This window comes from Lynx rufus, unplaced genomic scaffold, assembly GCF_022079265.1.
Source record: "Lynx rufus isolate CCGP_SWC_20201006 ecotype Redwood Valley unplaced genomic scaffold, mLynRuf1.p SCAF_8, whole genome shotgun sequence".
Classification (NCBI taxonomy): Eukaryota; Metazoa; Chordata; class Mammalia; order Carnivora; family Felidae; genus Lynx; species Lynx rufus.
Window position 1 is genome coordinate 238289 of NW_025814896.1, and position 243793 is coordinate 482081.

Here is a 243793-nt window from a genome sequence, read left to right on the forward strand (position 1 = left end):
TTGGATCCCCCTTCCCAGAGTGCTGGCAGCCTGCAGGGCAGGGCGTCCTGTGGGTCCTCCTCTGAGAGGAGGCCGGGGACCCTGCACACACCAGTGGCCTCCCTCACACTGTCCACCCCCACAGACCCTGCTCCATGCACGGCCCAGCATCATCCCCCCGCCCCCCCCCCCACACCCCACTGCCCCAGAGAGGTCCCAAGAGCTCAGCAGAGACAGCCCAGGGCTGGAAAGGCAGATCGTGGCTTTGTCCTCAGAGCCACCAGCTCATGGTCAGCTCACCCCACACAGGTCTTTCTCCTTGGCCTCCAGAGCCTCCAAACTCCCAACCTCATCTCGCAGCCTAGGGGCTCTGTCCAACTCCCCCAGGGAGCTCCTCAAAGAGCCCCTTCCCAAGTCCCGCACTGCTTCTATAACTGGTTCACCACCTTGTACTGGACGTGCCGGCATCAGCCCAGCCCCCACTCCTCCTCTGTCCCCCTGCCCAGAGCCACAGGGCACCTGCTGGCCACCTGCCCTTGGCTGCTGCCTGAGGACCCTCGCAGGAGATTGGAGCCCAGGCACTTATTCTCACCCACAGGGCTCAGCTCCTGTAAGGCAGCCTTCTCTAGGTGCTCTCAGGTCTAGGGGTGGGCTCCACCTTACCCAGGGCAATCCTCCTGCCTACACCTTGGTCCCCTTTTTCAGCTCTCCTCAGTTTCCCAACTGGAGCGTGGGCCTCCTAGCTGGACCCTAACTGACACAGATCTCTAATTTGGATTGTATACCAAAATAAATCCTAAATGGACCAAAGAGGCAAACATTTAAATATAACAATACAAGTACTAGAAGAAAGTATAGGGACAATATTATGAGCTCACAAAGCACAAACTATAAAAAGAATTTCACCTCACATAGTAAAAACATTTCTACAAGGCAAAACTACTTTAAACAAAGATAAAAGTCAAATAACAAATGAAGAAAAATACTTGCAGGTGTTTAACGATAAAGCCTTACCACATAAAAAGGCTGTACAAATCAGTAAGCAAAGTCCAACAACCCAATAGAAAATGGGTCAAGGACATAAATAATTTATAGAACAAGGAGAAGTTACAAACTTTCAAACACATAGAAAGCTGTTCAACTTAGCTCCCGGTAGGAGAAATGCAATCTCAAACCGTGTCGACCCTCTTAGATCAGCAAAGATCCAAAGGTTTCTTGGCACAGACGTGTTGGGAGAATGGGGACGACACCTCACCCACTGCCGCGGGGCGGGGGCAGGCTCTGTGGGGGGCAACGAGACAACAGACCTTCCAAAGTTAAAACTGCCCCGTATTCCTAGGGATCTACCCTGAGACAAGCTCACTATCGGGAAAGGCACACGTTCAGGGGCATCACTGCATCACTGTCATGACGGAAAGTGAAAACAGCCTGAATATCCATCAACAATGGCTAGTCAGCACCGTGGGCCACACGGGGACTCTCACAGACACAGAGCCACGTGGACGGGGCTGCCCTGGAGGCCCCATGAGAGACTGATGGCAGAACAGATGCCTCTCTGTGGCTGAGAAGGCAGGAGAGGTTCCCTCCTTAGGGTGACCCTCTCTTGTGCCTTTTTCTTTTTGAATCATCTGCATGTATAACCTATTCCCCCTCCTCCAAAAAGGAAAAATAAAATGTATTAAAATATTTATATATACATTTTTGAATTCCCAATCCTGTAGCCAGCCCCAAAGGCTCTGACCCTGGGGACGGGATGGGGGGCCTCCCCATGTGATTTTATGTGTTGGCAGGCTTCCTTTTGGATGCTGGCCCCTCTGAGAGTCTAATGGGAGCTTCCGCTGACTCCCAGCACCCCACAGACGGGCCCCTCCCCCAGGAGCCCCTGGAAGCTGTCCCTGCGGGCACATGTGAGGGAACTCTGCCACCGTCTGGCAGATGAGAGAGGAGACACAGTCTGGGGACCCAGGTGGGTCCCCAGGACCCTGTTAAGCCCCAGGGTGTTGCTCTGGGGCCACATTCTGTGTGATCCAGAGCTCTCTGTGAGGGTCCACAGGGACACACACTGGACCTGAATCAACCAGTGTGTTTGTCATACTTCAGTTACAAATAAAGAAATAAAACCCAGGTGCCCGGCTCACCCTGACCTGCCTTGGCAGTGGGGTGGGGTCCTAAAGTTAATACAATCCCCAGAAGCTACTGAAGCAAGTGTTGGGGCCCTTTCCAACATGACTGTGGACAAGACCAATGACCCCAGAGAGAAATGTGGCCTGACAACGCCCCCCCCCAGAAGCCCCCAGGAATCCACTGGGACAGACAGAACTCAGGCTGGGGGACCATGAGGACAGGTAGTGACAGGGGTCCCCACAGGATGTGAGAGAGGACACAACCCCCCCTAGGCACCCCCACCTCGGTTTAGGGCTGAGTTTCAGCCCCCATCTGATGGGCTGCCCAGCCACTCTCGGCCCACAGCCCCAGCAGCGACCCTCACCCTGCCTCCTGTGTGCCCAGGGGACAGGCCCAGCCAGGTGCCTTGGAACAGGGCGTGCACAGACGGCCCACACTGTCCGCTCTCTACCACAGGATCTACACTGCAGGGCGTCTATACCGCAGCCAGCACGTCTACACTGCAGAGGGTCCTCCCTGCACTACACCCTGTACATCCACCTTGCGGGATGCATAGTGGAGCATAGCCACCCCTGATGTGTCTACACTGCAGAGAATCTGCACTGCGCCCTCCAGGGCATGGGTCCCAGGGTGTATCCGCCTTGTGATCTGTCCGTGTTGTGACGCGTCTACAAACACACGTGCGCACATACACACACATGTCTGGAGCCAGGACTGCCAGAGCCGCTTCTACTGCCATTTGTGGACTGAATGACGAAGCGTCGACAATCCAAGACAAACGTGCTAACGCTCCACCTTCGATACCCAACAGTTTCCCACATGACCCCTGCCTGCCCCTGGGCTGACCTCCGCCAGGACCATCTGCAGAAGTGACTATGGCTGCAGAGCCTCGAACCCTGTTCTCAGTCCCAGGAGTTAGAACTAATGAAAGGAAAATAAAATCTTTGACGTGAGGATCATGATTTTACCTTTGAAAGTTTATTCTTTAACATTTCGGGAATGATTTGTTTTCTGTCTTTTGCATTTTTTTTCTCAAAAGCTTCCCACTGCCTTTAGGAAAAGGTACAAAAGTCTCCATGACCCACCCCTCCTCCGGCTCTCTCGTTTCCCGTAGGCCTGACCCCTCTATTTGGGGCTCCCCGCGAGCATAAAAGCACTGAATGCGTTTCCTGCCACAGATGGGGTGACTTAAAACAGCACAACTTCACTCTCTCACAGTTCTGGAAGGCAGAACTCCAAAACCAAGGTGTCGACAGAGCCACGCTCTCTCCCAATGTCTAGCTGGGCTTCCTCTCTCACCCCTTCCAGATCCTGCTGGTCTCCAGTGTCCCAGTCTCCACCTCCATCGCACACCACCCAGCGCTCTGCCTGTACCCTCTGTGTCTGTATGCAAATTTTCCTCTTCTGATAAGGATTTCACTCCTGTCCCTACGACCTCATCTTAACTAATCACATCTGCAAATACCTACTTCCAAATAAGGTCACATTCACAGGTGCTGGGGTTAGGACTTCAACATGTCTTTTTAAGGACCTGACTCAACCCACAACGCTCATTGATGAAGACACCAGTAAAACGTTACGACCCAGTTCAAGTAAAATCCAAACCACAAACATAAACATAGGCGATCAAGAACCCTGAAATGAATCTGTAAGTACGTGACGACTGGTCACCACTCAGAGAGCAACCCTCAGGTGCTTTCCACCGACGGAACTAATTTGCACTTCGGCGAGAAAGAACCGTCTGCCCTATTATCAATTTTCTGGGATTATAGAGCTATGAAATAGCTCAAAGATCATGAAAGACAGAAAATCTGTAAGGTAGAGCCAACAGGACACCCAAGAACTTTTGATGACATTTCAAAGTCTTTTGGCTTACAAATCATCCCGACGACACCGCACGTGCACACGGAAGTGGAGAGAACACAGGACTACTGTGCCTCCCACCACACTCTGTCAAAGATCCGTTCTGTCCACATTCCCAGGACTATCTTCAGGCAAATCCCAAACACGATCTCATCTTTCATTCATAAATACTTAATGAGTAGTTTTCAAAGGATTTTAAAGACAAAAATGACATGATCCTACTGGATTTTAGAAAAAGCACTCTAGTTGCCAAGTAGAGAAAGACTGAAGAAAATAGCAGAGGCAGAAAGGAGAACTCGCAGACACCCGGCACGTGTGAGCACACAACACACAGTCCGCACAACACACACGCACACTCAACACGCAGCGTATACGCCGCACGCATGGACACGCAACACACAGTGTGTGCACGTGCACATCTCTTGCCCATCACACGAGCTCCTCACCAACGCAGGGACGACGCTTTCACACAGATCACGCGGAAACGTCAAGTCCCCAAAGCCCCACTGGACACCTCTGGAGCCTTTCAAGCTGCTAGGCCCCTGCTCAGGCCCCCCGGCGCCTGCCTCATCTATCGTCCCCCTGGGCTCCAGGGAGCCTCCCGCTGCCCAGACACCTTCCCACCCTCGGAAGACCCCTGGACCCTCTTCTCTGCTATCTTGGGATGTAAGATTTGGCCACCAGTGTTGCCCTGGGAGATCTGCACTGCCCCTGCCCCGCTGGGAAGAGAGCAGGCTGAAGCATCAGGCAGGGACTTAGCTAAGGCCTCTCCAGGCACTTGAGACCTGTTAAGCCCCTCCCCATGGACCCTCTGCACCTGTTCTATCATTGGGCAGCTAGCAACTGAGACTCCAGCCCCCGGTCTCCCAACATCAGGTGTCCCCACCTCTCTGTCTTCAAGGGTGCTGGTACCCATAACTCCCCTCCAAATCAGCCTGTCCCCAGGACCCACCTGCCAGTGTCCCCCTCCCCCACCAGACCGGGATCTCAGTGGCTCCAGTTCCCACTGGCCACCTTTTGCCAGCTCCAACCCTCCTGTCCACCTTCCATCCAGCAGCCAGAATGATTGTTTTGAAACACAAACGCGGCCACATCACCCCTCTGCCTAAAACTGTCTGCAGTCCGCACTGCCCCCAGATAGAGACCCATTAAGGTCTCTTCTCATTGTGGCCCTGCCCGCCCTCCAGCCTCACCCCTTCCCACCTCTGTCCTTGCTTGCTCCCTCTCATGCTCCTACACCCTCGCCAGGTAACCCTACTCACCCCTAGAAGCTAAGAGGCCACCTCTCTAGGAAGCCTGCCATGACTCGATCAGTGTTGGCCCATCAAAGAAAGACAAGCCTCTAGCATGATGAACATCAACCCCACAATGGAACTACTTGAAGGTCAGCCACACGTGTCCCTGAATCCTCAGGAACACGCCCCCCCCACCCCGCAACTGCCACAGAAGTTCACAAATGTGTTGAATGAGCCACGTGCAGATCTGTCACAAAGCCTGGGGTCCCACCACTGGGGCCTCCTTTCGGCGTGTCCAGGTTATTCTTTAGGAAATTTCCAAGGAACCTGGGCTGGAGGGCCCCCCCCCCCCCCCCAGCAGTCCTGTCCTCTCTGCAGCAGTGCTCATAACTGGCCACTAGGTGTCAGGGTTGGGCTGCATTGAGCAGAACTCACCGCGCCTGGGAGACAGAGGGGATCCTGCTCACACACCCCAACCCTAAGGAAAATGACCGCCTTGGTTGGACAAAACTAGTCTGGGAGAGCCTCTTGGAAGACGGGGGATTCGAGGTGCTTTGGGCCAGTGGCTAACCTGGTTTCTCAGTTCCCCGCACAACCTGATGATCCCCACCACACACCACCTCCAGGAACCCCTGTGCCCCCTGCACCCTGCAGTTCCCAGCCCCTTACAGCCTCCTGTCCCACTTACAGCTGATGTGAGGCCAGTATTGACTCCAAGTGTCCATCTGAGCCGCCCAAGCCCCAGGCTGAGACCCCAGACCAGGCCCAGAGCAGCGTGGGCAGGTAGGACGGCAGATTCACTCCAGCGTCCACAGGCAGCGGGCCCAGCTCGTGCAGGCGATGCGCAGAGCAAGGCTCACACAGCAAGGACGGACCCGGCTCTAGACCAGCACTCCAGACCATCCTGTGGGGATATGGACGGAGACCTCAGGCAGGACCCACCTCCGCGGCAAGAGCCACCAGCTCTGAGGGTCTCTCAGTGAGAGCGTGAACTCTGCTCAGGGCCACGCTCCTTGATCCCCGGGAAGGACGCAGGGGCTCCGGGTTTCCAGCTGCTCTGGAAGCTGCCTGCAGAGGGCCAGGTTCTTGAGGGAGCAGCAGGTCGCTGATACCAGGGCCCGCCCCTGAGTGTCCTCCCGTGGATGACGCTGACGGCAGCAGCTCCATCGGAAGCCAAGTGTGTCCGGTTGCTCTAGCATCACAAGCTCATGCCGGAGAAGCCCCGTCGGAGCCTGCTGTTTTCACCTACAAAGTAAGGCAAGAGTGGTACCGCCTCCTGGGTCCTTACGGGCAGAAAAAACACGAGTGCTGATAGGTCTGGCAGCGCCCGGCCCATAGCGGCCACTCGGATAAAGCAGAAGGAGACAGGTCAAGAGAATTGGGAAAGGGGACAAGACGTCGTCTTCAGGCAGAGTCCAGGCCTTATGGGCTACAGCAGGCAGCCTTCCCTCTGGGGGAAGTGCCCTCCCACAGGCACCCGGCAGGCCCCATGGATAAATGGTTTGTCCAGAGCCAAGGCGTTTCCTGGCATTCAGATGTTCGGTACTAAAACCCAGAGAGCCCCAGGTGCACCGGGATGGTCCTTCCCACAAAGGGGATGTCAGAGGCTGCAGGGTCACAGATGGGGAGGTGGGGGGCTCTTGAGAGGGTACAGTCAAGGTGGACACCCAGGTATGACCTGTTTGGACAGGATTGTCATGGAGACTAGAGAGTCTACACGGGAGTGGGAGCTGGGCCCTTGCTGACTCACCCAGGGCGGGTGTGGGGCCCAGAATCTCCTTCAAGACCTGGAGCTTCAAGAAGAGGCCCGGGGAGGAAGGACATTCAGGTCCTGGGCTCTAGACACAGCCTTGAGGACACACGGACCACACCACAGTCCTCAAGTCCAGTGAGAAGACAGAGAAGGAGCCCCAGTGAAGCACTTGGCGGGGCTCTGGGTACGAGAAGGCAATGCTGATCAGGGCAGGAGGCCACCGTTAAGCCGAGACCTGGAGCCTTTGCTATGAAACTGGGCCCCCCTGCCCCTCACCTCCTCCAACCCCCATCCCCAGGCTGGCCTGCGTCTTCCATTCCAAGATGGAAGCCGTGAACTCTGTGCCCACACACCCCGTTGACTCTGATCTTCCTCCCAGACCGCTCAGACCGCCAAACCACGTCAGCCCTTCCCAAGGTGCCCTCGCCTAGCCTGGCACCCGACCTCCTCCACGAACACGGTGTCACCCTTGCCAACTCCACCACTGCCGCACGGAGGAACTCCGGCACAGGCAACGTACTGTGCGCACACACGGCCTCCTCGCCTTCTCCGTCCCCAGCCGATGGCACAGCTTGCTGGTCACCTGAGACAGAAATCGCGGTGGGCAAGGGGTGGGGGGACTTCCAGTCTGGATTCAAACCTCTGTCCTCCCCTGGGAAACCACAACCACGGTGGCCACGGGCCCCGTGAAACTAGACTCTCCCCACGGATTGTTGCAGGACCCAGCAGGCCAGGCCAAGCAGGTCAGCGCAGGGCTCTCCGTCCCACCCACTTGCAGGTCTGTGTTTCGGTGCTGGACGGGGCCAGAGGTCCCAGGCAAGGAACTCTGAGCCCTGACCGAGCCACATGCCTGACCCGTAGCAAGCCCGCCTGTGCCACAGCACCAGCCCAGAGCTGTCCGCATGCCCTTGCGCACACACCCAGCTCACGTACGTGGACACCACGGCCACACCTGCACGGACAGCCTGCTCTGCCGTGACACACTCCCACCAGGTCTGGCTCGCAGCGGAAAACTCCCTCCACCTGCTGTCTCTCTCCCTCCCTGGAACCCTGGGCTGAGCGCACTCTGGTGGGGACAGAATGGTCGCAGACCCAGCCCGGGGCTCCACGAGGAGTCAGGCAGGGAGGAGAGACGTGTATCCTGCAGGACACGGGACCAGAAGAGCCAGGACAAGTGGCTCCTTAGACATGAAGCATCGCTCGCAGGTCTGTCTAGTTCAGTCTCTCAGACAGAAGCCCTCACCCCAGACTCTGGGAGCAGAGGCCTCCCCTGCCCTACCCCAAGGCTCCAGGCTGGGTAGAGCAGCCATTCTGAGCTGGGTTGGTCCCAGCCTCAGCCCCTTATCCTGACCACTGCCGGAGTGGCAGCAAGAGGCCCCTCCTATAACCGCTGGACAGAGGTGCTACCACAATCCTGCCAGGTCCCAGCCCAGCCCCGTCCCTAGCACTATTTCTAGGGCCTGGTGCACACACAGTAGGCCAACATCAGCATCTGCTTCAGGGACCAGCAGAGGTTCAAGTGAGCCAAAGGGTGAGCGGAGTCCAGGGCAGCCCCATCGGCAGGAAGCCCAGTGTGGGGCATGCCCGTGGGTCCTGGGCTGGGCTGCCTCCCTCTGCTCCTGGAGGCACCCTTTGTTCAGCAGCCGTCACTGGCTTGTGGAGCAAAAGGCCAGGCCCTGCACAGAGGACGGGGACCTGGAGGGAGAGGCCAGAGCCAGCCCCGATGCCCCCCGGCTAAGCCCTGCTTCCTTCCCCACACTCCCCCGGCCCCAGGCACGGACCCTCCCCAACCCCCACAGAGCACCCAAAATCCCTCCCTGCGTCAGAGCCGTGCAGACACCGGGCCTGCCGGTCCCCACCACAGCAGGACCCTGGTCACCGACCGCAGAGGCCAAAGAGAAGGTGCTCCAGGTGAAGGTGTCCGGGATGCGTAGACGAGACTCGAAAGCAGGAACGGGCGCTGGTGCCACGTGCAGCCCCGAGGCAGAGCCAGTCATGTGCATGCACGTGTCACCCAAGGGTGAGCGAGTACCACGGGGCGTGTCAGCATGACACGCGCGAGCAAGATGCTGCACACACGGGGCATGAAAACAGAAAACACGTGTGCTCACCAGCACCTGTATATGGAGCAGCGAGCACCTGACCTGGGGGCCCCACGCCTGCCCTGGCTGCCCTTCCCCCATCACCGATACCCCTGCAGCCAAGAGAGGGCCCCTCGCCAGTGCCCGGTCTCAGTGGTCATCCCAGACAGCCCCACGCCACCATCTGGATCTAAAGACGTCAGGAGGGGTCTGGAATTGAGCAGGGGTTTCTGCAAATGTGGGGGAGGAGGACGTGTGTGCTGAGATCTGTGTGCAGTGCGGGAAGGTGTGCGTGCTATACTTGGTACAGGGCCCTGGGGTCGCCAAAGCTCGTGCAGCAGGCCAGGCTCCCTCCTCTGTCCTTGGGGTCGGTGCCAGGCAGGTGGGGAAGGGAATAAGCAACCTTGCCCGGCGGGACCCGTCACTCTGGCCCTACTTGCTGCCAGCTCAGCCTGTCCTCCCCTGCCCAGGAGCCCCAAGGGCGACCTCATCCTGGCCTTACTCCACCAACTGTCCCACGCCGGCCTCATCTGCCCACAGTCTGAGAGCCGGGTCCGAGGTGAACAGGTCTGGCCTCTGGAGCATCCTATCCCCGGCTGCACCTGTGGAAAAGGCCGGCTGCCCACATTCCCCGGGACCAGAAACAAGCCGAACTGTGTGGCATGAGCCCTGCACAGGAGGACAAGCACTGCCCAGCTCCAGAACCACCTCCTGGCCTGGCCTTCTGGTCTGAGTCATGGCTCTGCAGGAGTTTATTCGAGAATCAATCAGCCTTGCCTGTCTACTGACCTTCGGCATGAATTCGTGGACTGACAAGGAGGCCACGCTCAGGGATGGCTCCTTTCTGGGTCCATCTCTGGCCCAGAGTGCTGGGCCACTCCAGGCGCAGGGGGAGGGTGTCCAGGTACATCCACAATCTCCCACCACCCGCGTGCGTTTTTACATACACAGATGTGCCTGTGACCCCTCCCACCTGAGACACATAGGCACCTGCACCCTCCCTCCCTGCCCTGCCCACGCTTTCCGAGTGACCACAGGAGCTCTGCTGGAGACAAGAGGAGACCCCCCCCCTCCACCCCTCTCACTCCAAGTGCACCAGGACCACCCGGGGAGATGTGCCCCACAACTCGGGACAGGGACACGTGCTTGGTGAAGCCCCCCTTCCCACCCAGTAGGGCCCGCTTCTGGTTGTTGGATCCTGAGCAGGAAGGAGGGGAGCCGCCACTACAAAGTTGCCCACACCTGCCGCCCCATTTCCATTTCAGCCTCCAAGCCCTCCTCATCCGAGTTTCTGGGGGACAGGAAGGGGTAAGCTGTCTGGTAATACAGCCAAATGACCCTCCCATGCTGAGAAGGGCCTGGCTTGCCTCGGGGAACCCTCGTGCCTCATTCCTGCCTGGGTTTAAGTCACCTAGAAGTTTCTCAGCTTGTGTCTGGAGAGGGAAGAGGGAGTGCGTGTGGGCAGAGCAGGGGCCGTGTGCAGGGCAGGCAGGCTGTGCAAACAGCCCAGGCCCTGGCCCAGGTTGCCCCAAACCCTGCCTCCCAAACACCTCAGGTGGGGCTGGTGCCGTCCACGGCCAACTGGACTCTGGACAATACGCCCCCTTCCAACCTGGCTGCCCCTACAGACCCCCGGCGGGGCTCCTGCCCCAACCCCTCCCTCGTCCCCCTCAACCCCCTCCACCCCCTCACCCCACAGACCCTCTCCACCTGAGGACCTGGCAGGACCATCCTCCCCTCCTCGAAGTTTTCACAGAGACAAGAGCCAGTACCCCCATCCGGGCAGCCAAAGCCCCGGTCCCTCCCTCCCCGAGACCCCTCCCTCCCCCTGTCCTTTGTCCTCGGCACACACACTTGCAAGGCTCTGCCACCTCCTTGGACTCTTGCGGCTCCAGCCTTCTCAGCAGGGCCACCCTCTCAAAGATGGACGGGGCACCAGCATTGCCGGCAGGCCCCTCTGCTTTGCTCCCCCGTAGCACACCTCGTCTTGGACCACACCTCACGCCGCGCTCGATGTTTCCCTGCTACGGCATCAGCCCTGTGAGAGCGGGAAGACTTTCCTCTTTGCTCACTGCTGTGTTCCTGGTCAAATGCTCGTGGAGCAAACTAATGACCCTGGGCCTAGAGTTGGGATGTTTGAAAGTTGACTAAGCCGGAGCCCCTGTGGGACCCCAGTCTGGCTGCCCCGGGTTTCTCCCACCTGCCCTGAGCCAGAGGCCTCCCTCAGCACCTGGCACAAGAACCCCCAGGCCATGACCTCCCCCTGGGGACAGCTCAGCGCTCACTGGGTGTTAAAGAACGGGGAGACAGCTGGGCGCCCAGTGGCAGGGAGGGGAGAGTCCCGTCCCCTCAGGGTTACACGTAGAGGGCTCTCTCTGCCTCCCGGAGAAGTGTGAGGACCTGGTTCCCATCCTAGGAAGACGGGCCGTGTCTTTTTCCGGGAACTCAGCTTCTCAATTACCTTCTTAGAGGCAGCTGGGGCCCAGGCACCTCCTCACCTGGTGAGCCGGTGAAGGAGAGAGCGGGAGAGCAGGCAGGCCTGGACCCCAACCTGCAGGGCAGAGTGCCTGTCGTCCCCACCAGGCCTGCCTGGGTGGAGCTGAGATTGCCGAAACACAGGCGAGCACACGGGTGCTCGGTGCACACATGCGCACATGCGTGTGTGTGCATAAGTGTGCGTCTATATGTCTCCACGTGTCTCTGTACGTGTCTGCATATGCCTGTACAAGTGTGTGTGCGCGCGTGTGTGTGTGTAAAGACCCAAGTCACCCGTTTCAGTCAGGGACAGGTGGAAGGTGGCTGCCACACCCACGTATAATGACAGTAAGAGTAAAGCTGGCACGGCTAAGCTCGCTCGCGGCCTACATTGTCTCAGGGTCTAACGCTCATTACCCACTAGCCACACTGGCCGTGCTCCCCCGCCGCCCTGCCCTGAGGGGTACAAGGGCCCACTGGGCTCTCTGGACCTGCTTCCCCCCAAGCGTGCAGACCGGTGCGCACAGCAGCACACAAACACAAATTCACCATCACACAAGATCACGCTCCCTCCCCCACGGCTCCCTGCCCGCATCTCTCCACAGGCTGACAGCATCTCACCTCACTCATTTCTGAAAATGGAACCGATCTCCCCGGAGTGACGTTCACACAGTGCCCAACCCACAGGGCAGGACAAAGGACCAGGGGGCAAGGGCTGGGGCCACGGTGTTGCCAGGGGCCTCAGCTGAGGTGCTTCTGTGGGAGGAAGGGGCATCTAGGAGAGTCACTGCGCCTGCAGGCCTGGCATTGGCTCCCCGGGGTCCCGAGACCCCCACCTGAATGTGCCAGGGGCTAGCTAAGCACCCGCACCTGGTGTCCCCATTCTCCCCCAGCCCCTGCTGCCTCTGGGCCCCCCACCCTCCCATCTTCTACCCCCCCCCATCCCACTTCAGAGGTGACCGCGGGGAGCCAGGCCAGCACCCAGGACAGACTTAGGAGGGCAGAGACCAGGTCTCAGAGGGGCTCAGAGTCCCAGACCCAGCCAGACACCGGTGGGGTGACACCCAGAGTCCGGTTTGTCTCAGAGGAAGAGCCTCAGAGGAAGCCAAAGGCACGTGGGAAAGCCCACGAGAGGGTTCTTGTACTTCTGATACTGGGCTGTGGCCCCTCCCGAGCACTTAGGAAAAGGCCTGCCTGGAATCACCAGCTCCGGAGAAAGTTTGGGACGGCACTTGGTCCTTTGCTGAGCCGGGACAAAGCAGGAGGGATACAAGGGTCCCACCTGGGCAGGGCTTGCCGTGAAGAACCCCACTCCAGGGCCCGCGCTCGGGGCGAGACAGGACACCAGTCTGCTATGCGCTGGCCAGAGGGCAGACAGAGCCACGGACCCCTCCTAAGATGAACAAGGGACGGGGACCCAAGCATCCCTCCCAGGGAAGGCCCACAGCCAGGCCCAGAGCGGCCAGCCACTCAGCACAGCCCGCACAGAGAGCCCCTCCCTCCCTCCCAGGGTGCCCAGGCCCAGCCTGGTTCACAGAAGCAAGGCGGACAGCATTCTCTCCGGCCTCTTTCACTCTGCTTCTCAGAGAGAATGTCCTCGTTCAAATCGACGAAGTCTGAGGGTATTCACACGGGACAGTGAATTGTTCCAAAGCAAGTTCTAGCGACAGTGCCCTACACACACCAGAAACAAATGCCTGCGTGCTCCTGCATGGAGGTGAGGGTCCTTGGGGCTGCCAGGGTATGGAGCAGACCCTGCTGGGGGCCCCGTGGGGTGGAGGCTCAGCCCTAGAGGGATGGCCGGAGCCCCCGGCTGAGGCTCCCAGCACCCCCACCCGGCTATGCCCACCTCTGGGCCCGTGGGAGGAGAGGCTGCTGCACCCAGCCCACGGCCTCGGGCCGGGTGACTTCAGGGCACTTGGGCAACTGCCCCGGCTCCTGTCCTGACCCAGGCCACGGGGACACAGGAACTGCAGCTCTGGTGAAGGAAGCACAGCGAGGAAGGTGGGGAGACACCCAGCAGGAGGTAGGCAGCCTTGTCCCCCTAGACTGGAAACACACGGGCCCTTGACGCAGAAGTCCCTGCTGAGGACCTGCCCAGAGACGGTGCCGGGGACCGTCAGTAGCTGCAGCATTGCTGAAACAGCCCAGCTGTAAGGTATGAGGACTGAGCAAGTCTTTGAGAGTGGCTAGTGACAGTGGGCACTCAGGGAGGGACCAGGAGCTAGACAAGAACAAATCTCTCCGCACACTTCCACCGCGTGTGTGGTTTTGGCACACGTACATGTCCTTCTTTTGGCGAGAGAGAGAGAGAGAGAGAGAGAGAGAGAGAGAGAGAGAGAGAATTGGGTTGTCTGCAGGCAACAGATCCTGCTTCCATACAAAGACATACAGACCCCCCCAGATTCCTAAATCTGGCTGGAGCCTATGTAGACCGCCCCGCAGACCCAAGTACAGAGCTTTACTACAGAAACCGCACACGGACAGACACAGATACACGATACACACGGGCACACACACAGGGTCAGGCACAAGACCTGCCAAGGCACCCACATATGCAGATAAGGGTGCCCAGGTCTACAGGGACCCACAGACAAAGGCACGGACGAGCTCAGTGGAGCGCACAGACATGGCCCCCTCCCACTGCCAACAAACCTGGGCCTGCCCGAGGCCCCCACGCACAGGCACACATGTGCACAGATGCACACGCACGCACGCATACACGCGCACCAGGGCCGCCCACTGGAGACTCCAACCAGGCGAGTGAGCATGGCAGCAACCCCGGGGACGACTGTAAGTGCTACCTCGGTTCCTGCCCCCACTTCCCCCGCCAGAGCTCCACGTCAACCAGCAGGATCCGCCTTCCTCCTTCACAGCTCATTGGCGCTGCCACCAGGCTGGAGACCTTGCCAGGAAGCCAGCTCCCGCTGAGGCTGTTGGCCAGGCAGGTCCCGCAAGCCCCCCAGGAGATCAGGAGCTGACTGGGACCCTGATGAGCGCCCGTCCATGGGGGCCACACCTCCCTCCTCCACCCTTGCCACAGCCTGAACTGGCCTCCTCCGCATGCCCACAGAGGCCACCAACCTCTGGCCCCGTGTCATCGGACAGGTCAGCGGGGAAAAGAGCAGGTAGCCAGGCAGAAAGGGTGTGCGCTGTGACTGGGAGGGCTCTGGCTTCAGGACCCTGGGACTTGAAGGGGGCAGGGGTGAGGCTGGGAGGTGTGTTTGCAAAGGCACTGCCTTGATCCCATGTAGAGCGTGCATGGGGGGCAGACAGGACAGAGGAGGATGGAGGGAGGCCCTGTGTGTCCTTAACCCTGGCAAAGTGGCCGCAGCCTCTGCCAGAGAACTTGAGGCAGCTGCTGTTCCAAGCGGACAGCCAGATCCCAGAGTTTCTCTTCTCTTTCTCAGAACCCAGCCCCAGGAGGCCCCCGCCCAGACTCCCAACTCCACAGCACCTCCCACCGGCCCCTGGGAGCGAACCCTTATCAGTCCCACCTCAGGATGCAGGCTGCTGAGCTGGGTCCCCTTGAAAGCAGAGGCTTCCCCTTCCAGGCTGCGGTGGGCGCCAACTCCTCCTGGGACGACGGCACCGGGCACAATGTCGCCCTCCCCGAGCCGCTGCCACCCTTCTACGTGCTCCTGCCAACGGTGTACTCTGTGATCTGTGCCATGGGGCTGGCAGGTAACACAGCTATCATCTACGTGATTCGGAGGGTGCCCAAGATGAAAACGGTGAGCAGCGTGTTCACCTTGAACCTGGCCATCACCGATGGCCTCTTCGCGCCGGCGCTGCCTGTCGGCATCACGGAGCACCTCCTGCGGCGCTGGCCCTTCGGGGAGCCGCTCTGCAAACTGGTGCTGGCCATCGACCACGACAACATCTTCTCCAGCATCTACTTCCCGGCCACCATGAGTGTGGATCGCTACCTGGTGGTGCTGGCCACCACACAGTGCCGCCGGGTGCCCCAGCGCACCCTCCGCGGAGCGAAGATCACCAGCCTCTGTGTCTGGATCGGTGGCACCATCGTGGTCCTGCCCTTCTTCTCCTTTGCTGGCGTCTACAGCCATCAGCTGCAGGTCACGAGTTGCGGGCTGACTTTCCCGCGGCCTGAGAGGGCCTGCTTCAAGGCCAGCCACATCTACGTGCTAGTCCTGGGCTTTGTGGTGCCCATGTGTACCCTCTGCGTGCTCTACGTGGACCTGTTGCGTCGGCTGCGGGCCCTGCGGCTCCTCTCCAGAACCGAAGCTCTGGGCAAAGCCAAGCGGAAGGTGACCACCCTGGTCCTGGCTGTGCTGGCCGTGGGCCTGCTCTGCTGGACGCCCTTCCACCTGGCCTCCGTCGTGGCCCTGACCACAGACGTGCCCCAGATGTCACTGGTCAGCGGCATGTCCTACATCGTCACCAGCCTCAGCTGCGCCAGCTCCTGTCTCAACCCTTTCCTCTACGCCTTCCTGGATGAGAACTTCCAAAACAGCTTCCGCGGCACGTTCCGGTGCTCAGGGGCCTCAGCGCCCTCCGCAGAGCCCCCGTGCGTCTGCTAGGAAAAGCGCTGTTCCCTCTGGAGGAAAGGCTCACCTGCTCACGTCCCGTCGCCACCTTCTCCGCACAGAGAGAGGAAGACCCGTGAAGGCCGCCCACCGGACCCGCAGAGACGACCGCGACATCTTTCCCAGGTCTCTGCCACCTGGACAGCCCCTGGGCAGGCAGCTGCAGGGAGTCAGGTTCTGGCCCCACCCTGCCTGTCTGACCCCGGGCGCAACAGGCATCCTGACTCTACTCACCTGCAGAGAGGCAGACAGAAGACGTCCCCGGAGGCTCCTTCCCCGTCTTCCCTGACAACCGTAATCTGGAGGGAAAGAAACCCACACTGTGATTGCATCCCGGGGCCACCACTGCGCTCCACACTCGGCACCCTTGGGCTGGCCCCTCCCAAGACAGTGCCGAGATGGCAAAAGTGCAAGCACCCGGGGCAGGAAAGCCAGGTGTTGCTGCAAAGGCCGCAGACTCAACTATCAAATAAGGCCACGGGATGCATTCTCATAGCCTGAAACTTGGGCGGCATTTCACCAGGAGGCCTGTGCCCACTTGGTGTCCTCTCTTGACCCTGCATGCTGTGTGGCCCATGCCCCTTTCGTGCCCTCCGTGTCATAGTCTGTGGCCACCAGGACCCTTCTTCCGGGACCTTTGGACCCCCACGGTCTAGAGGGGGCATCTGGTTCTTGGATGGGCTGACATCCGGACCCCTCCTCCCTGGGTTGTGGCCTGGGGCCTAGATTCAGCCCGCAGGAGCCCTGTGCTGAACCTCTGGGGTCAGGGTGGGGACACTTAGCTGCTGGCTATTCAGAGACCTGAAGCCTCAGCCAGGCTCCCCCGCCCTTAGCCCCGCGGCTCCCAGCTGGTTCCATGCTTGGCGCTCTAGCTGTGCCCTTCTGTGCATCGTCTGGCATCTCCCAGGACCCTCCTCAGCTCATGGTGCCCCAGGCCGGCTTCAGTCCTCATGGCACAGAGCTCTGAGCTGTCTGTCCAGCTGGCATGCAACACCCACCATTCACCATCCATGAGGTGCCCCCCAGGGGGCGTGACTGCCGCCCTTCACATACTCCAGCTTCTCCAGTCACGTGGTCCTTAAAGCTCAGACCCACATCCTTTTCCCCTCCTCTCTGTCAGCCTGAAACAACTTACAGCCACCTCTGTGCTGCCTCGTCCCCGACGACACCGGAATCTACTGCCGTATGATGAATTTCCCCTGATCCTAACAGCTTAAGACAACATTTTATTATTTCATAGCTCCTGTCGCTCAAGAATTTGAGAGACGTTTTGGAGTAGTTCTGGCTCAGAGTCTCTCATGAGGTTGTAGTCAGGCTGTTGGGTGAGGCTCTGGTCACCTGAAGGCTGGACTCACACTGGAGACGCTGCTTCCAAGGAGCCCCTCACATGGCCCGGCGCACGAGGCCTCAGGTCCTCCCCACATGGACTCTCCCCAGGGCTGCTTGGACATTGCCCCCGTGTGGCTGCTGGTCCCCCAGGGTGAACCAGTGGAGAGTGGGAGCCAGGAAGAGGCCTCAACACCATCTAAGACTGTCTTGGGGGGCACCTGGGTGGCTCAGTCGGTTGAGCGTCTGATTCTTGGTTTCGGCTCCGGTCACGATCCCAGAATCATGGGACGGAGCCCCACATTAGGCTCCCTGCTGAGCGCAGAGCCTGGCTAAGATTCTCTCTCCCTCTGCCCCTTTCCCCTACTCTCTCGCTCACTCGCTCGCTCACTCTCTCAAAAATAAATAAAAACATTTTAAAAATTAAAAAATAAATAAATAAAAATAAAAATAAATTTTAAAAGACTATCTTGGAAGCCATTTGCCACATTCGAATCATTAGAAGTCAGCCACTAAGCCCAGCCCACACTCGGGGGCTGTGGACATTTTTTAAGCCACTACTAACACCCACATCTCTCACTGGAAGATTCTGGGACCTGTTTGGTCACTGCAGGGCGGACACCTCCGCCAGCAGCAGCCCCAATTAGTGCCTCCGCACTGGCCCTGCGTGCAAGCTTCTTGAGGAGAGGAGCTGAGGCTCTTGACACGTCTTCTAAGACCGTGGAGGTGAGAGCGGGTGTGAGGTGCAAATGAGTGAGTGAACAGGGCACAGCAGTCACAAAGGCTGGAGGCTGCGTTCCTGACAAGCCGTGGGAACAGAGGGGCGGGGAGGGGCGTGGCGCTGCTCAGAGACTCCTCAACACTTGACCCTGCCCCCTTCGCCCCCGGGCCCCAGCAACACTGGGAGGATGGGCGGCAGCGTGGCAGGGACCAAGGCCAATCAGAATCAGCCAGGCAGCCCGCAGTTCCCCGCCCCATCCCCATGTCCGATGGGAGGGAGGGTCCTCACGCCAGGACCCCGGAGACCCCAAGGACGGGGGCGGGGGAGGGGGTGGCCATGGGCCAGCCGAGATGAGGGGACAGGTGAGTCCTCACCAAGGTTCCACCCAAGCGAGTTGCTGGGTCCCCAGGAAAATGCCAACCGCCCGCCTTCCCCGCTGGCGCTGGTTGTCTCCACACCCTCCACTGAGACTTCCTGAGGTGGAGTGGGGGGAGGGAAAGGAGTGTCCCCAACCTCTGAGCTCGTCGTCCAGGGGAGGACCCGGGGCTCCCCTCGGCTCTCCAAATCTCCCAGCTAGGGCGCGCCGGCGCCGCAGCGCAAAGCCCAGAGGGCAGGCGAGCCCTCCGCCTCCCTAGCAGGTGCAACCCGGCCGCTGACCCCTGCCCGCAGCCCCGGCCTGGTCCACAACCTGGGCCTTCCCCCACGAACCCGCAAGGAAGGTTCAGCCGTCCCTTTTGCAGAGGTGAGGAAACTGAGGCTCGGAGGAACCAGGAGACTTAACCAACCCCGGGGGCTGGTAGGGGCGGAGGCGAGGGGGGCACGTGGGGGAGGGGGGCAGGGCCGCGGCCGACGCGGGAGGGGACGGAGGTGGGGACGTGGTGCGGGTGGAGGTGGGCGGCGGACGCCGTTGGGCAGGGGCGGACACAGTCCTGGAGAGCTTGGGTTGGGACCCTACGCCCACGGTCCTGCGGGCTACCTCACAGGCCCCTCACGCCTGCGTGGCGCGGCTCGTGTGACCCCTCACGGCCCATCTCCGCGCAGGTGCTCACTGCGGGGTCGGCCCTGCACGGACCCACCTTGAGCTCCTCCGTCAGCAGAACCACAACTGTCCTGAGCATTCTTCACGCACCTCCGCCCTATGGCCGGTCACTCCCAAACTTTTCCTTGACGCTTACTTTTGGTTTTAACAGCAAAGTGCCCGTCATTAAAACTTGTGCCAAACCACACACTGGCGCATCTGCCTGTGCCCAAACACCTCGGCCTGAGCTCGCCCTCGCTACCCGCTCTGAGGGCCTCTTTCTGAGAGGGTCCTCGGCCAGTAGAGTCAACCTGGGCAGAACAGGGTCCCCACAGGGGCCAGGGGGGCGGATCCACGTCTCAGGGCCACCAGGGGAGGCTGTTCTTTTCATCTTCCATCAAGACCCCCCTTAGACCTGCTCGAGGGAGGGGGAAGGGCTGGGGCAGGCAGGGTGACCCAGGTGGGAAGAGCACCCCCCCACACTGGACCCGCAGGGAACCTCTAGCAGCCGGGGCAGGATGGACGCACAGTAGTCGTTCAGGGAGAAGCGGTTTGTGCTGGGGGAAAGGCAACAGACCTCCAGGGCATCGTGAACTAACTGGTCACATCCCTTCTCAAAGCCAGAGCCTGGCCAGGTGAGGAGCACAGAGGGAGTGGAAGGACCCACGGCCCCAACAGCCCCACCCCGCAGGGGCCCAAAACACCTGCTCAGGAGGCAAGGGTTTATCACGGCCCTCCATGGGCCTAGAGGCATGATCAAGCTTGGTTACATGTAGGGGAAATCATGCTTGCCGCATGCATAAATACATGGAGATGCATGTTACACCAGCACAAATTCACAACTCCTGCAGCCTTGGCAGGACAGTGCCCCAGCTGGGGCAGCCGCAGTCTCCAGAGGCCCCCCCCCCCCGCCCCCCGCAGCCAGCACAGCCCCATCCTCTCCGGGAGCAACCCCACAGGGCCAGGGCTCCCTGAAGCAGGAGGAGTCGGCCCAAAGTCAGTGCTGCGTGTTCTTTGCAGGTGCTTAAGGTCACCTGGCTGAGGTCTGCAGCTCAGCCCACAGGTGGAGGCAGGATAGTCTGTCCAGCGCTGGGAGTGGTCAACAGCTTCTCCGCAGGAAGAGTGTCTGCAAAGTCACCAAACCACCGTTACATCTGCAGACCAGGGAGGGTGCTTCTCTGGTGACAACAGCAGGGAGACACCCTCCCCTCCAGTGTGTCCACAGCTGGACAGTCCTCACACTTGGCTCAAGCAGGCCCTGTCGAGCCCCACCCCTTACACCAGCTCTGCATGCGAAGCCACCCCGATGTGGCCCCAGGTAGGGTAAGTCCCGGCAGCAGGAAGCTCAGACCTGCCCCACAGACCCTGGGAGGCTTGTAAATGAAGCAGGAATCAGTCACCTGGCGGGGGCGGGGCAAAGAAGACCCCACCCCCACTGCCACTCCTCTTCCAAGGCCACCAGGATCCAAACACGGCGCAGGGTCCCGCCAGTCCCGCATGGCTGCTGACGTCTGATTTCAAGAGAGCCGGGGAGGACACAGGGACCCCCAGACGGAGCATGGCAGAGCCCTCCCCAGCACCAAGCAGCCAAGACCAGGAACACAGGGCCGTTTCAGTAATGACAGAGTGGGGGCACCTGGGTGGTTCAGTTAGTTGAGCATCCGACTCTTGATTTCAGCTCGGGTCATGGTCCGGGGGTCGTGGGATTGAGCCCCACGTCGGGCTCTGCACGGAGCCTGCCTGGGATTCTCTTTCTCCCCCTCTGCCCCTCTCCCCCCCTTGCGTCCTCTCTCTCTCTCTCTCTAAAAAGAGAAACACAATTTTTAAAGAAGACATTTTAAAAAAGAAACAGCGGCCTGAGGTGATCAAGCAGCCCACGGGCCTTCTGAGCCGCCTCCGCACGCGCTGAGGCTGACAGTTCTTGGCGCTTCTGGAGGGAAAAGCCTCTGAGAGGCAGGTGGGGGACGAGAAAGGGAGCAGCTGAGGCGCAGGCAAGTCCGTGCCGGCGGCTCCAAGCCCCGCTGCCCGCGGACGCCTTGCCAGCCCTCCAGTCGGTTCCAAGCCCAAGGAGACGCGGCAGGGCTCCACGCAGACGGCACGCCGCGCAGGGGCACGGGGTGGGCACGCTGCTGTTACGCCTCCAGGTGTGTGCACGCCAAGAGCGCACAGGGTGCGGCGGGGCAGAGGCCAGAAGGGTCCCGAGGCGCATAGGAGAGTTGGCGTGCGCTCTGGTCACGCACGCTCACCGGTGGGTCCTCGCGTCCCCTCTCCACCCTGAACCCGGAGGGCAGCTGTAGTCTGACCTGTCCCGTGATGTCACCGGGCCCTCTGAAGCCACGGTGAAGTCTGTGAGTCCGGCGACGCTCAGGGCTCAGGTTGCCGTCAGCCTAGAGAGCAGTGACCTGGGTGAGCTCCGTGTTGGGTGTGGACGGGCTCTGTGGGCTGACAGGCACCATGGGCAGGTCCACGCCTAGTCATGCGGGCCGTGGTACTGTCTCGGAGGTCTTGCAGGCGAGGGCCACATCCTTGGCAATGCTGCGCACACGGTCAGACACCTGCATCTCCCGGCGCAGGGCAGGAGCACAGCAGAACTTTCGGAAGCAGGCCTTGAAATTCTCGTCCAAGAAAGCGTAGAGGATGGGGTTGAGGCAGCTGTTGACGTAGCCAAGGGCCGTGCAGAAACGCAGAATGGCCACCGCGGTCTCACTGCCCGGCTGAACGCCCAGCCCTTGGACCAGCACGAAGACCTGGACGGGCGTCCAGCAGCCCACGAACACCGCCACCACCACCAGCACCAGCCGCGTGATGCGCCTCAAGTTCCGGTCCTTCTCCCGGGAGCCGGACAGCAGGCGGACGCCACGCAGCCGCCGGATCATGAGGCTGTAGCAGATGGAGATGATGAGCACGGGGATGATGAAGGAGAAGAGGAAGATGCCGATGGCAAACACGGGGCCCCAGTAGTCCTGCGGGGCGGGGATCTCCACGAGACACTCAATCTCTGCAGGGAGAAACACAGGGTCAGGGTGAGCGAGCCGGCACGGGGCCCTCTGGGGCCAGAGGACGACAGCACGGGGGAGGGGGGCCACCCACCGACCTTCGTCCTCGACCTGCGCCGAGCCCATGATGGCGACAGGAACACCCACGACAGACGCCAGAGCCCAGATGGCCACGTTGACGGCCTGGGCCTTGCTGGACGTCCGGACATCGAGAGCGCGGATGGGGTGGCAGATGGCTACATAGCGGTCCACGCTCATGGCGGTCAGCGTGAAGGTGCTGGTAAACATGTTGTAATAGTCGATGGCAATGACTGTCTTGCACAGGGCATTTCCAAATGGCCAGAAGCCCAGGAGGACATCTGTGCCCTGGAAGGGCAGCGTCAGCAGCACCAAAGTGTCCGCCAGAGCCAGGTTAAAGATGTAAATGTTGGTGGCTGTCTTCATCTTGGTGTGCCTGCGGAGAGCACAGGGGGAAGGAAGACCTGGCCCAGGCCCTCTGGCTGGACCCGGCGGCGGAGGCCCGGGGGCCTTTCTTGTGGCCACCACCAGGAGCACCCGCCCCGAGACCCGTGTGGGAAGGCGGGCCCCCGGGCCCGGCACGAGGGACTTGGGGCACAAAACTGTGCCTTCTGGCACACACAGAAGGCTTCCGAACCCCCAAACCGGTCCGCTTTGGGAAGGCCGGGATGTCAGACAGCAGAGCACCCCTGTGACTCCACGTGGGAGCAAGGGGACAGGACTCTTCAGAAAAAGGACCAGTCCCCGTCCCTGCCTTCCAAGTCTTCCTGAAGACAGTCCACGGACTACGATGTTGGCCCTAGACACACCAGAGTTTCCTGAGGGCTCCAGAGTCTGTAAAAGCACATCAGAGGCCTTCCGGTCCATGTTGTGGTCCGGCCATAGAGACAGGAAACGGCACCAGAAATGGGAGGTGTGCTAACAAGACCTGGCTGTATCCAAGGGACAGGTCCGGGGACCTTATAGTTACGGAATAAACACCTGTCGAGTGGGGCACCTAGGTGGCTCAGTCACTTAAGTGCCCGACTGGCTCAGGTCACGATCTCGTGGTTCATGAGTCTGAGCCCCACATCAGGCTGTCAGCGCAGAGCCTGTTTGGGACCCTCTGTCCCCCTCTCTCTGCCCCTCCCCCACTCGTTCTCTCTCCCTCCCTCTCTCTCTGTCCCTCAAAAGTAAATACATATTTTAAAAAATAATAAATAGGGGTGCCTGGGTGGCTCAGTTGGTTAAGCATCCAACTCTTGGTTTGGGCTCAGGTCACGATCTCATGGCTTCATGGGTTCAAGCCCCGCATCAAGCCTGCGCTGGCCGTGCAGAGACTGCTTGAGACTCTCTCTCTCCTCTCTCTCTGCCCCTCCCCTACTCGCACTGTGTCTCTTTCAGAATAGATCAACCAACTTTAAAAACTATCAAAAAAGAATAAATAGCAAATAAATGCTTGTTGAATGAATCAATAGTTATGATGGAGGCAACGGAGGCGGTGATTGTGGTGGGGATGGTGGTGGAGAGAATGCTGGTGACGGTGGTGACGATGGTGATTGTTGTGGCAGTGGTGGTGATTAAGGTGGTGGTGATTGTGGTGGTGGTGGTCGCACAACGCCAAAGATGTTGCCGTCACCAGGAACACCAATGTTCCCTGTAAACTAAGCTGCCATAAGGGAATCTGGGGGTCAGTGCTGCCTCTCGGAGAAGGATTAGAAAGAAGTACAAGCAGACCTTAATTATGACCAAACAACAGCAACAATGACCACAGTGGCAGACGCCTGAGCCAAGCTCTCACATGGATTTTATCTCATTTAAATTTCAAAGATGCGGGGCGCCTGGGTGACTCAGTCAGTTAAGCGTCCGACTTCAGCTCAGGGCGTGATCTCACGGTCCGTGAGTTCGAGCCCCGCGTCAGGCTCTGTGCTGACATCTCGGAGCCTGGAGCCTGCTTCGGATTCTGTGTCTCCCTCTTCTCTCCGCCCCTCCCCTGCTCAAGCTCTGACATTCTCTCTCCCTCAAAAATAAATAAACATTACAATATTTTTTAATTTCAAAAATGCTATTTTGATCCCCACTCCATGCAAGAGGACCCTTAGGCTCAGAGGATCTAAGTGGCCTTGAAAAGAGCCGGCAAAAAAGCAGAGAGGATCAAGAGAACTAGAAGACGAGCCCCAGACAGGAGGAAAGACTTGCCAAAGATGCATTTGATGCAGGCTGCTGTCCAGAATACACAAGAAGGCTTAAGACTCGACAACAAGAAAACAAAGACTTTAACCGACACCTCACCAGTGAAAACAGCAACGAGATTCTGCCACACACCTCTCAGAACGAGCAATTTCCAGAACACTGACACCACACGCCGGTGAGGGTGTGGGGCGGCGGGAGCTCTCATTCGTTGCCGGCGGGCATGCCAAACGGTGCGGCCACTTTGGGAGACAGTTCGTTGGTCTCTTACAAAACTAAACATACTCTTACCATACGATCCAGCAATCACACGCCTTGATATTTACCCAAAGTTGTTGAAAACTTGTATCTGCATAAAAACCCGCACACAGATGTTTATAGCAGTTTTATTCACAATTGCCAAAACTTGGAAGTGACCAAGAGGCCCTTCAGCAGGTGATGGATTCGTAAACTGTGGTCCATCCAGAAAATGGAATACGGTTCAGTGATAAAAAGACATGAAAAGATCTGGAAGAGCTTAAGTGCATATTCCTCAGGGAAAGAAGCCAGCGTGAGAAGGCTACACGCTGTATGACCCCAACTACATAACACTCTAGAAAAGGCAAAACTATGGAGACAATAAAAATATCAGTGGTTTCCAGGGGTTGTGGGGTGTGGAGGGATGAACAGGCAGGGCACAGAAGATTTTTAGGGCAGTGAAACTGTTCTGTGTAATATTATGATGGTAGATACATGTCAAAACCCACAGGATGTACAACACTAAGAGTGAACCGTAATGTAAACTATGGGCTTTGGGTGATTATGATGCGTTAACGTAGGTTCAATTGTAAAACTGAGTTGTAACTCGTTATAAAATGTACTATTCTGGTGGAGATGTTGGTAACAGGGGAGACCATGCATGTTGGGGGGCAGAGGCATATGGGCAATCACTGTACCTTCCTCTCAATCTTGCTGTGAATCTAAAACTGCTCTAAAAATAAAGTATCTTTAAAAAAAGCAGGATTTGGGGCGCCTGGGTGGCTCAGCTGGTTGAGTGTCGGATTTCGGCTCAGGTCATAATCTCGAGGTTCGTGAGTTCGAGCCCCGCGTCGGGCTCTGTGCCGACAGCCCGGAGCCTGCTTCCGATTCTGTGTCTCCCTCTCTCTCTGCCCCTCCCCCCCTCACGCTCTGTCTCTCTCTGTCTCTCAAAGATGAATACACGTTAAAAAAAATTTTTTTTTAAAGAGCAGGACTTGGAGCTGGGGTCCGGGACTCCAGAGGCAGTCCACCGCAGTCCACCCCAGTCCACATGCTCAGAACACACTGTGCTAATACTCGGACCAGGCCCCACACACCAGTGTCTCTGGGGACTGCTGTGGGCAAGACAACCCTCCCTGCCTGCTCTAATCAGGATGTGGCTCTGAGAGTCCTGATGCCACAGTGCGGAGGAGACACACAGAGAAGTGACGACAGCAAGAGTGAATAAGACCACCCCGGGGCGCCCGGGTGGCCCAGTCGGTTAAGCCTCCAACTTCGGCTCAGGTCGTGATCTCACAGTTCATGAGTTCGAGCCCTGGGTCGGGCTCTGCGCTGATAGCCCAGGGCCTGCTTGGGATTCTCTCTTTCTCTCTGTCTGTCTGTCTGTCTCTCTCTCTCTCTCTCTCTCAAAATAAATAAGACTTAAGAAAAAAAAGACCACCCCAGGTTGCTGCACTTGTCACCCACAACCCACCCTCCAGCCACAGAGGGGCACGTGTGTGAGTCCAGTGCGCGGGGTCCAGCACTGGGCACAGCCAGCTGCTCCTCCTGGCCCCTGTGTGAGCACGTGCACCATGCACCTCGCACCCATACGTGCGCACACTCGCATACGTGCACACGCCCGTGCTGACACGTGCACACGCTCACATACATGGACCTGTTCACATGCACGGACAACCCTAACCGTGCATGTACACACACTCATGCTTTCGTATGTGCACACACACACTCGTGTGTATATGCTGTGCATGCCTACCCCGCTTTAAACCACACACGCGTGCACGCACACATATAGCACACTGACTCGTGTGCACCCACTCCCACACATGCATGTACACAGGCACACGTGTATGTGTGTGGCTCACACTTGTGTGCACTCCTGCACGTGCGCATTCACCTTTTGTGTGCGCGCATGCCTGTACACGCTTGGGCATGTGAACACACATGAACACACACACATGCGCACGTCCTCACGCTGTCCCCCCACACCATCCCCACACTGTTCCCCTACGATGGACCCCGACCCCACTCCCGGCCACCCCTCTTGGCCACAGGGGCTTTCCCATGCTGAGCACAAACACGCCGGAGTCAGCCCAGACGGCAGCAGCGAACACGATGCTGGAGCTGAAGGCAAGGGCTTCGGCACCTGCCCCGGCACGGGCCCCGGAACCGGCTGGCGAGAGCTGCCTCTTAGGGGCACGGTGAGGTCCAGGAGAGCCTCACGCCGCGGCTCAGCCAGGAAGCTGGCCCGCGGCTCAGGTCAGGGAGTGTTATCTGCCAGGAGTCAGAGTGACAGTCCGTCTGGGGCTCGGATGCACCCTCTGCCCCCATCAGGACGGGGGTGAGCAGGGCTGATCCTTTCCTCTCCCTCTCCCCCTGGGTCAGGTGCCCCAACCCTGAGGACTCGGAGCATCCAGGACCTCGGCACTGACCCTGACCCTGACCCTGCCTGACAGGATGACCAGAAATGGAATGGGAAAAGTGGGAACCCCCCACCTGCCAGGCCCACCCAAAACAGCCCCCTGCCTCAGTTTCCCCTCTGCAGCAATGTGGGACTCACCAGTAGGGAACCTTGGCAGGTCCCCAGCCTACCTTAGGATGACATACATGACGAGGCAATTTCCCAGCAGTCCCCCAATGCAGACGGCCAGGTAAAGCCCTACGATGGTGACCTTGAGCCCAAGGGGCAGGAAGGCGCCGTGGCTGGCATTGAGCAGCAGGTTGGGGGGCAGCAGGCTGTGGTTGGGGCTCAGGAGGGACAGGTTGCCCTGCAGGTGGCTGCCGTAGAGGACCTCCCAAAATGGGGCAGGGAAGAGGGACTCCATGCCACCTCCCTGCGTGCAAAGCCACCTGGTACCTAGGAGAGGACAGGGACACATGACCACAGCACCCAACACCCACCCAGCTGACGCCTCTGAGCACGGTGCGTGTGGCCCAGCAGGCACGTGGACCCCCCACACATACACACAGGCAGCCACAGACGCAGAGGCATACATCCACACACAGGAACAATGGAGACAAGCAGACACGTATGCACAGATGGGAACACGCAGAGAGGCACGTAAGTCTCGTCAGACTTGTAGACTCCCACATGGGGCGTGTGGATGTAGTTACACTCCGGGACGTGTGTCCACCCACAGGGACTCATGGACACACGGCCACCCGTGTGCACACATCACGCACAGAGGTGTCCAAAGCTGACCTCGTGCACGCACAGGCACAAGAGGGTCAGAGACGTACCCAGAAACACCTGCAGCACAGGACCGAGGCTGATCGAGCACTCAGCTCCCTCCCACCCCTCCCCAGTCCCGCCTGAGAGCTGCAGTCTGTCCACACCCGGCCCCCAGCAGCTTAGGCCTTACCTTAGCAACCTCCGTGGGAGCCAAGACTGTGGGGATGCTGACCGGCAGCGCTGACAGAGCAGGGCTGGGATCCCACGGCCCTCAGCGCCGGATCTGGACAGGGCTGCGGCAGGCGGCTGCTCCTTCCCTGTAGCTGCCGGACCAGACGCAGCAGCCTAGCGCGGAGCTGGGGGAGGGGAGGAGACTGCTGCTCCTGAGGGGGAGGGGCCACGCGGGCTGGAGGAGGGGGCCGCAGGGAAGGCGGGGGTCGCCAGGCCCCACACTGGATGGGGAGAGACCAAAGGACCAGGGCACACACTTAGAGATGAATGACAGACGGGCTCCGACACACGGACGCAGGAACTGAGCCGGGGCACGGACATACACACAAGGACGCACGGGGACTCGGGGACGGGCACGGGGGACAGACACAGAGACACGGGACGGAGACACAGGTAGGTGCGCACACAGACTGGGACCCAGACATGGGGGCTTGTCTAACACACAGAGACACTGCCTTGGACAGGCTCAGACCAGCCTCCGTCTGCACTCTGTGCCCAGAACAGCACCCTCAGCTGGGCTCCAGGGGAACTGAGGCACAGCAGGCCAATAGGTAGGTAGGTGGATACACAGTGCCCCCGCCCAGCCAGCCCCAAGCGGATCAGAGCCTTGTAGACGAGACGCCTAGACTCTACTGCGCACCCCGTGTCCCTGCTGTGTGCCCCGCACGTCCATCATGAACGCGAGCTCATCCGTCCCCATCATACCGGCTCATTGTCATCAGCATCACCTTCGTGCAGACAGGAGCATTAAGCCTCAGAGGTGTGAAGTCACCTGTCAAAGTAGCAGAGACAGGGTTCAAACCCAGATCCACCTGCAGCTTTGAGACACCCCACGGGCGTCTCGCCACAGCAGGGTCCCAGGGCAACATCTGAGCATCATTCCGTCACAGCCTGGGCCCCCACACGGACGCAGCCAAAGGGCTCCAGTGGGGCTGCCTCCTTCCCAGCCCTGGGGTCGCATGCCGTGTGGGAGATCTCTCAGATCAGCTACCAGCCTTGCAATCATGGGGTCATTCTTCCTGCACAGGCTCTACTCACATAGCCCAGACCCTGCTTGGAGCATCCGTCTCCAAGGATGGGGACCTGGTTGCTAGGCGACTGGCAGCAGCGTCGCTAGGATACCTGGCAAATCAGAGAGGACAGGGCAGGCAGATGCCCCAGGACTCAGCATCCTAAGCTGTCCCCCAGGGCTTATCTCTGCATCTTCACTGCGGCTGACTCAGGGACACGTGTGGAGACATGGGGCACACCCACAGGGACACTCAGGACACAGGCTCACGTGCCTGCACGCACACACACAAAGATGCCCAAACAGCACACGAGTGAGCACACAAACACAAGCTCATGCTCAGAAATGCACAGACACCCGCAGGCACAAACACACGGACCACACACACGTGAACCCACGCCAACGTGCACTCAAGGCACGTGAGTAGACGGGACAGAACAGGCGGACACACAGATCAAGGCCTTCAGACACCCAGGGGCCACACACGAGCACCACACTCTCCAGGTGAAGCTTGAAGTATGATCCTGCTGACCTCGGGAGCCCAGCAGGGGCAGGAACCCAAGGAGGCCAGGCTTGGCCTCCTGCAGCCTCCCCCAGCCGGGCTGACCGAGGTCTGAGCAGCCAATCCCAGCCCCTCCCGCCCCCGCTGCCTGCGCCCACCTGCCTGCTCACCGGCCCACAGAGCTCGTTTCATAATGGCCTCCAGCTGCCTCCCAGCTCCGGCACAGACTAGGGGAAGGACGGGCCATGAGGCTGGTCTGGAAAGGTATCCCGCGAGAGTGCGCCCAATGCACCCAGTGCTAAGGACGGCTGGAAGCAGATACCTGGCCCCTCACACGGATAGTGTCAGCCGAAGGTCAGGCTTGGTCACCTGGCCCGTGGGGGGTCAGGCTGGAATGCTGACTGTACTCCCTGGGTGTGACAGCGGCCCAGCCTTGGACCCTAAAGGGCTCCCACAAAGGGAGCTGGCAGCACCGAGGAAATAGCCCCTGCACAGCCAGGGTAAGACACAGAACACATGTGTCACACATGGGACAGCAGGGGACACGTTATGTGAGACAGCATTGGTATCAAAGCAGGACAACTCAAACTCACGTCATATGCAGGCAAAACGAAACACACAGGGGCACCAGGGACAGCCCAAGGCATGCGGCTTACGTGAATGACGGCACAGAACGCATGTCCACAAATTATGGTTGTAGCTGCCTGGGCTGCACTCAGGAGTCATGGGAATTTGTGGCAGGACTTGGTCCCAGAGAGATTTCCACCCACAAAGTGGGGCGAATGCACCTCACTCTTGCCCAGTGAGTCACAGCCCGGAAACGCCGCTACTCGTGGCCTCGGGCAGGCTCGCCGTCTGCTTCCGTCCATCTCTGGGTGCTTTGCTACCCCTGGGCGCGGCACAGGAATCCGAGCAAAGTCACCAGAGCCTAACAGGGAACAGCTGCCCTCCCCTCGGGGAATTCAGTCCCCAGGTCATTTGTGCTGTTAAAAAGCGAAAGACCCTCGGGGCACCTGGGGGGCTCAGTCGGTGGAGCAGTTGAGCGTCCGACTTTGGCTCAGGTCACAATCTCACGGTTGGTGAGTTCGAGCCCCGCGTCGAGCTCTGTGCTGACAGCTCGGAGCCTGGAGCCTGCTTCGGATTCTGTGTCTCTCTCTCTGCCCCTTCCCTGCTCATGCACTGTCTCTGTCTGTTCTCAAAACTGAACAAACGTTAAAAAAAAATTTTTTTTTTTTTAAGTTAAAGACCCAGGTTCCTGGGTGGCTCAGTTGGTTGAGCATCAGACTTTGGCTCAGATCAGGTCTCAAGGTTTGTGAGTTCAGGCCCCATGCAGGGCTCGCTGCTGTCAGCACAGAGCCTGCCTCAGATCTTCTGCCCCTTTCTGCCCCTTCCCCATTTATACTCTCTCAAAAATAAATAAATCCTAAAAAAAAATTAAATTAAAAGTGAAAGGACTCTTTCAAGTTTATTTATTTATTTATTTTGAGAAAGTGCACACCCAAGCAGGGAAGGAGCAGAGAGAGAAGGAGAATCTCAAACAGGTTCCACGCTCAGTGGGGAGCCCGTCGCGGGGCTCAATCCCACAAACCCAGAGATCATGACCTGACCCGAAATCAAGAGTCTGATGCTTAGACTGAGCCACCCAGTGAGCCACCCAGACACCTCCAAGGATATTTTTTTTTTAGTTTATTCATCCATTTTTTTAAAAGAGAAAGAACGTGCATGTGCACACGAGCACAAGCAAGGGAGGGGGAGAGAGAGAGAGAGAGAGAGAGAGAGAGAGAGAGAGGATCCCAAGCAGGCTCCACGCTGATAGTGCGGGACTCGAACCCTCAAACTGTGAGATCATGACCTGAGCCAAGATCAAGAGTCAGATGTTTAACCTACTGAGCCAAAATGGAAGGATTTTATCGGTTGTGAGTTTCATCATAATAAATTACTTTGTGTGATTTTGACTTTATAATATTTATATATGGCAACAAAAGAATTGACCTGTACATTTTCAATATAATGTTAAATTTTGTAGTCACTTCACAAGCGTCTTCATTTTTTTTGGAGTTTTATTCTCAGGCTTCGGCAGCAGTCAAAATGCTTTTAGATCCCAGCATTCCCATCAGCCCTTGAAAAACAGACGAGTCCTGGGCACAGAAATAGGTGGGAGACACCTACCTGGTGGCCTCGCACAGCTACTGGGCCCTAGACACTTGGGGATCCCCGCCCCACCCCCCTCCCCGCCGCCCTCCCCAGGAAACTGCAGGGCGTGCAGAGGAGGAGCCCCAAGAAGCTGCTTTCAGGAATATGAGCTGTGCAGGCACCAAGCCCTCCAAGGATTAGGGAGGAGGGGTATCAAGGGTTTTCAGTCCTACAAAAACAGAGGGAAAGTTACAAGTCCCTTCTTGCAGGAGAGCAGCTCCCACTGGCCCTATAAACCCCCCTCCACTGCCAGAAGCCAGCAAGTAACTCCCCTTCTGCGAATGCTCCTGGCCCAGACCTGGGAAGCTGAGAGGAGGGCCAAGATCCCCATCTCACAGCACTCACCAGGGTGGGAGCACAGAGTTGAACCTGAGGCAGCCCCTGCCTGGCTGTGGATATCCGGGAGGACTGCCTGGAGGAAGTGGCCTGCTACGTCAGACTCCCTAAGCCGTTGCTGCTTCTGGATCCCAGAGGCCTGTGTCTTCAACAAGCCCCAAGGCTGGTGCTGAATCTCAAGGCCCAGACCACACCCCAAAGGCACATGCTGGGCGGGAAGGGGCAGCACCCCAGGAACAGCTTGTGCAAAGCCTTGGGGGCCAGAAGGATGGACAGTCATTCCATGGAGCTTGGGGCTGGTGCAGGCTCTGATGTACAGGGGCACAAAGTCATAGTTTACCCTTTCACCAGGAAGCCAGAGGAAGCTCCCAAAAACAAGGTGAACCGTCAACACCCTCCTGCACAAAGGCCAGGTCTCAGCTGAGACCCCATCCCCAGGACAGTTCCCACCTCAGGGCTGCAGGTCCTGAACCCCCAAAAAGGCATCATCATCCTTGGCACACGACCGTGAATGAAGGGGAGAGTTGTGCGTGCACCATAACGAATTGTGGACTTAATGCAACAATTTTGGCCTAATGTAGCACCAGCACATGAATTAATGAGTTCTCAAGGGTTTTTTTTTTTAATGTTTTTATTTATTTTTTGAGAGAGCGAGCGAGCAGGGACTGAGGATCCGAAGTGGGCTCTGTGCTGACAGCAGAGAGCCCCATGCAGGGCTCAAACTCACCAACTGTGAGTGAAGTCAGATGCTTAACCCACTGAGCCACCCAGGGGCCCCTGAATTAATGAATTCTAGAATAAACTGATGAGTGCATGCATGAGTTATAGAATTAATAAATTGAGAAGTGAGTTAGTTATGAAACATGATGACACTAACAAATACATTACAGAAATATAGGACCCAGGACCCAGAAATTTAGAGTTCGGGAAAACCTGGCTCCGGTCTTGCGGGACCCCTGAGACTCCAACCTGGCCCTGGAAGAGGGTAGGTGTCCTCCTGAGCTCTGCCCCAGTTTCCCTTCCCTGTGAACGACAGTGGCGGTGAGAGCCCTTTTGGGTCCAGCAGCGGAGAACGCGTATCAGACAGGAAGGTCTCATTGCTACGCCCTCTGCCCCCAAAGCCAGTCCCCAAAGACTTCTCCAGCCTGGAAGCTGGGACCACAGCTCCCAGAAGAGTACGTTTGGGGCTCCCAGAAAGGAAAGAAAGGGCACCCGGGCTGGAAAAACTGGCGGTCACCTCCTCGGGTCTGCTGCAGGGATTTCGCCCGTCGGATGTGGGCGCCCTCCAAGCACCTGGATCCTGACTCTGCCGGTGCCCCTCCCTCCCCAGGGGCAGGCCCGCCCCCGCCGTGCAGGGGGAGGGCGGGACTCCCGGTTGCCAGGCAACCGCGTCAACAAGTCCAGGCGAGTCAGGGCTCGGTTGGAGGCTCAGACCCCGGAAGGCGGAAAGTATGGGGTGTACGGATGGGGGACAAGAGCCGGCCCCTCGACCAATGTAGCAAGAATGAGTTGGGGGAGGGTGATGGCCTCCGGCAAATGCCACGTTGTGTGGCTCTGCCTGCGGCCCACAGTGGGCCAGAACCTGGCCCAGGGTCCGGGGCCTGAGGTGCTGTGGGCTCGGAAGGAAGGAGTCCTGCAGGGCTGAACCAGGCGCCCTGGGCGTTCCCGTCTCCTCTCTCGTGGGCCCTCCCCGCCCTATCACCTCCGTGGGCTCTGCTGTCATCTAGACCCAGCAGGGGACAGGCTAGGAAGACTGCGTTCCCCCCAAACACGTCCAGGGCAGCAACTGTCCAAGTTGCTTTCGGCCTCCCACAGACACACACCTCCCAGAAGGACATGAGTCCTCTGCCCAGGGCAAAACGGAAGCCCACCTACTCTCATCTCCAGCCCCTAACACTAAGGCCGAGTAGAGCAACCCGCCCTCCCCCCCCCCCCCCCCCGCTCCCGGGGTTGCAGTGCGGGGGCGGGGGGAGACTGGGTTTGCTGACTGACCGTCAACCACAGACATGGGGGACTGGGGCACACTGAGGGTCCCAGAATTGTGGGGAAGGGCCTGCCAAGCTTAACATGTTCTCTACCCTGGGTAGGGCCCCAGGTCTCCGCATTTTCTCAGTGGACAGAGAATCAGCCGGTGGGCAGGAAGGGAATTTCCTGAAACTCGGCGGATCAGAAATGTCTGGTTGACAGCAGGGGTAAGGAGGACGGGTGCTAGGCCCGCGCAAAGGTGCTGAGTCTGCAGATGCAGGACCTAAGGCCAGCTGCGGGGAATCTAGAAGGGCCAGAGCTGGGAGCGCACGGGGGGGGGGGGGGGGCGGGCCGGTGCCAGTGGGACTCACTCTTCCCCCGGCAGAGCGGGCCGAGCATGCAGTCGCCAGCAGAGAAGGAGGCCGGGCTCCGGGGCCCGCGGGAGCGAACCGGAAAGGGGTCCCTTGAGGAACGCGCCCGGGGGGCGCCCGCGGCGCAACCCCCCAAGCCAGGGTGGGCCCTGACGCTGGAGGGGCTGGCGGCCATGAGCCCCGCGCAGCGTCACCGCCACCTGCTCTTCGGTGACCAGCTTGAGGACGTGGGCGCGGCCGCCTCTATCTTCCCGCGCGAGTCAGTGGAGCTGGGGAGCCGTATGCCCGACCCGCGTGCGTGGACGCAGTCACCGGAGCCGCCCGGCGTGCGCCAGGACCGGCTCCTCGGCGTCCTCAAGGCAGCCGAGGCCCGGGGACGAATCCGCGCCTTGCGGCTGCGCTACATCCGCATGCGGGTGAGGCTCGGGGCCGGAAGGAAGGGGCGCGCAGGCGAGAGGGTTGCGGGGCGGGGAGGGGACACCAGCCCGGGTGCCCCGAGGAAAGGGGTGGGGGTGTGGTGGGGGTGGGGGGCGCCCTGCAGGAGGCGGCGGGCGGAGCTAGGGCAAAACAGCGCGGAGGCTTGGAGACCCGAACCCCCGCCCCACGACCCGCAGGCGGAGGAGATCTCGCTCCTCGCCTGGCAGCAGAAGTCCGCGCGCGCCGCCATCCGGCTGGAGCTGTTCCTACCGCCGCAGCTGAAGCCCACGCGGATCCCGGACCCCCTGGATCGTCAAGAGGTGCCCACAAGCCCGGGAGGGGGTGGAGCGCGGGGGGAGGGGGTGGAGCGCGGGGGGGGGGGGGTGCGTCCCGGCCCGCGTCCCCGCACACCTGGCCCCAGCCGCTCTCGCCCACAGAGGAGGCGCGTGGAGACCATCCTGGAGGAGAAAGTTGACGGCAGCGTCTTCCCACGTTGACGCGGCCCCACCCTTCCACATAAAGTTCTCACGGTTCAAGCGCCGCCTGGTCATTAAGACCCCTCTCTCCAGGTTCCCCGGGGGGGGGCGGGTATGGATGCCGCCTTCTCTGCGTCCGATGTCACAGACATCGGGAGACACAGAGTGGGGCCCCTCCAACAAAGTAGAAGTGTGCAAGTGGGCAGGCGTCAGATCAGCAGAGGACGCTGATGATCCCTCAAGCCCTGGGGCTGTCCCCATCCGGCAACCTGGTGCCCTGCAAGTCTGTGAGAGCCCCCAGTCTGAGGGGACAGGAGTAAGAATCTGATGGGCCACACCTCCAGAAGAAGAGCAGCCTCAGGGAGAAAGTGGGGCCCAAGTGGGACCCCGGGTTGGGGGTCATTCCATCAGGGATCAGAGAGGAGGGTGGCCTTCTGGGCAGGGAGAGTGACTGCACAAGCCAAAGGTGGTCTTTGGAACCAGCCGTGCCCAGGAGGTCCTCCAGAGGACGGAGACTGGGGAAGGGGAGACCCCTCGGGGAGGCCTGCACTACCCCACAGGAAACCACCTTACCATCCTGTATGACCTCTTCAGTTCTGCTCGATCTCCCTTATGCCGCGCGCACACACACGTGCGCGCGCGCGCATACGGGAAGGAACCCCCCCCCCCCCGCCCCGTGTCCCATTCTGACAAACCCACTTCCTGCAAACCCTCTGGACTCTGAAGAGTCTCCCAAGTTTCTGGATATGTCTCCCCTTAGAGAGCTTACTCTTCTTCCAGACACAAGCTCTTTGTAGAGCCTGGAACTTGGCCACCTTTCCCTTTTCTTCCCTCCTGGTCCCTAGCCGGCTCCAGAGGTGGGGGCTGAAAGAACTCAGACAGGTCATGTCTGAGTGGGCCTCCCGTTGAGTGGGCCCACAGCAAAGAACTGATCCTGGGGGGGGGGGGTCATGCTTTACCCACAGAGGTCAGAGCAGGGTCCAGCAAAGACTCCTGCTCAGTGGTGGTGAGTGCCCCTCCCTGACCCGGCTCAGGACGGGGACCTAGCCTCATGGGGATGTGGGCCCTCTGAGCCCTCAGCAAGCCCTTCTCCCCCTGCACCTGACCCTTCACCCATTCTGGGCTGTTGCTGCCCTGGCCTTGATCCAAGCCCAGAACTGTGTGTGGAAGCTGGCTTCTGTGGCAGCTCTGGGAGGGAGGGGAGGGCTGTGTGTGGCAGCTGTGGGTGGGGGCTGATCTTTTAGGCAGAGAGGGGGAAGGAGAAACAGGGGAAGAGAAGGTGGCTTGGGCTGAGGACAGAGATCTCTGTCCAGGAGTGGTGGCCACTTACACCCGGACACGAATGAGGAGGCTGATAGCCAGCCCTGACTCCCCTGGCCAAGCCCCTTTGTGATATGGACCCAAGCATCCTGTCCCTTGGGGATGTGCTGATCACCTAGGATGATTTCCTCTGCTTGGTAAACACGTATTTCATTTCGTCACTTGTCTGAGTCTCCATTTCTTTATCTTTAAAATAGAGATCTGGAGGGTCTCACCCGGGCTGTGAGTGAACACAGTGAGTGTCCCATAAGGGTATGGTCACTCTGCATCAGGCAAACACACGAGGACAGAGGCACAAGACAGACACACAAAGCCCTGAGAAGACCAGCAAGAGGGTGGCCTCCCAGATAGCTCTGCATCGGGCTGGCACGGGGCGGGGCGGGGGGGGGAATCGCTGCACCAGGGAAGGGGCCCTAGCTCTGCAGAGGAATCCAGGGAAAGTGGCTGAGGACATTTCTGCCGGGCCCAGAAGAGGCTTCTGCTATGGGAGAGTGCAGCATGTGGGCCAGGACTCAGTGTCCTGGGGACTGTAAGGGATCAGGTTGGTCCTGGAGCTGGGATCCTGCTCATGCTCTGGACAGCGAGTGCTGGGTTCAAGTCCCATGTCCACCATTATCTGCTGCATGGCTTTGAACCAGTTCCTTCCCAGCCCATCTGGATCCCTCCCATGGAATATGGGGCACTCTCTGTTGAGATGGGCTCACCGGAGGAGGTGCAGGAGACCCAGAAAGGCCAGGGCAAGGGGAACAGAGTGCACAGCCAAGTGGCCAGAGGAGGTACAGTGTATGGAGGGCTGGGAGGGCAGAGACGGTGTAGAGTGGCATGAGTGCAGGGAGAAGCGTGTGACCCCACACTTGGTCAGCTGCCCCACACATCTCTCAGGAGGAGGTGGGTGGAGACTCCACACCAAGCGCAGTGGGATCCGTGTGGCTGTGTGACACTGACCAGGTGCTGACCTGTCCTTGTAGGACCTACCTCTCAGGACTGTTACCTAGGTTAAATAAGAAGCTTCTGGCCTCTGGCCTCCCCTGGCCAGCCCGTCAGCCAGATAGCTCTGTGGCCATGCCAGCCGAGGCCTCTGGGCACACAGCGTCAAGAGGCACCCCAGCCCCCAGGGCCCCTCTCGCCTCCCTGACCTTGTGCCACCCTCTCCTCCAGCGCGGCCCCCACTCTCCCAGGCCCCCGCACTGCTGTCCTGCCAACACCGTCCTTTGCTGAAGGACACCCCCCTCCTTGGCTGTATGGCTCTCCTTAGCCCTCCTCACCTCTCACCCAGTCTGCCAGTCTGTTTCTTGTCTGCTCCAGGGCTGGCCTATCTGACTTACTGTTAGGTGCCACCGCCTGGCGCACAGGGAGCACCCAGATGATCGCCGAATGAGGAGCACATACAAAATCTCCACTTCCCTTTACATCTTGAAGAAGAGTTCTGAAAAGCGTGTGCGTATCGGCTTGTGCAACTGGAAGGCATTTTGTGAGCGGGACCGGGCATCAGGAACTGACCAAGCTGAGTCCCTGCACTGGGGACAGGAGATGCATATGGTCCAAGGCCAGGGGGACGCAGACACTCTGCAGCCCATTTCCAGAGCAGCGTCAGGGCCGCTCTGGCACTGGCCCAAAGCACGCCAGGATAAGAAATTTAACTGACAGCTGTAACAGAGCAAAAAATATCAGGAGAGTCAGCCGAAGAGAAGGGACAGGGCATTCGTTGCAAAAGGGAGGGTGTGGCTTTAAGCTTGAGGACATCTCAGGGCAACTGGAGGGGTTGGAAAAGACTCAGGCCCCACAGACAGGAACATTTGGTGACTCCAGATGTAGGAACCCATACCGCCAGTATCCACCAGCACCCGGACACAGGACGCCCCCTTTCTTGGGAAGCCCCCTAGAACCCTGTGCCAGTGAGCTCTTAACCCCACTTTACAGGCGACAGCACATAGTCGCAGGGAGGCTAGGCCTGGGCCTGGAGGAACCACTACACAGTCCTTTCCAGCCTGGCAAGGAGCATATGGGACCGCAGGGTCTTAAGGGCTCTTGTGCCCAGGCACTGGACCAGAGTCTCGGGGGCACCCACAAGAATGGCAAAGCTGGACCGGCCCCCCTGAACAGAGTGGAGGACACGACCACACCCCCATCTACTGCAGTGCCATTTCAGGCCGCCCTGCGTCCAGAGGCCCCATCATTAGCACCTCGTCTCCACGGGCCACCCTAAGCGACGGTGGGCACCTGGGTGCCCCGCCGAATCTAACGGGACGTGGGGAGGGGGCGGGTGGGGAGCAAGGCCAGCCGAGCGCGGGGCGGGGCGCGCCTGGCAGGGCGGGCCGGGCGCCTCCCCGCGCGAGGAAGTCCCGGCCCCGCGCTTTGGGGAAGTGCAGCCGAGGCGCCTGCGCACTGCACCCTGCGCCCCCTCCCCGACTATCGGGCCGGACCTCGGGGCGCGCGGGCCGGCGGCGGCGGCGCGAGCGGCTCGGGAGCGCGGCCGGTGAGTGCGCGCGCGCGGCGCCGAGGACGGCGGCCCTGCCCCTCCCGACCTGGGGCCCGGGGGCCGTGCCGGGCGGGAGCCTCAGGACCCGGCACCCCGATCCGCACCCCCACGGACTCCAGCCGCGGGGTCCACGTGGACCCTGGGCCGCGGCGGGACGGGAGCCAGTTCCCCGCGCGTGGGGGAGGGGGCGCTGCAAACCGGTTCCCCTTTTTCTGCAGCTCAAAGCCTGGGGAAGTGATTGCTCAAAGGGGGGGGGCCGGAAGAACCCAGGTTTCCGCGTCTCCCGCCCCCCGCCCAGCCTGTTGGGGAGGGGCCGAGGCGGGACACCCTGTCCGTCCCCACCCCTGCCCCCTTGGATCTGGCAGCCACTCACCCTGCGAGGCGCAGGGGAGGCACTGCGCCCCCGGCCCCAACTGATCTGGGGCTCCCGGCGCCGGCCTCCCTCCAGAACGCCGCAGGAGTACCTCCTGCCGTCTGACTTGAGTCCCGGCTGCTGCAGTGCACGCCCCTTCGGCAGCCAGGGTGGGGCCCAGAGGGAACCTGGCCTCTCCCGCCCCCACCTCGCCTTTGGGTCGATGGTGAGTGGGGCGCCATGGCGAGTTCCTTGAGGTAGGGGTGGGGGCGTCAGAGGCTGGAGGAAGGGGCCCCTGAAGGAGACAAGCTCTACCAGGCCAGACCTTGCCAGCAGAGAGAGGAAGAGAGAGAGAAATGGGTCGCCCCCACCTCTGCAGTGGGGGCAAGGGTCATCAGGCTTAGGAAGACCTGGCCAGCCTTGGAGGAGCCAGGCAGGGGCTCCCCCACCAGCTGAACAGGGGTAGCCTAGGAAAGGTACTGAGTACCATCAGAAGCAGGGAATGGAGCCCCTTTGTCCACCCTCCTCCCAAAGGTTATGGCATTTTTTTCTGGGATTGTCACATTTTCTTATTCTTTTTTTGGACTGGGCGGGCTCGGGGACGTTCTTTTTCCTTCTGTGGAGCAGAGTAGCAGCCGCTCCCAAGGGAGCCTCTCTGTCCCCAGAGGCCAGGCTTGCTGCCTGTCCAGCCCCTCCCATCCCAGACTTGGGGGCCAGAGCCTAAGGGGCTGGGAAATGCCAGCAAAATGCCAGGATGAGGGAGGGGCAGGGACCCTAGTTCAGGCCTTATGTGACCTCGGGGGGGGGGGGGGAGCAGAGTGGGGGGGGGGGGACGGAAACAGGTGGTCCCAGTCAGCCTCAGGAAGGTGCAGGGAGCCAGGCCCAGGCCTGCAGCTAGGAGAGAAGACATTGACCCCAAAGTCAGCCTCCAGCCTCAGAGCCCCTAGCACGTGGGCCTGCACCCTCGGACAGGGCCCCTCCTCCAATTCAGAGCCAAGCCTTCGGGTGCTAGGGAGTGGAGTGGGGACAGAGCCCTGCCCCCACTCACGGTGGGTGGGGGCGCAGAGGAGGAAGAGCAGTTTTCTGCCTGGCTACCAGACCTCAGAAGTTGCCACACCCCTTCCCTTCCCTTCCCTTCCCTTCCCTTCTTCCCTTCCCTTCCCTAGAAGCTTGACCCCTGAGGGAAAGGCAAGCTGTGGGGCTGCTGCTTCCCCATCTGCTCGCTGGGAGTCTGTGGGACCCTAGACTTTACCCTAGTTCTGGGTCAGGGCAGGGCCTCGGCATCCCCGCACCCGGGAGGAAAGGGGGCCCTAAGTAGTGCCTACCTCGGGCACTGCCGCCTCAGATCGCCGCTCACATGCAGTCCTAGCATCTCTGCTCCCAGAGCTGCCTGACCTGATTCTGCTGTGATGCCTACCCTAGAGCGTCCGCCTCCCCCTACCCTGGGAGACCCCAAGATGGGCCAAACAAGGATAAAAAGACCACAAGCTGAGGGAGGGGGGCAGCAGGGAGGATGGTAGTTAAATGAGAAAATAAAGTGAAAGCAAGTCACGAGGCTCCTGGCCACCAAGATGGGGGTGTGGGGGTGGGACTGGACGGCTCAGGAGGGCCCTTGTCGGCTGTGCAGGGGAGCACCCCAGGCCCTGGGGGTCCTCACCTAGGCCAAGAAGGACACAGGCAAATGCAGTGGTGGAAAGGCATTTAAGACTGCTCCCCAAGGGCACTGATGGGCCACCCTGGCATGGATGCTGGGATCTATGGTTGGCCTCCCCTGGGGTGGGGGTGGGGGGATCAGACTCCTAACCCTGACTTGAGGCTTTGGTGCCCAGTGCCCCCTGCGCGCCTCCCCCATGAAACACGGGTGTGGACGCTGAGATGGAGGCTGGCCCTCACCCCCTCCAGGGACCCCGCATCTCTGACAGCCCAGCCCATTGCTGTCCCCCCCCCCCGCTCCCCTCCCCCACCGGCACACCAGGCCCGGTTGGCCTCGGCAGCCTGGCAGGGGAGGGGGAAGGGAGGCCGGGAGACCCTGGGTGTGGTAAGGTGCCAGCTAGGGTTGGGGTGCCAGGGGCAGCGCCCAGGACCAAGGAGCCACAGGCCCCCAGGCCCTCCTCACCCATGCCCCGCTGCATTCCCACACCCTCAGAAAATCCTGCCCCAGTCAGATCCTTCACGCTGGAGGCCTAGTCAGCTGCAGACATGTTGGAACCCCCCCGGGGCCACCTGGCAAATCTGGACTCCTAGTGGGGAGCAATCCTCCTGCAGAAAACCCAGAACAGAGGGAGCTGAGGAAGGGGGTCTGAATGTCCGACCGCTACCCTTATGCGTTAACCTGACGGCCCCAGACTCCTGGGGGCCCCCAGCCCCTTGGGAGGGGCCAGGAGCCGGAAACCAAGAAAGAGGAACCCAGACTTCCGGCTTCCCAGGGACAGGGCAAATGGGGGTGTCCCGGAACCTTCTGTGGAGATCTCGTCTGGGGCCCCCCCTCACTGCCCCTGCCCCTGCTCACAGCCCTGGTGTAGGCTGGGGGCAGAGGTAGGAGCCTGAACAGAGTGGTCTAAAGCGGGCGGCTGCTCCCCCCAGGGCTCCTGGAAGGAGGGAGAGACTCTCGGGACCCCTTCTAGGGGACAGTGGAGACTGTGGTCTCAGGTTCTCAGGGAGAACCTCCACCTCTCTCCTCAGACTCTCAGGCTGTGGTGAGAGGGTCCCGGAGCCAGCACCACGGAGCCGGGGCGGCCTCCACCACCCACCCATGCCCACCCCGCATGAGACTGAGAAGCAGGTGCACCACCTACACCCCTGTCTCTGCCCCCCTTTGTGGGATCGGGGGCGGGGGAGACCCTTGAACACCTGGGAGGCCGGGAGGGCGACCACCGAGGGGAGTCAGGGAAGAGGTGTGTGCGGGGCCCTGGGTTCTGGCCTGGAGCTGAGGAAGCCCCCATCTCACCAGCACATAGGGCCAGAGGAGGCAGACCAGCCCCCCTCGATGTCCAGTCATGACGCGGCCCCCCCGGCTGCCCCCAGCCGCAACCCCTGCTGCTTGTGCTGGTGTTGCTGTTGCGGCTGTTCCTGGTACGTGGGGATGGGGGCGGGGGGGCGGGGGGGGTAATACAGGAGGGGACTGAGCAAGGAAGGTGGGCTGAGCAGACATAAGGCCCGGGGTCCTGCCGCTGGACCCTCGGATGGGTTCTGAGGGGTCACCTGAAGGCAGGATGCCTCTGCTGCCCACAGCTCTCTACAGGCGTTGTTGGGCCCTGGTGACCCGTCGCCGATGCCCCGACCCCTCTGTACGTGTGACTTTCGTGCCTGGTGTGTGCCTGAGGGTGTGTCCATGTGCAAGCACCTGGCCGACCCACATGTGTGTGCACTCATTTGTCCGCTTACTCAGCACATGCTTATTGAGGCCGCTGTGATCCAGCCTAAGCTGGCCCTGGGCACTTACAGAAGGACAAGACAGAAGCAGGTCCTACAGACTGTTAGGCGGGGGGACACTGGGCAGAGACCCGGCCCAGGGATGACAGGGACAGGCTTCCAGAGCGGCCATGCCAGAGGGCAGCTGTGGGGCCTCCCCGTGCTAACGGGCTTCTCTAGTGTGGAGAAGCTCTTGGGAGTTTTCACACCTTGCAGAGGCCTGGTCCTATTCAGGCTTCCAGCTCGTGGATGTTGAGTGGCCAGCGCCGTGGACCCAAAGGGGGATCTGCTGACCAGTGAGCAATTCCAGCCCGAGGCGGGAGAAGGGCGGCCTGAGGGCAGAGGTGGGAGGCCATGAAGAATTAGGACGCACTGAGAATTGGGCTGCGGGGGTCAAGGGAGAGTTTAGGGTCTAGCAGGCAGGGGAAGGGAAGAGGGCAGGTCTGTCTGGATGTTTGGGTTTGAGATGTCCGTTAGACATTTCACTGGCCCTTCAGAGATCTGGCTGGAGGCACGGATATGGGAGCCAGCACTGACGCAGTGAGGAGCCAAGGGAGGGAAGAAGGCTCCCTGGGGAGAATCTGCAGTCACACTCGCAGGCTGGGGCTTTCCTACTGCATCAGCTGGGGCCTCTGGGAGAAAGGAGTCGGGGCTGAGGTCGGGCCAGGAAGGGAGGGGCACACCAGGAATCTGTGAAGTCCCAAAGGCTACAAGACGGTGAAGGTCTCCCCAGCACCGGTGAAACTGCCTTGGCCCCAGGGGAGAGACCGGAGGGAGGGGCGAAGGGCAGCCCGTGCAGACACTCCTTCCCTGGAGGGTGTGAAGGGAGCAGACTCCAGGGCTGCCTACCTGCAGGGGGTTTACACCCGGGCCGAGAGCCCCCAGGCCACACGTTCATGCGGAACACATCTGTGTGTGTGTGTGTGTGTGTGTGTGTGTGTGTGTGCGCGCGCGCGCGCGCGCCAAGACCACGTGTGCCAAGGAGGCCAGCGCCACCTTTCCCTCTGCGGTTAGGAACGAAGAGCGGCGGCGAGCGTGGCGGGCCTCCCGGGAGAACAAGCTGCAGCCCCTCCCCAGCTGCGAGGCGTGGTAGGTGTGGCCAGCCGTGCGCGCGCGCGTGTCCGGGGGGCGGGGGCGCGCGCCTGACCTGGCCCGGCGGGGAATGCCCACAGCGCCACGCCAAGCCCGGAGGAGGTGCGGAGCTGGGCGCAGTCGTTCGACAAGCTGATGCACAGCCCGGCGGGCCGAAGCGTGTTCCGGGAGTTCCTGCGCACCGAGTACAGCGAGGAGAACATGCTCTTCTGGCTGGCCTGCGAGGAGCTCAAGGCCGAGGCCAACCAGCACGTGGTGGATGAGAAAGCCAGGCTCATCTACGAGGACTACGTGTCCATCCTGTCCCCCAAGGAGGTGCACCGCCTTGTGGACCAGGGCTGGGGGCGCGGGTGGGGGTGGGGGTGGGGCGCCTCCTGAGCCCCCTGACGGTGGCATCCTGTCCCACAGGTGAGCCTGGACTCCCGAGTGCGGGAAGGCATTAACAAGAAGATGCAGGAGCCTTCGGCGCACACGTTCGACGATGCGCAGCTGCAGATCTACACCCTCATGCACCGGGACTCCTACCCGCGCTTCCTCAGCTCCCCCACCTACCGTGCCCTGCTGTTCCAGGGAAGCTCCCAGTCCTCCCACGAGGCCTAGGCTGCCCACCACAGCGGCACAGACGTGGGACCCCTCTGGCGGGCACAGACTCGGTTACCGGCACCAGTGTGCGTCCGCGGATGTCCCGCACACCAGCGGGGCCCGGCACCCCTGAGGGCAGTCCCAGACAGGAGCCCGTCTCTACCCCGGGGACCTGGGACCCGGAGGTCCTGCTGAGGGGAGGCGACACCAGGCAGTCTCTCCCCAAAAAGCTCCCCGCTGGGCTCCTGCGTGGGGAGAGGGAGACCTCCCACGGGGTCTGGTGGACCCACCGGCCTCACTTAGGCCTCCTCCCCAAGCAGCCAGGGACCTTGAGAAATGCCTTTGGTGGGCAGTAGAGCCTCTGTGTGTCTAGTTGTGACAGGAGGAGACAGACCCTCTAATGCAAGCTGTCTGCGCCCGGATCAGACCCAGAACCTCAGAACTAGGCTCAAGGCAACAGGAGCCAGTTTCTTTTTTATATTTTCATTAATTTTAAACCTGGAAACATGTCCTTACTGTATTTTATCAAAAAAATGAAAAAGATGTTTTCATATTTATCTCCATTCCTTCTCCATCCAAAATAGGATCTTTTATTGAAGATATTTTTAAAGCAAAAGTCTCTCCTCTCTCCACATTTGGGGGTGGGAGATTAGAGAATGAATTGTCCCAAACCTAGAGCAGGGAGCAGCGGGCTCCAAGGACACCTGGCCCCGGTGGGCAGCTGTGCTCAGCCTTGCCCTTGGGAGGGTGCCATGCCCCCTGGCAAGGGCGACCCCCACAGCGTCTCACCAAAGCTAGGGTTGGGCAAGGCATGTGCTTGCCATCCTGTTCCCTACATTTCTGGGAGGCAGAACATTTCAAACCTGCAGCAGATCCAGGAAACTGAGACTCTGGCCCAGAGTCCACCCAATCCTCTCCATCGGATTGGAGCAGACGATCATGGATGGCTTGGAGACCCAGACGTAGCCTCCTGCCCACGAGCCCTGGGCCCTGAGCTACAGTGGCTGGGGAGGCTCATGAGACCCTGGATCCTCTGTGTCCTAAGGCCCCCTCCCACCTGCACATGCTTATGCTGTGCGCCCCTGCACCTGTCCCTCCTCCATGGGCACACACAGGCAGGAATCTGGGTCCCTCCTGGGATCACCAGGCCCCTCCGAAGGCCAGCGGGCTCTTCCCTCCACCTCTGTTCCACTAGGGCCAAACCTAAGTGTCACCTGATCCCAGGGAGGAGGGCTATCCCCAGTGGTGGGGAGGCAAGGGCGGCCCAGGTCACAGCCCAAGACCGTGCATGGCCCACCAGAACCAAGGGCCAGGAACAACACCATGGCAAAAAGAAACATTTAATAATTTGGGGGAAAGAGGAAGAAAGGTGCACTGCAGGCAGGGTGGGGGGCAGGGTGCACAGCCCTCTGGGGAAGTTCAGGTAGGCACAGGGCAGGTCTCCAGAAGCTATGTCTGTCGACAGAGGACGCAGGGAAGGCCATGGCCAACACTGGGCACGGCCCAAGGCTTCAGACATGTCAACGAGGGCTCAGCAGAACTGCAGCAGACGGGAGAGGCATCAACCACGCAGCCCCCGTGACCCCCGCAGGGCGAGAGTCAGGGCTGGGGTCTCCACCCACCTTCTCTCAAGTCCCGGGAGGCTGGCTGGGCATAGCTGTCCCCCATTTCACATCACACAGATCCCACACAGGCTGGAGACACCCGCATCCAGAGAAGGCTCACCCACCTACCTTCCAGCGGTTTCCACACTCATTACAGACGACAAAGGTGGTCATGGGCTCATCAGAGCTGCGGGTCTGCACCTGTGAGAGTCCCCCCACCCCAGGCCCAGGGATCAGTCACTCATAGCAAGAGGCCCCAAGAAGCAAGTCTTCCATCAAGTGACAACTTGGGGGGGCTACCCACGCCCTCGGGTAGGGGCGGTATCGCAGCCCCCAGGCCCCTGTGGGTGACCTGTGCTGAGGCTGCGCCAGTAACTCCAACCCTCCAGCCACCCCAACCCTTCTCCCATTACCAGAGACCCCTGACATGTCCCGAGGTCCACATCAGTGTCCACCTCCATGGGCCTGAGCACAGTCCTGTGGCCACCGCCAGGCAGCCTACCACACCCACTCCCTTGCCAGTGCAACGTTCCTCGTGGCCCCTCCGTGGTGGATGAGGCCAGACCCCCCCCCCAACTTTAGTGCCCAGAGCAAACCACCACCTGAGACACTGCTTACTGGGGACCAGGGGTGCTGGCAAGGAGGAGGTCCCAAAGGTGGCTATCCTTCTCCCCGGCCCAGTCAGTACACATTCACAGTGCATGTGTCCGGACCCAAGTGCAGTCCCGGCCCCACAGAACCGGGGGCAGGTGCGGGCACCCCTCTTGCTGCCCTCAGGTCCCTGGGACCCCGGGAGGACGGCTAGCGGCAGCTCACCTGCGTGTAAGTACAGTTCTTCTTCTTGCACTTCCCACAGGTGAAGAGGTCTGTCTGCGTGCCCCCCGTGCGGGCCATCTGGTGCTCTCGGATGGCCTCCTTGGTCATCGCCTTCCGAATCTCCTTCAGCTCGTCGCTGGCCATCTCCTGGGCAGGAAGCCATGTGCTTACCCGCTGCTCACAGGGGTGGCCCCCGCATCCCTCCCGCAGGACTCACCTCTGACGTCATCACAGCGATCTGCTGGGGTGTTATGGCACCACACAACACGTTCCGCCGCAGGTCGGGGTTCTTAGCGTCCTTGAGGTTGGAGATGCGGCTCCGCACACGGTTTTTATACTTCATGTCCGTGTTCCCCACGTCCCGGAAGATACGTGCAGGTGTTTAAGGACCTATCCAGAGGCCAGTGCTTCTGCCTTCCACCCACCCCCTTGGGCCAGCCGAAGGAGGCCAGTGAGGGCCTCCTCGTGGGGGCCCTGTCAGGGTAGGGGCTGGGAGGGGAAGGGGAGCCCAGCAACTCAGTACCCACCCACACCCGGCAGTGAGGGGAAGGGCTGCCGGGCGGGGCCGCCACCAGACCCACCCCCCCCACCCCCCCCCCCCCGCCGTGGCAAAGGCCCAGCTGCAGGTTCAAAGCCCCAGTGACCCCCGCCCCACCAGCAGGCAGAATCCATCCCTCAGCAGGTCTGGGGAGGGCCCTCCTGGTCAAGAGGGGTGAGCCCACCCAACTGACCGACCACCCGGTGAGGGCACTGGGGTGGCGGCCCCCAGGGGAAGCAGGGCCTGGCGGGCCTCACAGCTCCACCAGAAAGCCCCAGATCCCAAACCCCCGCGCAAAGGATATATTCCTCAATCTGGGCCGACAGGCCCTCGCAGTCTGCACCGACGGCCATGTGCTCATCTGCAAGAAGCAGCCCTGACTAGCCGCCCCTCTGGCCCACCACCTCCAGCCTGCCCCGCACCTGACGCCCAGGATCCGGGTGCTCTGGTGACCCCAGAGACGCCCTGCCCCCCCCACCCGGGGTCAGCTTCAACGGCTAGGGGAGAGGGCCGTCCCCCAGGACCCCCTAAACGCAGGCCGCTGTGGGCCGGCAGAGGCCGGGCCACCCCGGAAGTCTGGGTGCGTATCAGGAGTCAGGACCCCCAGGCAGGCTGTGCAGCGCCCGCCAGGGCACTCACGGTCTGTCTGCAGGGCGGCGGTCAACAGCTCACGGCACTTGTTGCGCACGGCATCACAGGTGACCGGCACCGGGGGAAACGTGGTGATCCTCGGGGCCGATGGCATCCTGGGCAGTTCTGGCCTCTTGCGGCTGGAGAAAGACAGGCCCGCTCGGGCCACGTATACCCCCATGACACACCGGTCCCCACCAGGAAAGCCAGCAATACAGCCACAATCCCCCGCATCCTGGTCGCTCTACCTTGACAGCAGCCCACGGTCCTGCCCGCCTGCAGTCCAGCCCCCCATGCCCCCATGCCCTCTGCCTAGTTGGTCAGAGGCGGTAAAGCCAACCGGGTGGGGTGTACTCTCCCGACGAGGGCACGATTGGGGCCGCATCACCTGTAACGGTCTCCACCCTCCAGGAGGCCGGACGCAGGGCCACGCTGCTCAAGACCAGCTGCCATTTCAGGGAGAGGCAGATGGTGTTGGCGGCTGCCCGAGACCACGGATGGCCGTGCCCAGCGCAGATGCCCCTCGAGGCGCTGGGCACTCCCTACAAGCTACCTGGCGACCAGGTTGCATCCACCGAGCCCTCTCTCTTCACAGCCCTGCATCTTGTGACCCTGTGGCCCCCAGGTTAAGTCAGTGGGAGCAGGGGCCTCCTGGAGGAATAACAACAGGTGCAGGGGGAGCAGACGAACCCACGGTCCTGCAACCATGCTATAAATCCAGAGCTCAGCCCTTCCTGGCCCCCGGCCCCTTCTGCCCAGTGGGGTCAAACGCAAAGCAGCCTATTGGCCACAGCCCACCCCCAGAGGACCCCCAGTCTCCATGACTGCCCTCTCTGGGGTGGCAGCAGCGAGACCTCAGTGCCCCCAGAACTCGCATCATGCTGCAGGCTGGGGCACCCAAGGGAAAAAGAGTCCAGAAGCAAAGTGACACCAGGCTGAGGGGGACTGGCCAGAGCGGGCCAGTGAGAACCAGACCCAGGACGTGGATGTGCAGCTGGGGCGGAGGGGTGGCACAGCTGCCCCCCCCCCCCACAGGCCTGTTCAGGACACGTAGGAGCTCCATGCAGCCAGGTGGACACAGCCTCACCTCTCAGACGCTTGGGGCTAGAAAGTTCCAGAGGAGCTTTGGAAGAGAAGTGTGCAGCAAGAGGCCGACCAGGCCAGGCTCCCTGGGGAAAGTCCCTTCCCTTCCAAGGAACCGAAAGGGCTGATGCCTTCGTATGGCCTCAGCAGACCCAGGGCACAGGGAAACCAGCACCTTCATCTGCCGAGCACGGGGCACCCAGGGGGCAGGAGGGTGTGCACCTGCCTTCCAGATGCACGCTACCTGGGATCCTGGGCCTCAGGGGACTCCTTCGAGGACGATGCGGGCAGAGGTCCGCCCCTCCTCTCCTCCCTGGCTTTGGCGTCTGAAGCATCTGCAGTGCCAGGAAAGGGGGAGGCTGGCTAGGGAGAGGCAGAGCCAGAGGGGAGTCCCAGGCCAGGGAAGGGAGCGGATCACCACGAAGACATAGCCTTAGCCAGACCACCAGCCTGAGGCCGCCAACCCGAACCCCACCAGGGCCCCTAGCTGCTGAGCCTTCCACAACTGGGGCCCTCTGTTCTCCCCGCTCAGAAGGTCTCAAGACAGCCCCCACCCCCTCTTTCCTACCCCCCTCCTCAAACAGGCCACCTGTAAGGTTTCTCTGGGGTCTACCCCACTGCCCATCCAGGCAGGGAGGACTGCCATCTGCCCAAAGTGACCCTTGAGTATGGAGCCCCCCAAGTGACAGCCCCCACAGATGAAGCATGATGAGGCATGGTCATTCCTCAACTGGGTCTTGGGGGTCACAGAGAACTGCCATCCACTGAGCATGCCCCCACAAGGTTCCTGAAACCCTAGCCTGTGCTGGGGACCGGCCCACGGGATAAGGAGCAGCCCCCACACCACCAGGAGAAACACACTTGTCCAACACGTGGGCTAATGGCCACGCGGGAGTAGAAGAGACCCAGGACACAAAGCTCTATTTCACAAGGGTTTGGATAGAGCCCAGGAGAGGCTGGGAAGGTGGGGGGTGGAGGGGGGGGGGCCTCAGGGTCCCAAAGTCGGCATCTCTGCAACCCCCAGTCACCCTGTGCTGAGTGGCTGTGCCCCCTCTCCTCTCTCCCTTGCCCCCCAAACCTTCTCCCCTCTTCCTCTCCCCCCACATCTCCTCCAGCTCCCTGCCCTCTAGCTGCCCTGACACCTCTCAGTGTGACCACCTGCCTGTGCCAGGTCCCTGCAGGGCCCCCCCAGCCACCCTCAATGCGGTCCTGCTCCTATCTCGAACTTTCTTTTCTCCTTGCTCTACATGGAACACCTCTCCCCGCAAGCCCCAAGCCTTCCTGGACCTGTTCTGTCACACCCCCGCTCCCAGGTGGCCCTGGCTCAGGGACAGCACTGCCAGCACCCTACACAGTGCTGACCAGCGCTTCTCAGGGTTCCCCTTGCCCCAGCTCTCAGCCTGCTGCCGGACCCGCACCCAGGAGCTTCTTCCAGGACTTGATGAGCGACTTGGCCAGCGCGATGACCCCCTCATCAGAACTCTGCTTCCGCAGGGCGTTGACGGACATGCCGACGCGCGTAGACTGCAAGGCAAGCAGCCTGGGCTGAGGGGCAGCAGTCAGACCCTTCTCGCAGACCCTCCTAGGCTCCCACAGGGCAGGGGGTGGGGACCAGCTTGTGAGGCGGACGGCCTTTCCGAGGGTTACTGTCCCATGTGGAACCCAGGAACCTCGGCAAGGAACAGGGTGGGTTATCTCTGGATTCCCCTTTGTCTTCCTCAGCAACAAAGGCAGGGACGGTCTCTTCTGGGACAGACACCTGTGCCAACCAAGGCCCAGGGCGTGGGCCAGGAAGCCCTGCCAGGTGCCCAGGAGCTGTCCCGGGCAGGAGGCACGCAGGGCCCTACCTGCAGCAGGTGCAGCGTGACGGGCATGGCCTTCAGCTCCCGCAGCAGGTCCATGGCTCCCTCCTGGAAGGAGAAGGGGGACCTTCATAAATGACTTCAAGGTCTTGGTGGGATGATCCCACCTCCTCCTACACACAAGGGTAGGGGGGGCACAAACAGTGACAACTGGAGATCCACCTGTGGTCAGGTGCCCGGGGAGGGTCAGGACGAGAAGGAAAGCGTCTTTGTACACTCAATCCCAGCATTTTGGGTCACTGACCAAACCAAGGCTGTGGGAAACACCGTCAAGGACCTCAGCCCCTCTCCGGCAGCAGTGCCACACCTAGGTGCAGGTGTGGGGCCCCAGGGGTACTCATTGTCCTGTCCGGTCTCAGGACAGGTGGATTGGCAGCATACCCTGAGGTGGCCCCCCTACCTGCTCAGAGGGGGCGACCCAAGCAAGATCAGTGTCCCCTGCTGAGGCCACACGCTCTACTCGCACACCTACACCATGTCCAGGTTCAAGTCCTGTGGCCTCGCCCTTCATCAATCCCTCCAGGCCTTGCCTGAACCCTCAGGCCAGCCACCTTTCCCGCCTTGCCCCCTCCCACCCCACAGCTTTGTTTCTTCAAAGCTCTCTCCCATGCCAACGCCATGCCCAAATGGGCCATTCTCTCCACTCGAGGGTCAGCTTAATGCTCAAGTGTGCCAAGTTGCTTGCCCCAGGACCTTTGCACCTGCTGCCCCCACTGCCATAGAAATACCTCCCAAATATCTACAAGTTTGTACTCTCCCACCTTCAAAAGTTTGTTCAGATGACACCTTCTTGGCAAGACCTCTTCTACTTAAAATTGAAATCACAACCCATGCAACACCCCCATCCTCCTCCCCTGCTTTTGCTCTCTTCCACAGATGCTTCACTTTTTAACACACTGGTGTGTTTTAATGTATGGGTCTCTCCCTTGACATGAAGGGGACAGAAGTAACCTGACCAGCCACCCAAGACTGTGAGAGCCCCATGTCCTGCAGCACAGGCCGTGGGAAGGGCTGGCCCCACTCCCAGCCGCCCCCGGCCCCCCCCCCACCCGCCCACAATCTGGGTAGCACCTCTGTTCTGCAGCCCCCTCCCTGTCACCCCCAGCAGGCTCTGCCCCTCAGCCTGTGCAGAGTCCAGCCCTGAGGTGATCTCCTCAGGGAAGGAAGATGGTTGTCAGAGCCAAGGACACAGTGCTGCTCACTGATCATTTTCCCTGAGACAGAGCCTTGGGCTGTGTAAGGTCAGTTTCTCGTGGGCTCCAGACCAGAGGCATAAACACAATTCCCATCATGGCTCCCAAATCCCCAAGAAGCCTCACAGGGACTAGAACCGCCGCTGGCTCTCACTGCCCATGCCACAGCACCCCCAACCCCCTTAGACTGCCTTCCCAGTCTAGAGGGTGGTCGACGCCCCCTCCTCAATCTCCCCTGGAGCTTCTCTATTCAAGCTGTGGCTGTGCTTCCGACCTGGATACACCCTCCTCCCAGCTCTACCTGGCCCCAACCAGCCCTCCATGGGTTCTATAACCCATCTCTGTCCCCACCTGGGGGGTGCTGTCTCCTTCAAGAGAGGAAGCAGCTTCTTTCTCTGGTCATCTCTGGAAACAGCTAAAGATTGTTCCCACACCCTTGCTCTGTGCTGCCCACGGCCTCCCAGGGGTATGAAGACAATGTGTGTGGAGGGGCTGCTGCTTGCTGGATGAATGAATGAGTGGGAGCCAGCCACCCCTCTGGCCCCAGTGTAGACCCCTGTCCAGAACCTGGTCACCGGGGACCCGGGACGAGCCTGCTTAATCCCAAAAACCACCCGAAGCACCAGTGCAGGCGGACAGCCCTGGGGCGGCTGTGCAGGCATCTCAGGCCTGTGACGGAGCCTCCTCCACCACCTCCCTATTCTTAGTCTGCAGGGGAGGGCAGGTTGTGTTTATTCAGCCTCTCGGGAAGCCAGCCAGGACCCCTCCCAACATCCTAAAGGCAGGTGCCAGCCACTAAGAATGCTTCCATGTGAGGGTACACAGGTTGTCAAAATCTCAAAGCTGAAGAGGGGCTGCAGTTGGAACCCCATCTACCTGCTTCCTCTTAGGGATCATGACACAGCCTCCTACAAAGGCTCACTGACCACAGGACAACAGAGGCCAGGCAGCATAGTGAGCACAGCTGGCGGGGGCGGGGGGCTCTAGCACCAAAGCACTCCCAGGCCAGGCTCACCAGACCTCCCAAGGGTCTTAAGCAGGGGTCTCTGCATATCTACCCACTCCCCGGTTGCTGCTGGCTGAGTCCTGGCTAAGGAAGGGAAAGAATTTATTAGGGAAATCTGGTTCTTGTAGGGCAGGGACAGATACAGAGGAAAAGGGGGGCCTCTCCACCAGGAAAGGCCTCCGGCCCGCTTGTGAAGGGGTATGAGGGCCACAACCCCAGGCCCAACAGAGTTAAGCGCTGTAGCTCCAGGAGAAAAGGGGGTCCAATCTCACACTCCAAACTCTTGCACACTGAGAAAGGATGTGGGAGACCTAGGGTGGGGCAGAGGGCTCTGAGTCGGGATGGGGGCGGGGGGGGGGGGGGGAAGCTGTCTGCGGAGAGTCCTGAGAGCGAGAGGGAAACTGTGAGGATGCCCAGGCTGAGAAGGAGGAAGGCAAGGGGGGTGGGGGGCGGGGCAGCCAATAAGAAAGGTCTGAACGGGCTGGGGACTCCGCAAGGCCTGAGGGGCGGGACCGAGGAATGCTTCCGCTGGCCGGCCCTGGTAGGGGTGGGGTGGGGGAGTCCGGAGTTAGGGGGGCAAGTAAGGAGACGGGTCTCAGGTCTGCGGGATCTCAGCCTGGTAGCTGGGGTCTGAGTCCAGAGAGGGCGGCTCCAGGGACAAGGTCCAGGCCCGACTGCGGCCTCTGCCGTGGGTGCGGGAGTGAAGGGCAGGGCTGGCCCAGGGCAGGGGTCTCGGCCACCGACGGGGGTCTCTCCCCGCGTCCCGGGAGTCTCTGCTGGGGCGGGGTCTCGTCCTGCCCCTCGGGTGGTCTCCCCGACCCTGAAGGGGGCTCGGCAGGCTCGGCAGGGGTCGGCGGGGCGGGGGTCCCGGGGTCCTGGCGGCCCGCGCCCCTCACCGCACTCTTCTTGGTCACCATCTTGTCCAGCCTCCGGGCGATCCGCGCAATCTCCTCTTCTTTGCCCATCATCGACACGGGGGCAGGGCCCCCAGCGCCCGCCGCGCCAGCCTCAGCCTCCGGGCCTAGACCCCCTGCCCCGGCCGTCGCCGCCTCCCGCACCCGTCGCAGCCGACGCAGCCCAGCCGCGGGCGGGAGACCCTCCGTTCAAACCCCCGGCCCCCGCGGCCGCCGCGCTGCGTCCTGGGACATGTAGTTCTCGCGGCCGCCCGCCTCGCGCGCGCTCGCCAGGCGCTGAACCACAACTCCCAGAAACCATGCGGCTCTGCATGGCTTCCTGGGGAGTGTAGTCCTGACGCGGGCCGTCGCCGAAGGACGACGGGTCCGGAGGACTCACAGTCCCACGAGCCCCCGCGCGAGGCGGTTAGCCGGTGGAGGGCGCTGCGGTAGCGCGAGGCCAGAACGTGTGTCCCGGCCCCTGCGCGACCCCGAGGAAGTCCCACCCCGGCCCTCCGCCCGGGAGCTGCCCGGGGTCCAGATACGTGGGGCCCACAAAGGCACCTTGGGGTCCGTCCCCTATCTCCGTCCGCTTCGAACGCTCCTCTTCCACCTTCGGCCATCCGGGGACAGCCGGACCCGGCGGGAGACCCCCCGACCCCACCCCACCCCCAAGCCTGCGCGGACCCCCTGCGCTCTCTGGCCTGGATTCTGGCCCCTGAGCCCTGGTGCGGGGCGCCCGGAGGCGGGAGGGAGCAGTAGCCGGATGCAGGATTTGGAAGAAGCCGGGGCTGCGGTTCAGAAGGTGCCGGGGGACTTGGAGAGGCCGCTTGGGCAAGGCTCCTGCCTCAGGAGTCAGCTACCGGCTTGTGAATCCCGGGCTCTGCCCTTGAGACCAGTCGTTAACCGCTGTGCGCCTCGGTCTTCCCATCTGTGAAACGAAGATGGTAACATCGTCTGCCTCAGAGGGCTGCTCTCAGGACGATGTGAGTTGATACAAATCATGCGTTGAGAACAACAGATCAGGGGACACAGCGTGAGCAGTTCAGTGGTCACCTTTGCTGCTGGAGGTCCCTGGGAGTGGCCACACGGTACTCAAGTCGGAGGGATGGCGCTGGCCGTGAGAGGGCTGGGGAGGGGCAGAGCTCGCATCCCCTCCAGATGTCTGCCCCTTCCTCAGAGATGCAGATGCTGAGTGGTTTGCTGGACAGGGCACAGTTCTAGGGAGAGGGTAGACGCCAGAGAAGTGACGTCTATAGCGTTGTGGGCCCCACATTCGCTAAATTTCAGGCCAAGTAATTGTGAGACCAGGTGCCTGGTTGACTCAGTCGGTTACCCTTCTGACTCTTGATTTCAGCTCAGGTCATGGTGTCCCTCTGTTGTCAGATCAAGCCCTGCGTCCGGCTCCATGGTGAGTGTGGAGCCTGCTTGGGGTTCTGTCTCTCCCTCTCTCTCTCTCTGCCTCTCCCCTGCTCGTTTGCACGTGCTCTGTCTCTCTCTCAAAAAATAAATAAACCTTAAAAAAAATGTGACTCTAACGCGTGACCTAGGGAGCTGGTGAAGAATGAAGACCTTTGCTTCTTGTAACCCAAGGGTGGGGCCCTGAGGTCTTTGCCCTCTGTCCACAGGGGCAGAAGCACAGAACTGTGGCCAACCAGGGTGGACTCTGAACAGTGGGCACCCAGAGGCAGGCAGGGGCTCAGGAGGCCGGGGGGCTGTGTTCCAAGTGTGCAGATGGTGCCGATGGAGCCGTGACCGGGAGGTGGCTGGTGGTCTGGAGTTTGTGCCCAGCTCCATGACCTTGTCCACGCTGCTGAGAAGAACAGAGGCAGTCACAGGACAGGGACTGTGGGGGGTTAGGGGGAGACGGGGCAGGTCTGGGAGCTGAAGAGGCGGACTTGGTGGGGTGGCAGGGAGAGCAGGACGCAGTCTCAGCCTGGGGCTCAGGGACCAACACCCTGTCAGGAAGAAACCAGGTGGGAAGGAATCTTCACGTCCTTCCCGTCGACCTCTAGTGGAAGCGTGTTGTCCCTTTGGTTTTGAATGAAGCGATGGCCCACATCTCACAGCAGTGCCAGGACTGGCCACAGCACAGACAGGAGCCACTTCCCTCCACGGCCATCCTGCCGATGCCCCAGGTGGTCACCGCCGCCGGAATCTGCAGCAGTAAAGAAGCGCTTAGGTTTCTGTGTCACACATTTTTTGTTTTTCTGTATCACACGTTTTAGGAAATCTTTTGGTAGCTGTGTTGCACTGTAACTGGTTTCCTTTGTAACCCTATGAATTTTACTTTCTGCTCGGGCCCCATTACATGGCACCAGAGTAAGGTCATGGACCAGAGAAGAGGCTGTCAGCTGAGAACTAGGGCCCTTCCGCTACGCAGCCACAGTGGGAATCCTGGACCTCCTGCCTTGGACCCTTTCTCCCCCACGAGAAACAAGAGACTGGGCTGCAAGGCCGCAGTGGGGTGGCCCAGGGTGGGGCAGGTGTTGGGGAGGAGGACAGAATAGGTGGGGCTGGGTGGCAGAGGAGGCAGGGTGCTTCCAAGCTGGAGACCTGGAGGCCACAGCCCTTCCCCTGTGACAGGAGCCCTGAGCCATGGTGCAGTCCAGGGTATGGCCCCATGCTGCATGCATGAGTGCCCAGGGACCAAGTAGGGTGATCCTGCCCCGAGGCCTCTGTGGCCCTTGATGAACGAGCAGCGGCCTCTAGGTGGCGGGAGGGAGCCACAGACCAGCAGGCCCGCCAGCTACCCACCACCCTACCCCTTCGGAGGCCAATTCTGGCCACAACTGAGAAGTGGCCAGAGTGGGGCTGTGCTTAGTCGTGGACAGAGACCCTCACCTGTGGGTCCTGTAGGTGGATCCCACCCTCGCTAGGGCAGCACCCACCAACCCCCAAATTCTCAGTATTCCACTTCAGAAGTTCCTGGTCACGGGGCCCCTCATGAGTTCACGACCTTTGGAACCTTGCTTAGGATGATCACAGCCCACCGCAGACCCCTCGTGGACCCTCTTCAACCTTGGGAACTTACTCCCCAACAAGCCGCCTGAGCCCCTGGGGCCATCCAGCACCCTCAGAAAACTGGTCAAAGAGGGTAGCGTCACAACCACGGGATTCTCCCGGGGGGGGGGGTGGTATGTAAACCTCGCTGTACCCCTACTAGGGGGGTACCCCTACTAGGGGACTCCAGGGCGGGGGCCTTCCTGGTCCCCTTCCTGGTCCAGGCCTCCTACCCTGGCCCCTCTGCAAACGAAGAACTTCATTTCTCCCGTATGGCCACACGCAACAGGGGAGACAGTTGCTCACGTGGGCACACGCTGGCCATACCTGAGGGTGCACGTGCACAGACACTCAAAACCCCCCGGGACTGTCCACGAGCTGGCTCCCAAGGACTGTCAGCTGGGAAAACCAGGCCTTCATTCCAGCCGCATCTTCAGCCCAAGACACCTAATAGCTGCTCAGTAAATATGTGTTTCATGAAGGAAGGAAAAAACAATACCCCGCAGTGGGTGGGCAGTAAGAGACCCACACTTACCAGCCACCACCCAGCAAGGGAGCCCTAAAGGCAGGCCCCACCCCCACCAGCTCAGGGCTGGTGGGCCAGCTCAGGGCTGATGTCTCCTGCTGCTTTAGGCTGAAGGCCTGACCCACAGATCTAGAACCAGATGGGGCCCTCCCTCCAGGACTCCCAGCATCTCCTGCTAAGATGGGCTGAAGCAGGGGAGGGGGCGTGGGGGCAGAGAGTTGAGAGCTGAGTCAAGGCAGGTCCGGGCTGGGCCGGGTTAGGAGACCATGAGCGGTGAAAATGTAGACGTGTGGGTGGAGGTCCAGCAGCTCCCGATCGGAGGTCAGAGGTGAAGGGGAACCAGCAAGAAGTAGAGAGGAACCCCCAAGGGATGGAAGGCAGCGTGCACTCCTTCCCAGACCCACCCTGCCTGTCTTACTCCAGAAGGCCCTCCCGGACCCTCCGCAGGCCGCCTGGAAGTGACGGTGCCCAAGACGGCGCCGTGGGGCAGCCCCCAGAGAAGAGAGATGCACGGGCCGGCCCTCCGGAGCCCTCCTGTGTGTGGAGCCCGGCCCTACCCTGGGGGCTCAGGGGGAGGCACAGCCCCGACAGGGACCTGGGGACACCCCAGCGACACCCCCAGGGTCCACCACACATAGGCTGGACCACACCTTTGGCCCAGAGGCCTGCCCCTCCCCCATCCTCAGTCCGGAAACATCGGAAGCTCAGGCCATTTATTTTTCTATTTGTGTCCCCCGCCCCCTGCTCGCCCAAAGCCGGCCATGACCCAAGCGGGTCGCATCCGTGCTTCCTTTCTGGCTGAGGCAGGGGCCTCAGTGGGAAGGCCCAACCAACTGAACTCACATCGAGCCCCACCTCTAGCTTCCCATGGCCACAGGGTGTGGGGGCATCTTGCAGCCCCAGAAGCCCCCACACGTGGTCCACTACCCGTAGGCAGCTCTCCCCGGGCCTAGGTGACCAGCTGTTTCTACATCCACCAGACCCCCAGGCCGCCAGGGCGGCCGGCCACCACGGTGTCACTGCGGGGCCGTGACCCCAGCCAACCCCATCAGGGCTTCCCTCAGATCCTGGCCTCTGAAGTCGGGCAGGGCAGTGGCCAGAGACTCATGCCCAGCAAGAGGCCTCATCCCGTGCACCAGCAGATATCTCGGCTCTGCCGCTGCAGCAGCCCTCTCTCTGGACCTCAGTCTCCCGGTCTGCAGAATGGGAAGAGCTGCCCACCCAGGGTAGCATCCATAGGAAAGTCCCCAGTCCAGCCCATAACCTTGGCCCAGGCCCAGCTCCCTCCCCCAGAGGCAGCACTTGGGGGAGGCAGAAGGCATCCCCCAGAGGCCACATGCAGTCCTGGCGGCCTGCTCCAGGCTCTAACAATGTGCTTCCCCCCACACAATTCCCAGAAACGCAGCCTCCCTGCCCTGCCAGCCAGCCTGGCGGCCACTCCACCCTCCCCATCCCCAGGGGCCCCAGGCAGGGGGTGGGGGTGTCGGGGGTGGTCACGGGCCACGGGCGAAAGGAGGCAGTCTCACTCCCAGGGCACCAAGCCCGGGGGTCCCCAAGGTAGCTTCTCCCAGGGGTCCAGAGGGGTCCAGGCACACCAATCCTGCCCTCCTGGAGGGGGCCAAGGAAACTCCTCAGGGAGGCAGTTCAGCTGAGGAGCGAGGCCTGCTCCGGGAGCCGCCCTCCTCCCCTTCTCTCCTGATGCTAAGTCCATCCTTCCCGAGCCGCACATCTCCACACAGCAGCTGAGCTGAGGCTGTGAAAACTAAGTCACATCACACCCCTCCTCTGCTCAAAACCCTCCAAAAGTGACCAACTCTCCTTCAGAGGGAAAAAAAAAAGAGAGACCCTCCCAGGCCCCACACAGCAACCTGTCCCCTCCCTTCTGCACTCCCCACTTATCCTACATACCAGCACACCTCTGTGACCCAGGGCCTTTGCACGTGCTGCTCATGCTGTGTAAAACACTCTTCTCTGTGCATCCCCTCATCTCTCTCACATGTTTCCTTCTGGGGTTGGCTCAAAAGTGACCTCACGGAACAACAGGTCGCAAGCCCCCCGGACACAGCCCCTCCTTCCTCTTCCACATCTGCCAGCACCCTTCTCGCACATCACAGCCCGGCACCCCATATTCTAACCTGCTTGTGGATCTGTTGGTTGTCTGTCCCTCTCTATCGGAACAGGAAACCGCACCCCCAACCCTGGGCAAGGACCTGGGTCTGTTTTGTTCACTGCCAGACCCCCATCTCATAGAACAGAGCTGGGTTCGTCGCGGGCACATAGAAACAAACGAATGAATGCATGAATGAATGATTCTTGCCCTTGAGTGAGGGCCACTTGTCAGAGCCACTTGTCAGCAAAGCTAGGGCCGCAGCAGCAAAGAAGTATAGCTGCAGGGCCCTCGGGGGGCTCTGCGCCTTCTCTCCACCATTCCCAGGACAGCTGAGGACTGTCACCAGACCCTGGCAGGAGAGAGGCCCAGCCGTCCGAGGGCAGAGAGGTCAGGGTGGGCACTGCCCAGGATACCCGCAGCCCCCCTCCCCACGCGGGACACACAGACGGCCCGCCCTCTGCTTCTCCAAGAGCCCCTGGGGGGCCGGGGGGTGCAGGGCACAAGTCCTATAGGGCTAGGACACCGGCAGACCCAGGCCCAGGCCACGCTGATGTGAATAAAGACAGCCATGCCAGCAGCTGCCCTGTGCCCTCACTGGGGGGCACTGGGGCACAGTGGGACAGAAGCTCCAGGCCTGGCCCGCCGGACGACCGGACAGACAGAGTGTCTGGCGCCTGCTCGGGCAGCCTGGCCCTCGGCTCCCTCCTCACAGCTGTGGCCTTCCTTCCTGAGCTGGCGTTTCCTGGCTCCTCCCTGCTGTTGCCACGGAAACCTAGAGCCCGGTTCCCATGGAGCCCCTGCTGAGCCTGAGTGGGGCCCACACAGCTCGCAGAAACCCCCAGGACACACACGGCCACACAACGCCCCCCCCCAGGGCTCACACAGCCCAACACCCCAACTCAGCGCAACACCCCAGCCCGGGCACCTTGACCGTCTACGGAAGTCACTCCTCCCGCGTGGGACCCAAGGCTCATCTGTCGCCCTCCAGACACCCACAAGGCCCTGTGCCTCTCAACCCAGAGAAGCGCCCCCCCCCACCTGCTCAGCCCTGCCAGCGCCTCCCAGCGCACCTGAAGGGCCCCACAGTGACACCATCACGTCCACCCCCTCTGCTCATCCAAAAGGCTCGAGACCCTCAGCCAGTCCGACACCCCCCAGAGCACGCTGACACCCTCGTTCCCACAACACCCAGCCCAGCCTGTGGACTCAGGTCCACACGACTGCGGCCAACTGTGACGCCAAAGCTGACACTCTCGAGAGCTGCTGCCTATGAGCCCGAGCACCCAGACCTGCTTCCTCACCCCCACCCCCACCCCCACCCCCACCTTCTCCCAGGGGCAAGGCCCAAAGTTCAGAACCCCCGTGGTTCTGTGCACAGCAGGCCCAGCATCCTAGGGCTGAGAGCAAGAAGGCACGGGGCGGGGCAAGCCAGCTGTCCTCAGGCATGAGCTCCGATGTCCACCTGAACCAGGCCTGTCGCTGGGCGAGGGACCCCCATGCGCATGCATGTGCCCACTTGGTACTAGGCCATTGGGCAGCCTCCTCAGAAGCCCTGAGCCCTGCACAAAGGTTGAGGCTGACCCTGCGCCTTGCCTCCCCCACCCCCCACCCCCGTCCCAGCCCCTGGAGCGGCCTCAAGGAGGACCGGGACGAGGGCCGGGCCCAGAGCCCTGGTCTCAACGACCACAGGGTGGGATCTGAAGCGAGCAGCCTGGCTGTAAAGCCAAGGTCTCAGAAGACAAGAGAGTCCCTTCTACCTGGACCTGTGTCTAACAGGGACCCCCACCCCCACCCTCCAGGAGGAGGAGGGTCCGGCCCCAAGGGACTGGGTAATTGGTCCCAGCCTCCCTGCTCCTGCAGCAGCCAGGGCTGGGTGGGTGGGAGCCTGTGAGGTCTGTGCCCCGGGCAGCGCCTGGGAGGTCTGCCACTCCCAGAGCCCAGCCAACCCCCCACCCAGCACGGAGGGGGACTGCCCAGCATTCTCTGGTCCTGGCTGAGAGAGGAAGTGGGTGGAGGGCGGGGAGGGCAGTGTCCACTCGGCCCTCGGGCCAGCCCCACGCTTGCAGGGAAAGCTTGCCCCTCTGCTCCCCCTTTCTGTCTGGGGAGCTGGGGGCTGCAGACAAGGCCCCCACAAGGGTGAGCAGTAGCCAAGCTGGGCCAGGTCAGACAGAGATGGGTTCTGGAGGCAGAGGAATGCCCCGGACTCACGACTCACCCCACTTCGGACAGAGCTGGGGCCACTCCGGAGAAGTCTTGGGGACCCCTCCCTTGGTAGGTGTTGAGGGTGAGGCCTTCACTGAGCAGGACCCCTATTCCACACCCTGTGGGACCCCACCTCACGGCAGGGTCCAGCCTCTGTCTGGCTCCTAAGGCCTTGGGCAGACTCCAACACTAGAGCCAACCTCACCGCACACTCAGGCAGACAGACACACAGACCTTCACCACCACGCAGACACAGAGACCACACACAAACACACAAACACGCACAGCTGATGCCCCTCCCCCCAGAACAGCTGACCACACCCACACCAGCCCTTGTATAGCGCTGGGGGAGTCCCCCAGCCCTGTTCCTCCGAGGTCAGGGCCACCCCGACTGCAGTCCCCACCCCCACCTCCGCCACTCTCTTCGTCCGGACCGTGGGCCAGAGCCACGGTCCTCACCCCTGCCAGGCAGCACACACAGGAGGGCAGCCTGACCCCAAAGAGGTAGGGGGCACCCCAAGAGGCTCCCCTCTTGCCCCACCCAGCCCCGGCCCACAGGACACGACAGCTGGCCCCCCCTGAGTAGCACAAGGTGCTACTCTGCCAAGAGGGAGGGTCCTCGGCTGGCGCCAGATGAGGCGGCAGCCCTGGGGGATGCGGGGCACTGCCTTGGCGAGGTAGCGCTCGCTGGGTGCTGCAACCGCCGGTGGGTAACCGCTTCTGGAGCAGCTCGGTCAAACCTGGGCTTTCGGGAGCTGCAGAGGGCCAGGCAGGGCCCGGGGGGGGGGGGACTGAAAATCCATCCCGATGTGGGGGGAGGCCGCAGTGGAGGACCCAGTGGGCCTCCTCCCCGAGCCCCAGTGACCGTCATCCCAGAGAGCTGCTGCCCGCGCCAAGCCAGGCCCTGGGAAGCCCAGACCACACCCAGCAGGGCAAAGGTAGCCTCTGCCGGGTGCCGGCTCCCGGGACCCATCCTTCGACCCACAGTCTTCCTCGCGCATCGCCCCTCCCGTCAGGATGCCCAGTCCACCCTCTTACACTGGCCGGACGGGAGCTGGCCCTGCCAGGAGAGGCCTGTGGGGCCACCCCAGGGCCCCATGTTCTTTCCTGCTAACCTTCCCCCTCGACCCAGAGAACCCACTTCTGGCGCCTTGACCGCTCCCAGTACACACCAGCACAGGCTCCACGTTGCGGACTAAGCTCTGGGGCCCGGGGCATCCGGAAAACAGTCTGGGACGCACGACGCTCTAGTCCTCCGGCCAACGGACAAGACCCTACACGACAGAACCCGATGAGGGGACAGGACGGACATCCGACATCCCTCGGGTTGAGGGACCCCTGTCGGGCTGTGGGCCTTTCCCACGGGGGGAAAGCTCAGGAGCAGGCAATGGGGGGAGCCATCCCACTCACAAGCACTGCCTACGTGCCCTAGCCCAGGGTCGCTGACACCCGTGGCCCTGAGCCACGGAGCTGCCAGCACCTGGGACAGAGGCTCCGCGACATGGGAGCTCCCAGGCTGCAAACAGTTGTGCAGGAGCGAAAACTCAGATCCCACCCCAGAGCTGGAAAGCACACTCCTCCCACCCCCAAGAGAACGCCCCTCAGCAGGAGGGTAGGGAAACAGCCCTCAGGGAGACCCCTCGGACTCCTCAGCTTCTGGAGCCCAAGCCCCTCCTGGACTGCCAGGAAGCTCCTCTGGAAACGCTCTCGCAGGCCTGGCGGCCCAGGGGAGGGGCTCCCCGGCTCCCCTCCACCTGCCCCAGCCCTGGATCCAGCTTCACTCCGACGTGGCAGCGGTGGCCCCAGCGGGGCAGGGCAACCAGTTACCACTGGTCCCACCCCCTGACCCCAACGGGTCCGGAGGGGAGGAGGAACAAGGAACAAGGCCGCCGGCTCAGCGCCTTCCCTGGAGGCTCCTCTGCCCTCTGGGCTCCCTCCCACTGTGGGAAACGTCCGGGGCACCTACTGCTGAGGTTTGACCTGTTTGCAGTGGGTTTGGGAGTGATGGAGGGGGCACGAAGACCAACTCTTTTAACTCCATGGACAGGCAGGAGGAGCTCGAAGCCCCCAGTCGTGAAGACTCCACATGTACGGGAGGGGTGGGGGCCACCATACCCTGGGGTTATCCAGAACACGCTCTCCCAAGACACAGGGCGCTTTTCCCAAAGTGCCCCGTACTTTTGAGCTAGACCCCAGGAAGCGTTCTTGGGAAGCTTCCCAGGAACATGGGGTTAAAATATGACCCACTCACGGGGGGGGGGGGGGAGTGGGGGTGGGCAGCCAGCCTCCCCCCGTTGCCGTCCGGGGGTCTGACTCCGTGGGTGGGGACGGCACCTCGTCTCCGAAAGTCTGACAGTCCCCGCGAGGACGCCCCCTTCCAAGCTCCAGCCCACATCGGCGGCCCGTTCCCACTGTGTGTGTGTGTTGGGAGGGGGGCGGGGGGCGGTCCCTCCTTCAGACAGGGTGCGGGGGCAGCCGCGCGAAGGAGGCTGCGGTGGAATCCGGAGGGCCGGAGAAGAAAGGGAGCCCCCGGGGAGGGGGCGGCCCCAGCCCGCCCCGCCCCGCCCCGCCGCCTATTGGCCCCGCGCCGCTATATCTGGGCGCCCACCCGGCCCGAGGCCACCGCCGTCTCCACCGCCGTCCGCCCTGCCCTCCGCGCCCGGCTCCCGAAGTGCCCGCTCTCCCACCCTCCGCGCTCCCGCGCTCCGTTCCGCCCAGGCCGCGCCCAGCTGGAATGCAGAGATCGCCGCCCGGCTACGGCGCACAGGACGACCCGCCAGCCCGCCGCGACTGTGCATGGGCCCCGGGACCCGGGGCCGCCGCTGAGCCGCGCGGCCTCCCCGCCGCCCCCGCCGCCCTCGCCGCGCCCGCCGCTCCCGCCTCGCCGCCCAGCCCGCAGCGCAGCCCGACGCGAAGCCCCGAGCCGGGGCGCTATGGCCTCAGCCCGGCCGGCCGCGGGGAGCGCCAGGCTGCCGACGAGTCGCGCATCCGGCGGCCCATGAACGCCTTCATGGTGTGGGCGAAGGACGAGCGCAAGCGGCTGGCGCAGCAGAACCCGGACCTCCACAACGCGGTGCTCAGCAAGATGCTGGGTGAGGGGCGCGGGCGGGCGGGCGGGGAAGGGCGCGGGGCGGGGGTGGGGGGTGGGGGGTGGGGGGAGGGACCTGGGGCCGGGCCGGGCGGGGGCCGGGCGGGGCCCGCTGACCCGCACCCACGGTCCGCAGGCAAGGCGTGGAAGGAGCTGAGCGCGGCGGAGAAGCGGCCCTTCGTGGAGGAGGCGGAGCGGCTGCGCGTGCAGCACCTGCGGGACCACCCCAACTACAAGTATCGGCCGCGCCGCAAGAAGCAGGCGCGCAAGGCCCGGCGGCTGGAGCCCGGCCTCCTGCTCCCGGGCCTGGCGCCCCCCCCGCCGCCGCCGCCGCCGCCGCCGCCGCCGCCGCCGCCCCCCGAGCCCTTCTCCGCGGCGCCCGGCGCGGCCCGTGCCTTCCGCGAGCTGCCCCCGCTGGGCGCCGAGTTCGACGGCCTGGGGCTGCCCACGCCCGAGCGCTCGCCGCTGGACGGCCTGGAGCCCGGCGAGGCCGCCTTCTTCCCGCCGCCCGCGGCGCCCGAGGACTGCGCGCTCCGAGCCTTCCGCGCGCCCTACGCGCCCGCCGAGCTGCCCCGGGACCCCGGCGGCGGCTACGGGGCGCCCGCGGCCGAGGCGCTCAGGACCGCGCCCGCTCCCGCCGCGCCGCTCGCCGGCCTCTACTACGGCGCCCTGGCCGCGCCCGCAGCCGGCCCGTTCCCCGGCCCGCTGTCGCCGCCCCCCGAGGCCCCCCCGCCCGAGGGCGCCGAGACGCTGGGGCCCAGCGCCGACCTGTGGGCCGACGTGGACCTCACCGAGTTCGACCAGTACCTCAACTGCGGCCGGACTCGGCCCGACGCCGCCGGGCTCCCGTACCACGTGGCGCTGGCCAAGCTGGGCCCGCGCGCCATGTCCTGCCCCGAGGAGAGCAGCCTCATCGCCGCGCTGTCCGACGCCAGCAGCGCCGTCTACTACAGCGCCTGCATCTCGGGTTGAGCGGCCGCCGCCGCCGCCGCCGCCGCCGCCGCGCGTGCCCGCCCGGCATCTCTCCAGGGCGCGCGCGTTTCGGCTACTCCCGGGCGCCCTGCGAGGGTGCCTCCCACGTGCCCTGGGGCCTTTCCCGGAATCCCAGGCCTGGGACCTGTTGGCTGGCCCTGCTAGGGTTAACTCTTTGAAGCGTCTAATGCTTTCCTTGCAGTGTATTTTCTAGAGTCAGGCTGTATTTTTCGCTTTGCCTTTTTTATACACGTAATACAACATATTTAATTTTTAATTAAACTTTTAAACTTTTTCTTCCAACGGGTTTCACTGACCAAAAGCACCAATGTAGCAATATGAGGAATACCAGTATTTGTTTGCTTTAAAGGAGGAGCAGGATCTGCACCCCCCCCCACCCCACCCCACCCCACCCCGGGCCAGGCGAGGCCACAATAAAGTGACTCGCCCTTTCCTCTGCACACCGGAGTCTGTGGTTGTTGGGGGAAGGGGGAATGGACCCTGGCCGTGCGGTTCCCCAGAGCCTCCTGGGAGACAGCCACCCAGCTTGGCCCCCAAAACACCCACCTCTCCATCCTTCCAGGATGCTCCCCCCCCCCGCCCCCCCGCGACAGAGTTGGTGGGAGGCATGAGGTGCAGGCACTCCCCACCCCCCCTTCCATTCCCCTCCTCTCCCAACCCCCCTTTTTAATTCGAGCGTAACAGGGGTTGGCGATGCCCCCACACCTCCACCCATGTTTCATTATCCTCAGCTCTTTTAAAACTTTCTTCAAGATAAATAAATTAAGTTAAATTAAAAATAAATACATAAATGCAACTTCCTTCACACCTGGGGACTACTTCTCAGGACTGTGCTCCTCTCCAAAGGAGGCTGGCAGGGTGGACACCTATATGCCCACCCCCCACCCCCGCCGCTGGGCCCTGTCATTCTTAAACCAGTGTCCCCGGAGTGGGCAGCCCCACGTCACACCCATGCTGCTTCCCGGTGACAGGTCAACGACCCGAGCAGGGAGGCTCAGGCCCCGATTCTGGAGCTCTCAGCCAGCCCTTCTCCCCTCCCAACAGAACTGGGCCTCCTCTTTCCACACTTCCTGGTCTCCTAGCCCCTTTCTCTGCCCCCCTCCCTGGCGAGCTGACATGCAAAAGTCAGTCCTAGCCCAGTCTCCCATGCATCTGGGAGCACGGGCGTCTGTGAGTCAAGTGGGTTCTGTACGATGCTGAGTGCAGCTGAGCCCGATTCTCACCGCACACGTGTGAGCCAGTGTGTGCAAGCATGTGTGTGTGTGTACGTGAGGCTCTGAGCATGGGTGTGATGCTGTGACACTGTGACCATCCATGCTCACTGTGTCTGTGTGCACATGGTGCAATAACCCTGGGGCTGGATGTGCATGTGTCAGTGTGTAAACCTAGGTGTCCACACACACGGGTATGCTGCCTGAGTGTGTGTGGGGAGGCAAACAGGCGGTGGGGCTGTTTCTGTAGGTATCCTGCTTCTCAGAGGCAGACTGACATCACCTCTATATTAAGTGGCATGGGCTACACACTTCACCTGGGTCCCCTATCCCTGCCTCGTCAGCAACAAGGCTCAAAAAAACAGACAGAGACAGAGATAGAAAGGAACAGAGACAGACAAGCTGAAAAGGACAGGATTTGGACCCAGAGGTGGAGAGAGACACACACTGGGTGGGTAGAGGGGCAGAAATAGCCCACAGGACGACAAGGACACCATCTGCCCCCTCCAAGTGGACACAAGCACGGTGCATGGCAGGGACGCCGAGGCCCAAAGGGAAAAGGGTGGTCCGGTTCAGCCACGTTTGTTACGGCTTTGGAGTGGGAGTGCTCAGAGGCCCCAGTGCTGAGTCCCAGACTCATGCCTGGAGAGGGGCACATGACCCAAGAGTGTACCTCATCAGCTGTCATGGTCCTCCAGCTCCTGATCTGCCCTGGGCCTGCCCCCTGGCGGGGGGGTCAGGTTGCCCACCCCCTCGAGCCCTGGGTCAGCTGGACCAAAGTGTGCCCCGCTGCGGGGACCCAGAGCAGCCAGAGTCCAGGAGTCTCTACCCCGGGTGCGGACCCTCCTATCCCCTCACTCCACCCACTGGCCAGGGCAGGTAGGGGGAGGCAGGTAGGAGGGAGGGAGGGAGGCCAGGGCAGGTGGGAGCCACCGTGAACAGCCCCACTAAGGGCCTCCCTGCCTGGGCTGAGGCACTGTCCATCGTCCCACCTGGGCCCCCGCCCCAGAGACACCCGTGGACACACAGAAGAAGATGCCAGACAAGCGGACACAGCCCGCTGTGTCTTTCTTTCCTGGTTTCTGGCGCAGGCCGGGGCGATGTTCTCCCAGCCTCCGTTCTGGGCTCCTCACCCCACCCCCATGCCACCCAGAGGGCCCCTTGAGGTCAGTAGGATGGGGAGCCACAAGGGTGCTTCCGGGGGGCAGCACACACCATTGCCCCGGTAGGGAGAAGGCAGAGCAGCTGGACCCCTAGAAGCCCCTCCCACGGTGGCAAGGCAGGAGGCCAGTGGGGGGCCCCAATTTGGAGCCAGTCCCCATCGCCAGGGGCTGGGGGACTCCAGAAGCAGGATCTGAACAAGGACATGAGAGGGCCTCCCACAGAGAGCAGCTGTTTCCAATAGCAGCTCCTCAGCCATTGCCCTCAGTGGTGGGCCAGCGCAGGAGGGTGGGGAGGGGTCTCTTCAAAGGACCCTCTGCCCAGGGCCCTGCCTGGGGAGCTATCCAAGGGGACTGGCTCTGCCCTGCCTGGACAGAACAGCTGTCTCAGGCAGAACCACAGCCTGTCCCCCCTCCCTGGCCTGGGCGGCTCCGGCCCTGGGTCAGGTTTCCCACCGTTCCCCCGCCTGGCTCCACCTACCTGCTTCCCCGAGGGTCAGAAAAGGGAAGTCCCCACCCCCAGCTCCCGCTGAGTCAGGCTGGCCAGGAACAGAGCCTGGTGGCCTAGCTCCTGGCGGGAAGTTCTAGCAGCCCTGCCTAGCACAAGCCACAGCTCCCACGCCCAGGACTCAGCTGGGCCCTGGAGGGACCTGGGCCGGGGTGTTGAACCTTCCCCAGCAAGCAGCCCAGGGGAGGAGGGTCAGGGAGGGTGGGGCTGGGGGCAGGTTAGGGGCACCCTCTCCCTCTCAGGTCATCCCCTGGACACCTTTGGGAACACAACACACACACACACACACACACAACTAGACAACTAGTCACATAGCCTACCAAGAGATACATCGGGGCCAAGGCTCTGCTCACTCATATGCCTGATCCCAACGAGGCCATGCTGGGCAGGCAAGGATGGACCTAAGTCACCCTCCACTCGGCCGGACAAACGCTCTCAAAGACCCAAGGGTGTCGTCAGCCCACATTCTACCAAACCTGCATAGGTTTTCTGGCAGCTAAGTCAGTGGTTTTAGTACATTCCCAGGACTGGGCGGCCACCACGCCTCTCATTTCAGTGTTTTCCCACCTCTTCAAAAAGAAACCCTCACTTGTTAGCAGTGACTCCCCCGCCCCCAGGGAAACATCACCTACTTTCCGCGTCTGTGGGTCTGCCTGTTCTGGACATTTCACATAAATGGGATCGCACAAGAAGTGGGTTTGAGGCTGGCTTTGTTCACTGAGCATCAGCTTTCCTGGGTTCTTCCGTGTTGTAGCGTGTGAACTTCATTCCTTTGTAGGGCGGAGTACTATTCCACCGTCTGACCGGACCACGTTTTATCTGTTCACCCACCGGTGGACGCTTAGATTGTTTCCACCCGCTGCGATTGCGAACGTTGGTGTACCAAGGTTTTGCGTGGCGTGCATTTTCATTAAAATTACACAGATTTATATCTCTAATGACCATCCGAGCAAGTAGGTTCAGCATGTTAGAGCCACGTATCCCAAGGCTCAGCCCTCCACCCAGCCACCCCCACTCCTGCCCCAGGCTGCGGAGGGGCCCCAGGGACCAGGTGTGTGGGAACTCCTGGCCCCGAACCTGGAGAGACGGAGAGACGGGGGGGGGGGGGGGGGGGGGGGGGGGGGGGTGGTGAACGCCGAGGCTCCTCCTCCTCTCGGGCTCCCTCCTCACCTCCAGCCTCGCACGGAAGCCAGGCAGGGTGCAATGGGGCGGGCTCAGCATCGTAGGGGCTCCCCGTCCACCACCATGTTTCCTACGACCCCACGACCCCACTTGGCCCCCACGACCCAGTCCTGTCTCCGCGATCCTGCCTCGTGCCCAGCGACCCTGTCCCCGACCCTCATTACCCAACCTGTGCCCCACGACCCAACCCTGTGCGCCATGGCCCCGCCCCATACCCCATGACCCCGCCCCGTATCCCACGCTCCTGCCAGCCTGCGCACCCGAGAAAACAGGAAGGGGCGCACAGCGGCGGCGCAGGGAGGAAATGCAGGAAGCGGCCGCCGGGTGCGGCGCTTATCTTGGGCCACAGCCGGGACCCCTGGCCTCAGGCCCCGGCACAGGCCCGGCAGGGGACGCAGGGCGCGACCGGAGGACAGGGCCCGCTCACCTGGCGGGGAGCCCCGGCCACCTCACCCCCAAGATACGAAGGTCACAACTGGGCTGTGGAGGGAGGCAACGAGGCCAGTGACAGGATTTGACTGAGCCAGGCTGTGGCCATCCACAGATGTGAGCAGAAGTCCCGTTAAGACACAGCCCACGGGCACCTGCGTGGCTCAGTGGAAAGAGCATGCGTCTCTTAATCCCAAGGCTGTGAGTTTGAGCCCCATGTTTGGGTGGAGAGATTACTAAAAAAATAAATGTAAACACACACACCGCACAGAGGTGACCCAGGGGCCAGTATCCAACCCCAGGATGGCCCTCCCCCACAATACATGCCCCTCAAGGTCCTGACCTTCCCCCCCCCCCCAAAAAAGGGCTCACTTCCCCTAGCAAGTGTGGGATCCCTGCCGGTTCTTCAGGAGGGAGGCTGTGGAGGTCGGGGTTAGTTGGGGTTGGGGGGATGGTGGTTGTTGTTTGCTCCTGTGTTTACGAAGCTGGGTCTTTTCCTAGGGAGGAGACAGGATGGGGACTGTCCCTGAGAGCCCCCCAGGGTCCTGCAGGCCACTGGCAGGGACAATGGGCTGCAGCACCTGGCACCGCCCCCCCACCCCCCGGAGTATGTGCCTTGCTTCCTGGAGTGGGGGCCCTTGTTTGTTTCCACACCAACCACAGATGGATCAGGCAGCCTCCTTGCACACCTGCAGGTTGGGGGACCCCACACTCAGGCTCACATGCAAAGGCCAAGTGCCAGGCGGGGCCAGCGCACCCTTCAGGTCTCTGGGTGCAGGTGTTTCCTCCCAGGCTGAGTGTGGCCCCGTGCCTTCTCAGCACCCAGCGCCAGATGCAGGGGCTGGCTAACTCACATCCTGTCCCACAGCCGTGGCTCCATGAACACCGGAGCTGCATCTGTCCAGGGTCCGGGCATGGCAGCCGCTCGTCTTTCCCACTACCTCCCTTTGCTCAATCAGGCCGCACCGGTAAGGGAGGGGTCATGGAGGGCGGTGCTGGGCAGGGCACAGGCGATCCGTAGTAGCCCTGGGAAGGATCAGCACACTGGGCTGGTATGGCCCCGCCCCCGCCTGCAAAGCAGCAGAGGTGGGAAGAGGGGGTGGGGAGAGAGGAGCGTGTGGGCGGGGGTGGGAAACACACAAGTGGCAAAGTCGGGATTAACTTTTTGGTTTTCAAATCCAGAGACCAGTTTGCCAGTCGCCCATGTTCCAGATGTTCTTTCAAAGGCTCCCAGTCTGGGAAGGCCGTGGGACACAGGCTACCCTTCAAAGTCAGCCTGCCCCCCCTTCTTCTGGTGCTGCACATGGGGGGTCTGGCTCCCTGGCTTCAGGAAGTTACACAACCCTGGCCAGTGCCCTGCGGCCCCATCTACCACCCTGGCACAGCCCCTCCTTCTGGGACCCAGCCCCCACCTCCCTGGAAGCAGTTGAGAAGGCTCGTGTATGGGACAGGACACCACTGGGTGCAGGACCCAACCCGACCATGCATGTGCCCCAGAAACAACGTTTTTTGCAGGGGAAGAACCAGGCTCAGGCCACACGCCCCGGACCTCGGCAAGGAGGGCAGTGCCTCATGCAGGACAGGCCAAAGGCTCTGTCCCTGGTTGAGCACCCCATCGTCACTGGTTCCGGTCTGTTCCAGCCAGCAGTTCCTGCGCAAGCCACAGAAGGGGTCCTGGTGCTGAACACAAAAGCGAACATCTTGGGTTCTGCGCAGGGCATCCCTGGCTCTCCCTCTGGTCTGTCTTGGCTGGTCACTGTGGCTGTACACCTGTCCCCAGACCAGGTCTGGTTGGGCTATCCCCATGCTGGGCAAGTGAACTTCGTCCCAGAAGCCAGAAGCCCCACTTGCTGCCATCCTATGTGAGGAAAGACTCGACCGTGTGTTGAATGGTGGCCCCAAGAACGAGATGCCCACCTCCCAGAACCTGGGAGTGGGATTCTTATTTAGGAAAAGGGTCTCGGCAGATAAGGACTAAGGATCTTGAGATGAGATCAGCCTGGGTTATCCAGGGGCCCTAAGCCCAGGGCAAAGATCCTTGTAAGAGAGAGAGAGCCAGGTGAAGCAGCAGCAGGCTGGAGCAATGTGGCCCCAGAGCACCCGGAGCCTCCGGACGCTGCAAGAAGCCAGGACGGGTTTGTCCTGGAGGGAGGTCAGCCCTACAACACCTTGATTTCAAGCCCGTGATAATGGTCTTGGACTTCTGATCTCCAGAACTGTGGGGAAAGAAACTTCTATTGTGTTAAGCCGCATGGCTTGTGATCATTTGTTACAGCAGTCGTAGGAAACCCATACAGATGGTGTCTGAGATATGGGGACGAGGGCCCAGGTCCCTGTGCCCGGAATGCTGGCCTGCCATCAGCGTGTTGGCAGAGGCAGGACCCGGAAAGATGTGCAGGGCCTCCGCCCAGTGTGGAGGCCACTCATTCTGTCTGAGGTCTGAAGAGAAGGGGCAGCGGGCAGACAGGGTGCAGTGGGGTCTCATACCAAGAGCAACCTCGGTTCTGCTGGCTCAGGCCACAGGCCGCCTCCAGTCCCTGACTCAACGTGCTGAATTTGCCAGGAAGGACCAGAGTTAGACTCCAGGAGGGCCACCCGCAAGTGGGGAGCTCTTCCAGGCAGGGGGAGGGCAAGACACACATGCACAGACCCCAAGGGACCCCATGCACAGACACACCCCCCCCCCCCGCACGCACAGGAGAGTTCACGCACAGCCGTGTGCACATTCTCACGGGCAACCCCTCAGCACACCTGTGTGCGTGCTCACCACACACACTACCAGATGGGCTCTGACAGGAGCGTCCAGGGAGGAAGAATGGGGTCAGAGTACAAGAGCACCTTGCCCCTTCGCGTGGTCATGGTCCAGGACTCAGGGATTGTGTCCCTAGGACTCTGAGGCCTGTGCTCCCCCTCCTACCTGCCCCCTCCACCCAGGACAGCCTGACTGCTCTCCACTGCAGGAAGGGGGTGCTGACAGACGGGTGGAATGGCCCACCACACTGCAGGCGGTCCCCGCATCGCCACAACAGGGCCCCCAGGGCAGCTGCACACTGTGGCCCGCGCACAGGGCACACGCGGGGTGTAGCCACGCTCAAGGCCTGGGTCTCACCCCAGCCCTCACGCTTCCTGGCTGTGCCTCAGTCTCATCTACCAAACAGGGACAACAGGCCCTGCTGCACACGTACAGCGGGGTGCTGGGCCAGGGGCTGGTTCTCATTCTGTGCTAATGCTGACTGCCCCACCATGAAGGCCTTTCTGTATCCCCTCCCTGTCTGTTCTGCCAGGGTACCCCAGAGGCAAGGCCTGCTCTGGGGTCTCCTTGGTCCATCCACCTGTCAGAAAAGAGTATGTGAGGTGGAGCCCAACAGGCACCCTTGTTGGCCAGGTGCCCTGCGGGCTCTACTTCCACTCCTCCACAGACTATGATTGGGGAGGGGGTCACAGGCACCTGGCTATCTATGCAGCTGTGGGCAGGGGAGTTCAGGATCAGGACCCTCTCCCTGCCAAGCAAACATACGGTCCCAGAGCACAAGACAGCGGATCCCTGACCAGCCTGTCCAGGCCCACAGAGGGGGCCGTGGCCACCCCTCCCAGGGCCGCAGGAAATGGCCTGGCCCCACTTGCAGCCAGGGCCAGCGACTCTGGCTTCCCTTCAGGCCCGTTTCCTTTATCCGGTTGTTTTGCTCTGAGTTCACAAAGCTCAGCCTTCCCTTCCCCTCCATTTCCACCCCTTCCCCCATTCCAGAGACGAGCAGGACGGAAACCGGACATTTCAGGGCCCGATAGAGCCCCTCCCCATCCACCCCCCCAAGCCTAGGGGAGTCCCATCCAGCGTCCCCACTCGCCCCCTGCTGCCTGAGGCTGGGAGCGCAGCTGGAAGGTGGGGGGTGGGGTGGGGGCCGGCCTCGTCCAGGTGTGGCGGGTAGTCCTGGTTCCCCTACCAAGCGGCCTGTTGCCCCCAGCGCCCGCTCCTGGCCCAGGCCCAGATCCAGGGGTGGTGGGCCCCACCCCAGCAGGCGAAGAGAAGACCAGACCGCAGCACCAGCAGTTTATTGAGTCCTGGCTAGGTGCCTGGAGCATGTCCAGGGCCATGACAAGGAGGGGCCTGGGCCCAGGAGTAAGCCAACAAGAGGGAGAGGAGGCAGTCGTCACCAAATGAAGCTCGTTCCCAGGCCCCGCGGCCCCGATGGCTCTTCTCTGGCCTGCGCAGGACGCGCTAGGAGTCCTCGGAGGCTGCTGCACGCAGCGCGAAGAGCTTCTCCCAGCAGGTGGCGACGGTGTCCAGGACACGCAGGAGGAGCCGCCTCCGGCTGCGGCTGCGGCGACTCCGAGGAGGGTGCCTCTTGGGCCACCGGCTCCTCCTCCGCTGTCAGGGGCAGAAGGGTCAGCGAGTGACCGCGGTCTCTGCGCCCTCCCCTCCCCCTCCCAGATGGGGACACCGCGGGACGGTGGGAGGCTCAGGGGACCTGTGGAAGGGGAGGGACCCGGGTCTGGCCCCACACACCTGGCGCATCACCCAGCAGTGGCGCCGCATCACGGCTTCGGTGCGCAGGGCTACAGTCCACGCGGCTTTCTCCAGTGCCCCGCGGCGGTGGCCCCGGGCCACTACCCTGCGCAGGGTCCGACCCAGGGACGCAATGGACAGCAGGATATCGTGCTCCTGGGAAAGGAAGGGAGGAAATTGGGGGCTGAGGAGAGGAGCTCAACGGGGAGGCCCCGGAGGGGAACAGCGTGAGTCTCCCCCCATACCTTCTGGGCACCGCAGGAAGCTCCCACCCGATCCCGATCCCGATCCCGCCATCCGAGGACTGCAGCTCCAGTCAGGTTTTTCTGGATGAAACGGAGGTGTCGGGAGCCTGGCCCGACCTGCCTCACAGCAGCTTGCAGGTCCTCAAAGATGACCACACGGTAGTGGCGGAGCACGTCAGGGATGCTGCAGGTGCGGAGACCTGCCTGACCCGGTGCGAGCCCCAGCAGAGCCAGCAGGAGCGCCCAGAGTGCAGGCTTGGGAGGCACCTGGAAGGGACACGGGGTCAGGGTGGGGTGCCCAGGCGGGCAGAGGAGACCTTCCCTACAGCAACCCCTCAGGCGATTTGCTTTGGACGGCCCCCTACCACAGCCACCAGGGACTCTCTGAACTACAGAAGAAAATGAAAGGTCACTGTGCCATTCGTCACCCAAGCATGGGTCTAGCAGGACAAATCCCTTCCTGTTTCAAGTCTGAGGGAAGGGTAGTAGGCCTGCGAACCAGACAGCTCAATGCTTGATGCATAGATTGGCGGGCTGGAGGATGGCCAGGGGTGAGGGTGAGGGTGAGGGTGGGGGGAGGCGGGCTGGGAAGGCAGGCCCACTGAGCCCTGAGGGGCCAAGAAGGAGACAGAGGGCTCCAGAGCAGGAACTCTGTGCACCTCCCAGACATCAGTCCCCACCAGACAGCCAGGCTCTCTCCTCCTGATGAGCACCCCCTGATCCCCAGAACGTTGCTCACCTCTGGGTCCCCAGAGCAGGGGCAGAACTAACCCACCCCCACAGCCATGGGAAATGGGGTGCCCTTGCACCTCCAGCCCAACCAGGACAGGGGTGAGGGCTCAGAGCTCAAGGCCACACCCCTCTGAGGAGGGGGGGGGGGAAGTCTTGGGGAATCCCCCAGAGGGAAGGGAGAAAGGGGCCACATTGTGCCCCACCAGGCATCCCTTTCACGAGCCTCCCCCTCCAGAAGGGGCTGGCTTGGGGAGAAACCCACCACCACCCTCCCCCTAGAAGCCGAAACATCAAAGAGAAAGACCGGCTAGTTCCCAAACAGCGACTGGAAAATTAATCATGTGAACCCAGCGAGACGCAGGACTCGACTCGGCTTCCCAGCCCTGGGAGGGGAGCCTGACCGAGCTGGAGACCTGGGGTGCAGCACTGGCAGGAGGAGTGGGTGCCTTTAGCTGTGGCCCCTCCTCAAATCTGCCCCCAGGCATGCTGGGGGTGGGGTCAGAGGTCACAGCAAGAACAAGAGCTGTGGGTGTGGAGAGCCGTCCACATGGGGGAGATTGGCTGCCCAGCTCTAGGAAGGCCTGCCTGTCCCCCACCCCAGCCAGTGAGAACCGAGCAGCCCTGGCACCGCCGGACAGACCCCCTCCCTTCTCCCCTGCGGGGGGGACAGGCAAGAGCACCCAGGGCCAGGCCTGCCAGGCCCTCCAGGCCAAGGTGACGGGAACCAAGGGAGGTTTCCCAGTAGGGGACAGATGCTCAAGCAGCCTCCCCTGGACTATGCTCGGTCCCAAACCCTCGACCAGAGTGAGCCCCCTCCCCACTGGCCCCACACTGCTCACCATGGGCCTCTGAGGGTGAGGCCCTCCCTCACTCCTGCCAGTGGGCCTTGCACATGATCCTGGGTCCTCAGGTAGGCAGTGTGGCTGCCACTCCAAGTCCTGCTCCAAGCCTGGCCAACAGGCTTCCCAGGACAGGACACAGCAGGGAAGGCTGGCGGCAGGCAGACAAGGCTTTTGAAGTTGGCTCCTCTGAGCAGAGGAGGGAGGGAGCGGGAGGGAGGCCCCACAACCCCAGCCCTACCCCCTCCCTCTCCCCACCTCCTATCCAATTGCTTCTTCAATTAACCTGACCCTGGAGCCCGGCAGCTGCGGGCTCTCTTCCCATCCAGCGGGTCTTGGATTGAGCCATTGGCCCAAGAAGGTCTGTACTGTCGAGGGGGGGGGGTGGGGTGGGGTGTCCAGCGAGCAATGCTGGGCCCGCTGGGGTAGGGGAGCCAGAAGAGGCCAGGGGCCTGTCTGCACCCTCCACTGGGGCCTTCCTCAGCGGTCAGCAGGTGCTGCCTCTCCCAGGAACCCGGCTGCCAGCAGAACCAGGTGAGCTGGACCTAACTCGCCACAGCCACCAGCCCCCACACCCTGGTGTCCCGCCCCAGCTGGTCCTGGTGAGGGGCTTCCCAGGCTTCTCCTACTGCTCATCCCTCCTGGGCCGAGGGGGTCTCTCGCTGGGGGAGGTCACGGCCACTCGCCCAAACAGGCTCTCAACCCTGCAAGCACCACCTCAGAACAAGGGCAGTGTGCAGAACCCGACTTGCCTTGAGCTGGAGCTCAAGAAATCCCAGCTGGAGACAAGCTGAGGTACATCTGTCCCAGGGAGAAAAGTCGTTTAACCACCTCAAAGCAAACAACCCCCACGCAAAGGAGGAGATATCCACACTGGATGATCCAGGTGCTCTGGAACATTCCAAGGGCTCTGCAGAAGGCCGCACCCGACACTGAGCTCAGAAATGTGTCCAGGAGAAGCCGCATCCAACTCAGAGCACAGAAGGCTGCCAGCAGCCCCTGTGACTACAGCCAAGTCACCGTTCCTCCCTGGGCCTCGGTTTCTAGGTCTGTACAGGAATAGGCTGGCTTTCAACCTCCTAAAACTCCAGGAGTATCTCTTCGACGTGATAAATGTACCGGGCCGGATCCCTCCCGCCTCCTCCATGAGACAGAAGGAAACCCCAAAGACCCTGTGAAGCTCCCCGCTCTGCTCCTCAGGCCTGGCCCACCTCAAGTGAGAAGCAGAAGCAGCATTTCCAGATTCACAGTCTGGGAGTAGGATCCAGGCCACGGGGGTGGTCCCTCCCCTGCTCTGGGACAGCAGTGTCCTTGTGGCTCCCAGAACACCAGAGGCGGACCCAGCAGGGCCTGACTCTCTAGGCACAGCTGCCCGTGCCTCAGGTGCTGACATCGAGGCACGTGTTCCCCAACCTTGGCTGCCTTGAGGGGGCTGAGACGTGGGTCAGCGACTGATCCCCACAACAGTCTCCTCATCGGTGTCACCAGGAACCAAGAGGCGCCAAGCAGCCTGTCTGGAATCTTCTCTAACATGAGCGTGTGGGAACGGCTGCCAGCTACTCCCCTCGTCACCATACGTAACAAGTAGCATCTCCTCTCCTTGGCCCACAGCCTCTGGACAACCCACGACCTCTGGCCAGATGTCTGCAGCCATGGCTGACACACCCCTTCGAAGAGAATCTGCTGGTTTCCAGTTGAACACACACACAGGGGTCCAAAGTATGAGGAAGTCCTTTATCCTCACACAGCATAAACAGTGCAAATATCCTAAGTCTCCCAGGTTATGCATTTTTCAATCCAGAGATGGGGACTTACAGGTGCTTTAGAACAAAATTGATTATACATTATTGATTATAAAAATAATGCCATGAGCAAATATGAGAAAAGCTCTTACCGGTAACATTTCTTTCTGACACACACCCGAGGGGCCTCCCTGTGAGCCCCTAGCAACACACTTGGGAGCCACTTTAGGAAGCTGGGCCCGCTGTCTGCACTCACGCAGGATGGTCACTTACCCTGGCAGGCAGACCTGGGAGATGCCCGGGGGAGCCCCAGCTGTTCCCAGAATGTGCCCCGCCCCTCCCTTCCCACAGAATCTCAGGGGGTCCCACGGCTTCCCCTGCAGGGTTCAGGCTGTGTCCAAGAGCCCTAGTGAGCCCAGGACGCGGCCTGAGAGCACACGGGGGCAGCCAGAGCACCTACGGGAAGGCAGGGGAGAATGGCGCAGACAAAACCAGCAGGTCACCAACCCCAACAGGCTATCTGGAAAACCTTTAATTAAAGAGCAGGATGGGTGGCTCAGGGCCCCTTCCACCCCCTTGTCACTACCACACGCTCCTCTACGCGCTGTCCTGAGGGCCGCCCCCTACAGGCACCGGAGGGTCAGAAGGTGTTCTTGATGTGGGCTGCCACCAGCACTAGGATCTCCCCAATCTTCCTCTGCCAGTTGGCGATGTCCTTGGACACAGCACACCACAGCTCCCCGTGCCGTGGCTCCGCGTTCTCACAGCGCCTCCTCACCTCCTCCCGCTGCTCCTGGGCAAGGACCACAGGGCACTTGAGACGGGGCTCCTCCCAGGCTGCCCCTCACACGCGCCCCACCACGCTCGCCCGGCCCCACGGCCCTGGACCTGGAGGGCAGGGGGGCACAAGTGGTGTCTGAGGTGCCCCGCTGCAGTGCTGATGGCACGCAGGTGCTGAGCCCAGTCGAGACCAAGTATGTGCCTCACACAAGTACCCCGAGCAGCTTCCCAGACCCCATGGGGCACGGCTTCCACTTCCCATGGGGACTCCAGGACAGCTGTGACAACACTAAGCATTGTGTGTGTGTGTGTGGGGGGGGTGCTGCTGCCCAGGCCCCCCCAGGCTCATGTCCAGTAGGACAGAACTCGCCCAGGCAGGACAATCATCAGGGCTTGAATCCCATCCCCATTTCTACTGTGACCCCACGCCCCAGTCACCAACCAACTCATCAGAGATGCTAACAGACCACTTAAAATCACCCCAAACATCTACATTTCAGGTTAAGAGGCTAAAGGCTGTAACGAGAAAGCAGACGCAGAAGCAAATACCGTCGGGAGGGACCCCTGTGCCTCTCCCCTCCACCCACCCATTGCCCAGAGGTGGGGGTGGAGAGCAGCAGGCAGCCACACCTCACCTCTGTGCCATGCTGCAGCTCAAACTTGTAGAAGAACGCCCAGGCGTCCCCCAGGTCCGAGTCGATCTTCACCGTGCGGTGGAACCACTCCCTGGCCTTGGTGATCTTCCGCTCACTCCAGAACAGCCTGTCCACAAGCATAAGTTCAGGGACCCAGCGTAAGTGGCCACGTCTGATGGCGCCTGAGGGGTGGTGGGGAGCCAGCTCTGGCAACATCAGGTCGATCCTCTCCCTGGCGAGCCCCTGAGCTCCCAACAGGAGAGCTGAGGAATGGGGCCTGGCTACCTGGGTATCGCTCCCACCACTAACCTGCAACTGTCCTTCAAGGGTCTAATCAGACTGTTTCTTGAAAAAGTCCACACAGAGCAAGAATTTCAAACTCCTTTAAGTGATTAGTTTCCTCTGGGTAAGATACAAGAAGATGAAAGGAAACCTTACAAAAAGTTAAGACTTTGATTAGGGAAAGTTCAGTGAAGTCAGCTCCTCAATAGATTCCTTCTGGAATATCTGCCCCACGATGCAGTCCCTGGCAGGGACCCAGCCAGCACGGACAAGCTGGGCCTCGGCTCAGCACCAGAACTCGGGCCCACAGCAGACGCAGACGCCTGCAAACCAGGCCCACGCTGGAAGCTTCAAGCGAGGACACCAGAAACCCACTGAAGGACCTGTGAGCACCCTCCCCCACACGTCAGGGAAGGCGGAAGGCAAGAGGGGGGAAGGACACTGGGGCAGCACTCTTTGACAGCTGAGACCCTGCGTGGCTTCCACCATCCGCCCCGTCCCGGTGCCCTCTGTGGCCACAGGCACAAAAGCAGACCGCCACACCACTGACACGCCATTCAGGGCGGCTGTGTGGGCTGGTCTCAGTTACAAAACGGAGTAATTTCATGCTCTGATAGCTTGATTGTTTTTTAAGCCCTGTGGTATTCCTAATTGCTGGGTGTTAGATAAACTATGACTTAAAGAGCACAAACTCAGATAGCAGGTTCACAGGACACCAACCTGGGAACAGCAAGGAGTGACTTATTTGCTTTAGCAAAGCCTTTTATGAGGTTTTACGGCTGCCCTATCAGAGCATCAAACAGAGCAGCCCTTCTGGGAGGCGGAAGCCCAGGGCAGAAGGGGGCCCCAGGCGGGCCCAAGCCGGGCCTCAGGAGCCGGAGGGAAGCCTCCACGTGCAGCGTCCTCAGCCTCAAAGCAGCTGGAGGGGAGGTGCCCGGGAGGACCCAAGGAAGTGGGGCCGACACCACCTGCGCATGCCTCGGGATGGGCCAGACTCCCGCTTGGGCAGCAACAGCACACAGGGGCTCCTGGGCACATATGCCACCTCCGCAAGGGGAGGCCTGAGCAGCAGTCCCGGGAGCCCAGCCAAGGCTCCTTCTGATGCCCCCCACCGCAAACGCAGTCACCTCCCGGCCTCCTCTGAGCATACGCAGCCCCCACCCTGCTCGCAGGCCCCCCACGCGTCGGCCGTAACCTCACTTAATCTTGCCAAGGCCCCGAACTCCCTCCCACACCTCCCACACCGCAGGCCACCCCAGGGAGCCTCTGACCCAGCACCCAACGTATGAGCTGATGGTGTGAGGTCACTCGCTGACCTCCTGTTGCCCTTGAGACCATGCAACCCAAAGGAAAGATGGTCTCTGGCATGGCCATCTCCACACCTGCAGGCACACTGATTGGGCCTGACTGATGGACCCTGGACTGTCCCCAAGGTCACCAAGGTGAAAGTGTCTGCTTTCTCACGATAACACGAGAAAGATAATTTCCTTGCTTATAGCCCTTTGAGCCAAAGGAGTCTTGCTTACTAAATTCCATGTGGACCAATGTCAGCAAGTTTGTCTCTGTCTTTCGACGTAGGACACGTGTACGTGTAAACCAAGAAGTGCCCAGGCTGAGAGCAGTCCCGTCAGAAGGAGCCCAGGACAGAGGGAAGGAGGGCGGAGCTCAGAGGAAGCAGCCTATCTGTGGGTCAGGGGCAGCGCAGACCATTGGGACAGCACCTATCCGCATGGCCTCTGCCTGGAGATGTGCCTGCCTTGGGTCAAAGCAGAAGTGCTTCATTGTGGAATGCTGGTGGCCAAGGACCCTAAGAGATCCCATCAGGTCCGGAAGGGTCAACAACCCCACAAGGGCCCCTCACTCACTTGGCCACAGCCAGGAGCACGTGGGGGTCGTGCTCACACTTCTTCAGGGCGTCGACACTCTTGGTCTTCCTCTGGGGCCTTGCCTCAAGAAAAATGGCTTCAGACCACAGGACACCTAAAATTCAGACACAAGGATGCCACAACTCAGACCCCCACCTCTGCTTTCAGACACGGCCCATCCGTGCATAGGCTGCCCCGAGATGGGCCTGCCAACATTCTAACCCGGGGTGTCCTCAGACCACGGCTACGGCCTCCCACATGTCTGGGGGAGAGCCGCAAAGGCTGCACTGACCACCTGCCCCACAGCAGTTCTGATGGCACAGGCCAGACAAAGTTCTGGCAGTGACTAGGTAGGCAGTACCCAAAACCTTCAAGGTTCACTCCCACTGACTCCATAATTTCATATCTAAGGATTACAACAAAAAAATCAGAAATACTAACAAAGATTCAAATTGACCAATAGGTGCGTCGTAGATTTCTGGTATATATCTACACAGGCACTTTCAACTTTAAAACAAGTCCCGGGGCACCCGGGCAGCTCAGTCGGTTAAGCGTCCGACTCTTGATTTCAGCTCAGGTCGTGATCTCACGGTTTGTGGGTTCGAGCCCTACGTCGGGCTCTGCAATGACAGTGTGGAGCCTGCCTGAGATTCTCTCTCTCTCCCTCTTGCTCTCTGCCTCTCCCCCACTTGCGCGCTCTCTCTCTCTCTCTCTCTCTCTCTCTCTCTCTCTCTGTCTTTCAAAATAAAACAAGGGACAACACTAAACACACAGGGCTTGGGTTTTGTGCAGGAACACAAGTTATGACAATACAAATAAGTCAAAAGTGACTTAAAGGTGAGTTTTAATATATATATATTTTTTTACCCCAAATCTGTTCACAGTGCATGTATGTTTAAATGCAAAGTGGGGCGCCTGGGTGGCGCAGTCGGTTAAGCGTCCGACTTCAGCCAGGTCACGATCTCGTGGTCCGTGAGTTCGAGCCCCGCGTCAGGCTCTGGGCTGATGGCTCAGAGCCTGGAGCCTGTTTCCGATTCTGTGTCTCCCTCTCTCTCTGCCCCTCCCCCGTTCATGTTCTGTCTCTCTCTGTCCCAAAAATAAATAAACGTTGAAAAAAAAAATTAAAAAAAAAAATAAATGCAAAGTAAGATAACAGAAGTTAAGTTTCAGAAGAAAAAGTAATGGTAGTGAACCAGAACACGAAGTCAAACCCACAACAACTGGGATTGGGGATTTAGTTCAAATGTCTGAAAGATCAGGTGCAGCTGAAACTCCGGCAAACAAAACACTTTAATAGGGTGTCTGAACCCCCAGACCCACTCCCCCAGGAACTGCTGCTGCCTGGCAAGTCTGGGAAGCCGGGAAGTCCCTTACCGGAGTTGGGGCACTCCTGGAGCGCCTTGGCCATGAGCGTGTTGGCGATGTTCTTCAGCCCTGCGCGGTACTCCAGCCTGACAGACTCCAACCTGAGGAGAGAGGCCCAAAGGACAAGTCAGACCCCATCCACTGAAGCCCACTGGCAACCCTAACAGTTCTCGAAGCTCCTGGGAAGCCACCGTGGCCAGAGCCACCTGCCCTGCCAAGCACAGCTCGTCCACTAGAGACGCAAGGCACTCGTGCCCACCCCGCCATCAGGCCTGCCAGCAGCCACCCTAGCCGAGGCCCGGACCCTGACATCATGTAGGCACAAGCAGACATGGAGGGCGAGGGCATGCTGGTGCTCTCAGGATGGCTGGGCACCACAGCGGTGGCATCCAGGACCTGCCCAACTCTCTGGGGTCTCCTTTGGCAACAGCTACACTGCAGGCCTGCGACGCTGTTTCCTACAGACAGAATGCCATCCTCGCCTGACAACTTCCTGTTCACCCTTAAAGCCCTGTCCAGATGCCACCTCCGCTGTGGGATGCACTTCCTCGGCCTCATCCATCCCTGATCCCCCATCGTTAGCTCCTGGCTCCCCTGGGCGCCTTCTACTAGAGCACGAATGAAACTGCACCCCACTATGTGCAGGCCTGTTTGTAAATGGAGCCCATCCGAGCTGGACCCTCCCAAGACAGGGACTGTGCTTCCTCCCAGCCAGCACCTGCCACCCTTCTCACGGAGCCTGAGCTGGAAACGCTGCACAAATGAGTCTGCACGAGCGACTGAGGGAGCACAGCCCCTCTGAGGGGCCAGCCCGGCTCGCCGGGACTCACCACAGGCCGGGGTTCTTTGGGTTCTTCAGGCGAGACTTCTCCAAAATGGCCCGAGCGCGGGTCAGCTGCCCAACCTTCTCCTCCAGCCGAGAAAGCAAAAGCCATAGAGGGGTGGAGTGGGGACATTTTTTCAACTGCAGCAACAAAGAAGAGAGGGATTGGCTGGTGTCAGGGAGGGGCTGTGACAGCTGTGGCAGGCTCCTGGGCCGGGAGTCAGGGATGCCTATGTCCACAGCCACCCGCCCATTTCAGGTCTGGGTGTGGGGTTTCACGTGCACGGCAGTGCTGTGTACAAGCGTATGTTTACTACGTGGCTGTGCACACATGCATGCGTGTGGGGCGCACACACGGCCGCCTGTACGTTAACTGTGCTATAACCCGCACTTGACTGAATGTGGGGCACACAGCTCTGTGGAAGGAAAAACACGGGTCTGAGTGAGGGGACCAGGGTCTGGCCCTGCTACCACGCTACCAGCTGGGGCCCAAGTGAATCACTGCCCGCTGGGCCTCCAATTCCTGAGCAAGGCGAGGCGTAATGACACCCTGAGGCCAGGCGTCCAGTCTCCAAGAGTCAGCTCGTAGCTGCAGCCAGGGGCACCAGCTCACCCCCTGGCTGTAGGCTTCCCGAGCCTTCTCCACCAACTCCTCCTGCTCCTCGATCTGCCCCTTCATCATCCACAGCTTAGGGAAGTCCTCATAGTGCTTCAGGGCCTCCTCACACAGCTCCTGGGCAGCCGCAATGTTCCCCAGCACCCACTCCAGCTTCACAGACTTCATGAACACCTGCAAGACAACCAGACACGCTGTTAAGCAGCCCCTGCTCCCGCCCTGACCACCTGTCTGGACGGCACGGCGACGTCTAGCGCTGTGCCCTGGAAGGACGGCACCTTCACAATACACGCTTTACACTACAGCTCCCCTTAAATGCCACTCATCCTGCTGTGTTTTATGGACCTCTGTAAGCTGTTTCACATCCTTTGGAACAAGGTGGGCGTCGAAAACCACAAATACGGGGCACCTGGGTGGCTCAGTTGGTTGAGCATCCGACTTTGACTCAGGTCATGATCTCACAGCTCGTGGGTTCGAGCCCCGTGTTGGGCTCTGTGCTGACACCTCGGAGCCTGGAGCCTGCTTCCGATTCTGTGCCTCCCTCTCTGTCCCAACCCACTCGCGTTCTGTCTCTGTCTCTCTCAAAAATAAATAAACATCAAAAACACAAATACACCTCGCAGTCAAGTATGAACCAATAAGCCAAGAGTACCACAGCTTTAGGTGGCACCTCGCACCTTCCGGACACCACAGGCCCCAGGGACCCAGTATGGCCCCAACGCCCCGCTCACCCGGGCGGTGGGTGCGCTGCTCCGCGCCTTGGCCAGTAGCCGCCGGGCACGCTCGTACTCATTGTTCTCGGATTCCAGCTTCACAGCGGCCAGCCAGATCTCCTCGCTGTTGGGGTTGGCCTGGAGGGAGAGATGGGATCAGAACAAAGTGGCCAGGGCTAGATTATACTTAATCAAGAGCAGCTAGCCTGGGCACCAGGCCGGGCCTCACTCTGCTGCAGGGCAGTCTGATTCCAGGGCTAACAGATGACAGAGCAGGGTCCGGCCCAAGAGTGCTGACCCACCTGAAAACAAGCCAGCCCATTTTCTAGGCACTCAGGCAACGCCACCAGCAGCTGGAGAGCCGTCTTCTCCAGGACCCACCCTGAGCTGCAGCCAGGGGCACCGGCTCACCCCCTGGTTGCAGGCTTCCCTGAGTGGCCTCTCAAAGCCGGAACGGCTCGCTCACGTTCTACCCATGTGGATCTGCCATACCCAACCCTGTTCCCAAGCCTGGTGACAAGGGACTGGCCATCTCGGTGTGTCTGTGTGAGCACGAAAGAATGATGCCCAGGGCATCACTGATGGCGTGGAAGGCTCCCAAGGGCTAGGACTGGGCCACCTACCAACCAGAATCCAGCAGACACACGGGTGCTACACTCGCGGCCTTCTGAAAGCACACTCGCCTGGCTCATCACAGACCTCATCAACAGCCCGAGTGACCAGCAGGGAAAGGAGAGGGCACCTGGAGGGTGGTGCTGGGGACTGGCAGCGGTGCCCAGGCAGATGGCGGGAGAATGCTGTGATGGCTCAGACAGAAGGAGCGTCCTGAACATGTGACTGTCCTCCAACGGACAGGAAAAAGCAAAAGGCCAGACACCAGCCAGGCTCCTCTCGTGGCATTTACTCAGGGAAGGACAAACTTAATTACGCTAGTCAGGGTTACAGCAACACACTGATGTTTACACAGCACTCAACAGTTTATAAACATGGCTGCTACGAGCACTGAATAACATGAGAAGCGTTGAATCGCTGTACTGCACACTTCCCAAAACTAACATAACACCGTGGGGGGGCACCTGGGGGGCTCAGTTGGTTACGTGTCCGACTTTGGTTCGGGTCATGGTCTCGCGGTCCGTGAGTTCGAGCCCCGCGTCGGGCTCTGTGCTGACGGCTCGGAGCCTGGAGCCTGCTTTGGATCCTGTGTCTCCCCCTCTCTCTGCCCCTCCTACGCTAATGTTCTGTCTCTCTCTGTCTCTCAATAATAAATAAACATTTAAAAAAACCCAAAAACCAAAAACCAAAAACACTGTGGGTTAGCTCTGCTGGAACGAAAGTTAAAACACATTAAGCATGCTAACTGCTAACCGCACGCTGCCCGGGTCATGACACCAGCCCAAAGAGAAGCCTGGCTAGGTGTAGCCGTCTGAATGTAATCCCAACCACCTGAGGGTCCAGCAGCACCAGGAGGCCCACGAGCGGCCTCTGTGCGCATCCTGTGTTCAGAGTACAGGGACGGAACAATCCAATTCTCACGTGTGCTCTCCTGTGAGAAATGGCTGTATCTCGCCACTGCTCCACTCACCTGGGGAATGTCGCCTGCTTGCCCCGTGCTCTGTGTTCTGGAATATTTGGCCCATGGTTACACTGAATGGCCATGACCAAGAGGTAGGTCTGCCAGCTGGCCATTCTCCTACTCTTGGGCCCCCTCAGGACCCCAGCTGCCCGTAGAGCAGCCGAGTCTGGTGCGTCAGGACCAACTCACTTCTCCTCTCTCAGGTCAGCTCCCGTCATTGAGCAGGGGGAGGGCTCAAGGGCACATGCACGCTGCAGCCCTCGGGCCTCGACAGGCACTGAGGTGGGGGTTCAAGTGCACACGCCCCCTGGCAGTCCAGCGGACCCCTCAACCCACCTGGAAGGCCAGAGCCAGGATGCTCCTTGCCGCAGGCACATCCCCCGCCAGCCACTTGGACTTGGCGCCCATAAGCCACAGCACCTCCGCTTTGGGGCAATGGGCCACAGCCCTCTGCAGGAGTGCCTCCAAGGACTCCCTGAAAGACAGAGGGCCACAGTCACCACCAGAGCATGCAGGGTGCTCACAGCGTCAGCCTGGGTGCTGAAAAGACAGTTACTGCTCCAAAGTTCGGTGCTATAAATGATTTACCAAATTTTACGATGGGGAGAGTGTGGGGAAATCTTTTCTCTTCATAAAGGTTCTAAAATCAACTACTGAGGAGGGTGCTACAAAGCACGCATTGTTAAATAGCTAAGCCTGATGGAGGAACTTCTCAAGGGACCCTTTCATAGCCATGGGTCCTGAGGGGAGTGACAACTTCACAGTCTGGGTGACAGGAGAGCTCTTTTCATCTTTAACCACAGATCTGCTGATAAAGATTATGACCCAGAATCTGTTCTCTGGCATCCAAAGAAATGGTCTTATTGGAAGAAACTTCTTCTGGTCACTACCGAGCAAGAATACCGCCAGCCTGGGTATCAGGTGGGAAGCCCCCAACCCTCAGGCGGCCACCACCCCTGTTGCACCGCCTGGCACACAAGCTCTCTGGGCCTCGGCAGCAAGACGAAGGACTCACTCTGTGTGGAGAGAAGCCCAAGAGAGTGTGCAGCATGCATCCCCGATGACACCAGAGCCAGGACCCCAGACCCTGAGCCCCTCGTGCCATTCCATGCCACAAGTCAGCCGGACAGGAAGGGTGCCAGAGCCGGGGAGGGGGCTGCCCCACGCCCAGGGCCCAAGAGGAGCAGTGCCAGTGAGGCACGTCCACAGACCACACCCAGCAGGAGAGGCCCTGCTCCGGACTTGGGACTGTCACGGGTGAACTTGTACAGAGTGAGCCAGCACGGTCATCTCAAAGCAGCCTCAGATGAGTCCACGCCAAAACACTAATCCAGATGGTGAGAGTGGGGAGGAGACAAAAGCCTCAGCAACACACATGGGAAAACACCCTGACCAGACTGAGATTCAACAATGCCGGGAAAGGAAAGAGAAAGGGGCTGGATGCTCCCAGCAAAAGCCCTGCTGGAATGAGCAAGGCCTGTCCCCCCGCCCCAGCACAGGAAAGAGCAGCGGAGGGCCTGGATGGAGAGTGCACAACATGAGGCTGATACCCTGGAGAGGCACCCCTTGAACACCAGAAATTGCAACACCTAATTCAATCAGCAGTTACAGCCAATAAGGCAGACCCAAAAGGTTTTTTCAATTAAAGAATACAATTAGAGAAAATTGTCAAGGACCTCCTCAGAGCACAAAAACTAGCCTAAACCCAAAGTCAGCAGAGCTTAAATGAAAACCATGCCTGCCTGGGCCCAGATGCCGCACCGCCCACACTGCTAAATCCAGTGCTGGCACAGACGTGGAGCTTTAGAACCCTGCCTCGCCCCAGGCACCCTTGGGCCACCAGGCGTCTGCCAACGCAGCTGTAGGCACTTCTGCAGAAATGCCCTCAGCGTCTCAGTTTCTCAACTATAAAAGAGTGATAATCCTATCTGGTACAGAAGGAGCCATAAAGACAGATCTCAAAGTCTCAAGTGCAGTAGAAGATTCTGCCCCTCATTGCAGAGGACTGGATCTCAAGTTTAGGTCCTTGCCCACCTATGGGGAGGGGAGGTTTCAACTCAGCTCTGCCCGACCTGGAGTCAGAAGGCCAATGGGCACACGGAGTGGAGCGCGCCACCAGGCACCTGGGGGCCCAAGCACATACCTGGTGCCGTGGTTCTTCTCGAAGTACGCGGCTCTCAGCCACACACTCTTCTTGCTGGGGAACACTTGCAGGGCGTAGGCATAGATAGCTCGCGCACACTCCAGGGCATTGTGGGCCACACACTAGAGCAGAAAGATAAGGGTGAGAGTGGGCAGCTCAGCCCTGGCCTCGGAGCAGGAGGCACGACGGCCCGTCTGCTCAGAACCACACCGTGGGAAACACGACCCGGGAGAGCGAAACCCCAGGAGGATGGGGAGTGAAACACACGGGGCCCGGCATGGGGCTGTCTGCCAGCCCTCATACACAGCAGGAGCTGGTGCAGGGGAACAGCAGCCGCCAGCCGCAGGGGAGAGCTGACCACACACCACACACGTTGGTTCCTCTCTGAACTCAGGGTTAAGTGTATGTTCTCCCTTATAAAAGCCATGCTCGTTAGAAACCTGTAAAACACAGAGGAGCACAAAGAGAAAGAAAGCATCTATCCACCTGAATGGCTGTGAACGGGTGTGGGCTCTGATGCGGGGAACAGAAAAACTCTGGAGTCTGAGACCGCGGCGATGGCCGCACAACACCGTGAGTGTGCTAGACGCCACGGAATCACACGCTTCCAAGTGGCAAGAATGGCAAACTTTATGATATGTGTATTTTACCACAATAAAAAATGTAGCTTACGGGGCACCTGGGTGCTCAGTTGGTTAAGCATCCGACTCTTGAGTTTGGCTCAGATCATGATCTCACGAGTTCGTGAGATCGAGTCCCATGTTCAGGCTCCGCACTCACAGTGTGAAGCCCGCTTGGGGTTCTCTCTCTCCACCCTTCCCTCACAGACAGAGAGCACTGTCTCTCAAAGATAAATGAACTTAGAAAGAAAGAAAGAAAGAAAGAAAGAAAGAAAGAAAGAAAGAAAGAAAGAAAGAAAGAAAGAAAGAAAAGAAAGAAAGAAAAAGGAAGGAAGAAAAACAGTTTTCTTTTTTTTTTAATGTTTTATTTATTTTTGAGAGAGAGAGAGGGAGAGAGGGAGAGAGAAAGCTAGGGAGGGGCACAGAGAGAGGGAGACACAGAATCTGAAGCAGGCTCCAGGCTCTGAGCTGTCAGCACAGAGCCTGACGCAGGACTTGAACTCACGACTCGTGAGATCATGACCTGAGCCAAAGTCAGACGCTGAACTGACTGAGCCACCCAGGTGCCCTAGCTTTCCTTCTTAAAAAAAAAAAAAAAAAAAAAAAAAAAGCAGCTTAAAAAAGAGAAAGAACGAACCCATCCACTCAAACAGAACTTCCATAAACACTTGCTGCTACTTTCTCTGGATGTTTTTTTTCCTTATTGAAGAATGACTTTAGGGGGGCCTGGGTGGCTCAGTCGGTTAGGCATCTGACTTCGGCTCAGGTCATGATCTCATGGTTCGTGGGTTTGAGCCCCATGTCAGGCTCTGTGCTGACAGCTTGGAGCCTGGAGCCTGCTTTGCAATCTGTGTCTCCCTCTCTCTCTGCCCCTTCCCCACTCATGCTCTGTCTCTCTCTCTCTCTCTCGCTCTCAAACATAAATAAGCATTGAAAAAAAAAGACAGAAAGAATGACTTTATTCCCTGGTTGGAATCAAGCAACACAAGAAAGCCAGTTGCTCTGTGAAAGCCATCTCTTGAGAAGGTCACGAGCCAGGGACGCTCACTGGAACGGGCTGACCCAGGGGAAAGGCCAGTGCCCCCCATACTCAACACCAGATGCTCGCGGACCACCTGAGAAACGTGCCGCCCTAAACACTCTGCACACGCAGGAAGCGTTCTCATACCAAGAAAGGGTTTTGTATTCTGAGGTAAGTGAAAAGCCACTAGGAACTGTGTCGGAAACAAAGTTCTGCAGCAACGATCATCAAAATGTCACAGGCACCTCACAGAGCCAGCCAAGGCCACTTCGCAGACTGACAGCTGCATTCTCCAAGAGAACGGCTATAAGCCTCCTGTTGCACAAAGACCACCATGTGGAAATGGGTGTGGAGTTAAAAAACAGGGATGCAGCTTCGACCTCCTTGTTCAGACTGGGTTCCTTCTGGGTCACGTGGCCTCAATCTGACTCAAGCACCACAGAAACCAAGAAGGGCCCCGCCTCGGGCGTGTCCGGACCAGTAGTGACTGAAAAAGTGACAGAAGATGCCAAATGAGGGTGAGACCCCATACAAACTGGTCTGTACTCTTTGTGACTTTTGACCAAGGTCCTGGAGGCCGGTTACAAAGACTTTCGGGCATCTGTGGCCCCACTGGATCAAGTGACAGCCCACCAGGGGTCTCAGGTGTGGGTGAGCCAGGCAGGGCCCCGTGCGGTGGGAGGATTATGAAAACACTTCGCTCTTCTGAGCACAGAGACTTGAGCTCTTACTCCAGAATTGCACAGCTTTGTGAAAGACAGCCGTGTTGTTCTACGACACATGAAGAGACAATAAAAAAGAAAAAGAAAATCTGAAATGGTTTGTGGGCTTCTGCTCCCACAATCTGTCATCCATAGGGCAAGGTCTATCCCCCCTCCGCTCCTCCCCTCGCCAGGCCTCCTATGCTGTCAAAGCAATAAGGAAAATAAAATGAAGTGAAGTGTTTAACTCCATGTGCAGAATAAAAAGGGGCTCGACAACAAGAAACTAGGATTCTTTGGCATATTTGGGAATCTCCTTTCGATACAGACACTGAGCATATTTGTTACTCTTTATACTTCTTTGCGTCTTAAATGTTACATAATGAAAAGCTTTTAACACCCATCATGGTTGGCCTGTGTCTCGACTCGCCTAAAGAACCAAGGTATATTTGGTGTGCACTAGACCATCGGCAGGCCACAGGCCCCTGGAAGTGCATGGCATGGCCAGCACCTGTGCCCTGGGTCATAGCACATGTGGCGCTCAAGAGGTTATGTGAGCTCCACACCGGTGATGCCATCAGGGGCTATAATCTCCCAGAATGGAGTAGGGATCCTTGGCCTCTCCTAACAGAAAGAAACAAATACCCACGTGAATAAGGGAAAGGTCATTACTGTAGAATTCCAACTAATAAACTCTAATAAAATACAGAAGAAACGGTGTTGAGAAAAGCACTATTTGGCACCTGGGGGGCTCAGTCAGTTAAGTGTCCGACTTCGGCTCAGGTCATGATCTCACAGTTTGTGAGTTCGAGCCCCACGTTGGGCTCTGTGAGGACACCTCAGAGCCTGGAGCCTGCTTTGAATTCTGTCTCCTGGTCTCTCTGCCACTCTCCCGTTCATGCTCTGACTCTCTCTCTCAAAAATAAACATTAAGAAAGAAAAAAGAAAAGAAAAGAAAAGAAAAGAAAAGAAAAGAAAAGAAAAGAAAAGAAAAGAAAAGAAAAGAAAGAGAAAGAAAGAAAAGCACTATTTGGCAAATACCATAGTAACTGATACAGGACAAAAACATCATTAATGGGCCTGCAAACTAGTAGGTCAAAGTTTGGCAAGAAACAGGATGTTTAATCTCAGAGTGCCTCCCCACAAGGCACTTATTCATTAGAAAGGAGAAAAAGAGTAACCTTCCAGTGGAGAAACCTGATGGATGCCACTTGAGCTGCTCAGAGTTGAACGGGCACAGGCACCTACCAACACAACCTGCCAGGACACAACATCTCACAAAGATGCAGAACCCCAACCCCAATGTGGGGACACATCATGGAGACCCAAATCAGGGGGCCACAAAGTCACAAAGTCAATCAGGGGGCCAGAAGTCAGACTCCTGAAAAACGACGACAGACCAAAGCCCTCTCTAGACTATCAGGGCCACAGAAACCTGAGGCTGTGACCGGGGGCGGCTGCTGCACCAGAACCAGCTGTGTTTTTCCTTCCTGTGAAAGGGACACTTAGGGAGGCAACTGGTGGAATTTGGCCTGCAAATTACATAATGGCACTGTGTCAACATTATTTCCTCATTTTGATAGCTATGTTATGACCGTGTAAGAAAACATCGTCTTTTAAAGAAATGCTGCACTACTTGGAGGAAAGGGGCCGTGACCTCTGCAATTTACTCGCAACTATTCAGAAGAAACAGTAAGGGATGTGTGTGCATGTGTGTGCACGTGTGAGTGGAATGGGAAAGGCAAATGTGGTGAAACGGTCAAATTCGGAGGAATCTGGGTGAAGGGCATATAAGAAGCCTTCATATAGTTTGCAACATCTGTAAATCTAAAATTATTTCAAAATAAGCTAAAAAAAAAAAAAAAAGAGAGAGCCACCTTTAAGGCACTGAATACCTAAAATACATACCGATTTTGACCCCCATGCTCTCTTCTCTGGAAGCCTATTCCAAGGAAATAATTTCAAAGTAGGCAAAAGCTTCGTATACGAAATGCCTTCTGAAGTGCAACTTATAAAAGAACCCAGGGGGTAGATGTGGGGAGGTAAAAAACAGCTGAGAGAGCTCTGTGGGCTCCCACTCCACTGGCTCCTGGTCGACAGCACACAGTCAGCCCACACAGAGCACAGAGCACTGCAGATCAGGAGGTCTGCAAGGAGTGGCTCTCCAGGTAAACCTGGGTTAGGAGAAATCTGTACTCCTTACAGCTACAACTATGTTTAAGAAAGTCAGCAGATCAGGGGCCCCTGGGTGGCTCTGACTCTTGAAAATCTTGATCTTGGCTCAGGTCATGATCTTGCAAGTTGTGGGTTCGAGCCCCACGTCGGGCTCTGTGATGACAGCATGGAGCCTGCCTGGGATTCTCTCTCCTCTCTCTCCGACCCTCCAGCTCACGCATGCTCTCTCTCAAAATAAATGCATTTTAAAAAATCAGCAGAGCAAGAAGACTTTCACATCTGCGGCTAGTTCCCCACAGGTGCTTCAGGCCCACGTAGCCGAACTTACACTGTCAGCATCTTCCATCCAGGTGTGCTTCCGATCTTCCTCCTCGATCCCAATGCCAATCACAGCACGCATGACGGCCTGGCAGGTGGCCACACTCCCAGCCTTGTCACACTCCTCAGCATCCTGCAAGAGGGACACAAAACTATAGTCCAGAGCTGCAGGTGCCTGACAGGGGCACGCTACGCCCACATGAAGAGGACGGACAGCCCCTGCACTGCAGGTCGGTGCGCACCCAAGGCGCTGATGCCCATTGAGCCCTCCTGCAGCCCACCTGGCGAGGTAACCCTCCTTTCCACCCAGCAGATGAATGCCTGACAAATACCTAAGGACTTAACAAGGCTGCATCTGAAAAAAAAAATTTAAAAAAAAAAAAAAAAAGGGGGCGCCTGGGTGGCGCAGTCGGTTGGGCGTCCGACTTCAGCCAGGTCACGATCTCGCGGTCCGGGAGTTCGAGCCCCGCGTCGGGCTCTGGGCTGATGGCTCGGAGCCTGGAGCCTGTTTCCGATTCTGTGTCTCCCTCTCTCTCTGCCCCTCCCCCGTTCATGCTCTGTCTCTCTCTGTCCCCAAAATAAATAAACGTTGAAAAAAAAAAAATTAAAAAAAAAAAAACAACAAGGCTGCATCCATGCACTCCCAAGCACTGCACAAGCAGCTCTGTGTGCACAGCACTGTGGGAGACAGCTCAGTGGCCACACGAGGCTCTGCATGGAACACACTTCCAAAGTAGTAAGAACCAAGACAAGCTCACAAACATTTGCATCTGTTGGTCTAGAACTCAGGATTCAAAATGGACAAAAGGAGGAAATACTCTAACTGGATCCCAGGGCCTTGCAGGCCACAGCAAGAGCTCTGGGTTTTACTGCTGTGGGGCAGGCAGGCACCAGAGGTTTTTAAACTAGAGGAGGAGTCACATAATCAGTCTCATCTTAAAAGGACAGCCCTAACCACTGTGTGGAGCATTAGCAGGGAAACACAACAGGACACACTGCCATGTCTGGGGGAAGCTGTGGTCTGGCCAAGGACTGCCACAACTGGGTGACAAGGTGCACCCGGACCAGGGACAGACGGCAAGACAGGCCACCCGGACCAGGGACAGACGGCAAGGCAGGCCACCCGGACCAGGGAGAGATGGGAAGGTAGGCTCAAACTGCTTGCCGGACGAGGGGTATGAGAAAAAGGAGTCAGCAGTGACTCACGAGGCATAAATGGTGGTGCTTCATACTGAGGTGAGCAAGGCTGAGGACTAGCACGCTTTGTGGGCAAACCAGGAGATGCACCCTGGACACATCAGGCCCTGGTACTGTCCCATGTCGCTGGGGGACGCAGGGCAGCAGGGGTGCAATCCAGGATGTGGGGAGCACCCAGAGCAGAGTCCACATTTGGGGGTTCCTGTCCTGTAAGTGCCATTCTTGCTTGGCAATGTGGTGAGACGAGACCCTCACAGAAGCACAGACAAGTCTCAGAAAGGGGCTGAGGGCCAAACCACCAAGCGATTTAGAGGAGAGAAGGAGAGGGGCGCCTGGGTGGCTCAGTCGGTTAAGCGGCCGACTTCGGCTCAGGTCATGATCTCGCGGTCCATGAGTTCGGGCCCCACGTCGGGCTCTGTGCTGACGGCTCAGAGCCTGGAGCCTGTTTCAGATTCTGTGTCTCCCTCTCGCTGACCCTCCCCTGTTCATGCTCTGTCTCTCTCTGTCTCAAAAATAAATAAAACGTTAAAAAAAAAATTAAAAAAAAAATAGAGGAGAGAAGGAGAACCAGCAAAGGAGGGGAAGCGGCACCAGCAGGACGAAAGGAAAAGCATGTGAGTACACGCAGACACGGTTCGAGGGCATGGTTGGTGGAGCCAGGCCTGTCGCAGAGGCTCCTGAGGTGTCCAGCGGGGCCCGGGGTCAGGGCCGGGACTGGGTTCCACAAAGAATGGGAAGTAGGAAGTAAGAAGGCAAGGAGAAAACCCGTTCGGCAGAGTCTGGTGCTCAGTAAATGGTGACTTTGCTCAGAGGGCAAAACCCCTCAGCCGTAACACTCTTTGCAGGACACCACAAAGACACGTTTTATGTGCCAGCCTTAAAAAGACCAGGCAAGACTCGTGTGCTTTCAGATCCCTTCATCACATTCAAATAGAAGCAAATAGCAGCAAAACACAAATTTTGAGGAAAGCTTATTTCTTATTTAATTTTAAATGTTTACTTATTTTTGAGAGAGAAAGAGAGAAAGAGCATGAGCAGGGGAGGGGCAGAGGGGCAGACGGGAGAGAGAGGACCCCAAGCAGGCTCCAAGCTGCCAGCACAGAGCCCAACACGGGGCTCAAACACACAAACCGTGAGATCATGACCTGAGCTGAAATCAAGAGTCTGATGCTTAACTGACTGAGCCACCCAGGTGCCCCAAATTTTGAGGAAAATTTTAAAAACTTCCAGCTCGTGCTGTGTATTTTTCTGCACAAAGCCAGTGTCTTAATGGAGGGTTTACAGGAAGCTGGTCTGAGAACCAGCAAGGAGACAGGACACCTACCATCCCCTCCTGCAGTAATCCTTCTTGACAAGATGGAAACACAGGCTGGCAGAAGAAACGGGACTCACTGTGGCCAAGCCAGTGTGCCCCAAATGGGGGGTTAGGAATGGTAATTGACGTGCGTGGGCTTTTCCGGGGGCACAGGGCACTCGCCTCCACTCTGCAAAACGGGGCTCCAGGGAGACCGAGAAGGCAGAGAGCTGGAGCAGGTAAGGCCTGCCAGGTGCACAGTCAGCCTCCAAAAAGCCCTCAGAGAACCAGAGAAGCTGCTGACTGAGCCGGAACCCCCCTGCCCCCACTCCTGAGACAACGAGAAATCCAGACAACACCTGCGAAGCAGCCGTTGTCAAGACACTGGACACGGGTAACAAAGGGCTGTGAGGACTGAGACGCAGAAGCAGTCAAGGGGAGCCCCATGTTAGCCCAGCTCACCGCCTGGAGAGTTTCCAGGCCACAGAACAGGGAGGGGGACCCAGGTGGGAACGCTGGAGGAGGCGGTGCTGAGCCCTAGAAGATGAAGCAGCATACAGTACACAGGATCAAGCACAAGAGAAGAAAAGTGCAGTGGAGAGACAACCCTGGCGATGTGCTCTGCAGAGAGCCACCTGCGGGTCTTCACTGAGCACCAAACAAAGCATGAGTGTTTGAAAAGAACCATCCACAATGGTTAGAGCACTCCTCAGAGCTCACATGGGGCCAGGAACAGTGCCTCTTTCCATGGCCAGACTGGAAACCCCCAAGAGACACAGGTCACTGGGCACAGTGCACAGAGAGGTCTCACCTCCACAGGGGGATTAGCCCTGAACTGTCCCAAACCCACTACTGCTGGGGTCCAACCTAGCAAAGCACTGAAGCAAGGTCCAAAGGACCAAAGCACCAGCTGGTCCAGTAGGAAAGCCTGGAGGACGTACAGGAATGCAAAACTGCCCAGCACCCAGCAAGGGGAAATTCACGGTATCTGGCAACAAGTTGAACATTACCAGCCATGCAAAGAAATAAGAATATGCAACTTGTAACGAGAGGATTAACAAATCTATCAAAATTAATCCCAAATGGACAAAGACGTCAGAGTTAGGAGACAAGGGCACTAAAACAGTCGTTATATTGAGTCTGTATGTCCAAAATACCAGCACAAGGGTGTCTGGGTGGCTCTGTTGGTTGAGCGTCCAACTCTTGCTTTCAGCTCATGATCAAGCCCTGCACTGGGCTCTGCACTGAATGTGGAGCCTGCTTGGGATTCTCTCTCTCCCTCTCTCTGCCCCTCCTCCACTCGTATATACACTCTCTCTTAAAAAAAAAAAAAAGGTTGTACAGATGTGAAAGACATTTTTAAAAGACCAAAATTAAATTCACAGAAATGAAAACTACAAGATCTGAAGTGGAAAATCCCCTAGATGAGATAAACAGCAGATCAGAGGTTACAGAAGAACAAACTTTGAGGACAAAGCCATACAAGTTATCCAAAACGAAATGGAAAGAAAAGAAGAAAAGTTCTTTAAAATATAACTAAGGCACCAATGAGCTACGGAGCTAACACCACACTCAACAGGAAAACCTAGATACTTCCCCCTAAGATCAGGAGGAAGACAAAGATGTTGGTTCTCCCCACTTCTAGTCAACATTTCACTAGAGGTTCTAATCAGGGCAATTAGACAAGAAATAAAAGGTATCCAGAAGGGGGAAAAAAAAGAAGTAAAATTGTATAAGCAGATGGCATGATCTAGCATACCGAAAACCCTACAGAACCCATTAAATCTATTACAATTTAATAAATGATTTCAGCAAGGTCACACAAGCTCAATATTCAGAAGTCTACTGTATTTCTATACACAGATAGTGAACCACCTGAAAATGACACGAAAATTCCACTTACAATAGCATCAAAAATAACAACATATTTGGAATAAAACAAAGTGCAATACTAGTACACTGACATTGCTGAAAAAGCTGAAGACCTAAATCAATGGAAAGACACCCCATGTTCATGGATCAGAAGACTTAATACTGTCAGGATGCCAACAGTCCCCAAGGCAATCTGCAGGTCCCATGACATCCCTATCAAAATCCCAGCTGGTCCAAGTTTCTTTTATTTTTTTTTTAATTTTTTTTAATGTTTTTATTTATTTTTGAGAGAGAGAGAGAGACAGAGCATGAGCAGGGGAGGGTCAGAGAGAGAGGGAGACACAGAGTCCGAAGCGGGCTCCAGGCTCCGAGCTGTCAGCACAGAGCCCGACACGGGGCTCTAACTCACGGACTGCGAGATCATGATCTGAGCTGAAGTCAGACGCTTAACCGACTGAGCCACCCAGGCGCCCCCCAAGTTTCTCTTTTGCAGGAACTGACAAGCTGATCCTAAAATTCATATGGAAACACAAAGAATCAAGCACACCTAAAATAATCTTGTAGACGACAAAGGACACTTTGTCACTTCCTGATTTCAAAGCTTTCTACAAAGCTACGGCCATCCGAATACCACAGGGCTAGCATAAAGACATACAGTCCAAGGACTAGGACTGAGTTCAGAAATAAACTCTTACACCGATGACCACTGGCCATGCACGTGGAGAATGAAGTTAAAGCCTTCCCTCACACCACACCCAAAAACGAACTCAAATGGATCATAAATCTAAATGTAAGAGCTACAACAGGGGCACCTGGATGGCTCAGTCGGTTAAGCATCCGACTTCAGCTTAGGTCACAGCTTCTAAGTTTGAGCCCCACATCAGGCTCTGTGAGTAGAGTTCAGAGCCTGGAGTCTGCTTCAGATTCTGGGTCTCCCTCTCTCTCTGTCCCTCCCCCTCCCCCACTCACGTGCGCGCGCTCTCTCAAAAATAAACAAACATTAAAAAAAACTTAAGTCATTAATTGTTTTAAAAAGAAAGAGAAGATAATATGTATGCAGAAACAAAGCTAAAGATGACAAATTCCTTATGGGAAATAACACACAAGAGAAGACAGAAAAGTTGTATCTTGAAAGTACTGCGGAACAAGATTGTCAACCTAAATTCTATACCAAGGGAAAACAGCTTTCAAAAACAGATCAAATACAGTTTCCAGACACGTAAAAACTGGAAGAATTTACATAAGAAACTGTTACAGCCCTTCAGGCAGAAGGAAGAAGACACAAGTTGGAAACGCGGGTCTCCATGGGTCTTCACAAAGGAAGGAGGCATCGAAAAGTAACAACGTGGCTAAAAACACCAAGGAAATAAAGGGGCTGAATCTCAACGGTTGAATTTTAGAGGGACATGTGAGACCTTGCAGCCAGGATTTAAAAAAAAAAGAAAAAAAAAAAGCCCAAACACAGAGAGGCCACATGGCATGACACCCACACAGGGCAGAGGTACTGATCAAGAGGGGATCCCTGGGAACAGGGCAGCACCCCTCGAGGCCACCTCCTCAGGAGGGGAGAGGCCCCCGGGTGGACAACTGGAGCTATCAGCAGACCTGTGGCAGCAGGAACACAAGAAGGAAGAGGCGGGAGGCCTGAGGCCACCTTCCCACCTTCTAATGCCAGGGGCAGTAGGCGAAACAAGAGGGCCGCCTGCATAGGGCCCTTGGTGGGGAGCAGACGGTGGTCAAGAAGCACTCCCCGCCCCAGGCTGACTCCACTACAGGCAGGGCCCCCAGGAGACGGGGAGTCCTTGCCCACAGAGCTCACGTGGTGAAAGTGGAAGGCAGGAGAGGTCGCCCATCCTGGAGGCCGGGTCAGAAGATCTTCAGAGACTTCACCAGCCCCAGGCCTACCGTTCTCTTTACATCGTATTATTTCTCCTCGAAAAGGGGTACTATTCACTAGTGTCTGTGTGCAGAAAGTTCTTCAGAGTATCCAACCCACAGGTGTCCTCAGGGTGTCAACTCTATAAAAACTAAGGAAAAAGCCACACATGCCTGCTTTCCTGCCAGCGTGACGACCCTCAGTTAGCATCCACCAGCCCCTACCCTATGAGAGACTCCAACGTGTTTTTTTTTTTAAGTTTATTTATTTATTTTGAGAGAGAGAAAAAGCACATGCAAGCGGGAGAGGGGCAAGGTGGGGGGAGAGGGAGGGGGGGGGGAGAGGGAGAGAGAGAGAGAGAGAGAGAGAGAGAGAGAGAGAGAGAGAGAGAGAGAAAATCCCAAACAGGCTCCACACTTTCACCACAGAGCCCGAGGCAGGGCTTGAACTCACGAACCATGAGATCATGACCTGAGCAGAAACTAAGAGTCAGACCTTGGTTTGACTGACTAAGCCACCCAGGCACCCCCCAACATGCATTTTTATTTGTATTTATTTTTTTAATGTTTATTTATTTTTGAAAGAGAGAGAGAGCAGGGGAGGGGCAGAGAGAGAGGGGTTCAGAGGATCCGATACAGGCTCTAAGCTGTCAGCACAGAGCCCGACGCGGGGCTCGAACTCACGAACCATGAGGTCATGACCTGAGCCACCTAGACGCCCCCCAACGTACATGTTTAAAGCAGACACCGAGACACAGCTGCTTACGGAGGAGAGTCCTACCTGCTGACCTCACCTGGATCCATTGTTCGCGGTTGATCTCCACACCGTTAGCCCGCAGCGAGGTGATGGCTCGGTCAATGATCTTCTCCACCATCTGCGTGTTGCCATTGGCTTCCTCCAGCTTGGCAGCCGTGATCCAGATGTGCCGGTCTGTAGGGATGTTCTCCCGGGCCTTATTTAAGACCTTGCGGGCATTTTCATAGGTCTCTAGCCTTGCCAGAGCAAGCCAGAGCTGTGGGGAGACAACACCAGCAAACGAGAGGACAGCATTCAGCGCAACCCGCCAGGTCAAACGCTGAGCCAACCCTAACAGGCCGCAGCACTTGCACAAACTTCTTTCTAACAGCTCTCAAGGATCCTTTAAACAGGGCCCACGAACGTATACAGCAACGTTTTTCACCTGATCTGATTAACCGTGCAGTTCTGCTTCTGACTTATTTAGTGACTCTGGTGAACACGAGAAGTCGACAGAGTCTCAGTCAAACATTTCAAACACCAGTTAAATGTACACACTGTGCCCGACTCATTCCAGGTGTGGCACAGAAGGTGAGCAGGACGCGACTGCGGACTTCACAAAGGACACCCGGCCGTTCAGCCTTCTGGGGTTCTCACCTCCTGGCTGTTCATTCTGCAGCATTTCATCACCAAAGATGTGTAGGGCTCTATTTACTTTTACATAAACGAAGATTAATTTTGCTTGCAGAATTTCACAATACCCCTTAGGATAATTAAGGACATGTTGGATATCATAAAACCAACACTAAAAATCATTGCACAGAATGCTGTGAACCAGAATGTTTGAAACTAAAGAAACCCAACTAGTTTGAGGCAACGAACCTCTCATGCTGGGCTGAGAGAAAGACGCCATTAGCATTTTCTACCACCCTCCACTGTGCAGGTCCCATTTACAAACTCTGAGCTGAACGAGAAGGACAGGCCCTTGCAAAAGAGCGCTCAAAACAGAATTCTCTGTAGGGGCCAGAGGCGAGCTAAGATTCCATTCTGCACCTCCATTAGGAGCACGAGTGACCACGGCCAGGCTGGCCATTCTGCCCAGCAGCCATGTTACGAGGTGGCCTCGTATGATTTCACCCTGCCTTACGGCCCCAGAAATCACAGCTCAATGCTCAGCCGATGCCACCTCCAGACGCTGCACTTGGACTCAGGCAGAGCCTGCCAGACTCACCTCCACGCTGGTGGGGCAGCACTCCACAGCTCGGCTGAGCATGATTCTAGCATCTTCAGGCTCTTCCAGTTCAACGGCCGCCTTCCACAAGCGAACTGAGTTTGGAACATGTTCGAGGGCTGAGAAAGGTCAGACAAGAAATCAGGTCACGGAAAAGCAGAAGCAGAAGCAGGATGCTTGTGTCACAAAGAGCGCTGCCACCAGCAGGGCCAAAAGATCCCTCCCTTGGTGGCCAGGATCGCGGAGCAGCCCTTTATGTGGGTCCTCTCGAGTCTGGGGCAGATACAGCCAAGCCCAGGGCAGAACATCTTCAATCACAAGCAAGGCCAGGACACAGCAGACAACTGAGGGAGGCACAGGGAGCTGTGTGCCATGTCTGCTCCCACTCAGGCCTGAAAACCAATGTTAAGAACCACAAGAAGGCAATCACCCACGCGTGAAGGGCTGGCCGGGCGGGTTGCATGTGAGTGAGTGTGCAGAAATCGGGGGAAAGAAAAGAGAAGTGGCCCTGGGATACACATCTCCCCAGGCTGGTGTGCATCTGAGGGCCAGCTGGGTGTGGGCTCCTTCTTGGCCCCTGAGGAGCGCTGTGCGCTGACGCAGACAGACTGGTTCTGCAGCAGGTGGGCTCCTTTGGTGGCCCACGGCAGCCAGCATGTGGAGTGACATCAGAGAAGGGGGACGGACTCCCAGAAGAGGCTACAACTTTGTGCAGTCCAGAAACTTCCAAACCTCTGTTTAAGCAACAGAACCCTTTCTTCATACACAATTTACCAAAAAGTCCAAATCAGAAGGCAGACCAACACAGAGCCCTGCAGCGTGAGTACTAGGGGAGGGTGAGGCCAGGCCCTCCGGGAGGCCCCCGGCAGGGGTGGGCTGACGGAGAACAGCACAGCTCAGGTCACTAGCCAGGAAAGCACAGCACTTCTGAGGCAGCTCTCTGATTTCATCTGAAATCAGGGCACAGACTGGGGCCTTCTGGGGGCACCCGGATGAAGCCAGGTTTCATCACCAGCAGATGAACTGGCAGGCCTCCCTGCCAATGGAGCTGAGCCTCCCTCACCAGCTGAAGCAATTGGCAGGCCTCCTCTTCAGGGGACGTGCCGCCCCCACCAAATCCACGGGGCTGCGTACCAGCGCCACGGAGCAGGATCACAGAGGGCCATTCGGAGTTCACGGAACCCCTCCCAAGGGTAGCTTGACGATGCCCACTGCTGAGCTGAGTCCCCTCACCCGGAACCATTCCCTAGCCAGCCCCTGGATTGGGCCAACACCCTGGACCCATTCCATTGGGAGCGGCAGGGACTGGTTCTCTCAGGGTTGGAAGTGCCTTCCCTGACTACAGAGCCCTTCCAGCACCACACATCCACCGCGTGCTCAAGAAACCGATTTCACAGAGAAAAACGTGCAGCAAAGGGCTCAGACTGCGGGATCCCTTGGCCTTACCACATCCCCATCATTTGCAGCAAAGGCCTAGCAGAACAATGGGACACTAGTGAGCATTTCGAACGTGGCTGGGAGAAACACCCCGAAGCAACAGGCTTCAATATCATGGGATGCAACCGCCTACACGGGTGCTTCTCACGCAGCCAAAACGCACAGGTCCAGGAAGAAGCAGTGACATCCAAGCAGCTCCCCAGACTACAGGTCACAACCCACTGGGAAAGCTTGGTTCCCACCTGTGAACTCTGCAGGAGGCCTCAGAGCCACAGCTCTATCACACTGAAAGATGAGCCCTCTGAGGCCAGTGCACCAGCCCTGGCTGGAGAGGGGAACTCTCACCCCCGAGGGGAGACTGAGTGGCACTGTGTACTGCGGAAGGACAACCCATGACCAGAGCCCAGAGAGTGCTAAGGCCTGGCTTAGGATTTCCGCTTCCAAAGTTAGTTAATGGAAGCGTGGCAGCCCAAGAAAGCAAGACCGCTGAGGACCTAGCCACTTCAGGAGTTCACAGTTTGAGTCCCCGGTCCAGGAAAGGACCCTGACCAGGTAAGGTGCTAGCAGAGGGCACAACCAGTGGAGGAAGAAAGTCCTATCCTCCAGCCAAGTGACCAGCCAGAAACACGAGGACACACAAGTACACCCCTGCAGGCACACGTTAGCTACTTTGCCCTGCTTCCCTTCTCCGCATTATACTGCAGATCAGTGGAAGTAAACTTCATCATTCAGTCTCTAGCATCTGGAACTTTCCAGTGGGACTGAACTCACAGGGTCGTTACCTTCACCAAGAGATGGGTACGACGCCCAGGGCTGGTGTGTGTCCACTTTTTGGGAAGACAGTGGGAACTCCTCCACCGCTGTCTTGTCAGCAGCCCGGAGCACTAAAGCTAAAGCCAGCTGTTGCTGGCCAGTTCGGCTCTTGCCAGAGCTCTTCCCAGAGGCCAGCTACCATGTTGAGAGGCTGCAGCCAGCCGGTATACAAGGGGCAGCCTAGGTAGGAAAAGAGCAGTCTGGAATAGACATGCCCGCAAGCAGAAGATGGGATCACACAGAGGCCAACGTGATCTCCAGCCACGGCCCTGCAGGGAGGACACTCAGGTGCCATCCCTCTGCTCACAGTGACCCGACAGTGACGGCCGCTGGAGGCTGCCATGATTTATGCACCAAAATATACGGTTTCAGGGTAAAATAACTCCACTTTTATGACTGTATTAATCGCAGAGTAACATAGACCTTCACGTCTATCATAGTGAGCCGAGTTGACAGGAGGCAGCCAATAGCCTAGCCTCAGGCCCACATGTTGCCCTTATACAGACAAGGACACCAGCTCAAAGGTCTAATACCACGCTCAAGGTCACTCAGGTGTCAGACTAGCATTCCAAGTTCAAACCCTCCCAACAACGGACTAAGAGGTCAGCTGCATTCAACTGAGACCCAGAGCTCCCATGCCAGCAACTAAGGGCTGGAGAGGTGTCCTAAGTCACTGATGGAAGTAGCTGTCACCTTGATTCTCACCAAGAGCTAACTGAAGCAGCACCCAGCTCTGCCCCAGGCATCTGAAAAAAGAATGCTGTTCTTGGAAATACTCTGAGGCCAGGGGCAGGCCAGGACCAAGAGCAGGGATTAGGGGCAGAGGCCAGCTTGGGGACTCCATGTTCTTTCTACCTTAGCACAGCTCTCTGAGAGAAGCAGAGGCAGGAGAGCCGTTGCTCTAGAGATCCAGCACAGCTTGGAAAAGCCATCAGTCAACACTGCTCTGCAGGCCCCACCTCCATGCCCGCTCCCCTCTCCAAATCTGAAGCCAGATGGAAATGAATCCAGGTAATGTGGTGGTGAAAAAGGAGTGGCCACAAAGACATTTTGGACATTCATCATGAGTTGTGGCAGGCGAGATTCAGTAGAGCTTTCCTAAATAAATAATGCTAATTACCCACAGTTTAATATGTTTGTCATTAAAGAACTAATTTTCTGGCTAAAAAAAGACAAGCTGATTTCTATAAACCAAGACAGGTGCTAACTTTCTGCTCCTGGCCTCATTTTAAAAGACTGGCTGAGCACTTAACGGGTCGTAGGGCTGCAATCAAGAACCAGACCCAAGAGAGGAAAACACGCATGAACACACACACAGGCACAAGGGGGACTCTGCCCGGCCCCAATCAAACACAGAGAACAAACAGTCAGAAACTGTGTGAGAACACTCGCATGGCCTGAGGTCACACACCTCTTAACATCTCATTCAAACACCCACCTTAAAAACAAGAGCTGGGAACCTCTCACCGAACACTGCCCTCAATTCTACAAAACATACCTCGTTTTCCCCACACCACCAATTCAAGTAGAGTTATGCCACTGACACAGGTTTACTCCGGACCAGCCCTCTCATGCGCATCTGCTCTGGAACAGAGACCAGAAGCAGCATCCACTTCACAGGCTGTGCAGGGAGAAACGCGGCTCTTAACGCGAGCTCTGCAACAACGACAGTTCACCACACAGGCTCCATCTGGGCAGTGACTCCTGGGTGGGGACAGCCTCCTCGCCATACAAACCATTCACTGTGACAGGAGCCGATGGCACATGCCACCCTGCTTGAAGCACCAGGCGAGAAGACAGGTGCTATCCCGTGACCCAGCAAGGGTTTCAGGAGACGGGAAGGACCCCATTAACACACAGCTCTGCTGTGACCACCCAGTTGGTCCAGCCTTAAAACCATGACACGCTACCTGCCACAGCGTCAGGCTCCTGACAGTGGAGAAGACAGGCACCCCAAAGCCTGCCCTGGGCTGGCCCGGCTTGCCCCCCACAGACACCACCACATCAAGCCCCAAGAAGCAAGTTCCGAATGAGCACTGTTCTCACAGATGGGAAAACCTGGGCCACAGCGTGACTGCTTACCGTGCTCGAGGTCACACAAACGGGAAAAGGCAGGTGTGGGATATAAACCCGAGTGCCTCATCCAGAGTGGAAACTACCCCCCGATCCAAGAGGGTCCAAGAGCAGAGGCAACCCAGCCCAGAAAAAGGCCTGAAAACATCACCCATTCCCTAACCGTTTCCACCAAAAGCCTGAGCAAAGCAGTGAAGAGTCTGCTCTCCGAGCGAGAACACGGGCACCAGGAGTGGAGAAGGTGGCACATGCCTCACGTGGGTCACAGCCCCAGATGCATCCGCTGGTGACGGCAGCCCCAGGGAGGCTCACCTTTGCGAAGAACCCGCTTCTTGGCGCGAATGTCTGTTTCCAGCTCCGCTGCTCTGATGTAAATCCTGACAGACTGAGGGAGGTGACGGACAGCTTGGGCCACCACAGCTTTGGCTGTGTCCCCAGGCTGCAGCCTGGCTGCTTCTAGCCAGACATCTTCACTCTGTGAGGCAAAACAAAACAACAGAAGTGTCCGTGCAGGCAGTAAGCTGAGGCAGAGCAGCAGGCGACCCCGAAAGCCTCAGGAACAGGAGGGGCTGGGCTCATCAGACCCATGGCCCCAGGTTTTACAATCAAACCTAAGTCCGTGAGCTTGGTCTCAAACACGCCTGCACCGGGGGCCCCGTAATGCCAACGCTTGGGAATGTCGCTACAGCACCTCTGTGTCCAAGTCGGGGAAACACACAACACTACGAGAGACGAACAGTCTGCCCTTTGGGATGATGAGTCAATCGACAGACGAAATGGAGACGTATCAGCATGTGGTTGTGGGATTGCCTGGGAAGTTCTAATTTATGCCTGATGTCCTGTGTTAAGGGTTCAGAGAGGGTATCTTTCACTGCCAAGGGCACCCCATCTGCACAATAAATGTATGGTGCGTTAGAGGGTCTCAAAGGACTTTTTAAAGCTTGTCTAGTCTCCCCACCTCTCAAAAAAGTACTGGAATAGTCTCCTAAGAGTGAGAATTAATCTTTATGCCTCTTATATTAGGTGGGGTGGAAAAGCTGACCAATTTAGCTGTCTGGTTAAGGTTATCCTGCCATTAAACTAACCGTAGATGAGCCTTAAACTCTAAGTGAAAATAAGCAGGAGAAAGCCCTTTCACACTTTTTGCCTCCTCCCCCTGGCCCTGTCCAGCTGTGTGGAGTCTCGACACCAAGAGGCAGGCAGGTTCATTCTACCTCAAGTCTACCTCTCACAGACGCCCCGCGTGCTACAGACACCGAGGGTCCCTCCGCGGCTGGCATCGTGCAGCCTTCCAGGAAAACCCTAACCCGAGCCTTACCTTGGGGCACATCTCTGTCCCCTTCATAATGAGGTTTCGTGCTACTTGCAGCTTCCCGGTGACTTCTTCCAGGCGGGCGGATGCAATCCAGGCTGGTGGGTGGTGAGGGTTTGTCTCCCGCACAGACTTGAGGAGCAGCCGTGCCTTCTTGATGTCACTGCAAGGGTCAGAAGGCACACAGGGTCAGGCCGAGGGGATGCCCAGGCCCAGAACGAAGACGCCAGTGCAGGGACGCCAGTCAAATCTGATGTCCCAAGGGGCAAAACCCGCTCAAAGCTCTGACCAGCACCCTTCTGAGACGGCTGCGGAGCACCCGTGCAAACAGGCTGTAAGACCTCTCCAGGCGCCAGGCAGGCGCTGAGCTTGAGGGTCCTCGTGTGGGACACAGTTAGCAAGGTGCCTTCTAGTTCAGCATGCCTCCCAATTTTGAATATTATTTGTAACATATTTCATATCCACAACATACTTAACCGTACAGATCAAAATCAACCTATTTCACCACATGTTTTTTAGAATGTCCACGTCCTATTTTGGCTGCATACTTTTCAAATAAAATCTGAAACACTCTAGGCAACCTGAGTCCCACTCTTTCCCACCAGTTCCACAGAGCACTCACTTGATGTCCCCTCCGTGGGTCGGAATCATGGAGTTTAAATCCGTCAGATAGCCTTTGGGGTCAACCACAGTCTGCCCACTCACTGAGTCAGACACCTGCAAGGCAGGACAAGTCAAACAGGAACTGGAGGGGAGTCAAAGACGCCAAAACAAAGTACCCAGAAGCCCCAGGACCCCTCCCACAATCCTGACCACCAGTGAATACGGACACTATAAAGGTAGAAAAACAACACTAACTCAAAACAACAGTCTGTGATGATCACACATATATATATAAAACAGAGTTATAAAAAAAAAAAATCATAAAAGCCCCAGAGGGAAAAAACCTAGCTAAACATAAGGTCTACCTATGAATGAGTAAAACCTAGAAATTATAAAGTAAAAAGATTATTTCAATAACTTTCTTTAAATTAGCAAATAGCAGTTCATTATACAATTCTCTCTGTGAACCTTAAAATCACCATGATAAACAGTAACAACAACAACAACAAAAAAGAAATGTGGACAGAGGGTCCTAAGTGAATTCAGCAAGACAAGAGAAAGAGGAAAGTGGTCTAGACTGGAATGGAAAAGATAAGGCTCTGTTTGCAGATGACTGTGTATGTAGAAAATCCAAAGAATCAACATAAAAATTCCCAGACCTAATAAGCAATTATAGCAAGGGTGTAGGATACAAGGTTGCATACAAAAGTCAATCACTTTCCCATATATCAGCAGTGAACAAAAGGAATCTGAAATTAAAAACAAAGTATCGGGTGCCTGGGTGGCTCAGTCTATTAAGCTTCTGACTTTGGCTCTCATGGTTCCTGAGCTTGAGCCCTGCTTGGGGTGAGCACGAGCCTCGCTTCAGGTGAGCCCCACTTCTCTCTCTTTCTCTCTATTTCTCTTTCTCTCTGCCCCTCACTCACTTGTGCCCTCTCTCTCTCTCAAAAAAAAAAAAATGCTAAAAATAATTTTTTTTAATTCTAAAAAAACAAAACAAAAAAGTATCATCTACTCTCCATGTTCCTGAAAAAAAGACTTAATATCATTAAGATGTCAGTTCTTCCCACCTTGATCTATAGAGTCAATGCAATCCCAATCAAAATCCCAACCAGTTATTCCATGGGTATCAACACATTGATTCTAATGCTTATGTAGAAAGACAAAAGCCTGCAGTGGCCGACACAATATTGAAGCAGAAGAAAGAGGCCAGAGGGCTGATACTACCCAACTTTCAGACTCACTGCAAAGCCACAGTAACCAAGACAGCGTGTACTGTCGAAAACATGGACAAATGGATCAGTGGTAGAGAACAGGGCCCAGGGGGCTAGTTCAGCCCGTAGAGCATGGAACTCTTGATCTCAGGGCTGTTGAGTTCAAGCCACATGTCGGGTGTGGAGCTTACTTTGGGGCGGGGGTGGGGGGCGAGCACAGAGCCCAGAAATACAGTCAACTGATCTTTGACAGAGGAGCAAAGGCAACATAACGGAGCAAGAACAGTCTCCTCAACAAATGGCACTAAACCCACTGGACATCCACATGCAAAGAAATGAATCTAGACACAGACTCTATACCCCTCACAAAAATTAATTCAAAATGGAATACAAACCTAAATATAAAACACGAAACTATAAAACACTTACATGGTAGCATAGGAGAAAATGTAGATGATCTGGGGCTTGGGGAGGACTTTTTAGACACAACACCAAAGGCACCATCCATGAAAGAACTGATAAATTAGACTTCCTTATATTAAAAAATTTCTGTCTGTGAAAGGCATTGTCTGGCACAAAAACAGACACTCAGATCAACGGAACAGAATAGAGAACCCAGAAATGGACCCACAAGCGTATGGCCAACTGATCTTTGACAAAGCAGGAAAGAATATCCCATGGAATAAAGACAGTCTCTTCAGCAAGTGGTGCTGGGAAAACTGGACAGCAACATGCAGAAGAATGAACCTGGACCGCTTTCTTACACCAGACACAAAACTAAACTCTAAATGGATGAAAGACCTAAATGAAGCCATCAGAATCCTCGAGGAGAAAGCAGGCAAAAGCCTCTTTGATCTTGGCTGCAGCAACTTCTTACTCAACACGTCTCCGGAGGCAAGGGAAACAAAAGCAAAAATGAACTACTGGGACCTCATCAAAATGAAAAGCTTCTGCACAGCGAAGGAAACAATCAGCAAAACTAAACGGCAACCGAAGGAATGGGAGAAGATATTTGCAAATGACATATCAGATAAAGAGTTAGTATCCAAAATCTATAAAGAACTTATCAAACTCAACACCCAAAACACAAATAATCCAGTGAAGAAATGGGCAAAAGACATGAACAGACACTTCTCCAAAGAAGACATCCAGATGGCCAACAGACACATGAGAAGATGCTCAATGTCATTTATCATCAGGGAAATACAAATCAAAACCGCAATGAGATACCACCTCACCCCTGTCAGAATGACTAACATTAACAACTCAGGTAACAACAGATGTTGGCGAGGATGCGGAGAAAGGGGATCTCTCTTGCACTGCTGGTGGGAATGAAAGCTGGTGCAGCCACTCTGGAAAACAGTGTGGCGGTTCCTCAAAAAATAAAAAACAGAACTACCCTACGACCCAGCAATTGCACTACTAGGTATTTATCCAAGGGATACAGCTGTGCTATTTTGAAGGGACAATGCACCCTAATGTTTATAGCAGCACTATCGACAACAGCCCAAGTATGGAAAGAGCCCAAATGTCCATCAATGGATGAATGGATAAAGACATGGTGTATATATGCAATGGAGTATTACTCGGCAATCAAAAAGAATGAAATCTTGCCATTCGCAACTACGTGGATGGAACTGGAGGGTATTATGCTAAGCGAAATCAGTCAGAGAAAGACAAAAATCATATGACTTCACTCACATGAGGACTTTAAGAGAAAAAACAGATGAACATAAGGGAGGGAAACAAAAATAATATAGAAACAGGGAGGGGGACAAAACAGAAGAGACTCACAAATATGGAGAACAAACTGAGGGTTACTGGGGGGGGCGTGTGGGAGGGGGGATGGGCTAAATGGGTCAGGGGCACTAAGGAATCTACTCCTGAAATCATTGTTGCACTAGATGCTAACTTGGATGTAAATTGTAAAAATAAATTTAATAAAAAGGCATTGTCAAGGGAATAAAAAAACAAGCCGTAGACTGGGAACAGATACTCAAAAAGACAAATCTGATAAAGGATGTGTATCCAAAACATAGAAAGAACAATTGAAACTCAATAATCTGAAAAGAATCCAATTAAAAACTGGGCCAAAGACCCTAACAGACCCTTCACCAAAGATATACAGATGACAAACATAAATATGAAAAGATGCTCCACATCATATGTCACCAGAGAAAAATGCAAATGAAAACAAGATACTGCTACACACCTCTCAGAACGAGCAATTTCCAGAACACTGACACCACACGCCGGTGAGGGTGTGGGGCGGCGGGAGCTCTCATTCGTTGCCGGCGGGCATGCCAAACGGTGCGGCCACTTTGGGAGACAGTTCGTTGGTCTCTTACAAAACTAAACATATTCTTACCATATAATCCAATAGTCACACTTTTTGGTATTTACCCAGAGTTAAAAAATTACACGTACACACACACAAAACTGCACACCGAACGTTTACAGCAGCTTTATTCAAAACTGCCAAAACTGGGGCGCCTGGGGGGCTCAGTCGGTTAAGCGGCCGACTTCAGCTCAGGTCATGATCTCGCGGTCCGTGAGTTCTAGCCCCGCGTCGGGCTCTGTGCTGACAGCTCAGAGCCTGGAGTCTGCTTCAGATTCTGTGTCTCCCTCTCTCTGACCCTCCCCTGTTCATGCTGTGTCTCTCCCTGTCTCAAAAATAAACGTTAAAAAAAAATTAAAACAAAACAAAACAAAACAAAAAAAACTGCCAAAACTCAGACGCAATCAAGATGTCCTTCAGTAGATGATGGATAAAATAGATCCAGAAAATAGATCCAGAAAACGAGCAGTGCTCAGTGACAGAAAGAAATGAGCTGTGAAGCCGTGAAAGGACATAAAGAAGCACACTTGAAATTAATGTAACATTGTGTGTCAGCTACACTGCAATTAAAAGCATTTTTTAAAAAGAAATAGCCACTAAGCATGCAAAAAGATGCCAAATCTTATTACAATTAAAGCTAACGTGAGGGGTGCCTGGGTGGCTTGGTGGCTCAGTTGGTGCGATGCCCGACACTGGCTCAGGTCATGACCTCACATGAGTCAAGCCCCACATCAAGCTTGCTGCTGTCAGCGTAGAGCCCCCTTCAGATCTTCTGTCCCCCTCCCTCTGCCCCTCCCCCGCTTGTACTCTCACTCCCAAAAATAAACAAAACATCAAAAAAATGTTTTTAAGCTAATGTGAATTAAAAAAAAACAACAGAAAGGACATGGAAGAAATTTAAATGCATGTTACTAACTGAAAGAAGCCAATCTGAGAAAGCTACGCACTGAATGGTTCCAATCATATGGCATTCTGGAAAAGGCAGAACGATGAAGACAGTAAAAAGTTCAGTGATTGCTAGAGGTGGAGAGGCAGGGAGGGACGAGCTGGCAGAGCTTATCAGGGGAATTTTTAAATCTCTTAAAAGGCAGTGAACCTCTTTTTAGTGATAAAGTAACTGACCCTTGAACAACATGGCTGAATTACATGGGTCTACATGGATTTTCTTCAATACAGGATAATACTGTAAATGTATTTTCTCTTACGACTTTCTAAATAATGTTTTTTCTTGAGCTCCTTTATTGTGAGGATACAGTTCATGATACATACAATGTAGAAAATAGGCGTTAATCAACAGTTAGTGATCAGTAAGGCTTCCAGTCAACAATAGGCTTTAGCAGTTAAGTTTCTGGGGAGTAAAAAGTTACACACGGATTTCCAATTGAGCAGGGAGTCACTGCCTCTAACCCTTGCATTGTTCAAGAGTCAACTATGCAATGGTGGATACACGTTATTACACGTTTGTCCGAATCCATAAAATGCACAACACCAAGAGTGAACCCTAATACCAACTACAGGTTTGGATGATGATTTGTAAATGTAGGTTCATTAATTTTAAAGACTGGCCCACTCAGATGGGAATGCTGGCAATAGAAGAGGCTACGCACGTGTGGGGGCAGAGGGCATATGGGAAATCTGTCTTTTTCTCGCAACTCTGGTGTGAATCTAAAACTGCTCTTGAAAAAAAACGGGCAGCTCGTCCTCGGTGCTGTCACTCCCCGGCATCGTGGCCGCCTTCAGACCTCAGGTGAAGCACAGCACCGTCAGAAAGGGAACCAAGTTCCTCCAGCACCAGTCAGACCCATGTGTCAAATTAAACTCAACTGGCAGAAACCCAGAGGCACGGAAAATAGAGTGCACAGAAGGTTCAAGGGCCAGATCCTGACGGCCAGCACCGGTTACGGGAGCAACAAGAAAACAAAGCACACGCTCCCCAGTGGCTTCCGGAAGTTCCTCGTCCACGATGTCAAGGAGCTTGAAGCGTTGCTGACGTGCAACAGATCTTACTATGCAGAGACCGCTCACGGGGTCCCTCCAGGAACCACAAAACCGCTGTGGAAAGCGCAGCCCCGCCGGCCACGAGACTCACCAATCTCAAGCCAGGCTGTGCAGCAAACAAGATGAACAGACAGCTTATGTGCACGCTGTATTTGTGTCAATAAAACCGTAACACCAAAAAAATGGGTAAAGGACTTGAGTGGACTTTGCTCCAAGGAAAAGACATGAAAAGACATTTCTCCACATGGAAAGACACTCAACACTCATCAGGGAAACACAAATGAAAACCACAGCGACAAGACAGTACTTCACACCTGTTACGACGGCTGTTACCAGGATATCCGAAAATAACAAATGTCCAGGATAGGGAGAAACTGCAACCCTTAGGCAGAGCTGCTCAAAGAAGTAAACAGAGAGTCACCACATGATCCACCAACCCACTTCTGGGTTTACACCCAAAGGAACTCGGAAGCAGGGACTCAAACGGCTACCCGCACACCCGTGTCCGCAGCAGCACGAGTCACAATGACCGAAAGGTGGAAGCAACCCAAGCGTCTGTCGGAAGAACAGACAAAATGGGATCTATACATACACACGATGGAGTGTTTTTCCGCTTGAAAAAGAAAAGAGGTACCGACACACGCCACAGTCGGGATGAGCCTTGAGAACATCACTCTAATGGAAATGAAGCCAGTCACAAGAGGACAGATGCCGTGCGAATCCACTCACGTGAGGGTACGTGCAAGAGTCAAGTCAAATTCGTAGAGACAGAAAGAAAAGAAGTTAAGAGGGGCTGGAGGTGGAAACTGGGAAATCAGCATCGATGCGGACAGAGCTTCAGTTTGGGAAGATGAAGAAGTTCTGGAGTCGGCCGGCAGTGACAGTCACGTAACAACATGAACGCACTCAACACCACTGTCTGTACACTTAAGTACGGGGGCGCCTGGGGGGCTCCGTCGGTGAAGCGTCCAACTTCGGCTCAGGTCGTGATCTCACAGTTTGTGGGTTCGAGTCCCACCTCGGGCTCTGTGCTGACGGCTCAGAGCCTGGAGCCTGCTTCGGATTCTGTGCCTCCCTCTCTCTCTGCCCCTCCCCTGTTCACTCTGTCTCTCTCTCCTTCAAAAATAAACATTCAGAAAAATCATTAAAATGGTAAATTTTATCACATATATTTTACCACAAAAAAGTTACCATAAAGGATTTTTAAGAAATTATTCTGTATTCCACAAAAAACCCTAGAAGAGAAACAACTCCTGAAGACGCACACAACAGGAATGATGATTGACGTCAGAGCAGTGTCGAGACAAGAGGGAGATGGACAAAGCAGGTGCCGGAAGCAGCACTGACGGCACTGCTGGGACAGGAGACACGCGGGAGAAGACGCAGCCACGCCACCAACAGGAATGGGAGCGAGACGGACGCTGGCTGGCCGCAGGGGGTTTGCCTCTCCGGTCGGTCGGTGACAGTGACCACAGAGGCAATGCGTGCCCCGCCCCCAGCCAGCGCAGCAAGCCTCTGGTCGCAAAAGCTCTGCCTCTGCCGTGGGCTCTCAAGCGCCGTGTGCCGGAGAGACGGCTCAGCGCTTAGGTGGAAAAAACCCGCAAGTCCATTTTAAAGATACACAAACAAGCTCACCAAAGCGTGGTTTGTAACAGCAAAAAAATAATAATGATGAAACCCCACAAAGTCCCTCAGAGATTCAATCACGATACCCATTAACAGTGAACTACTTCCCAACTTATGAAGTATAGAGTAGGTACACATCCAGGAACATAAAAACGTGTAATTTTTTAGATTTGTAAGCTGATTTGTATTATAAAATACTTGCTCACCAGAAAAAGCTCAAGTACAGTAAAAGTTCCCTGAAAACCTGAAAGTTTCTCGCTGCATCAGTCACGGTTGAGATGTTCACTACACTGTTTTGCCACTTCTAGTCACAAGTAGCTCCCGCTGCACAGCCCACGTCATCCACTGGTGGTGTGAGGGTGTGGGCCCGGACGCCTCCTAAGAATGTGCAGGTGCATCCGTGTGAGGCTACACCGTGGAAGGTCATACATGCAACACAGGCAGTCGAGCACGTGAGGATTCTTCTTCCCACATTGTGCATTCTTGTGAATTTACAGTGCTTTCTATCATGCAAAAGTTTATCGTTGGTACGTAATCAAATTGGAAATATTTCCCTTCATGGTTTCCGATGTGCATGTCATAATTAGAAAGGTTTTTGCACCTCACCTGGGTTTTCTAGAGCACTGACAAATTTACTCAAGCGCAGGCAGAAAATATGCACGTTTAACTTTTTTGATTGAAGTAGAATTACCATACGAAGTATAACAGGTGTATAATGCTGATTCGACAACTCCATACGTCACCCGGGGCTCACCACGATGCAGTCACCCACCGTACAACGCTACCTCGACTTTACTGACGATTCCCTACGCTGTACTTTTCATCATGGTGACTGTTTTACAATAGGAGGTTTGTACCTCTTAAGCCCCATTTATCTATTTCACCTACCCCCCCTCCTCCCTCTGGCAACCACCAGTTTGTTCTCTGTATTGAGGAGTCTATTTTTTGTTGGTTGTTTTTTCAATTCCACATATAAATGAGATCATCTGGTATTTGTCTTTTTCTGTCTGACTAGTATCTCCTGAGCCTACCCACGTTGCTGTAAATGACCAGCTCTCCCTCTTTAGTATGGCTGAGTGATATTCCACTGCGGATATACACCCGCACTTAATTTCTGCATAAAGGTGGAAGGACCGAGCCGCACTGACAGAGAGCGCGCAGCTTGACATGAGCGCCTTCATTCGGTCTGTCAGGCAGCCCTCTGTCACCTGTGACCACCCTCAGCTCCCCGAGAGGGAACAGGAGCGCCGCGCGGCTCGGCCTCTGCCGCTGGCGCTGACTGCACCACACCTGTGCATGCCCTGTAGGCAGATGCACAGGCCGCCTGGACGCAGGGTCCTGCCAGGACACTACTTCGTCACAGGTCTGCATATCCTGTGACAAAGCACTTCAAAATATGCACTTTTCACTAACATATGTTAGTTTGATCATCAGAAAGCAATTTCTACATCGTAGGAAGACGCCACGCAACACAGACTCACCTGGCTCAGCCTCATGTCCATCAAAGTATTCCTCGCTTGGCCGATCTTCCTCATGTCCAGCTCACCTGTGCCAGGTGTCATCAATCCAGGTGTCATTCCACCTGGGTATGGGGTGTTCAGTCCACCTGGATAGGGTGTGTTAAGACCTCCAAATTGCTGGGGGAGGAGGGGGAGAGGACAAAAAACACTGCGTTGCATTTTCATGCACAAGAATCCCATCACTCTGAAATCTTTCCAGGGTAGCCTGATATACATGCAGCTATACAGACTCAGCCAGAGTTCAGCTTCTGAACCACAGAAGCACTTACTCTAACACCACCCATGGCTCCCACTACTGATCTCTCTAATGAGGCTAAAGACCTAGTCGCCTTCTTTTCAGATGCTCACAGTTTGTCGAGGATCCACTGAAGTATGGTTCTCTCCAGTCTGTAAATGTTTGGCGAAGAAACTGTCGGGAACGGGAGTCAGCTTCTCATAGCGCGGGTTCCGCTGGCGTTTGTTTCTGGCATCACCAACCTCGGGAATGCTCAGCCACTCTTCTTCTGTGACTTCTGCCAACTTCCTCTGGAAACATTCGACCCCCCAAAAACATGAATTCTCTGGTAGACTTTCATGTGCACATGAAAAACTATGTTCTCCCTGACCCCTGGTCCCCAAATCATCATGGTTTAGAAACAATTTTGATGCAGAAATTATCTACTTCACTCAAAAAATTCAATGTCTTGGATCTACTCTATTTCACTCAAATGTAAATTGTTCTGTCAAAGCCCAGAGGACTGTGTGGAGAACCTTATGCACAAACAGAATTAAAGTTACTAAGAAAATAAGCTCACGAGTCCCATTTTTTTCAGCAGAGGGAGAAAGAACTTTTTCTTTGCACACATATACATAAAATTAAACACTAAAGCAGGAACCTTCTGCTATCACATGAATTTAATAAAGAGCAAGCTGGGGCACCTGGGTGGCTCAGTCAGTTGAGCATTCAACTCTCGATTTTGGCTCAGGTCACGATCCCATGGTTGTGGGATGGAGCCCCATGTCGGACTCCTCACTGAGCACAGAGCCTGCTTAGGATTTTCTCTCCCCCTCTCTCTCCCCCTCGCCTGCTCATGCTCACTCGCACTCTTTCAAAATAAATAAGTAGGGGCGCCTGGGTGGCGCAGTCGGTTAAGCGTCCGACTTCAGCCAGGTCACGATCTCGCGGTCCGTGGGTTCGAGCCCCGCGTCGGGCTCTGGGCTGATGGCTCAGAGCCTGGAGCCTGTTTCCGATTCTGTGTCTCCCTCTCTCTCTGCCCCTCCCCCGTTCATGCTCTGTCTCTCTCTGTCCCAAAAATAAATAAACGTTGAAAAAAATAAATAAATAAATAAATAAGTAAATATTTAAAAACATAAAAAATTAAAAAAGAGCAAAGTTAGTAAAGTCTCATCAATCCTACCCCATTCTCTGCTGGGTAACTTAGATCCATGAGAAAGTGCGTGTCACCCATCCACTTACTTTCAGATCTGAGAATTGTTGTTGGATTTTGGGCCGTTCCATTCGGTACTTCTCGATTTCTTCTTTCTCTCTTTGCTCCCTAGGAAGTAAAATGTGTGCATCCATTAGAAATACTCGATGTCAGGGCACCTGGGTGGCTCAGTTGGTTAAGCATCCTACTCTTGATTTCAGCTCCGGTCATGATCCCAGGATCATGAGATTGAGGCCTGCATAAGGCTCTGTGCTGGGTATGGAGTCTGATTAAGATTCTCTCTCTCCCTCTCCCTCTGCCCCTTCCCCCACGTTCGCACATGCACACTCTCTCTCAAAAAAAGAGAAATACTGGACGTCAATTCTGAAACGAAATCATTTTATTATTCTTCATTAAGTCACCAAAAGAATAATTCCACACACTCAGCAGCTAAATCAAATATACTTTAAAGTATCAATGGATACATCCATAATTATATTGACCCAATTATTTACCAAATGAAAACAGGCAGAAATTCACTAAAATAAAAGTAAGCTGGGGGTGCCTGGATGATTCAGTTAAGCATCCAACTCTTGATTTCAGCTCAGGTCATGATCCTATGTGTGGTTCATGAGATCCATCCCCAATCAGGTTTTGCATTGACAGCACAAAGCCTGCTTAGGATTCTCTCTCTCTCTCTCTCTCTCTCTCTCTCTCACTGTCCCTCCCCCATGAGCTCAAGTGCACATGCTCTCTCCCCGCTCTCTCTCTCAAAATAAATAAACTTAAAAAAAAGGGGCAGGGGGCAGGTTATCTTACCCTGATAAAAATACTTGCATTTGAATATGAGTGCATTTACACCTTTAAAATTCTACCAAATCCCAAAGGTAGATCCATCCTGTGAAAACTGAACCACTGTCCTAGTTGCTCACCTGACTCTCAGCCTGTCACTGCTTCCCTCCCTTCCAAGCAGTCAGTGCACCTCTAAAGACAGCTTTCTGCTCCAAGTGCCAGAACTAATGGGCTGTCTCATCAATCCGTGCAACTGGCCTTCAGGGACAGAGAGCTACCGGGTTCTGGTGGTTTAGGACCAGGTCTAGGCACTGAGAAGAAATTTATGGGTTACTGTAACAAAGCATCAACCAAGTTAAACAAGAGTTAATGTGACCCACGTAACTAATACTTCCTAACATTGAGATTTACGTTTTCTTCATAAGGTAAAGAGGAAAACACCAGGCACGGGAATGTGTTATGACAAATGACACGCTTGGAAAAGACCAGCACCTCCCCATAAGCTGGAGACAGTTAGTCCTCATGGCTCCTAATGAAAAGCAACACACATAGGGGAGAAGCTGCCCCTATCAGCTTTTCTGGTCAAACTCGTTTTACCTGATTTTAATGCAGCCTCAGGATCCAATTCCCACTCCACAGGGAATACTGTGAGCAGGTTAAGGACACCCGAGGAGATGGGCAGCCACTCCATAACTCATGCCCTGCCACCAAACAACTGATCTCTTCAAAAAGCCAATGGCACAAAAACTTTAAAAAGGCAGGGTAAGGGGACAGACTTAAGAGACAGGAAATGAGGAGTGGTTTTGATTGTATCTTGGTTTGGAAAAGAGCGGTTCTACTATGTTCTGGAGACCAGCAGAAAAATATGCGGGTGCCTGGGTGGCTCAGTTAGTTAAGCGTCCGACTTCAGCTCAGCTCAAGATCTCACGGTTGTTGAGTTTGAGCCCCGTGTCAGGCTCTGTGCTTGCCGACAGCTTGGAGCTTGGAGCCTGCTTCGGATTCTGTGTCTCTCCCTCTCTCTGCCCCTCCCCTGCTCACACTCTGTCTCTATCAAAAATAAATAAACGTTGGGGCGCCTGGGTGGCTCAGTCGGTTGAGCATCTGACTTTAGCTCAGGTAATGGTCTCGCAATTTGTGGGTTTGAGCCCCGCATCAGGCTCTGTGCTAACAAACAGCTCAGAGCCTGCAGCCTGCTTCAGATTCTCTCTCTCTCTCTCTCTCTCTCTCTCCCCCCCCTCCCCTGCTCATGCTCTCCCTCTGACTCTCAAAAATGAATAAATGTTAAAAATAATAAGTAAATGAATAAACATTAAAAAACTTTTTTCTTAAGAAAATACGGATATGGACTGGCTGTCAGGTAGTCATTGGAATAAAGCTTTGGGGTTCATGCTGCTGGGGGCAATAAAGGTGCTGCACCAGTGCAGAGGATAAACTGACCCTGACACGACCCAGCAAAGACCACCAGCGGATGTGGGAGAAGCAAATGTACAAGCTGTGTAGCCAGGGCTGAGACTACACGAGGGCATGGTCGGCTGCACTGTCCCACTGGTTTGTATCGTAAAAAGTACTCCTAACAGAAGTTTTAAAAGTCAAGCATTTTTCCAAAACCACTTGATGAGATGACTTTCTACACGTATCCATGTCCCCCAGTTTTTGAAGTGAATTCTAGAAGACTGAAATTCAACCTTCTTTAATATGCAAAACCACATATACTTAATTACTAGATGTATACAAAATAACGCACATCTATGTAATAACAAATAACAAGCGTTACAAAAAGCCCTGAACAACTGTATTTCGCCCTTCCAAAATAAAAACTCTACACACATTATGGGAAGTTACTAAATTGCATGTGTAAGAAGCAATGTTAACTATCACTTTCTGGACTTATGACCAAATATAACCCTTTTATCTATACTTGGTCTCACTGTCCCAATATTCTATAACGAAAACACATTCTTTCAGTAGTAAAAAAAAATTACAGCTTTCTTATTTGTAACTTGTTTCATTTTTAAAATTTGTTTTACAAATCATAAAAAACTTACAAAACAATGTAACTTATTATGGTTTAAAAGATTATGTGTTCGGTTTTAATTTCCCCAGAAACAGGGTCGGGGAATTCAGAAAGCTGCCATATCAAATGGAGACTGAAGTAACATCAACCAACAGATTTGCTAAACCCAAGTTCAGGGCAAGACACCCACCTGAGAACCCACAGAGAAACCACATCTTCTCTTGAACAGGCCCCCAAGGACAGAGTGCACCTGCTCCCTCCAGGCTCACCGTCACCCATCCCCACCAGCCCAGCCTGACTCCCCACAGTCCCAACGCAGTCCCAGCGCTGTCGTGTGGACCAAGATTCTCAAGCCACAGCCCCTGCCTACAAGGACTTACATATTCATCTGTCATCTTCAGCTAACTTCCAAATCACTCAATAAACATCAACTAACATCACTACACCCCTCTCAAAGACAGTAATCCTGACGTGTGATCAAAACAATCCCTCAAATTCTGTAGATTTCTGGAAAACAATAGAGTTCTTAAGCTCTCCACTCCAGTCCCCAGCCCTAAGACTACGCTCCAACAGCCTGGCACTTATCCAAGTGTGGCTGCCATAAATTAAGATCCAGGTGGCCTCAGAGCTGAGCAGACACGTGCATCTTGCAACTTTTCTCCACATCTGAAGTAAGTCAAAGCAAGTATCTCTTTTAAAGTTAGGTAAATACAGGGGCACCTGACTGGCTCAATCAGTGAGCATATGACTCCTGATTTTGGGTGTGAGTTCAAACCCCACGGGTACAGAGATTAGTGCCTGGGTGGCTCAGTCAGTTAAGCATCCAACTTCAGCTCAGGTCATGATCTCACAGTTTGTGGGCTCCAGCTGTGCTGACAGCAGGGAGCCTGGAGCCTGCTTTGGATTCTGTGTCTCCCTCTCTGCCCTTCCTCCACTTGCACTCTCTCTCTCTCTCAAAAATAAACAAACGTCAAAAAATAAATACAATACAATCTTAATGCAGCACCTGGGAGGCTCAGTTGGTGGAGCGTCCAACTTTGGCTCAGGTCATAATCTCACGGTTCATGGGCCCGAGCCCTGCACTGGGCTCTGCTCTTGACAGTTCAGAGCCTGCCAGGGATTCTCCCTCCCCCCTCTCTCTGTCATTCTCCCCATTCACGCATGCACATTCTCTTTATCTCTCAAAATAAATAAACTATTAAAATAAATAAATAGAATTAAAAGCAAGAGAAAGAAAAAAGGAAGGAGAAAGAGAGTTGGGTAAATACAGTGTAAAGGGCAGAAATTTACATTACCTCCTTTCTTTTCTTCTCTCATCCATCCTTTTATCCAGAGCGGCATAAATAGCATCCGCTTCCTCGTCATCTTTTTCGTAGGGCCCACTGGAGAAGAGGCTCCCAGCATAACCATTAAACTAAGGACACAACAACATACTTAGAGGGTCAGCTTTACCCCCAACACAATCCCCACAAGCAGAAACAGAGAACACCTCTAGCTGTAAAACGTTTGTGAAACAATTTTTCTCAATCCGACAATCCCAAACTGAGGGAAAATAAAGTCAGTCATCTGTACTGCTCACAAGTATCATGGGCACAAAAGATAAAGGAGCTACCCAGAGGGGAAGGGACCAAGAGACACAGCCAGTGCAGTGCAGGGTCCTGGACTGGGTGCACCAGAAACAAGGCACCAGGGGGAAACGGATGGAACGCAAATGAGGCCCACGGGTTAGGTACACAGCCAACAGTGTTGTGTCAATGTCAGTTTCCTGGTTTCAATAACTGTACTAAGGTCACGAGATGAGGAGAAGCTAGTGAAGGCATTTTCCACGCGATTTTTGCAAGTTCCCTGGAAGTTTAAAATCATTTCAGAATTGGGGCGCCTGGGTGGCTCAGTCGGTTGAGCGTCCAACTTCAGCTCAGGTCATGATCTCGCGGTCTGTGGGTTCGAACCCCACGTCGGGCTCTGTGCTGACAGCTCAGAGGCTGGAGCCTGCTTCGGATTCTGTGTCTCCCTCTCTCTCTGCCCCTCCCCTGCTCGCTCTCTCTCTCTCTCTCTCTCTCTCTCACAAAAATGAATAAACGTTAAAAAAAAAACTTTTTTTAAATCATCTCAGAATTGAAATTTTTAAAATCTTTTCCTGAGTAAAAATGCCACCTGTTAGAACACACATGAAGAAAACCTCAACTGGCCAAATACTAACTAACTAAGAGAGTATGCACTGAAACAAGATAGAGAATCATCGCCAATTCCACCTGGAATTTTCATTATTAAAAACAAGCCAAGACAAAACCCCAGGGCTAGTACATGTCTTCTGAAGAGACAACAGTGCACGTATCTTTGTCTGTCCTGCTCCCTTCCTGCCCTCTGCTGAAGGTACCCTGGGCACAGCAGAGGCGCTAGCTGTACTGGCCTCTCTGAGCCCGTCACCAGAGATGCCAAGGGCACACGGGGTCAAGAAGCTGGTCGGCCCTTCTGGGGACTGGCTGGGAGCGCGCCACAAGTCACCTCATCGTAGTTGGTGTCATTCAGATCCTCATCGTCATCATCCGCAGCTTGGCTTTTCTTCATCTGGTCCCCGACGGTCCTCTTGCCTGGGGGCGCGTGGCGGTCATCCACAGGATCATTTGCGTCCCGGGCGGGCCCAATGTCTGACCGGGTGGTGAAGCCAGTGGCACTGCAGGAGACCCCAAGACACCCATTTATCCAGGCGAACTTGTTCCTTTGTTCTCCCTCCACAGTCCCCGCTTAATAACCCCTCTTTTTCTCGCATGTCTGGGAAGGCACCAAAGCGCCAGGCAGTAAGGAACCAAGCACGCTGTGCTCGCCAATGTTACTAGTCTGTTCTCTTCAGGACAGAAAGCTTCCGACCTACCCTGAGGAGGTTACCAAGGCCCCACATTCTCCTTGAGAGACTCACCAGAGCATCAGACCTCCCTCTGCCCAGGTTCCCGCCTCCCATTTCCAATAACCTGCTGATCGCGTCCCCCACACATCCAAGGAGGCCCTCAACCCCAATGTGACCCAACCAGAATTCCTTTTCTGTGCTTATCCTGCAGCCGCCCCGGGGTGTTTCCAAGTACCAGGCGGGCACCAGACCACCGGCCTCACCTCCGTGCCTTCTTCTCCATCCCATCGGTACCAAGTTCTACTGAGTCTACCTCTGAAACCCCTCCTCCCCAACCTTGACTCCCATCACAGCCGGGAACCAACTTCGCTACCCCTGCCTCTAGCCTTCTTCTCGTTTCAGCGCAGTCTGACCATGGCGCTCTGACGGCTCTGTCTCTCCTACAGGAACTCTGGCCCCTCCACCCCTGCACCTTCCACCCAACAGACCCCTTGAGAGTCCCTCAGCTTCCTCCACACCAGGCCTTTTTTCTTCACCACCCAACACACAGTGTCAGTCACACACATTTCTACATCCCTAAATCCCAATCTTCTACCAAATGGGGCTCAAATGCTACCACTCGATAGAGCATTCCCTGACTGCTGGGACCCAAGAGTTCCAAATCTGTTCCTTTTTAGGGGCACCTGCATGGCTCAGGGGGTTAAGCATCGACTCTTTTTTTTAATGTTTATTTATATTTGAGAGAGAGAGACAGAGTGTGAGCAGGGAAGGGGCAGAGAGAGAGGGAGACACAGAATCCGAAGCAGGCTCCAGGCTCTGGGCTGTCAGCACAGAACCCAACATGGGGCTCAAACCCACGAACCGTGAGATCATGACCTGAGCCGAAGTCGGACACTCAACTGACTGAGCCCCCCAGGCATCCCTGCGTTGACTGCTGATCACAGTCTGTGAGTTCAATCAAGCCCCACATCCAATGCCTCACTGACAGCGTGGAGACTGCTTGGGACTCTCTCCCTCCCTCTCCTTCTGCCCTTCCCCTCATGTACATGCGCGCTCTCTCTCTGTCTCTGTCTCTCTCAAAACAAATAAACTTTAGGGAAAAAAGGCTTAAAAAACGAATCTGTTCCTCTTTATATATTTAGTAATGCAAAGACCTCACCTCTCCTGGTAGGAGGTCTTCTGAAGATGATGCCAGTGAGACTTGTGTGTTCCCCACTCCAACCTTAACCCCCCACAGGGCAACCTGATAGCTTCCCTAAACAAATGAATAACCAAACAAATAGAATGATGATGACTGCTCATTTATTCAACCTCTTGTGACAGTAATCCGTGTGACAGGCGCGGGAGACCCAGTCACAAGCCTCACAGATGCCCTGCCTGCCTGAGCTGAGAGTTCCAACACCCAGTGTATGACGACCAACACCACGGAGAAAGAAGGGGGCACTGGGAGCCGCCACACAGAGGAATCTGGCCGGGAAAGGATCACTTATGCTTTCGACAAGGGTGTGGGGTCTGCCTGGCCTGGGGAGAGTAGCCGCGGTGTTCCTACGACCCGTCAAAGATTCCCGTAGTCCTCACTGCAGACCTGCTCACAGATCATCTTACAGATCCAAACACGGGCTCACCACCAACGCATGGTCAAAGCCCAAGCCTCGCGTCGTCTAGGGAGCAAGCAGAAGTGGTACTCAGCTCTGGTCCACCCCAAAGCTATCATTCTTCTACATGGATTAAACCAAGCCCAGGGACGTCTTGCAAACAGTGTGGCCACAGATCCTAATCTGTCATCCCTCTCGAGAAATCTTCCCCGTCGCCAAGCTCCCCAAATCCGACTGATTCCCGAGGAGAAGCGTCGGGTAGTGAGGACGGTCTTGTCCGGGCCCGGGCCGGCCCCCAGCCCCTCTTCCCCAAGCGCGCGCGGCCCGCTCTGCTCGCCGGGCCCCGGGGCCCGCGCCGCCGGCTCCCTCCCCTCAAGCGCCGCGGCTCGCCCCCAGCCTTACCCCCGGCCCAGCCCCGGCACATAGCCGAGAGGAGCGGGCATGCCCAAGAACGGCTTCTTCTTCTTGTTCATGGCGCCGGTGACGACCACCGCCGGAGAGGAAGAGGGGACGGAGGCCGCGACCGCAGGCAAAAGACCACAGACGTCCCAGGCTCCTCAGCAGGAAGAACTCCCGGGCCCTGCGTCACCCGCGCCCCGGAAGCAAAGGTCGCCGGCCGCACGAAGCCCCGCCCACTCCGCATTCCTCGGGCGGAAGTTCCTGAAAACCGACTTCCGGCACCGGCGATGGGGCGGGGATGTGGCAGGCGCACGCGCGGGGCGCCTGATAGTGGGGAGGCGTGCGAACCGCCCAGCTGGAGACCTCCTGGAGCGACATCATCCTGGAAAAAAACCTGCAGGACCTCAAAACTCAGCCTGGGGCATCTTTACTTACTGCGTGCTTTCGACGCATTTCCGAGGAGACCTGCCTGCATGAGCGGGACCCATGGGTCCCCTCCCCGAGTCCGCCTGACCGCCGGGGACCGCTCATAATCAGGCCTAGCCATTCACCTTTCCCTTCAGAATCGTCCTGGCCCTGGGGCAGGCCTTAACACATCTGAGCGGGGCTGCACCTGACTAGTTGTGGACAGCTTGTGTGCGGTGTCTGTGTCCTGATCGTGGGCACACCTGTCTGCTCGTGCCGCAGGGTGCAGGCTGCTGTTCTAGCTCTCAGCGCTCAGGTTCCCCGGGCTCCAGTTCAGGCACCAGTCCCTGTACAGGCTCCACTCCCACCCCCACCACACCTTGAACATGGCAGTGAGGGCAGAAGCGCAGCCCCTACAGGGCCAATTGGCGAAAATAAGTAAAGGCAGTAGATATGTTGGGAACAATTCGGTATGTGGGCATGCGTGGCCACGGCATGTGGATGAATTGGGTGCAGATCTCTACTTGCGTGTGTTGGTGGACACGGGTACCAGTCAGATCACCTGTGCTCGTGTGTCAGGTGGACGTACATGACGACTCTGCATACGTTTCTGTATCTCCGCGTGTACCTTTGCTCATTCTGTGGGACATCCTCCAGCAGCCCACATACACCTGGGGAGAGTGCTCAGACTTGGCAGAGCAAGCGAAACTCAGTGGGTAGCCTCTGGACAGGGCAGCCCCCAGCCCACCCTAGCACTTCTCAGCGGGGTCCTGGAACAAACACATCCCTCCTGCCTGCTGCAGCCTCCTTGGAGCTTCTCTCTCCTCCCCATTCCCAGCCAACCCCCTTTTGGTGCCACATCCTGAGCACTGAGTCAGATTCTGGGGCTACAGAGGGAAGGGGAGAGACCCTGGCTGTCTTCCTGGAGTTCACATTGTGGTGGGGGTTAAGAGAGGGTCTAGGGGAGCGAGTGCCCATTTGAGGAGAGATCTCTGGATAGGTGTGGAGAATGCGTAAATAAAGGAGTGAGTCGGTAATCTGAGGTAGGAGAATGAAGGGAAGTGGTTGCAAGGCATCGGTCTGGCCTTTGACCTGGGCTCCGGTGGACAGAAGATCCCAGGAGCAGGTAGGATACTCCCCTCCCACCCCTTCCTTCCCCGCGCGAAAGATCGCATCTTTATTTCCCTGCCTCAGAAGCCCCTTCAGACGTCTGGATCCCGTATAGGTGCACAGAATCACTGTTCCTTGAAGCCATGCCCAGGTGCGTAAGGTCGTCCCTTACCCTGGCAGACACCCTTTGCATACGCAGACCTGCGCGCCGCCGACACACCTCGGAGCTCCCGGAGCGCGCCCAGCACTCAGGGCTCAGAGGCAGGTGCCTCGCCGCGCAGACTCGCCGGGCGCGGGGACCGGCTCGGGCGCGGGGCCGGCTGGGGCGGGGCAGCGGCGCGCGTTCCCCGCCGGCCACACGGGCCGCCTTGCGCCCGGCGAGGGGCGTGTGCACGGGCCCGGGATCCTTGGGCCCCATGTTCACGGAGCTAAGGACCAAGCTGAGCCCCCCGCGAGGCCGCGCCGGGGCTGTGCGCGCCGGCTTCGGGGAGCGCCGGGATGTGGACGGTGAGCAGGGCTTCGGGGATATCGCAGGTTGGGGGCTCGAGGACCGAGAGGAACGGGGGCGGGAACTGGCGGACTCCAAGTGGCGGCTTGGCGCGGACTGGGGGGCGCGTCCTGGCCGAACGGGGTCTCCGGTGTCTTTGTCCTGAGCTGGGGCGGCGGGGCGGGTAGCCTCAGGCCTCGGGGATCGGCGCACCCTTGGCTGGAAGGAGGTTATGGGCTGGGGCTCCTGTCCTCAGGCTCGCACCATCCTGCGGTCACCTTTTCCCTCGCGCGAGCTCCCCTTCCTTCCCCAGCTCTTGCAGTGGGGCCGAGAGGGAGCCGAGGCCACAGTCGGGCTTGGGCGCCCCCGCCCCATTTTATGCTGGAATTCTGACGTTGGGGCTAAGAGGGAGGGACGGAACGACGGGCAGACGGACGGAAAGATGGAGATCCCTCCTGGTGCTGGGCAGGAAATGGGCGGGGCCCGGCTGTACCCTGACAGGTGCAGCGCGCTCGGTGGCGTCCGACTGGTTCGCCCAGAGCTTAGCTCTGGGGCCCCGGCCCTGCACGGCTCCGCTCGCGAGGCCCCGAGACGCGAGGCCGAGCGGCACAGGCACCTGTGTCCTGAAAGATTTATTAATCTTTTTCCACGATACTAGAAGCCACAACGGGGCAGCCACACCACACCTGGACCTCAATTTTAGAGTCACCTGGTGTCATCCAATTCCAGAACGTTGTAAGAATGAAGGGGGGACGTTAAGTCGGAGGAATCTTAGGGGGTAGAAGGAGGGGAAGTAATGGGTTTTCCCCGATACCGAGACCTCTTGGGCACATCGCCAAACCCTGCCCTCAGTTGTGGCTGCGAGGTTGTGTCCATGGGAGGCAGGGTCTCTCATTCTACTGCTGAGAGCCAGTGGGGCAAGCGCCCTGGCCAAGAACCTGATTCTGCCTGCTGAGTTGGGGCCTGTAAAGATGAGGGCACACCTGGGCCCTATCTCTCCCTAGGGTTCTGTTGACGTGTGGATACCACACAGATCCTTTGTCCACCCACCCATTAATCCACGGTATTTCTGGGCACCTCCTTTGTGCCCAGACCTGTGCAAGGTGTTGGGAGGAGCTCATCGGGGTGTCTGCCCTCCCATGACCTATGTCAGCAACAAGCCCAGAAATGAGAGAGAAACTGAAACCTCAAGAGTAAAATGAAGTCTGTGTGGGGAATAGAGGGCGCAAGGTGTCACTGGGCCCTCTGAGCATACGGCTGGACCCTGCACAACTGTGCTGAGCAGCCCATGCCCTCTGGAAGCCCACTACCCCCAGGAGCTGTCCTGGGCCAAGGGCTCTGCGGCAGGTGGAGGAGAGCCGTCCTGGTTGTTGGCTGACCCGGAGTTCATTCAGGCCTCTTGTTGGTGGGTCAGCAGATGAGCAGAGCACAACAGGGCAGGAGCCAAGTCTCAGATGCTAGGTATGGCTGCGGAGACGGGGTGCCCTCACTGGTGAGGGGCAGGCAGCATACTCAGGGGGTTCCCACCATGCAGGCTCTCCCAGGACGTAGGGGCCAGTGCTCCCTCACAAGCAGGTCCTGTCTTTGTGCCCCGCTCTGGCTCAGCACGTGTCAGCCCAAGGCAAGGGTAAGATCAGGCCTGACTCAGGATAGCCCCTCGCCAGGCTGTAAGTCTGAGGCTCCCTGGTGGGCACATTTCCTCTCTAATCTAAGCACAGTCCTGTCCCCCAGAGTATGAACTGTGCACTCAGAAAAGGAAAGGTGTTTCTAGGTCGTCATCCGTGGGCTGGGTGGGTGCTCAAGACAGCTCTTGTGTACTTCCTTTCTGCCTTTGGGGGGTTGGGAACCTCTAACTGGGAAGGCGGCTCTCTGTGTTGGGAGGGAAGATGGGTTGGGCAGGGAGCTGGTTTGCAGAGAGAGGGTCCTCTGGCCCTGTCCCTGACCACTCTGACCAGGCACCCGTGCTCTACAGCCACGGCACACTTCAGCTTCTGCCGAACCCTCCTGGATCACACAGTGTCCACTGAGAGCATCCCTTGTCACCTGCCTCGGACGCCAGGCACCAGCCTCACGTGGCACGACTCCCGTAGCCAGAGGGCCGCTGGCGGCCGGCCAGTCAAGCTCCTGCAGCAGCCTGGCACAGAGGCCCCCCAGGTACCCACCCAGCATACCCACCTCAGCCCCTGCCCTCCCCATCACCTCACTCCACCTGCCACCCATCTCCCCTGCAGGGCCGGCTATACTCCGACCACTATGGTCTGTACCACACGAGTCCCTCACTGGGTGGCCTGACGAGGCCTGTGGTTCTGTGGAGTCAGCAGGACGTCTGCAAGTGGCTCAAGAAACACTGTCCCCACAACTACCTCGTCTACGTGGAGGCCTTCTCCCAGCACGCCATCACAGGTACCCTCGGTTGCTCGGGGTGTGAGGGGCGTAAGGATCCCCTGGAGAGCCCCCCTCAGCCTGCCTCAGTTTCTTTTGCTATCATTTCTTCCTGTCTTCTGTTTCCTTCTAGTCAACCTCTCCTTCTAGGTTTGTCTCTTTGCAGAATCTGCCATTGCCTCCCCAGTGCATTTCTATCTTTTTCTGGCTTTTCTCTGCCCCGGCTCTGTCCGTCCTTGCCTTTCCTCTGCCTATCCCCCTCTTTCCTCTCCGTATTTCTCTGTCTCTGCCTCTCTTTCTCTTTAAGTCTATGTCCCCCTCTTCTCCCCCCCACTTCTGCCTCGGCTCTCAATGCTCCTTGCGTGTTGACCTTGGCTTGACCCCTCCTCCCCTCTCTCCCAGGCCGGGCGCTGCTGAGGCTGAATGGGGAGAAACTGCAGCGGATGGGGCTGGCACAGGAGGCGCAGCGGCAGGAGGTGCTGCAGCAGGTGCTGCGCCTGCAGGTGCGCGAGGAGGGGCGGAGCCTGCAGCTGCTGAGCCAAGGTCAGTGGGAGGAGCCAGGGGGGCCTGAGAGTCTTGGGGGAGGGGGGGGGCAGGGGGAGAGGCTGGGCCATGGGGCCAAGAGGAGGGTGGGTGAGTTGACCTCGGGGGGGCGGCTGTAGGACGCTGGTAAGGGCCATCCTGTGCCTGGCAGAGCGGAAGATGCCAGAGATCTCCACCCCTCCTCACCCCTACCCACCCCGTAGCCTCCTTTGGAAACATGTCCTAGCTGCTGCCTGAGGCTTGAACCCCAGACCCCAGCACTGTGACCGGAGCCTGTGGCAAGGATGATGCATAGCTGGCACACAGCCCCTCTCGGACCCTGCAGGAGGCCCCAGGGGCTGAGCCCAGCCCGATGGACGGGTGGGACCAGGATTGCCATCTCTGGCTGTGCATTCTGGGCCGTTGAGCAGGTGCGGGCTGCTTGGGTGTGGCCCTTCCTTGCAGGACCTGAGCCCAAATGCACCCTCTGGTGCTGCTGGCAGCGTGTGGGGCAGCTACTTGGAGCCAGAGCAGGGTCTGGTTATCCCCCTAGACTCCCGGGGAGTCCGTTTATTTATATTCCCTTCACCCACACTGATGTCTGTGCCCCTGTTGCCTGCTGAATCACGCTTCCTTTGGGCATCCTGCCCTCCCCCAGGGCAAGAGGTCTGTCTGTCTGCCCATTTGTCCAGTTCTGCACCCTCACCCAGCATCTAGAGGACAGGCGGGATAAGCTGTGGAAGCTCCCTCTGGCGAGTGCCCTCCCCTGCCCCACCCAGATAATCAGCAGCAGCCGCATCCCCAGGCACACCATGCCAAGCGCGTGCCCTCGTGATTTCTGAAACCCTCGCCACGCCCCCATCTGTTCCCGGGAACTGTGGCAAGAGAGGTCTGGGGGTTGCTCAGGCGCCCAAGACCTAACCCAGCACTATGAGCACCCTATGACGGGGATCAGACCCAGCTGTCTCCTGGCCTAGGGTTTGGGTGTCCCCCCTCCTCCCACGGTTGCGGAGGCTGCCTCTGAGGGACAGTTGTGGGCATGTATTCTCACTGCTCCTCTCCCAAGAAAATCTGAATCCACACAAGAGACTGTCCTGAGGGCTGTGCCCCCGACCCCTGCCCACCAGAGACCCAGCCAGCACCTGAGAAACCACTCTGTGAGCCAGAGGGCCCAAGGTTTGGGACTGGTGCTGCCCAGCAGAGGGACAGTGAGGGCAGTCCTGGTAGCCCCCACCTTCTTGTTCCTCTGCCTGCCCACTCCCCTAGGGAGCCCTGAAAATCTCAGGGATTGAGGCTGAGCCTCCAGCCTCCTCTCTGTGCCCCAAGCCGGCCTCCAGATGGGAAGTGGCTTGTTGCAGGTCCCGAGTGGGATTTGGATAACTGGCCTGGTGCCCCCTATCCCGCGGGCCCCAGTAGGAAGCCCCCTCGTCCTTTCTGGCCACCCTGATTGCCACAGCCTGCCTTGTGCCATCACAACGTTGTCTTCTCCAGGGGGCCCTTCCTATCACTGCCGCAGTCTTCTCCCTCCTTTGTCTTGCCCCCCACCCTGCCATGCTTGTCTTGTCTTCTTTGTTTTGCGCTTTTTTATATTCTGACAAAGACCAGAAATAAACCTGGTTCTCAACTGCCCCAGTGTGGTGTTTGGCTCAGGCCAACTGGGTGTTTGAGAGTGGGAAGAGTCCTGGATGGAGGGCCCCTGGCTGTGGGAGGAGGCGGTGCCCGGTGCCCAGTTCAGGTGCCTCCACAGGGCCACTAGGGGGCAGTGGTGTCGCATCTTGACAGCACACCTGTTTACCCCAGGGCCGGGTGGGGAATCCTGGGCTCAGCCCTGTGGACTGCAGCCAGATGCATGGACACAGGTGAGTTACTTTCCTGGGGCCTCCATAACGAATGACAGCTGGGAGGCTTAACACAACGGAAACTGATTTCATCACAGCAATGCAGGCTACCAGTCTGAAAACCAGCAGGACCACAGTCCCTCCCGGAGCACAGGATAGAACCCTTCCTCACCTCTCCCAGCTTCTCGCGGCTGCTGCGGGGATCCCTGGGCACATCACTCCCATCTCAGCCCGTCCTGGTCAAATCACCTTCTGTGTCATATCTTCCTCTTACAAGGAAACTTGTTGCTGGATTTAAGGGCCACCTGGATAATCCCAGATGATCTTCTCACCTCAAGACCCTTAACTTAAGATCTGCAAAGACCTTTTCTCCAAATAAGGCCCCATTCGTGGGTTCCAGGGATTTGACATGGCAATCTTTGGAGGGCCCCCATTAAGCCCCTGACACAGGGTAATGCCCTAACGTAGGAAACACATGGGTCACAACAACACCCTGACACATGTGCCCACACAGCAACCAGACACATGGTAATGCAGAGGCAGAAACTGACCACGGGAGTCTGGAGACACAGAGACACAATGATGCTGGTTTCCAGATCCACAATACACCATGATATCCAGTGACCCCCTAACATAAACACAGGGGGCACAGGACACACAATGTCCCGACATCCAGACATTCTATAGCCTGGAGACACATCTGCTAAGATACAGATTTCCCTCCACACACACACACACACACACACACACACACACACCTTCCAACTAGTCACCTGGATACTAACATACAGATAGGCATGTTTTCCCCTAGTATGGGACACATAGACATAACCCTGACATCAGACGTCTACACAGGAGACTGCCCGGCACACGTGGTCACTAAGGCACACACCTATCAACAGACGTGGACGTGCTCCATGCGTGGACATGCAGACTTACACGGGGAAAGATGACAAACCTGGCTGGGTCTCACGCACTGACCCCTCCCCCAACCGTGGATGTCCTGTCCCCAGGGTGGACACGGTCAATGAGGGAAGGACATTTCCTCTTCCTCCTGGGGCCACATGGACCTTTCTCTGGCTCTGATTTCCAAGGGAAGTTCTAACCCAATGAACGCTCCAAAGAGGGCCCCTATCCCTCTCTCTGGCGGCACTTTGTGCCAGCCATCAGAGAAGCAGGTCTCAAGAGTCCCCATGAGGAGAGGCAGACCCTAATCTGACCATGTCTCTTGTGACCTGCCCTGAATCTATTGCAGGGTAGACAGAAGGGTGGAGTGGGGGTAGGTGCCGGGGGTGGGAAAGGCTTCAGGGAAGGAGGTGTGTCTTGTAACCCTGTTTCCCAACTAGCACCGCTTCCTCTGCTTCATTCACTCCCAAATCCTGGTAGCGATGGTACCCCATTACCCCCAGCCCTGATACCAGTGTCCCCTCGGTTCTGGGGCACGGCAGAGCAAGGCACTGGCCCTGGCCACCCCCACCCGAAGCAGACAGAGGCTGGTCCAGTGGTCAGTAACCCCATAGAGCCCATGGCCTCAAACTGCTCCCCCAGCACTGTTAGTAGCCAGGCGGTCCCCTGACTGTGGCCACAGGCAGAGGTGGTCACAGGGCCGGTTGGAAGAGATCCAGATCCTGCTTTGCAGGCCCCAATCTCCCAGGGGCCAGGAGTTCAGGCTCCCAGAGGACGGTGGTCTCCATTGCTGCACCTTCCCAGGGCCAACACCTAGAGGCATCTGGTCGCTTCGATCCGCGTACATTGGGATCGGGGCAGTTCCCAGCGTCCCGATAGTGCCTCAGTTTACCCCACTGCCTGAAAAAACGCCTCTTGCCCTACGGGCGGCATAACGGGCCGCTTTGCACTGGAGCCCCAGCGGACGGAGGCGACGGACCCAGGAGCCGGGAGAGGGGGCCGGGCCGATGGGCCCCCTCCCCCCCAACCCGTTCCTCCCCGTCGCGGAGCGGCTGCAGGAATACCGCGAGAGTTCGCCCCCTCCCCCCTACAGTAAAACTGTCAAAGGTGGGAGGGGCGGGAGCGCGCATGTGCGCAGCGCGGCGCGCAGCCTGCGCCGCCCGGACCCCGCGCCCCGCGCCCCGCGCCCCGGCCCCGGCCCCCCGCCTCGGCCGCCGTCCCGCAGGGCGCCGCAGGTAAGCACCCGGCCGCGCCCTGGGCCGGACCCCGGGGCAGCCCTCGCTCGGCCGCGTCCCCGACCCTGACCCCGCACGCAGGTCGTCGGGGGGGGAACCGGGCCCGGAGCCCCCGCCCGCCGCCCCCCGCCGCGCCCCGACCCCCCCCACCCCGCCCCGCGCCGCGCCCCGCGCCCCGCGCCGGCGCCGCGCTCCTGTCTCCTCCTTCTCCAGAAAAAGTCGCCATTTTGGTTCACTGCCTTCGCCCCCCCTCCCCCCCTGCACCCGCGATCGGCCCTTTCGGGGCCAGGCCGGGGCCCCGCACCCCGGCTGCAGGTGACAGGTGTGTGGCGAGGCCAGTCTCCAGGTGTACGTTTCCTGGCCGGGTTCATCCGCGCGCCCGGCCTGTGCCGAGGTCCCCCCGCCAGCGTTGCTTGTGGCGCCCCCTCCCCCCTGCGAGGGTCCCACCTTTGCCACCCTGCTGGGTCCTCTGACAGGGTGGAATCTCTTTTCCTCCTGTTGTTCTAGTCACAGGTCGTGGATGGAAGGAGGGTGTCTGCCCCCTAGGCCAGCCCTGGCCCCAGGCCCCCCAAGTCTGAGTTCTCCGCCCAAGCCGGAGAGACTGCAAAGTGGGTTCTTGGTAGGCACCAACATCCCAGGCTGGTGGAATCATCATGGCGTTGGGATGACTGATGCTGGCATGTCTCCTTTGGAAGTTTTGGTGTGAAGACTTCAGAGAAGTTTGTTTAGGCCCGTGTAGACCCGAACCTCCCCCTGGGCCCAGGATATGGGCACCCCCTTGGTAATGAGCAGTGATTGTCCTTACCAGAGACCTCAGTCTCTGGACCCCCTCTAGGCCCTGCAGTCCCTCCCCGCTTCCTCTGATGTAAGTTCGTTAGGAACTGCCAGAGGAGGGGCTGCCTGCCCACACGACACCCCCCCCTCCCTCCTGTGGCCTTAGGTGTCCCTGTAGGAGGATCCTGTAGGGCTGAGCTCAAGAGTCCCTCCCCAGAGCTCTCAGGGTCTGGAGTCCCCCAGCAGAACAGGCCCAGGATGTCCAGCCTCAGGCAGCGGGGTAATCCCTGTGGCCGATGGCCTGGCAGTTTCTGGAGTGGCACTGGTGGACCTGTAGGTGGGGGACAGATAGGCTTTTGAGGGTGGAGGTGGAGAGGAGGTCAGCCAGGTAGAGGGTGGCTGAGGGATTCCTGCTGGAGACAAGGCTGAGAAGAAAGTCAGGTAGAATGGTTCAGCTGGCATGGGGACTAGAAACAGGTGCTCCTGGGATCCTCAGTCCTTGATCTGCACCCCCCCCCCCCCAGGGGAATTTATTCAGTTGAGTAGGCTAGGGGCCTGCAGTGCCCATCTTGGCCATCTTCCATCTGTGTCCTGGAGAGAAGGGTCCAGGGGTGCATGTCCAGGTAGGGTGGCATTGCCTTCGGTCTGAGTGGGGCCGTGGAGTAAGGTGTCCCAAGGTGCTGGGCCAGAGCGGCTTGTGAGCTAGCAGCCATATTAGTGTCATAATTGGCCCCTGGGAGGGATGCTGTTGGTCTCTTTCTTCCTGAACGCTCCACCTCTTCAGGGGCTGCCCGCAGCTCAGTACCAGGTATGATTCATGGCACGTTTTAGGACTGTGTGTCTGGGGACAAAGGAAGTCTATGAGAGCTGATGAGGGTTTCGGGACAGTTAGGTGCTTCCAAGATGATTGTGTCTCCTGCATAATCTGGGGAGACCTCAGCTGGGCAGCCCCTCCCCTAAACCAGAAGCCTCCATCACCTACCATACATACACAGGTGGGCAGGCTCTCCTCCCCTGAGCCGGAGAGGGGCCTATCTGGGGGCAGGGTTTAAGAGTAGTCCATTCAAGTCCTGAGTCGGGCCTGGTGAGCCTCACGGATTTGTCTACTTGCTCTGCAGAAATGACCGATCCCTTCTGTGTTGGAGGAGGCCGCCGGCTCCCAGGATCTACCAAGAGTGGACCTGGGAAGGATGGAGGCCGGAACGAAGTCCGACTTCCTGTGCTGCATGACCCACCAAAATTGGGTAAGAGGGATCAGGCCAAGGTCAACTCCAGGTGACCACAGGCAGCTGCTACTGGTTGTGGGACTCCTTTTCAGCTCCCAGCTCCCCCAGTAGTCTAGTTCCTGGGTGCTCAGCTGGGCCGCCTGGGCCCCTGGATTCTTGTCCCAGGCTGACTACAGTCACAGTCTCCCACTCCCCATGCTTCGCTGTGGGGGGAGTGGGGCTTCCTCCAGGCCTGAGCAGCCCCCTGGGTGGCAGGTGAGGCAGCTTCCAAGCCTTGGCATATCATGTGTTGCAGGGATGCCGGTGGTCCGGGGCGGGCAGACAGTGCCCAGCCAGGGCCCACTCTGCTTTGACCCGGGGAGTCCAGCCAGTGACAGGACGGAAGGGAAGAAAAAGGGGCGTCCGAAAGCCGAGAACCAGGCCCTCCGAGACATTCCTGTGAGCTCCCTGAAGGCGGGGGTGGGACTCATGCTGGGGTCTGCTTGTCAAGGCCACCACCCTGCCTTTGCTTGCTTTTCACACACCGGCCCCAAGCCCTCAGCTTGCGTCAGAGGTCGCTCTGTGCTTTCTGGCTTCATGGTGCGGCCTGGGACCCAGTGGGTCACATTTGTGGGGTTCCTAGAACAGGTCAAGTACAGCATCGCTGCTTGGGGTGGCCTGAATCTTGCTGCACTTCTGAGGTTGAAGGGCTCCTGGAGCCTGTCTGCCCTGCAGGCCTGGGGAGGAGACGGAGGCTGGGCATGGGTTGGGTTGGCAGAGACTTGGCTGGCTGAGGGGTCAGCAGCCTCACCTTTTCCATGTCCAGCTCTCCCTGATGAACCAGTGGAAAGACGAATTCAAGGCGCACTCAAGGGTGAAGTGTCCAAACTCAGGGTGCTGGCTGGAGTTCCCCAGCATCTACGGGCTCAAGTACCATTACCAGCGGTGCCAAGGGGTAAGGGGCTGTGGGGCAGGGAAATAGAGGCCTGGGGCCCGCCCTGCCCCACCTGTCTGCTCAGGGTGTGTCTGGGCAGAGGCCTGGGCTGCCATCCCATGCCTGCCCTCTCCACCCAGGGTGCCATCTCAGAAAGGCTGACCTTTCCCTGCCCCTTCTGTGAGGCTGCGTTCACTTCCAAGACCCAGCTGGAGAAGCACCGGATTTGGAACCACATGGACCGACCCCTGCCTGCCCCTAAGCCTGGGGCGGTCAGCCGGCCGGTCACTATCAGCCGGCCCGTTGGGGTCAGCAAGCCCATTGGAGTGAGCAAACCTGTCACTGTTGGCAAACCCGTGGGTGTCAGCAAACCCATCGGCATCAGCAAGCCAGTGACGGTCAGCAGGCCTGTGCCGGTCACCAAGCCAGTGACAGTCAGCAGACCTGTGCCGGTCACCAAGGCTATCACGGTCAGCAGGCCTGTGCCGGTCACCAAACCCATACCGGTCACCAAGTCCGTGCCGGTCACCAAACCCGTGCCAGTCACCAAGGCAGTGAGTCTCAACAAGCCAGTGCCAGTCACCAAGTCCGTGCCGGTGACCAAACCAGTGACCATCAACAAACCGGTGCCGATGACAAAACTTGTGACAGTTACGAAACCCATGCCAGTCACGAAGCCGGTGACGGTCAGCAGGCCCATTGTGGTCAGTAAGCCAGTGACGGTCAGCAGGCCCATTGCCATCAGCAGACACACACCACCTTGCAAAATGGTGCTGCTGACCAAGTCCGAGAACAAAACTCCTCGAGCCACAGGGAGGAGCAGTGGTAAGAAAAGGTACGGGGGCTCCTTCCAGGTTGGAGGTGGTAACAGGGTCAGAAGTGGGCCCTCCTGCCCCTCACCTGCCTGCTCCCTGCAGGGCTGCGGACAGCCTGGATGCATGCCCCATCCTGCCAAAGCAGGCGAGGCCGGAGAATGGGGAGTATGGCCCATCCACCACGGGCCACACCTCGGCCTTCCAGCTGAGCACAGACCCCGGCAGCAGCCCCCTTTCTCTGGGCAGCAGGCCCTTGGGGAGCAAGGAGGCACCGAGGGCCACAGGCCCTGTGTCCCCACCTGAGGAGGGAGCGGAGCGCACAAAGCACAGTAAGACGAGAGGGGGGAGGCAGTGGCTGGGGTGGGGGTAGCGGTCTGTTGGCCCAGGCCTCCCGACGGTTATTTGACCAGAAACCTTGGGCCCTGTTTTCTCTCCCCCGAGTCAGGAAGGAAACAGAAGACACCCAAGAAGTTTACAGGGGAGCAGCCGTCCATCTCAGGGACCTTCGGACTCAAAGGTGAGGCCCTAGCCAGTACAGCATCTGGGGCTCGACACATGCACAAGTGTGCCTGCACCCTTGGCTCACACCTGCCCCATCCTGTATGTGCACGCAGGCCTGGCCAAGGCAGAGGACAAATCCCGCCTGCACCGTGCCAAGAAGCAGGAGGGCCCGGGCCCCGAGGATGTGCGCAAGAAGGTGCTGGCTCCTGCTAGCACGGTCAGCAAGGACGTGCCGGCCCCCACGGCCCACCCAGCTCCAGGTGGGGGGGCTGCCATGTGCAGGGCCCAGGACAGATCTCAACTCTGGGGCAGATCCTGGACCACAGGGACTGGGGGCTGAGTGTGGACCGTGGGTCCTGTGCTTGGCATCCAGGGCGTCCGGGAGCCCCCACCAGCCCCTGAGGCCCTGGCCCTGCCCTACAGGTGGCCCTGAGGAGCAGTGGCAGCGGGCCATCCATGAACGGGGGGAGGCTGTCTGCCCCACCTGCAACGTGGTCACCCGAAAGACCCTCGTGGGGCTTAAGAAGCACATGGAGGTGTGTCAGAAGGTAAGGCTGCCCGGGGTCCCAGGCGGGGAAGTGCCCAGACTCAGCTTCTCACGACAGGGGCATGTCTGCAGCTGCAGGATGCTCTCAAGTGCCAGCACTGCCGGAAACAGTTCAAGTCCAAGGCCGGCCTCAACTACCACACCATGGCGGAGCACAGCGCCAAGGTATGCCCTGACCCACCAGCCGCTAGCCTCCTAGTCCATCTCACCCCACCCCACCCCACCCTGCCTGCCCTGCCCACTGACCTCTCGTCCCCCCCCACGTGGCAGCAGAACTTAGTGGTTCCCGTGCCCGACCTTGGACACCTGTGGCCCTGACCCCTGGGCTGGGGCAGGGGCCCTGTGGTGGTGGGGATATTAAGGCTGGGCCTGCCCCCCAGCCCTCTGACGCCGAGGCCTCGGAGGGGAGTGAGCAGGAGGAGCGGGAGCGGCTGCGCAAGGTGCTGAAGCAGATGGGGAGGCTGCGCTGCCCCCAGGAGGTCAGTGGGATGGGGGGGGTGGCGGGGCGCACTGCGCGGGGCGCTGGGCGTGGGATGGGACACAGCCCCTTGCTGGCCGCTTACCCGACTCTGACCCCAGGGCTGCGGGGCCGCCTTCTCCAGCCTCATGGGCTACCAGTACCACCAGCGACGCTGCGGAAAGCCTCCCTGTGAAGTGGACAGCCCCTCCTTTCCCTGCACCCACTGTGGAAAGACCTACCGCTCCAAGGCCGGACACGATTACCACATGCGCTCGGAGCACACGGCCCCGGTGAGCAGCCTGTGGCCTGGGTCCTCTTGCCCCTGGGGTACCAAGCATGTGTGTCGCGTGCCGTCTGCTGTGTGTGCTCCCCCTTCCCTTTCTGGGGACTACGTGCATGGGGCCTGGCGAGCCTGGGACCCCCGAGTGCCCGTGTTCGCTGCCTGGGGCACGTACCTCTGTCTCTCTGCACCCCGTGCCACTTGGTCCCTGTTGCTCACCCTGTCTTCCTGCTCTGCAGCCGCCTGAGGAGCCTGAGGACAAGCCCCCCGAAACTGAGGACCTCTTGGGTGTGGAGCGGACCCCCAGCGGCCGCATCCGCCGCACGTCAGCCCAGGTTGCCGTGTTCCACCTGCAAGAGATTGCAGAGGACGAACTGGCTCGAGACTGGACCAAGCGGCGGGTGAAGGATGACTTAGTACCTGAGACTGCCCGGGTGAGCTCCCGTCCCCGAACAGGGTGTGACCTAGCTGGGGGTCCCCTGCAGCGGCCCCGCCCCTGCAACTTGGCCCATTTGCTGGCCTTCCAGGTTCACATCTGCCATCTGTCGGGGGCACAGTCAGGTCCTTGGAGCAGGTGGGGTCGGCTCTGGCCTGGCATTCGGTAGCCTCCCATTAACACAGGCCCCCTGGGCTCACCCTGGTGCTCACCTGCTTTTACAGCTCAACTATACTCGGCCAGGCCTCCCCACACTTAACCCCCAGTTGTTGGAGGCGTGGAAGAATGAAGTCAAGGAGAAAGGCCACGTCAACTGCCCCAATGACGTGAGTTGGGGCAGGCTGGTGGGTGGGTGTGGGGACCCTGGGGCTGAGGAGTAAAGAGCCCAGGTGTGGCCCTGGGTAGGAGGTCTCCAAGTGATCAGCCAACCCGTGATCCCTGCAGGGTCCTTAGATGGAGCCCCATAATCTCAGCTTTAGAGGTCTAGCCTGCCCATATCCCAGGACCCCTGGGGTCAAGCCCCCCACTTACCCCAGAGGCCCCATAATCCCTCAGCCAGGGGTACGCGTGTGTCTGTGTGGGGACATCTGCTGGGAGGCCCTCCCCCACCGTTGTCTCCTGTCCCCAGTGCTGTGAAGCCATCTACTCCAGTGTGTCCGGCCTTAAGGCCCATCTCGCCAGCTGCAGCAAGGTCAGTCCCCTGGCCGTTTCCCGTGGTGGGGTAGGTGCTCTGCACTCCCAGCCAACCCTTAGGGGCTCCGGCATGTTGGGTGTGTGACCCCACCCCGGTGGGGCAGGGACCGGCCAGTGCCCGATGGCCAGCCCAGCCCAGGACACTTCAGCATTCTCCAACCCTATCCACGAGTCCATTGGCCCAAGTTGTTCTGCCCACAGGGGCTTCTCGTCTGTGTGGGTGTAAGCAGGCACAGTGGACCTGGGCTTGGGGTGAGGGGCCTTAGGCCAAGGCTGCAGCCCTTCCCCAAGGCACGTTCCTCTTCCCATCCTCTCCTTATCCCTTACCTCCCCTGCAGCGGGGGCAGCTCAGAGGTCCTGCCACACAGAAGCCTTGATGGGTCCCTAAGCTCACCCATTGAGCACCCAACAAGATGAGCTGTAGTTGCTGCCCCGACCCTATAGCCACACAGGTGCGGGAAGAGGGCCGGGGTTCCCTGCTTAGATCTGGTGCTTCTGGTATTCCAAGGGGTGGGGTGGGGTCCAATATCTGGGGGCTGGCCTGCCTGATGCCTTGCAGGGAGACCACCTGGTGGGAAAGTACTGCTGTCTGCTGTGTCCAAAGGAGTTCAGCTCTGAGAGTGGCGTCAAGTATCACATCCTCAAGACCCATGCAGAGGTGGGATGGGCTGAGACACCTGCTGAGCCTGCAGCAGATGGGCTGGCCCCAGGCAGGGGATTGGGCCAGGGCGGGAATGGTGGGGTAATAGCTTGTGTGGCCTTTGAGCAAGCAGCCAAGGTTGAGAAATCTGGTGGTTTCAAAAAAAAAAAAAAACAAGAAAAGGAAAGAAGAAATCTGGTGGGGTTGTTTCAAAGTGGCTTCTGGCTTCCCTGGAGGACGGGAGGAGCTTGGGCACCACTCCACCGCACCCCGAGCAGGAGGCACCGTAGCGCAGCGGCCTGCCTGGCCCCAGTGCCTAGCATCCTCCTGCCTCGGGGTCTACATTGCGGTGTTTTTCTTTCCAGAACTGGTTCCGTACTTCGGCTGACCCACTTCCCAAACACAGGAGCCAGGACTCACTGGCACCCAAGAAGGAAGAGAAGAAGAGTCTGGCAGGTGGGAAGAAGCGAGGCCGAAAGCCCAAGGAGCGGACCCCTGAGGAGCCCGCACCCAAGATGCCCCCACGTCGAGACGACTGGCCCCCAGGAGGCAGAGACAAAGGGGCCCGGGGCTCCACTGGCCGGAAGGTGGGAGCCAGCAAAGCTCCTGAGAAGTGAGCAGAGTGGCTGGCAGGTGGGTGGGGCCTGGTCCCCACACTGGACACCAAGCCCACTCTGTTCAGGGTGGGGGTAGCTAGCTCCAGGACCTCCTGCCCTCCAGTTCTCCACCCCCCACCCCTGCCTATTCATCTGTCCAGCGGAGGCAGCCAGTCCCTCTCTCCTTCCTGACGGCCCTTCCCGTGTGCAGGCTGCACAGGGCACACCTGGGCTGGTTCTCTGGGGGGAGGCCCATGGCAGCAACGGAAGTGCAATAGCTTGGAGGGACATTTATGGGCCTGGTGGAGTCTGGGGCCCTGGATGGGCAGGAAGAGGGCCTGTGGCTTAGGTCTCAGCGCCACGGGGTAGAGCAAGGCAGGCAGATGGCCTTCACCATGTAAGCTCCCGGCCCCGTCTGCTTTCTCAGGCCCAAGGCTTGGGGGTCCTCGGTGACCCATGGTTCTGGGCTGATGAGGGCACCTGAGCAGCCTCACCTTTCTACCCAACACTGGACCCCAGCACCCCCAGCTACCTCCCAGGACAGACCCTGAGTCTGACTGCTACCATGCTGACCAGACAGCCGCCCTACCGTGGCCTCCCTCGTCCTTCCACATTTGGCTCCTCTGCTTCTGTTCTCTACCTCTCCAGGCCCACCCTCCCCTGCCTGTGTGACCCCTGCTGTGCTCGGGCCCCTGCCCCACTGGCCCCTGTCCGTCACGGTGGGTGGAGGTGGCCCTGTTCGTGGGCTCTCCTGCCATCCTGTCTTCATGGGTGCTCCCTGCCTGGGGCAGGGGGAGGGTTCTGCTCTCACCTGCAGGGCTGCCGGAGCGGGGGGGGGGGGGGGCGGGGGGGGCGGTGAAGGGGTCACATGGAGCATAGCTTTGCCTCCAATCTCCAGCTTTGCTAAGACCACTGCTCTAGGTTGGGGCAGCCCAGTGGGTCAGGGATGGGCCAGTCTGGTCTGGGGCCCACAGGCATGTGGGGCATGGAACTGGGGCCCAGCTCTGAGGAGTAATCCCTGTGGGAATCAGCCTTCTGTCTGCTGGTCTGGGTTGGCCTGTGGCTAAGCTCCCATGGGAGTCTCCTCCCCCCCCCCTTTTTTTTTTTACCTGCCCTTTTGTTTCTGGTTGTATGGTCTTTCGATATGAGAGCTGAAGGCCAGGAGGGGGCTTGGCCAAGGTCACGTTGTGTTGGTGGCAGCTCTGTGCTGGCCCTTTTGGGGCTCAGAGCATGGCTAGGTCTGCAGGTTGACCAGGGTTCAGGCTGGAGTCCAGGGCACCCACAGGAGGTGGCCAAACCGCCTCTGGCCTCCTCCCTGGGCCCCACTTTCCAGCTTCGGCAGTGTAGGGAGGAGGAAGGTACTCAGAGCCACTGGGTTTGGACAGAGGTTATTTCCCACTGGGGGGTAGAGGGTGGGCTGAGGGCTCGGCCTTGCCGATCCTGGACGATGTGAATTTTGATATTTGCCCGTGTGCGTGTATCTCCTGGGTGTAGTGGATGCCAGTCTTGTTGCTGTGACAAGTAACAACCTTTTTTTTATTCTGTTTTTTATACAAAAACAACAATCCGACATTTTGGTGCTAAGGGTTTCCTGGTGCCGACGGTGGATCTAGGGGCTGAGGGGGTGTCTCTCCCCTGCTCAGGGAGGCGGTGCTGACCGGGCACCTCTCTGCCCCTCAGCTCCCGTCCTCATCTAGTCACAGGAGAGGAGGGGCCCTAAGCCAGGCTTGGCTCTCCTGGCCCTGCAGTAGGGAGACAGATTCCGGGGGGGTTTGGGGGCTGGTCATGCTGCCCGTCTCCAGTTCCCTTCCTTTGGCCAAAAGGCTCTTGGGCAACCCCGGCCTGTGTGCTAGGGAGGGGGGTGTAGAGACCTGGACTACCCCCACTCACACACACCTTGATTTGATCGAAGACTGGAGACATGGACGGATGGATGTGATCCAGTGTCAAACACGAAGGGAGGGCAGTGTGGGCAGAAAGACTTTTCTGTGTTCCTGGGTGTCACTATGGTAATACAGCTGGTGGAGGCAGAGGTGGGGTCAGGCAGCCACTGTGGGGGGGGGGCAGCCTTGGGCAGGGAGGGGATGCAGGTGCTGGCAGGAGCCCCAGGTGCATTTGTCTTTGTCACCAATGGCTGGAGGAGGTTGGACCTCAACACCTCTGCTGGGGACGGCCACCCGCCCCAGCCTCTCAGGTACTTGGCCCTTGGGGAACGGGGGGCTGGTTTTTTGCTGGGGGGTGAGTTTCCAGGTCACCCCCTGAAGTCCACAGTTGGTCCCTGGTTTGGGAACCCTGCCTAGATGTGTGGGAAGAGGTGGGGTCCTGGATAACTTGATGTTTAGCACTTTAACCCCCTTCTTTGTCTTTAAAGTGGGTGTGGGGGGCTGCTGCCAAAAGTGACTATTGGGTCGGACCCCTCTCTCCCTTCTTCCCTTCCTGCTTCCCATGTTCTGGTGAGTGGCAGTGGCGAGCTGGTGGGCAGAGCCCTCCTCCGAAGTGGGCAGAGCCCTGGGCGGCTCAGCGGGATCCGCCCACCTCCCACTCTGGTGGGAATCCAGCCAGGTAACCGCCTGGCCTTGATTGACACCTTCAGTGAGAGGGACTGGAGTGGCAGACCCCCAGGGCATGGTGGGCGTGAACCCTGCCCAAGACCCAAGCCCAGGGCACAATGCCAGGTCCCTTTCTGAAGATCTACCTCTGGCCCAGCCCACCCACCCTTGCCCTGAGAACAGGAACGGCCCGACTGAAGGGGCTGACACTTCACACAAAAATAGGATGCACTTTATTTGCTTGTGCAAAGGCAGTTGAGGGTGTATCCTGGTGTGAGGTGATCAGTGGCCCTCCCAGCGGTAGCCCCCTCCTGTCCCTCTGGTTCAGAAGGGAGAGAATGGGTGCACCCTGACCCACGGGGGGCAGGGCTGTCCCGGTGTGTCCAGTTCGATGGGCCCCAGGTGGCTTACCCTGGAGGCCTGGGGGTCGCGGGCGGGGGCGGGGGGGGGGGGCGCCGGCCAGTACCTCTGGCCTGGCAGCCACACATCCTGTGCTTTGGGTTTCTTGGTTTGGGTTTTTTAATGCCGGTTCTCCGTACATAAGTGCATTTCGGAAGAGAGGTTCCAGCTATCACTTGTAACCGTATATATACATATATATTCTATCTACAAAGTGTTTATTTGCAAGATGTTTTGACGGTGAGCTCGGGCCCTGCCCGCCTTGTGACCATCTGTCCCCGGTCCTCGTCCCCGCCTCCCGGCCCCATGTGGCGCGGGGGTGGGCCATCAACTGTATGTATTAAATATGACTGTATCAAATAAATGTTTATTGATTTTTTTCCAGGGGCTTTGTGCTGCTGAGTTTGTGGTAAAGCTCGGGGTGGGATCTTTCCCCGCAGACGACGCCGGTCCGCCCGCTCGCAGCGGGTGAGGCCGGACTACGAGTCCCGGCACGCACAGCCGCACGGCCTTGTGGGACTTGTAGTCCGCACGGCGCGCCAGCGAGTGTGCGGCGCAAAGCCCCGAACTACGACTCCCGGCGGCCAGCCCCGGAGACGCGGCCCGCGGAGAGGCCTCAGAGTTCCATGGCGGCGCCCCCAGCCTCTGCTGACGCGCCCCGCTTGCCTCCGCCGCCCGCTGCGGCGGGAGACGGGCCCGACCGGCCGGCGGAGAGGAGCGAGGCCTCGTGCGAGGACCGGTAGGCGCGCCCCGCCGAGCACGGGCTGGGGGCCGCGCACGCCCTCTCGCGTCCGCCGTGTGAGCCGGAGCCCGCGGTGCGGTGGGGCGTCCGCCTGCGGGCAGGGCGACCTCGACGGGCTGGGTCTGGACACGCGGGGGGCCCCCGGCCGCGGTGGGAGGTTCCTCCGGGCCTGGCGGGGCCGGCGGCGCTGAGCCCGGAGGTGAGACCGTGTCCGCCCCGCCGCTCCTCGCTGGCCGGCGGCACCGGGTTCATGGGCAGGGCCTGCCGGGCGCCCAGTCCGAGGTTCTGCGGATAAAGCGGATTCTGCACGTAGCTGGCGTGGACTTTGTTGTCTGTCCCGAGGGGACGGGGAGGGCCCCTGGGCTGGAGCATCTGAGGTGGTCAGTGTGTTCTGGAATCCGCCGGGACTCAGGCTCTGCTCCACCTAAGAGGCCAGGGTTCGTGAGTCTGGGGTAGATCGTGCCTGCTGCCTTCCGCCTGCCCCACCTGTTGTGCCGTGCCGCCAGGCTCTGGGGAGGTTTTGCAAGAGTTGAAGTTGGAAGGGTAGAGCGGGGGCAGGGCCATTTTGTCACCCTGACTGAGGAGATGGAAGAGGCCAAGAGGAAATGGGCTCCTACTGAGCTCCTGGGGCCAGGCCCACCAGGGGGCGGTGGCTGAGCCGCGATCCGGAGCAGCCCCCTGCACTTCCGGGTCTAAACTGTCGCTTCAGGAAGGCTCTGCGAGGGCCGCAGGTTGTGGGGGTCCAAGGAAACCACGGTTCCAGCCCGGGCATCTCATCTCGGGACTTGGGTGATCTCTCCAAGGCAGAAATGCTGTGTGCCTGGATTCCTCCAGAATGGTCTGGGTGCCAGGGCAACCTCTTTCTTGGAGGGAGGAGAGGGGCGGGAGGGGGGGGAGGGGTAAGGGATGAGGCGGGGCTGCCCTGCGATGACAGCTCTCCTTCAGGAGCCGCCAGATCGCAGGAGGCTGTCCAGGCCCTGAGGAGCATTGTGTGTCCTTCCCATCTCACACCTTCCCAGCAAAAAGTGACTATATGCCTGGCACAGGGTGAGTCTTGGAGGACTTGAGTCTGTGACACCTGCTTGTTCCAAAGAATCTTTGAGGTAGCCCAAGATCAGAGAGGATAAAGCTAGGTAGGCCCTTGAGAAAAGCACTCCCTGAGGACACAGATAGGTGGCAGCTGCAGTCAGGGCCCCATCCTGCGTGCAGAATCATGTAGTGGGCTTGGGTGCCCCCCCCCCCATGATGTCCAGGGAAGCATAGGTCGTAGGAAGAGAGCCAGGACCTGGGAGCCGTAAGTGGAGACTCCAGCACGCTTTCTCCAGAGGCCCATGGGGTCTACCCTGGAACTGCCTCTGGACTTCACGGTTGTCCCTGATGCTGGCTGGTGTCCTGAGGGCTGTTCCTCTGTGCTGCCCCCACAGTCCCTGCACACCCCCCAAGGGCCCCGGAGCTGGGTCTGGTTGGCATTTTAGGTGTATGTGCCAGTGCCCCTGAGCTAAGGCTCTCCCTGACCACCCTTCCAGCTTCTTCCACATCATTGCGGACGCACTGGTATGGTTTGTCCACTTTGCCCTTGTGTTTTGTCTGCTTGCCCCTCTAGAGGGTTAGCTCCATGAGGACAGAGACTCCAACTCCCTTAGCACTGGACATGCTGATGGGTAAATGAGAATGGTGGTGATAACAGTGAACCCCTGGGGCTGTCTCCTGGTGCGGTCCTGGTGGAGGTGGGTTTGCAGCTATGGGAATGGAGGGAGGCTGGCTGGACCCGCCCAGAGCAGCAGGAACAAGGGACTTCTGCAGGGAGGTTTCCAGGGTAATGGGGTAGGGGCTGTGCAAGTCTCTGGAGCCTGTTTTTGGCTCCTTTAAGGCTGCAGCCCCCCAGTGTTCTACCTGCCCTGAGAATACTCCCCTGACACCTCTGTCTCTGAGCAGTCTGGGGTCCACTGGGGCCTGGCTCCTCCCTCCTCCATCCAGCCTCATTTGACTCATCCAGCAAACTTCCTAAACCTGGACAGAGTGTCAGGCACCAGTGAAGGCCCTGGTGCTGCATGCCCCAACTCTGCAGCCCTGTCCAGGACAGCTCCAGCCTCCCAAGTGTGGGCCAGCCCCTGCCCGCTTGTCCAGGCCAGGGAGCAGGAGGGGGAAGCGCTTGTGGGCAAAGTTGGACAGTTCAGTTCTGCCTCCAAGTGCCTCTGGACAGGGAGGCAGACACACCCTTGTTACCTGGGCGGCCAGGAGCGGCCCCTCTTCAGGTGTGTGAGCCCCATCTGGAATCTTCTCTTCCCTGAGCCTCCGTGTTGTTAGAAGCCAGGAGGAAAGCTGGAAAGGAGGCTGAGGACCTAGGGATGCAGACCGCTTCACACACTGCAGTAAAGATCTTTTGGCTGACCCACCCTTGCTGAGGCTGGGGCTGAACCCATTCTTTCTCCTGCTGCCAGGCTAGAGAATGACTGTTTCCCCTGGCTGAACACGCAGCACTGGGTGGCCTTGGGGGATGAACTGGAGCCTACCCCTGGAGGGGGTGGGGCAGGTGGATAGAGTTTCAGGTTTGTTTATGCCTCTAGAAGGCACCTTGGGGCCAAGAGTGTGACGCTCAGCGCAGCATTGACATTCAGCAAGACTTGGCCAGGAGAGACCTCAGATTTCCCTGTTCTGTAGGGGTGTAGAAGAGGATTGGTTTTACAGTCCCAAGCAGGCCTGGGGTCTGGAGTTTTTTCCATGGTGTTCTAGGAGGGGTGCACTGTGGTCCTCAGCAAGCACTGGGCCAGCAGTGCACCAGCCGGTGCACAGGCCAGGGCAGGCCTGAGGTCTGCCAGGGCCACAGGACACTGTTCTTTTCAGCAGGGTCAGTGCTATTAATATCAGGAAAGTGCACAGCCCCCAGCCGGGTGATCCTCTTAATGCCCGTGGCCTCAGCCTCTGAGGCCGGCAGTGAGTGCTGTTCCTTCCACACGGGAGGCTCTTCGGACCCAACCCCAGCTCCTCACCTGCAGCACTTCCTGCCCACACATGGAGGGACAGTTCAGGTGTCTCCTGAGCTGTCCAAGGGGGCCACTGTGGGTCTAAGTGGCCCTGTGGAGATGCTCCTGCACACACCTGGGATCACCCTGCTGTCCACTGTCCCCTGTGTCCCAGCCATGAGCAGCCCCCCAGCTTACCCTGGCATCAGGATCTCGGGATGCTGGGCCCTCGGAGCGGAAGGCAGGTGAGTGGCAGGCCTGTTGTCCCCCGCGGCTGTAGTGAGGCAACTGCCTTTGCAGTGTCTTGGCCGCTGGCAGCCCCATGTAGCGTGTGTCCGATCGACGCAGGGAAACAGGCCAGGTAGGTGCTCGTGAGGGGCCAGGCAGGGCTGGCCGCCAGCAGGGTCTGGTTTTGCTTGGGGCTGTCTGTTACAGGTGAGTCTCTGTTGTGGCTCATAATCCTTTGGTTTGAGATTAGCTTTTGTCACTGTAGCCAGAAGCACCCCGACCATCTGTTGACTGAGAAATGAGATCTTTTGTGCGATGTTCCCATTTCCAAGGTCGTGTCGCCGAGAAAATGGGGTGCGGCTTGCTCTGAGGTCACAGCGCGGCTTTGTCCCTGATTCCCAGAGAGAGACGGGGCTTTGGAGAAGGCAGTGCAGCTGGAGTTGGCTGCAGACCCAGCCTGATGCCTTTCCGGCCCATCACACGCCCTAGATGGGGCGGCGCCCTAGACGGGGCGGGTTTCTGGCAAAGCTCTCTCTGCCCTACTTTCAGCTCTTCCTGGCGCACGGGTACTCTTCCCTGGAATGGTCCCAGGCTGTTGGCAGCATGAGCCTCAGAAGTTGTCAGTGGTGGTGGCCGTCATTACCTCAGTAGTACAATGAACACTCACAAATAGGGACTCTGAGTTTCCTGCTGGAGAGGCCAGGCCACTGTGCCGGGGTGAGAAGCAGGGGACGGGAGCGATGCCAGCCCCAGGCCTACGCTGCCCCGAGGCGGTCCTGCGTGGGCATGCTCAGCACGAGCGCACAAGAGCGCGTTCTTTGAGATGGGGAGGACTTCCTCCATTGCAAGTCAGGTTTTCCACATTGGAGTGTGCTCGCAGAAGGCACGGGGCTGGACTTTGTTCTCTGCCCACCGTCACCCCCAGGGCCACCGCAGGGCTGGCTCCACTCTCCCGAATGGGCCATCTGTCATCTCCAGAGCGAGCGGCGGGCCGCCTGCTTGGGAGGGCAACACACTGGTGAGCCGTGGGGGCTGTGTGCTCGGTGTGGTTAGACGAATACGTCCGGGGTTAGATCACACAGCACTGCCCTCTGCCCAGGTCCTGGAGATACTGCTGCTTGGTGCATGCTTTCCCCACCCCCGCACCGTGTCCCTCTCTGGTTTGACTGAATGGGCGTGTGGGCGGCACTGCTGGGGTGGCTCCATGCTGGGCAGAAGCCCCCACATGCTTGCTGTTGGGTGACAGTGCCTAGGGCTGTCCTCGCTCCAGATTGCTGTCTCCAGAGCCACAGAGGTGACACTGAGCACACAGACAGGCTAATCACCTCCAGCGCTGGCTCCTTGTGCTGTCCTGGCAAGGAGCAGCGGCAGTCCTGTGCTGTCTGTCCCCCAGGATGCGGCCACGTGTCTCCTGTCATGTGGTGGGTGGTTTCTTGCTGCTGAAGTTGTCCTCTCAACACACCAGTAGGCTCCCGAGCGCTACCTGTCACGCCTTTGGCTTCAGCTAATTCCTCCCACGCCCAACACATGTGCACCCCACCTTCCCGGCTCTTGCAGGCTGTTCCAGAGGCAGGAAGGCACTGTCACGGGCCTGGGTGAGCTGGCAGCACCCTTGCCGGGGCATGGGTCTGCGGCCCGGTTCCAGGCACCCCGCGGCCCGGCACTGCTGGTTGTAGAGGTGGCAGCAGACTTCACAGGCTGTAGCCCCCTCCGTGCGCCCCATTTTGCTCACGCACCCTCAAATGAAGGTGTGTGCAGGCGGGCGGTTTTATGTAAATATATAAATGAGTTCGTGTCTCATGGCACTGGACTTTCTCACCCAGCCATACTTCCAGGACGCCTTCCCTGTCTCTGTTCATCCCCGGCTCTCCTGCTAGTACTGTGAGCAGCACTCATCACCAGGGTCCTGGACCAGGGGTGGACAGGCAGTGCTGCAGAACGCGTTCCGCAGGGACCGACTTGCCCAGCGCGTCCACATGGTTCCCTGCCCTGTCTTCCCACCCGCCGGGGGCTCTGCCCGGATAGTCAGTAGCTGTGCTGGGCCACGACCTGCCTTGAAGCCTCGGGAGCAGGTCAGCAAAGTGATGCTTTGGCCAGCCCAGTCTCTCTCTCATGCGGTGGCCAGAAACGCCTTCTCCCTGGGCTTGTCCTGGCCTTGCAGCCATCTTTACACCAGGCTTTTGTGTCCAAGCCTCTCAGCACAGACTCTGAGCAGGCATCAGGCAGACACTGCCTCCCAGCTGGGCCACTCAGCCAAATTGAATGTCCCCGGAGCTGCCGCTCTTGGGATTTGAGGCCTTGGGCCAGCAGCCACACCGTGCCCTTCTGAAACGACAGAGACATCAGCATGTCCCTTCGGCACTAGGGGGACAGCATGGGCAGGACAGAACACGGATGCCGTCCGTGCCTTCCCTGGATTGAGTTTTCCAGCTCGTAGCCCCTGGGGGCCGCTGCCTTCTGCCCGGAGTTTGCAGCGTGCTGGAGGGCAAGAAGCAAGGGCCTCCCTGTAGGCCTCCCAGTGCAGGGCCTTCCTCCTGCACCCATCCACTCTGCCGCCCTGCCCAGCTTTCCCGTCAGCAGCTTCTGTCTCCGGAGCCCCTCTCCCTGTGTACCCTACGGGGTGGCAGGGATCAGACCATATAAAACAAGAGGACTGCCCAGAGAGTGTCCTGGGAGGAAACATAGTCCTCCACGGGGTCTTGACTGCCATTGGTGTGCCCCTCTCATCTCCTGAAAGGACAGGGGCCCTATGGAGCCCGCTGGTGCCCAGCCTACGAGGAAAGAGGAGCCAGGCCCAAGATGGCAGTCCTCGTTGCCCTGTGTTTGCTGTTCCTCTGAACTTGTGTGGGCAGTGGCGGTCCGAGGCCCGGAGCCCTGTGGGTGGGCTGCGGGTGGTTTTTTGTGTATGCCCCAATTGAGTCTGCCCCCCCCCCCCCCCCGCGCCGTGCCCGTGTGCCTGCACGGGGGCTGCGCCCCACGGCGGCCACGCCAGGCCCGACACAGGACGGCAGAGGCGAGCGTGTACTCCTTCTCTGCAGCAGCAATGCGGAGTCCTTGGACAGGCTCCTCCCAGCTGTGGGCACCAGGCGCTCGCCCCGGAAGCGCACCACCAGCCAGTGCAAGTCTGAGCCGCCCCTGCTGCGCACCAGCAAGCGCACCATCTACACAGCCGGGCGGCCGCCCTGGTACAACGAGCATGGCACGCAGTCCAAGGAGGCCTTCGCCATCGGTGAGCAAGGCCCGCGGCGGGAGGGGGAGGTCAGGCAGGACCTGTCATCGAGCGCCTACCTGAGCAGCAGCTCCACTGATGTCAGCAGCCTCGTGCCCCTCCGTTGTGTGTGTCAGGGAACCCCTCTGGGAGGATGGCTGGGCGGCCCTTGCTCAGGGTCACTCTGCCCCTTCCCGCAGGCCTGGGAGGCGGCAGCGCCTCCGGGAAGACAACCGTGGCCAGGATGATCATCGAGGCCCTGGACGTGCCCTGGGTGGTCTTGCTGTCCATGGACTCCTTCTACAAGGTGAGGAGCACTCCCGCACATGCAGGCCATGTCCTCAGAGGGGCCTGGAGCCCCCGCCCCGGCCCCGGCCCCGGGCATGGCGGGGAGGGGTACACAGAGCCCCTGCCTCCTCCCCCTGCAGGTGCTCACCACGCAGCAGCAGGAGCAGGCTGCCCGCAACAACTTCAACTTTGACCATCCAGACGCCTTTGACTTTGACCTCATTGTGTCCACCCTCAAGAAGCTGAAGCAGGGCAAGAGTGTCAAGGTTCCCGTGTACGACTTCACCACCCACAGCCGGAAGAAAGACTGGGTAGGCCCGCTGGGCTCGGCCTGTGCCTATCCTCCTGGGAGCACGGTGGGCACAGAGGGTGAACCACTGCACGATTCCTTTGCAGAAAACGCTCTATGGTGCAAACGTCATCATCTTCGAGGGCATCATGGCCTTTGCTGACAAGACACTGCTGGAGGTGAGAGCAGGGCTCGAGGCTGACGGCCGGGGACGCCCACCCCGGCTCAGCTCCCTGCCCCCGCTGTGGTTCTAACCTCAAACCTGCCTCCTCCAAGCAGGCCAAGCCACTGGCTCTGACAGGTGCATGGCCACCTGTCCCATCCTTGTGGTGCAGTCACTGGGTGTTGGGTGAGGAATGGCTACCCTGTGGGGAGCCAGTCAGGACGTTGGGTCAAGCAGACCCGCCACTCCCACAGAGAGACTGGAAATGCCCTTGGTGGGGGAGGCAGCCTGAGGAGGGGCTCCCTTCCAGGTGGGGGTGCAAGCCCTGGGCCAGGGCCTCTACTGTGTTTTCTTTCTCTTCTGACCCTTACTCACCCTCTTCATGTCTGTGTTTCCTTTGCTCTTCTTTGGGGCTCATGCAGGCACTGAGGTCAGAGTGACCTTGGGGTGGTGGGTGTGGGTTTGCGTGTGTGCACGTGCGTGCTCTTGCCGGGGGTGGAGGCGGGCCCTTGTGTCTGTGCCGTCTGCGTGGCGCACCCCTGACCGCTGGGAGGCGTGCACAGCCGCATCCATCCCGCCAGGCCCTGCTGTGCGGGGCTCCCTCTCCTGCCCCTGCTGAGGCCCATCGGGGGAGGCCTGTGCTCACAGCCAGCTGTGCCAGATCTGCTCGCGGTTCCTTGTAGTTCTGAGGCCAGCGGGTTTGGGCTGAGGCTCAGGGAACTCCGCTGCCCACCGTACAGCAGTGCCCAGCCCCACATCTTCCCGTTCTAGGCCAGACCTGAACTCACCAAGCCCAAGAACCATGATGGGGGATGTGGTGGGGAGGGAACAAGTCCCCAGTCCCCTGGTGTGTGCGAGGGCACGTAGATAGCGGACGACCCACGGTAGTGGTGCCGGCTCCACCTGCCTCGGGAACCAGTACCCATCCGGTGGCCTCTGGCTGAAGCCCTTGGTGGACAGCGCCCCCACGCAACGTGTACATGCCCCCACAGCCACGCACACTGCCAGCCAGAGGTACCAGCCAGACCCTCAAGGTGCCCCGAGGTCGGCACACAGCCCAGAGATCTTTGCAGGAACTGGTCCCGATGTCGCCCACACCGGCCCTGCCGGTGGCACGCCCCGCTCAGCAGCCGGCTCTCCCCATCCAGCTCCTGGACATGAAGATCTTTGTGGACACAGACTCTGACATCCGCCTCGTGCGACGGCTGCGTCGGGACATCAGCGAGCGAGGCCGAGACATCGAGGGCGTCATCAAGCAGTACAACAAGTTCGTCAAACCTGCCTTCGACCAGTACATCCAGCCCACCATGCGTGTGGCAGACATCGTGGTGCCCTGGGGTGAGCCTGCAGACCCACCTGCCCTGGGGATGTGGGCAGAGGAGGCCTTGGTTGCCCGTGTCACCCTCCTGACCTGTCCTGTCCTGTCCCGTCCCAGGGAGCGGGAACACAGTGGCCATCGACTTGATCGTGCAGCACATGCACAGCCAGCTGGAGGAGGTGAGTCAGCTGGGCCAGGTTCCCAGCTACCTGCAGCCCGCCCAGCCCCACTCCCTGCCTCCCTGCAGCCACCATCCACAGCCACCTGCTCTGCAGCCCCCGTGTATTTACTGTCCCCTGCCACGTTCTGGCCCTCCAGTGTCCCAGGCCTGCTCGGTCAGCCTTGCTGCCCACCAGCCCCCGGCCCTTTGTGCTGGCCGGAGGCAGCTGGGTTCCCTGAGGAAGCGTGGAGTGTACAGGTGCCTTCTGGTGTTTCCGGCCTGAGCTGGGCCTTGAGTGGAAGGGTGCACTCCTGTTCTTCCCAAAGCTTCCAGGGACCGTTGGGTGTCAGTGCTGGGTGCTGTGTCCCGAACACTCCAGGAGGGGTGCCCCAACCTGAAGTTACATGCGCTGGGCTGGCTAAGGGCACTGCCCACCGCTCTGGGCAGGCTCCGTAATGGGGTGCTGGAAGCCTGAGGAATGAGGAACAGAGCCCCAGGAGTCCTGGCTCTTACTGCCCAGTCCAGAGGGTGCCCAGGTCACAGGCCGTAACAGCTGGTTCCCTCCCATGGTTGGCAGCTGCCTCGGACGATCCCTTGGTGGGGCTGTGGCAGGTCCGTTCCTGGGTGGGGGTGGCCCAGCTGGCCAGGGTGCACGGTGGCGAGGGGCTGTGCTGTCCGGTGACTGTGAGGTGAGCAGCGCTACCATCACTGACGTGCCACCCCATTCCCTTGTGTCTCCCTGTGTTGCTGCCGCAGCGTGAGCTCAGTGTCAGGTAAGACTTCCTACACCTGTCTGCACAGACGGAGGCATTTCCAACATCCACAGGCAGCTCAGAATTTGGGTTGTTACCTGGGCAGGCGGGAGGGTCCTCTCCTGTCATGCCCACCCTTGGGCAGCCCTGCCCCAGGCACGGAAGGGACAGTGTGGTGGCCCCCACACTGCTTTTGCCTGTCCTTGTTGGCAGATGAGGAAACTAAGGCACAGAGATGTTAAGGAACTTGCCCAAGGTCACACAGAGCCCTGACTCTGCCCTGGTCAGACCTCTCTGGAGGCCTCTCCCTAGCATGGGGCTGGTTGCATGGGGTCTGACGCCAGAGGGCACAGCTGTGCTGAGCCAGCCCTGTTGGGTGCCCCCCAGGTCAGTGGCTACAGGCCTGCCCCTCAGAAGCTAGAGGGAGGGCCTGGGTTTATACCTCCTTTGCCTGATCTGAGGGTCCGGTCTGGATTCCCACAGATGGTGGTGAGGCCTCAGCCCCCTGGCCCCCTGCCCATCTGGCCCTGGAGAGAGAGAGAGCCAGGAGCTCTGAATGCACCAAGGCCCCAAGGGAGCAGAGGAAGCACCTACCCCACACAGTGCTCAGCATGAATGAATGAATGAATGAATGAATGAATGACCTGCCTTTAGCCCAGGCTTTCTGTGGGATCGGGAAGCACCAGGAGAGCCCCCGGTTCACAACTGGGAGCCCCAGCTGCTGCATTGGGAATGCCTCCAGGGCCAGTCACTGGCCCCTCCAGCATCCTGCCCTCGCTTGAATCACTGCTTGGCTCTCCTCCAGACCAGGGCACCTGCAGGGATTGTCCTGTCAGGCCCTCTGGAAGCCTCTGTTGTGAGAATACAGTTCCTGGGGTTTCAGACTTGAGAAAACACCCAAATGCTGCTGCCGGCTAGTTCCCCTTCTCTGGCCAGCCACGGAAGTGGTGGCTGGTGGCCGCTCGCCTCTGTCAGCCCCAGGAAGTGTTGCTGGTGGGCGGTCGGCGGCGGGGACAGGCAGGCAGGCAGGCCTCGGGGCGGGGGCCGTGCCTCGGAGAGCAAAGCCTCCAGGGGTCCCCCAGTCGTCCGCCACCTGCCTCTCTCTCTCAGGCCAGCTAGCCGGAGGCTGCAGGGGCTGCCCGCGCTCCCTTGCTAAATGCTCTTTTTCTCTTTGTTCTTTTCCTCTTTGTAAACCCTTGGGTTTCCTGCCCTGTTCCCTCCCCGAACGTACTCTTCACCTGGCGAGCAGAGGAAGCTGCGCTGGGATATGTGAGGACAGAGTGCGCTCTGGTTGTGCTGCTGCTGTGCTGTGCGCTGCTGGGGGAGGGGGGCTGCTGTCCCCGCCCCTGCTCCGCCCTCCCCCAGCTCTGCCCCGCCCCCCTGCTCTGCTCCGCCCTCCCCCAGCTCTGCTCTCTGCTCCGCTCTCCCCCAGCTCTGCCCTCTGCCCCGCCCCCTCTGCTCTGCTCCGCCTTCCCCCAGCTCTGCCCTGCCCCCTGCCCTCTGCTCCGTCCCCTGCCCTCTGCCCCGCCCTCTCCCAGCTCTGCCCTCTGCCCCGCCCCCTCTGCTCTGCTCCGCCCTCCCCCAGCTCTGCCCTCTGCCCCGCCCCCTCTGCTCCGTCCTGCCCCGCCCCCTCTGTTCCCCACTTCCCCCCCTCCTCTCCCCACTCCAGGCCTGGTGCAGCAGGGGTGGCCCTGAGCTAGATTTGCTCCTGTCTTCTGAGAGGGTGGTGCATCACCTGGAGGGAAGGGTCAGGGTGAAGTTTGGCCCTGAAGCTCAGTTGTTGCCCAGAGAGACATGTTCTGGGGTTGGGGACCAGTCGCCCTTCCTGGGGGCTGAGACTCCTTCTCCCTCCCACTGCCTGGTCCCCTTTCGCTTTCTCCCGAGCAAGGCCCGGAGGGGATTGGGGCTGGGAGGGGAGGCTGACACCGTAGCCCCTCGCTTTCCCACCTGAAGGTCAGCTGTTCTGCCTTCGCCTGGCGGGCGTATCTCGGGGGTGGGGCCCTCCCTCCAGGTCGGCCACAGGGAGGCGGCGGCCCCCACTCTGCACGCCCCACTGTCCCCCTCACATCTGCCCCACACACAGTGTCGGAGCGGGAGGATGGGGCGCCAGGAGGAGACACCCCTTCTTGAGTCCCCCAATTGGCTTGTGTTTCCAGGGCCGCACTGGCCTCGGCGCACCAGTGCCACCCTCTGCCTCAGACGCTGAGTGTCCTCGAGAGCACGCCGCAGGTGCGAGGCATGCACACCATCATCAGGTGAGAGCCCTTCTGTAGGACGAGGTGGCCCCTGGCCGCCCACCCCTTTGCTTAACGCCACCGGCCCACAGGGACAAGGAGACCAGCCGTGACGAATTCATCTTCTACTCCAAGCGGTTGATGCGGCTGCTCATTGAGCATGCGCTCTCCTTCCTGCCCTTCCAGGTGCGGGGCGGGGGGGGGGGCGGGGGAGCGGGATGTGGGCGGCCCCTCGTGCTCACGAGCGCCCCCACCCACTCTGTGCGCAGGACTGCGTCGTGCAGACCCCGCAGGGGCAGGACTACGCGGGCAAGTGCTATGCGGGGAAGCAGGTACCGGCGGGGCCGGCCGCAGCCGGGGGGGGGGGGGGCGAGACTGGGGCAGCCGGGGAGGCGAGGCGGTAGGTCCGGCCTGCTCAACGCCCCCCACCCCCGGGCCCCCAGATCACTGGCGTGTCCATCCTGCGGGCCGGTGAGACGATGGAGCCCGCGCTGCGGGCCGTGTGCAAAGACGTGCGCATAGGCACTATCCTCATCCAGACCAACCAGCTCACTGGGGAGCCCGAGGTGCGGGGCCGGAAGGAGCCTGGAGGGCAGGGCCAAGGGGCGCAGGGAGCCTGGAGGGCGCGCGGGGGGGGGGGGGGGGCGGCGGTGGTGATCGGGGCGGGGAGAGTCCGGAGGGCCCCGAGGGCAGTCCTGGCTTTGTGCCGGCTCCGACTCCGGCTCCGACTCCGGCTCCTCGCAGCTCCACTACCTGCGGCTGCCCAAGGACATTAGTGACGACCACGTCATCCTGATGGACTGCACCGTGTCCACGGGCGCTGCAGCCATGATGGCCGTGCGGGTGCTCTTGGTGAGTGGGTTGGAGGGGGCCGCCGGCCGCAGGGCGGGCTTGGAATTCACCGGCCCCGTACCGTGCAGGACCACGACGTGCCGGAGGACAAGATCTTCTTGCTGTCGCTGCTCATGGCGGAGATGGGTGTTCACTCGGTGGCGTATGCTTTCCCGCAAGTGAGGATCCTCACCACAGCTGTGGACAAGCGCGTCAATGACCTCTTCCGCATCATCCCTGGCATCGGTGAGGCCGCGCGGGGCCGGTCAGCGGGGCCGGGCGGGGGGGGGGGGGGTCTGGCGGCCCGAATCCCCGCCACGAGGGCCTGCTTCCTTCCCCAGGGAACTTCGGTGACCGCTACTTCGGGACCGACGCTGTTCCTGACGGCAGTGATGAGGAAGAGTGGCCTCCACGAGCGAGCCTGAGCGAGCCCGAGCGAGCCTGAGCCCTCCTGCCCTCGCCCCCACCCAGCCTCTTCCCGCCTCGCGTGGCCTTGCTTACAGAGATGTCGTAACTTATTTCAGTTTAAAAAAAGACGTTACCGCTGTAACTCACTCTGTACGTTTTATAAAATAAAGTTCAGGGAAACGAAGCCGTGACTGATGGGTGAGGGGCACCTGAGTGCTGCCCTGCCTGGGGCCGAGGTGCGGAGCCACCGCGGAGAGGAAGAGTCCAGGGGCCTGGCCTTCTCCACAGCACAACAGGCACCCCCGGTCTCGCGCTCGGCTTTCCCGGCGATCCGGGCTCAGTGCCGGATTTAGGAGGGCACAGCTCCTGGCTCTGCTAGACGGGCCCCTGGGTGGCCGCGGGGACCTGGGGCTCTGGGTCTCGAGAGACAGCCTCCGCAGCCGCCTCCCACCCCCACCATGTGTTTGTAGTATCGGGGAGCGGGGCGGAAATCAGCGTGTGGGCGGCGGTAGGAGGGAGTGACGAGTGGATCCCAGCCACTGACAAGAGCCCCAGGTTGCAGCAGGGATGGCGGGGCCTCAGCGGCCGGCCGGGCTTTGTGGGACCAGAAACCCACCTCCGGCCCTGCCTTCGTTGCCACCGGGCTCGAGGGTGTGTGGGCTTCTCTCGCTCCCCTCCGGACGGTGGGTCTGTGGCAGGCCGGCCTGGGTGTGGGTGTGTGGGACGCAGATGCTTGGGCTGCTGGGGGTGGGCTGCCGGGCACCCCCAGCCTTCCTCCCCCTCTTTCTTCCAGGGCTGGCTCTTGCCGCTTTCCTGCCTCACTGATCTCCTTGGTCCCCCCCCCCCCCCCCCACAAAAGACCATGTCATGGAAAAGCTTGCGGGGGCGTGGACAGGAAGTCACTGGGTGGGGGCCAGGCCAAGGGCAGGCAGATAAAGGCAGGAGGCTGTCCGAGGGGTGGCCAGGCACCAGGGACAGAGCACGGACATGGGGCCCAGAGGTCAGCAGGAGGGGCTTCTGCCCAAGCTGGTGAGTAGACCCCCCCCCCATGTTCTGGGGCCCCCGCTCGCCCATTCTAACACCCTTGTGCTGTGTGCTGGGAACCTGGCCTGGCCCTGCTTAGGAGGTAACCTGGGGCAGTGAAGCTGGGAACGTGCCATTTGGTCACACTGGGTCTTTCCAGAACAGAAATAGGGCAAACCGTTAATGAGGGTCCAGGCAGAGGCTAGGTTATTCCTCGGAGGGCCCCCCAGAGTCCAGCTAGGGGCTGACCAGCTCCCAGAGAATAACTCAAACCCACACACGTACACCCACGTATCGACACCACGCACACACATCAGCACACGGCAAATCCACAGGCACGTGTGCGTGTGCACAACGCGGCTGGAAGGAGAGGGCCCAGTTGCCCCCGCCCAACTCAGCCAGCCTCTGGGGGAGGACGAGTTCCTCCCGCTTCTTGAGGGTCAGTGGGGGCCTAGGGCAGAATCGGGAGACGCGAAGCCTGAACCAGAGGACCTGCCCCCTCAGGCTGTGGTCCCTTCGTCCAAGGCAACTTGGGGAAGCTAGGCCATGGGCTTGGGGGAGGGTGGGTGGGGGTTCTTGAGCCCATCTCCTGCTGGGTCCTGTTGGGGGCAGGGAGTAGAAGCAGGTCACCTTGCAAACGGCGCTGGGGGAGGGTCTTCAGGCTGCCAGAGAAAGGAGGGGACAATTCCTCTGGGCCTTGGGGCCTCTTAGTCCCAGAGACAGGACCAGAATCCAAGGTCCAAGGCTTTCCTGGGAACCACAATCCACACAGCTTCTGGGCACATCGGGGGGTTCCAGTTGGGGCAGAAGGCGTGGGTGAGGCCCTCCAGGGACGGATGAGCCCATCCCCAGGACACTCTCCGGTGGCCCTCATGCTGCCTTTCCAGGCATCTGGGCTCCTCCGGGCCCAGCAGAAGCTGAGGGGTGGGGGTGGGGGGGGGCAGGTGCCTGGGGGAGAAGTTGAGGAGAGCTGGGAAGACGGGGCTACAGCCGGGAGCCCATCCCACGCTGGTCCAGAAGCTCCCGTGACATGGTGGGTGTCCTTCACCAGCTGCCCCCGGGCGGTGCCTCCAGGACTGTCCAACCTGAGAATGGTGTCTCCGGGGTCAGTCTCAGGTTCGTCAGCCCGTGAGGTGCCACCCCTTTGCCAGCAGCGGCTGCCACAAGGCGAGGAGCGATGCCCCCGGGGCCTGGCCGGAAGGGAAGCCTGGGGAGCCCCAGACCGGCATTAGGCACATCTGGTGGTCACGCTCAGTCGGGCAAGTCAGCCAGGTTGTCAGCAGCGGAGTCTGGGGGCTGCTACGGGCCTGGGGCAAGACTCCACCCCTCACGGGGCCTCAGCTGCCCCCCGCCCCGCCCCGCCCCCCACCGAACCGCAAGGTGCCCGGATCCCTGGCCGGGCTCGCTCGGGCTCAGCAGCCTGGAGCCGTGGGTTTGCTCCGAGCAGGACGGGAGGGAGCGGCAGATTCAGAGGCGCGAAGGGGCCCGGCGGGGGGTAGCGGGTGGGTTTTTAGCTGGCCTCGGGTAGAAGGGCAAGAAGGGGGGTAATTCGCACATGGGGTTCACGAGGACCCACCTCTTTGACCGCCACAGGACGGGGCCGGAGGAGGGGCTGAGCTGGGAGCGTTATCGGCCTCAGCAGCGACACGTCCGGGGTCGGCGCGCCGGTGGGTGGGCCTGGCTCCCGGCGCGGGTCCTCAGGCTCATCTCTCTGGTCACCGACCGGCCTCCAGGGGGCCGAGGATTGGCCCGCCGTCACGTGGCGGGGGTGGGGCTAGCGCTGGCCCCGCCCCCTCCGAGCCTCCCGCGCCCCCCCGCTGCGCCCCCGGGCCCCAGCGCCAGCGGAGCCGCAGAGCGAGCGTGGGGAGCCGGCCCGCGCGGCACCGCGCACCCGGACGGAGAGGGGCTGGGGTGGGGGGCCGGTGAGCGGAGTCCGCGGAGAAACGGTAGGAGCGGGGGTCCCTCTGCGGCAGGAGAGAGCCCGGCGTCCGGGGCTGCGAGCGGCCGTGCGCTCGCCGGGTGGGGCCGCGCCGGGGACCCCTCCAGACCCGGACGCCCCGGTTCCCCCGTGTCCTGCCCGCGGCCCGTGGCCGCTCGAGCTGCTCTCGCGGAGTCGCTGCCGCGGTCTTCCTGAGCGGGAGGGAGTCCCCCCGCCTGGCCCTCGGCGCCCCGGGTCCCCAGACCCCTGCCCCCGCCGCGGGGGGCCACGTCCCGCCACTTCCCGGTCGCCCCCTCCCGCTTCCTCCCCGCTTCCAGTGGTGACGGTGACCGGCGCAGTCCACGGGCTTCCGGATGGGTGGCCAGCCGTGGCCCGCTGGCCGTGCGTGCACCTGCTCCGGCAGCCCGGCTTTGGTCAACAGCGAAAAACCGAAAAGCCACGTCCTCAGCTAGCAAGGCCGTCGACCACTTGTGGTTGGTTCTAGGTTGCATGCCATGCAGCAGCTGAGCCACGATGGAGTTCTCAAAAAACCTACACCGAAGGAAAGTGCATGCTGAGTACAGCATGCTACAGCTGAGGCAAAATCTTAGAGGTCGATAAAATCATGAATGAAATGGGCTTTATGGCTGCTGACACCGGTGGGCAGGGTTAGAACCACAGGCAGAAAGAGACTGAAATTCTGGTGGCCACGGCTGGAAGGGGGACGCGGGGCTGGGGAGGGAGGCACAGGGCTTCACCGTCAGCTTTCCTTTTATGGAAAATCTAAATCAAACGGCTTCATATTTATGTCCAGAAGGAGGGTCTGTTTCAAGGTGTTTGTTAAATTACTTCTAGCATTTCTATGCTGCTTAATTTTTTTCCAAGTATTTCTGCCTTGCTCTAAGACCAAGGGAACAGACGACCCAGTACCCTGACCCAAGGGGGGGGGGTTCCAGGTGTGAGGGACAGTCACTGAAAGGGTATGGAAGGTGACACTTGTGGCCGGGACCGGGTGGTCACACCCGCGGGCCTCCTGGCTCAGGGTGGCCTCTCCGACCTAAAGCCAAGGCCCCTGGGCCACCCGCCCCACTGTGTGGGCCAGACACGAACCCCCCAGGGACACACGTGCCCTGAGGCAGAGACCTCAATCTCCGAGATGAGGACAGAGAGGCACAGTAGTAGTTGGCGTGGGGCCGGAAACCCCATGCTGTGACCTGCACACAGTCCAGGGGTGCCTGACGGGGCCCCGGCCACGCGCTGTTCTCGTCTGTCTGCCACCGAGGCGGTGTGGTGTGTGTGGGGGTGAAACTCTGAACCCCGTGGAGCCATGACGGCTGGAGGACCAGATGGGGGCTGGGGTGGAGGGTGGCCTTGCTGAGGAGACACCAGGATGCAGTGCCAGGTCACCACTGGCTCAGACACGACCCAGGAGGGAGGCACAGCAGTGTCCAGGCACGAGGACCCGAGCGCACTCCACGTTGATGCCCCGGGTGGGCGGGCACTGGGGTGACCTGGTCGGAACCGGGGGACGGGGGGACACAGCACAGGCCCAGGGGACAGCGGGGGGTGGCCAGCCTGCCCCAGGTGCCCCCACAGTCACCCTCTGTCTACCTTGTGCTACCCGCTGAGGGTTCGGGCCCAGGCCCGGCGTGCTGTTCCGGACTCCTGCAGCCCGCCCCGTCCTGCCAGGCAGTTCTGTGATCTGCCGTCTGCGTGGGGGACGGGGCGGTTCCAGGCTGAGGCGGTAGGAGTTACCAAGTCAGCCAGGTGGGAACGAGGGGACAGTGGAAGCACGGGCTCTCGGCCAGCGGCTTGCTGGGACATGTCCCAGGAGGGCCGCAGAAGCCACAGTCCAAGCCGCCCTGGGCTTACGGGACCCTCTCTTCACCCTATTTGTGGTATTTAGAAAATGGAGGTGAAAAACAGAACCAAGGAGGGGCTTCTGTCCACACGTGGGCCAGGCAGGTGGGAGTGAGGTCCCTGCCCCCCCGGTGCAAAACGCCCCCAAAAGAGGATGCCGCAGGGATCCTTAAATAAAACACACGCCTGGCTTGCGGTGAAAACATTTATTTTACAACAGTTATCTTTATTTTAAGGTCAACATTCAGACATACGAAATGGAGATCATCACGGGACCCATCCTAACCCTCCAGCCTGGCCCTCAAGGGTGCACGTGGGAGCCGGGGTCAGGGGCACCTGCCCACCTCTGTGGGTTCCAGCAACAGGACAAAACCGGCGCATGGACGGCTGTTTCCATGCATTTGTATTTAGTATTTAAAAACAATGTGTATATACACGTGTCTATTCCAGAGTGAACTGCCTTCCCTCTCTTAGCTTGAAACATTGTCCCATTTCCTAGGGAAACAAAATCTGCGAAAGGTACTGCCTGTGGACCCTGAGCCCAGCCCCTTCCTGGAGGGTGGCCCCGTGTGGCCCCTGCTCCTTCCCAGTGGACCCCTCCCAAAGCAGACCTGTGGGCAGGAGACAGCATCCCCTCTAGAATGCATTTGTCACGGGCTGTATCCTATGCTTAGAAAACTGGTTTTAATGTTTCGAGGGAGGGAAGATTTCCAGCCACCTGGAGGTCCCAAAGGGTCACTCACTGGAGTGTCAGGTGAGCACGAAGGGTGGGCCCCCAGAGATGGGGGTGGCACTGGGGGACGGTCCACCACGGTAGCCCTGGCACCCTACCTGGCCGTTCACACAAACCCTAGGGACACAAGTGGGTCGGTGTTCACTTCTGCGCACCCGGCGAAGGAGCCTACCTGCCTCCAAGACCCTGCTCTTGACCCAACTCACCAGGAAACCCAAGGCCGTTTTGGGGCCAGCTTTTATTGTACTTGTTGCCGCTGGACAGCAGCAGTCACGCCTGCCGCGGGATATATACATATTCACATATGTACACACACACACACACACCCACTGCCCACACCTACAGCACAGACAACGCCAACCGTGCTCGTAAGGACAGTAAAAACGTAGCTTTCGCCAATTCCACAGGAGGGTTCACAACCAAAGTAACAAAAACAAACAGGGCGGTCCTGTGTCACACGGGCTCACAGATCAGCGTGTTGAGAAAGGAATGAGGTCGCTCCTCCCACACCCTCACGTCCGTCCCTCTGGTGGGATCTGCCGAGAGCCGGGGGAGGCCGGGCAGGCCCCCCCCCCCAACCCCGGTGGGAGCCCGCGGGCAGGCGCCCACCCCACCTGCTGGTGGTGTCACCCCAGCGTCTCCCAGACGGCCAGCGGGCACTCCTCCAGCAGGAGCTCACCCGACGGTCCCCCTGCCGTCAGAACTCGTGGGAACAGGCCTTTCCTGCAGCAGGAGCCTCGTGGCCACACCTGGTGGTCAAGGGTGTGGAAACGCCACCTGCTCTAACCTCAGCACACTCTGGCTTCTTCTCCAGTGGGTCCCCATGGGTGCCAAACCGCGCTGACTGACCAGGGAACTAGGAAAGCTCACACGCCGAGCGGTCATATCTAAAGCAGTTTGAAAACAGAACAAAGCCAAAGGAAGACAAGAGAAAGGAAAGAAGACCACATCACGGGGCAGGAACAGAACCCAAACACCAGCAGCCACCATCAGACGCCCCACGAGTCTCCTGCGTGTTTCCTGCCATCCTGAAGCGGTCGCTGCTGCCAGGCCCCTGAGGGCATCTGGGCAAGCCCTGCGCTTTGTGGAACAGGACGGGCTCCAGCCCACACTGGCCCGGCGCTCTCTGGCCACACATGGCCTTGGCTCGAGGGGGGTGGGTGTGTGGGGGAGGGAAGCAGGGGAGGTAAGTGGAGGGGGGAAGCGGGCGGTGGGTGGGAAGGCACGGGGGTTGTAGGGAGGGAAGAGAGGGAGGGGGAGGGAAGAGGGGGACGGGGGGGGGGGGAGGGCCACGGGAAAGGAAGCGGGGGTGGGGTGGGGGTGTCCTAGAGCCAGGAGCTCTCACAGCTGCGCAGCAGGCAGACAGTTGCCCCCATGTGGCCAGTGAACAGGGTGCCCCTCCAGACTCAGCAAGTGCACAGCAGGGAAACACATGGAACACTCCAGAAAAAGGGAACACGCCCAGGGCTGACAGTGAGCACAGCCGGGGGGCTCTCATTCAGAATCGCCAAGTCAGGGCCAGGCAGGGAGAACCCCAGGCCCCTGGGCAATCGTCACCGTCCTCACTGCCACGATTCACTTCGACTACACACATTCTTCAAAGGACTGGTCGGACAAGCTTCCTGCCCGGCCCCTCTTGCAACACCCACCCACCCCGGCCCCCAGGACAGTGTCCCGTCCTGTGGCTGGAGGACACTTGGCGAGGGGCTCCCCAGACGCATGCAGTGGCCCCGGGGTTTTTTGAGCACAGAGGTGCATGGTCCCCTGCAGGTCCCAGCAGCAGAGGGGGAGGCTTTCTACCTTAAGTCCGGGCTTTGAAGTTAGTTCTTGGCCATTCTGGGGGAAAAACAGCTCCCAAAGGTATTTCCAGAACGTCACAAAGGCCGACCACAGCCTGCCTCTCAGGCTCTACCTCGCTGCCGTGTTGGGACTGGCAGAGAACAGCTCTGTGGTCTTACCTCCTCCCTGGTCCCAGAGCCGGCAATGAATTTCTTAGCCTTTCACGAGGTCAGATTTCAGCGAATTATTTCTAATTTAAAATCACAGTGCATACTTTCTCTCTCGTTGGACGTCTTCACGATCATTTTAATGGACAAAAAACAACAAAATGGGATCAAACACCTGCCCAGGGGCCTGGTACTGGCTCCGCCCTCACACGGCTGCTCTCCGAGCGCGTCTGCATTCTGTCCTCACACTGCTATCCCTCCAGCCACTTCCTGGCCAACAATAAGAACCTGCTCTCCTCAAGGCCCCGGGTGGCAGACAAGCGAGGGCTCCGCGGGCGGGCGGGAGGGGGCGGAGGCCGCAGGCGTCAGGAGCACGACCTGGTACGTCTGAGCCGGCGTCGTCCTCGTCCTTCATCTGCAAATCCAGGACGCGTTCCGCAGCAGCCAAGCCCACGTGGGCCCCGTGGGTCTCCACCGGCCAGTGCAGGCCCAGCAGGGAGCCACAGCACATGTGGTGCCGCTGGGGGTGTGGGGCAACTCTCAACGCTGGGCCGGCACGGGCACATCATAACCCACGTCTCCTCAGTCCCCGCGGCAGGGGCGTCACCCACGAGTTCTGGGGCACAGACAAGACTGACTTCCAGCTCCACACAAGGTGCTGCTCAACACAGCGGTGAGAGGAGGATCCATCCCACAGTCCGGCTGCTGGCTCACCAGCCAAGGGCACCAGGTGCACCTTCGGTCCAGGTGCTGCCCCCTCTGGGAACCTGATGTCTCTAGCGCCGCCCGAACCATCAACGGCGGCAGAAGGGAACGGGCGAAGGAAGGAGGGTAGGAGCTCTGGGAAGCGCAGAGAAGAGGGCTGTGCTCACCACTGTGCTTCCCAGAGCCGCTCGGCCCTGCCCCGCCAGCAACCTGGGCCTGGACGGTCAGCCCCTCTGACAACAAACTGGCTCGCCACCACCACTTGTGGTTCTTCCAGGTCCAGAAAGGCCCACCAGGAGGCCCGGGCGGGCCTGAAGGAATGTGGAGGGTGACCCGAGGGGAGGGTAGGTGGCTGGAATGTGGCCGGGGCACAAGAGTGGGAGTGCGGAAGAACCACGTCCCGCAGCCTGGCCAGGGACCGCGTGCCACGGAGACCCGGGCCGCACCCGGGCAGAAAACGCGATCTTGGGGTCGACAGAGCCTGCGACACGTTCCACGACAAACTCACCCAAAGGAAAACCCAGCCACGAGGCCAAGCCACCAAGGCAAACGGCCCTGCACAAACCCACAGCACGAAAAGGCCACCAGCGCTGGGCGGAGGGAGGACGTGCCCAGCTCCTCCCAGGCAACGAACGCGTCCAGAGGCTCTGGCTGTGACCACACGGCTGGCGAGCACAGGACAGGGACTGGACCTCACAGCTGCCGCCGGCCAGAACCCGCCTCTGGCCGCCACCAACACAGGGGAAGGAGCCACCCTTCTGGCCCCAGCCTGCCCGACTGGGAGACCCTACGCAGCAGCCACGGCCGGTGCGGCCACTCGTGAGCCCCGAGACTGCTTCGGCGTCTGGTTCACGCGGCCACACCGCGGCGCGGCCACACCGCGGCGCGCCCACAACACAGACACACACGGAACGTGGCCCCAGACATGCTATTAAAAAAGGAGAGAACAGAAGAGGACCGTAGCTACACTGCTTTAAATACTGCATGCGACGCACTTCACGTGTTGGGGGGCGACGGGCGGGCGGGCACAGAGGTGGGAAGGGCCCCGGCGGGCTGGCGGCTGCTCCTCCTCCGTGGCCAGGGCAGCCCCCTCCCCATCTCTGCGGCTACAGTTCATGATTCTAAGGGTGAAGTGGCCGGGTGCTGGGCTATCCTCTATCACAGCGGCTCCGGAACTTAGTTGAACCCGTCGGTGTGGTAGCTGGGGTGGGAGTCGGCCGTGAGCTGGGTGGTCTCTGTGGCGGACGCTGGCTGTATGACAATCGGCGTGTCTGCGGCCTCTGAAAAGCAAGCACGTGCGTGTTCATCGTGTGAGGGCGGAGCCTCGCCACCGGGCCGCCCGAGCGCACGTGTGACCCCCAACGACACCGTCCTCGTGACAAAGCTCCGTCGCCTGGCCGCTCCACCAGGGTCACAGGTCGGAGGGGAGAGGCTACCTGCGCACCTCCACCCAGCGCAACCTTCCTCCGTCGCCTCAGGTCACCGCCAGCCCTCGGTCCCTCCCCACCTGCCGGGTCCCGTGGAACTTCGGCCGCTTCAGATCGCGGGTGGGGACAGCCCTCTGCGTCTGCTTTTACCTCAAGTGTCCACGTTCACACCTCAACAGTCCCAGCGACCACCACAAACACTGCGGCACCGTGTCAGTGCCCTCCTGTTTGACGAGACAGGTCGACACGGCTCAGGACCCGGCCCGGCCCGGCCCGCCCCGCTCAGCGGCCCTCGGCGGCCACTCACCCCGCTCGTCCGACTGCAGCTGTGCCTCCAGGTCCTCGGGGGACACGTAGAAGCCGGCGTCCTCGCCCGCGGGCGCCCTGGGCTTGCACCTCCCGCAGCAGCAGTTGAAGCAGCAGCAGAGGCAGCAGCAGCAGTAGCAGCAGGTGAGGAGGCCGCACACGACAAACAGCGCCTGTGCGGGTGGACGACAGGGGCGCTGGCCACGCGGCCTCCGGGACCCCCGCCCCGCGGCCAGCCGGACGCTGCTCCGGGGGCGTGTCGGGCCCAGACGCCCTTCGCGGCCCTTCACGGCCCGAGGAGCGGGGACACCGAGAGACGGAGCTCTGTAAGCTTCTGGAAAGGGAGCCTACAGGGAGGGGCTACGGGGCTGACTGGCCAGCACCACGGCGCCTGGTGGCCGGGGCCGTCACACCCTCGGGCCTTCACGGGACACGGGTTGTGAGTCAAGTGAGGAAAAGGACAAGTGTTCAAAACAGAACCACCGGACAAAATGTCAAAAGTTTCTCAAGTCAGATTTCAAACACGTCCTCCCCCACGACGACAAAAACATCCGTCCAAAACGCGCTGGAAAAGCTCCCTTGCGAGGCCTGTCTCTGTAGGAACTCACTCGTCAGAGGACGTCCGCTCGGTGTCGGGCTCGCTCTGTGCGCTCTCGGCCCGTTGCACACAGGCAAGCGAGCCGGCCGCGTCCGCACGGGACGGGGAGAAAGGCTGCCCCACACCCGGGAACCGGGCCCCTGAGCAGAGCCCCTGGACCGAACGGTCTGACTGTGTGCGCCCGGACCCCCCCGTCCCCTGCCCATTCCACTCACCTTGGCCCACCAGCTGGAGAGCACAAAGTAGGTGTTCACGTTCTCCTCTCCAAACTGCTCGGCCACATAGAGCCCCAGCGACCCGTACTTGTCGTAGATGTTTCTTTTTGTGGCGTCCGTCAGGATGGCGTGGGCGTTGTTGATCTCCTTGAACTTGTCTGCCGCCTCCGGGTTATCGGGGTTCTTGTCAGGGTGGTATTTCAAGGCAAGTTTTCTGCAAATCAAAACCATTTCTTTGTCCCTTATTTCACACACACCCATCACAGGGCCCCGTGGAGGACACATTCATGCATCACCGCGGCACTTTCCACCTCTCCAGAGTTCCAGACTGTCAGATCCGGAGAAATCTCTGCAAACTGCCCGGCCCTGACCCTGACCCGGCCCCAGAGAAGAGGGTCCTGGGGTGAGGCTAACCCTGGGGGAGTGGCCGCAGGCACAGCCTGCGAGGGGGGTGGGGGAGGCAGGGCTCTTCCAACAGCTCCAAGGCAGACCCACTGCCGACCTCTAGTGTCCCAGCAGGCTAACTGCTCAGCTGCCCCACGAAGTGACTGCAAGCGAGGGGAGCACAACGTGGGCCTGCTTTCCGTGCTCACGAATCACACATGTGAGGAACACAAGAGACAACTAGCTGAGGGTGCGGACTCGCGGGGGGTTTGCCTCCTATGGCCTACTCCGTGCAGCTGTGCGTAAGTTCCACTGGGAGGGGACTACCGTCACTGCGCGGAGAAGAGCAAATCATTGAGCATTCTAAAGCCCCGGCTACGGAGCAGGCTCAGACCTGCTTCCCTCTGGGCCTGGCTGCTCCAGGGCAGACCGTCTGTATCACCCACAAAGTGTTATTTTGTCGCTGCCGAGAAAATATCAGTTGAGAGCTGTAGGCTACAAGGTGTGGTGGAACCATCGCCAGCTTGACACGGGGTCAGCTCAGCCAGGGACAAACACTGGTTTCGGTAAATGCAAGTCAAACCCCACGAGGTACGAGGTCCTCCCCGCGTGTGGCCTCTCACCGATAGGACTTTTTAATGTCATCTGAGGTTGCATTCTTGTCCAGCCCCAGAACATGGTAGAGTGATTCCCCAGAGGTAGAGAGTGAGCGCTGTCTCTGGTCTGCCATGGTAGGCTAATCTATAAGAAAAATGTGAAGAAAACATCAAAAAGTATAGAGATTCCAAGCACAGCGCTGACACACTTTATTCCAGATGACTGTTCTAAGCAAAACATCATAACACTGCTAGTGGGGGCCAGGAGGTCCACAGACACAACACATCCAACTATGACATAAAGGGGTGTGGGGAGTGGGGCCAGAGGCAAAGTTAAAGTTGGTGATTGTGCCCGTGAAGGCAAGAACACAGCCACACCACAGAGACTGTGCAGAATTACATGTGTTTATTGTAATCTCCAGAGCAACCTCTAAATAAAGAAATGCAAAGTATAGCTATAAAGGCTAAAAGAAAAAGGGAAATGGGGCAGCTGGGTGGCTCAGTCAGTTAAGCATCCGATTTCGGCTCGGGTCATGATCTTGCCACTTTGTGGTTCGAGCCCCGCGATGGGCTCTGTGCTGACAGCTCGGAGCCGCTCTGGAGCCTGCTTCGGATTCTGTGTCTCCTCCTCTCTCTGCCCCTCCCCTGCTCATGCTCTGTCTCTCTCTCAATAATAAATAAACGTTAAAAAAAAAAAGAAAGAAAGAAAAAGGGAAATGAACTCTTTAGACTAAGAACTCCAATAAAAAGAAGAGACTGTCTCGAGGCGCCTGGGTGGCTCAGTAGCTTAAATGTCCAACTTTGGCTCAGGTCATGATCTCATGGTTCACGGGTTCAAGCCCCATGAGCTGTCAGCACAGAGCCTAGAGTCTGCTTCGGATTCTGTCTCCCTTTCTGCCCCTCCCCTACTCACACTCTGTCTGTCTCTCTCAGAAATGAATACACATTTTAAAAAATTAAAAAAAAAAAAAGATTGTCTCAATCCCTATCAAAATAACACCAGCATTCTTCACAAACCTAGAACAAACAATCCTAAAATTTGTGTGGAACCAGAAAAGTCCCCGAACAGCCAAAGCAATCCTGAAAAAGAAAACCAAAGCTGGAGGCATCACAATCCCAGACTTGAAGATGTGTTACAAAGCTGTAATCAACAACACGGTATGGTAGTGGCATAAAAACAGACATTCAGATCAATGGAACAGAATAGAGAACCCAGAAATGGACCCACAAACGTATGGCCAACTGATCTTTGACAAAGCAGGAAAGAATATCCCATGGAATAAAGACAGTCTCTTCAGCAAGTGGTGCTGGGAAAACTGGACAGCGACATGCAGAAGAATGAACCTGGACCGCTTTCTTACACCAGACACAAAACTAAACTCTAAATGGATGAAGGACCTAAACGTAAGACAGGAAGCCATCAAAACCCTAGAGGAGAAAGGAGGCAAAAACCTCTTTGACCTTGGCCACAGCAACTTCTTACTCAACACGTCTCCGGAGGCAAGGGAAACAAAAGCAAAAATGAACTACTGGGACCTCATCAAGATAAAAAGCTTCTGCACAGGGAAGGAAACAATCAGCAAAACTAAATGGCAACCGACAGAATGGGAGAAGATTTTTGCAAACGACATATCAGATAAAGGGTTAGTATCCAAAATCTATAAAGAACGTATCAAACTCAGGGGCGCCTGGGTGGCGCAGTCGGTTAAGCGTCCGACTTCAGCCAGGTCACGATCTCGCGGTCCGTGAGTTCGAGCCCCGCGTCAGGCTCTGGGCTGATGGCTCGGAGCCTGGAGCCTGTTTCCGATTCTGTGTCTCCCTCTCTCTCTGCCCCTCCCCCGTTCATGCTCTGTCTCTCTCTGTCCCCAAAATAAATAAAAACGTTGAAAAAAAAATTTAAAAAAAATAAAAAAAAAGAACGTATCAAACTCAACACCCAAAACACAAATAATCCAGTGAAGAAATGGGCAAAAGACATGAATAGACACTTCTCCAAAGAAGACATCCAGATGGCCGACACATGAAAAAATGCTCAACATCACTCATCATCCAGGAAATACAAATCAAAACCACACTGAGATACCCCCTCACACTGGTCAGAATGGTTAACATTAACAACTCAGACAACAACAGATGTTGGTGAGGATGTAGATAAAGAGGAACCCTCTTGCACTGCTGGTGGGAATGCAAACTGATGCAGCCATTCTGGAAAACAGTGTGTAGGTTCCTCAAAAAATTAAAAACAGAACTACCCTACGACCCAGCAACTGCACTACTAGATATTTATCTAAGGGACACAGCTATGCTGTTTTGAAGGGGCACAAGCACCCCAATGTTTATAGCAGCACTATCGACAATAGCCAAAGTATGGAAATAGCCTAAATGTCCATTGACTGATGAATGAATAAAGAAAATGTGGTATATACATACAGTGGGATATTACTCAGAGATCAAAAAGAATGAAATCTTGCCATTTGCAACAACGTGGATGGAACTAGAGTATATTATGCTAATAAGCAAAATTAGAGAAGACAAATATCATATGACTTCACTCAAGTGGAATTTGGAATTTAAGAAACACAACAGATGAACACAAGGGAAGGAAAAATAATATAAAAACAGGGAGGGAGAAAAACCGTAAGAGACTCTTAAATATGGAGAATAAACTGAGGGTTGCTGGAGGGGGTTGTGGGGGGGGATGGGCTAAATGGGCAAGGGGCATTAGGGAGGACACTTGTTGGGATGAGCACTGGGTGTTATATGTAAGTGATGAATCACTAAATTCTACTCCTGAAATCATTATTACACCATATGCTACTAACTTGGAAGTAAATTTAAAAATTAAAAAAAAAAAAAAAAGGGAGAGATTGTCAGAATGGATAAAACACAATGGGACTCTTGGGTGGCTCAGTCAGTTAAGCATCTGACTTCAGCTCAGGTCATGATCTCATAGTTCATGAGACTGAGCCCCACGTCAGGCTCTGTGCTGACAGTGTGGAGTCTGCTTGGGATTCTCTCTCCCTCTCCCCAACTTGCATGCACACGTCTTCTCTCTCAAAATAAATAAATGTTAAAAACAACAGAGTGTCAAAATACATCAAACAAGTACTGACAGAATTAAAAGGAGAAAGAGATAACCCACTGCTATAAAAATCTCAGCACCCCTCTCTCAGACACAGACAGAACAAACAACAACAACAAAGTATAAATAGATGACCTGAAGAACACTACCGACCACCATCACCTAAATGACACTTATGTGACCCTCAACATCTATAAACACACAGAAAAGAAAAAAAAAAATCACCAATATACCACATGCTGGGCTCTAAAACAAATTTCAATAAATTTAAATCATGCAAAGTGTGCTCCCCGAGCTTAGCAGAATTAAGTTAGAAACTCAACACTAAGACCTCTGAGAAAACCTCAAGTATTTAACATCACCCAACACACTTCTAAACTAACATGCAGCTCAAAGAAATCATAATAATAGAACATATTTTGAACTAAATAATAAAATGTAACATGTGAGCCAAAACCTAAGATTCAGGCTTATAACGCTGGAAGCAAGCAGAGCAGACCCAAGGGAAATGGAAGGAAGGAAATATTAAAGAGCAGAAACCAACAAAATAAAAAACAGATAAGTGATAGAAAAATTTAGCAAAGACGAAAGTTGGCTCTTTGAAAACAATAAAATTAATAAACAACTGGCCAGACAAAAAAAAGAACAGAAATCAGTAACATGAGGAAGGAAAAAAAGAGGGGTCATCACTACAGACCCTACAGGCACAAAAAAGATAAGATTATAGACAACTTTATGCCAATAATTAGATGAAATGGACAAATACCTTGAAAAATACAATTTACTAAAATTAACACAGGATGAAACAGAAAAATCTGAGTAGTCCTAAAAACATTAACAAAATTGAATCGGTAACAGAAAACCTTCCCACAAACAAAATTCCAGGCCCTGATGAGTTTTCTAACAAATATTCAAGGAAGAAATGACATTAATCTTAGATAAACTTTTTCAAAAACAGAGGAAGAAGGATCTGCTCTTTACGTGTCTTAACCAGCATGACCTCACAAAGACATTACCAAAAAATCCCTCATAAACACAGATGCAAAAATCCTTAACAGAGTATTAGCAAATAGAATCTAATCAAGTAGAAATTATCCCAAGAATGCAAGCCTGATTTAACTTTCCAAAGAAACCAATGTAATCCACTACATTATAGAATAAATGAGACAAACCACATGATCATCTCAAGAGATTCAATCAAAGCATATGGCAAAGTTCAATACCAATTTATGATTTTAAAAATTATCAGGAGATATTGGGAATAGAAGGAAACTTCCTCAGTCTGATAAAGGACATCTGACCAAAAGCCTACAGCTGATATGCTTAGGAGTGAAATACTGAATGGTTTCCCCGTAAGACCAGAATGTGACAAGGACGCCTGCTCTCACCAATTCTATTCAACATTGTCATAGGACTCTGAACACTGCAACAGGAAAAAAAGAAAAAAGAAAAAGACCTAAAACTGTCCCTATTCACAGATGACTTGGTTGTTTATATAGAAAATCCTAAGGAATCCACAAAAAACAAACAAAAACAAACAGAAAACCAACCAACCAACCAACAACTGAGAAGTGAAGTTAGCAAGATCACAGGATTACTAATATGATATTTAAAACAACCATACTTTTGAGAGCAGTAAGCAATTGGAAAATATTATTACGTTCAAGTTTCATTTACAACAGCATCCAAAACGCTAAATTTTTTTAGGAGTCAGATTTAACAGAAGACATACAGGACCCTTATGTTGAAAATCACACATTGCCTAGAGAAACCAAAGATTTTAAAAAATACAGATTTATAATGTTCATGCATCAGAAGAGTCAATACTGTTAAGATGCCAATCCTCTCCAAATTGATCTACAGATACAATACAATCTTAACTCTAATCCTAGCAGGCTCATTTGATAGAAATTGAGAAACCTATTTAAAAATTTGTATGGAAAAGCAAAGGGCATAACACTGACATACAGATGGTCAACAGCACATGAAAAGATGTTCGTCACTGTCATTCAGAAATGCAAAATAAAGTGACATACTACTACATTTCTACTAGAACAGCTTGTATTAAAAAGATGAGCCGTATCGGGGCACCTGGGTGGCTCAGTCGGTTAGCGTCTTACTTCATCTCAGGTCCATGATCTTACAGTTAGTTCGTGAGTTCGAGCCCCAGTCCCTCTGCTGTCAGTGCAGACCCCGCTTGGGATCTTCTGTCCCCACCCCCTCTCTGCCTCTCCTCCACCTGCACTCTCTCTCTCTCTCTCAAAAATAAACAAACATTTAAGGGGCTCCTGGGTGGCTCAGTCAGTTAAGCGTCTGACTTCGGCTCAGGTCATGATTTCACGGTTCGTGAGTTTGAACCCTGGGTCAGGCTCTGTGCTGACAGCTCAGAGCCTGGAGCCTGCTTTGGATTCTGTGTCTCCCTCTCTTTCTGCTCCTCCCCCACTCATGCTCTGTCTCTCTCTCTCCTTCAAAAATAAAAAAAAAATTTTTAAATAAATAAATAAGCATTAAAAAAAAAAAAAAAGATGAGCCGTATCAAGTAAGTTGGCAAGGATGTGAAGTAACGTGAACTCTGCTGAAGACGTAAAACACCACAACCCCTTCAGAAAACAGCTTGGTAGTGCCTTAAGAAGTCAAACACACACTTATCATACGACCCAGCCACTCCACTGCTGGGTACGGTCTTACACATGCAAAATGAAAACGCAGGTCTACACAAAGACTTACACACCAATGGTCACAGCAGCTTTATTCCTGACAGCCAACATTTGGAAACAACCCAATGTCCATCGACAGGTGAACGGATCAACAGAAAGGGGTCTGTCCGTAGAGTGGACTACTGCTCAGCACGAAGGGAATGAGCCACAACCACCCTTAAAGCATGTTGCTGAGTGAAAGGGGTGAGACCTAACAGACGACGTAGGAGTCCCTTATATGAAACCCTGGTAAATGCAAAGTACGCGAGGTTGCGTGAACACAGAGGCAGAGCGAGAGGTCGATTACAAGGACTCCAGGAAACACTGGAAAATTACCTGGCACACACTTGCCACAGGACCCAGCAGGTCTGCTCCTGGCTGATGTATGCAAAAGAAAAGGAAACACTGTTCACATAGAAACCTACACACAACATTCAGAGCAGTTTTACTCCTAACAGCCCCAAACCAGAATTAGTCCAGATGTCCTTCAACTGAATGCTTAAAAAACTGGGGTGTGAATACACCATGTAATAAATACTACTTGGCAAACGAAAACAAAGTAACTGCTGTGAGAAGCTGGATGAGCCTCCCGGGAATGCCACTGAACACACAAAGCCGATCCCAAAAGGCTACACAGTGTATGACTGTACTTACAGAACATTTTTGAAATGATACGATGTCAGAAATGGAAGGCAGATGGGTGGGTGCCGAGGGGTCAAGGATGGGAGGTGAGTGTGAGTACGAAGGCCAACGCAGGGATGGCCAGTGGCACTGAGACTTCCAGTATTTTGAGTCTAGTGGCGCAAACACAAACCTATGCAGGCGAAACCACTGAACAGAGGTCACCATGCACACAAATGAGTAAAAGTAAAGATGGGGAAATCTGAGTAGGATCGGTAGATCGTATCAACATCAGTATCCTGGTAATGATCTAAAACTACAGCTTGGAGGGGCACCTGGGTGGCTCAGTTGGTTGAGTGTCCTTCAACTCGGGTCATGATCTTACAGTCTGTGGGTCTGAGCCCCATGTCGGAATCTGTGCTGACAGCTCAGAGCCTGGAGCCTGTTTCGGATTCTGTGTCTCCTCCTCTCTCTGTCCCTCCCCCACTTTCTCTCACAAAAGCAAATAAAACATTTAAAAATTAAAACAAAACACTCATATTTTGGCAAAATATCACCACTGGTAAAAACCAGGCAAAGTGTTGGGGCGCCTGAGCGGCTCCGTCGGTCAAGTGTCCGACCGGCTCAGGTCATGATCTCGCGGTTCGTGGGTTCGAGTCCTGAGTCAGGCTGTGTGCTGACAGCTCAGAGCCTGGAGGCTGCTTCAGGTTCTGTGTCTTCCTCTCTCTCTGCCCCTCCCCCACTTGCGCTCTGTCTCTGTCTCTCAAAAATAAACGTTTAAAAAAACTAAAGAAAATATCTAACATTTAAAAAAAAAGGGGGGGGGGGAGCTTTCCAATCTCCCTACTCTGCCTCTGTGATAGGAGTAAGACGGGTCTAGGCAGCTCCCAGTGCCATCAAACACCTGCAACCCTGGCCTGAGATCAACCATCTGAAAAATAAAGGATGGACATAATTTTTAAACTCAATACTGATTTAATAATCTGTATGTGTGGGGCACCTGGGTGGCTCAGTCAAACCTCCGACTCTTGGTTTCAGCTCAGGTCACGATCTCATGGTTTCGTGAGTTCGAGCCCCACATCGGGCTCTGCACTGACAGTGTGGAGCCTGCTTGGGATTCTCTCTCTCCCTCTCTCTGCCCCTCCCCACTTGTGAGGTCTCTAAAAATAAGTAAACTTAAAATAAATAAATAAACGTTCTCTCTCAAAAACAAACATTTAAAAAAATAATAAAGAATACATCAATGTAAGAGTCTGGGAAAAGTACTGCTCCTGCCTTCTACATGGAACTGTCTGGGGAGGACACACTTGAACAGAATGAGGAACCTGGGACAGGAGAGTGGTGTCATCTGGGCCTGTGGCAGAAGTGACAGCAGGAGACACAAGAGCAGCTCCCACACCCCCCACCCTCCTGTGGGCACCTAATTACCACACCTAATGCAAAGGTTAACGCTCACAACAGACAGGAGGGGGGTGCAGGGGTGGACGGCCCCAATGTGCCAGGTTCCTCGACTCCCTCCAGTGGCCGCCTTGAGCACCCACCGGGCTGGGTTCCTGGAGCGTGGCAGCCCCCAGGGGTCAGGCTTCCCCTCCCCTCACCAGGCAGGCTCTGTGGCAGTGGTGTCACAGATGTGGAGACAGAAGTACAGACAGGTGAAGTCAGGATCTGAACCCAAACCAAGGGCACCACGCCCTGGCCTATGGACACCAGTTAAACCACCTCGCCCCTAGGCCCAAGGGATGACGTGTGCTGCTAAGGGCGGAAAATAAAACAAGTCTCACTGCCAAGAGAGAGATCGTGGGTTCTGGAATCAGGATGTGAGGGTTCTAAGCCCAGCTCTGAAAGTTTCCAGCTGTGTGACCTCAGGCAAATCACTGCAGTTCTCTCACCTGTAGACCTCACCAGACTGGGTTAGCAAGGAGCCGAGAGATCCGCCGGGAGCAGGGGTCTTTACTGATGCTGACGGAGCAGCATACTCTCAGCATCCAAGTCCGAGCCAGTACTGTCTTGCCTCGTTAGGCCACGTCAGAAGTACCAGAGCACTGTCAAATCCAACTACTGCCGTAAGTAACTTCTTTGGTTTTTATTCTCAGGTACCCAACGCCTATTAAGTAGTTGGCCTCTAAACCCCATGAAGTAACAGCTTCTGTCTACTCTCTAAAAATAGCTCTGGGCATACCTCTTTCACACTGTACTTTTCTTTTAAACACATTGAAGGTTTCTGGCAACCTTGTATCAAGCAAGTCTCCTTTCCAACAGCATTAGCTCATTTTGTTTCTGTGTCACATTTTGATAACTCGTGCAATATTTCAAACCTTTTATTGTTACTGTATTTGTTGCAGTGACCTCTGATCAGTGATTCTGACTCAAATGCTCAGATGATGGTCAGCATTTTTTAGCAATAAGGTATTTTAAAATTGAGGCTTGTAATTTTTTTTTTTTTTTTTTACACATAACGCTACTGCACACTCCCCAGCCGATGGTTTAATGTAAATGGAACGTTTATACGCACTGGGAAACCAAAACATTCATTTGACTGGCTCTATTGTGATACTTGCTTTACTGCGGTTTATCTGGAACCAAGCCCTCCACAGGAGATAGGCTCATACGACTACAACATCTAGAAGCAGTCAGCTACTTAATCTGATGGAAGAGAGTACCCTGTGAAACTTTCACATTTTAAATTATGATTTAAAACTCAGTATTATTTAAAACTCAGTATGTATGCCAGATATCACTAATATTACTGCACTGAATGTCAAAATTTCCTAGTCTCAGACAGAACCGTCTTAAGAAAGATCAATAAAATAATCTAAAATTAATTTTCCTAATTTCAGTGGGTTGCCAGTAACTACATCCAAACTACCCCCCCCCCATGAAGGCACATGCATACATGAGCAAGCGGGGAAGGGCAGAGAGAATCCCAAGCAGGCTCTACTCTGTCAACACTGGACTCAATCCCACAGCTTGTGACACCACGACCTGAGCTGAAATCAAGAGTCAGACACTCAACTGACTGAGCCACCCACGTGCCCCTAAAAACTAAGTTATTAAGCATCCTGAGTCATTTGTGACTGGCAGCTTTCTCCCTCATAATTGGAGTAGCACAAATCTGTAATATACGGCATCAGAATGTTAGCGGGACAACTATTTGAACACTCCTGACCCAATAATGTTATGATCAGGCAAGCTCTCCATAGACAGAGGCACAGACTAATGTTCACATGGACATGAGAACTTCTGGAACAAGAAGCTTCTAGAAAAAATGATCTGTTGAAAACCCAGCCAGTGAAAACACAAACCAAAAGGCAGCAGTCAAAAATGGAAACCAGGGGTAACGGGTCTGTGGGCAGGTGTTGAACCCACGGAAATCCTAGAACAAGACTAAAGAGCACTGGGAGCTGTGCTAACAAATCTGATGGATACAAACATCGCGAACCTACAAGGACACAGGCGACACGTGGGGGGAGGGGCGTGCAGACAAGGGTGGGGTTTGCCTGCACCGAGGGATGCTAATTTCATCAGCACCACCTTGATTTTTCTATGTCAAATTCAAGGAAAAGTGCAACAATGCTTTTATGCAAAAGACATGCAAACATCTTTAGAAGGTTAAGTATCTGATTGTTTTGGGGAAAACTAGGAACCAGAGGTCAAGGGACATTTTCTTGGCTGTGTAACATTCACCCGTATCTTTTTTTTTTTTTTTAACATTTATTTATGGTTTTTTTTTTTTTTTACATTTTTACTTTATTTTTAAGAGAGAGAGAGAGAGAGAGAGAGCGCACAAGCGGGGGACGGGCAGAGAGAAAAGGAGACACAGAATCCGAAGCAGGCTCCAGGCTCTGAGCTGTCAGCACAGAGCCTGACGCGGGGCCCGAACTCACAAACCGTGAGATCATGACCTGAGCCGAAGTCAGATGCTCAACCGACTGAGCCACCCAGGCGCCCCTTCTTTACGTGTTTTAGGAGAGCAAGCACAAGTGGGGGAGGGGCAGAGAGAGAATCCCCAGCAGGCTCCACACTGTCAACGCAGAGCCCAATGCGGGGCTCAATCCCACAAACTGTGGGATCATGACCTGAGCCAAAATCGAGTTGGGTGGACACTCAACCAACTGAGCTGCCCAGGTGCCCAACATTCATCCACTTCTATACCATGGCTTGATTTTTTTAAATCATTATGCTCTTCTGTATTGTGTGAACTTTTAATACAGTTATAAAGTTATCACTTTTATAAAATCTACTAAGTTGTCCTTCTCAGAACATCAGCTGCCGCAAGAGCTCTTCTAAAAGTGCATCCGGGGGCACCTGGGGGCTCAATCGGTTGAGCGTCTGACTTCGGCTCAGGTCGCGATCTCATAGCTTGTGAGTTCGAGCCCCGTGTCGGGCTCTGTGCTGACAGCTCAGGGCCTGGAGCCTGCTTCGGATTCTGTGTCCCCCTCTCTCTCTGCCCCACCCCTGCTTGTGCTCTGTCTCTCTCTGTCTTTCCAAATGAATAAACATGGGGTGCCTGGGTGGCTCAGTCGGTTGAGCATCCGACTTCGGCTCAGGTCATGATCTCACAGCTCATGAGCTCGAGTCCCGTGTTGGGCTCTGTGTTGACAGTTCAGGGCCTGGAGCCTGCTTCAGATTCTGTGTCTCCCTCTTTCTCTGCCCCTTCCCTGCTCACATTCTGTCTCTCTCTCTCACACAAATAAACACACATTACAAAAATTTTTTTAAAGCGCTTCTGGATACATGACTGCCCTTCCCAGAAGGTGCTTTTTTAGTGAGTCGCCTCCAGGACAGCTTTACTTAACATGCTCGGTGTGCTGGGCTGTCAGGGGTACTGAGAAGCCCAGTCTACCCGGCCAGTGATGCCCCTGTAACCAGGGGTCTGGAGCTCATCCCCATGGGCTAAACTTCCCTCTTGCAACCAGGAAGTCTCCAACAAGCAGTACTGCAGAAAGAGAAAGCTGTTCTTTCGTGGGAAAGTCTGTCTGTTTTGGCCATAGCTGACGGAAGGCACCCACACAAGGGGTCCAGTCACCCAGGGTCTAGCTGACCCCAGGAACCAGCAAACATCCTCACGTGGACCCCCTCCCGACCCAATTTCAAGCCCCTGTCAGTTTTCTGGCATCACAAACGAGAGTTGGGAACTAACCTCCTTCATGTCATAATGGTATGGCCAGCAGCTCTGACCTAACATAGCTGTGTCGAAGCCAAGTGCCCGCACCGGCAAGGGGTGGGCTGGCTGCGGGACGGTCCGCACTGACCCTACCCTAGCTTTACTTTGGTGTTGCTCTTCCAAGGGTTACTCGCCTTGGAGCAGGCATCGGCCAGCTTTTTTTAAGGGCAGGATAGTAAACGTTTCGGTCTTGTGGGCCAGACAGTCTCCATCACTGGGTCCCCAGTTTTTAGCTCTGCCTTTGAAGCCGGAAAGCACACTGTGTGAAAGAATGGGCACAGGGGTGCTCCAATAAAACCTGATTTAATTACAGAAGCAGGTGCAAGCCCTGCCTTCGAAGTCACATAATGGGTCTCTTGTGACTTATTTAAGGGAAATTAGGTCCTGCAGATGGCCCCTTATGTTTATATACTGTGGACAAGTGTAGGTTTAGTTACTGTCACACTTTTTTCAGTCCTCAAAAGTAACCGTGCACAAATACAAAACAAAGATAGAGGTACAAACTTAGGTGACTTAAAGAAGAAATGTTTTGAGGGGCGCCTGGGTGGCTCAGTCGGTTGAGTGCCCGACTTCGGCTCAGGTCATGATCTCACGGTCTGTGAGTTGGAGCCCCGCGTCAGGCTCTGTGCTGACAGCTCAGAGCCTGGAGCCTGCTTCAGATTCTGTCTTCCTCTCTCTCTGCCCCTCCACTGCTCGTGCTCTGTCTCTCTCTGTCTCTCCCAAAAATAAATATTTTTAAAAAATTTTTAAAAGAAGGTGACGGCCACCTGGGTGGCTCAGTCAGTTGAGCGTCCGACTTTGGCTCAGGTCATGATCTCACGGTCTGTGAGTTCGAGCCCCGCGTCGGGCTCTGTGCTGACGGCTCAGCCTGGAGCCTGCTTCAGATTCTGTCTTCCTCTCTCTCTGCCCCTCCACTGCTCGTGCTCTGTCTCTCTCTGTCTCTCCCAAAAATAAATATTTTTAAAAAATTTTTAAAAGAAGGTGACGGCCACCTGGGTGGCTCAGTTGGTTGAGCATCCGACTTCGGCTCAGGTCATGATCTCACGGTCTGTGAGTTCGAGCCCCGCGTCGGGCTCTGTGCTGACAGCTCAGCCTGGAGCCTGTTCGGATCCTGTGTCTCCCTCTCTCTCTGCCCCTCCTCCGCTCATGCTCGGTCTCTGTCTCAGAAATAAATAAACATTAAAAAAAAAGAAGAAATGTTTCGAATATGCATTTTCAATCAATATGGAAGAATTCAAAGAAGTTGGTTGCAACATAAAGCAACTGGAGGCCAGACAGCAGCAAGGGCACCCTCTTGTCCACGTAAAAATGGCTGGAAAAGCCATGTGAGAGGCGAAGGCATTTTTAACAGAAACCATCCAAGAAAGATCAAAGCTGTCCCTTGTCCGTTCATTCTTCTTACTTCATTAATGATTTATTTACGTTTTTTCTCTGGCAATGAAACTGTAAAGGTACTACACAACAAATGGGAAAACTTAAACCAGAAGACAAATCCAAAAATCAGAAAACAAATGCCACTTACTGCAAAGAAATGCAGCGGCTGCTGTATCTGAGGAGGACCCGTGGGAGGACTGTGCCCTGACACTTCACAGTCGGGTCTCCCAGGCTCCCTAACACCGCCTGGCACATCCAGGGCACTCGACACGTGGGTGGCCAGAGGTTCTTCAAACAACGTTCGACTGGAGACCTCAGCAGCCCATGCGTGACCCTCCAACCGCGTATCCGCAACTTATTTTATGGGTTTTTTCCAACTGGAATTTTAATTAAATTTATCATGTAACATGGAACAACTACCCTTACAATACTTCATACCAAAGAACACAGAAACAAGATCCCCCACTTTGCACATTTCTCCAGCGCTAAGAGGAAGGTCTGCTGAGTGCATCAGACACACAAGTGTTCTTGAACAAGGCGCCCCACCAGCCTCTCTATGACTACGATGGTGAGGTGTGGCGGCATGAGGGCAGGGCAGCACCAGACCAGATGGATAAAGACCCTGCCACGAGCCCCGCTGGGCTCCAATGACTGTAACTTCACTCACAAAACACAGCATTCATCATTCTCCATGATCACTGATCTGAAAAATATCTACTGAGTCCTTCCACATGCCAGGCACTGGGAATACTATGATAAACAGGAAATACAATCTGAGAGTGGGGAGTGAGTTTAGTGAAGCAGGACACTCGAAATCAGCGAACACAGGTCCCCAGTAATACAGTTTATGGGAACCGGCAACAAAAACAGCTTATGTTTTAAGATTATTCTGGCTGCGGGGTATAAAATTAATATGAAGAAGATCCTGCCGAGGCACATTATACTCACAGTGCTGCAAGCTAAAGGATCGGGAGAAAATCTTGTAAACTGAGAAAATGGACATATTACATAGGAACAATCATCTGAATTACGTGCTTCTCATCAGAAGTAATGGGAACCAGAAGGCAGTGAGCACACCTTTAAAGGGCTAAAACAGAAAACCCATCCAACCAGAATTCTATCTGCAGCAAAAAACATCCCTCCGAAACAAAGGTGAAATAAAGACATTTTCAGAAACACAAAGAAGGAAAGAAACCAAGAGAAAGACTTAACTTACAATAAATGCCAAAGAGTTACTTAGGCCAAAGGGAAATGGTATCAGAAACTAGCACTTTCAGGAAGGAATGGAGCCTTAGGTAAGTATCTAGGTAAAAGATTATTTACTTTGAGACAGAGAGTGAAAGTGTGCACAGCAAGTGGAGGAGGGGCAGAGAGGGAGAGTGAGAATCCCAAGCAGGCTGTGTGCTGTTAGTGCACAGCTGAATGTGGGGCTATCATGACCCGAGCCGACATCGGACGCTTAACCGACTGAGTCACCCAGGCACCCCTCCTTTCTGTTTTTTACAAATATATATGAGGGGGCGCCTGGGTGGCTGTGTCGGTTAAGCGTCCGACTTCGGCCTCAGGTTGGGATCCTGAGGTTCATGGGTTCGGGCCCCACATCGGGCTCTGTGCTGTCGGCTCGGAGCCTGGAGCCCGCTTCGGATTCTGTGTCTCCCTCTCTCTCTGCCCCTCCCCCGCTCGCACTCTGTCTCGCTGTCTCTCAAAAGTAAATAAAGAATAAAAAAAAATTAAAAAGTATATATATATGAAAGGTGAAAGCGAAAAAACATCAATCCTGACTTTCACAGTTTATAAAGTCTGTGACATCCTCACACACAGGGTCCATCTGGGAAAGGAGGAGGACAGAGGGTTGCACCTGCCTGACGTCCGAGTTCCTCCAACGCATGTGAACTGTTACGTTAGCTTTAAGAAGAGTGAACACAAACGGCCAAAAACAAAGGACTATTCTATAGGGACGTGACTCATCAATAAAAAAGGGTAATATACTGACACAAGCAATAAAATAGATAAACCTCAGGGCGCTTGGGTGGCTCAGTTGGTTAAGCATCCAACCGGTGCAGGTCACGATCTCACAGTTGGTGAGTTCGAGCCCCCTGTCAGCCCTCTGCTGTCAGCACAGGGCCCACCTCAGACCCTGTCTCCCTCTCTCTGCCCCTCCCCAGCTCACGCACTCTCTCAAAAATAAACATTAAAAAAAAAAAAAACAAACAACTCACACATATTATGTAAGACAAGCTAGATACAAAATGATTCCATTTACAAAAAGATTAAGAATATGAAAAACAATCTGTTGTGATATAAACCAGGAAAGTGATTATGGACAGTAAAAGGAACCTTCTAGGATGACAGAGATACTCTATAACTTAATTGGGGTAGTGATTTCACAATTGTATATATACACCAAAACTCCCTGAAATTTACTAACATCTATGCATTTCACTGTATGTCAATTTCACCTGTGTTTAGAAAAGCGGCTGTTGTAATTAAGGCTATTTGTTCCCAAAGCAAATTACATAAGAAAATCAAAACGGAACATAAAACTCTCCAATCATCTAGAACAGGCTGCCTATCTTACAAACAGACTCTCATTTGGACACCATCACACCCCCACCCTTCCCACCAGGTCTATCGGCTACTCTTAACACAGATTGTAACCACAAACCCTAAAAATACTCTGTCCCTTTAAGAAAAAAAAGGAGCTGCCACGAATATTACTCAAATTGGTATATATTTTGAGTCAGAAGATGAAATAGATGCTTTCCAAGCATAAAAACGATTAAATTTAAATTTGTACACCACTTCACACACATTTCAAAAGTTCACGTTCTGGTTAGAAAGTAAACATTGCCAGGCAACAGGCACTCTTTTTTTTTTAAATGTTTATTTTTTTTGAGAGAGAGAGAGAGAGAGAGAGAGAGAGACAGAACACGAGCAGGGGAGGGGCAGAGAGAGGGGGACACAGAATCCGAAGCAGGCTCCAGGCCCTGAGCTGTCAGCACAGAGCCCGACACAGGGGCTCGAACTCACAAACCGCGAGATCGTGGCCTGAGCCGAAGTCGGATGCTTACTGACTGAGCCACCCCAGCACTCCCAGGCAACGCACACTCTTGAAAGTTCATGTTCAACCGGAACAGTCTTATAACTAAAACACAAACTGTAAATGAAAGGACCTTATTTCACTTAGTGTCCGAGATACTGGGAAATGCATCAGGAAGGTATTGGCAAACAGAAAAGTTGTGGAAGGCCAAATACGAGAGAACAGTTAAGGGGAGAAGGAAATAATGAAGTTTTGTGGGTTCCTTTTTTTTTGTTTTTAAATATTTATTTATTTTTCAGAGACAGAGAGAGAGACAGAGTGCAAGCTGGGGAGGGGCAGAGGGAGAGGGAGACAGAATCTGAAGCAGGCTCCAGGCTCTGAGCTGTCAGCACAGAGCCCGACATGGGGCTCAAACTCACGAAGCGTGGGATCGTGACCTGAGCCAAAGTCAGACGCTTAACTGACTGAGCTATCCAGGTGCCCCAGTGGTTTCCTTTTTTAAAAGTGTATTTATTTATTCTGAGAGAGAGAACCTGTGGGGAGGAGGGGCAGAGAGAGGGAGGGAGGGAGGGAGAGTTCCAAGCAGGTTCCGCACTGTCAGCCCAGAGCCTGACTTGGGTTTCGATCCCACAAGCCACAAGTCATGAGATCACGACCTGAGCCAAAACCAAGAGTCGGACACTTAACCAACTGAATTACCCAGGAGCCCCTTGTGGTTTTTTAAATTAAATTCAACTTTTGAAAAAAGGTATTGTCTTAATACTTCACTTTCCTTATTTTCTATAAAGAGAAGGTATACTTCAACGATTAGAAGAAACAAGCACCTGGCGCAGGCAGGCAGCCCTCCGCTCGAGACCACGAGCAGACCCCATGGAAGAGCCATGGGGACCCAACCTTGAGATCCAGGGACGGCGCAGCCCTGCTGACTGGGCGAACAGTCTTCAACCGTGTCCAAGCCTTTCAGATGTCTTTCTACTTCCTTCGGGCGACGACGTGGGAATTCACCGCCTGCCGTCTGGAGCAGCTGCACCCCGGCTGGTTTCCCCTAACCCTGTTCTAAGTAATGTCAAGGCATTCCTGAGACCCACCCTCAAGGGCGGGAGAGCAGCCCCGCCTACTGCAACTACACCGCTGTGATTCGTTAGCTGCCACCAGAGGCCTGCTCCCCGTCTTCACTCCAGGAGGGTTAAACTACGGTCTTCAGGCTGGATCTTTTTCGGTAACATCATGCCTTTGAAAACAAAGGGACGTGTTTTGCAAATCTGTGGCGCACCCCGGTTTGTGCTGCTAGATGGGACACAAGGACCGGGCAGACAAGAAGGCACACTCCTGTGAGCAGGAACGACGAGCTCTAAGATGGTCAGAGATCACCAGGCACAGAGGCAGAAATCCGGTAAAGAGGGAGGTTTGCTGGATGACACGTGCTCTGCCCTCCCCCACTGCTGCAAGGGTGTCTGTGATGCACAGCTCTGTTCCCCGACCCTCCAAGAGTGGCAACATCAAATCCCAGCCCCCTGGCCTGCCTTTCAAGGCCCTTTTGGCCACAGCCCCGCCCACCACCAGCATCTTCCCACCACCTCGTCCACTGGGCCTCAGGGCCTGACTGACCGGGCAGACCCACTGACCACCGGGGCTCTCTAACCACCCTGCCCCCTTCTCTGTGGAGAGGTCCTGCTGGGACCCCTGAGCCCCGTGGACACACCTCTTCCTGGCCACTGCTCCACACACACACAGCAGAGCCGTCCTGAGCCGTGGGCACATGTCTGTGTTCACTCGTTCAGCTAAGGCTGACGGAGCACGAGCGACACGCCGTGCTCTGCTCTCAAAGCTGGGGATTTATCAGTGAACAAAATAAATGAGAGAGACAAAAATCCCTGTCCTCGTGGGCCATGTCTCTGCTTCTCAGAAGACTCAGCGGCCTTCAGGGAAAAGAGCTGAGTATTGGGACCCCTGCATTTCCGGACGCAGTTGCAGCACAGAGCACATGGTTTGTAAAGAGCCGCTGCTGAGTCCAACCTACTGCTGGGGGGAAACTCAGCACAGGCCGGCTCGGGATGTGAAAGAACAGATGTGAAAACATCTTAAAAGGAGCCTGGAGCCTGCTTCAGATTCTGTCTCCCTCTCTGCCCCTCCCCCATTCATGCTCTGCCTCTCTCTCTCTCTCTCTCTCTTTCTCTCTCAAAAATAAATAAATATGAAAAATAAATAAGAATGTGAAGATTGTCAATAACCTTGTGCTCTCCCCATATACATTACCCTGAATTAATGTTTATTATTCCCTTGCTTTAAAATATTACCTTGCATTTCTCCCTAAACATTATTTAGTTTTAGTTTTTTGAACCTAAAAAAATAGTCGAACATTCTCTTGGTTTCAGCTTATGATCTCATGGTCCCTGAGATCAAGCTGGGCTCTACCCTGACAGTGCGGAGTCTGCTTCAGATTCTGTCTCCCTCTCTCTCTGCCCCTCCCCTGCTCATGCTCTCTCTCTGTAACAAAAATAAATAAAAACAAAAAAAAATTGAAAAAACCTCAGAGAACATTAAAAAAAGGTCAGTTTTACTATGCTCATTTAAAAAATAAAAGAGAAGAAAAAAATCTGGGTTTGTATTTTACGTTTTGTTTGTAATTTACTTTTCCACTTAGTCATTTTCATTGCAGTTTACAAAAGTGTCATCAGTCTTTGACAGACTGGCAATTAAAGAAAATCTGGTCCTTCACCACAAACCGTTTAGGAAGAGCCTGGGCAGACGCCTGGAAGGGGAGCTTCTGGCTCCGGAGAACTGGCAGCGTCTTTGTGGGGGCGCTACCTGCGACCAGGGGTCGGCAGCAATCAGCACCGCCCCCTGCCCCCTGTCACAGTCATGGGCACTGCCAGGCTTCCCAGTTTGCACCAGGGGGCAGAAGGGCGCCTTTCTCAGTGTGGACCGCTCACAGGGCAGTGTGTGGGGTTCGGGGTCTGCCCCCTGGCAGGGCGGCTGCCTGCACAGTGCCCCAGGGGCTGCACCAGTTGTGGCCTCCAGCACACCAACCCTCTACTGGTTATAAATGCTACAAAGGTTCCTAGTTCCTACTTCCTTTTCATTTATTACCATGTCTATTGATGAACACTAGTGCTTACATTTTTAAAAAAAATTTTTTAAGTTTACTTATTTCTTTTGGGGGAAAGAGACAGCGAGGGAGAGAGAGAACAAGCAGGGGAGGAGCAGAGAGAGAGGGAACTAGAGACTCCCAAGCAGGCTCCACGCTCCTGGCCCAGAGCCTGATGTGGGGCTCGAACTCAAGAACCGAGAGATCATGACCTGAGCTGACACCAAGAGTCGGCCACTTAACCAACTGAGCCCCCAGGAGCCCCTCTTACATTTTTCTACTGTGCTAAAAACCATGAAATTTATTTACCAACTTACCCAACTCTATGCACACTGTTGTGCAACCGATCTCACAACTTCTTAATTATGAAACTGAATGTATCAAATCTTTGCAAAATGATGATCTCTTTGTTTCCCTTTTCTTTTTTGCTTTTGTTCAAAGTCCATCTCAACCCCAAGGCCAAAAGTAAAGTCTCCTATATTTTCTTCTAAAGACTTCACCCACAGGTGATCTGCTTCATCTGGAGTTAACATGGGCATGAGACAAAGGCCAACTTCAAAGGTCTCAGTCACACCCAGAGTCCCAAGTCCCAGGAGCACCCCCCCCCCAGCCACACCTCCTCAGTTTGTTTCCTGCACCCACCAAGCCCAGGCTCTACAGCCTGTCTCAGCAGTGTCACTCAGCACAGACATGAAGCAGCATGAAGGCCAACCAAGGGCTCTGTTCTCACTGTCTCTGGGGACACTGCTCCAAGATACAGAGGCCTCTATGGCTGCCATGCATCTCACTGTCCAGCCTTCCTACACACTGTGGGTCAAATAAGGAATGTGGCTGGACAGGCAGTCTCAAGAGCCACTGTCTGGCCAGGGGTAGGAGGACAAAGTACCCAAAGGAAAGTTCCAGGCCACAAAGATAATACACCAAATGATGGGAACTGAAAATTTAGAATCCAAGAAAAAGTTGGGGGTGGGGGGAGCCTGTTTGCAACCTTGAGGGGAGAGGGGCCCTACTCTAGAAAGAAAATGTAATCAGAGAACAGGACCCTGGCTCTACAATAAACAGGGTTTTCACAGGCGGATACAATGTAACCATCCATGGATTTCAACAATAAACTTACCCACAGCAACTTTGGTTACAAGACACAATGTAAATTTCTCTGCCTTGCCAGCAGTGAAGGTAAACTGAAGACAGAAGTTGGAGGAAAAGGAGAAGGGAAGGAACAGACGCCGACAGCCTCAAGTGAAAGAGAGGTCGCCGAAGGAGCAGGACAAAGACACAGGAGTAGGTGCACAAGGGCTACGGAGAACGGCGGTTCCACTGGGACAGGCAGACAGAGGTTCTGCTGTTCTGCCTCAGGCACTCTGCACCCAACCCCACGCAAGAGACCCTGCTAAAAACAAAGATACTAAAACATGAGATACAACTGGTGTTCCAAAGACCAGGAATTTTCATCTATGGTGTGCGGTGAACCTGGTAATAATCTAGTACCAAAGAACATTCAAGAAGCAGGTGGATCTAAAGCTCCAGCCTCGAGCCAGGGAGGGCCAGTACTCCCAGCGCTGGGACAGACTCAGAACACAGGGAGAGGCTCAGAAAACTGATCTGAAGGTTTAACTCTGAATCCGTTACCTATTCTGAAAGAAAAAAATCCGTACACTACAAAAGAAATAAGCACCAATTAACTCCACTTATATACTGGAAGAAATTCTAAGCAAGAGTCAACAAATGTGGAAAACACAAAAGAAATGATGCCAAATGTTACAGTCTTCTGTTATATTTATTCCTAACTTAAAATGAATTTCAAGGTAGGGCGAGCCACTCTTGAACTCAGGGTCGTGAGTTCGAGCCCCATGTTAGGCATAGAGCCTACTAAAAAAATAAAATAATTTCTTTTTCCTTTCCTTTTTTTTTTTTTTTTTACCTTTTATTCGTTTTTGAGACGGAGCACGAGCAGGGAAGGGGCAGAGAGCAAAGGAGACACAGAATCCGAAGCAGGCTCCAGGCTCTGAGCAAGATATCAGCACAGAATCCAGCGTGGGGCTCGAACCCACAAACCACGAGATCATGACCTGAGCCGAAGTTGGACGCTTAACCAACTGAGCCACCCAGGTGTCCCCAAAATAAAATAATTTTCAAATGAAAAGAATTCTTGAAGTCACTGGAAATATAGGAACTCCACAAAAGATGTGAAGAATAAAAAGCAACAATGATGCCGAGCCTTAAAACAAAGAAAATAAAAAGCAAAATGAGTCCCTTCTTTAAAGCCAACTTCCCCACCAAGCCTCAGAGCGTAAGAGAAGGGAGGGGCCCAGCCCAATCCGAGGCACGGAAAGAGCACTGTTTTCCATACAGCAAGCACTGCCCTTGGTCACAGAGAGAGTGTCCGCGTCCTCCTGCACCACAGAGCGGGCATTCTGCTCTCCTGAGCTCCAACCCGGGAAACAAGACTGATGGCAGCAGGTTGCAACAGACAGACACCTGAGGGAGAGCAGAGACGACTGGCCCCAGGGCCACACACCCTTGAGCAGAATCCTGGGTTTCCCAAACTGGGCAACTATTCCTGCAAGAAGAGGGTGTGGCGGCCGAGAGCAAGCCTAGTGCTGAAGCCCTTCTGAGTTACGAACTGAGCAGCTGCCCCGGGTTCTGGCACAACATTCAGTAAAAGCTGAATTAATTTTATCAGTAGTAACTATGTCCAGAAACCAAATAAGGATTTTCTTAGTTAGGTGATGCTTAGAACAGAAGTTAAAAGGGAAAGGAGATCAGAAGTTGAGCAGAATCACAATAAATATGTTCAACTGTGAGGAGACTAAAAAATGAAACAATGAATAGGAACTGAACGTTCTCAAAACTTTACTCATGAGAAGGAGGTTCCCTGTGAACCAACCTGGAGAGAACCTGTCCTCTAACAAATGCCTACCACATCCCGCAGGCGCCTGCCACTTCTGACCTCGCCCTCCCTCCTGCCCGCTCATCCTCTGATGTGCAAACAGCACAGGGAAATGGATCTGGGCAACGCAAAATGAGGCCCTGGAATAGGACACCAGCGCGGCACCAACAGCTTCTAACCCCTCTGTGCACAGGGAGCTTAAAACAAGCTAGAGCCCCTGCCCCCAGGACGCGACCGGCAAGTACAAGTGACATTTCCATTCTCAGCACTGGAGCTGATAAGCGCTCCTCTGTGCACCATGCCAGAGAAGGTTCTAGGCCAGAACCATTACTATGACCAAAAGTTTCCAGAAAACCTTAATATATCCCCAAATCTGAACATAAAACTAGACACTGGAAGACAAAGTATTTCTCATGAAGTAATGAGCATCAGGGATTTTGCTAGTAGGTATTTTAGCCTCACAGCACCTAAAATCTCAGGGTGTTGACGTCACAGTCAACCTACGCAGGCACCAGGCTCTCTGCAGACCAGGCCCAAGGGTCCACAGGCAGAGCAGGAGAACCCGAGGCTATTTTGTACCACGGCAGAGAGGGGCTCTCATGAACGCCTACCAGGAAGAGTTTTCTGAAGCCCAGTGGGTGAGAGTTCATAAAATGCGACAGACAAGGCCCAGTATCTTCTGTGTCTCCAAGAGGAACACATCCCCAAATGCACCTGCTGGAACCGGCAAGGCTTCCCTGCACGGATTCCTACTGCCCAACGTGAAAGTCCCCTGTGGACATGGCCAGCCTCTGATGAAGTCAGATGGACATGGCTTCACAGCGACCCCTTCCTGCATCGACAACCAGAAGCAAACGAGCCCACTGACTCTAGAATGAAAACAAGCAACACTGCTGCCAAGCCAACGGTAAGAGACGCCTGATGTCAGAGGCAGTGTCACCTCCAAACAGAAGCTGGGTACAGCGGGGGAGAACTCGCGGTCACGGCTGTAGCCGGACCAACGTGCCAGCTCCAGTCTAGGGAGTACTACCACGTGTAGGCATCGAGGGGCACACGTACCTGGACACCACCAGATGCTCCTAAGAAGTCTGCTGGACGGGCACCGGGGCCACTGGGTGGCGTGAGGGCAGCTGTGAAGTCACCTGCCTGGGCTGGAACCTGGCTCAGCTACTCATGAGCTCAGTAACCCGGGCAACTTCCTAAACATCCCCACGTCCCCTCTGTGCAACGGGAATGGAAACAGCCTAGCATCGCATGTCTGTGAGCCAGCTCACGTGCTTACAGCAGTGCCTGGTACACAACAAACATCAATAAATATCAGTTATCACTATTACCATCTCCAATCTACAGATGAGGAGACCGAGGCTCAGAAGCACCGCACCATCCACTCAGTCACTCTGGCAGGGGCCAGTGGGGTCGTCATCCAAATGCAAGTCTGACCCCCAAGTCTCATAACTGTTTTCTGTTTTTAATTTTTTAAAATTTTTTTTTTTTTTTAATGTTTTTTATTTTATTTTTGAGACAGAGAGACAGAGCATGAAGGGGAGAGGGGCAGAGAGAGAGAGGGAGACACAGAATGGGAAACAGGCTCCAGGCTCTGAGCCATCAGCCCAGAGCCTGACGCGGGGCTCGAACTCACGGACCGCAAGATCGTGACCTGAGCTGAAGTCGGCCGCTTAACCGACTGCGCCACCCAGGCGCCCCTGTTTTTAATTTTTTAAAAAGCGTATTTATTTATTTTCAGAGAGTGAGCACAAGCAGGGCAGGAGCAGAGAGAGAGAGAGAAGAGAATCCCAAGCAGGCTCTGCGCTGTCAGCACAGAGCCTGATGTGGGGCTGGAACCCACAAATCGCAAGATCCTGACCTGAACGGAAGGCAGATGCCTGACTGACTGAGCCCCAGGCTTCCAACTCTCAGTAACTGTTTCACAAACAGGAGCAATCTGTTCCTACCCTAAGCACAAGTGGCTTGTTTTCTTATACGTTAAGCCTCATCTGAATAAGATACTACATTAAAACCCTTTACAGTAGTTAAAAATAAACCCAAACACACACAGACGAAGTTCACAACGCGGGATGAGAGCCACGCTGCTCTCAGCGTTCCAGACTCACAGCTTGCACACCAACACGAACTATTGTTACATGCATTTGAGAGGCCAGAGGGGTTTCTTTTTCCATCTTAAACTTAAAAAAAAATTCACACGTTATTAATTTGCCTTGTCATTTGTCTTTTAAAAACATAGCATCTAATCAGGTAAGGCTGTACACAGCTGTCTGCTGTTCACAGACACAAATTCTGCACCCGACCACCCTCGACGGGGTGAGCTGTCCCTCAGCTGAATGGTCACTCTAGGAGAGGCCAGGACAAAGACCACAGGCCCATTCCAGGGTGCAGCATGTAGGTCTGATGAATGGACAGGCTCACCCATATGTGCCTCACAACATTCTGTGACTCTGTGACCGGTTTAAGACACGCCACAGGGGCTCCTGGGTGGCTCAGTCTGTTGGGCGTCTGACTCTTGATTTAGGCTCAGGTCATGATGTCACAGTTCGTGAGACTGAGCCCCTACGCTGGGACCACAGAGCCTGCTTGTGATTCTTTCTCTCCCTCCCTCTCTGCCCCTCCCCCATGCACACATGCGCTCTCTCTCTCTCTCTCTCTCTCTCTCTCTCTCAAAAATAGATAAATAAACTTACAAAGAAGAGAGGGGCACCTCGGTGGCTCAGTCGGTTGAGTGTCCCATTCTGGCTCAGGTCGTGATCTCATGGTTCGTGGGTTCGAGCCTTACACAGAGCTCTGTGCTGACGGCTCAGAGCCTGGAGCCCGCTTCCGATTCTGTCTCCCTCTCTCTCTGCCCCTCCCCCGCTCATGCTCAGTCTCTCTCTCTCAAAAATAAACATTAAAATAAACAAACAAATAAATGAATGAAATTTAAAAATAAGACAAAATTTCCTTTAAAAAATAATAAACACCTAAAATGTGCCACAAGTAAACGGTGCGAATCAGACGCTACAGCACAGTCAAGAGTACGCCCACGCCACCCACACTTGTTTGCGCTGCAATCCGCTGGCCTTGGTGAGGACGAGATGATGTTAGTAGCTGGCTGGACAGACTGACCTAGCTGGCTGTCAAGACAGGGCGCTTATGAAGAAGCCGGGAGGCAGAGGGCTCCAGGGTGGGGCACACACACCAGGAAGAAGGGTGCTGCTGGCAGCACTCAGTTAGGGTCACCCCAACGGGCACGATGACGCAACAGGGAACAGCGCTTCAAGAGGGGTAAATTCTGTCTGCTGTCATTCTAACACCTGGTGGCATTACTGGTGCTTATTCTTTTCAATACCACACCTTTACACTAGGGAAAGTATGTAACTGTCAATTTCCTCATCTGTAAAACTGGGTAACAGCTACGATGCAAAGCCGTCCTGGGAATCAGGCTGATGCACATTATGTAAACTGGCCTGTTCCCAACTGCGGTTAGGACCGTTTCAGAGGGTTTGCTACTGGGGGGCAGGGGGAGGGGGTCCTCTAAGTGCATTCCATGAGAAACCATACTGTTTCAAACAGGGGGTGACTGCTCGGACAAGTTAAGAAATACTTCCTAGACAACTGTCATTCTTAAACTGTAGACCTTCTGGTTTCGTCTCAAAACAAAACTGGACCACGAGATCACATTTACAAATTCTGAACTTTAAAAAAAAAAAAATTCTGAACTTTAGATTTAGATGTGAGGAGTCTCATCATTCAAAGTATAAGATAAATTCATCCAGCAAAAATCTCTACCCACAACACAACTTCTTTTTAAGTTAAAAAACAGATGTTGGTTGGTTTCATGTACTTTTAAAAGTTTTTTCTTTTAATGTTTTATTAAACTTTAAGAGAGAGAGAGAATGTGAGCAGTGGAGGGGCAGAGACAGAGACAGACAGACAGACACAGAATCCGAAGCAGGCTCCAGGCTCTGAGCTGTCAGCACAAAGCCTGACATGGGGCTCGAACCCACAAACCTTGACATCATGACCTGAGCCCAAGTCAGACACTTGACCGACTGAGCCACCCAGGTGCCCCTAAAAATTCTTTCATAACTGAAGTCATTTTATTTATAACTAAATTCTTTTTTTAAAATATATTTATTTATTTTGAGAGAGAGAGAACATGAGTAGAGGAGGGGCAGAGAGAGGGAGAGAGAGAAACCCAAGCAGGCCCTGCGCTGTCAGCACAGAGCCCAACGGGGGGCTTGATCTCACAAACCATGGTCATGACCTGAGCCAAAATCAAGAGTTGGGTGCTTAACTGACAGAATCACCCTGGAACCCCTATAACTAAATTCTTATCACACCAAAATTTATTGCAACTGGCCAAAAAATAACAAAAACACCAAAACACTGATTGTTATTATCAAACCCTACAGCAGTAGCTAAATGAGCACCAAAATATAAAATGTTAAAATCCCATGTGAGTGAAGAGGAAAAGACACACATTGCCACAGAGAATATAAACTTCATACTCTGTGGCAAAAATTACAGAGTCTGTACTGTTTGACCTAGAAAATTTTCATTATTTATCTAGAGAAACCCTCTCACAAAAGACTCTCCTATTTAATAAGAAAAATTCAATGGGACTGCCTAGGTAAGAGTCAAACATTTGCTATGCTGCTAATCCCTTCCAATAATAGATGGGGGGGGGGAAACAGTGAGACAGTGATACAGGCTTGTTCTGCAGAGCCCAGCCACTCCTGCCCAGCACCTTCCTCTACATTCTACTGGGACTGTCTGAGGCAGGACCCATGATCTTGGGCCCCCAACCCCCGAACCAACGCAAGGTCACAAGACGCCAGAGATTCAGGTGCTGTTGGTTTCACTGCACCACATGTCTACTCCACCCAGCGAGGACAGGACTGACAGTGCTCTCTAAGAAAGGGGACGGCCACCCCAGAGATAGCCAGGGTGGGGCACAGCTGACAGGGCGGCCGGTCAGCGTTCCAATCGTCTGACTCCTAGGGCTGCAGTTTTGTAACCAACTGGCACAGAATTCCTCAGGACGCAGCAGTGGAGACTCCAAAGGACTGCACACTCCATCTCGTCAACCACCGTATTTGCTGCTGATACAAGTTCAATGCAGAAAAATTAAAAGGCTAATAAAATTACACACAGCCAAGGATGACAAATAAGGTTCATTCACACTTACACATTCAAGGGACATTCACTGATCACTCACAATATATCACACAATTTAAAAACATTAGTTGGGTTTCTGCCACAGGACTAAGTTTGGTTTTTTTTGAAGTTATTTGTTTATTTTGAGAACAAGAGTGTGGGGGAGGGGCAGAGAATGAGGGAGAGACACAATCTCAAGCAGGCTCTGCACTGTCAGCACAGAACCTGAAGTGGGGCTCGAGCCCACGAACCATGAGATCACTACCTGAGCTGAGCTCAAGAGTTGGACATTTAACCAACTGAGCCACCTAGATGCCCCCAGAACTAAGCTTTAAAAACCATTTTCAGGGGCGTCTGGGTGGCACAATGGGTTAAGTGACCAACCCTTGATCTCAGCTCAGGTCATGATTTGCAGTTTGTGAGTTCAAGCCCTGCAATCAGGCTCTGTGCGGATGGTGCTGAGCCTGCTTGGGATTCTGTCTCTCCTCTCCGCCCCTCCCCTGCTTATGCATGCTTCCTCTCGCTCAAAATAAAGACAGAAACAATTTTTATTTCACCTGGATGGCTCAGTCCGTTGAGCTTCTGACTCTCGGTTTTGGCTCAGGTCATGGGTTCGAGCCCCGCTTCAAGAGTTTCAGCCCCGCCTCACGGAGCCTGCTTGGGACTGTGTCTCCCTCTCTCTCTGCACCCCCATGCTCGAGCACACTCTCACTCTCTCTCTCAAAAATAAATAAACGTTTGAAATAAAAAATAATAAAACCATTTATGTAAGATACATGAACAACGCAGAATAGTTTTCGAATGAAGTGAACTTTTAGTGTATACGGATCAGTCCTTAAAAAGAACACTGATTAAGATGGCATTTTCAGGGACATCCCACCCCTGGTGCCATCAGACACTTCTCTCTTTAGAGTGAGGTGCTGGACCCCATCTCTGCAGTCTCAGCTCTAAGGACGCCCGCTGGCAAGCACACAAGGCATTCAACAAAACTAGCGCAAACACCAAGGAACGACAGAATGCAAACTACAGGCCGTTTGCTGATCTAATCCTTAAATCTTCCCAAGCCACCGATGACGGACTAGCTGCTAATCTTCTTCAGGGGATGTCATTATTTGAGGGCTGGCCCTGGTGTCAGGATGGTAAAGGCACAGCACTGCCCTCTCTGAAATTAGGGTTAGCGTTTTCATAAAACAGGACTGTGACCATCTTTCAGCACCTTGGTCACTTCTATTTAGGAAGCAGTTGATGAGACACCTTTCACTTATCATCCCGCATACTCCCCAAACAGGCAGGCAGGGCAGGTACCATTACCCCCATTTTAGGGAGGCCCCTAATCACTCCAGCCCGGTCTTGTCCTTTTCAGGAAGGAAAAGTCTAGCACGGGTTCTGCTGACCCGCAGGCGGGGTGTCTGCAGCCCAAGAATGCTCAGATCTAACCAACCAATCAGAGTGGAAGAGTAAGCCTCGTTTTAGGAGTACCGTAGTTTCTTTTTTTTTTTTAATTTTTTTTTTTTTCTTTCAACGTTTTTATTTTGGGGACAGAGAGAGACAGAGCATGAACGGGGGAGGGGCAGAGAGAGAGGGAGACACAGAATCGGAAACAGGCTCCAGGCTCCGAGCCATCCGCCCAGAGCCCGACGCGGGGCTCGAACTCACGGACCGCGAGATCGTGACCTGGCTGAAGTCGGACGCTCAACCGACTGCGCCACCCAGGCGCCCCAAGAGTACCGTAGTTTCAACCGCTATTCAGAGCATCTAGACACTCACGAGGGCACCACTAGAGCTAAGAGCCTCCTCTCCACTTGTGCAAAGGACTGGTCACCAAGCTGGATACCAGTCCCCAGAAGACACAGGCGTCTGTCTCTTGACTGGAAAACGGGACGCTGTTTGCTGACAGCACTGTATACTCCAAACCCCGCCCAGAGTACTTCATAGGAGAGCGAAGGAATGTTCAAGGGTGATTCTGCTGGGTGTCCCACACTCATTTTGTTCTCTGACGTTGGAAGCAAACTCCCATCTTAGATAATACTCCACCTTATCACAACTGCCTAGCTCCCCTGCAATTCAGTCATTTACTCAACACCTAGTGAGCACCCACTACCCCCCAGGACCAGCGTGTGCACCTCATACTCAGGCTCTAAACAGGCACCGTCCAGTAGCCTGTTAGGGGATTCTGCGTGGTGGCGTCAGGTAGGTGGTCGCTGCAGCAACTGGGACAAAAGGCCTAAATCGAGTTCTGGGAACAAGTAAGGACTGCAGGGTAGCTCACAACTGAGCACAGGGCCACCTCTGCAGGAGGACTCGAGGACAAAGTGGCCAAGACACGACCACCTTAATTAAGAGTACCATCCTCAGAAACACACAAAAATGCACTTACTCTGAGTTAATAGGGGCCTGAGGTGAAGGGCTCCAGAGCCATTTAAGCACAAAGCAGGACTCCGCCTGCTCCTGTCACAGTCACACAACGAGACCCGGGCTTAGGCCTTTAGGAACAGCTCACTTCAAGTAGCTCTCGGAACAATTACTACCTCTCAGCCCAATTAACCAACAGATGTCACCAAGTATTAAGACCAGCATGTGCGGGGCTTGGGGGTGGGGGTGGGGAGGGGGAGTAACCAAAGACAGAATTTCTGGAAGCATTATTATCAGTTACAGATCTTCTGACTTTAAATACTTCCCATTTTGAAATAACTTAAGCTAGAAGTTGCAGAAAAGGTTCTCAGTACTGGCTGTCCTTTCCCAAAGGGCAGGTGGCTCGCCAGCATTCCCTCAGAACCCAGAACCTCTATGTGCTCAGTGCTAACCCACAATGACTTCCAAGCAATAGACGGTGTGCTGCACAGAACTGCTAAGCTCGTCACTATCATTCATTCAACAAGTATTTCCTGGGCACATACTGTGTGCCAGCAACAGTTCTTTGCACGGGACAGCCTCCCTGTGGACCTTCTCTTGCAGTAAAACACCGACACAATAAATCCGTTACACAGGACATTAAAATACCTAAGCGCTGAAGAAAAATTAAGGAAAGAAGGGAGACAGGAAACAGGAGGTGGCGAGTTGAAATTCTAGGCAGGGCAGTCAGGGAGGGCCGAGCCTCTCGGAGCACGAGGGGGAGGAAGTGAGTGTTCTGGGCAGACCGGAGGACACAGCAGATGACTTTCCTAAGAGACTAGCAAGAAGGCCGCTGTGGCAGGGGAAGAGTGAGTCGGAAGGCCAGAGGTAGGAGACTGGTCACAGAGGCGCGGGAGAGGCCCGACAGGCGTGCTCCCCAATAAGGGTCGCCTTCCAGCTGAGAAGCCGGTGCCTCGGCGAGCCCGAGTGTCTGCTCATCACACAACCCCTGGGTGCTGTGCTTAGACCGGGCCAAGGGGCCAGGCCGTGGGGGTCCTGAACACACATCTCCCTTAGCGTCCTGCGCGGGTGGACAAAGAGGAACCACGATGACCAGTGGGGGCACAAGGCCATCTGTATCAAACACACAGGTCGGCCACACAGTCGGCCAGCCAGAAGCAGCTCCTGTAGCTCTCGGTTTGGCCATGTGCCACCCGGAGCTGCCCTGAGTCCGAGAACACTGACACAGGGGAAAGGAGAGTTGTGAACACTCGACTATAAGCTTCCCCCAAACCCTCGAATCCTGGCTTCTGATTTCATCTCCTGCTTAACGGATTACTCCAACCCGAAACTTCGCTTGACATCTAACAAGAAAGAAGCAAATAAATGAACATAAAGTCTTGAAAGCGCCAGCCAGGGCACTGCCTTTAGGCCACCATGTCAATAGCTGGGGCAATGTAGCTGTTTCTGTCATTAAGGTGGTTTTTTTAGACAACTAAGGACATTCAAACGTAGCACTATTAGCCCAAGACCAGCAAGTTAAAATGTCCCCTATCAGATCTAACCTGAAAAAAAAAAAAATTAAAAAAAAAAAAATTGAAACTTTTGCTTCCTTTTCCTGTATGACACAACTGAATGAATTTTGAGAAACCATCTCCTAGGCGCACGAAAGAGAGCTCGCAGTCCAGCACTCGACACAAACAAGTCAGACCCTGACCGGATGAGTTCTGAATACTGTCTCCTTCAGAGCACAATACAAAGCACTTCGCAAAATAACGTCTTTATAAAACTGATAAAAACGTTTTATTATTATTACTTTTACAAACCAAATGATTTCAACCTAAAGATTAACTGAGAGCTCGCTCAGGAACACATTTCAATTCCCCCAGCCATAGACATAATGCCCCAGGGACCAGATTACGTGTGGCTCCCTTAGACCAGCGGTTCTCAACCATCTTAGCCACCGCCCCCCCTCCTCCGGGAAGGAAAAGACCCTCAGGTCAGTCACGGGGACAGTGGGGGCGGAGGAAGGCCGCGCGCTGCCCGCGATCGGGCAGGAGAGGGACCGGCTGCTGAAGCGTCGCACACACCCGAGAGCCCCCACGGGACTGCGGCCCCACCTACCCACCCCCATCTGAGTGCGGGCTGCCCCGAGAGACGCTGCGCCCAGATGTGGTCGTCCCCGACGCCACCGCGGCCCTGCGGCGGCACCCGGGCACCGCTCGGCGCGCACAGACCCCTCGCGTGGCCCCCGACGAGGGCACGCGCGGGCCCGGGGCCGCGCGGTGGGCGCACCTTTCCGCCGGCTCCTCTTCGCAGGCCGCAGCGCCCACCCGCCCCGCCGCTACGGCGAGCACTCCCGGGAAGCTCCCTCCCCCGCCGGCCCCCGCCCCGCGCCCTCGGCCCGGAGGGAGGGTCGCCGCCGCTTCCCGCTGCGGGCGCGCCGCCCCTCGCCCCCTGCAGACCCCCGCGCCCCGCGCCGCCTGCCCCGGCCTGACGGGAGGCCCGTGGGGCCCGCCAGGAGCTCACCTGTCCGCCCGCCCGCCCGCCCGCCGTTCCGCGGCTCCGCTCCTCAGCTCCGCGGCGCTGCTGGGCAGCCGGCCGACGCGCTCCTCCTCAGCCGGGGCTGCGTCTCGGGAACCCCGGGGGTCGAGGGTGGGGGAGGAGGCGGCGGCGGCGGCGGCAGGGGCAGCGGCGGCAGAGGGCGCGGGAGCAGCACCGGCACAGGCGGCGGGGGCGCGCACGTCCACGCACGCTCACGCACGCACCCGCACCGGCGCGCGCGCCCCCGGAAGAACGTGGGCTCCGCGGGTCGGAGCGGCGGGCGGGGCAGGCCGCGCACGCGCCCAGAGCTCTAGGCGGAGGCTCCGCCCATGCGGGGCGGAGCCGCAAGGTGACAGCGGCTGCTCCGAAACGCCGGGTGCGGGCCGCGCCTCGAGCGACAGCCCAGGGGCGGGGCCCCAAGTGACAGCCCGGGAACGGAAGCCCCGGGAGCTGTGGGCGGAGCCCGCACTGCAGAGCCGGAAGCGCCTACAACCCGGCAGGGGCGGGACCTAGGCGCGCGGGCCGAGCCTCCCGCCAGTGCCCGTGGTGCTCAGGTCCGCGGGTAGGTGAGGCGGTGAAACCTGCGAAAGGGGAGGTGTGCGGACTTGTCTCGCCGCTGACTTTGCTCGTCCAAGAACGGGAGAGGGAGCTGCTAGGAGATGACCCAGAGGCCGACGCCCCCCTTCCTCCGGCCACTGGTTAGGGACTGACATTTGTTCACCCCTGGAGCGCAGAGATGGGACTTCCTTTCTTCCTGCCCAACCAATGAAGTGCCACCACCACTGTCCAGCCACGCCCCCAGAATCGCCTTCAGACAGTGGCGTGGAAAAGCAGGAGAACCAGCGTCCACACACTTCCCTCCCCATACAGGTAGGACTCCTGCTCATCCTATTGGCCACCTGGGAGGGGAGGCCTGCCTGTCACCTTTCCCCACGGTCCCTTACGGAACCGTAAGCAGTCCTACCACTTATTCAGTGCTTGCTCTGTGTCTGGTACACTGACATGTGGCAGTTTTCATTCTAGAAGCCACGCAGACCTTTTCTGGCGTGTGTCCGCCTCACTGCCACTCTTGCGCATTGGCCATTTTCCATTCAGCGGAGTTGTCTTTTATAAAAGAGAAACCTGATGACATCTAAGGCTTCCTAGGACACTGAGTAAAATCCAGGCTTTGCCAACAAGCTCTGACCCCTGTCTGCCTCTGCCCTCTTCTTACACCTCTCTGCCATCATGCTGGCTGTGGCAGAGAGCTCAGGAAGCCTCCTGGTAGTCGTTAAATTGTGCAACACGAGGAGGCAGTAAGAAAAGGCTTATGAAAACCAAGAAGCAGAAAGGCCAGATTAATACTGTCTATTGATTCAAGAGGATGAAAGATTCCCGGACAGAATCATAGGAGGAAGGAGGCAGTAAGATGGACAAGCTGTGTTCAGCCTGTGCCGGAAGCTGCAAGAACGAACGAACCAGGCCTTAGTGAGTCTATCTTTGATACAATAGTTCCACTTTAGGGCCATTCCTCCAAAAAAAAAATGTTCCCAGATATAGAAAAAGGTGTATACTGTTGTTGTAAAACAGTGAAAATGGAAACCTGCCCAACTGTACAAGCAAGCACACTCAGTGGAACAAAATAGCTATTAAAAATGTACACAAAGGCTACGAAACAGCGTAGAAGATTCTTGTGATAGTTCCTGAAAGTAAACGAGCAAGATGCATGATATAAAAAGTACATCATTATGAGTATGTCTACCAATAAGCAACCCAACCTGTTCAGAGGAAGTGACAGAAGATGCTGGTCAAACGCCGACAGTGGCTGTGGTCAGGCCCTGTGCTTTCCATGCCCTTGAATCACGGGAGGCGAGCCGCGTTATCCTTACCCTGAGATAGGGAACTGAGGCTTCAGGGAAGCAGGTGCTCTGCTGCTCCCCAGCCCCTCCCAGGCATGTCCGTGTCTCTACCTGCCCCACCAGGTGCTCTAGTCCTCCAAGCTCTCAAAGCTCATCTCACACAAATCTGTTAGAGGATTACCTTGTCTTCCCCAACAGATGGGATCGCAAAGCCCTTGAGAGCTGGGTCCACAACAGATTCACTCTATCCCACAAAGCCTGACAGACTTCCCCACAAAACATTTAAATATTTAATCCGTGAAGACTACATGGAACCCCTTTCCAAAGTAAATTAAGGTAAATGTTGACTTCAGGCAGCGGCGGTGCTTTTCCACCATTCTCCCGGCCCACTGTTGTACTGAGGTCCCACGTGGAGTGTAGACTTCCTACAACTTGGAGTAACTCGCTTTCCCCACTGCTACATCTGGAGCAAGCCTGCTCCCTGATCCCAAAGGAAAGTCCGATACTCCCAGTAAAGGCACTTGCCACTGGGAGCACCCAGGGCAGCGGGGTCGACACATCTGATGCACCAGGGCAGAGCACAAGGAAGGAAAAGCAGGGCACAGAACATCGGGTACCGTCTGAGAGCACACTTTCATATCTGCTTGCCTTTTTGTGAAGAAATGCAGAAGGAAAGTGGTGGGGAGGGCACGGGTGGGGAACCGGAGCCTGTTTGGACTTCTGAATCTTGCAGATTGCCTTAAAACGATGAACTCCCAACAAAGGAGCCCTCAAACTGCCCTGGGTCGCCTCACCAGTGTCCCTGCACACACCCGGAGGCCTCCGGCCCCGCCTCCCCCGTGCCACCGTCTCAGTTCACGGGAGCTCCCTTCGCAGTTGATTTGCTCCAGGCCATCGTTTACCTCTGTCTGTCCACATGGTCCCACGCATAGAGGGGGTCGGAAGGATGCCACGGGTTCTCTTACAGCAGCCACAGCCACCTCAGTGAACTTCCTCCACCTGAGGAGACTCAGGAAGAGCCCTGCACCTGACCAAGGGATACACGTGGCTTCCCTGCGCCCCAACAGCTCAGGGGTCACTACAAGTAGATGCGTGCAGGACTCCGGCGGCTCGCACACCAGACCCAGGCCCTTCGGTGGAGCAAACTGTCTTCAGTGCCTGGTTTGCAGGACTCTTGCTTGCTCAGCCTGACCCAACCCGTAACCTGGCTGGGTCCTCCTCACCCTCCACACGTCCCTCCTCAGACGCCCCACAGGCTTGTCACCACGGCACCCTCTCACAGTGCGTCCTGTTTTAATTCACAGGACTGAGGATTTGGGGGTCTGCGTTTGAGCTGAACCTGCTTCCTGCTGCCCCTCCCCAGGGTGTGGGCCCAGGACAACAGGGACCTCCTCTGTGGGTTTATCTGCCACTCTTTCCTCACCTTCACGGAGGAAGAAAGACAACCACACAAGTTGGCATAGGTTCTTCCCCAAAGGAATGCTTTATTGACAAATTACCCATTATTTCCTCGAGGAAAAGATAAATGTTCCTACGCTTGAATCCTGCCTTCTCACCACACCCCATCTGAGATTCTAACCCTGGAGAAAAAAACCCCAACGGTGTTCTTCCCATGGCACAGGCACGGACGACAGCCCCCCCGCCCCAGGGTGTCTGAAGTGAGCAGCACTCAGGGTACCAGGGAGCACAGCACGGTCTGCCAGGACAGAGCCCGAGGGCACGGCTGCTCCCTGCAGCGAGCACACAGATGCACGCACAGGGGACGTCTCTGCCTGCTGAGAGCCAGCCAGTAAGGCACGGAGCTGCCCCTGCAGACACACCCCCCAAGTGGGGCCCCGAGAGACTGCTGGGGTGTGGCAGCTTCAAAACAGGAATGAGATCTGTGTAGCTCCTGAGAAAAGGCAACAGCAGAGCTCCAGGTGACCTCTGTGCAGCCCACCTGCTCCTCACTCAGCCCCTGTGTGGGGCAGACGGGTGGGTTGGAGCCGATGAATGCAGTAATGCATCCCGATGCATACAGATGGCCAGTAATGAATGCATCAGCCATTGGGGGAAGGGGGGGGGGGAAGGGGCGGGGGGCTTGCTTTTCTTTCTCCTGCCCCGCATCCTGCCCCAGGGAGGCCCAGGAGCCCTCTGGCCAGCAGCTGTCCCAGTCCTTAAGAGGAGAGAGAAGCAAGCTTCATACGCTGGATGAAGCCCATCAGTGAAATAAAACACACCAATGGTCCAGGCCACCCTCAAGCTAGATGCCAAAGTCTACACAGTGTCAAAACCCACTAAAGAACCCTTATTTTTATATATAAAAACATTATAAACAAAGCATAAGGCGATGTAAGGCTTGTATTTCAGCTGGAGTCCAAAGAAATAATGTTTCCTAACTATGAGACTAAAGCTTCGCTTAGCTTTAATTTTTGAAAAATTCGCTGCATTTAAAAAATAAAGAATTTGCTTTCGTTAAAGCTAGATCATTAGTGTAACAATTAGGCAGTTGCTGATAACCAGTTTCTTTTCTGGAGGGTTTCAGAAGATGCACAGTTTTCTTGTTTAGCGTTTGAAATAAAAACTGAGGATCAGGTAGGACTCTCTGGATGAATCTTCCTTCTGTACATTCCTTCTGGAACTTAGGGAAGGAGAGGTTTTAGGAAATACCACTTATCTTACGCGTATCACTCTCCCGTCCCTTCCACGTTCTCATGAACCCACCAGATTCCCAAAGGGCCCACTGCCCTGTCCACCCCTGCAGCCCAGGACGGACGGCACAGTGGTCCTGCGTCTACCAACTTCAGTGTAAAGCATCTGCGTACAAAACTGTGTTCTCTAACTCATGCGAGCGCAGCAGCCAGGTCCACGTGTGAACGGCACGACTGTCCTCAAAACCAGCTCTGCACGCTCGCCCACGGCCTGGCCGGCTGTCCCGCTGCAGAGGTGTGGTTGTGGTGATGACGGGTGGGCCTGCACGTGCTCCGAGGCTGGGCAAAGCTGCGACGGGCTTAGAAGGGCGTGTGGTCGGGCAGGGGCTTGTCATCACTCCCCGTCGGGGAGGGAAGGTGGTCACTGCCATTCTCTCTGCCACCTACAACCTTAGACTACGGGTGGGAAAAGACCAAGAGAGCAAGACCTGAGAACGAGCACGCAGAGCCGGGCAGATCCCAGGCCAGCTCAGGTCTCTACGGAGTCTACAGAACTTGAATTCTGATTAGCGTGAATCCTGATTAGCAATAAAAAGGAACAAATCGCTGACACAAGCAACAGGCCAGAGGTATCTCCAGGGATTTATGCAGCGTAAAAAGAGCCAATCTTCAAAGGCTCCATGCCGTATGGTTCCAATCATGGAAATGGAGAGATCACTAGTTCTGGGGGTAGGGCAGGAGGAAGGAGAACACGGGGAAGGATTACCGTGGGGATCACACTGTTCTCCGCCTTAGCTGTTACCAGTGTCATATCCTGGTTATGTCACTTCAAGATGTGATCACTGGGGGAAACCATGTAAAAGGTACAACGGCCCTCTGCATTAGCTCTCGTAACTGCACGTGAATCCACCACCCCAGCAAGAGAACCAAACGAACAGTCTGAATACAGTTACCTTTATGGTCCCAACTCGGTCTTCAAAGGACTTAAAGGTCGCAGAATTCCTTTAAAGAGAGAGAGAGAGAGAGAGGAGATGTCGGTGTAGGGAGCAAACAATTGTGCTGCCTTCCTAAGTCTGAAGGGCCTCAGGGTTAGGATCAACCTGCAGAAAAGATCCCTGACGGCACCCTGAGACCTCACTGTAAACATGTGACAAGCTGAAAAGGAGAGGGGGCGTGCCCAGAAGACAGTCCAGGCAAGGTCATTCTGGAGGCTTCCAGGTCAGAACAGGTCAGCCACACCTGCCAACTCCAAGAACATTAGACCTGCACGCCGCCAGCAGGTGCAACCCCGGGTGAAATGCAGACCTCTCGACTGAGCAGTGGACGAGATGTGGAGCACATTTCTGCTGCACCCTACATCCACACATGCTGAAGTTATGGAAGGTCCCAGGTACTCCTGACACCAATCTCTCACGGAAGTAAAGGAAAACGAAGGACAATTCGGAACGAGTGAGGAGGAGGCAGAGGAGGAGAGAGCAGGCCAGCCCCAGCCCCACCCAGCACCCTCTTATACAAGCAGTTCCCTCCCTACCCTCAGGCTTCTAGAAGCAGCCCATCAAGGACCCCCAGATGTGCGATGGGGTGTGGCAGCTACAGAACAGGGACAGGGCCTCTGCTGCAGTACCGCAGGGCAGGAAACATGAGTGGGAGGCTTCCAGGAACAGGCCACAGCTCTGGGTGTTCTAAGGAGACCAGGACTCCCTTCCAGGTGCAGATAAAAGTTTCCCGTGACAGGCTTGGAGGCGCCTGAAGTCTTGTGGGTGCCAGGTATGTGTATGAACCTCTCTGCCCCTCCCGGGCCCAATACCCTGGGCAGCCCTGGAAGGTTCCAGATGGAGCCCTATTTGATACACTGGTCTCCTCTTAGCCTCCCCCCCCACTAGCTCTTCAGCCTAGAAGGGATCTTTCCAACCCCTGGCCAACAGGAGCCTGCCAGGGAGAAGATGGCCCTTGGCTCAGGGATATGGGGAATGTGAGGCCGACCGGCTGGAGCCACCCCCTCCCCCCGGCTCCCCCATCCTCCCCCCTCCCCCCCCCCCGCACCGGGAGCTTGGGAGCACGAGTGCACATTACCTCATGGCTGGCATACTTATCGAGTGGCGGATTGAAGAGTTGCTGCTTGGGAGCGTGTTAGAAGCAAGAGAAGGAAGCAGGAGTTACCAAGGGGATGAGCCTGGCATTCAGCACACCCATCAGCTCACCCACACAGAGACCCGGCTTGGCAGGGTGCGTGAGCTCTGGTCACCACACACAGAAGGGCCCCTGGCCCCGGGAGGAAAGGACCCCGGGCTCCTCTCGCTGGCCTCCAAAGTTGCCCCAGAAATGGGACAGTGCTGAGAGAGAGCTTTAAAATAGGAAACTAAGAAGACCTCGGCCTGGGGCTTTAAAATACCTTTGGTACAAATAGCTGTCAGATGTCCTTACTCGACTTCACAGCAAATGACTTTTCGGCAAAAGAGAAACAACCAGGTCAAGTAAGTAGAAATATTTAAAGTCACACGTTGTTCTAGATTTGGTTCCAGGCCTCCGAGCTGGAAGCGTGTGTGATGGGGCAGCACTAGTATCGGGCCGGACATATGTGCCTGGGTCAGCGTGGGGTGAGGACCACCCAGGAGGATGCCCCACAGGTGCCCTGCCGTTCCTGGCCCTCGAGTGGTAAACGAATCCACTCGCAGGGCAGGAGAGAACAGGAGCCGGTGTCGAGGATGAAGAGGCACAGAACCCGAGAATGGAGAGTCAGCACGCCCCCCTCGCCGCCCCCCCCCACCCCCCAACGTGAACACGTCTCTTCTCAGGAAGGACGCTGTCAGGCGGGGCTGGGGGCTGGCGATAAGCCACGCGGTCACAGCCCCAGGAGCCGTGAGCTCCCCAGCAGGCTGCAATGCCTGGCAGGCCTGGCTGTGCCAGCTGGGGCCGAGGTGCACAGCCTCCCACAGGCCAGCCAGAGACCACCCTGCCCGGAATCAAGGGAAGAGCCTTCCACAGGCACGCCCCGCATCAGCCTTACCTAAACGAGTGGGAGAACGGACGGGCCCTGAAAGGCAGCAGCAGGAGGAGAAGAAAGGCAGTGTTAGGAAAGGGAGGCTAGTGCCCGCCCCAGCCCCTCACTCAAGCTCCAGAAGGCCACGCAGGGACCCCCGTGACCACCCCGGTCCCTGTTCTCCTCAAGCCCCAATTCTGTGAGAGGCTGCCGCTCCCTCACGCACGCGACTGGCCCCTCTGCGATCCCACCTGGGTCACATACGAGGCACCTGCGTGTCCACGACCCTGTCTGGAATTAGAGGGATGAAGCCCCAAGGACAGGAGCAGCGCAAAGGGGTGGGGTGTGCGGAGGCGGACTGTACGACCCTCAGGGCTTCAGCTGAATGAGGGTGCGCACACGCATGCTACGACAGGACTGGCCGGGACACCCACGGGGCTGAGCGCCCTGCACTCCAGCTCCACACTCCAGCTGGCAGATTCCAACCTAGAAACACGCGTGTCTGGGGGCAATACGGCCAGGTCCTCCACTACCCAGCCAGGCCTGCTCACGCTCTGGAGGCTACCCCCAACATGAAAGTAAGTCATTTTAGAAGCATTCAGAAGATCATATGAGGCTCAATTATGTGGTCTCTTGGGTGGGCAGCAGGCCCTGCCATCTCTTGGTGGGAGAAGGCAGGTGCCTCGTCAAGGCTCACCAAGCTAGACAGAGACCCCTGCTTTAACCCAGGCTTTGACCCAAATCCGATTTCCTCTCCCAGTCTGCCACCTCCTACCCCAGGGCATGCAAACAGCCTCCCAGGCCGGGCTGCTCTCGGATAGGCCTCTGCAGCACCGTGATGTAGGGCAAACATCTCAGCACACAGAAACCTCCCTGGACCTCATCTGCATTCTCAAGAAGTGGTGAATTCTCAACCTCAGCTCAACCTGAGACTACGGGGTGAGGCAACGGTGGACACATCACTGACCCCAAGACGTCAGAGTTCCCCACACCCCTGGAAACACAGCAGAGCAAAACTGAAGAGCCCCATGGTGAGGCACACCAGCAAATAGGCCAGTCCGTCTGAGCACCTTGACTATGTGGGACCTGGTTCTTGTCCCTGGAAGCATGGGTGCAAACGTGACACACGGCAGTGAGGCCGGGCACGTGACCTGAGGCTCCTCGCCATGGTCAGCAGCACACCCCAGTTCCCGGAGCAGACAGCGGGACTGAAGCAGAGACGGAGAAGTGAGGTGCACCGTCCAAAGGGCCCGCGGGAGCTCCGGACAGTGCCAACGCCCTGCACACGCCCAAGAGGGAGGGAGAAGGCTTGATGTGAGCGAATCATGCCAGAAGTGACAGGGACGTTCCTAGTGAGAACGTAATTTAGGCACAGCACACATTTACTGCTTCCTTCAAATGCTCTGTTATCAGACCAGCATTTCGAGGAAAGGACCACAACCCCACACACAGCTCACCCCAGCAGCGCTGGGATGGCCCCCCCACGCCCTCCACGGCAACCCCTGGGAGCAAGGCCAGGCCACCAGTGGCGTGTGATCAGTCTGTCACCAGGCTTACCACAGCACGGCTCAGGTGGCCAAAGCAGGTGTCCCACAGTGCAGCGGCGATGGCGTCCCATCTAATTTCAAATGAGATTCGTTACAGGAACACACCCACAAAGTCAAGCATTAGCAGATGACTGTGTGGCCGGGAGGGACCGCTGCAGACCCCCCCTTTTGTCACTCAGAGCCACATCTGCAGGCTCCAATCACAGCCACTGTGGACAAGGCCTACGTTTACAGGGTGACCCAAAAGGACCCCCCAGCCATAGCTGCTCAGGAGCATGACCAGATCTCCAGTTGTGAGGCCGTGCACTCCTTAGGACAGAGGAAATACACAGACTGTGTACTGATTGTTCAGCCTCTCTGAAAATTTGCAATTTTTCTAAATAGAAAGCGGAGGGGACTAACTACATCCGGCAAACAAAAGGTGAGCACGGCCCTGGGCACGAGCCACGCGGTATGAGTGTCTGTGTTTTCACCTCTGGCTACGTGGTCAGGCCAGAGCCCCCACCTTGAGGCCTCACAAGGCAACTGCCAGGCAGGTCTGTGAGGCAAGGAAATGCCTCACCTACGCAGGCAGGGAGGCAGGCCACCCGAGGATAAGAGGAAAGGGGCCAGAGCGGGATGGGCTCCCAATGCTGTACTCCAAACGCCAAGCCCACGGGCACTACCACCGCGTGATTCTCAAGTCTGAGGAGAGAGGAGCCTCAGCATGGGGTGGGGGCTACAGGGAGGCATTCCCTGAAATCGCTAAGTGAAGGGACCGGTCCTGAGCGTGGGTCAGGGGCCAGGGCAGGGCTGGGCAGTGACACCTGGGGAGGAGGGGCGTCCAGGAAGGACACCACACTGCCGCTCAAAAGCGCACGCTTGATCTTAGCAGCCCCGAGAGGGCCGCCTCGCCAAGGGCAGGGCTAGGAGGCAGCCAAGCCAGGATTCACACCACAGCCTCTGGCTCCGAGGACCAGTCTCCTTGGCTCAGCGCCGTGCAGCAGAGGGGGCCCGGCGGATGCAGCCACGCGTGCTCCACCAGATGTCCAAGCTGCCCCCACACTCCCTGGCCCCAGGCCCTGCTTGAAGCACTTCTGATGGCCATGAAGGTCTCATCAACTCTGGGAGAACATTCAGTTGGGGCCCCTGGCGTGCAGCCACACACACTCTGAGATCTGGGCCGGGCAAACCCTGCGAGGAAACAACACCCTGGTCCCGGCTGGCTTGCCCAGAGCGACACCCCACCCTGACACCGACCTGCAGGCAGAGTCCTCTTTCATCCGTGGAACTTCAACGGCAAGCACCCACCTTTACGGATCCCAAGCGCTAAGTTACCCAAAGGAAACAACAACCCCTGCCGAAGAAGCACAGCAGTGGCGAAGAGGCAGTCCACAAACAAGGGACCGTGAATCGACTGCCCCAGGGCCGGTGTGCCCACACCTACAGCTGCCAAAGGGCCCCGGAGGGTCGCGTACCTGAGCCCCAGGCCGCCTCAGAGCCTCTAGTGGATCTAAAACCCCCAAACCCTCACCCGACTGGCCTACCCAACTAGGGTGTCTCACCTCATATCTCCGAGCTTTCTGCTGATGGCAGAGCCCACAGTGGACAGGGCAGCGGACGTCTTCTGTCCCGCCTGAGAGAAAGTTTCCTGAGTCTTCTTGTAGCTGTAAAGAAAACACCAGCTGAACCAGCGCAATAGGAGAAGCAGCCACCACCCATGAGTCAAGGACACCACGTGCCCAGAGAGAACCCCAGGGGACAGAGGGTTAGTGAGCACGTGTCTGGCCGCCAGGAAGGGGACTGACAGCAGGGACAAAAGCAGCACGGCCAGATCGCAACCTCTGAGCTCTGCAGTAACTGTTTTCTGACCTTATTCCATCTCATCTAACGCTCAGGTAACCCACCTCCCCTGACTTCTTGCCACAGCGCTAACTGCCCGGCAAGTGGGGCGTCCGCCTGCTGCAAAGCAGACAGACCCACAGAGGCCCTGGGTCTGAGACAGAAGCCAGAAAGGTCCCCTTGTTCTGTTACTGTATTCAGGGAGCTTCTCATGTGAGAGCTCCACCACGCCCATTGGGGGCGGGGGTGCCCTGGACAGTGTGGATGTGTGGCCTGTGGTGGGCTGGCCGCTCAGACTCTCGGGAGCCCTCCGGCCCTCAACCCCCCTGTGCGGTCTCACCAATCCTTTCAGAACTGAGGAACCTTCATCTCATGCCATCAATGCCATCGTCCCTAGTGCGAGGGGTGGCCCTGGATCACAGCAAAGACCACCCTTTCTAGGCCTTCCTGCCCCAACCATCCACAAAGGGGGGTGCATCACACAAGACATGGGTCCATGACCTCAACATCTGTGAGATGGGCACAGGCAGGATGCCTTGGCTACAGGGACAGCGAGGACATCCTTGGGCTCGCCTTGAGAGTTAATACTTGGAGCTGCCAGACCTTGTCCAGATGCCACCATAAACAAAAGATACCGCAGCCTGAACCCAAGGGCTCATTTCTGGCCAAGCTGACATGTTGCCCTAAGGAAACAGCTTGAGACGGCAAGGCTCTCGAGATGCCAGCCTTCTCTCTGAAATTACTTTCTGACGCCTTGTTCGTGTCACCAGGTCACAGACAGCACCAGCATTGGGTCTTCGGAGTCCTTCCCTCCCGTCCACTCCCCCAGTGCCATCCGGAGGCTCCACTGTGATCACGTGCTGCCCTCCTCCCTCACCTTCCCTCCTGAGCACTCCAGGCTGCCCGTGAGTCCCTGTGCCACCCCATCAAGTCCCTGTGCCACTCCATCAGCAGGGAGGCCCAGCCGTTCCCATAGCGCTGCAGGGCCTCAGGCTTCTTTGGTGCCCGGCAGGGTCCAGAACTTAAAATACGTGCTTTCCAGAAAGTGAGTTTAAAAACACATCGTAGGGGCGCCTGGGTGGTGCAGTCGGTTAAGCGTCCGACTTCAGCCAGGTCACGATCTCGCGGTCCGTGGGTTCGACCCCACGTCAGGCTTTGGGCTGATGGCTCGGAGCCTGGAGCCTGTTTCCGGTTCTGTGTCTCCCTCTCTCTCTGCCCCTCCCCCGTTCATGCTCTGTCTCTCTCTGTCCCAAAAATAAGTAAACGTTGAAAAAAAAAAAAAAAAAACCACATCGTAGTCACTAGGATAGTGAGTTTATCTTAGCTGCTGGGAAGGTCAGTAAATCCTGGAACACGTTAACAGAGAGAAAATAATCTAAAATCTTTACTGTAAGACTTGCCTCGGGATTTCCTCAGGTCCATAACGAAAAAACTCTAATTCTAAATCCAACCTTTAGACAAACCCGACCACCAGAAACCCCTTCCCCTGTGATAGCCAGAAACTGTCACAGAATGGAACAGGAATGGAAATGAAACCCAACCGCCTGTGCAGCTGCAGCCCAGAGAGCTGCGTGTCTGGGATCTAGACGGGACCCCCTGGCACAGGGGCAAGGCCGGCTCTAGAGGGGCGGACCACAGCTGGATCTCACTAAAAACCAAAGTCCACATGCTCCTTTTGGGAGGGTTTCCACAGACTCAGCTGTCATCCTCTGAGGGACCTTCCATCCCGACAGAGCCTTTGCCAGAACCTGGCACATACACACAGTCGCCTCGGGGTCGGCAAAGCCGGCAGGAAAGGGACAGAGAAACCTGCTGCGTGTCCCCCACTGCACGGCCTGCTGAAGGAAAGGCTCTGGGACCTTCTCTGGGGCCCCTAACTTGCAGTATCTGTTAGGGACCCCACCCTCACCCCCACCTGGTGGACTGCTTTCATTTCAAAGGGAGTTAAAACAGATTACCTGCGAGCAACAGACTTGGAGCGTGCTCGTTATTTATAAAACACTAACTACAAGGTTAACTGGGAACATGCAGGATATTTGGTTTCAGACACAGGGTCAGAAAATATCTTCAAGCTGCTTCTCACGAAATAGCAAACGTTTAAGGTCATGTCAATGTTCTGTTCGCTGAAGTGAAACGGTCTGAAGCAGAGGATTTAAGGCAAAGTCCTTACAGAATTTCTGCCTGCACCCACAGGGCCAGGTGTGGGGAACTGCACTTGGAGAGACCACAAGCCCGTGCCGGGGATCCTTGGTGATGAGGAGGAGTGCCCTTGGGGTCACTTAGTACGGAGTGGCCGCTGAATGACTGGCAGGAGAGACGCTGGCTCGTGGGCCATTCCGAAGGGGAGCACCCCCACGGGAGACGGACCGGAGGCAATCTCCCCCACTCCACCACCCTCAGCACTTCAAGTGTGTGGAAATGAGGTGCCACAGGGACCCCTTCTGAAACGGAAGCCTCCAAACCAGGGCACATGCAGTGCAGGGGCCGAGGGGCTGTCATCAGCCCCAGTGGAGAGGCCACGCTCAGGCCGTGAGGGGACTGGGGGCCGAGCCAGAGTCTGCACGCAGGTAACCTCAGGCCCAGACGTGAGGAAGGGTGCTAGGCTGTGCCACCCTGCCTAGCACCCCTTCGGGAATCACCCCCAGCTCTTGGGAAGACAAAGGTGTAGGAACGTCGCCAACGCCAGCCGCCAATGCCAGCCTCCCCCGCCATCAGCAAACTCTGCAGTCAGCGTGGGGCATTCTCCTGCACCCTCCCTTGGTGGCTGCTCCCACCCCAACCCTGGGTGGGCACGTGATCCCAGTCCGGCCAGCCAGGGGCGTTTACAGCTCCCTGACCACGGGGGGAGCCCGGGGGGAGCCCGGGGAGACCCGCGGCGGGCCGTCCTGCCGTTGGGCTGCAATGCCACAAAGATTCAAACCTGCCCCGCTGGGCACCCTCTGCACCGTCCAGGAGAAGCCAGCCTGGCGACACAGCCAGCGTAAGGAGAGCCCTGGTCAGGTTAGCCCGGAGCAGGCCTCCCCTCCTTTCAGGCTCACACTCACTCTGCCGTGCTTTCTGTCCCGTACGAGGAAAGGACTCCATATACCAACTGGCAACTACGCCCGGTGCCACCTCGGCACGCCTGCAGCTACGCTCTACCAAGGGGAAGAGCCCAACCAGGCGGTCGTTCCGCGACGCAAAACACAGCTGCCGCCACGGCCAGCCGTCTGAATCAGAAGCAGCGGCTGAGACAAGAAAGGATGAGTGGCGTCAAAGCTGCGCGTGCCCAGCACAGCCCACGAGCAGCAGCACGACGGGCACAGACGCGGGCGCTTCCCAGCCGTCCCGAGTTCTCTCTCATCCTCCGGCGCGCTGCTGGCTGCAAGTGATGCCCGGGAGTGGCCACCGCCTGGCAAAGCGCTTGAAAGGGCATCTCCCCGGCCACTTCCACACCCAGAGCCACACGTCTCTTCCAGAGGGATCAGAATTGCAATTATTTGAGACGGCACTCAGGTCTCCTAAAGCTCTTTTCAGGTAAGTCCACACTGTGAGCCTGCCAGGCGTCCCAAACCACGCATCTGCAACTTGGTGAACGGACCGTCCGATGCGGCCCCGGGGACACAACACACCGGGACTCCCAGAGCACGTGCGGCAACGACACAGACAGCGTGAACCGCCACAGCCCACCAGTGCCCGCCGCCCCTTGTGATGTCAGGCTGCAGAGACCACACGTGGAGCCAGCAGACCTGGGGTCCCGGGGACCTTGAAGACAAGCTCAGTAACAACCAGTTCCTTTCAGTCAGACACAGAAGGACTACCCAAGTTCTCTGGTATCCATGACAGCACTTCCTCCTAAGTAAGAAATGGAAAAAATCCCAGAAAGTGACTATTTTAAAACATTACCCCACCCTGTTCAGAGGAATTCTAATTAGATTAGAGTGCAGATAAATGAAGTGCTATGACCTCCGATAAAACGTCAAGAGTCGTTCTGAACCGTGGCTTTGACAGACACAGAAAACTATCCATGTATGTTTCCTACTGTGCTCATGTTCCACATGGCTGACAGCTCGATGCCCCTCAGACCAAAGAGACTCCGTCGAGACCCCACCAGCAGGGTCCAGGCGGCCCCCACAGCCTAAGAACCACCCCAAGGACGAGGGAAGCTCTGCGAGCCCCTCGGCTGCAGCCACGTCTACAGGGAAGGAAGACCGAAACAAAGGCCCCAAATCACCGTCCGCACCGGTCGGTGCTTGGCCACTTTGCCCGCTCAGAGGGCTGAGGGGCGCCTACCAGACAGATGTGCTGCCCAAGGCCAGCCAGGCCTCTCACCTAAGGGACGCATCTGCGTCAGCCAGAGGGAGGGTTTCGGCGAGGCCTGGTGGCCAAGTGAATCTCCTTCAGTGACTACCCGTTTCACGGAAAGTAGAGTGTCATTTGCGTTTAAGAAAAATCACGTAACAGCAAAATAAGCAAAACACACCCAAACTAGGTTTGTGCCAGGTGCACGCAGCCTCCCGGTCCCTAAGAGAGTGTCAAGAGCAGGAGGAGGAGGAGGAGGGAGGTGCTGATGGCAAAGGCACTCACAGGTCTGACTGGGTCACTTTCTCATTCCACTCGCCAAGTTTCTCAGAGGTTTTCATATAGCTAAAAACAGAAAGTCTGCGGTGAATTATTTAGAACAATTATTTCAACTCAGGTTTCAAAGCACAGCTGAAATTCCAGGGAAGACAAGGACTGGAGAGCGGGAATATGACTCTCCAGCCTGCCTGAGACCAGGTCTACTGGTGCTCAGCACCTGCTGTGCAGGCCCGGGGAGGCCCAGGGGGGCCCGGGCGCTGACAGAACCGACCAGTCCTTCCCCTGCCACGCCCAGGGAGCGCCTGGTCATCCCATGTGAGACAGCCCTTCGGGAACAGTACTGCTGTGAGGAATGAGGAAGGCACAGCCGCATCCCCAGGATACTTCTCTGGCAGCCACCCTTTGGGATTCAAACCCCGCGATTCCCTAGGACAGAGAAATGGGCTTTCGTAGGTGATTTTTTTTTTTTATAAAATGCGATTGATCTGTCTGCAGGGATGTGGCTTCTCAGTGGGAGACATTTACCCCCTCCCCCCACCCCACCAGCCCTGGAGGATACATTTCAGAGGAGCCATGTAGCTGTACTCCCCAAATTCAGAGGGCAAAGTCACACGTGAGTCAGAAGTCCTAGGGCTGTGACCACATCACGCTCATGAGAAGGACTCACATCCACCTCAGCAGACACTGAGCTCGGAGGACCACAGGAAAATCAGTCTCTTTAAGGACCTAATTAGTGTTCTCTCAGATTTGTACCCTGAGATCCACTCTCATCAATTTCTGCTTGGACAACTAGCTAGTGCATCCATCCACCTTTTAAAAGCATGTGTAGACTCTAAGCTCTTGGAAGACATGCCAGGGGCTAGGCCAAGGACTCAGGGCCTCTGGCTGGCTGCCTGCAGACAGGGATACTTGATCCCCCCGTTCTGTGAGGCACCTTGTCCCCAAGCACATAACATCCTACTGGCGAGCCGGGGGCACCAGCCTGGCGAACGCCCTCCAGCCTCCAGGGCACCTCTGCCGCGGGCAGGTACCTACGCGGTAGAGACCTGCACATCACGCCAGCTCCTGGACAGGTTCTGTTTCAGGCCCTCCAAGGCGGAGAGGCCCAGCTTCCTTTTCAGCTCTCCACAGTGCCTCTCCTTGGCTGCCAGGACCTGGCGCAGAGTGACAATTTCCTCTTCCACCTGCAAAAGCACAGTTGACTTGATTGCAGGAAGTGACTAACATCCTTACACACACACAAGAGGTTTCTCGGAATTACGTAAGGACTTTCCGCTTACAGCACATAACTTGTCTTAGGAACAGAGTCAACAACAAATATCTCTTTTTATCTGGAACCAGCACCCGGCTTCTTGAGAACTGTCTCTTTCCCTCAAGCCAAGTGGTTCTGGCGGGGCTACCAATCACTGTGCCCACCCATGGATGACCAAGCAAGGCCTGTCGGAGCTCTGCTCTGGGACGGGGCACAGGTGTCAGAAGAGATGATCCCCTCTCCCTCCAGGCTCTGAGTCTGGGCTCAGAAGCTGGAATTGCTGGCAGCCACATGCACTGGGAAGGAAGAAATTCCACATGCACTGGGAAGGAAGCAGAGCTGACAGACAGATGGATGGCCAAGACTCAAGTGACAGAGCAACGGCCTTTATGACAACAAGTATGTTTCCAAGGTTAGCTCTAGGCCTCGGCAAAGGCAGTTACTCAAGCCAAAAGTAAATTTGAATTTGAATTCAATTTAAGTTTGAATTTAAGTTGAATTTAAGTTTGAATTAAGTTTGAATTCAACTTAAGTTTGAATTCAACTTAAGTTAGAAAAAATCCTGAAAATAAACACCTGAACCTGCTCAAGCCCTAAAATTAAAAAAAAAAAAAAAGATGCAACTTGAGAAGGAAGCATCCTCTGGAGCCTGACTACCCTAAAGGTTTTGGTTTTTAGCTCCTGCATCAATAGCTACTCTAAAAGAAAAAAAGTCTTTCCCTTGGGGCGCCTGGTGGCTTAGTCGGTTAAGCGTCTGACTCTTGGTTTCGACTCAGGTCATGATCTCCCAGTTTTGGGAGTTTGAGCCCCATGTGGGGCTCTGCACTGAGCGTGGAGCCTGCTTGAGATTCTCTCTCCCTCTCTCTCTGCCCCTCCTCCACTCATGCTGTCTCTCTCTCTCTCTCAAAATAAACTTTAAACAAAAAAACAAATGAAAAAAATTTTAAAGTCTTACTTTTAAAAAAGTGATTATTTGAAGCAAGGCAATAAAAAGTCGCTCAGAGCCCTTATGTCACTAGTCTTTCCAGCACAAAATAGTTGAAAAAGAAATAACTGAGAAACATAGGATCACCCAATCAAATTGTTACTAGTTACTCCAGCAATAAGGACCAATGACTAGAACATTCCACTCATGGTGTGATAATCAACATGGCTTGAGGCTGTGCAGTCCAGCTGTCTCGGGGATACGCACGTTGAAGACTTTAAGTGACATGAGCTTCTGCCGCTCAACTCTGAAATGACTGAGTGTAGCCCATAAGCTTCACCGCACTGCCCGCTGCTGCTGTAACCTTCACTCAACTCAGACACTGCTACATGCTTTCCGCCAGGGTCTGAGGCCTGGCTGTGGGGCTGAGGATCATCTACACAACTAGCTCTTTTTAGACTCAGGATGCATCAACACAGGATGCCAGCCTCTGCCTGATCGGATGCTATGCTCAGATATCAGCAAGTTCATTCCCCAGATTTTGAACCTAAGTGAGTTGCTGTTAGACTCTGTATCACACAGAAAAGAGAAACACTCCCAGCAGTCAGTCTGAATAAAAATTATACTTGCAGGTTTGGGTTAATTACCATTTCCTCTTAAAGGACTCTCACTTTAAAGATCACATGAAGCGTTTTTTACAAAAAGAAGAATCTTTAAAGGGAAAATGAAGATCCAGGGGCAGACAGTTTGTGGGGTCTGGAAATTGTCAAGTGTTAATCCCAAGAAAGAAACCCCCAGTAGATGGTGTGCTCAGAGCAGCTGTTCCCACGTGGACACCCTCCTCACGGTACACAAAGCACCAGGCACACAAAAAGTGGCCGCAAAGAGCAATTTCTGTGGGACTCTGGGAATGACCTCCCAGGGCAATTTCTGCAGAGCACAGACAGCGTTATCGCCCCTCATCAGCCTGAACTCACAGTCACCCCCGGACAGATCGCGGAGACTTAGCACCTTTGCGAGCTCAGCCCTAAGCTCCTCCTCCTCAGCCTCCGTCAGACCCTCAACAGCAGGAGTCTGGGCGGCCACCGCGGTGTCGACAGGGACATCTGTCATGGAGTCGGACAGCAGACCTTTGTTAGGAGAATTCAGGTTGATATCTGCCAGAGACAAACAAAGTCAGAAATTGTCAACAAGAAGTTACAGGGAAGTAAATAGGGTAGAGGTCTCCACCAAGGGAGAAACCAAGGGTGAGGCCAGGTTACAGGGGAGTCGAGGGGGCCGTGGAGAGTACTTTGACAGGCCGTCGGGATGGTTTGGGCCATTAGGCCAAGGACATCTCAAGCCACCCAAGGTGCTGCTTCAGGGCACTGGAAAGGCTGGCACAAGGCAGCTTCCCTCAGGATAATACACTCTGCGGAGACAGGAAACTTTTGCTACAAACAAAGCAGCTCAACCTAACAGATCTTCTAATTTTTAAGGCAAAGAAACGATACGGCTGTAAGCACAAGCACCACTTTCAATCAGCCGATCTGCAGAGCACGTGCTCCCATCACACACACAAGATGCACGGGCTGGTCACACAGCCCCAGCAGGGAGTCGGCAAAACACAATTCCCCCGGAGTCTGTTCTCGACCCTCGTCCCGCAACAACATGCAGGGAGGCGCAGAGACACTGCTTCCACACCTCCGCTATACCCAGATCAGGTTCCAATTCCTGCAGGCACCATTTCCTCTTCGAGTTAAATGCATCTTCTTGCCTGCACTAACAGCGGACAAGATCCCACACAAATAAAGAAACGTGGGTCTGCTTTAGTTCTTTCCAACTCCGAACACATGACCGTCCTTCAGTAGCATACAATCCGCACACGCCATGAAAACAGGCTTTGTGTGGTGTCCAGCACTTTAGAAGTAAAGGCATAGGGACACCTCACTGGCTCAGCCGGAGCAGCATGTGAGTCTTGAGCTCCAGGTCATGAGGTCAAGCTCCATGTTGGATGTAGAGATTACTAAAGTAAACATTAAAAAAAAAAAAAAAAAAGAGGGGCACCTGGGTGGCTCAGTTGGTGAAGCGTCTGACTTTGGCCCAGGTCAGGATCTCACGGTTCACGGGTTCGAGCCCTGTGTCGGGCTCTGTGCTGACAGCTCGGAGCCTGGAGCCTGCTTCAGATTCTGTGTGTGTCTCTCTCTCTGCTACTCCCCTGCTCACACTCTGTCTCTCTCTCTCTCTCTCAAAAATAAATAAAAACATTAAAAAAAATGTTTAAGGGGCACCTGGGTGGCTTAGTCAGTTAAGCATCCGACTTCAGCTAGGGTCATGATCTCACAGTTTGTGAGTTCGAGCCCTGCATTGGGCTCTGTGCTGACAGCTCAGAGCCCGGAACCCGCTTCAGATTCTGTGTGTCCCTCTCTCTGCCCCTCCCCTGCTCAAGATCTCTCAAAAATAAAGAAAACATTCCAGAAAATTAATAAAAAATAATAAATTAAAAAAATAAATAAAAACAAATGCACAAAGGTTGGGAAAAAAACTGCCTGTAGTTACAGATATGTTTCTCTACTGTTGAAATCCTACAATCTGCTAAAAATAGACTGTGCTTAAAACCAAAGATGCTCTAGGGGCACCTGGGTGGCTCAGTTGGTTAAGTGTCCTACTCTTGATTTCGGCTCAGGTCATGATCCAAGGGTTGTGGAATCGAGCCCCGTGTCGGGCTCCACACTGTGCTAAGGGTGGAGCCTACTTAGGATTCTCTCTCTCCCTCTGCCCCTCGACCCCTTCTCTCTAAAATAACAAAAAACCCCTACAAAGATGCTCTATTCAGCTCATCCCCTTCACATGTCCCACACAGCTGGAGGTTCGCACTTCCTTGGCACTTGATACACGTTTACCAGATGACGCACAACCATTGTTTTTATCAACTGATTTGGGTTTTTTAAAATGTTTATTTATCTAATTGTGATCGGGGCGGGAGGCACAGAGAGGGAGAGAGAATCCCAAGCAGGCTCTGAGATATCTGCATAGAGCCCGACCCAGGGCTCAATCCCACAAACCGTGAGATCACGACCTAAACTGAAATCAAGAGCCGGAGGCTTAACCGAGTCACCCAGGTGCCCCATCAACTAATTCTGATTTTTAACTGAAATCAACCCACATAACTTTACTTCATGTGCTGTGTTGAATCTGCTCAAATTCGCTAAATGCCTTAAAATTTCCACAACCTTGCTCTTCTATTTTTTTAATTTTTATTTTAGAAAGAGGGCGAGTGTAAGTAAGGGAGAGGAGCAGAAAGACGGAGGGAGGGAGGGAGAGAAAGAGAGGGAGAAAATCTTGAGCAGGCTCCACACAGTGCAGGGCTCAGTCCCATGACCCTTAGGATCATGACCAGAGCTGAAAACAAGAGTTGGACGCTCAACCGACTGACTTCAGCTCAGGTCATGATCTCACAGTTTGTCAGTTCAAGCCCCACATCGGGTTCTCTGTCAGCACTGAGCCTGTTCCAATCCTCTGTCCCTCTCTCTCTGCCCCTCCCCTCCTCTCTCTCTCTCTCAAAAATAAACATTTTATAATAAAGGAAGGTAGGTAGGTCTTTGGACTGTTTCTGCCTGTAAAGCTAAAGGTGGATCCTGCAATCACTCCCAGATAGAAACTGGGCATTCACCAAACATGCCAAAGCACCGCACAATCGTTGTGTGATACCAACCTCACCATAGCCCTGTAGGTAGATGCCATTCACACGCTGGTTCAGAGGAGACCGAGGCAAGAAAGTGTCACCAAAAGACCTACAGAGTGTGGGGCTGGTGCCGTAGGAGAAACTAGGGGGCTAGAGTCCCTCCTGGGTGAGTCCCAGATCTCTAGAACTGTATAAACTGCATGGTGATAATACAAGGAATAATCTCAAGGGGTTATTCTGAAAATGGAAAAAGGACGTCTGAGAAACAGGTTTGGTATGGTATTCGGCATACAGTAAGTGCTCAGTGTTTTCTGCCACTCTATGGTCAGAATCCAATGCTTGTGATGCTTACCTATATTAGACATACACGTCAAACAGCGAAAAACCTGAATTTAAAACTGGTGGCTTTTGATGTTCAACTATTTCGTAAGTAGACTGCAGAGATAGGAAAATCTACACAGTGTATCAGAATCTAGGAGTTCTGTTTAATTAATACGCTGATACAAGTCAAACGACAGGAAAAAAAAATCCTTAAATTACCCAGGGTAGTCATGTCAACATAGGAAGTTAGCATCTCTTCTGTACCAGAATGAAAGATGGACTCCAATCACCTTCTCAAGATTTTAATCTGGGCCCACTCCACACCCCCAGCGGCCATCCCAAACCGGTCAGGGGTGTCTGTTCTGGAAACTGGCCCAGTCTCGGTGTGCCCTGACTCACAGCACCCTTCCCCCTTGAGACAACCCCTAAGAAGCCTGGGCTCCGAGCAGCGTTGCCACCCAAGGGGCGCTGCACTGAGCTCGAAGATGGTTCCATCTCCCCTCCCCTCCCCGGGAGAAGCGCACAACACATCGGCCCTGGTGCAGGGCCGGATGGAGTGTCCTCGAGGGCCCTGCGTAGGGAAGGAGGGCGGTCGACTAGGCAAGCGCCGGGAGGGGGCATGACGACAGCTGCCCGGAGAGAGAAAACCCAAAACTCTGGGGACGAGGGGAGGGGTGCCGGGGAACCGGTCCTCGGAGCGGCCGCAGGGTAAGTTGGTGAGTGGTCCAAGCCGGGGGCGGCAGACGCACGCCCCGGCCATCGGGAGCTTCGAGGCCCGGCGCATGGGAGCTGAAAAGGAGCCACGGGGCGGATAGAGGCGGAGGGGATTGAGAGTCTGAGAGGGGAGGAGCGCGGGCTGCGCCCGAGGAGCGAAGGCGCCGGGCCCGCGGGTACCTTGGCCTGCGGAGTCCATGTTCAGGCGGCGGCCGGGCCGCGGCTGGGGTCGGGACCGGGGTCTCGGGCGCTGTAGGAGCCGAGCCGGCCGCACCAGGACTCGCTCGCCGCGCACACAGCAGCCAGCGGAACCGCCTCAGCCACCGCGGCATTACGTAATCAGCGGCGCGACAACCCACTTCCGTTTTGACGCGTGCGCCGCCTTCATCCCACCCCCACTAACGGTGTCCAATGAGGACTTTGTTCGGCCCCGTCCCTATTACCTGCTCCAACCTGATTGGCGGAAGCTGCGGACGAAGCCGGAAAGGGAGGGCGGGTCCTTAGGGACTGCCTCCCGCGTCGGCTGCACCAGCGAGACACACAGGTAGAACGGTCCGAAGGAACTCGGGGAAGGTGGGAAGTGGGAGGACCGTCCAACATGGCGTTATGAAAAAGCGGGGTTTGGCGTTTTTGGACGTCTCGAGAGTGTTTACCGCTGCTCAGGAGTGCCATGGTCACGCACCGCACAGACCGTTTGAGGCCTGACTTCCTGATTTTGGAGTTAGCTTCTCCCTCCAGTTTTTAAGTCCTTCCTCTTTATGGGGATTTTTTTTTTTTTAATTGTGTGGGAGTTACGCAGAAAAAGGCGTGTCTGCGATTCGTCCTCTAGCCCTGCAGGCGCCGCTGCCCTCATTTGGCTGGAGGCATCTCGCTCCGCACGCACCTGCCCCGGGTCCCGTGCACGCACAGCTGAAAGGCGTGAACTGACCTGCGGGGAAGCCTTCGCGCTTCTGTGCTGGGTGCTCCCTTCCCCTCCGGTGTTCTTTCACTTCATTTTCACAGCAACCTGATGAGCCAGGTGGAGCCTTCCCCACTTTACAGATGTGGAAACTGAGGTTAAAGTAATTTGGCCAAGATCGCTCAGCTAGTTGTAAAGCTTCCAGCAAACGCTGGAACAAGAGTTTGCCGGACTTTCTCAAAGGAGAGGTGTGAAACCACTAGCGGTTTCGCTGAAACAAGTCCCGAAATTTCCCTTCGTTGGCACCTAAATAGCCACTGGAAGCGAATTCTTTTTTTTTTTTAATTTTTTTTTCAACGTTTATTTATTTTTGGGACAGAGAGAGACAGAGCATGAACGGGGGAGGGGCAGAGAGAGAGGGAGACACAGAATCGGAAGCAGGCTCCAGGCTCTGAGCCATCAACCCAGAGCCCGATGCGGGGCTCGAACTCACGGACCGCGAGATCGTGACCTGGCTAAAGTCGGACGCTTAACCGACTGCGCCACCCAGGGGGAAGCGAATTCTTAAATGGTATTGAAACCCTTCAGGATCTGACTTTTCCGGACTGCACTCTCCCTTTCCAGCCAACCCACTCTGCACGTACGGATCCCTCTGTGGAAGCCCCTTCCTCAATCTGGCTAACTCCTCTTCCTGTGTCAGCTCAAAGCACACCTCACCACAGGTGTCTTCCTGGTACCTAAGGTCACCTCTGGCTTGCACTGGCCTAGGTGCTTCATGGCCATATCCTGCTCTGGTGCTGTCAATTATAGGTCTGCCCCACTTGCCTTCTTTCGGTTTTTCCAGAGTCTCCTGCACTGCCCGCTCTGACTAGCCCCAGTCCCCAGGTGCTGGGGAAGGCCAGTAGTCTCCCCCCCCCCCCACCCGCCCCCTTCATGCAGTTCATGGCAGATGGTAAGGAAGCAACTGCATTGCAGATGGTGGCGAGCAGAAGGCTTGTCTCTCATTCTGTGTTACATCCTTGAACCCAGGAACGATGCCCAGCCCAGGCCTGGCTCAAATTTGCCTTGCCTAGCAAATGAATGGTCAGTGCAGGTGTGTCTATAGCCCACACGGACATGCCACTGTGAGTACCTGTTACTCTGAGTCTGTTGTCCTTTCCTGTCGAAGCCAGGAGTGTGGAGGTGGGGAGGGGACCCTAGAGGCCCAACATTACTAACTCCTGGTGAGGTCTGGCGGCTAAGACCTGCTTTATAGTCTTCCAATGCCAATGTCCTCTCACAGCTGGGGGTGACTTGTACAAACCCTTCCTCACTGAAATTTTCCAGAGCCATTGTGTATCCTGATGCAGGATAAGGGTACCTCCCGGGGTCCCACAGCCTATGCTCCCATCATCCTTTTGAGGTGATCAAGGCACCCATCACACAGTGTTGCCATAAACTGGGTCAGGTTAATCTCTACATTCCCTTTAGAAGCTGGGAGCAGAATGGGATGTCCACAAGTGTTTGAGGGAGAAGCTGAAGGAGGGAAGGGGGGATCACCCCGGTGAGGGAGAGCACCAGTTCCGTGTGTTCCATCTCACCCTCCCCCAGACACCAGGTCGGGATCCCCAAGGCAGGGCCAGCTTTACTGGTTTCCCGTGTGGGGAGGGGTGAGGACTACAGCCTCCAGGGCAACTGGAAGTCCTCCGGTTCCAGCGGACTGAAGTGAGTGGCCTCCACGTTCTTGAGGTGTCTGCGTGCCAGGAACAGCGCGAGCTGCCGGCGCCGCCGCGGGCTCAGGTCCTGGCCCACGAGCCAGGGGAAGGCGAGCCCGTGAGGCCCCCAGTCCTTCTGCTCGTCCTCCTGCTCGTCCTCACGGCGCGCGCGGTAGGAGCGCAGCAGTGCTCGGCACCACTCATCATCCACGCGGTAGCGCGCGTAGAAGGTGGCCTCCTGTGCCAGGCTGCCGGCGCGCAGCCAGCGCGTCACCACCGCGAGGCCTTCGCGCGCCATCACGACCGGGTAGCGGTGCTGCAGAAGACGCAGCAGCAACTCGTTGCCGCGGTTGCCCTCCACGTCGCCGGACGGCAGGGGGCGCACGTGGCCCGAGGTGCTCACCACGTCGTCCAGCGTGCGCCGCAGCAGCAGGACCGGACCGGGGTAGCAGCACAGCTGCTCCGCCACGTTGAGGTTGAAGTGCTCGCGCACGGTGCGCACCACCAGCCCCTTCCAGCTGCGGGGCATGACCTTCAGGGCCAGCGGCACGAGGTCGTCGAAGGTGGCGTCGAGCACCAGCGCGCCCAGCTCCGGGTAGGTCATGGTGGCCCAGGTGGCCGTGAAGCCACCGATGGACCAGCCGTAGACCACCACGTGCGCGGGCGGGAAGCGCAGGCGGTGCAGCGCGTACTTGACCACCACGTCCACGGCGTTGGCGTCATGCTGAGGGAACGGCGCGCCCGTGCTGCCCCCGAAGCCCGGGTGGTTCCAGCCCAGCACCGAGTAGCCGGCCTCCAGTGGCGCCGACAGGCAGCCCATCTCATAGAAGCCGGCGTTGCCTTCGCAGCAGATGACGAGGCGCAGGCCGCGGCCGTGGCTGCCCGGGTGCTGGCGGCGATCCATGAACATGGTGTCGATCTCGTTGCCGTCGCGGGCCACCAGCTTGGCGCGCCGACCGCGGTAGCGCTCCACGAGGCGCTCTTGGCCCTGTTGCAGCAGCGGCAGGAGCGCGCGAGTCATCAGGAACATGGAGCCGGGGTACACGAGCCAGCGGCCCAGCGAGTGCGCCAGCGTGTAGCTGGCCAGCTGGCCCGGCAGCTCGCGGATCTGCTGCAGGAGGCACTGCGCCTGCCTGCGCGCCCCGCGCGGCGGCCGGCCGGGCGCGTCCCCGCCCAGCGCCGCGCCCCGCAGCAGCCACACGCCCGCCACGGCCGCGGCGCACGTCAGCGCGCGGGGACCGCCGCCACCCCCGCCGGCGGCGCGCACGTCATCCCAGCGGAAGTCCACCGGCCAGCTGCGGAAGTTGTAGGTGTAGTTGGCGGTCAGGTAGATCTTGAACACGTGCACCAGGGCCTTCACGAAGCAGACGACACACATGGGCGTCGAGGCTACCGGGCGCTCGGCGTGAGCCGTAACGCCCGGTCGCCAGGTCCGGGTCGCGGCGGGAGGCCCAGGCCCGGCCCGGCGGGCAGCTGCAGGGGCCAGCGCAGCGCGGGGCTGTCTTGGGACGTGCCTCCTCAGGGCTTGGCCCCAATGGCCTTTATGACCTGGGCCTCTCAGGGAGAGAGGAGGCGGCGCGGACCAGCTTTATGAGTCATTGTCGCTGGGGAAAGAGGCGACACCCTGTGATGGGCGCACAAAGGGTTCCAGGGCAGGGGCGCGCAGGGGGTGGGGGGTGGGTCTCGAGTTCTGCCCCGCCCCCAGGACCTCAGGCTTCGGCCCCTGCAACCCTGCGGCGACCACATCCTCCCCAGACCTTCCTCGGCCCGCACCCTCTCCAGGCCGAGTTCACCTGCCTTCCCTCACACCTAGAGCAGCACCCACCGCCCTCCGTAACCGAAAGCGGACAGACAGGCTGGAGACGGACAGCCTTAACCTCGTCCTAGTCAGGAGCGGAGGACCGGGGGGGGGGGTTGGGGTGGGTAGAGGGGTCTCAGTGAGACAAATGACGCGGGGCTTCCCATGGCCCTGAACTAAGGTGGCTGTGGCTCCCTTTCCCACGTCGTGAGGTACCCACATTGGTGGGGAGGGGAGGCAGCAGCCCGAAGAAGCAGCTCTGGTGACCAGGCTGTGTGACAGTTTGCAAAGACAAGAGAGCCTCCTGAAGAAGTCTGGGGGTGGCAGTTCCCTGCCCAGGCTTGTGCCAGGTAACCGCGCCCCCAGACCTCCCTGTGCGAGGCGGGGCAGCCCGGGAAATCCAGCTTGGGTTGTCACCCTAGGGGAGCGCAGAGTCTGCCCCGTGGGGCTTCTGGAGCAGCCCGGGCCCTGTCCTCCCCTTCACACCTTCCTTCTCAGGAAACGGGGTGAGCCCAGGCTGGAAACCCCCCACCTGTTCTGGATCCTGTTTCCACTGGTGCCAGCAGAGGCAGTGACCTCCAGGTGGGTCCTCCCTGGCCAGCGTTCCTCATTTTCAGCCCCTGGCCAAGCCACCTCCCCACTCCCCACTCCAGCCACCCCGCAAGCTGTACCTTCCTCTTTTCGGGAGGGCTCTGGCGGGTTCCCCTTTTCCTCCTGCACCGGAGAGGGCCAGCCCACCTAAGCGCAGAGGGGGCAGGATTAAAACCAGGCTCTGAGGGCCCACTCAACAGGGAATCTGGCAGACCCAGGCAGACACTTGGAGCCCGGCAGCCAGACCTGCCTCAGGGATCCCGGCGTTCTGGGAAGGGGGTTCCAGGCTCCGACAAGCCTTCTCTGCTCTCCTGCCCCGTGTATCTGGGCCCACTGCCAGCCCAGTCAGCTCCCACCGGGTTAGGGAAGCAGCGATAAAGACTGTTGGGGTCCTTAGGGTTGGGAAGAAAACTGAGTGAGGGAATTGGGAGGGCCGAATTGGGGGCTTCCGGGTAAAATACAGAACATCTAGTTAAATCTGAATTTCAGGTAAACGATAAATACTTTTTGAGTATAAGTGCGTGCTGATACTGCATGTGGCTTATTTCTATTACAAAATTGTTTCGCAGAAATTCAACTCTAATTGGATATCCTGCTTTTAGGTTTGTTTGTTATTTTTTGCTAAACCTGGCTATTCTACCCCTGGCGGCCCTCCCCCCAACCCGGTGAGATCCAGAGTTTCCTGACTATTCAGCTCATATCCCAGGTTGGGCTGCTCTGCTCATTGATCAGGTCCTGAGGACCAAGAGGGTGTCTCAGGGCCCCCTGGTGCGCCTGGACAAGGGGCCCCTCTTGCTCTCTCTACTCTGCAACCCCACCTCTTCCTTCGGTCCCGGGTGGCAGCCGCAGGGGCAGCTGGGAGACTGCCCCAGGAAGGAGCCCACAGGGTACCGCACCTGGGGTCAAGGAACGGGCATAGCTGTTGCCCATGGGGGTTGGTGGGCCTGGTCCTGAAATGTCCACCCTGGCCCTTTGGTTAGAAGTGGTGGTGGAAATTTTGGGGGAGAGTGGGGGCATTTACTTTTCCAGGAACCTCATTTGTAACCTCAGATGCTGTTTATCCTGGGGGTGGGGGGCGCGCAGACCCAGAGGCTCCAGGCTCATTTTGTGAGACCGCAGGAGTGACCCTCAACAGCAGAGTAGATGGCTTCGTTGTGTCCTCAGCCTGAATCCAGGCAAACACAGGGGTGCATCGAGAGTGTCCTGGAGGACTGTCCTCAGAGTATGTGAGATATACCCACATTTGATTTGATTGCCCAGGGAAAAATCGGGCTTGCGGGAAGGAGCTTGTTCTCCTGGGGACAGTGTCTCAGCTTGGTGAGCTCTGAGACTTGTACTTGGAAGCACAGACTGCCTCAGCCAGGCCCCACCTGCCCTTGGCTCCCCCCGCAACTCCAGAAGAGCAGGAAGGCCGGAGGGGGAGGTGGCTGTGGTGGAGGGGAGCAGAGGCTGGCTTCTGAGGGGCAAAGGTCAGTAGGCTGGAGCTCTTGGCCCCTTAGGGCTCTTACACTGTGCCTGGCCTGGCCCCTGACCCCACCAGCCCTGCCCCCCAGCCCCTGGGAGCCCAAGTGCCCCAGAACCACCAGCTCTGTTGAGACAGGAAAGCATGTGACAGGAAGGGAGACCTCCTCCTGCTGTCCCCTCTCCAGAAGAATCTCCCCCTCCCCTCCCATCTGCTCAGGGAAGGTGGGACTGTGACCCCTAAGGATCAGTTCTCAGTTCTAGGAGGCACCCCCCTCCTCACCCCCAGGGTCTTCCAGGCGGACATCTGAGCACACACCCCACCCCCACGGAGCCTGCTGGGCTCTATGACCTCTGGCCTTCACCCTACAGAGCTTTCCGCCCTCCCCCACCGAGGCAGTGCTCCCTCCCGGACAGTTCTGCTCTGCCTCCCTGGAGGCCCTGATTTATGCCGCAGGAGCAGACAGAGCCAACCTTGGAGAAAGAATGGAGGAAGAGAGAAAAAAACCAGTCCCAGAGGCTGCCGGGGTGGGGGCTGGGACACCCTGGCAGAGGGTGTCCAGCCAGTTGTGAGCTGACCACAGCAGCCCAGGGCTCCGGGAGCAGAGCCCGGGCCTTGGGAAAACTGAAGCCACCCTGGCGGGATAGGGAGCTGAGTCTGCACAAAGGCCTCTGCTCAGGAAATGGGGTGCAGGGAAGGTGGGGGGGGGCTCAGAGCCTGAGGACAGGAGGGGACGCTTCCTGGCGGATGCGGGGTCAAAGAAGGGGCGGAAATGGCCAAGACAGCTGCTGAACATCTGGAATCACAGAGACTTGCCCAGAGCCCTCAAGGATGGTGGGGTTGATGGGGAGCAGTGCACGCCCACGCCCTCCCCTTCCTGCCTCCCTGCAGGGCCAGTCTCTCGGTCTCCCCCCTCCCCCACTGTACCCCCCACCATCAGGGTAAAGTCTGGGTTGGGGTCAAGAGCCCAGCAGGCTGGTCTGATGGGGCCAAGTTCCCTGGAGCTCAGCCCCCCTGGGTGTTGCACAGCCTGTACCCTTCCTGCAGGTTCCGGCGTGTGGACAGTGCCTCCTGGCATCGTGCAGGCCATGGCCCCGCTCCTGGGATGGTCCCTGGGGCCCCATACCTGAACTTGGAAGGGGTCACCATATGCTTGGGGCCTAGTGTCACTTGTGGCTGGGAGTCCCTCAGAGCAGGGCCTCATCCTTTCCACCAGTGTGACAGCCGGCCGGGGGTTGATGGCACCAGCCGTTATGTACGTCCAAAACGTAAAGCAGGCTCACTGCAACCTGTGAGACAGGAGAGAAGAGAGTTAACTGTCCTTTCTCTGCACCTCCCTGCTGCCCAGAGATCCTGGCCCTGGTGTGTCTTGTACCCCTTTCCCCATTTGCGCACAAACACGCACAACGTACGGTCAGGACTAGGGTGGTAAGCGTGTCGTTAGCTTTTACAGAAATGGATGTGATGCGCGCGTTACCCAGCAGCTTGCCTCTGCCAGGAGCATCGCCTCGTGCCAGTAGCTGGTCAGAGGCGCAGTCCTCCGGGCGGGCGGGCGCCGACGCCCCAGTGGATGTCCCCTCTGCTGGCGGATATGTGGGTTTCCAGGCCTTTTGGTGCTGCAGCCGAGGCCGCCGTAGCCCCTTTGTCAAAGGATCCTTGCTTCCAGGCGCTTTCCCTACACCGTGATTCCTGAGGCGCCCGCCCGAATGGAAGGGGCAGGTGGTCAGGCTCCTCCTCTGAAAGCTTGTGCTAGCCTGTGAGTCTCGTGAGGGAGCTTGTCTCCACAGCAATTCGGGTCAGCTCCGTGCTCCCCGTATTTCTCGGCCCGCGTGTGTAAACTTAATGAATGTTGGCCGATCGGGACCTGCTGACCAGGCCGGCGCCAGAAGCCAGTCTGTACCTCTGGGGTTCCAGTCCGGCGGTTTGGTTTGCTTCTCGCCCTTTGGGGACCCCTCACCTGTGGGACCCACGTGCCCACAGCTCCCAAAGTGGCCAGATAGAAACTACGGCCTGGATCTCACACAGCCAGCCCTGGAGATTGAGCGGGATGGGGGTGAATGGAAAAGACGGGGGACCCTCCACCTGAGAGTTGAGTCTCAGGCTTTTGGGCGCCTTTTGCCTCGCCAGTGTGGGGCCCCGAAAACCCGCAACGGGGCGGGAAAAGGGCACAGCCCAGAGGGTCCGAAAGGGTGCCGAATCGGCGTCTCCTGGTACCAGCCCCTGTGGCGACTGTGACTCCACCAGGGACCCAGGTCCCTCGAGGGCACCGAGGTTGCCCTTCCTGTCTCCTCCAGGTCGTGGCAGCGTGACGTTTCTCACGAGGCAGCGAGGCGGCGGCGGCGTAAGGTGGAAGGTGTCTCTGAAGGCGCAGTGCGCACAGCGGCCCTTGGAGAGCGGAGGAGTCCGGCCCAGCGCTCTGTCACCCTCCTCCCGCCGCGCCCGAGGCTCCCCTCCGAGGGGCCGCGGTGCGTCCTTGCGTCAGCGCACAGCTGTTCCCCGAGTCCCGTCCCGGGTCGCCGGCGGTCACCCCCACGCAGGGAAAAGTGGGCGCAGGGGGGCTGGGGGCTGGGGCTTCCTCGCGCCCTGGGTGGAGACACAAGCAGAAAGGGTCCGCGGGGTCACTGTCAGCCGAGAGTCATGGTCCCGGGTGAGGAGCCCGGGGAGCCGGAGGGCACTGCCGGGAGGCCCGGTGGGCTGCTTTCCAGGGGCACAGCTCTCCCATTTGCCCCCGTGGGCGGGCTGAAAGCGAGCTTCTGCTGAGGCCCCAGGCCACGAGTGGGACATTTTCATGACCCTAGATCAGAGAAGTCACCCGTTCCCGCCCCCCGCCACGCCCCTACCATCCCCCCTTCCCGCACCCCCTCCCCCTCTCCCGACTCCCCTCCCCCACCCGGCGGCCACGGCTCTGGTCCCCGGAGACCCTGGCACCCTAGTGGAAGAGGAGTGGAGCTGTCTGGAGGAGGGGTGTGTGAGGGGAGGCCGGCCCAGAGGGGTGCAGGACCCCGCAAGACCACCACGAGTCCCCCTCTGCCTTGTGGCGCACGGCTGGGGGAGGGGCTGTTCTTGGGCCACACCGCCAGCACCCCCGGAGCTTGCCTGAGCGGATCTAGGTTACAGCCCTCTCGGCTCCTTCTAAGTCTCTTGCGCAGATTAAAAACGGCAACTGTCCCGGAGCTGACCCCAGGGGACCCTGAAAGTTTCCTCTCCCCTCCCACCCCCCTTGCTCAAGGCACTCTCTGTTCTCAGCGTCTGCTGAACTCTGGGCGGTTGCTCTGAGGCTGTCACTCGCCCACCCCTCTTACCCCGCTGTTCCCTGGGGAGCTGGCATGAAGTCAAGCCCACCTCTGTGGTGGGCCGGCCCAGACAGGCAGTCCTGTCTTGCCTCTGTCCCCTCCCCTCCAGGCTGTCCCTGCTTCAGGCAGAAAAGTGGGGAGAGAAGGGACCACATGAAGGGGAGACAGGGAAGCCTGCTGGCCCCTGCCTCACCCAGCCAGGTGCCCCCACCTTGGTTTCTGTGGTTTCTCTAATGGGGTCTGCACTCGAGTGACCCCACCTGGACCCTCACACTCTATACAGACTTGAAGGCATCACGGCCCCAGGCGGCCCCGGTCCCAGGACAGGGCCCACCCAGGAAGGCAGCGGGCGGGAAGGATGAAGAAGCAGAGAAAGCCCCGTTATCCCCCTTTCCTGTCCCCCACCCTCCCCTGGGGAGCAGCCCTAACCACAGGGCTGCCCACCCCAGCTGCTTTGAAGCTGCCGAGGGCAGGACCCAGCCGCCAGGGTTCGTGTGCCGGCCCGCCCCTCCGGCTGCGTGGGAGCCAGGGAGTGACCACAGGGCCGCCAGTGGCCTTTGAAGTGATGAGGCCCGGCCCCAGGAAGTGGGCAGTAGCCCACCCAGGCCCTGGGCCAACCCCGCCCAAGGGCTCAAGCCCCTGCCCACTGGGCTGAGAGCCCTGGCCGGGAGCCCAGGCTGGGAACTCGGGCCCCAGCCGTCTCCAGGAGCTAGGCACCTTGCTTGCCCAGGTGCAAGCCCGCCTCAGGGACTTATTGGGGGGCAAGGAAGGAAGAGGCTGCCTCCCTGGCCTCTGGGGCCCAACCCCAGGCCCAGTTTCACCCAGGCTCCCATGGGGGGGGGGGGAGCCAGTGGGGCCAGGAATTGGTCCCTCTCCCTCAGCTAAAAATAGCGGGCCTCAGGCTTTGTGGAAAGCCCCTGGGGCGGGGGAGGAAGGAGCAGGGCTGCTGGGCTGGGCCCTGGGGAGCCAGGCTAGGCAGGAAATGCCCTGGTGCACTATCCCCCACCCCCACGCAAAGCCTCCTGTCAGCAGGCACAGACCCCTGGAAAGTCCCAAGTGGTGCTTTCACACCTACGCGGGGCAGGAATCTTCTGGGTCCCTCAAGCGAGGCCTCACATGCTAGGGTGGGCTCCTCTTACGTGGCTGAGATGTCCCTTTGGGGCCTGGGCTGACCTCCTGCCATGGGCACCAGGAGGCCGGATGAAGGCTGTTCTTTCTCTGGGTCAGTCTCCGCACCTGGTGATGACCCGAACCACCCCACCTTCTAATCCCTCCCTGTCACCACTCCCCACAAGGACCACTCATTCCGTAGATATTCCCTGAGGACATGCTGCGCTGGTCCTGCCAAACAGAGCTGCGCACGGCCCTCGGTGCATCCCTGCCCCCAGGGTGCTTGCTGGGCACAGATAAAGGTTTAACCGAAAGGAGGGCTTCTCAAGGAGCAAACATCCAGTGGCGGTCAACCCGGAAGGGGGAGAGCAGGACAGGCCAGGAGGTGAGACCAGGAAGATGGGTAGGCATTAGCTCTTGAAGTAGAGTGTTCCGTAAGGGCCTGACCTGGGAGAGACCCCGGGGCTGAGGGAATTTGGCATCTTAGAGGAGTAAGACAAGACCACTCTGGCTGGGACCTGGCCCACGGTGGTGAGGGTGGAATAGGAATGAGGCCAGGGATGGGAGCAGGTAGGTATAGGGCAAGGGTTTTGAAAGGAAGCCACTTCTCAGAAGCCACCGAAGGATTCTCAGCAAGAAAGCTCCAGAAATGACCTCACTTTGCATTTCAGAGAGGTCACTGCTTGGCGGAGGAAGAGCTGGGGAAGGGGTGGTGACAACGTTGGAGGGAAGGCGAGGGGCTGTGAGGGCCAGTGCAGGTGTCTGTAGTTTCTGAGGAGTGGGACCAGGCAGTATCGAATGGCCCCTGGAGGGACACGGTGGGACCAGAAGCGTCGAGTGTCCACCCAGGTCCGGCTTTCCGGTGGCACCTGTCTCCCGGGGTGGGGGTGGGGGGAATAGGGATTGTCCCAGCAGTGAGCATCACCTGAGGTGTTGACGAGGAGAAAAAGTGGGTGGGTGGGGTTCTTCCAGATGATGCCAGAAGAGTATAGAAAATGCTAACGCTTCTGGTGTTTTCAAGAGAAAATACAAAATCCAAACTTGATGAGAAGGAAGCCAGAGGGAGGGAAGCCTGAGTCTTCAGGAGAAAGGAGGGCTGTTCTTGGAGTGAGGGGCTTTGTGAGGTGTCACAGCTGTGTGGCAAGCTGGGGATGTGGCCGCAGAGGGAGGAGGCCAGAACCAGTCGTTTCAGGGTGGGTGTGGGCTTCTTTGACCCCTTGCTCCAAGGTGTGACTCCGGGAGTGGCTGACTCGAGATCTTTGGAGGTGAGGAGGCAGAGGAGGCATTTGAAGAGAGACCCCCACGACATCTCCCCAGGTGAGTTTAGCATGTTGGTCCCTGACATCTCTGAAGAGGGGCAAAGGAGGTGTTTCTAGTCGTCGCTGGCACAGGGGCCACTTCTCCCATCATCCCCTCTGTTGCCTTTGGCTCCATCATTGCTTCCTTGACACGGTCACCAAAACCCCCATGGTAGGTGCCACCATCACTCACTCACCAGCACACAGACATCTGTTAAGAATGTGCTCTTCGCAAGGAGTTGTGCTGGGCCCTGGTCGTGTCAACGACCAACGCAGGTGAGGTCTCCACCCCTTGGGGAGCTCACAGTCTGTGGGGCACCCTGAAAACAAACACATGAACAGATTTAGGAGACGAGAAGTGGAATGACCCAGCAACCCCACTCTTCGGTATTTACCCGAAAGAAATGAAACGTGCTCACACAAAGGGTTGTGCTCACGTGTTCCTAGAGGCACTGTTCATGATGTCCCCAAACCAGAACAACTCAAATGTCCGTCAGCTGGAGAGTGGGTAAGCAAACTATGCTCTGTCTCTACAATGGAAGGAACCGGAGTGAACTGCTGATTCACACAGAATGAATCTCAAAAGCAACAATGCTTTTTGAGTGAAAGAAGCCATATGCAGAGGCCCATGTACTGTATGATTTGGCTTTACGTGAAATCCTAGAAAAGACAGAACTATAGTGACAGGAAGCAGATCGCTGGCCGGCTGGGCCAGAGGGTTGAGAATGGATGCTGGGAGGTAGAGGGGACTTTTTCGGGTGATGGGAATGTTCTACATCATGACAGTGGGGGTGGGTACATGACTACTCATTTGTCAAAGCTCGTCAAATTGCACTCTTGAACTTAGTGAATATCAGTGTATGTAAATTATACTTTAATAAAGCTTAATTAAAAAATTTTTTTAACGTTTATTCATTATTGAGAGACAGAGAGACACAGAGCATGAGCAGAGGAGGGGTAGAGAGAGGGGGAGACACAGAATCCGAAGCAGGCTTCAGGTTCCGAGCTGTCAGCACAGAGCCCAACTCGGGGCTTGAACTCACAAACCGAGAGATCATGACCTGAGCTGAAGTCAGTCGCCCAACCAGCTGAACCACCCAGGCGCCCCAATAAAGCTTAATTTTTGAAAAGACGTGAAGACTGTGAGTGTCAAGGAAGGCGGTGACAGAGGAGCTGAGGCTGGGAGGTGGTGGGGACTGGTTTTGGAGGTGTCCTTTCTCTGGGCGGGGCACTTGGGAGTGGAAGAGGTGGGTCATGTGGTATCTCTATGCTTAACATCCCACTGGATAATTTTAACTCTTAGGTAAACAGAGGCAAATCTAGATGCAAGCTGTGTGTTGAGATAATTCACTTTTATAGGCTGTTTTTAGATGAGACATCACTTCCTGCTCAGGTAACTAGAATAGCCTGGCCGAAGCTGTGTGGAATGGCCAGCAGGCACTTGTATTGGGGGTTAGGCTGAAGCAGGAGGCTGGTATGTGGGGGTGGGGGTGGGGAGGGGGGGGTGGGGAGACTCGCCAGGCCTCCCCCAACAGGTGGGGGTGTTCTGGTCTGGGTTCACCACTGGACCACAGGCAAAGCCCAGGGCGTCTCCCAGGAGAATGGCCTGCCTCATGGTCCTGGCAGCCTGGGTGTGGTAATGGCAGGAAGTCCTCTGATCTACTGCCCTCAAGCCCCTCCAGGGACGCTCATCTCCCAGACCGGCGAGCAAACCGTCAGCCAATCTCAGCCCAGGGTGTCCACTCAAAGACCAGGCTGTGCTGCTGCCCCCAGGAGACGGGGTGTGCGAGAGCAAGGGGTCTCCCCGGCCTTCACCCTGGCTAGACTGTCCCTGGGGTTCCCGTCCCCGCAAGGAAAGGTCAGGGCCAGGCTGAGGCCTCTGCTCTAGGGCCGTGGGCCCCAGGGTTCACCTGGAGGAGCCGGCTCCTGAGTAGGAAGTGGAGGCAAACCTATAAACGTGGAGGTCCCCCCATTGCAGGGGACAGGAACCACCTGGCTCTGCTGGTCTCTCGCATGCTCCCCGCGGCTCCCTGAGGATGGCCCCGAGGGCCGATGCCACCCTGGGTGGGCATGTGGGCCGTTCTGCCTCCTGGCTGGCCATGGTGGGGCCTGGGCAGGGGGCCGGGGGGTTTCATCGGTACAGGCCCCGCTAGTCTTGGCGTCGCTGTTTGAAGTAACTTGGACTGGCTATCAGGACACTGGCCAATCTTGGAACTGGTGAGCCCCGGGACCCAGTGACCTTTTCCCCCTGTGGCCTTGACTGGGGCTGGGAACCTCCGGCCTGGCGTCCTGTGTCCTGCCAAGAGGATGTCCTGTCCTCGGGCCAACTCCCCGCCCTCCCCCATCCCTCTGGGGCCTCTATCGGTGGAGGTGGGGGTGTGGGTGGAAGGGAGTTGGAAGTCAGCCGGCCGCCCCCGCCGTGGGGTCCTGAGCCCCGTCTCTCCCAGCTCCCTCCTCCCCCTGGACTGGGTCACAGGGACAGAGGCCCTCAGCCCGGCACCTGGGGTTTTCCCAGGACCTGACTCCGGTTCCCCCAGCAGGACAGGGGTGGGGGTAGCTGCTCTACGAAACAAAGGCTGGGAGAGGAGAGAGGAAGTAGGGAACAGGGAAAAGGAAGGGGAAGGGGCTGAGCACACTCGAGGCCACCTCTCCAGGCGCTGCCTCCCCCATCCCTCTCTCCGGTTTCCTGCCCTGAGCCTGTGCTCGCGCGCTGGGGAGGAAGTGAGGGAAGAAGGGCACGAACCAGCTCAGTTCCAACCACCCTCACAGCCTGCCTCACCATGAGGGAGAGTGAGGCCGCGAGTGGGGAGTCTCGGGTGGAAAGGTGTAAGAGGCTCCGGGAGCTCAGCCCCAGTGGGCTGCAGGACGATGGGGGCCGGTACTTGGGGAGCAGGGGAGAGAGCAGGCTGAGCACCCCCACCTGCAGGCACCTCCTGGGCCTGGGTCTTACGGCTGTGACCCCAGGGTCCTCCCTGCACCCCCAGCTGGTGGCCTCTGGGCACCTGCGCTTCTACCCACTCACGTGTGTCCAACCTAGTGCGCGGGTGCGAATACGCGCGTGCGTACATCTATAGGTGCGTGTATGCGCGCGCGTATGTGCGCGTCGGTGCGTGCGCTGGTGCGTGGGTGCGCGTGCTCACGTGCGCGCGCATGCGCTTGTACGTGAATGCGCATGTGCGTACATCTGCGTGTGCATGTGCGTGCGCTCGTGCGTGGGCGCGCGCGCACGTGCTGGTGGTGGGTGTTCGAGGGCGTGCACGTACGTGCCTGTGCCTCCAGGTTGGTTAGGTTCGTGTGGAGTCGAGTGGATGTATGTCTACGTGGATCTGCGTGTGTGCCCTGAGTCTCTGTGCATCTGATATGTTTCCGAGCAGGTCCCCGGGCCTTGCATGTGTGCACACGTATGCACTCATGTGTTTGAGTCTGCGTCCTGAGCATGCGTCCGACTGTATGCGTGTCTGTGTGGCCTCCGTGGACATCTTGTTTGCGGGGTGGAATGCTGTTTCCCTCTAAGGTTGAGAAGGACCCGTCCTCCGCAGAAAGCCTGGCCCCGGGGAGGAGCGGGGGGCAGGAAGGCAGCTGTTAGGCTCTCTCTGCTGCCCTCCCCCCCCCACCCCTGCCCTGACCGGGGGCTCCGTCCACCTTCAGCACAAGCAGCTCAGCTGAGTTAAAAATAGCCCCAGGGCCTCTGGAAGCGGAAGGGGTAGAGGCACCCGCGGCAGCAGGAGGGAGGAGGCCTGGAGGCACCCCTGGCCCAGCAGGCCGCGGGCGGGTGGAGGCCGTACCAGCATTCCAAGGCCAGCTGGTCAGGCTCCAGCAGGGTGGGCCCCACATCCGCCTGGCCCCACCTGTAAGGCTGCAGGACCCCCACCCTGTGTGGTTACTCTGGGCCCTGTTCTTGTGAAAGAGCCTGGCCTGAGCCCAGCTCTGAGCCTCAGTCCCCAGGGGGGAGGAAGCGCCCCCCCCCCCCCCCCCCGTCCCCCAGTGATGCCCCAGGGGCCGCCCTCACCTGTCTTCTCAGCTCCCTCCTTGGAGGGTCCCTGGAGCCTTCCAGGCCCTGGTGGGATGCGGGACAGGGCGGAGGGTCCCAGGGAACGCTCCTTTGTCAGGGAGGGGTCAGTGGAGAGATTTGGGGGTTGTTTTGTATAACTTTTTATTGAAATACCACATGCATCCAGAAAAGTGCACATACTTTAAGTGTGTGGCTGAATGAATTTTCATAAACGGAATGCATCTTGTCGCCAGCACCCAAGTCAAGAAAACAGGACATTGCAGCCCCAGGGGGGCCTCCTGGGCCCACACCCCAAAGGTCATCCTACGTGACCCTGTTGGCAGCACTGGTCCCCACCAGTGTCACGGGAACCCCTCCGCTCCACTCTCGATGACACCGGTGTGGTGTCCGCAGAGGGGCCTGGAGTCGACGGTGGCTCCACTGTGAGACGGGCCCTATTTTATTTGCCTCCTCTACTGCTGAGGGACATCTGGGTTTTTCCACTTGGGGGTATTACAAATAGGGTGGCTTTGAACATTCTGGTACGTGGTTTTTGGTGAACCTGATGAACAGGTCCCACCGGACCCCCCAGGAGTGGGATTGTAGTTTAAACCCGGCACAAATCCCTCTGAGGATCTGATGGGTGTGCTATGGACACTCTCCCAGAAACGCTAGCGTTTGCTTAGGATTTCCGGGAGTCCTGTTCCCCGCCCCACCCCTGGGTTCCGGAAACTCGAACCCCGGCTTCTCCAGCCCCAGCGTCAGTTTGTCCTTAGCCAGCCTAGGTCTTGGGCTAGGGCCCCCCAGGAGGGATGGGCAGCCCCCGTGCGCCCTCCAGCAGCCAGGCACGCCCAGAGGAGGCGCTCCATCCTGGAGGCCCACCCTTCCTTCCTCAGGAAAACCTGTGGTCTGATAAGGCCTCCAGGCTCTGGTTCTCAAAACCACCCCGGCACTCGGACCCCCCAGGGGAGGAGGGACCAGAGCCCCAGGCAGCCTGTGGCAGCTGGGGTGGGGACCTGGTTCTGGGCACTCCACAACCACTCCTGCACGACAGGTCCTCCCCTCGCGGCGGCCAGGTCGGCGGGCTGTGTGGCACAGGTGGCTGGCCAGGTAGGGCAGGGCAGCTCCTCTCAGCAGCCCTGCCCCCCTCCCCCCCTCCCCGCCTCCCGGGGCAGGGTGGTCCTTCATTCAAGGCTTTGGCCAAGCTCTCACCCCCCACTGCAGCCCCTCAGCCTGGGCTTTTCCTCCCACCCTACCCGAGGGTGGGCAGGGGGCCCAGAGGAGGAATGCTTGCACCCAGTTCTCCCTCACTGCCCGGCAATGGCCCAAGCAACCCCCTTTCCTCCAACGTGGCCTCTTCCCAGGGTCTGTGAGCCCCGGGGCTTCCGCTGGCATCGCAGGACCACTCCAGGCCAAATCCCAGCGGGAAAGGGGTGCCCACACAGCATCCTAGGCTCACAACCGCGGCAGTCGGCCTCAGAGCCCAGGCTCAGCTGCCCCCACCTGTGCCCTTCCTTGCACCCACCTGGCTCTGGTGTTTGCTAAGCTCCTGTGTAACGAGCTGTCAAGCAAGACGGCATCTCCTGGGGCCCCTGTCCCGTCTTGCTCAGCCCACTCGGCCCTACCCGGTCGGTTCTTGAGGCGTAGACTGATGCTCAGGGGAGTAAGTCACTTACCCCAAATCACACAGCTGTGGTGACCCCCAACCTGGCCCGGCTGGCCCCAGAGCCCTCAGGCCCTAGGACATAAAGGGAAACCCACACGGCCCTGCGCTCGTGGAGCACAGACAGAAAGTGCAGCCAGTAGGCCAGAGGCAGGGCTTCGTGTGGGTGGGGTCTTCCGCCTGAGGGAGAGGGAAGGGCTGTCTGACCTCAGCAGAGTGGGGAGCGGGTCCTCAGGGATGGCTGGGAACCGCGAGGTGGGAAGGAGCAGGTCCGGTTGGGGGCAGAGTGGGTGCAGTAGCCCTGGGGCAGGCCACAAGTAAGTGGTTGGTGCACGTGCAGGCTGGGCAGTTGGCCTGTGGACCGGTGGGGGCAGCTCAAGC

At 57.1% G+C, this 243793-nt stretch overlaps 14 protein-coding genes and 1 long non-coding RNA gene across 41 annotated transcripts; 6 read left to right on the forward strand and 9 right to left on the reverse strand.

The window, feature by feature from the left end:
• Positions 1-15013: 15013 nt before the first annotated feature.
• On the forward strand, positions 15014-16054 carry NPBWR2 (neuropeptides B and W receptor 2). Its single transcript, XM_047067739.1, has one exon. The coding sequence runs from the start codon at positions 15014-15016 to the stop codon at positions 16052-16054; it is 1041 nt and encodes a 346-aa protein (XP_046923695.1).
• A 5356-nt stretch (positions 16055-21410) lies between these two features.
• OPRL1 (opioid related nociceptin receptor 1) lies at positions 21411-27370 on the reverse strand. 3 transcript variants are annotated; one of them, XM_047067775.1, is made up of 3 exons: positions 27153-27370; positions 22220-22575; positions 21411-22123 (listed from the first exon to the last, which is right to left on the reverse strand). In XM_047067775.1, the coding sequence occupies exons 1-3, from the start codon at positions 27368-27370 to the stop codon at positions 21600-21602; spliced, it is 1098 nt and encodes a 365-aa protein (XP_046923731.1). In that variant the 3' UTR covers positions 21411-21599. The 3 variants fall into 3 exon arrangements, with proteins under 3 accessions (XP_046923731.1, XP_046923730.1, XP_046923733.1); XM_047067774.1 differs by having other exon boundaries at positions 27138-27370; XM_047067777.1 differs by having other exon boundaries at positions 21411-22121; positions 22212-22575; positions 27138-27172.
• A 6980-nt stretch (positions 27371-34350) lies between these two features.
• Positions 34351-36445, forward strand: LKAAEAR1 (LKAAEAR motif containing 1). Its single transcript, XM_047067786.1, has 3 exons — positions 34351-34740; positions 34939-35061; positions 35179-36445. Exons 1-3 carry the CDS (start codon positions 34351-34353, stop codon positions 35236-35238), a joined length of 573 nt encoding a protein of 190 aa, XP_046923742.1. The 3' UTR covers positions 35239-36445.
• Positions 36446-38989: 2544 nt separating this feature from the next.
• RGS19 (regulator of G protein signaling 19) lies at positions 38990-45069 on the forward strand. 6 transcript variants are annotated; one of them, XM_047067781.1, is made up of 6 exons: positions 38990-39013; positions 42051-42150; positions 42319-42440; positions 43794-43868; positions 43952-44186; positions 44280-45069. In XM_047067781.1, the coding sequence occupies exons 2-6, from the start codon at positions 42121-42123 to the stop codon at positions 44469-44471; spliced, it is 654 nt and encodes a 217-aa protein (XP_046923737.1). In that variant the 5' UTR covers positions 38990-39013; positions 42051-42120; the 3' UTR covers positions 44472-45069. The 6 variants fall into 6 exon arrangements, with proteins under 6 accessions (XP_046923737.1, XP_046923735.1, XP_046923736.1 ...); XM_047067780.1 differs by lacking the exon at positions 38990-39013 and adding an exon at positions 39371-39594; XM_047067779.1 differs by lacking the exons at positions 38990-39013; positions 43794-43868 and adding an exon at positions 39368-39625.
• A 420-nt stretch (positions 45070-45489) lies between these two features.
• TCEA2 (transcription elongation factor A2) lies at positions 45490-54305 on the reverse strand. Its single transcript, XM_047067778.1, has 10 exons — positions 54082-54305; positions 50972-51034; positions 50543-50648; positions 49369-49459; positions 48051-48181; positions 47716-47772; positions 47091-47245; positions 46874-47020; positions 46187-46258; positions 45490-45993 (listed from the first exon to the last, which is right to left on the reverse strand). Exons 1-10 carry the CDS (start codon positions 54151-54153, stop codon positions 45985-45987), a joined length of 903 nt encoding a protein of 300 aa, XP_046923734.1. The 5' UTR covers positions 54154-54305; the 3' UTR covers positions 45490-45984.
• Positions 54306-64604: 10299 nt separating this feature from the next.
• SOX18 (SRY-box transcription factor 18) lies at positions 64605-65979 on the forward strand. Its single transcript, XM_047067773.1, has 2 exons — positions 64605-65011; positions 65144-65979. The coding sequence occupies exons 1-2, from the start codon at positions 64654-64656 to the stop codon at positions 65977-65979; spliced, it is 1194 nt and encodes a 397-aa protein (XP_046923729.1). The 5' UTR covers positions 64605-64653.
• Positions 65980-74523: 8544 nt separating this feature from the next.
• CUNH20orf204 (chromosome unknown C20orf204 homolog) lies at positions 74524-78972 on the reverse strand. The gene is made up of 5 exons (XM_047067838.1): positions 78022-78972; positions 76811-76961; positions 75240-75506; positions 74995-75150; positions 74524-74856 (listed from the first exon to the last, which is right to left on the reverse strand). Exons 1-5 carry the CDS (start codon positions 78201-78203, stop codon positions 74707-74709), a joined length of 906 nt encoding a protein of 301 aa, XP_046923794.1. The 5' UTR covers positions 78204-78972; the 3' UTR covers positions 74524-74706.
• A 94-nt stretch (positions 78973-79066) lies between these two features.
• On the reverse strand, positions 79067-126552 carry PRPF6 (pre-mRNA processing factor 6). Its single transcript, XM_047067837.1, has 21 exons — positions 126376-126552; positions 124039-124207; positions 122829-122947; positions 118778-118856; positions 117670-117846; positions 117283-117438; positions 108645-108739; positions 108029-108185; positions 107023-107185; positions 102388-102506; positions 101215-101433; positions 94193-94315; positions 89348-89469; positions 87541-87679; positions 85650-85769; positions 84916-85092; positions 84310-84443; positions 83489-83580; positions 82115-82229; positions 79968-80094; positions 79067-79345 (listed from the first exon to the last, which is right to left on the reverse strand). The coding sequence occupies exons 1-21, from the start codon at positions 126444-126446 to the stop codon at positions 79193-79195; spliced, it is 2826 nt and encodes a 941-aa protein (XP_046923793.1). The 5' UTR covers positions 126447-126552; the 3' UTR covers positions 79067-79192.
• Positions 126553-126746: 194 nt separating this feature from the next.
• SAMD10 (sterile alpha motif domain containing 10) lies at positions 126747-132900 on the forward strand. The gene is made up of 5 exons (XM_047067840.1): positions 126747-128394; positions 130347-130528; positions 130606-130777; positions 131159-131299; positions 131503-132900. Exons 1-5 carry the CDS (start codon positions 128031-128033, stop codon positions 131523-131525), a joined length of 882 nt encoding a protein of 293 aa, XP_046923796.1. The 5' UTR covers positions 126747-128030; the 3' UTR covers positions 131526-132900.
• A 4251-nt stretch (positions 132901-137151) lies between these two features.
• Positions 137152-159854, forward strand: LOC124502918 (uridine-cytidine kinase-like 1). 15 transcript variants are annotated; one of them, XM_047067547.1, is made up of 17 exons: positions 137152-137275; positions 137553-137695; positions 138063-138191; positions 138311-139005; positions 139088-139314; positions 139431-139502; positions 139600-139746; positions 139910-140034; positions 140106-140198; positions 140414-140512; positions 140613-140783; positions 141013-141207; positions 141434-141535; positions 141838-141900; positions 142462-142560; positions 142908-143129; positions 153058-153242. In XM_047067547.1, exons 1-17 carry the CDS (start codon positions 137152-137154, stop codon positions 153145-153147), a joined length of 2796 nt encoding a protein of 931 aa, XP_046923503.1. In that variant the 3' UTR covers positions 153148-153242. The 15 variants fall into 15 exon arrangements, with proteins under 15 accessions (XP_046923503.1, XP_046923504.1, XP_046923505.1 ...); XM_047067548.1 differs by having other exon boundaries at positions 142908-143175; positions 153058-153134; XM_047067549.1 differs by having other exon boundaries at positions 142908-143175; positions 153061-153098.
• LOC124503223 (collagen alpha-1(III) chain-like) lies at positions 159778-168972 on the reverse strand. Its single transcript, XM_047068095.1, has 7 exons — positions 168856-168972; positions 167865-167990; positions 167529-167670; positions 165884-165953; positions 162710-163163; positions 162270-162467; positions 159778-161900 (listed from the first exon to the last, which is right to left on the reverse strand). Exons 1-7 carry the CDS (start codon positions 168970-168972, stop codon positions 161145-161147), a joined length of 1863 nt encoding a protein of 620 aa, XP_046924051.1. The 3' UTR covers positions 159778-161144.
• DNAJC5 (DnaJ heat shock protein family (Hsp40) member C5) lies at positions 164663-213928 on the reverse strand. Of its 2 annotated transcripts, XM_047067568.1 has the most exons (6): positions 213902-213928; positions 208784-208832; positions 171409-171526; positions 170402-170615; positions 169590-169761; positions 164663-169135 (listed from the first exon to the last, which is right to left on the reverse strand). In XM_047067568.1, exons 3-6 carry the CDS (start codon positions 171513-171515, stop codon positions 169032-169034), a joined length of 597 nt encoding a protein of 198 aa, XP_046923524.1. In that variant the 5' UTR covers positions 171516-171526; positions 208784-208832; positions 213902-213928; the 3' UTR covers positions 164663-169031. The 2 variants fall into 2 exon arrangements, with proteins under 2 accessions (XP_046923524.1, XP_046923525.1); XM_047067569.1 differs by lacking the exons at positions 208784-208832; positions 213902-213928 and adding an exon at positions 203348-203548.
• Positions 208144-225927, reverse strand: TPD52L2 (TPD52 like 2). 4 transcript variants are annotated; one of them, XM_047067563.1, is made up of 9 exons: positions 225795-225924; positions 221927-222072; positions 219774-219922; positions 218745-218804; positions 213902-214003; positions 210838-210864; positions 209904-209945; positions 208784-208832; positions 208144-208286 (listed from the first exon to the last, which is right to left on the reverse strand). In XM_047067563.1, exons 1-9 carry the CDS (start codon positions 225811-225813, stop codon positions 208191-208193), a joined length of 690 nt encoding a protein of 229 aa, XP_046923519.1. In that variant the 5' UTR covers positions 225814-225924; the 3' UTR covers positions 208144-208190. The 4 variants fall into 4 exon arrangements, with proteins under 4 accessions (XP_046923519.1, XP_046923521.1, XP_046923522.1 ...); XM_047067565.1 differs by lacking the exon at positions 218745-218804 and having other exon boundaries at positions 225795-225927; XM_047067566.1 differs by lacking the exons at positions 209904-209945; positions 210838-210864 and having other exon boundaries at positions 225795-225920.
• A 2192-nt stretch (positions 225928-228119) lies between these two features.
• On the reverse strand, positions 228120-232114 carry ABHD16B (abhydrolase domain containing 16B). The gene has a single exon (XM_047068959.1). It carries the CDS (start codon positions 229582-229584, stop codon positions 228169-228171), a length of 1416 nt encoding a protein of 471 aa, XP_046924915.1. The 5' UTR covers positions 229585-232114; the 3' UTR covers positions 228120-228168.
• A 1281-nt stretch (positions 232115-233395) lies between these two features.
• LOC124503726 (uncharacterized) lies at positions 233396-243527 on the reverse strand. Of its 2 annotated transcripts, none has more exons than XR_006960252.1 (3): positions 243426-243527; positions 237956-238078; positions 233396-234640 (listed from the first exon to the last, which is right to left on the reverse strand). It is a non-coding gene; the product is annotated as an uncharacterized LOC124503726 (long non-coding RNA). The 2 variants fall into 2 exon arrangements; XR_006960251.1 differs by having other exon boundaries at positions 237386-238078.
• Between the last annotated feature and the right edge of the window lie 266 nt (positions 243528-243793).

Coding starts and splice junctions, on each gene's coding strand:
- NPBWR2 (XM_047067739.1), top strand. CDS start 15,014: ATGCAGGCTGCTGAGCTGGGTCCCCTTGAAAGCAGAGGCTTCCCCTTC.
- OPRL1 (XM_047067774.1), bottom strand. CDS start 27,370: ATGGAGTCCCTCTTCCCTGCCCCATTTTGGGAGGTCCTCTACGGCAGC. Junction 22,576..27,137: donor GTCATGTATGTCATCCTAAG/GTAGGCTGGGGA, acceptor TGCTCTCCGCAG/GCACACCAAGATGAAGACAG. Junction 22,124..22,219: donor GGCGCAGGTCGAGGACGAAG/GTCGGTGGGTGG, acceptor TTCTCCCTGCAG/AGATTGAGTGTCTCGTGGAG.
- LKAAEAR1 (XM_047067786.1), top strand. CDS start 34,351: ATGCAGTCGCCAGCAGAGAAGGAGGCCGGGCTCCGGGGCCCGCGGGAG. Junction 34,741..34,938: donor TGCGCTACATCCGCATGCGG/GTGAGGCTCGGG, acceptor CACGACCCGCAG/GCGGAGGAGATCTCGCTCCT. Junction 35,062..35,178: donor ACCCCCTGGATCGTCAAGAG/GTGCCCACAAGC, acceptor TCTCGCCCACAG/AGGAGGCGCGTGGAGACCAT.
- RGS19 (XM_047067779.1), top strand. Junction 42,441..43,951: donor TGCTGTTGCGGCTGTTCCTG/GTACGTGGGGAT, acceptor GAATGCCCACAG/CGCCACGCCAAGCCCGGAGG. Junction 44,187..44,279: donor CCATCCTGTCCCCCAAGGAG/GTGCACCGCCTT, acceptor CCTGTCCCACAG/GTGAGCCTGGACTCCCGAGT.
- TCEA2 (XM_047067778.1), bottom strand. CDS start 54,153: ATGATGGGCAAAGAAGAGGAGATTGCGCGGATCGCCCGGAGGCTGGAC. Junction 47,773..48,050: donor CGCCGCCCTGCAGACAGACC/GTGAGTGCCCTG, acceptor TGCTTCTTGCAG/ATGAGCACATGGCCGTCGGT. Junction 47,246..47,715: donor GTCGGCCCAGATTGAGGAAT/ATATCCTTTGCG, acceptor AAACACCTGCAC/GTATCTTCCGGGACGTGGGG.
- SOX18 (XM_047067773.1), top strand. CDS start 64,654: ATGCAGAGATCGCCGCCCGGCTACGGCGCACAGGACGACCCGCCAGCC. Junction 65,012..65,143: donor GGTGCTCAGCAAGATGCTGG/GTGAGGGGCGCG, acceptor CACGGTCCGCAG/GCAAGGCGTGGAAGGAGCTG.
- CUNH20orf204 (XM_047067838.1), bottom strand. CDS start 78,203: ATGTCAGCACCTGAGGCACGGGCAGCTGTGCCTAGAGAGTCAGGCCCT. Junction 75,507..76,810: donor CTCACCCTCAGAGGCCCATG/GTGAGCAGTGTG, acceptor TGTCCCTTCCAG/GTGCCTCCCAAGCCTGCACT. Junction 74,857..74,994: donor ACTGCTGGGTGATGCGCCAG/GTGTGTGGGGCC, acceptor TGCCCCTGACAG/CGGAGGAGGAGCCGGTGGCC.
- PRPF6 (XM_047067837.1), bottom strand. CDS start 126,446: ATGAACAAGAAGAAGAAGCCGTTCTTGGGCATGCCCGCTCCTCTCGGC. Junction 122,948..124,038: donor ATGACACCAACTACGATGAG/GTGACTTGTGGC, acceptor TTGTGTCCTTAG/TTTAATGGTTATGCTGGGAG. Junction 84,444..84,915: donor GGGAAGCCTACAGCCAGGGG/GTGAGCTGGTGC, acceptor TTGTTGCTGCAG/TTGAAAAAATGTCCCCACTC.
- SAMD10 (XM_047067840.1), top strand. CDS start 128,031: ATGCCCAGGTGCGTAAGGTCGTCCCTTACCCTGGCAGACACCCTTTGC. Junction 130,529..130,605: donor CTGGCACAGAGGCCCCCCAG/GTACCCACCCAG, acceptor TCTCCCCTGCAG/GGCCGGCTATACTCCGACCA. Junction 131,300..131,502: donor CCTGCAGCTGCTGAGCCAAG/GTCAGTGGGAGG, acceptor CCCACCCCGTAG/CCTCCTTTGGAAACATGTCC.
- LOC124502918 (XM_047067547.1), top strand. CDS start 137,152: ATGACCGATCCCTTCTGTGTTGGAGGAGGCCGCCGGCTCCCAGGATCT. Junction 139,503..139,599: donor AGGGACCTTCGGACTCAAAG/GTGAGGCCCTAG, acceptor ATGTGCACGCAG/GCCTGGCCAAGGCAGAGGAC. Junction 143,130..153,057: donor GGGGCTCCACTGGCCGGAAG/GTGGGAGCCAGC, acceptor CCTTCTCTGCAG/CAGCAATGCGGAGTCCTTGG.
- LOC124503223 (XM_047068095.1), bottom strand. CDS start 168,972: ATGAACTGTAGCCGCAGAGATGGGGAGGGGGCTGCCCTGGCCACGGAG. Junction 167,991..168,855: donor CGCCCGTCGCCCCCCAACAC/GTGAAGTGCGTC, acceptor TGCGCTTCCCAG/AGCTCCTACCCTCCTTCCTT. Junction 161,901..162,269: donor GTCCTGTGGCGGTCAAAGAG/GTGGGTCCTCGT, acceptor GGGGCTCCCCAG/GCTTCCCTTCCGGCCAGGCC.
- DNAJC5 (XM_047067568.1), bottom strand. CDS start 171,515: ATGGCAGACCAGAGACAGCGCTCACTCTCTACCTCTGGGGAATCACTC. Junction 170,616..171,408: donor GACATTAAAAAGTCCTATCG/GTGAGAGGCCAC, acceptor TTTGATTTGCAG/AAAACTTGCCTTGAAATACC. Junction 169,136..169,589: donor GCTGCAGTCGGACGAGCGGG/GTGAGTGGCCGC, acceptor CTTGCTTTTCAG/AGGCCGCAGACACGCCGATT.
- TPD52L2 (XM_047067563.1), bottom strand. Junction 208,833..209,903: donor ATAAGTATGCCAGCCATGAG/GTAATGTGCACT, acceptor CTCTCTTTAAAG/GAATTCTGCGACCTTTAAGT. Junction 208,287..208,783: donor ACCGAGTTGGGACCATAAAG/GTAACTGTATTC, acceptor TCCCACCCGTAG/TCTAAGGTTGTAGGTGGCAG.
- ABHD16B (XM_047068959.1), bottom strand. CDS start 229,584: ATGTGTGTCGTCTGCTTCGTGAAGGCCCTGGTGCACGTGTTCAAGATC.